General features: G+C 38.2%; 11 protein-coding genes and 1 pseudogene across 13 annotated transcripts; 6 read left to right on the top strand and 6 right to left on the bottom strand.

The window, feature by feature from the left end:
* Positions 1-5,239: 5,239 nt before the first annotated feature.
* On the bottom strand, positions 5,240-8,205 carry LOC127648231 (lysoplasmalogenase-like; annotated as a pseudogene).
* A 48-nt stretch (positions 8,206-8,253) lies between these two features.
* On the top strand, positions 8,254-16,920 carry aspdh (aspartate dehydrogenase domain containing). 2 transcript variants are annotated; one of them, XM_052132114.1, is made up of 8 exons: positions 8,254-9,269; positions 9,613-9,780; positions 9,869-10,013; positions 10,140-10,224; positions 10,385-10,534; positions 10,747-10,970; positions 13,532-13,671; positions 16,818-16,920. In XM_052132114.1, exons 2-8 carry the CDS (start codon positions 9,726-9,728, stop codon positions 16,853-16,855), a joined length of 837 nt encoding a protein of 278 aa, XP_051988074.1. In that variant the 5' UTR covers positions 8,254-9,269; positions 9,613-9,725; the 3' UTR covers positions 16,856-16,920. The 2 variants fall into 2 exon arrangements, with proteins under 2 accessions (XP_051988074.1, XP_051988073.1); XM_052132113.1 differs by having other exon boundaries at positions 9,724-9,780.
* Positions 16,921-16,986: 66 nt separating this feature from the next.
* LOC127647692 (glycogen [starch] synthase, muscle-like) lies at positions 16,987-33,931 on the bottom strand. Its single transcript, XM_052132112.1, has 16 exons — positions 33,783-33,931; positions 32,456-32,574; positions 29,617-29,798; positions 27,984-28,175; positions 27,299-27,484; positions 26,843-26,987; positions 26,361-26,478; positions 26,153-26,273; positions 25,568-25,674; positions 19,456-19,515; positions 19,154-19,346; positions 18,953-19,079; positions 18,774-18,869; positions 18,480-18,643; positions 18,159-18,239; positions 16,987-17,999 (listed from the first exon to the last, which is right to left on the bottom strand). The coding sequence occupies exons 2-16, from the start codon at positions 32,571-32,573 to the stop codon at positions 17,787-17,789; spliced, it is 2,103 nt and encodes a 700-aa protein (XP_051988072.1). The 5' UTR covers position 32,574; positions 33,783-33,931; the 3' UTR covers positions 16,987-17,786.
* Positions 33,932-35,750: 1,819 nt separating this feature from the next.
* LOC127647250 (DNA polymerase delta catalytic subunit-like) lies at positions 35,751-54,018 on the top strand. The gene is made up of 27 exons (XM_052131388.1): positions 35,751-35,994; positions 36,838-37,036; positions 38,440-38,553; positions 38,656-38,796; positions 38,887-39,012; positions 40,924-41,092; positions 41,206-41,320; positions 41,421-41,550; positions 41,640-41,806; positions 41,952-42,056; positions 44,832-44,972; positions 45,080-45,190; positions 45,294-45,485; positions 45,594-45,682; positions 46,926-47,042; positions 47,149-47,262; positions 47,732-47,879; positions 48,005-48,100; positions 48,214-48,351; positions 48,936-49,111; positions 49,304-49,456; positions 50,601-50,703; positions 50,820-50,952; positions 51,096-51,209; positions 51,294-51,346; positions 51,436-51,533; positions 52,563-54,018. Exons 2-27 carry the CDS (start codon positions 36,850-36,852, stop codon positions 52,648-52,650), a joined length of 3,318 nt encoding a protein of 1,105 aa, XP_051987348.1. The 5' UTR covers positions 35,751-35,994; positions 36,838-36,849; the 3' UTR covers positions 52,651-54,018.
* A 207-nt stretch (positions 54,019-54,225) lies between these two features.
* Positions 54,226-64,171, bottom strand: LOC127647253 (GTPase HRas-like). The gene is made up of 5 exons (XM_052131392.1): positions 63,478-64,171; positions 62,953-63,068; positions 60,646-60,824; positions 55,905-56,064; positions 54,226-55,702 (listed from the first exon to the last, which is right to left on the bottom strand). The coding sequence occupies exons 2-5, from the start codon at positions 63,061-63,063 to the stop codon at positions 55,589-55,591; spliced, it is 564 nt and encodes a 187-aa protein (XP_051987352.1). The 5' UTR covers positions 63,064-63,068; positions 63,478-64,171; the 3' UTR covers positions 54,226-55,588.
* A 1,720-nt stretch (positions 64,172-65,891) lies between these two features.
* Positions 65,892-93,053, bottom strand: LOC127647252 (vesicular glutamate transporter 1-like). 2 transcript variants are annotated; one of them, XM_052131390.1, is made up of 13 exons: positions 92,910-93,053; positions 79,102-79,354; positions 74,021-74,139; positions 73,622-73,736; positions 73,389-73,476; positions 73,159-73,245; positions 72,875-73,017; positions 70,991-71,140; positions 70,649-70,781; positions 69,765-69,875; positions 67,663-67,790; positions 67,465-67,534; positions 65,892-67,252 (listed from the first exon to the last, which is right to left on the bottom strand). In XM_052131390.1, the coding sequence occupies exons 1-13, from the start codon at positions 92,969-92,971 to the stop codon at positions 66,963-66,965; spliced, it is 1,749 nt and encodes a 582-aa protein (XP_051987350.1). In that variant the 5' UTR covers positions 92,972-93,053; the 3' UTR covers positions 65,892-66,962. The 2 variants fall into 2 exon arrangements, with proteins under 2 accessions (XP_051987350.1, XP_051987351.1); XM_052131391.1 differs by lacking the exons at positions 65,892-67,252; positions 67,465-67,534; positions 67,663-67,790 and adding an exon at positions 67,797-69,342.
* Positions 93,054-96,435: 3,382 nt separating this feature from the next.
* LOC127647251 (sodium-dependent neutral amino acid transporter B(0)AT2-like) lies at positions 96,436-124,859 on the bottom strand. Its single transcript, XM_052131389.1, has 12 exons — positions 124,524-124,859; positions 109,239-109,470; positions 104,503-104,660; positions 101,988-102,114; positions 101,692-101,867; positions 101,109-101,219; positions 100,720-100,961; positions 99,332-99,512; positions 98,097-98,298; positions 97,734-97,893; positions 97,448-97,610; positions 96,436-97,286 (listed from the first exon to the last, which is right to left on the bottom strand). The coding sequence occupies exons 2-12, from the start codon at positions 109,468-109,470 to the stop codon at positions 96,966-96,968; spliced, it is 2,073 nt and encodes a 690-aa protein (XP_051987349.1). The 5' UTR covers positions 124,524-124,859; the 3' UTR covers positions 96,436-96,965.
* A 3,095-nt stretch (positions 124,860-127,954) lies between these two features.
* Positions 127,955-138,852, top strand: LOC127647995 (epidermal growth factor receptor kinase substrate 8-like protein 1). The gene is made up of 15 exons (XM_052132549.1): positions 127,955-128,309; positions 130,249-130,342; positions 130,499-130,557; positions 130,667-130,808; positions 131,091-131,179; positions 131,320-131,394; positions 131,665-131,813; positions 132,919-133,054; positions 133,151-133,182; positions 133,267-133,375; positions 135,328-135,465; positions 135,665-135,797; positions 136,289-136,454; positions 136,771-136,903; positions 138,267-138,852. The coding sequence occupies exons 2-15, from the start codon at positions 130,249-130,251 to the stop codon at positions 138,351-138,353; spliced, it is 1,542 nt and encodes a 513-aa protein (XP_051988509.1). The 5' UTR covers positions 127,955-128,309; the 3' UTR covers positions 138,354-138,852.
* A 1,722-nt stretch (positions 138,853-140,574) lies between these two features.
* LOC127648143 (myosin phosphatase Rho-interacting protein-like) lies at positions 140,575-162,159 on the top strand. The gene is given in 24 exon segments (XM_052132736.1): positions 140,575-140,697; positions 140,794-140,871; positions 140,978-141,043; positions 143,514-143,671; positions 144,292-144,373; positions 150,683-151,115; positions 151,747-151,840; positions 152,846-152,969; positions 153,129-153,233; positions 153,381-153,437; positions 153,544-153,612; positions 153,731-153,820; positions 153,919-154,028; positions 154,376-154,883; positions 155,056-157,280; positions 157,283-157,487; positions 157,575-157,722; positions 158,102-158,207; positions 160,247-160,406; positions 160,488-160,595; positions 160,856-160,942; positions 161,543-161,648; positions 161,741-161,814; positions 161,913-162,159. Coding segments are annotated over 24 exon segments (5,388 nt in total). The 3' UTR covers positions 161,985-162,159.
* A 7,148-nt stretch (positions 162,160-169,307) lies between these two features.
* LOC127648447 (ATP-sensitive inward rectifier potassium channel 12-like) lies at positions 169,308-181,965 on the bottom strand. Its single transcript, XM_052133125.1, has 2 exons — positions 181,614-181,965; positions 169,308-173,289 (listed from the first exon to the last, which is right to left on the bottom strand). Exon 2 carries the CDS (start codon positions 173,225-173,227, stop codon positions 171,959-171,961), a length of 1,269 nt encoding a protein of 422 aa, XP_051989085.1. The 5' UTR covers positions 173,228-173,289; positions 181,614-181,965; the 3' UTR covers positions 169,308-171,958.
* Positions 181,966-190,097: 8,132 nt separating this feature from the next.
* LOC127647524 (116 kDa U5 small nuclear ribonucleoprotein component) lies at positions 190,098-211,769 on the top strand. Its single transcript, XM_052131799.1, has 28 exons — positions 190,098-190,205; positions 192,072-192,184; positions 192,366-192,531; positions 192,615-192,693; positions 192,790-192,865; positions 194,078-194,143; positions 197,729-197,764; positions 197,859-197,949; positions 198,116-198,198; positions 198,470-198,636; positions 198,991-199,115; positions 199,209-199,272; positions 199,413-199,503; positions 200,314-200,449; positions 200,578-200,705; positions 200,962-201,155; positions 201,255-201,366; positions 201,451-201,591; positions 202,153-202,254; positions 202,352-202,434; positions 202,622-202,708; positions 202,942-203,068; positions 203,680-203,767; positions 204,808-204,926; positions 205,096-205,190; positions 205,401-205,554; positions 210,450-210,557; positions 210,639-211,769. The coding sequence occupies exons 2-28, from the start codon at positions 192,083-192,085 to the stop codon at positions 210,732-210,734; spliced, it is 2,916 nt and encodes a 971-aa protein (XP_051987759.1). The 5' UTR covers positions 190,098-190,205; positions 192,072-192,082; the 3' UTR covers positions 210,735-211,769.
* A 55,054-nt stretch (positions 211,770-266,823) lies between these two features.
* LOC127647921 (gap junction gamma-1 protein-like) lies at positions 266,824-274,082 on the top strand. The gene is made up of 2 exons (XM_052132447.1): positions 266,824-266,913; positions 272,236-274,082. Exon 2 carries the CDS (start codon positions 272,290-272,292, stop codon positions 273,718-273,720), a length of 1,431 nt encoding a protein of 476 aa, XP_051988407.1. The 5' UTR covers positions 266,824-266,913; positions 272,236-272,289; the 3' UTR covers positions 273,721-274,082.
* The last annotated feature ends 10,646 nt before the right edge of the window (positions 274,083-284,728 follow it).

Consider the following 284,728-nt stretch of genomic DNA (forward strand, 5'->3'; position numbering starts at 1 on the left):
CTTGGATTTTTGGCTTGATGTACAAGCAACGTGATTCAGTATAGAAGAACTAGGCAACACTTTTAATACACTTTTGGTGTACTACATTTACCTTTTTGTTACAAAAAAAAAAAGTGTAAAACAGATGAACAATTACTAATTTGATCAATAAATTAATTACAGAAATTCATGCTTTGAGTGCGAGGGGCAGTTTTCAGGTTCAAATCTTTTATTATTATTTAAACCAAGCAAAATCCAACTGCATGTCAGCCAAAGTAAATCAGGAACAGGGTGCATTTGTTGCATTTTATTTCATCAATTCAATGGAATGGCAACAGGGCTCGGATAGGTGGTAAGTGAAGAATTGTGCACGGCTTCTGAATATAAACAAGGCCCTGCCAGTCCATTCCGCAGTGACAAAAGCGAGTTCGTGCATTCAATGTTTGTTTTATCCAGGTGTCCACAGTCAGAAGACTTTCTTAAATTAAATTATTAGAATCTCTGCAAAAACAATCGGCAAACTTTAACTCTGGTGAACTCTTATTCTGTGGGCGGTTTGAGGAAGAACAGATGATGGTGCATATTAACCAATCAATGGAAACAGGTGCGTCAAGCCCGCCCACATGTGCAAAACAAATATTCAAGTTATAAACTCAAGTTATAAAAAATAAATAATGTGCCTTCTGGTTTTTGGCTATTTCTTTTTCAATTGAAAAACAAGCGGATACAACATAAATGGTTGTGATGAGCGAGGCAGAGAAACATAGAGAGAGAGCGAGAGGATAGAGAGAAAAAAAATGGCTCGCTGATCCCCTGACATGCCGTCGCCTGGTCCTCGGCCACTCCTCCTCCCCTGGTGGTCAGCAGCAAGTCCTCTGACCCCTGGTGGACAGAGCGGCTCATCTCCTTTCTCGCCGTATGACAGCGGTTCCTCCGTCCCAGGCAGACGGCCACGGCTGCTCTCCTGGCGAATGGCAGCGGGGGACTCCATAACAGTGCATCCCTCCTCCTTCCCAGGTTTCGGCACCAATGTAACGGGTAAGGTGGGCATGGAGGAGATGGAAACCGACTGAACAATAAACGTAACTTTTAATAAATAAACTTGAATCATCTTAAACACAAACACATAGACGCACAGTGGCGACATGTGGCTCTTTCTCTCCAACTGGCACCTCCAGCTTGTATATATCCCACTCCCGGGCGATTAGCCCGATTCAGGGCCAGGCATGTGTCCTCACGGCCCGGCCCCACCCTCCTCGTCACAGAGAGATAATGGGAAATGTGATAAATGAGCGGTTTGTTGGTTATATCGTTTTGAAGACAAACACAAGAAAACAAATTATCTGAAGGTAGGCTACACAGACCCAGATAATACAAACCTAATTTAAACCCATTGTTTGATTTGGTTTGGGTTTCAAATTTTCAAGTGATCAGTCACTCCCACTCTGGAGTGAGATTTGAAGTTAAAATTCATCTTAAAACAGAATTCAAATTATTACGACTTTGCTTTGAAGAGAATATCTGGTATCCTGTAGGCCTACTGATCTGCCTGTCAAGTTTTTTTTGTTTTTTTTTAGTATCATTTGTAACAGTTATTATTCTTTAAACATAGAAGTTCACTTTAGCTATTTAATTTGTCATCTCACTAATCAAAGTGGTTTAATTGTCTTGTTTAAATGTTATGTATTTCAATGCTCTTCCATGTACCCATCAGTTCAGCTGAAGTAATGGCTCCTACACACTACACGACTTTCAAAGACGTCAGATCGTGGTACCGTTTATATTACAAAATTTTCTGTCTTGTCAGTGAAGTCGTTTTCAAAATACATGAGGAATTGGCGACAGGGGTGAACACATTACAAGACATTTCACTGTTGACGAATCCCCGACGACTCTGTACTGTTGTGAAACGTAATTTGGAGGCCAGACAGAGTACACACGAGAAGTGATAAGAGATATGAAAACAAATGCATGATGATCATATGTTATGTATTTCAGAATATGATGTATGTTTTTAATCGTATATTTTATTGTTTACAATATGAAAAAGTACCTCCTACTGAAAAATCTTCCTATTTGCTTTCCTGACTGTCCAAGAGAATTGGCAATTTCTGTCCAACTCTTCTCTTTCTCCACCCGGTTGTGGGACAGTTCAGAGGAAACATGAAATCTGGTGCTCCTGCCAATGTTCCACTAATTTTTACTCCATTGCTTTGGTCCAATGTGACTTTCTCAATACCGCAGCCTGTTGCAGGTAAATCAGGGCTCACACTGAAACTCCCTGTGCCCCGTTTCTTGATCTCTCATTGGCTGTAGGTCATTGCTGCAGTTGTATTCAGTCAAAACACATTTCACACTGCACGATTTTGCAGACAGGTCCAGATATTTAACATGCTAGATATCTCGCATGACATCGGCGAGGCGTCGTCGATTCTTTCGGATTGCGACTTTGGTAATTCATACATCGCTCACGGGAGCGAGCTCTGATTTGCCCACGATTTTGGGCTTTTGTCGGCGATCACCACAAAACTGCTGCCGAGCGAAAATCGTGTAGTGTAAACTCGGCATAAGGGTTATGAAAGAGTTATGGACCTGTTAATGGAATCAAAGTTCTGGCCCACTAAGGTAGCCTAATAACAAGTTTTAAATGTTTAGTTATTTTCTAATATAAATGCAAAATAAATAAATACAATTATTTAATAATGAAAAAGCGTAAACATTTTGTTAAAAAAAAAATGGTATCAACACGTTATAAGTTTAACCCCTTTCACAACAGCAAAAAGCCACCACTTCAGACATGCTTGATTTTTTAATTATAATACATAATTTATTTTACTTCTTTATTTAAATTGCTCTGGAGTGCTGACACTTATGTTTGGTAATTGAATCAGTCAGAAGCATCTTCTAACCATTTTAGCATCTGAGCCAATGCATCTCGAAAGGATTCACGTCCATATAAATCATTATTACACACTTTCAAGTATCTCGAGTTACTCATAAGAAATAATCCAGAAACTCAATAAAAAAGAGTTGGATTTGGAGCCTACAGAAAATAACTCTCGTTACCAATGCTGTTGTATTTTTTTAACGTATGCTCGGCTCGAATTTTCTCAGAAACTGACAAGGCGTCTAAAAAACGTCGCGAGACAAGACAACTGCTGACAAAACCGCCAAGATCGTCTATCCTCGCATGTCTCCCACGGCGACTTACCGTTTCAGCAAATTGTTTTGTTTAATTCTTTCTTTATTAAACAATCTGCAGTGCAGTAACTACAAGCCTCTCTTTGTCTTTCCCATGTTAAGAATTGCAGAAATCTCATATTTAATTTACCGTGTGTAGCTTCTTTCCTCTGCCAACTTTGCGCTGATAAGTTGCCTCCCAATATTTCACTGTCTGATAATTCAGTAACTTTCCCCAAATCTCAATATCAATGTCAATATCCCTTCAGACTTTCCTGAAGACCAACTTCACCAGAGAGTGTCCTCATCTGCTTTGGTGCTTCTGGAGAACTGAGCTCAGTATGGGAGTATATTAGTGACAAATGTCTTTGAAATATAAAAAGCACGCCTAATTGAAAAATAAACACATTGCATTAACAGTGCTTGCATTTTTTTGGGCTTGCGATTTCATATGGTAGTATATTGAAGCTGTGAATATTTCAATTGAAAACATTTAACACAAAAAGTGAATCATTAAAATGTATATAATAAGTATTTACCTTTCAAAATTCAGTTAGAATACGTTCAGTTAGTGTTTCATCCATTATATGTTGCATTGCAAATTCATCTCTAAAATTTCAGTGATTAAAATTAGGTTGGAAATGTAAACATGTACCTACATCACAGCATTGGAATCTTCATTTGCTGCCTCTTTTCTTCACCACTAGATGGTGCCATTGAGTGTTGATGAAGATCAAGAGCAACAGAGAGCAGCTTGGGTATGTGAGAGAATTTTCCAGGGAGGTGAATATGTAACTCAGTATTGAATGATTAAACTAATAAAAGATCGCAGTGACTTTAAATATCATTTTTTTTATCAGCCAGTATGTTTATGATGATAGTTATGTCTTGTTATCCACGTTATTAGGTAAACTGGTTAAAACAACTGATAAATAGGGGGGCTGGGTAGCTCAGCACTGTCTACCACCCCTAATCCAGGGTGTGCTGAGTGACTCCAGCCAGGTCTCCTAAGCAACCAAATTGGCCCAGTTGCTAGAGAGGGTAGAGTCACACGGGGTAACCTCCTTGAGGTTATGATTTCAGTGATTACCGTAACCTCCTTGTGGTTCTCGCTCTCAATGTGGTGCGTGGTGAGTTGTGCGTGGATTCTGCATGAGCCTCCACATGCTGTGAGTTTCTGCGGTGTCATGCATTACAAGCCACATGATAAGATGCACGGACTGATTGTCTCAGAAGCAGAGGCAACTGAGACTTGTCTTCTGTCACCCGGATTGAAGTGAGTAACTCTGCCACCATGAGGACCTACTAAGTATTGGGAATTGGGCATTCCAAATTGGGAGAAAGGGGGAGAAAATTAAATAAAAATAAATAGTGAGCTATTATGAAAATCCTTAATGCAGTTTCTGCATAATTATGTTTTTTCAGAATCCTACTTCATGCTTGCTTATAAATTAACTGTAAATTAATGTAGAATGGAAATATTAGTCCTTTTTATATGTTTGCTTTCAAAGCAATGTGTGTAATTTCTGTGTTTTCAGACTGGTTTCTGAAAATACCCTTCATCGACCATTGGTCAAACTAACACATAGGGCTCTATTTTCGTGAGCAGGTGAAATTGATCCTATTCAATTTCTGTGAGAGCGCTAATTCTAAGCACAAGTTTCATTCCAGCTTAAAGCGTAAGGGGGCGTTGGTGGGAGTGTTTGCATATATGGGTGTATGCTCACAAACTGTGGGTGTATTGTATGTAATTAAATTAAGTGGTGCAAAGTGGAATTTGCTTTTGTCCTGAGAAATATGTCATTGAGCTAATATATTTGAGAAGCATCTTAATTCTTAGTGCAAAGTCTAAAATCAGTTCTTGTATTTGCAGTTTGAAGATTCTACCAGCAGGTGGTAATAAAGTTCATGTCAATCCCTGACAATCTCTATTGTGGTGTTATGAAACCAAAAATGTATGAGATTTGTGTAAACATTTCTAGGTCATGTTTTATTTTTCAGTTATTTTTAATATTATGTTTATATTTACAATTGTATTTATGAACTCATTTGTATTAATATTTTTCCACTTGTTGTCGTAGAGTGGTTTTTAATCCACTGTAAAAAGGTGGAAGAAGTTGGAGAGGGTAAAAAAAATTTATGCTATACAAAATATGTCATAAAAGACTAAACAAATTTCCACAAGTTTTAAGCCCATTCTAATATTTGTATTACTGTACTGGTTGACTATTAAAAATGTAAAGAGCTTGTCAGGTAAAAAATCTATCTATGTTAGGGAAAAAACTTGTAAGAATTTAACCAGTTTTAGTTTTGCACATATCCTGTTGTGAGGAATTAGGCCTTCATCAGATGTTGTAGAGAGGTCAGCAGGAAGAATCGCTTTATTGATAGGTCAGTGTAATTTTTTTTATATTTAGGGATGTTCGTACACTCTTATGTGAGTCACGTCTATTCAGACCTGCATTTACTGTTAGACAGACCCAGGTTTATCCAGGATGGTCCTTTTTAACACATGGAGCCTCATGGCTATTAGCTCAATATCCGGTATCCACCACAATCTTATGACCTCTTCCGTTTGTGAAAATCGTCAGTGTCTTCATCCAGCATTGCCTTCACGTCACTCAGAGCAATCATCAGCTGTGCCAGGTAATATGTTATCATAATGATGTGCTTTTCGAATTTGAGATCAACGACATTGAACTTTGTTATTGCAATTGTAAGGTCCGAAGTCATGAAGACCAGGCTGCCCAGCAGGAGAAATGGTCGCCGAGTTCAAATAGCCAGTGTGGCCATGATAACAATGAGGAGGATGTAACACCCAATGGCTGGAACGAGAAGATCACCGTCTGCCGTCTGGATCAAGCCGGAGGAACGGCACCAGGTAAGCATAAATTCCACCGCCGATCAACCAGAGCAGGATGTATAGGATGAAGAATATGGAAGAGGAGGATGTGGTAGAATATCGAGAGGAGAGGAAAGACACAGAGTAAAGCATGTGGGCCAGAGCAAAGCAGCCCATTCCTAAAAAGGAGGGAGAGAGAGACAAATAAACAAATAATATATACAATAACAGGGTGGTTAATGAGATTAAACAAATAGTATTTTACTGGTCATGTGACCCTAATGTGGCAGCTCTCATGAGGGGGCCTATACATAAATAAGTTTGATAAAACAAGTTTGATTATATACTGATATGACTGAAGTCTTCATCTCATATACCAAGTATTCATTGACATACATTTTATGATAACTAAGCACAATTTCCATCTAAATTCCTAAGACCATAATCCGTTCAGAAGTTTTACATTTTTTTTGTAATTGGCAAATCTCATTAGCTTCTCATTACTTTAAAAGCAGCACACTTTCACTGTGTTACAGTAAACAATTTTTATAACATAATTTTATATGAGCACGAATTAAAAGCTGTAAATAATGTATCATATTTTTTCAACATGTTCTTGACACATTTTATGATATTTACTCTAATATTGTTGGTAAGATATGGGGGACATATGGGGAGTGAACTTTACCATGGATAAAAAGTTGTGGCCACACAAGGCAACAGTCTCCACCCACTGAGAACAGCAATCCTCCAGCCACGCCCATTAGACTCCGCCCTCCATTATAGCTGAACACCAGAAAAGCCAGAGAGAGGATAGGGCTGGCCTTTACACCAGCAGCCAGGACCGAGGGGGAGGAGTCTGGGATCCACAAATAGAAATATATTGTGCAGGATGCAAAAAATGGGAGGAGATGAAGAAATAAAACATAGGACTGTAAAAGAAAATACTGGAAAGAATAGAAGAATGGAAACAATTAATGCATCAGTGACGCAAAAAATACTGAGTATCAACTTCTGTTCAAACATGATGGAATCAGAGTCAGAAAAGCTGTTTATGTGGAAGACAAATAGACAAACTGTGTGTGTATTTGACAGTGAAATGGATGTGTTACAAGTGTACATACAATCCCACTAGAGTTGAACTTCCCAGACCACATTTGAACCTGATAACCCGATCGACAACCCGATAATGCAGATTTGCTCTGTACAACATCAGGAAAAGCAGACCCTTCCTATCTGAGCATACTACACAACTCCTTGTCTATGCTCTTGTTATATCTAGACTGGACTACTGCAGTGCCCTTCTGGCAGGACTTCCTACATGTACAGTCAAACCTCTGCAGTTGATCAAGAACGTGACAGCATGATTGGTCTTCAATGAGCCAAGAGAGCTCACGTCATGCCTCTCTTATTTGAACTGCACTGGTTGTCAATGATTGCTCGCATCAAGTTTAAATCATTGATACTCACATACAGAACCATGCCCCTATCTACACACTTTAAGTCTATGTGCCCTCCAGAAGCTCATGCTTGGCAAGTGAGCATTGCCTCGTGGTGCCATCTCACAGAGGCACAAAATCACTTTCCCGGAACTTCACTTCAGCTGTTCCTCATTGGTGGAACAACCTGCCAATCCCCACCCAAGCAGCTGATTCTCCAGCCCTTCAAGAAACATCTAAAGATGCATCAGTTTGGCAGCACTCGACCCAATCCTACTAATGTCTTCTTTCTTCTTTTCTAAAAAAATTTTTTTTAATTAAGCATTCTCAATTCATTCTTTCACAATTGTCTCTCTCCTTCCTCTCTACTTGCTTCTCTGGGAAATGTACCACTTTCTATTACAGCAGTTCTCTTATTACTTAGGATGAATCACTTCTGTTATGTTCCTCATTTGTAAGTCGCTTTGGATAAAATTAATAAATATAAACATAAATAAGAGCAAAGTGCACCTGTGTGTGTAGTATCTGTAATTACCGTGTTCCTGCGTTGTCTGCGATCATAGGCACTTGTCTCCAGGATATCCATCTCTCTCCTGCCCTGAACACAGTTCTTGTATTTGGGGACACTTCTTCAACGATTGGGAAATCTTTAAAGCCTCTGTGAACTGTGTATGCTAGTGTGCTTCATTGACTAGGTATGATCTGCACTTTAGACTAATATGAGTGATGCGTTATCTGTCAGATTGTTCTGTCATAAACAAAGTATACCCCTCACTCTCTCTCTCTCTCTCTCCCCCCCCTTTCTGTGCCTGTCTGTCTTTCTTTCTCCCTTTCTCTTGCTCTCTCTCTCTCTGGTATGGCCTATTACCCTGTAGTGACATCATCAGTAAGAGCAAAGGTTTGATGATTGAGACACAAGTTCAGGCAGATAAACCTTCTGCATTTTTATTAATGAATATTCTCACTTTCTTTTTAGTTGTGACTCCATTGCCTTTTTCAGCTTTTTCTACTCTTGACATACATTCTTTCTATTGGCTTTTCAGTCTTGTGTGTCTGCTTGGAAATGTTGTGCAATACAAGCATGTTACCATTAAGTTTATTAAGTTATAATTGTTATTGTATTCATTCTAAAATGTTTTATGATTATTATCTTTATGGTATTGGCTTTGGTGGCATAGTTTTACAGTGATCAAATACTAAAACTGTAGCAATGGATGAGGAATCATCACTATTTGTACCCACACAAGGGCGACACTGACCTTTATAAAGTGATTTAAAAACGAAATGAAAAGAATGCTAAATCATATTTTAAAGAAAATGTAAAAATATTTTGTGAGGGTCAGGATTAGGTATAGGTGTAGGTTTAGGGGATGTAATATATCATTACCTCAGCATTAAAACCAAAGTCAATGGAAAGAACCCAGCATGATCTTGTTTGTGTTTGTCTATATTTCTATAGCTATGTTTAAATGTGGACTGTGAATTAACTACATTTGCTCTGAGATTTGAATGTAACATTAATTAAATGTAACAATTAAATAGGTTTATAAGGTGTCATTTGAGACCTGTGGATTGATGTACCAAACAACTTAATGAAGGGTTCTTCAGTTTGGGTTCAAAAGTAGTTTGTTGCCATGATCACTACTGTCCTTCAGAATTACTAAAAGCCTGTGAATTCACATAAAGGTCTAATCATTAACACTCCTGCTCAACTTGAACTTTAACCCCTCTATCCCACAATCCCTAAAGATCAACACCACAAAGAGAAAAAGAGAGGAACTTTGAGAAGACAGAGAGTGAGAAATAGGGAAAACGTGAGGAATAGACAGGTAAGTGAAGGCTTGTTGTTGTGATCTATGTGCTGGAGATAAAGGGGAATATATACTGTAGATTGACACTGAACTTGAAGTGGAGAGGATGGAAGAGAGGAGGAGCCACACTGATCAAACTAAGAGAATGTATTAGAGAGAAATGTAGTACAGCAAATTCTGTTGTCGTGTATGAGTTTGATATTGAGGCCTGCATTTTAGCATTTCATGGTCTTTGACTTGCTTGCACTTGTGAAACACATAACATGTCATAAAGATCTAGCAAACCCAAGTCTTAAATAACTAGGCTTGTGCGTTTTTGTAACAGAACAATAGATTGTTTGTTTGGGTTGTTCTACAATAGGTTGTTGCATCGGTGTGGATTATCCACAGTGTACCTGAACTACTATAACAGAAAAAGAGAATAGACATTCTAGTAATGGCTCCTCTGATGAAATCCATTACATCACTGCAGATATGGCTGACAGTTCCTTAGCCTTGAAGATTGGAATAGTGGGATATGGACATTTGGGTGAGTCCAATAAAATGTTTTGATCATGTAATGTTTAAGCCCTCGTGTGAGCATGGAGCTGGTATTAAAAATTTTCTTCCTCCTTCAGGTCAGTTTCTTGTCGAGAGGATCCAAAGAGAGGGACCCGAGGTGGGGCTGCAGTTGGCATTTGTTTGGAATCGAAATTCGGATAAACTGAAAGATTCGGTGCCCGAAGAGCTCATTATAAACAACCTCTTAGACATCACACAGAGGTAAATTCTCCCATTTTGTTTTTAAGCATCTGGGTATATACACGTTGCATGTATTTTTTAATATACAGTATGAGGTACAATGAAAGAAGGCGACTAGTAGGGGCACTGAGTTTTGTGTGTGTTTAGGGACACTGATGTAATCGTGGAAGTGTGTCATCCACAGATAGTAAAAGAGTTTGGGGTCAGATTTCTTTCTCATGCTCACTTCCTGGTACGTTTCCCTCTATATTATCACCTTACATTGAATACATAGTGTATGTGCAATCCTCTTTGCTACCGCTTTTATGTATATTTCAGCATAATTCCCAGCTGCTTTGCATGTTTTTGTCAATTTGTACATAATGTAATGGTCATTTTTGCCCCTCCCTCAGATAGGCAGTCCTTCTGCCCTCTCTGACCCCCAGCTTGAGCAGGAACTCCGCACTGCTGCAAAGCAGCATGGCAAAACACTTTACGTGCCCAGTGGTGCATTATGGGGAGGCCAAGATATTCAGAGAATGAATGACAATGGAACATTGCGTGTGAGGCATTTCTGGAAATTTACGCACTGTGTGAATTCAAATCCATGATTGTCTATGAAATCTTTGATAGTAGACAGTCATTAAAAAACCTTTTACCTCTTGTTTTGATATGAAACACAATAAATGTCTGTGGCCCTGCCTTTAGAAAACAGTAAAACACTGCAGACGAACAATCTTTGGGTGAAAATGTACTTGTTGTGTCCCTCTCACAGGCTCTTTCCATTAGAATGTCTAAGCATCCCTCTTGTTTCCGGCTGACTGGAGGTCTGCTCTCTGATTGGACAGAAGGAGAGGGGAGGCGGGTCTTGTACCACGGCTCAGTGGCAGAACTCTGCCCCATGGCTCCAAACAACGTGAACACCATGGCAGCTGCGGCCATAGCTGCATCAACACTGGGGTTCTGTGGTGTCACCGGAGAAATCGTCTCAGACACAGCGTGAGTCACTAACAACTAAATACGTTTCTACAACTTCCACAACAGAAGTGTTTAGCACTTCTTTAGGATGTTTGGGAGGGAGGGCTTCCTGTCCCACAATTCAACATGTTTCAGCATGTGTTCTCATATTATTGGCATTTGGAACATGACTGAGAAATGGTCTTTAAAGTTGACTGATCCAAATATCGGTACACTCTTAAAGGGATAGTTCACGCAAAAATTTTAATTCCATCATGATTTACTCACCCTGCTGGCATCCTAAATGTCAATGGCATTCTTTATTTTGCAAAGCAAAAATTAAGATTTTTAGAAGATATTTCACAGGGAATCAAACTCATCAGGGGTTAAAAAGGTGACAAAGATGCAAACCCAACCCTCACATTTTAAATATCAGCTTTAAAATTTGGATTTACAGTTGATTTTAGCATGAGGATATAGGACAAACTCCCTAGAATTCATTTAATCTTACTGCTACAAAAGTAATATAAGGGGACATCGGTTCAGGGCACTTAAAAAGTGTATTGCATCCACTATACAATAAAGTTCATCAAACAAAACAAAAACACAATATGAGCAACGACTGACAAATCCAATGGAAATCACAGCTTATGTTATATTTTGGTAGAGAGAGAGAGAGAGAGAGAGAGAGAGAGAGACTGTCCTTATTTCTTCTTTTTGTCCTGTACCAGTGGTCTCAAGTGCCCGCTTTCTTAGTTTTGCTGCGTGATTGAGCCTAATATTAATATTGACATTAGGGGCTAACGCAGGGTTCGACATTAAGCATTGTCATGGTCAGTCACTTGGCCAGAGATAAAAACAAAAGAAAAGACATAAGCCATAGCCTCCATAGCCATCATTACCACCTAATAGGGATCAAGAACACCTTGCAGAAAGATGGTAAGTCATTGCTCACCCTCAAGCCTGTTTGAATTTCTCTCTTCTGAGGGACACAAAATTAGATTTTTGTCAGAATGTTAGTCAGGGTCACTATTCACTGTCACTGCATCTTTTTTCTCCATAAAATAAAAGTGAATTGAGACTGAAACTAACATTCTCCCTAACATCTCCTTTTGAGTTCCACGGAAGATCCGACAGGTTTGGAACAACATAAAGGTGATATAAGGTCCCATTCATTAACATTAGACAATGCATCATGAACTAACAATGAACAATATTTTACAGCATTTATCAATCTTAGTTAATGTTACTAAATCAAAAATAACAGTTGTTCATTGTTGGCTCATAGTGTATGAACTAATGTTAACATAGACAGATTTTATTTTAATGTGAAAATATATTCAAGATTAATAAATTATATAAAAGTGGTGTTTATTGTTAGTTCATGTTAACTGATGTAGTTAACTAATGTTAACCTTTTTGTAAAGTGTTACCCAACTTTCATTTTTGGGTAAATCATCTCTTTGAGAGAACAAGTCAATTCTCACCAGTTGCATTAAAAACGGCTGTTTAATATTGACAAAATGCATTGAAAATGTTAACAGATAAAATCCTGAGAGAACCTTGCTGCTAAATCAGTTATGTTGTATATTCAAAACAGATATGCTTATTAAAGCTAGATAATATGTTTTCATTGTGTGTCATTTATTAATGTTTTATTAATAATGTTAATATTATTATAATGTATATCGTACTAAAATTGACTGATTCACATGGCAGAGAAAATACATCGGATACATACATTAGTTGGAGCTCTAGAAAGATGAGAGATATAAGGTTGTTTTAAGCCTTTCTCTTCACTCTACAGATGTTATTATCAAACAGTGTTTTTGCTGTGATGAGACAAAATTAAATCTCTCCGTTGTGGAAGCCTGACAGAACCCCCATGCCCCGCACAGGTCAGACAACACTCCACTCGCAACCCCCGGATCAACACAAATTACCTATTTTGGATTCAAAATGACAATTTCTGCAGAAAGGTGTCAAGGTAGCATCCCTGATTTCAGCTAGTGAATGGGTGCCAAAAATGTTAAGCTCCAAATTCTACATAAAGGCAGCATAAAAGTAATCCATAAGACTCCAGTGGTTAAATCCATGTCTTCAGAAGCGATATGGTGTGGGTGGAAAAAGATCAACATTTAAGTAATTTTTTTTATCAGAACAAAATTCTCCTCCCTGTCCAGTAGGGGATGAAAAGCACAAATAATGTGAAAGTAAAAGTGACCTGGAGATTGACTGAGCAAGGAGGAATTTATAGTTAAAGATATTTAAATATTGATTTGTTTCTCACCCACACTTATCATATCGCTTCTGAAGACATTTAACCACCAGAGTCATCTGGAGTACTTTTAAGTTTTTAAGTGGATTTTAGAGCTTCAAAATTTTGGCATCCATTCACTTGCATTGTATAGACCTAAAGAGCTGAGAAAGTCTTCTAAAAATCTTCATTTGTGTTCAGCAGATGAAAGAAAGTCATACACATCTTGGATGGTATGAGGGTGAGAAAATGATGAGAGAATTTTCATTTTTGGGTGAACTATTCCTTTAAGAGATAGTAACAGCAATTTCTTTTGGTCAAATCTCCCTACCGCTTGTCTCTCCAGATTGGCAGACTATCATATTGTGGAGGTTGAGGTAACTGGTCCAGATGGGTTCTCAGTAAAAACAGTGCGACAGAACCCAGCCAAACTTGGAGCTGTTACAGGAAATGCAACATACAATTCCTTCTGGAGCAGCTTACTAGGTATGTGTGCAAGAAAGATGCAGTAGATGCATTACACTGATGGAGTAAAGAGCAAAAAACCACAGTATGCACCGAATAAGCCAAACCTGGTATTTTGCAGAGAACAGGGTTCGTACAGATGCTTCAAAGTAAAATTCAAGGACTTTTCTAGCACTTTTTTTTATTTGTTTTCAAGGACTATGCTCGAGATGTTACTTTTAAATAAAAATATTTTAACCATTCAGTTAATTTATTTTTATAAAACACCACTTATGTCCAACATATCTCAATGACCATCTTTAACTACATATTGTCACAGTAAAGATTTTGGTTCATTCATGATGAAATTGATGTGCAATTGTAGTGTGCTCCCTCAAAACGCTTTCCAACAAAGTGAATAACTGGGTCAGAAAACCGTAGTCCATATGACTCGTGCTGTGTTTCATGTTTTCTAAAGTCACACAACAGATTTATGTGAGGAACTGAATTAAATTGCAAATGGGTCATTCTCAAAAAAAAAAAGAAAGACTTTCCAACTTTCAAAATATAGAAATTCTCTGTTCAGTTTTTGCCTATAAAGGCTGATGGTAAACATTTTGACATACATTTTTATTAATAAAGGACAACTTGGCTGTTCGAACGAACAAAGCAAGTTAACACTAATGAGGGTTAAATGGGTTACAACACCACATTTTCAATATGTAACACCAAATATTTTTGTGTGAAAATATTACTGTTAATATGTGAATTAATAACTTTTAACATGCTGGAAAAAAGCATTATATGGGTATTAAGCAGCCTCTGAAATTTGACCTTACAAAAAGTTGTGGAAAAATAATTTGTATTTAAAAAAAATTTAAAACATCAAATAATAAAATACGTTTTAAACATTGATAACACCAATGCCATGAAATCAAGAGACAAACACTCATTTTAAATTATTAATAATCATTTTGTTTTGCTTTTTTTGCACACATGTTCGGCCTTGCACTAATGCCTTTATTAAAAAATAAGTACAAAATAAATACACCAATACCTTTACATGCCATAGAAGTGGTGCACCAGCTGAAGGGAACAAGGATTTGTTTACAGGAAATTAACAATTTCAAATATATTTTCTATACAATTTGCAAAACAGAGTTTAGCCATTTCACATCATTAAAGGTTAGGCTATAGGATGATACCTTTTATTTATTTTTGCTATTTGAAAGCTTCTTCATGACTATAAAAGTCAAGGGACATGTTTGTCAACAAATTTTGATATTGACCCAAATGTTGTCAGAAATCCCCTATTTCTGTGAGACACAAAGCTTTCTTTACACAAGGTGGCGCTAGACGGCTCACAAAACTGAATCCTCCATTGATCTGTATTCAACGTTGATCGTTTTACATCATCTAATTTTTTCACTCTGGAGAGTACTTTTAATTAAAACTGATAGTTGCAAGAATTCATACTTGTTAAATCTGCCACAGCAGTAACTATAAAATATATTTTTAAATATTCCAGTAACAATTGATTGTGATTGGCCCATATTGAACAGCGCTGCCAAATATAACAGCTGCCACGTGACAGCGTCTATGCGCTGCCTGCTTCAGCAGTGACAAGCGGTCTGTCGTCGTGTTTTTCAGAAAACACATTTATTAAATGATTTAAGCAACGTATTTTACGATTTTCTATAACACAATGTTTGTGCCTGGGTAGTAAGTGTTATTTCCTAATTGCTTATTTCTCAAAAGTATAGAAAATAGCAATTATTCCCCACAAACTTTGCTTTTCTGACCAGGACAGAGAAAACGGGCGAATTTGTCTTTTCGTTCTCATAAAGTACGAAAAACAACAACATATGAATACAAATTAACATGTATTTATACTAAATACAACAATTACTACAATAGATTTAGAAGTGAGTATATTTTCGAGATTTACGATTGTACTGTAATTCACAGTCCCCAAATCTAGTCTCCCATCATGTTCTCGTTATACTGTCCTTGGTAAAGGCGTTCAAAGTCCAGAATATCCTGATCCAACAAGTTCCACTGCTTGAGCCTAGACGTCAAAACTCTGCATTGGTCTTGGTGAGACCAAAATCTCTAATCAAGTCGTTGAGGTATTTTTGGTTGGGGAAGTATGGGGTTCTCTCCTCAGCTCCACCTCTGAATTTGTTATCTGGATCTACAATGTCTTCCTCGCTCTCTGACTGGCTGCGGTCTTCTAAAGACGGTGCTCTCTCTCCGGAGGAGTGGGTACGGGGAGCTCATGGGCATGGCAGTATAGCACCAGGTCAATGGATGAAGGAAGTTCCGGATACGTGATAGCAGGTGCATTCTAGCCAGTCTGACATTTAAAATTAACACATTTTATAACATAAAATTCCGACTAACAATTGTCCATCTTACCTTAGAGTGTTTTTTGCCGTGCTCATATTTGAAATGAGGTGCCCAGGGTTTGTCTTGATGACGAAATATTCCTTGTAGGCTATGCCTCACACATCGTAGCATTTGCTTCGACGGAGTACTTGATCGCTCTTGTCTTGATAAATTGGCCGCAGACTTAGCTAAATGCGTCTGCAAGATGCTTGCAGCCTCTTGATACCATCTCAGAAAAATGCAGGTATCCAATTAGGCAGCTGGAACTTAACTGAACTTGTGGGCTTAAGGCCCCTGAATTTATATTACTGGAAAGTTCTAGAACGTTTCTCAGCACTGAATCTTTCTGGAATGTTCTGGAAAATAGGTACATTTCTAAATATCACTGTCCTAGTCACAAAAGCAAAGTTTGTGGGGAATAATACTAGCCATTTTCTATACTTTTGAGGTATACGCAATTAGGAAATAACACTTACTACCCAGGAACCAAAAAAAAATAAAAAATAAAACTTTACACTATGTAATTCAAGAACTTATTAAGCACCTCTTGGTAAAAATAGCTATTTTCAAGGGTTTTCCAGGACTTAAATTTGAAAAAGTCAAATTCAAGTACTTCAAGCCCCTTGTACGAACCCTGAGAGAATATTATTTTATTTTGGAAAATCTGTTATCCTATCATCCCTTTTCATTCTATTGTTTTTGGAATTACTCTTTTTAATGTGAATGAAAACCTTTCAAAATTGTATATTAGAAACTTATTCAGGTTGTGTCTAAACAAATTGTCTGTCTTTTTTGTTCAGTATGCAAGGGTCATGGAGGGAGGGTGTTTTTGTGCTGATGACATTGGACCGCTGCAGAATGTGTGTAGCTACACACACGAAATAAGTTGCATTCAAATAAAACCTTTAAAATAAAAACAAGTGCAGTGTCATTTTTTTATAATGATATAGACTTTAATCTGAGTTCTACAGACATACAGTGAAACTCATACAGTGTGCAGGGGTATTTTCGTGCTACAGTACTAATGATGCTCCAGTGTATTAGTTTAGCTGGCTGGCTTTGGCTACATTATGACACTCATTTAACTTAAACCACTCTTTTATGCTAACTGTGAAAATGAATGGACAGTCACTATGCCGGTGTCAGTACGTAACACAGCAAAGGGAAATCTGACAGGGTGTCAAACTTTGCAAGTAATATAACTTTTGTGGATGCAAGGGAATAAGGTAATTTCGAGAAGGTAATAAATCTCACAAATGTACAATAAAGTTCTGTTAAAAAATATAATTTGTAATGATTTCACTTCTCTGGTCATTTCATTTATAAGGGAATTTATGAGGGAAAAACTGTTAGTTTCAAAAGTCTTTCATTTTTATGACTTTTCACAGTGACTTGTACTATTTGACTGCTTTGAATGTCAACTTCAGATTGGCCATCTGTGGCACACAGCTAGACATTCCATATACTGTAAATTGTCACATTAATAACTCATTTAATCCTTTACACTGATATTTTTGTATTTGGCCATGTGCGGTAGACCCCATGAAAAGCTTTCAACAGAAAGGCTTGAAATCACATATGGCTCACCACATACAGTAAATATCTCTTCAGAAGCAATGACTGCAAACCCTGTGTGCAGACATTACGTTTGCAGACATAAAACAGTATGTTTAAGGGAGTGTCATTACACATGTCTGTGTGCATCAACAGATACAAATGCCTCACAGTATAAGCTGCAGTGTGTGCATGTATGCATGCATGGGTTTGTTTTAGTTTTTCTCAGGAAGATCGACTGTCTGATTCTTGTTACGATTTTGCACGATGAACGGTTGGCGAATGTTGACCCGATCTTTCTCCGCCTCCAGTTCTTCATCGTACCGTTCATCCTCATCCTCCGCTTCACTGTGATGGGGTGAGGAGTGAAGCGAGTGGGCGGGGGACGGGGGCACTGAGGCGGGCCGTGGGTATCGGAAGCCTGTAGTCTGAATTGTGAAAATTAAAGATGTCAGAATATTTGCATTCAGTGTTTGTAGACGTGTACATTTATAGCAGCGTTATCAGAGCTCTCAAGATCACTACAATTCACACAATTAAAATAGCATTAATTAAAATAAAAATAATAAACAGATGTTTGGGCTTACCGAAGTTGGCTCTTGAGGTTCATAAAAGTAGGTGTCCGGAAATGCTTTGGCTAAGGCCATATGCCGGGCAGATACGTAATACTAAAGACAAACGGGAAAATGACTGGACTTCAACTCATGCATATTAACATGTTGTATTGATGTATAGAGGAAGTTAATTGGGCAGTCTGGGCAGGACCTTTCTGGATGGTCTCCTCACAGTGCAGTTGTGGTTACCAGACAAGTTGATGATACAATATATCTATGTTTATGTGAGTAACTTAGCAAAATAGTAATTAAGAGGTGATCTAAGCAATTCTTAGCGTATATGTGGCATCTTACCCTGCCCAGATATCTCCAGTCCAGCAGGTCACTAAGACGCTCTGTTCGGTTCCTCTGGATGATTCTCTGCCTGCGACTCTGCTGACAGAACTGAAACAGGAAAGACGTCAGCTGATTACAGGACTCATCCACCCCACGATACCGCCGATCCAGAATATAGATGCCTAAGAAAGGGGAAAAAAAAATTGCATTACACTGAAGTCAAACTGATTTAAACATTTAACCAAGAATGAGAGAATAGCCTTTTTTAATTTATCTAATAGTTGTCATCATCACTGTATTCATGGCTCTCACCATAAGCAGATGGGTCGGCAATGTGTTCCTCCATGAAGCAGCCAAACCCAGACAGATTAGTGGAAATCGATGGAATACCCATCACTGTACACTCAGCTGAGAGAAAGAGAGAGAGGCATAAATACTAACTTGTATACAGTACATACTGAATTGTGGACACAATATGAAAGTAGTTTTACCTGGTGTGTATCCCCAAGGCTCGTAGTAAGATGGAAATACTCCAAGGTGGCAGCCTCTCACAAACTCTTCATAGTCCATCGGCAGGAGAGGAGAAGTGGAGGAGAGAAATTCTGGATGAAAGATCACCTAACAAAAGGAATATATAGTTTTAGTTTGATATAAGCCATTTTAATATAGTGCATGTGTATTTGTATGTGTACCTTGACTCTATCCTGCGCGCTGTTGAAGAGGCCGATGCGGCGGATGCAGTTGAGGATGGGATCTGTACTGTCCTCCAGCATGTTATGAGTGCAGATGGGAGGCTGGCACTGCCGTTGGGTGGCGAAGATGGCACGCTTCATCATGGTGAAGTCCTCTTTATCTAACATCTTAGACACATCAGGCAGCTGCCCCCTGAAAAAGAGAGAGTAAGAGAAAAAACTACCACTTGTTCTTTTGGTCCATGGTCCCATGTCTAATATTTCCTACATAAGGTCAAAACACAAAAAAATAAATAACTCACACTAAAAGTGACTCATAGAGTTTCTTCCCAAAACGCTCCTTCACAGTCTGTGCAGTGTCCCTGAGAACAATACAACAAAGATGCAGTATTACCATGGATTGCACTCACTAAAGCTTGTGGTAGAAGATTATATTTCAGTAATACTATGTGTATCAACAACAAAATGTTTATCATGTTTATTATAACATACTTATATTCAACAGATTTAGTTTTGATCCAAATTCAAAATCATACTTGTAACTTCTCCAAGACCTTTCAAGCTACATCCACCAAACTCAGTACTAGGTATGTGCAAAACTACCAACATTCGCAATCGACTAGTTGGTTGGTTGTTTGAGTAGTTGACTGGTCAGTGTTAAGAATAATAATGTATAATTTGGCTTTGTAATGTTAACACACTACAGACACATTTCAGAGCAAAATATGGATGAAAAACATGGCACTTCAACATGTTAACTAACAGATATTCAACAAAAATAAAGGCTATATAACTAGTTGCACAATTAATATTCAGGTGTTTTGACACTTTGTAATGTGATCGTGAAAATTCATACTTTTCTCGAAACACTACACACACATTTCTCTTATGCAAGATTCATGCTTTCAGAACAGTTAACACAGACAACTAAAATTAGTCATTCTCAAATGCACATGCCAGGTTGTCAAATCCCTTCATATTGATATTTGCTGTGTTAGTAATGCACACAAAGAAAATAAAATTTACCAAATTTTTCACAAAACTATGGTAAATGATCAGCACTTATATAGTGCTTTTTTTTTTTTTAAACCTGAGAGGTTACCAAAGTACTTTATACTGTGTCCAAATCACCCATTCACACACACATTCACACTCATACACCAATGGTGGCAGAGCTGCCATTGGGAGCAACTTGGGGTTCAGTGTCTTGCCCAAGGACACTTTGGCATGTGGAGTCGTGTGGGCCGGGAATCAAACCTCCAAGCCTGCGATTGGCAGCCGACCTGCTCTACCACCTGAGCCACAGCCGCCCCAACTATCATGACTTAACCATCTATAAAATGGGTTGGATATGAAAGTTCAATAAGGAAGAAGAAACAGAACAATACAAAGAAGAGGTGCAAACTGATAAGCGGTAAATGAAATAGGAGGAAATGATGAGAAAGGGGGAATGTTTTGGAGAAAGACCCAATGAAGATGCTGTAATGATCAGAGAACAGAGAGAAAGAGGACAGCAAGATGGAAGAGTAAATAAGACACAGAAGATCAAATGACCTGAGAGCACATCTAATTGATCATGTTGTGAATCACAGTCTATTGTAGACACACAAAGTGTTTGGCCTAATGTAAGCAGATCTACAGCGACTTCAATCTCAACAAAAAAAGAGGGAGAAATTGCACTGGTCTTCATGCCACAATGTCCACAATTACCATCTGTGCTCACAGTGCTGTCTTACAGTTGCAGTCAGAAGTTTATTCACACCATAAGTTTTTTACTATTCCTGACATTTAATGGTAGAAAACATTCCCTGTTCATTTAGCATTACTACTTTATTTTAAGAATGTGAAATGTCAGAATAATAGTAGAGAGAATTATTTATTTCAGCTTTTGTTTCTTTCATACACTTTGTTATTATTTGGTAGCATTGCTTAAACAATTGATTGTTTAACTTGGGTCAAACGTTTTGTGTAGCCTTCCACAAGCTTCTCACAATGAGTTGCTGGAATTTGGAGATTCTCGCACATTATTTTTGTAAGGTCAGGTCTTTATGATTGCCGCTCCAATACCTTGACTTTGTTATCCTCAAGCCATTTTGCCACAACTTGAGGTGTGCTTGTGGTCATTGTCTATTTGGAAGACCCATTTGTGACAGAGCTTTAACTTCATAGCTGATGCCTTGAGATGTTGCTTCAATATATCCACATAATTTTCCTTCCTCATGATGCAATCTATTTTGTGCACCAGTCCCTCCTTCAGCAAAGCACCCCCACAACATGATGCTGCCACCCCCATGCTTCACAGTTGGGATGGTGTCCTTCGGCTTGCAAGCCTCACCCTTTTTCCTCAAAACATAATGGTCATTATAGCCAAACATTTACATTTTTGTTTCATCAGACCAGAGGACATTTCTCCAAAAAGTAAGATCTTTGTTCCCATGTGCACTCGCAAACTGTAGTCTGGCTTTTTTATGGCAGTTTTGGAGCAGTGGCTTCTTTCTTGCCGAGCAGCGTTTCAGGTTGTCGATATAGGACTTGTTTTACTGTGGATATAGATACTTGTCTACCCATTTCCTCCAGCGTATTCACAAGGTCCTTTTGCTGTTGTTCTGATTTCTTTTTATATTCCAATAATGTCAGGTAAAGAGGCATTGAGTTTGAAGGTAGGCCTTAAAATATATCCACACGTACACCTCCAATTGAATTCAATTAGCCTATCAGAAGCTAATTGGCTAATTGATTAAAGGCTTGAAATCATTTTCTGGAATTTTTTTCAAGCTGCTTAAAGAGTTAACTTAGTGAATGTAAACTTCGGAACCACTGGAATTGTGATAGTCGTGAAACAATTGTTGGAAAAATGAAATGCCATGCACAAAGTATATGTCCTAAATAACTTAATATTTATATTAATATTAAATCTGTGAAGTGGTTAAAGAATTTGTTTTAATGACTTCATCCTAAGTGTTATTTAAACTTCTGACTTCAACCTTACGTAGGTCTAAACGATATAGCAATACTGAATTAGTTTTTTTGCAGTAAACTTCCTCATCCTCGTTCCAGAGAAAAAGCAGTTAAAAAAATTTTACAGAAATTTAGAGACATTTTATGAAAACACAGATTTTTATGATAAATGTGTTATTTTAATTGTAGAGTTGCATATCCAGCACTGAAAATGATATGACTTCAATAGAGAACACATCTATGGTTTTGATGTTATTATTTAGTTTTACAACCCCAATTCCAAAAAAGTTGGGACAGTATGAAAAATGCTAATAAAAAAAAAAAAAAAAGGATTGATTTGTAAATTATATTCACCATGTGTTATATTGAAAGCACTACAACTACACATTATATGAGGTTTCCCCTAAAAATTGACAGTCATTTCAAACCAGATGATTGCAACATGCCAAAAAAAAAAAAAAAAAAAAAAAGCTGAGACAGGGGCAATTTAAGACTATTAAGGAGTTAAAATAAGGCAATTTGAAACAGGAGATGTAAAACAGGTTATGCAATCATGGGAGCATCAAAAAACAGCCTAGTCCTTCAAGAGCAAGGATCGTTCTAGATTTGTCAATTTGCCAACAGATAAATGTAAAAATGTGCCAGCAAATAAATGTTCTCCAAAGACAAATTGGAAGGATTTTGGGCATTTCACCCTCTACAGTGCATAATATAGTTAAAAGATTCAAGAAATCTGGTAAAATCTTGGTATTTAAGGGCAAGACGAAAACCACTTATGAATGCATGTGAACTCTGATCCCACAGACATCACAGTCTTGATAAACATCATTCATCTGTAATGGATATCATGAACATGGGCTTGGAATAACTTTAGTAAACCTGTGTTAGTCAACACCATTCGCCTTGCATCCACAGATGCAAGTTAAGACTTTACTATGCAAAGAAGCAGCCCAACATCAACACAGTTCACAAGCGCCGCCGACTACTCTGAGCTCGGTCTCATCATAGATGGAAAATAGAACAGTGGAACTGTTTTTATGGTCCGATGAGTCCACATTTCAAATAGTTTTTGAAAAACACAGACGTTGTGTCCTCCATACCAAAGAGGAAAAGGACCATTCAAGCTCTTATAAGCATCAGGTCCAAAAGTCAGCATCTGTATGGACCAGGGGTGTGTCAGTGCCCATGGCATGGGTAACTCGCAAATCTGTGAGGGCACCATTAATGCAGACAGATATGTACACCACCAATTTTATTGATATTGTTTATGTAACGTCTGAAATGCAATAATTATACTGTAATTGGTGCAGAACTTTTCACTTGCTAGCACACATGTATATTTCTCTTTATAACGGCAATTTATAAATAAATAATTTAGTCCTAGGCTTGACAAGGACATGCTAGTCTTGAAATGATGTTGACCACTGGTTGGCAACCATGACAATCTAAAAATGAGTTACTACAGCGGTCTATTTGGTCAGAATATCCTGCAGTTATAAAAACTTTACAACGTTTGTCCTAAACAGACTAGCAATCGCTATGACTAATGTTAGCGAACATAGCCTAACTTTTGTAAAGTAATTCATTTCAAAACATCAATGTTTCCAATAAGTCAAAACAACAGCAAAAGGTATGGCACTTACCTGATCAGATGACATGTTTTTGGATATCCGATTCGCGCTGATAAGAAGTCCTGTATTCATGTGAATACAGGTGCCTCGAACCACATTCATCCACGCAGAGCCGAAGTGCAACCAAAACAATGTTCTTCCGCAAGATGCATGCAGTTTTATTTTTTAGCCGCTAGAGGGCCAAAAGTTAAATTGTGTCTTCAGTGCCTAAATGCTTAAGTATTATTAGAAGAAATGGTGATGTTCCACATTGGTTGTCCCAACTATTTTGGAGCGTGTTGCATCATCTGATTTGAAATTATTGTACATAATAAAAAAAAAACTAATGAAATTCACAAGGAAAATCACCTTTTAGATACAGACGTCGCCTTTCAGTCAATTCAAGAATGTGGATTTGCATTATCTGAACCAGCCTGAAAAATTGCATTTTAATGTGATCTGATTTAGAGGACAATTTATGATACCATAGATTTTATTGCCAATTTTAAATATGTTCTATGATAGTAAGCTTGACCAACCGTTTTGGTGATTTCGTTCTTTCCTCATTCAGTAGGAGCGATAAGAGATTGGAGCTGTACTTTTATGCCAATTGAAAGATGGCTGTAGAGTGATTTGGGTCGAATTTAATGGAAAATATGTGAGATGAGCTCTGTTGTGTGGCAGAAATTTAAGCAGCCTCTGGAGTCGTAGCTGGGAGGTGGGTGTAGATAGGCGGTGTCAGTGTGTTACCTTCATTGAAAACAGTCATTTCGAATTTAGAACGTGCCATGTCGTACGTCAGACACGTCCGGTGTGCGACCCCCCATATAGTGTGCTTTGTCATTTCTAAGGGGACGATAAAAATTAAATAATATTCGGAAAAACCTCATAGACTTACATTGATGGAATGTTCAATGGGGCCACTCAAACCCCAACTGTCAATAAATTCTAATGTAAACACACCCACCCTAGGCCTTTAATCTGCTTAAAGGTGATGCAAGCGATTTCTTGAAGAAAGGTATGTGTGGGGATGGGGGCGGGGGCGTGGTCGTGTGTCTGTTTGCAGGAGAAAGTGAGTGGTGGGGCTCATCAAGCTGGTTGGTGTCATTTCTGTCAGCTGTTTCTTGTTACAGTGATAGCGGAGAGAGACCTCAAAAAGCAGCCAAGACACGCCAGAGAGAGTGACACGAGAGTGCAGTGTGACGTGTTCTGAGAGTTTGCGAAGAATTTGTCATTAAGAGTCTGTTTTGAGAGTTTATGTTAAGAGAGTGTTTTTCCTTTTGAGTGTACAACCCAAGAGACCGATAGTGTGCAGTGTGAAAAGGAGACAGAAAATGTAGTCTTACTCATGCTTAATCGTACAAACATATCTGGGATTCTTGAGTTATTTCGCTCAAAAAGTGTCCCGATCTCTGTGACAGCTCTGGACTCTAGACTGTGAACAGCAAACAAAAATGTGTCCGTGGGCCGTAGTTGCTGACGGTTTCTGCCTGTCAATAATTTTGCGCGTTCTCATAGTGTTGTAGTTGATGTGGATCCTTAAGACTTAATTCCATTTTAAGATTTATAATATTTGTAACATGAAGGCTTTATCCATTTAAGGATTACAATTCTAGTTATCATTTAATTCACGTAATCTATTTCTACATCATTACACATTGAACTAAGTGTTTTTCTACATCATCTGCCATCATATAGTAGAAACGAAATGACAACAGAAAAACGCAGCTGAGGTTCTAGGTGTGTTAGGGTGTTTTAGGTGTACAGAGATGGTTTTTAATTAGTAGGGTGAGCTACACAGTGTCATTCAGGTTAGCAGTCCTCACAATGCAGTTGTCATGGTTACCAGAGCTGTTTCCGTACGGCTTGGCCCTTCAAGGTCTCCACATTGAAGTTGTTGGTACGAGCAGGCATGATGAAGAATGCCATTACAGTCACCTCACTGTGATTCACCTGGGAATACAAGCATAGAGTTTCAAATTAAGATTTAAAACCTTAAACTAGAGATGTATCTTTCTAAAATGATTTCTCAGTGGTTGAATTGCAAGCAGGGTCCAAAATGAATATTTTGCTAAAACAGGCCAACTGCAGAAGTAAATATTTTTACCTAAACATGAAAGTGTATTTCGCATTATCCTTAAAACTGTTGTCCCCATTACAAATGTCATTATTTTAAGGTTTTACCTCTTATATTTCCTGTATATTTTTTGCAAATATTTAAGCCAAACCGTACAGGTCATTGTATCACTAGCAGCATCTCTGTCTCTAAACCATGCAGTATTTTACAATTCCAAAAAAACCTAGTTACCAGTCAATTGGCCAGTTTATTCACTCACAAAAGCCAATTTTTACTCACATTCGGTGCTCATTTTGGACCTTGATTGTGAATCACCAAATACCCACACGTACACTACCACATGCAAAGACTAACCCTCAGTAGGTAATTAAGTCTGGCCAATGCTTCAAGAAAGATATCAGCTCCTTTATTTGAGAATTCATAGCGTCCAGCAATGAAGAGAAACACAGTCTTGTCAAGGTTAAAATCTAAATGCCTGCAGTGAACACAAAACAACAATAAAATGCATGTATAAAAGAGTATTTCACATGTGAATTTAATTGTGTGTATTTTGAGCTCTGACCCATAAAAATGGCCTCTGACAAACTCCTGGATGCGTGATTTACTCTGAGCATGGAGGTTCTGGAACTCATGCATGGCTGAAAACTTCTTGATATTCAGGCCGTTTGGAGTCACAATATCTGAAAGAGAGAAACAATGGGAACACAGAAACATCAGTGTGCGAATGCCAGTGAAGGAACACAGAGCAAGTGATGTGCGTATGTTTAATTGATATCATGTGATGGATAAAAATGGGTCAGAAACCAGGTTTTGTGACAAATGTACAGTTCAAAATAAATGTAATTATTTGCATCCAGAAAGCCTCTGCAGTGCTCAAGCTTAGAACCTCAAACCCTTTATCTTAAGCCAGAACATTCCACTTGATGATGAACTTGCCGTGTGATGTCATTCGAGTTATGACTGGTGCTATTAGGATTTTATAAGCTTTTAAGAGCACTTAGGAAACAGTAAAAAATAAAACAGAAACCAGAAGACATAGATCACCTGGTTTCCGCTTTAGTAAGTGTTCGGCCTCGATCGCAGTGATCTGAGACACCGTGGTGAAGACATGTGCACAGCGGGCTGCTGCACGCTCCAGACAGTATCGGTGATAGATCTGCCTGTCACCTGCCTCTTTATCCACATTAAACTACACAAAGAGACAAGAGAAAAAGACATTACTGCTTTACTAGTGAAGAATAGAAACATGGATAGGCACACTTACTCCAAATTGCATCAGGGACACCAACTGCATTCATATTTTTTCTGAGCACTCTGTGATCAGTCTTGCTAAACTAAACCATGCATTTCTATGTGGTTTGTTTGTGCAGTTTCATGTTGGCTTTTATCCCCCTGGATTTTTCCTCTAATCCATTTATTTAAAGGATCCACTTGCTGTCAAACTAGTATACACTAATAATAGGGAGCGTGAAGAAACTGGCAGTTTGGGCCCTCACACACCTCTGCGAGTTGGTTGTAGAAATCGACATTCCCAGCACACAGGTATCGGCCCAGCAGAGTGGCATGTGTGGTGAAGATGGTTGCTACAGGTAACTGCCGCTGTCTGCATAACACAAGCCCCAAACCTGCCAACCACTCGTGAAAATGAGCCACGATGTGAGGGGTGTCTTCACTCTGAGCTGCATACTAAACACACACATAAAATAGTAACTGTAGAGTAAACTAAATTACAAACCCACAGCATTTCCACACTTACCAAACAGAATGGACCCATTTCACATTTCCAGGTTTGGAACGGCGAAGTAAACTATAGTGGCGTAAACTACTAGAGGTACATGGGAGACCACAGCAAATATTATTTTTGCATTCCCATTTGCTCCAATAGCAAAAGAAATTCCACTGATATGTTTCCATGACTTACGTAAAATGGTAAAGAATAAAAAGAGATAAAAAAAAAAAACAATTACAAACTTACTGACACTCTAAACCCCATCACAGCGGTGTTGATTAATTTTTTAATGTTATAGATTTACACTTGATTAAAAAAAAGATATTGCTAGATTTGTGCTGCTAAATAAGGCCGAAAAGTGACATCACAGGCTGTGAAACAGGTCCATTTTCATGACTGTTCCTTTAGCATTCCTGTATTAGTATAGGCAATATGGAAAGATAGTATAACACACACCTCTCCCAGTAGCCATGCAGTAAGGAAGCCAAAGAGTACAGCATCATTGGCCTCTCTGTCAAACCAGGGCACACCGATGCTGCAGTTCTCCCAGAGTTCACTCTTCCAGCGGTCCAGAGACCAGGCTGTGAAACCCACGTCAATCAGAATCACATAAGGAGAACCCTCAATCAGCCATCGGCCAAAATATACCTAGAGAAAGCAAGAGAGAACGAAGTTAGAAACTTTCTTTGCAATATATTTAAATGGATGGAGATTTTAATTGCTGATATTGTCCTTCTGTGATCCTCATAACAAATGTGTCTGAATATTGATTTGCCATTGCTAAAATCAAACACATAATAGTCCAAGTGTGGCAGGGCGGAGGGCGGGAGAGAGAGATCGTGTGGCAGGGTGTCGTGCGGGAGAGAGAGATCGTTTACGGACATGTCCGTTGTGTGAGTTTGTGTAACGTGATCAATGGAAAGGAGGAGGCGAGAACCGGCTTTTCAGTATAAATAATAGTTTTAATGATAAACTTAAAAGAAGACACAAACACACACATGACGGACATGTCCGCTAACGATCTCTCGCTCCCGCACGACACCCTGCAGTCGACCTTTATACCTCGGAGGCTTGATTAGCCTAATACGGGACCGGGTGCGTAGGATCACGACCCGGCCCCGCCCTCCGCCCTGCCACACCAAGTTTATTCTAGAAATCACTAATAATATCATCCAACCATCTTTTTTTCTCTCCCCGATTTGGCATGCCCAATTCCCAATGCGCTCTAGGTCCTCGTGGTGGCGTAGTGACTCAATCCAGGTAGCGGAGAATGAATCTCTGTTGCCTCTGCATCTGAGACAACCACTCAATCCACGCATCTTATCACGTGGCTGTTTGAGCAAATTAATGCGGAGACGTAGCGTGTTTGGAGGCTCAAGCCATTCTTCGCGGCATCCACGTACAACTCACCACACGCCCCACAGAGAGAGAGAGAGAGCCATATTATAGCGACCATGAGGAGGTTAACCCAACGAGACTCTACCCACCCTTGTAACCGGGGCAACTGGTTGCTTAGGAAGCCAGCCCGGGGTCACCCATCCAACCATCTTAAGCATTTTCGACCAAATGCATATTCAATGATCACAATTAACACCAACAGGGAGGCGGCACCTACACCGCTGCATGAGTTTGATGGCATCACAGTGTGTCAACAACTAAAGAAGCCACTTGGATTAGAGAGGGCAAATGTCTTTGGATAATAGGCTATAATCTTTTAGATACATGGTTGAATGATATTGTAGAGTTGAGGATTTCAACAAACACATTTTATTTGATTTCTGTTCATATCAGTTTTTGGCAAAGTAACTCAGCAAACATAGCAACACTAGCACATACAGCATCTCTCCACACCCCCGGGGAGAAGTTTACTCAAAGTACAGAAATAGACCACACTGATATAGCCTTTAACCTTTAAAACACACACTAGGGAGGCATCACAAACTTTCAGAATGAAAGTTCAGGGTTTCACTGAGACTTCTAGTAGATTTAAACAGTCTGTGTGGTGTGCACGTATATTAAGTGGCGATTTATTAAGATGGCAAATATGTACTAATATGTATGTACTAATATGTAAGTAACGCGAGTACACCTTGCACCCGCTGCTGTTCATTTTTTCAATGGTCCTCCCGAGCACTGCATTGCAGGGTTCAATCAGCTCCACCTGCGTCCTGACGTTTGACTCCGTATACGGGCCCACCAGAAAGTAGTTCTCGCCCCATTCCTCGCAGGTCAGACGCGCCTTGGTCTGGATCACAGTGTAAATCCCACCAACTGCCACAAAAACACACACACGCACACGGAGTGGCAGGTTAACCTTTAACAGATGAATCTAACCAATAGGTCTAATGAGGAGTAAGCCACCCTTTAACTACAGCACAGGTTATCCCAATGCCCCCTTCATCCCTTCTTGAACTTCAATTAATCTAGCCATCTAGATTAAGATGGCTAGACCTTGATCTCGTTAGTGCCATCTTTGATTTTTAATGGGAATGACAGCAAGTGTGTGAGGGATAGACTTACCATCTCTTCAAAGGCACAAACGGTATAAAGATCCTAGATCACGTCTGATTTTCCACAGCTCATGTTGCAGTCCATTGAAGATATAGCAAGTATATCCCTCACAGCCTCTTTGTCATCCCGATTAAAAATCAAAGATTATGCTATTGTGAATAAGGTCCATTTTAAAAATATTTACTGTGCAGCAAACACATGAGTCACATGACTCTTGTGGCCCTGGTATGTGGGGAGATACAGTTTCTGTGCATGCTTTGCATTGGAGTCATTTTTGGCACTTGAGAGGTTTTGTTGTGTGGCATTAACAACAACATCTGGTTCCTACTTTCCGACACAACCTAATGAATCGTCACTTTTAACACAGACAGTGGCGGAGCAAGGGGGTGGCCACCATGGACTGAAGCCTGGCCACCCCACTCGCAATTTGGTCATTTTTTGGCACAATTTAGAGGTGAAATCACAAACTTAACATGTGCGCACACCAAGGTCGCCAAATCTCTCCGTCCCATGTGTCATTGAGTCGACTCTGATACAGGAATCAATTCTTTCGTTTGACTCCGTAACTTTATGAACATGATGTTGTGATTGCCTCAAAATAATTAATGGGCGTACTTTAGAACCAATCACATCCTCTAGAAACACCTGCTGTTTGGTGAGACACCACCTCATTCATCATATGCGTTTGAGTGAGAGATATTGTGCGTGCGTGCAAAAGAGAGAGAGTGTGACAGATTTATGAATATCAAAAGACGCAATTTGAGAGAAGCTCCGACGTTTCGCCGATGTCAGCGAGATATCTAGATTGTTAAATATATGGACCTGTCTGCGATTCTAAACCATACAATGTGAAACTTGTTTTGACTGAATACAACTGCAGTGTTGACATACAGCCAACTAGAGAGCAAGAAAAGGGGCACAGGAAGTTTCAGTGGGAGGAGTCCTGATGTACCTGCAACAGAACATCAACTAGCATGGCTGCGAAATCAAGAAAGTCTCATTGAACGAAGAAATGGAGGAAACATTGCAGGAGCACCAGTGCATATTTATTTCATCTGAACTGGATCACAACCAGGTGGAGAAAGAGAAGAGTTGGAGAGATATTGCCAATTCTCTTGGACAGTCAGGAAAGCAAATAGATCGAATTTTCAGTAGGAGGTACTTTTTCATATTGTAACCACTGATTAAATCATACATCATATTCTGGAATACACAACATATGATCATCATGGATTTGTTTTAGTATCTCGTATCACTTCTCGCATGTACTCTGTTGTGAAACGTAATTTGGAGTCCAGACAGAGTCGTCGGGGATTGGTCGACAGTGAAATGTTTTGTAATGTGTTCACCCCTGTCACTGATTCCTCATGTAATTAGAAAACCCTATGACTTCAGTGACAAGACAGACAGTTTTTAATATGAACAGTATCACGATCCAACATCTTTGAAAGTCGTGTAGTGTGTATGAGGCATTAATCGAACACCCCTAATCTCTTGCCCTCATGAGAAAGCATGTTTCCCTCATTAAAGTTCAAGAAGCAACAAGTAAAAAATGTAATATTAATACAATCAAACTAAAAGAAAAGGCAGGGAAGGAATTTAAATAATTCTTTATACAATATTAAGAGACCATAATATAATGTATTAAATATAATAATGTATTAAATATAATGCAAATATAAAATAGAAATAAAATAAGGAATAATAATAATTACAATGAATCAATGCGTTATCAGTTTGTCTTCAGTTTGACACTAAGCTTAATTTTTTATGGGCCATCTATCTTAATATAGAGAATATTTTGTTAGCCTATTCTTGTTTTAAAACCTTATTTTAATAAGCCTTTTAAAAAAAAAAAAAAAAAAACTTTTGTCAGCAAAAACTAGGCAAAGTATCATTACTGGGAAGAGGAAAATTCAATTAATAGCGACAGTGTGCAGAAAGCTTACATTTAGGCAGTTATGAGATCTTGATAAAAGGTGAAATGATCGGGATTGGTATCGGCCGATCAGGTGACAAAAAGTTTGGTGATGGGTATCGGCTGTAAAAATCCTGATCGGAGCATCCCTACTAAAGACCTGTTGGAGCTATGCATACACTATGGAAACATGCAATTTTTACATTTTCTGAAGAAAATGTGAGTGGTGCTTGCCCTTGTAAAACACACTGCAACGCCGCTAGGATGTAAGGGTTGTTGCCAGTGTCTTTCAATGTGGTTGATGAGGTATTCTGAGTGGTCTGAGCACTTCGCTATGTACCATGGTACTTTTTTCTTACTGCACTCATGACATGCCTAAGAAATAGAGTAAAACAGCCTCATAAAAACTAAATGGATCTTTGAACGCATTAGTGAATATGTCTATTAGAAGACTCTAGCTATGAAACAGTCGATATCAAAGACTTGAACACATGCATACCTTTGTTGGCGACTTCCCATGCGACCTCGAACAGGACTGCATCCTCCCGATCAAACTCTTCGTCCCATTCTTCAAGACCAGATAGGGAGGTGACCGACAAACTGCGTGCCAGTGGCATGCTGGGCAAAGGATGATAATATGATTCAACATACACATTTTGCATATACTTAGACTCACAAACACTACTTGAGTTGCAATTTGTATGATGATTTCTGTGACATCACAACTTGGCAACAGCCAGTTACAGTGTAGCCTATACTATGAGTGTGTATAGAAGAATAGTTTAAGCCTCATCTGAACGGGACACCTGACATTGAAACTGATCTGTAAATGATACCCAGCATACAAATCTGCATGTGTGAATGTGTAAGCATGTGTGTAGCCTTATGTGATGTGCCAAGAGCGGTCTACATTAACAGTATATGACCTTCAGGCAGGCCAGGAAAAACAGTACCACAAATACATGCACACTTCCTCCTCTCCAGAGAACATAGATTTATTTCCACAGCAATTAGTCACATTTAACTGAATGAATGACACTTATCCGACATTGCTCTCTTGCACTTCCTCTCTCAATGTCTCTCTTGTCTGTATAATGCATGATTTACAAATTTGTATAAGTCTCTTTGATACAATGTGCAAATGCATTTTAATTTAGACCAAGTGTTAGGAAGTACACAAATGCATTCAACTCCTGTCTAGGCATGACATGCATTACCCCAGAAAGTAATTCAAAAACTATCATTAACACACCCATCACTTATGAAATACCTTGAGCAACATGCAGAGAAAGTGATTGAGGGAGGCAGTAGGAGAGTTAGTAGCCATAAACCTAACTAGGCTGGCTTCACTTGTAACGTAACGTAACGGTACATAAAGGTCCTCCCTTCAGCATAAATACACCTTCACATACTGGCTGCTTGGATTATAAAAAAAACTACTCATCGACTTTCGTGTTAGTGAAGTGTCATACAAGAGTGAGACTTTTTAATAAAATAGAGTCCGCGTGCGTGCAAGCGCGCATCCTGGAAGGGTACGTGCACTCTGACCACACAGGAACAGTCAAAGGCACACCGCTAATGTCACCATAAAAACAGTGCAAGAAAAGCGTTTCAGAGACAAATATATGTATGGCTGTAAGCAAACGAAATAAAAACAGGAAGTACAGACTCTCCAATGGGTTTGACCCGTTAAAACGAGGAGCACTGCACGTAATAGGAATTATGGGCTTTGCGGATGGACGGTACGTTTTTAAATCACAAAGACACTTAATTTCAGAGTGACAACACACACTCGCACGCAAAACAACAGGTACATTTGCACTCACCCTGCGGTAGCGTCTTTTCCTCGCTCAGAAGCGCAACCCTTACATCTGCTGGAATCAATCAGCAGGAGGATGATCTGACAGTGGGCGGGGCCTTTGGCGCAAACTCTCCATCTCTATTGGACGATTTGGTGGTTCGTCAGTGTGACAGCTCGAAAGCGGCCTGCTACGTCCTATAAAGAAGGCGTGTCTTATTTGACGGCGTCCACCGCCTCCTTGATCTCTCAGTAAATGATAGAGCAGAGCTCGTTAGAGATAGGCGTTTACAAGTATGAGAAATTTGATTGGTTGTTTCAGAAATTTGTAAAAAAAAAAAAACAATGTGGTTGGTTCAGCATCATGCTTGTCGGCCACTGGCAACTCGTGAAGAACCTGAACCTTTATGTAATAAATAAATAAATAATACATGCTTTTATTTTATATTTAGAAACCGTATAGGGGATATACTTACAGAGTATATCTTAAAGAGACAGCATAAGACAATATAATAGATAGATAGATAGATAGATAGATAGATAGATAGATAGATAGATAGATAGATAGATAGATAGATAGATAGATAGATAGATAGATAGATAGATAGATAGATAGATAGATAGATAGATCATTAATTACATCTAATCTAGTATCCCAACTTCAAAACAATAGTCATAGCCTCATAAATAAAAATGTTTATTAAAATCAGAAAAGAGTAATCTTCGGGTAGATCTTTCATTTTAATTTCGCAGGAACATAGTTAATCAGAATCATCAGGGTTTCAGTATGTGCAATATTTAAACTATTTTCTTTTAGCCTTTCTAATGCTTCAGATAATGCAAGGCAGAAAGGGCAGTCTGGTTATTTACAGCACACGAGGTCATAGAAGATGGCACAAATCATGAAACACTAGATGATACTGTATAAACATACAGAGCCAATCGTTCTCGTCTCTTGAGAAAATAACTATTGATTTGAGACAATTACTTTTTTAACGCTACACTTAAGCCCGATTTTCACTCGTCGACAGTTTTGTAAATATTCATCATTCTTGCAGCAAGCACAAATTATCTGTTTGTCATCAACATCTACTTGCCTATTTCTTTGCACTTGCGTTCATGATCTTGCTCCTCATTTCTGTCAGAACTGCTGCACCAGAATACACAGGCTCACCTGCTCCAGTCGTCTGATTCCAAACTGCTTGCTGTTCCTCGCTTCCAAGTCTCTACAATGGGTAGAAGATTGTTTAGTGCAGTGTCACCTCTACTATCTCCTCCTTTAACTTTCAGATAAACCCCCATCTTTTCTCTTAAGTATTATCATCTTACCTCTGAGTGGTGTGTTGTTGTTGTTGTTAGTTCTGCTGCTTGTTGTGTCTAATATTATTGGTTTACGTAATTATATTATAATGGCTTTGTACAACGAATTTGAGCGTTGGAAAGACTTGAGTACTTATATAGGAATTGCAAAATTAAGTTCTGTATTTGTATAAAAGAATGAAAATTTTTACATTTAAAAGATAAAAAAAAAAAACGTAATTAATTATTGTAGGCTACTCATAATATATCCCGTACTGTAATAATCTCACCTGTTGTATGTTCATCCATCCTCTGGGAAATTACTAGAGCCTTTAAAATGAGAAACTATAATTTTGGTGAATATTTTTTATAAACTAATTGATTACTGTTTTTATATAATTGATACTGTAATAATCTCACCTTTAGTAAATTCATCTATCCTCTAGGAAGTTACTACAGCCTTTAAAATGAGAAAATATCATTTTAGTGAATATTTTTTATAAACTAATTGATTACTGTACGTATATAATTGATGATACTGTAATAATCTCATCTGCAGTATGTCTGTCTGTCCTCTGGGAAGTTATATTCTGAATTGAATGAATGAGTGGGCATCTCCTATGTTTAGCATGAGTGGAGTTTTCAGACGGTGCCTTACAACAGCGAAACCGAATGTCCAACGAATGTTTGTCGGGGATTCGTCAATAGTGACATGTTTTGTAATGTGTTCACCCCTGTCGCCGATTCCTCGTGTAATTTGAAAACGCTACGACTTCCATGACAAGACATAGGCCTACAGTTGTGTAATATGAACGGTACCACAATCCGACGTTTTTGAAAGTAGTGTGTAGGGGGCGTTACGTCCAGTGGCATGACAACTACAGCGAAGGTGGGGAAGATTTGACGAGTATGGAAAAATAGAGCCTTAGCTGGAATAAAAGGTGAATGATTTAGCATTTATTAAGAGGCTACCGTGTGCCTTATTTACATATATATCTTAGTGCAGCTATTTTTTTCGGTATCGCTTGAAATTGCTAGCTGTCTTTGTTGACTGGATACTGCTATTATGTTTTGCTAAACTTCTTGTCTATCCAGTTCTCCTAGTGTTGCTTTTTATTCGCATTGTGAAAGTAAACATGAGGCATGGATACTATTCATGCGATCATGTTGTTGCTGTATAAATCTCTCCGCTTCAATAACTGTATTAACAGGAAGCAATTTGCGCTAAAGGAATGCCTATGTATTTATCTTTTGCTTGTTAAACGAAAGACGACATAATATTTTTTACAGTATTTTGTAATAAATATGTCGAATCAATAGCAGAATTACAGTCAGAACGTCAATAAATAATAATAAACACATCATACTTGGCTTTGACGTGTCTGTCAAATTCGTACACAAAGCCAATAAATAGTAAGCAAACTTTTTATTTTGATAGATTCGCGTTACTTCATTTCTATGCGTGTAAATTGCATTTGCTCCGCCCATTAGATGCTAATTAGTCAAGAGACGACACGCCCCTACTGTTTGTTATTGTTTTAAAGTAAGTGTTTTTCTTCGAATCGGCTGCTTCAGTTTTATTCCGTAATAATTCCACATAGAATGCTCTTCATTAGAGAAGCTGAGACGTGTAAGATGTTTTCAGTTTATTTCACTTTACACTTTCTTCTTAATAAATGTGATACAAGAGTTTTTCTCTGTATACATTCAGCTGGCACGATAAAAGTGATTTAGCGTTGCTATTTTTGTAGTATTTGCCCATAGACTAACCCCTTATTTTGCAGGACTGCTTCAGGATGGACTTCAAACGGCGCAATGGAGGCCCTGCGATGGGCGGAGCTTCACAGGCCAAGAAAGGAAAAATTAACGCTGAATGGGAGGATAGCTCTTCCCAATTTGAGGAGGAACTTTCCCTTTTTGATGAAATGGAAATGGAGGTGGAGTCAGGGGAGGGACAGGCAGGTCATGATGTCATTCCAGTGGGTATGTATCTGTGGCTATGTTTTACTCCTACTTTTTATTTACTATTTACTGCAGTATGTAGTATGTACTGTATACTGTGCAAAGTTCTGTATTGCATAGAATACACTGATGACTACTACATTTGTCAAAATGTGCAGTAAACAACAGAGCATGCTGTGCTGTGTATGTACTGCATTCCATGCAATGTGCTCGACCTGACCTTCCGTTTTTAGTATGACAGATGAACCAGAATTTTAAACGTGCACTTTTTAAATAAATTTTGTCCTCATTAATAAAGTTTTACTCCTAAGGAAATTAATAGTATTTTCGACACATATGTATAAACTCATGAACATTTACATGAGATGAAACTTTAGTAACTTTATAAAAGCTGTTTTATTCTACATGGGGCAGGGGTGCCCTCATGGGGGCAGCCATGATGGAATCAAATGACCAGCTGAGGACTACTCTCTTAATCTTAGTAACCACCTTGTTATTGGACACTTCCACTCGTGAATTAAATTAATCATGACCGATTGTGATTAGTGAATTTCTACAATGGCATCGGGAACTGAAATCTGTTGTTTGAATGATGCTGCATACATGCCCCTATGTGTCACTGACCACGTTTACATGCACTAAAGGAAATGGTTTATTACAGGGTTTTAGCAGAAAGCAGCATTCTGAAACATCATGTAAACAAGAATGCTGATTTCCTTATGCAGTTTAAGGTATTAAGAGAAAGCGGTTTAACACCTAGGTTTCTCTCTGAGAACACGGCTTAATGTGGTCATGTAAACACATAAGCGGCGCTGTGATGGATGTTTGAGTAGTGCACATGTGCGTGGAACAGACCGGGATGACAAATGTCATAGGATGGAGCCCAACTACATGTTATCACAGCGGAAATAGTTTAACATTTCTGGGAGTACAGTGGGAAAATCACATACACTATAAACTATACCCATTTATACACACAAATATAAAATATATGCGCCTGTACATTGGGGGAGTCCCAGAGTTTTATGTAAGAGGGAAACCCCACTAATGCATTGCAGTTCAGCTGCAGGTAGCGAAAATTACTGAGTGCACCTTTAATGTCACTTATTTTGACCCATTTCATGAGATTCCAAATGTTACAACAAAAAATTTTTGAAATTCGAAGTTTTATCACCTGTAAAATGAGGTCAAGTGACGACAATATAGCATACTGCAAATAAAAATGTTTATTGTGGAATAATACCCATTTCACTTATTCGTTTTAAAAGAAAGTATTTAAAAAAGTATACAGCTTGTATTGCACAGTATTCAGTTAGTAAACTAGTTTTCCATTCCAATTCCGAACAGCCTATGTGTGTAATCACGTGCCTTCTTTTGGCACCAGTGACCCTTAACCTCCTTATGTTCTGTTCACTTTTGTTCAGGTGACTTATTCTCTGCTGATCTTAATCCACGGTGGAAACGCCCTCATGCTCCTCCTCTTCAACCAAACTCAGACACACTCATCTTTCAGCAGATAGACCTGGATTACTACCTTGGTGAGATGCATGCTCTATCACAAATGCACACATACAAGTCCATAGTATTATCCAGATCTCTCCCTCACCATCCTGTGGTCCTGTGTGTTTGTCTGAATGCAGGTTCTGCAGTTGCAGGGATGCCAGGGCAAGTACAGGGTAAAGTGCCAATCGTGCGCATGTTTGGTGTGACAGACAGTGGAAATAGTGTGTGCTGCCACATTCATGGATTCTCCCCATACTTCTATGTTCCTGCCCCCAATGGTGAGCCACCAATCAGACGATTAGGTTGAATATTATCAAGTGTATTGTGGTATCTGCCAGGAGTTCTCTCTTACCCTGTCTCTTTCTCAGGTTTTACAAATGCACACTTGGCCGAGTTTCAGAGAGAGCTGAACTCTGCTGTGTTGAAAGACATGCGTTCCAATAAAGACAACATTGCAGTCACTGTGCTGGCAGTGGACATCACCCAGAAAGAGAGTGAGTAAAGAGTGTGCTTTTGTGTGTTATTAAAGGAATAGTTCACCCAATTATTCACTTACCCTGATGCCATCCCAGATGTGTCTGACTGCCTTTCTTCAGCAGAACACAAATAAAGATTTTTAGAGGAAGAAAGAGTTCTTTCAGGTCTTTATAATGCAAGTACATGGGTGCGAGCAATTTAGTGGTCCAAAAGTCACATTTAGGCAGCATAAAAGTAATCCACACAACTCTTAGAGATCATTAGCAGAGCAGATTAATCACATCCCGTTTTCTGTTGAGAAGCATATTTAGTGTGTATAAAGTGAAATTCATTAAGTTTGCTTAGGTAGTAGGGCAGTAAGACTACACTCTCTCACTTTTATTTTTACTTGAATCCATCTTTAACTCCCAAAGACAAACTCTATCTTCTGCATATCACCGATTTACTTCATAATAAGATACACACGTGACACATATAGAAAATTATGATTCAATATGTCGCAATCCATCACGTTATTAATCTAGCTACAGCAAACGTGCACGAGGGACGGGTGTCCCCGCGCCAGAGGTTGCCTCAGTCGGAGGCAGTTTCTATCTCTCCCACTTCACGTGACTCATAGACGTGGCGCTCACCGCACAGAGAAATGCCATTTTTGTAGTTTGTTTATGTTGCACTTCCTTATTATTTGAACTTTAATAAAGGATGCATTAACGATATAATGCCAGGTTTTTTGTTTTTAGACGCTCTGACATGCAAGTTTTGCTTTAGTGGCAAGCCAGATCCAGCTCTGCTTGATTTCACGATGACAGTGCTTCTGTATTTCCTTATTTTGCATTTTCTGTTATAATTCCATTGTATTTTGTGATCTACATCACCTGAAGCTGTTTGGAAAGTTTAGAGTGCATCTGGACATTGAGCTGTGTAATTCTTCCTCTCCTCAATCAGGTGTGAGCTGCTGTGCTCCTCTCTCGTGCCATCATTAGAGTTTCAAATGATCTCATGAGATCAAACAACGTTTTTATTGTCGACTTTGTTGATAACGTCGACTAATCATTTCAGCCCAACTTGGTAGCCAGAAATTTTGCTTGGGCTGTTGAAAATGTTTAATGGAGGAACACTGACATTGTTCTTTCCCTGCTGTCAAGGACACAATTTGAACAGACCTGCACTCACCAGTTGTGAAACACTGTCCTACAGCACGTTTAATAGTCTGTGTTCATAAATGGATAATTTGTAAGGTTTATATTGAATAATAAATCTGTAGCTGATAGGTATGGCATGATATATAGAATTTCAATATATCGTGAACCAAACAAATAATGAACCATATCGAGGAAAAACTCGATATTTAAACATTTTCAACATTGTTTTCTCTCTATGTGATCATAAATGAAATGAAACGTCAAACATCATAATTTCTCTATTGCTTGAGTTGACAAAAGATCCATGAAGTGCTTAAAGTGCTTAAATTTAGATTTTAGAAATATAAGTACCCCAATACCTGGAAAATCACCTTGTTTTGCTGAAAAGTGCTTGAGAAAAATACTGATCATTTCCTCCATATAACGTGTGTCCACTGAAGATGAGGCGACTCATTTTTCATTGAATAATGTATCTTTACATCATTTCTGTTCTGTACAGTCAGATAAATAAGTAAAAATACATTTTTATTTTCATCTCACACAGCATGGATTCGCTAAAGAAACCTCTCGTTGATGTTTGCTGAATCAGAACTATGTGAAATTTACATTAAAGTGACAGTATTATAATACAAATTCAGTAATATTTTGTAATTTAAATGTTATTATATCGAATCGAGATTATATCGAATTGTGAACCTCATATATTATATTGATCTGAATCGTGAGATAACCATATCATCCCATCCCTTGTAGTTGACTGACTGAATGTTCCTTATTCCCATAAAGGTATGTACCATTACCACGGAAACCATCCTCATGATTTTCTACGCATCACCATGGCAATACCACGTTTAATTGCCCCAGCAAAGCGTATCCTGGAGCAGGGCTTTAAATTTGCCAACTTCTCCACCCAGAGCTACCAGGCCTTCGAAGCCAACATTGACTTTGAGATCAGGTGTGTACTCGAAAGTAACGTTGCATCCCTTTTCTGAAGCTGATGTGTGGTAGACATCGTTTGCTTGACTTGATAAAGCATGTAAAGTTTGTTGTTTGTATGTATGCTGGCAGGTTCATGGTGGACAGTGATATGGTTGGTTGCTGCTGGATTGAGCTTCCTAAAGGGAAGTACAGACTGAGGGAAGAGAGGACTGAAGGACAAACTGATTCACAATATCCAGGAATGGTAAAAAAGAATGAAGTAACATTGAGGTAAAAAATGTAGAGGAAAAGCCATTCCATGATATGTTTCTCTTAATTTGTCACTGTCTCTCTCTCTATTTCAGGTCTCTCTATGTAAATATGAGGTGGATGTGGCCTGGAACAATCTGATCAGTCATCCAGCTGAAGGAGAATGGCAGAGGATCGCTCCACTCAGAGTCCTCAGCTTTGATATAGAGTGTGCAGGCAGGAAAGGTGTGTTTTGGTTTCTTTAGGCACTATTCTCAGTTTTGTAATTTTATTAGTTGCTGCTATGTAGATAACTGCATTTGTGTGCATTTCAGGTGTGTTTCCAGAGCCAGACATTGATCCTGTGATTCAGATCGCGTCTATGGTCCAGCGTCAGGGAGAGAAGGAGCCATTTATCCGGACAGTCTTCACCTTACAGAGTTGTGCCAGTATAGTGGGCTCTCAGATTCTCTGCTTTACTCAGGAAAAACAGCTACTGCAGGTACACGTATATAAGCACACTTGTCAATATGCTCATTTTCATACACCCTGCTACTTCAAGCCTCGTTGTTACAGTAAGCTTGTGCCCAACATAAGATTGGCCTATCTCTAGTGTGCAATTTTGTGACTGTCCTCGGTTTTCTTAGAGCTGGGCTGAATTTGTTAGGACGGTGGATCCTGATATCATCACCGGCTACAATATTCAAAACTTTGACCTTCCATACCTTCTGAACAGAGCTGCAACCTTAAAGGTAATTTGTTTTAGTGCAATTTAATCTACAGATTACTGTATGGACTTTGTAGTGTAAAGTGAGGCTCGATGCAGTACATTTGGTGGTGTATTAGTTCAAAGTAGAGGTCGCCCAATAGTGGATTTTGCTGATAGTGTAAAGTGAGGCTCGATGCAGTACATTTGGTGGTGTATTAGTTCAAAGTAGAGGTCGCCCAATAGTGGATTTTGCTGATACGATAACTAAAGTGGTTGAAAAAGCAGCTAACCGATTAATCAGCCAATTGTTTTTAAAATTGATTTATAGAATGTTAAAACAATTAGAAGTCTTTCCTTACTATAACGGGCACAGACATTGAGGCTACAAGAGTCCAAAATGAATAAAATCCCAGCAGTTTATTGTGCAATAAAAATCCCAATATTAACCAGAAAAATATTATTTGGTGTACAACACAGGTCTTTTAACTATAAGCAAGACCCCAATACACTTACTTATTTGAAATGATGGAGACTTGGCTCATTACAATCCTCTATATTTACAGTTAAAGTCATGAGTTTACATACACCTTTGCCAAATACGTTTTAACTCAGTTTTTCACAATTTCTGGCATTTAATCGTAGAAAACATTCCCTGTCATAGGTCAGTTAGGATCACTATTGTGATGTGAAATGTCAAAATAATAGTAGAGAGAATTATTTATTTCAGTTTTTATTTCTTTCATTACATTCCCAGTGGGTCAGAACTTTACAAACACTTTGTTGGTATTTGGTTGTATTGCCTATAAATTGGTTAACTTGGGTCAAACTTTTTGGGTAGCCTTCCACAAGCTTCTCAAAATAAGATGCTGGAATTTTGGCCCTTTCCTCTAGACAGAACTGGTGTAACTGAGTCAGGTTTGTAGGCCTCCTTGCTCGCACACGCTTTTTCAGTTCTGCCCACAAATTTTCTATCGGATTGATGCCAGGGCTTTGTGATGGCCACTCCAATACCTTGACTTTGTTGTCCTTAAGCCATTTTGCCACAACTTTGATGGTATGCTTGGGACCCATTTGCAACTGAGCTTTAACTTCCTGGCTGATGTCTTGAGATGTTGCTTCAATATATCCACATAATGTTCCTTCCTCATGATGCCAGTCCCTCCTGCAGCAAAGCACTGCCACAACATGATGCTGCCACCCCCATGCTTCACAGTTGGGATGGTGTCCTTCGGCTTGCAAGCCTCACCCTTTTTCCTCCAAACATAACAATGGTCATTATGGCCAAACAGTTACATTTTGTTTTCCAGTTAAAGTTCTTTGTCCCCAAGTGCACTTGCAAACTGTAGTCTGTCTTTTTTTTATGGCGGTTTTGGAGCAGTGGCTTCTTCCTTGCTGAGCAGCCTTTCAGGTTATGTCGATATAGGACTTGTTTTACTGTGGATATAGATACTTGTCTACCTGTTTCCTCCAGCATCTTCACAAGGTCCTTTGCTGTTTTTCTGGGATTGATTTGCACTTTTCACACCAAACTACATTTATCTCTAGGAGACAGAATACGTGTCCTTCCTGAGCATTATGATGGCTGTGTGGTCCCATGGTGTTTATTCTAGGGATGGGCATTCATCAATAATTTGGTATTAGAATATTTTAGCTCATAAAAAAATTATTTAAATGAAGGAAATTAATGAGAAAGAGATGTTGTAAAATTAGTTTTTAGTCATAAAGGTTGCATCACCATTTAAAAAAAAAAGCTTCTAATTACATCCAAAACAACCTTATATTATGTCCTGTGGGTTTTAAAAAAAAAACATTTAAACAAGCAATGCGTGAAAACAAAAAAGTACGGAATGGTATATTCACTGCATATATGGCCAGCAAAGCAAAACTTTGCGAAATTCTAATAGTATTTTACTAATAGTAAAATAAAATGTATTACTTTTCGAATACTTATTGCAAAACAAATACTCGAGTATTTGACTACTCGCGCACATCCCTAGTTTATACTTGCTTACTATTTTTTGTACAGATGAACATGGTAGTTTTGAAAATGTACCACGCACAGGCATTTGAAAATTGCTCTCAAGGTTGAACCAAACTTGAGAAAGTCCACAATTTTTTGCTGAGGTCTTGGCTGATTACTTTTGATTTTCACATGATGTAATGCAAAGAGGATCTGAGTTTGAAGGTAGGCCTTAAAATATATCCACAGGCAATTCAGTACACCTCTTATCAGAAGCTAATTGTCTAAAGGCTTTACATAATTTTTCTGGAAATTTCCAAGCTGCTTAAAGGTACAGTTAACTTAGTGTATGTAAACGTCTGACCCACTGGAATTGTGATATACTCAATTAAAAGTGAAACAATCTGTCTGTAAGCAATTGTTGGGAAAAATGACTCCTGTCATGCACAAAGTAGATCTCCTAAACAACTTGCCAAAAACTATAGTTTGCTAATATTAAATCTGTGGAGTGGTTAAAAAAAAAAAAGAGTTTTAATGACTTCAACCTAAGTGTTGGTAAACTTCTGACATCAAATGTAAGTATTTACCATATCAAACTTTTTATAGCCTACATTAATTCAATTAAAACTATTGTCAACTATCGGCTTAGAATTTTGCCCATAATCAATAGTTCCAAAAAGCAACTATCGGCAATGATTAATCGGTAATACCGATATATTGGTCTTCCTCTAGTTCAGAGAGGTTTTTTAATTCTAAAAATTAATTTTCATTAAATCATCTGATCCAGTGATTGCAGAGTAGGGATGATGTTGATTTGAGGAAACGTGGATCCTCCATAATTTTTGTCCCTCTCAACAGGTGAAGTTGTTCCCATATCTGGGCCGTGTGTGGGGCATTAAATCAGTTCTGAAAGATTCCAGCTTTCAGAGCAAGCAGATGGGCCGCCGAGAGAACAAAACTGTCAACATGGAGGGAAGAGTGCAGTTTGACCTACTGCAGGTGAAACACACAACTTCAGCTTTGTGCAATAGAACCACAGTTGTGCCGTCAGACAGCCACATTCATTTGCATGTTCTGTAACCCACAGTGTTTTCTTACTGTTTTAGGTGCTGCTCAGGGATTATAAACTCCGCTCTTACACACTGAATTCTGTCAGTTTCCATTTTCTTCAGGAGCAGAAAGAGGATGTGCAGCATTCCATCATTACGGATCTTCAGGTGCAGCCAATCAGAAATCTCTATCCCATTCTTATGGTCAATCAGAGTCCCATCCTAGTAATCAGAATAATTCATAAAGCTTTGTGTCTTTGTCCCTGATTAGAATGGGAATGAGCAAACCCGAAGACGTTTGGCTGTGTATTGTTTGAAGGATGCGTATTTGCCGCTGCGCTTGCTGCAGAAGTTAATGTGTGTCATTAATTACATGGAAATGGCCAGAGTTACTGGGGTGCCACTGACCTACCTGCTGTCTCGTGGACAGCAGATTAAAGTGGTTTCTCAGCTTCTGAGACAGGTCTGTGCTTGTCTCTTTGTGACACCCACACATTATCATAACATACTCAGCCAACTTTATACTTACATTTTGTTTATGGTTTAATTATTATTTTGCTTTTGGGTTTAGGCTATGAAGCAGGATCTGGTGATGCCTGTTGTGAGGACAGAGGGTGGAGAGGACTACTCAGGAGGCACAGTCATAGAGCCAGAGAAAGGGTTTGTACCTGCCACATTCATGCTGCAATCACTGACCATCCTGGTTTATAATAAACTAGGGCTGCACTGATCGGTATCAGTTCTGATACTGATGTTCTTAACCAAATCTGATTCTAGTCATGGTCATTACTATCAAGCTCTAAAAATGACATAAAATAACATTAAAAGCGCCATTAAAGTAGCCCATATGACTTAAGCATTTTATTCAAAGCCGCTTGAAGACATGCGATTAGCTTTGTGAATCACAAAAGGCTGCTCTAAATAGGATATATTATGCATGCGCACTTTGCAGTGTGTTTCAGTTAATGTGTGCTAGGGTTGTGCGGTTTACCGGTACTTGTATTATAACAAATTATAAAATGGTACGATATCAAATTGTTGCTAATTTCGGTACATATTACGGTATGCTGTCATTAACCAAATTATATGAGATGTGACAGTTTTGAGATCAAGTCAAAGTTCAAGTCATTTTCTGTGTAATTTCATAAAAAAAATCTGAGGCTTTTTATTTGTTGATTATAGTATTGATCTACAAAGTGGTTGGTCAAAATTACGATCAAATAGCATATTTCAAATCAGCAGTAAAATCTGACTACATTGGTATAATACATTGTGCCTCTTTACCTGGTATTATGCTTAAAAACAAACACACAATTTTGCTGGATTGTATAGCATTCTCGAGTGGATTGACAGGTGATGTCTGTATTTACCTGTAAGGTGGGACCTCCTTTTCTACATCTATTGACCGTCAGGCATTTCAATTTCTCCCATTCATTTTAATAAAGTGGTCCGTCTCTGCTAAATAGTCTCTGGTGCTACACACAAACAACATCTCAGATATAGATGCTCGATAGTTTGGTTCACTGATAACATGCATTGAGAAAGCCATCGGAGGAGCATTTCACCAGATTTTGAATAAGAAGTTTATTAAACTACTGTGAACTAGGCTACATACACACTCAACAAACTTCCTGGTGTGCTCTGCCAAAATAAACCAAGAGTTCAGGTATCGGATTGGGAAAGAAAATATAGTATCGTGCATCCCTGTAATAAACGTTTTTTCCCATCAAAGAATAATTAATGTGTTTAAACAGTCAGAAGCAATGAAAGGCGCAACCTCTGATTTTACACTAGAATCTACATTTAATTAAGAGCCTGGAGAATCATCACAAAATTCAATGAGGGCACAATTTCACTGACGTAATTGTTTTCTTCTTTTTTTGACATGTGTGTTTATTTAAAGGTATTACAGTATTCCTATAACAACTCTGGATTTCTCCTCCCTGTATCCCTCCATCATGATGACTCATAATTTGTGTTACACTACACTCCTGCAGAAAGGCCAAGTCGACAAACTGGGGTGAGGGGGTGTGTGTGAACTTCATACAATTTCAAGATTTCATTTCAGTTTTATTAGGTTACTTTTATTTATTTTTTTTAAAGATTAAACTCCTGTATTTGTGTAGTCTGGCTCCAGGAGATTTTATTAAGACCCCTACAGATGATCTGTTTGTGAAGAGCACTGTGAGGAAGGGTCTTCTCCCTGAGATCCTGGAAAATCTGCTGAGTGCCAGGAAAAGGTGATCATTTCCACAACCACAAAACTTACTGAAGACTTGATCATGTATATTAACAATAACTTCTTATCATTAGATCATGATCTTTGTTTAACCAAGTTAAAAATGTATACATATTAAGCTTGATTGAAAGAAAGCCAAAACTCTTACAGGGCTAGTTTACCTAAAATGTATAATAAAATAATTTACGCACCCTCACGTCATTCCAAAGCTGTATGATATTCTTCCGTGCATAACAAAAGGAGATATAAGGCAGAATGTTTGCCTCAGTCGCCATTCACCATCATCAACTCTTATGTTCACCAATGCAATGAAAGTGAATGATGACTGAGACTGTCGGTCCTTAACATCCCTTTGTGTTCCACAGAAGAGAGTAATTTAGACTTATCCCTTAGAAATATCCCTTTAAGGTTTTGTGTGTGCGTCGTGCGTGCGTGCGTGTTAAGGTACAGTAAATAAGTTGTGTATACAGGGCAAAGGCTGAGCTTAAGAAAGAGATGGACCCCTTTAAAAAGCAGGTGCTGGACGGTAGGCAGTTGGCTTTGAAGATCAGTGCTAACTCAGTGTATGGTTTTACTGGGGCTCAGGTGGGGAAACTGCCCTGCCTGGAGATCTCACAGGTCAGTTTTACCTCTCACATATGTGCAAATACTGTCAAGAACCCAGATGGTTTCATATAGAGATGGTAAGAGAGGCTAGCTGACCGTATTTTTTGTTGTTGCTTTTTTCTGTATCTGCTCTGAAGAGTGTCACAGGGTTTGGTAGACAGATGATTGAACAGACCAAGCAGCTTGTGGAATCGAAATACACGGTCGCTAATGGTTACCAAGCAGATGCAAAGGTAATTAACATGTTACACTGATATGTTTTGTCTTGTCTGTATGTTTAAATGCATATAATGCACTCAGTGATTTTAACATGTTAAGTTTAATATGTTTTTCAACATGTTTTCAGGTCATCTACGGAGACACTGACTCTGTGATGGTGAAACTGGGTGTGGCCACAGTGCAAGAGGCAATGAATCTGGGGAAGGAGGCAGCTGATTGGGTCTCCTCCCACTTCATTCCACCAATTAAATTGGAGTTTGAGAAGGTACAGAAAGCAACTCAAGTCTCAATAAAGACAGCTATCCAATAATAAAAGGTTCCTGGAAATATCAGGAACTTTAAAATGTCCATGCCCGGAGTCATGGAATTTTCTAGAGAAAATCTAAATTGTTTTAGTTGTTCAGAGCCCGAAAATATTTTAGCAGTACAAAATTGTTATTTGTGCAAAATTTATTACAAATTTAAAAACAAAATATATATTAAATCTGTAAAATCCAGTAATCATAAATGACTGGAGAATTTATGGAAATTCCTCTTTGAAGGAATATTTTGTCAGCATTTATGGCATAATGTTGATTACCACAAAAATGTTATTAAAAATTAAAATTGGGTTTAACTTTACACAGAAATGGTTAGCAAGTAATTTGTTTACAGGCATATTGTTTGTCTTATGGCTATACTTTTTAAAATGGGAGTATTTTAACATTCAGAATATCCCCCATTCAAAAGGAGGAACGAGTCTAAATAAAATGATCTGGTAATCAATATTCTGCCACAAATGCTATTGATTAAGCTTTACTTGTATTGAACTATTGAACTATAATAACCCCTTTGTCTCACTTTTTTCAGGTGTATTACCCTTATCTGTTGATCAATAAGAAACGATACGCAGGGCTGTATTTCTCCTCCAACGCAGAACAATATGATAAGATGGAATGTAAAGGTATCGAGACAGTCAGACGAGACATCTGCCCTTTAGTGGCCAACCTCATTAATACATGTCTCCAAAACATCCTCATTGACAGGTACAGATATTGCCACATGCCAAAAACCACTATGACTTCATATTTTCACCAGTGATGCACAAACTAACAGTGAAGACATAAATCCACAAGCCTTCATCAACAGAGCTTTTTTGTGTGTCTGTAGTGATGACGAAAACTTTCATATACTAATTCACACAGTAATTCCTCTGTAATGGTGCGTTTGTCTCTCAGAGACCCTGATGGAGCAGTTGCTCATGCCAAAGAGGTGATCTCTGACCTCCTGTGCAACCGCATTGACATCAGTCAGCTGGTCATAACCAAAGAGCTCACACGCACAGCACAGGAGTATGCTGGGAAACAGGCCCATGTCGAACTCGCTGAGAGGTGTGTGTTGTGTTTGCATTTTAATGTCTGTCTATATATAGGTTAGAGTTTTATAAGTGTTTCATTTTTCACTAGGAAAGGCCAAGTCGAAATTAATTTTTGTGGTAATCAACATTAATCCACAAATTATGTCGATTGAGCTTAATTTGTACTGAACTCGAAACATTCCTTTTAATCTTGGTAATCCCCCGTTATTGGACACTTTCACACAAACAATGAATTAAAGTTGATGTAATTCATGTGACACTAGCACAACCCAACGGAATTGCAAAAATAAACTTTGTTTTCTGAATATGCCCCCCCATCTACCATTGGTCAAACAAAGAGATAGTCCTGCCTCCAATTCACGGCATTGGTTACGTTGTTGGGGCAGGTCTATGCGGTCGTACTAAACAAACAGAGACGTTTTCCAATTGCCACAGAAAGACAGTGCTTACAGTATTTGAGAAAATTAACCTATGAATGGCTTACTAATACGGCATTTCTGCGAATCTTAAAGTCTTAATTAACCCTTCTGCATCATTGCAGCATGTCTTAAATTAATTTCTTGGGTCTTGGCATTAAATGTTGCATGAGGGGTTACATTCAGAGATGTAGTTCGATTGAGAGGCTGAAAGATAAGTTGGAGAAATGGGGAAATGTTTGTTCAAGCCAAAATGGACAAAAATAAGTTTATTTTTGTAAAATTTGTTAAAAAGTAATGGAGACCAATTGAAAGTTGCATTTATAGTGTTGCTATAAATATGACTCTTCATGTGCTCCCTAGACATTTACATTTAGATAGCATATTGATGTATTGTGTTCCCTTCAGTTTATTCCTTAAATTTTCTTTAGTTAAAAAATTATTTAAAAAGTCTTAAAGTTAGCTTCATAATACCTGCAGAAACACTGTAATAGTTGTCTCTGCATATTAAGCTGGGATAGGGGAAAGTATTATTAACACAGAAAAAGTTACATACATCAGCTTTATTATGACAATGTAACCAGTGCATTTTTAAAATGGTATCAGTACCTGAGAACCTCTGCATTTGTGTGATCTGTTGGCCAGTGAAATGTAAACCAAACACTTCTGAGTGCACCTTAAAATGTGTGTATTTGTTTTTGTAAAGTGAGTTGTACGTTAACTCTGATGTTTGTGTTCTAGGATGCGAAAGCGTGATGCTGGAAGCGCTCCAAACCTTGGAGATCGAGTTCCTTATGTCATAATCAAAGCAGCGAAAGGAGTGGCGGCATATATGAAATCAGAGGTTTGCTTTTAGTGTGTGTTTGTGTGTTTTCCTTTATGGGCTAGTTGATGTTTTGAAGTCTTGCTCTATAAATAAGTTAGTTGTTAATGTTTTATTGTTAATGATTTGTGTCTTAGGACCCCATATATGTGCTGGAGAACAACATTCCAATAGACACACAGTACTACCTGGAGCAGCAGTTGTCTAAACCTTTACTGCGCATCTTTGAGCCCATACTGGGTGAGAGCAAAGCCGAGAGTGTGTTACTGAGTGAGTACCAACTCCACTCGTGTGATCCAGACATTAACATGGGACACGTCAAGCACAGAAATATTTTCTCATGCTTTCAACAAGTCATGCTTGGAGAGGTGATGTTAATAAATGTGTTGTTACTGTGTGTCACTGTGTTTCAGAGGGAGATCACACACGCTGTAAGACTGTCTTGACGTCCAAGGTTGGTGGCCTCATGGCTTTCGCTCAGAAACGAAGCACTTGTATCGGCTGCAGAGCTGTGTTAAAAACTGATGGTACGGATGTACTGTATGTGTGTGAGTCTCATATGTAATTGCCACAATACTTGATGTGTGAATAACTGGTTTTCTTCTCTGCAGCGGCTGTATGCGACTTTTGCAAAAAGAAAGAGTCTGAGCTTTATCAAAAAGAGGTTTGTTTTATTCATACACATACTGGTGGAATTTTGCATCATAAGTAGGGGACTAGTCCATCTGAAGGTTTGTTTGTGTGTGTCTTTAGATTGCTCATCTGTCAGCTCTAGAGGAGAAATTCTCCCGACTATGGACTCAGTGTCAGCGCTGTCAAGGTTCGTTACATGAAGACGTTCTGTGTACCAGGTATGAACACACACACACACACATGGTTAAACAAATATTCTTTAAATTATTAGATGATTCTTCAATTAACTTTTCTGTTCCTTAGGATTACTTTAAAGAATAAATGCTTGTAAAAAAGAAACATTCTAGTTTAAAAGGAAGATAATGTTTTTAGTGTTGAAAAGTTACATTTGAAAACAATTATTTTTAACCTTTAAAAATCCCCTCTATAATATATGTATAAAAAGTGCTTTTTGTTTTCCCCCCTTACAATTAATTTGATGTTTGTGTACAATGTGTATATTGTGTAATATATTTGTATTAATATATATATATAATTTGTATATACATTTTTAAAACGATGTAATTTTAAACAAAGGATTACTGACCTAAGTACTGCTGTCACCATGATTTTTACATGATCTGAGAGTAGCTTTATTAGTGTCATTACCAATTCCGTTAGACTTGGAGTAAATCCGAAGCCATTTTAATTCTTTTTAGTTTATAAATTCAAAGTTAATTGACTGCTGTAACAAGGACTCAGGCTGAGTGGGATCCATGTGCGGTTTATTATAAAGACAATCTCAGTAGTACAGGCGTAGATAGAGAACCAGGCAAACAGTGTTATCAATGACAGGGCAGAATCGTAGTCAGACAGGCAAAAGTTCTGGGCAGGCAGCAGACAGCAATGGTAAAGATCCAGGCACAAACAAAACAAAGACAGGCGGCAATCAGACGTAATCGGAGGTACAAGGCAGGGTCAAAAACACAGATGATCAATGCAGGGAGATAATAACGCTCAGACATGTAGCCAAGGCAAACAAGACTTCGCAATGGGTGAACTGACAAACAGGGCTTAAATAGTGGAAGATAATTAGGAACAGCTGTGGTTGAATCAGACCAGGAATGTGGGCGCATGGGAAATGTAGTCTTAAGTCAGTATTCGGGAGAGATAGCTCTCCGGTGGCCGATTGAGGAGCCTTCACCGGCGTTCATGACAACTGCTAGCTAACTTGAACAACCCATATACTGTTCTTTTCTGTGTTTCAGTCGAGACTGTCCCATCTTTTACATGAGGAAGAAAGTACAGAAAGATTTAGGTGACCAGGATCAGCTTGTCTCTCGTTTCGCTTGGTGAGAGAAATGGTGGAATTCTTGCCCTCTTTTTTTACCTCCATCTTCAGCCTTCACTCATTCATCCTCTTAGTGAGGGGAGAGTCTATCACACTACCCATTTTGTAAAGAATATTAGTTTCTAATTTTCTAGTGGTTGCGTTTTTGTAAAATGGTGAGATGTTTTTTCTCTGTGTTGAAGTTACTCAAGGGCATTCTTTTGATTCATTATTTCAAGTGGACACATTTTCCAAAATCATTCCAAACAGATGTAGACAAACAAGACTATTAGTGAAGGTTACATTCATACAGTACTTTCATGCTCCCTTCAGAGTGTCCACGGCAAGAGATCTGTCCTTTGAAGGGAGTAGGGTATATGTATGATCACATTTGCCCTTTCTGAATCTATGTGCTGTACAGTATCTGCTGAGACAACCAGTTATTAAAGACCATTACTGGGATAGGGATCTTTGTAAATACATTTCAAGGGTTTACTCTACCCGGGGTTTAACTGGTAGTCTTTGCCTTACCAAAAACAATCCTCAACTATAAATCTAAAGAGCTTATATTAATGGATGGACATTGGGCCAAAGTACATAGGGCGGCTGTGGCTCTGGTGGTAGAGCGGGTCGGCTGCTAATCGCAGGGTTGGCGGTTCCATTCCCGGCCCACATGACTCCACATGCCGAAGTGTCCTTGGGCAAGACACTGAACCCCAAGTTGCTCCCAATGGCAGGATAGTGCCTTGCATGGCAGCTCTGCCACCATTGGTGTATGAGTGTGTGTGAGTGGGTGATTGAGACACAGTGTAATGCACTTTGGTAACCTCTGAGGATAGAAAAAAAGTGTTATATAAGTGTAATCATTTTACTGATACGGTGCACATCAATTATCTAAGCCTTGTAATGATGTAGCATTTCAAAACTACACACCAGCTGAGACAGACATGTTATACTCTGACAAGCTGATGCAACTATGGAATTACTACTATAATGAATGTGTCTTAGGAAGCAGATGTGTCAGTAAAGTTAGTTTTATAGAGCTTTGACTACTGTAATGTCTGATTTACTTTAATGCATTTGGTAGATGCTTTTATACAAAACAATTTAAGTCCATCAAGGGACATTTTAACAGTGTGCTCCTTGGCAATGGAACCTAAAACGCTGGCATTGCTAGTGCCATGTTCTTAAATATACTGGGTTCAATACAAGTCAAGCTCAATCAACAGCATTTGTAGCATAATGTTGATTAACACAAAATATTTTCAAGAGTCATTTTAGGATTAGTTGACATTACATCATCATAGTAACAATGTTTTAAAATTGTCTAGAATTTTACACAGAAAAGGTTAGTAAGTGATTTTTACAATACTTTTAAAACAGTATTTTAACGTTCAAAAATTGGCCACATTCACTTACATTGTAAGTGCCTCACTGTAACCTCGATTTTTGCTTTTTTTTTTTTAGAGGAGGTAAGAGTCTAAATACATTTATGTGGTAATCAATATTATGCCACAAATGCTGTCGATTGAGCTTAATTTCTATTGAATCTGGAGTATTACTTTAACTGCAAAGGTACAAAAAGTGCAGAAATGTTGGTCCTCTTTAGCCAAAAGTCTCTTTATTCACAAAACATAGAACTACAATTGTATCATCACTGTGGCAAAAGGAATGCATAAATGAGGAGTTTAGGTCACATGTTTAGCCTGACCCATACAACTACCGTCTCATCTGTAAATCCAAACATTCCAAAAATCAGGAAGAAAAAGGTCTCTTTCCCTTAAAGTCAAGAATGTCTTGTGGCAGGTGGAAACAGCTGGCCTTTTACATAATACATTGACTAATAATGCTTGTATGTGTAACTAAAATGCTTCAGTATAAACTCAAAAAATACAGGACTTTATCATGAAATACTGCTGATCAAAATTTTGAAGTTAGGCTATATTTTGTTTCTTATTTTGTTAAGGGCTGGACAATGAAGGACACTTTTGGCCTAGAACACAAGTAATGACAATAGAAACATGGGGAAAGGGGGCAAGTCTGTGAAATGTACATTCAGTGTGAATTTTGAAAGCCTTCCCCAAAATACAGAAGGTGAAAACAACACAAACGTGTCTATTTAGCGATTATTGAAAATCTTAGGGAGCATTCACTGGATAAATCCCACATTGCATGAGGCAAGTTACACTTCGTAAAGTCTACAAAACACAATATGTTAGTGGTTTGGAATGTGGTGACTGCTTGCTCGGATGTGCTTTCCCACAGGCCACTGGAGGTTTCAGACATTTTAGGGGACTTTTTAGCTTCCTCAATTCCTGACCTACTCTAACTGATCTATGTGGTCACTCTCCAAGCGGGTCATTTTGCTAATTTGCATGAGCTATGGCTCCACCACAATCCAAATTAACAAAGAATTTTTAAAATGTACAATGAAACTTGGAGATGAGACATAACGATGCATACTTAAAAGCAGCAAACCATTACCATCTTACAAGCACATCCCTTAACCATCATCGTAAATTACAAACTCGAGGTCAATATTGCTTGCTCCTCTGGTTATAAAATATGGCTATTACACTACCACAAAAATAAGGTCCTTTTAACACAACAAAAGCAGTAGCTTAAAATTGACAAGACCAATCCAGACTAATTTATCCAGTCAAATATTAAGCTAAATGTGGCAAAGCCCTGGATAATATGATGTCACTGTGGCAAAATAAGATTACAGACAATTCTACAATCATGATTCTAAATGAGGTTTAGAATCAACACATCAGCTACTCTGCAATATCACAAACACACAGCCAGTTGGGTTCCTATTCCTCAAAGGCTGGCAGTGTAAGAGAGGGAACAGTATAAAAAAGGAAACGTGTGTGTGATGCTACAGTACAGTAGTGTATGTGTGTGTGACATTGAGTGCATTGCTATCACAGGGGTGCAGTGCGGGCCTGTTTGTGTGTATTGCTATAAAAGAGTGCAGCGTCTTTGCGTGTGCTTTTTGCTCTTCTTATTGCTGCGGTTTGTCTCCTTGTATCTTCGGATCTCCCGTACAAGAGAGTAAAACGCCTCCTCCACCCCCTGCACAGAGAGAGAGTGTCTTTATATACACACACAATAAAGAGCTTATATATATATATATATATATTATACACACACACACACACATAATTCTAGTTTTACACACTGGTGCAAACTCTAGTGAGCTGCCTACCTAGACAGCACAAGATTACAGAATTTGTATTTTTGGGTAAACTACCCTTTAGAGTTTGTCTCCACCAACCTGTCGTGTCTTAGCAGATGTTTCGACAAATGGGACTCCATAACTTCTGGCGAGCTCCTGAGCTTGACGCATATCTACAGTACGAGAGGCCAAGTCACTTTTATTCCCCACCAGCACCATTGGTACGTTGTCACTGTCTTTGACACGGTTTATTTGCTCCCTACATAAACAAAACACACAACATGGAAATTAGGCTACACTCTGCTTGCAAAAATGAACAGTCTACTTTTCACACTATTTTGTGCTCAACAAAGTGAAAATGCATATAACAAATTTTGGGAAATTTGTGGTCTTCTGCCCGTTTCCATTCAAATGCCCTTTTATCGATAAAAATTGTGCGCATGATGACGCCATGCCTAAAAAAAACACTGTCACATAAGTTTTGGTTTATCACAAAAGAAATCTGCCCATAAGCCATTTCCATACAGAAATGTGTGTTTATCGCCAATTCGCCTCCCAGATGTCCCCGATTGTTTTCCCCCAAAGTTTTGGTAAAATGGGGAGAGTATTAAGAATATTCAATGAAATTAGCCAGCCTACTGTCATTTTAATTTCACAAATAAATGCAATCTGAAGATGAGGAATTGCAATCAAAAAGGAACAGTTGCCCTTCTGATAGTACAGGAATATCGGTCCTGATGTTGCACCTATCGCAGGTTGCCACTGGTTCTGACCCGAAAGCAAATCGTCATGTTCAAGCTGGCAACCTGCACCAAGAAATGGGGAAAACTTTCGGTCTTTGTATAAGGACCATCCATTGATATGTATATGCTGTGTGCACAGCTTTTAAAGAAAAATTGATGCGGTGTAATTTCAGGGTTTACGCACGATACATTCCTGATATTCAATAAGCTATTTTGAACAATCATCTAATCTAAAACATCGCCATCACAACTGTATTATGTCCCGCATATTTTCAGCAACTTTTAATGACCAACTGAACTTGATTGTCATCTAAAATTTATTTTAGCATAATAATGCAATGTACATTTTCCGAAGAAGCTCAGCAAATACGATCCGAGGTAAAGAGGGTTAGTTTTGAAATATTTAAAAGTTCTAAAATGTTCAAAAGCTGGTTTTCTGAAAGTGAACTCAGCATTGGACAAATAGTTCCGATAGTTTACAGTCTTGAAAAAAAGTGCAGAACATTCTGAGAATGTAATTCAGATGACTTTTTTCATCTACAGAACAGGGTACGGCTAATTTAAGTTTGTGTAAAGAAAAGGCATATCAATTAATGCTATTTTCGTTTGGTAATTTAATACAGAGAATTTTGCTGGCATTTTCAAAATCTAAACAATTTTATAGAATTGGGCTATACACATGCTTTTCTCCTAGTTTTTTGTATTTATTTTTATTTAAAACATCTTTGTGAACAGAAGTTATATGTTTTTTGTATTGTGGGCTAATTCCATGACTGCCATTTATTATGTTGAATAGTGTAGAAAAGCAACTTTAATATATAAACGGATGTCTACCATGATTAAATTAATCACAGTGGCCATTCATTTGTTCTCCGTGCACTTGTTGATGTGCATGATATGAGATATTGGTGTTGGCACTCCTGGAAGTGTCATGTTTGCATTATTGGATCTATATGCCATTAAGATCAATCCATAATCACATACAATAAATTAGCTTTCCAAGGATGTATATATACCTTGTCGTCGTGATTAACACAGGCTAATGATAGGGGTAAACTTGTCATGTGAAAGTACATTTCTGTGTTAATGGCAATTTTTTTGACTGTTTTTGAAATAATGTGTTTTCATCAGCTTAATTTTGATTCGCTAAAACTTTTTTCGCAAAAGATCCTTGAATGGAAACTTAGTTTGTGACTATTGCTCACATTTGTGAAATTATACTAAGCCTTTCCCTAATTTCCCATTGATTTCTTTGCTCAACCTTTCGGTAAAAAAAGTCAAATGTCACAAAATTTGATACACTGTACGCAGCAGTGTTATTATAGTTTTAGATTTTTAATTACATTTTTATATCAATTTGTCATTCCAGATTAGTTTTCACAGTTTGTCTGTTGGTTTAAGTTTTTTGTTTTCTCAGTTTCAGTTTAGTTAGTCTTTATTTTAGTTTTACTATTTTTAATGGCTGCCAAAGCAGAAGCATTTAATGGTATCACTTAAAAATGAAATGTCTAACATCAATAAATTCCTCAGGGAAGTCTTGTTGTTACCTCGATCTCTATCCATCATCTATTTGTATTTAAACTTGATCTCCATTGTATCCATATGAATTTCCTTAATGATTTTAAATCATTTCTCAAGTAATCTTTGGGAAGTAAATAATTAGCGGGATAGTTCACCCAAAAATTAAAGTTCCTTCATAATTTACTCTCCCTCATGCCATCCCAGATGTGTATGACTGACTTTCTTCTGTAGAACGCAAGGTAAGATTTTTAGAAGAACATCTCAGCTCTGTAGTTCCATACAATGCAAGTCATCATGGTACAAAACCTTGAAGCTCAAAAAAGCACATAAAGGTAGCATCCTTTTTTACTGTAAATCTTGACATCAGCAGTCTCATTGGCGATCATTCCTGTAGAGTGCAACTGCAAGATTTATAGTGAAAAAGGAGTTACATTTTGGTCTGTTCTCACCCAAAACCAATTCGATTTTTCAGAAGACAATATTTAAACAATTTAAGGATTATTTTGTTACCTTTGTGCTTTTTAGAGCTTCAAAGCTTTGGACCCAGTTGACTCGTATGGTATCTGGACCAACAGAGCTGAGATATTTCTATAATATATTTGCTTGTGTTCAGCAGAAGACAAACACATCTGGGATGGCATGAAGGCGAGTAAATAATAAGAGAATTATAATTTTTGGGCAAAATATCTTTACCTTTTTGAGGTTTTAAATTGATGGTGTTTACATTGGGATGTGTGACAGCTCATTTAATGATCACCGGTGGGCAAAGCAATGGTAAAGAAAACTTAAGAAACAGAAATTTGAGGTGTAATGTTTGTAAATGTTGCATAATGATTTATGATGTAAATGTGTTACAAAATATTAAAAAATTATTCTAAATACTTTGTAGATATTTTCTAGGGGAGAATTTTTCCTCTGTGATTTGGTCAAAAGAGGGTCTTCAAAGGTTCTACTTCTCAGTATTAAGAATTTCTTCATTTTTGCTTTTGACTAAGGTAGAAGACATCCTAAGCTTTCTTCAAAAAGGTATAATGTCAGGTTATGTGTGTTTGGATCATAATTAAAAGCGCCAAAAATGTCCTACTTTGCCTAAAACTGAAATGAACCAGAGATTTTGATTTTCGTTAACTATAATAACACTGGTAAGCAGTGACGTTATACTGCTGAGTCGACTTCTTTGACCGGTCATTTCTACATCAAGTGTGGTCTGGCCATTTTTCCATTTGATCATATTTGGAGTATGTTCAGGAAGTAAAAAAAAAAAAAAAGCAGCTGTTTTTGTGCTTAGTCCTTCGAACATTGGCACAACCCATCTATGTTGAGCAGTGTGTTACCATACACCGATCAGCCACAACATTAAAACCACCTGCCTAATATTGTGTAGGTCCCCCCCATGCCACCAAAACAGAACCAACCCACATCTCAGAAAAGCATTCTGAGATGATATTCTTCTCACTACAATTGTACAGAGCGGTTATCTGAGTTATCATAGACTTTGTCAGTTCGAACCAGTCTGGCAATTCTCTATTGACCTCTCTCATCAACAAGGCGTTTCCATCCACAGAACTGCCGCTCACTTGATTTGTTTTTGGCTGGATTCTGAGTAAATTCTAGTTCAGGCCACCATTCACTTGCACTGTATGGACCAACATAGCAGAGATATTCTTCTAAAAATCTTCATTTGTGTTCAGCAGAATTGAGAAAGTCACACACATCTGGGATGGCATGAGGGTGAAATAAATGATCACGTTTACATGTACTTAAAGAAACGGTTTACTGCAGGGTTTTTGTAGAAAGCAGCATTCTGAAATATCATGTAAACAAGAAGCCAATTTCCATAAAATATTTAAGGAATTAAGTGAAAGCGGTTTTACACCGAGGTTTCTCCCAGAGAATGTGGCTTATTGTGGTCATGTAAACGCATATGCAGTATTGTTACAGGTTTTTGAGCAGTGCGTAAACAGACCGGATAACAAACATCATAGGATGGAGCCAAACAACAATTCAACACTGCAGAAATAATTAAATATTTCTGGGAGTACAGTGGGAATATTACAAACTATGCCCATTTATAAACACCAATGTAAAATAGCGACTGTCCCTCACGCTCCGTTATATATGCTTGTACATTGGGGAAATCACAGAGTTTTATGTAAGAGGGAAACCCCACTATTGCACTGCAATTCCGCTGCAGGTGATGATAGAAAGTTAAGGAAATAAACAGCAACAACTCTGGAATATCTGGAAATAAATGAAGCAACAGAATAAAATAGCTAAGTCTTCCCCATATCCCATGTTTGTTATTTACGAGGGGAAAATATGTTGTTGTGGAGAAAGCTGTTTACTGATGAAGTCACATGTATATGGGAGTAAAGAGTACACCTCTTATACAGTGCATGTACACCGGAACGCTGCTTTTATAAGCCGCTTTCTGGTGTCCTTGTAAACATATTCAATGATGAGAAGTTTCAATTTTGGGTGAACTATATCTTTAAAAGTCTGCAAGACTATTTAGTCTCCATGATGATAACCAATATAGTTGATTTCAGTTTGTTCACAATTGGTTGCCTATGTACCTGTAGAGATGTACGTCCTTAAAGGACTTGATGTTGTTGATTGCAAATACACACAGGAAACCTTCTCCTGTCCTCATATACTGGTCTCTCATGGCACTATACTCCTCCTGACCTGCTGTGTCCAGAATGTCCAACAAACATGTCTCCCCGTCAATCACAACCTGCTTTCTGTATGAGTCCTGCATTGAATAAAGTAGTAAATGAACATTAGACCTTTCACACTTGAATGTTTTAGAGAGTTTATAGTCTATCTTTTTTCATTTAAAGGAATAGTCCATCCAAAAATCTAAATGTTGTGAGATGCGCATGACTTACTTGCTTCTGCAGAACACAAATTAAGATTATTAACCCTTGTGCATCAATTAAAAAAAGTTACACATAGGTTCATTATGGACAAAAATGGCCATGTCCAAAAACTGTCATAAAAATATTATAGATTTATATTTTTTTCCACTTTCACTGACATAATTTTTTTAACCAGCATCAGCTCTAATCATAATGACCAAACATTCATTCATTTTTAGAATTTTAACCCTTTAAACGCTGGTTTGTTTACATAATGCCACTGTTGTTTTTTAGGAAAAAATGAAAAATAGTAATTATTTTCAATTTAATAGATGCTAAGCAGAATTTTTTTCTTTGATTATTAGAGCCTCGGATATGTCAATGATTAACAACAACATTCATTTTGATGCTTTCATATTTTTTATGCAGTATCAGATTTAAAAAAAAAGCTACCACTTAGGTCCATAATGGACAAAAATGGCCATGTCAAAAGTGTCATAAAAATATTATAGAATAATATTTTTTTCTACTTTCACTGACTTATATTTTAACCAGCATCAGTTCTAATCATAATTACCAAACATTCATTTATTTTCAGAATTTTAACACTTTAAACGCCGGTTTGTTTACATAATGCCACTGTTGTTTTTTATAAAAATATAATAATTATAATTATTTTCAATTTAATAAATGCTAAACAGAATTTTTTTTATTTTTATTATTAGAGCCTCAGACACATACAAACCACACTCTGAAATCCATACCAACACACTCACACAATTATATATTCATAATGTATCTAATTGGCTCTATAATATGCATAAGCCAAAAACAGCAGAAAACAACAACAAAAGCGATGATATGCCAAACCTGAAAAAATGGCACGATCTGGTAAAAAATATTTAAAATGTAAATTTTGAAGCCTTGCCAACATAATGAAAGCATGTTAAACAAGATTGCATAATTTTATAGTTAAATGGCACTGGGATTAAAAATCACAGTTTTAATGGGTTTCAATGTGCCATTTTTGTCCAAAACGACGCTAAGAGGGAGTATTTTGTGTAACTAGTGCAAAAATATTTTTTTAAAGAAAACAGGGTGAAATATTAAAATTCCAATAAAAATTCACACCTGTGGAAAATTTTATGCAGTTAGCATTAACACAGACAAAGTTATCAAAAAAACAAAACTGAAAAAGCCAAAAATGTCCACAAGGATGCACAAGGGTTAAAAGATTATTTCAGTTTTGTGGGTCCATACAATGGATGTTGATGGTGGCCAGATATCTGAAGCTCCAAAAAGACGACAAGGCAGCATAAATGTAATCCATATGCCTCTAGTTAAATATCTTCAGAAGTGATACGATAGGTATGGGTGAGAAAATCAATATTCAATTATCAATATGTAAGTACTTTTTTTTTTTTACAATAAATTCCCCTCTACACCCAGTAGGGGGCGATATGCACGTAACATGTGAATCACAAAAAATAATTTGAATGTGAAAGTGGACATTTACTGTAAATAAGGACTTAAATATTGATCCGTTTCAGGGCTCCAGCCTAGACAACATTACTTGGGGGGCCATTGTCTCCTAAACTGAAACATATAGTTGCCAAATCACAGAATTGCTCAATTTAGATTGTTGTTCAGAAACATATTTTGGTCACATCTGGAGCCCTGTGTTTCTCACCCACACCTATCGTATCACTTCAGAAGACAGGATTTAACCACTTGAGTCGTATGGATTACTTTCATTCTGCTTTTATGTGCTTTTAGGAGCTTCACATTTTTGGATCCTGTTACCTGCATTGTCTGGTCCTACAGAGCAGAAATACTATTCTAAAAAATCTATGTGTTCTGCAGATGAAAAAGTTATACACACCTGGGATGGCATGAAGGAGCGTAAATTATTTCATTTTGGGGTGAACTATCCCTTTAACACGATGGACAACAACACAGAAATCAAGCCTAATTATTTACATTCTTGACAAACTGTTCATTCAAATGAAGATTAACTCATACCTCAATTGTAGGGTCATACTCGTCTACAAAGTGGTTTTGAATGAGCTGAATGGTTAGTGCACTTTTCCCAACGCCACCAGCCCCAACTACAACCAGCTTGTATTCCGTCATCCTGACTGTGTGAGAGAGAGGGGGGAGGAGGGTGTGAGACACAAAGTAGTAGTCTGACTGGATTTAACCAGGTTTTACTTAGAAAAGAGACCGTGTGAACCATTAATGAGACTCGTGAACCACACTGACTGACACGCTCATATAAATTACAGTAATGTTAATAACAGGAAAAGAAGCGTGAACATGTATATATTACATAAGGTTGGAAATTGAATAGTTCTCAACAGTCTGTCCATATTAAAAGTAATCACATTTAAAGACATGTAAGACTTAGATTGAAGACTAACTTTACTCAACTCTGTCTCAGTTTACTTAGCCGGTCAGAAGCAAACTTGAACGACTGCAGCTTTTATGTCTATCTCGACTACATTCAACAGGTAAATAGTTGTTTATCAGGTAATGTTTGTATTTTACCTCGTATGTGGACGTTAAATCGGTTCCGCTCGCCCAAACGAAGCGCTTTGAGGTGAATAGTATTGAAAGTCCAAGGATTAGCCGCAGAGCCACATTACGGTCGATCAGATCAAGTAAACTCTCCCCTGAGACACAGACAGGCTGGATTTAGTCGAGCTGAACAAACTTCATCTGTAACTAAATAAAACGCTTCGTATTTAAAGTATGTTTCTCTCCGTTATTCAAAATGTACTATAACCCAAATAAATCCGCCCAAACAGGCATTAGCTTCTTTCGGCTAAGACTCTTCCAGGGCGAGGAGCAGGCGGGATCACAAGAAAAGCTGACCAATGGGGTTTAGCCTGTGCTTGGAGTTCTTGACTTCTATTGGACGAGGGATAAACGGAAGTAATAATACACCAATGGTAGTGTAATGCCTTTTTCCAATTTCTCCGCAATGTTCGGCCTCCTGAAAAATGACCAATCAACTTCGTTTGAAATATTAAAAGGACGGAAATGCACGAGTCATAAAAATTTCAACCCTGCCGATTTACTTACTTTTTTGTTTGCAAACTATATTTAATTGTACCATACATTCTTATTTTCTCTCTATTTGGATGTTCAGGTGTTTTTCTTTCTTAATAGTAAGTTAAATGTTTCACGTTTGTTTTTATTTTGGTATTTTTTTGTAAATGTCTCTGGGTAGCTGACAGGAAATTTCAAGCAGTGTCACCAATGTCTAGATATATTACATTATTACTATTTGTTATTGTTACTAATTATAAGAAGATTTACGCATTTCAATCTCATGTGAAAATTCCATCAAATTTAATTGAGTAATCTTTAATAAACTAAAATATTAAAAAACTAATTATTGTTGGTTTTATTAATTTAATTTTGTTAAACATTATTTAATTTTATAAAATTTAATATGATAGATTTTGTGAAATTGGATAAGATTACATTAATATTAAAAATAGGCAAATCTATTTTTTGAGTGTTCTTTTTATATTTATTATATTCGAATATTTGTATGATTATCACATATGCAGTTTTTTCATTAGGCAGAGCAGTTAGTTTGCAGATATGATTGATCTGGAGACGACATGTAATATTAAATCTTTAAAAAATCACACCTCAGGACCATTTAAACTAGTTATTTAATTTAATTTAATATTTTTAAAGCAAGAAGGATAAAAATGGTTTCAATAATAGGCTAATAATAAAAAAAACTTGATTTACTTATTTGGGGTTAGCATAGTCAATTGATATCAGCTTTTATTTTAGCTTGAGTTGACTCATTTTCACCACTAGATGTCAATACAACAAAACTGCAAAGATTCACAAGCAAAGGACATCTCTCTCTCTCTCTCTCTCTCTCTCTCTCTCTCTCTCTCTCTCTCTCTCTCTCTCTCTCTCTCTTTCTCTCACTTTCTCTCTCTCTCTCTCTTTCTCTTTCTCACTTTCTCTTTCTTTCTCTCTCTCTCATTCTCTTTCTCACTCTCTCATTCTCTTTCTCACTCTCTCTTTCTCTCTCTCTCTTTCACTTTCTCACTCTCTCTTTCGCTTCTCTCTCTCTCTCTCTCTCTCTCTCTCTCTCTCTCTCTCTCTCTCTCTCTCTCTCTCTCTCTCTCTCTCTCTCTCTCTCTGAATGACAGATGGACAGAGGGATTATCTTGGTGATTTTAGGCAAAGATTAGTGGACAGCAGATGTATGGAATGCCGAATTATCTTTGAATGTTCCCAGCGTTACTCATATTTACTAATAAGAATTCATATTACAGAGCTCTCTAACTAAATTTTTACTCGTCATAAGTATCCATTGACTGCCATTCAATTTAAATTACAGATCTCTAAAATTGAATTATTACTAGTAAGAATTAAAATTAGAGAACTCTCCAACTTAATTTTTAGTAAAAAATCACTTTAAAGATATGTTTAATTGCAGAGCTCTGCAAAAAAAATTTTACTAGTAAGAATGCAATAGTGAAAATTTAATGAGTGAGCTCTGTATTTGCATTCTTACTAGTAGAAATGCAAATAGAGAGCTCTGTAATTGGAATTCTTGCTAGTGAAAAATCCATTATAGAGCTCTCTAATTGGAATTCTTACTAGTAGAAAATATATTGTAGAGCTCTTTAATTGAAATATTACTAATACAAATACAATAAGTAATGCTGGATGCTTTTAAAGCTAAATCGGCTTGCCATAGCAGATGCCCTCTGTGGGGGAAGAGGAGTGTGAGAGAGGAGTATAAAGAGAGAGATGAAAAAGGGTAAGCAGAAAAAAATATGAGCGTTTACAGGGGAAAGTAATCAGTGTGATCCAGGGAAAAATTTAAATTTGTCTTATATTGTAACAGATTTATAAGTCACATTGTGTCTGTTCCAAATGCACTGACTGAATAAGACACAAGAAACACTTTATACATTTAATTAGATTTATTGTACACAGGGTATTTCACATATACATTTTTTACTGTTTTAAAATTATTGTATTACTTCTATTTCTTTCTCCCATGGGAAATATCATATTTGTTGTTGTTTACAATTTGTTTACAATTTAGGAAAACAAAATAATAAAAAACAAATGAAATGTTTAGGAAAGAAGCGCAGAAACAAAATACATACACTTAATGCAGAATAACATCAAATTACGAGGCAGAAAGCCTCTAAAGATATGTAGATGATGAGAGAAAATCTACATATTTCACAGATTACAACATCAACTTTCCCCTCCGTTCTAGAATGGCAGAATCTTTAGAATTCCAGCACTTATACCATGTTAAGTCACCTTGCATTTGGTAAATTTCCTTGTTTATTTGGGATTAGCCTAACAGATATATGTAAACCTTCAATGTGCATAAAAACAGACTCAGTTACAGAAATATTGACAGTGCGTGTGTATATAATGCATGTAAGCTTGTGGAAATGCGTGTATGTTTGAGAGAACAAAAACTTGCTTGTTATCGCTTGTACACTGACCCAGTGATGAGGAAGTGGGTCATTTAAACACACGCACGCACACACACACACACACACACACACACACACACTAACATTGTATGTATACTGTGTATAAGTGCACAAAAGTATTACCAAATAAACATATACAATTCCAAAGGTTTGCTTACACCCATTTACCATTTAAAGCACTGGATAAAACGATAGGAAACACATACATACACTCATATTTCAACAACATTATCATGTCTAATATCAATGTGTCATTTTAAGTGCATTACAGTGATTTTGGCAGGAAGCCTAAAATACTGAACATATAATTCACAGAGCACCACCGTATTCTCAATCTGACTCACATATAACTCAACCCTTCACGCACACTTCAGTTTGTCTGTTTATAATCACATAGAACAATCAATCTGATCAGTTTGGAAACTCACTCACGTGTATTTATTGTGTATTTATTTACTCCAGATTTTATACCTGTAACGCTCAGATTTACTCTTTCTAATTATCTACACCTGTTAAAATCTATATTTCCCATTATGTGAGCTCTCTTTCTCCCTCTACATCGTATAGATAACTATTCCTTCCGACTGGCTGAACATATTCTTCTGTTTTATCCCAATCTGATACCCATCCTGCCCCACCGCCAGCTCCGCCTCCATTCAGACCACTAGTTTGCGGATTGTTGATAGCACCATACTGTCCACCAGTCCTGTACAACTCTTCTGTTTCATTGGCAAGTTCGTCTTCTCCAAGAATGCCACACTTTTCCTCACTGGTGTCCTCAGCATCTGCCCATGGCTGCTTCTCACCTGATGCAAAGATGCCTGGGAAATGCAAATATAATATTAGTATGAGTAACTGTAGAAGAGAAATGACAACAGTAATTTAGAATATTCATTATTTGTGACCTAAAGGGAGATTATATGCCACGGCTTGTGCATGTCTTGTTTACATTATTTTCAAACAGGCCATAGATGTGTAAAGTACATTAGCGATGTAATGAAAATGGCATATACTTTAGCTTTATATTGCATACCATAAAAGATTACACCCCCATAATGTACCAGTGCTGCAATGAGGAAAATATATTGCCATTCTTCACGTGTCTGTAAGGAAAAGGAAACAAACAACAGATAAATCAGTTAATAAGGGAAAAAATAACAATTTCAACAGCACAATTCAATTCTTTGGCAAATGAAGGTGTGAGTAAAAGTGTGATATTATTATCCTGTACCTTATGTTTGGTTATGGCTCCAACTATAAGAGGACAGACCATTCCTGACAAAGTTCCCACTCCATTGGAGATTCCCATCAGGATACTGGCATAACGTGGAGCTATGTCAAGATGATTCACATTAAACCCTGGGAGGGAAAGAAAGTGAGAGAAATTTGGATATGCAGACATACTGTATTTGTCATAAATGTACTTCAACCAGCATCTAAAACATATTGGGAGGGTTGTGCAGCATTCAGAATTGAGAATGTCTTTTAAAATCCATTTACATTTCTGAGTTTAGATTGAAAGAGGCAGAATTAAAATGGAATTTAATTCAAGGAAATTCATAAAACTCCTGTAAGTGTAGTTTTTGTGTAAATTACCCATAAATGTAATCATACTCACAGCATATGGTTATATTAATAATTAATGTTGGAATTGAAATGCATTCAATAGAAACGTGTGGATAATTTACAGCTACTTCATTTGATTTTCATTTTATAAACCATGGTGGAACAACACTTTTCTCCAGCTTACATTGACTCCAAAATCATCAAAAGGATGCCAACAATATGAAGCATACTAATCTAACAAGATTGAAACCTTAAACCTACCACCTAAGAAGATAACAGTTGTTTCCCATTTTGTTTGTTTCTTTTAATTCCAATTCAGTAAATTCATCTTCCTTTAATTCCAGTCCTGTGAGTTGTGACCAATTCAATTTAAATTTCTACTCATGAATGAAAGCCAATTCTTAAAATAGAAATGTATCTCAACCCTGCACATGGCTTACATCACTCACTCATGAGTGTAATCTGATTACAAAGTAATTGATGTAATCGAATTTTTTTTAGCAAAAAACAAACAAACAAAGAGTTAGTGAAATGCATTATAATTTAAATTCTTTTAATCAGATTACAGTTACTGACTTTTATTAGTTTTTAGGTACATTACTGTCACGGTGTAGCTCTCTCGCCTCATCACTACAAAATGTGACAGAAGAACTGACCCAATAGGGATCTAGCGGCTGTCAGAATTACTCTCCTTACGCAAGGTTGAGGATCACGGCTGTGAGTTTCTTGAACTGACTAACTTGGTGCACTATGATGACCACTCTCTGGTGGTTTTCTTCAGGGTTAGTCTTCATAGTGCACTAAGGGCATGGATGCCTCCTGCGGATCCTCACTGGACATTGTGTGACTACGTGGAGGTGGCTCTGAAACTTTGTGGATCCCCTTTCACTGTGGTAAGGAGGATGAGTACATTGAATCACCTCCCACAGTAAACGCCCCTCAGCCTTCCACGGCTGTCCCAGAGCCAGCTCTCGCTGAGCTAAAAGACATGGAGTTGATTCCCGCCCGTGTGCCCACACTGTCTACTCTTCCTCCACCGCTGTTTCCGTCCAGCATCATGGACTCGCTGGTTCTGTCCAGCACCCTAGCCCTTCCTCCACTGCTGGTTCAGTCCAGCACGATTGCACCTTCTCCTCTGTTGCCTCCACCCAGGACATTAGCTCCTCCTCCTCCTCCTTCCGATTAGCTGGTTCCCCCCAAGTCACTGGCTTGACCATCGCCCCCGGTGACTTCCCAGACAAGGGGATCTGTTGACCCTCCTACTCAGCCTTGGCCCTCCGAGCCCTGGACTCATCATCAACTCGGCTCTACGTCCCCTCGTCTCCACTTTACGTGGTAAAGTGATCTGGTTACAGTTTATAGAAGTAATTTGTTATTTGTAGTGGATTACTATTTTTGAGTAACTTGTCCAACACTGCTCATAACACACCACATGTTCCTAGAACTGTCATGTTGCATTCTGGTTTCTAACTGTTTTCAGTGCTGTATATTCCTTATTTCAAAATCTCGACTATCCTACCTACATGAATGGGAAAGACTGAAATATCCAAAACGGTTGGTCAAGATTATGAAAGAACATATTTCAAATCAGCAGTTAATTCTGACAACAGTGGTATCATGATAAATTGTGCTTCTTTAGCTCAGATCGTGGTTCAGCTAATGGGCATGGGTATTCTCGATTTGATTGACAGGCAATATCTGTATCTAAAAGGTGAGTGTCTCTTTTATCTGTAAGATGGCACTTTCTTTCATAACACTGTTACTGACCTGAAATTGCAAATCCACTGAAGCCAACAGCCAGTACTAGGAAAGATATGGCCACTGCTTTGGTATGTGAGAAACCAACAACCAAGAGTAGAGTGGCCTCCATTCCAAACCCTAAAACAAACAACACACACATTATAGTCTCTTTGATATAATAGTAGCTTTGTGATAGAAGTTAAAAGATAAAAGAGAGCATTTGGGGTCTACAGTGGGTCATGGTGTACCTGTTCCTGCTCTGTGGAGTGACATTCATTTCCTGGATGCTGTGATGCATCTGTCTCTTTGTAGGGTGTGTTTGTATGTTGTATGTGTGGATGCTTGTAAGAGAGTGAGTGTGTCATGCATTGATGCATCAGTGATAATTGCCTCAGCTGCCATTGCAGGACCAGACAGAGCACAAATAGGCAGATATTCTGACATGCATCACACACAAATACACAGTTTCTGACACTGCGTACCCTTTGTTGTTCAAAACCCACATTGCTTTTACTCAAACATTCTGTTTAGGGGCTGTTCCAAGTATTAAACTTGCAGAAATTACTGTAACTCAGTCAAAACTGCTTACTGTACATACTCCAATCAAACAGTGTTTTACAGATTATTTTTTTTAAGCAAACTTTCATACTTTTTAAGAACTTTAGGATTAAAGTTGAAAACCTCCCATTCTTCTACATTGATAGAATGTTCATAATTCAAAATGAGAATAAAAAAAACAGACATTGATATCATTATCAAATTATTTGCATACTGGATAATGACTGACCTTTAATCTCTGATGCTACCTGAAACTTTAACACTATTCTTTTGCTGCCTGAAAAACTAGTGGATATCTCACAGTCTGTCTGTTTGTCTTTCTGTCTGTCTCCATCCATCCATTTATATCTTACCTCCACAGTTCATGAGTTTGCGGACATTTGTTGTGGTCATTAACTTGTGGGATCTCAGGTAGTCAGCAAGTTGCCCTCCAATTGGCACAACGATGGTCATCACTAAATGTGGAAGGGCAGACACCATCCCCACCTGAAGCACAGAGAATAAGAGAGAAAAATGTAAGAACAAAATTAAGAGAGTGGCTAATGGATAAATACTTAATCGAGCTGCAAATTACTGCAATATATCTGTGCTTCTCCCTTTTCTGGGACATGAAAGGTATAAATGGATGGATTAGTTCGGAGCAGGGGGAGGGTGGTATTAATATCAGTGATGACTGTGTGTTTGTATGTGGTCACCTTGCTGATTTCAAAGCCAAACACCTCTTCGAAGTATGCAGGCTGGCTGATGAGGAGCAGGTAGAACGTCCAGCTTCTGCAGAAGTTAGCCACAATGATGGCATACACTGGCATGGAGGTAAAGAAATGCCGCCAGGGAGTCTTAAATTTCTGCAGAGCAGAGTAAAACCAGAGGTTGAATATATCTAGCACACCGCAGAACACAGCAGTTAAGAGTTAGAGAAAAGGGGCTGTGTGGAGGAGTGAATAAGAACAGAGAAATAAAATGTGTATGTCATTGACTGTGTACGTGTATAGGTTGGCCATCCCAGCGAAGGCCACATTTTTGAACATGTCCACTCTAATATAGTGTGTTTTTCTTTAAATATGCTAATATTAATATGTTTCTGTGAGGTGTTTGGTTTAGGGGTAGGGTCATAGGTGAATTAGCATCGCAGCCCATTAACCTTGAAAACAAATGTTTATACTATATATGCTCAAATATGTGGCCCCCAGAGTTTACAAGGCCTTATTAGTGACTATGAGGTCCCTCTGCCCTCTTATAGGACCCTTTTGCCTTCCTTTTTGTTTCAAATAAAATTTTTGGAGCAACTCTTTAACCTTATAATGCCGCATATATCATATTTGAAGCACGACTGTCTAAAGCTTCTACATCAACATCACAATGTGTATGAGATGTCTACTGTCTCCTGGTTCCTATCTTCTGGAAGTTGAAGACCTTGTCATTTAATTTCCAAAATAGATAACTTTATGCTTTGATGCACTCAATTTGTTTTAGGTGAAATCTTTGCTGATTTAAAAAAAGTCAAATTAACATTAACGTTTACATTGTAACTGATATTTTAGAGTGAGTATTTATTGAATTCAAGCAATATGTGCTTAAAATTTCATTATTTTATGGAAAAATAAGGTTAAACAGATTTATAAATAAATAATTTTCTGACTATATACATATGCTAGGCATTATATGGTTAAGAACTTTATACTTTGCATAAAAGTGCTATCAAACAAAAAAGATAGATAGATGGATAGATGGATAGATAGATATATTGATTTATTGATTGATCGATTGATTGATTGATTTTTGGACACTTTGAAAAGGCTTAAATGATGACTTCGCAGGGCTTTTAGATGGAAGAAAAATAATGGTAGCCAAGCTGTAGGGTCGTTCCAAAGAGAATTTACCCAAAAATTACCAAATGACCACTGTTTCATTGAGCTCTCACAGTAGAGGGTAAAGTATTTGAAGGAAATAGGGTGTGGGGATGATCTCTTCTGAATGGAATGCACCCCATCATTCAGATGAGTTGAAAAGATATAGCAGCGCAAGCCAGAACTGCCTGAACTCTTTGCTGAATTTCAACAAACTCTTGCATAGATACTGTAGGAGCCTACTGTATTTGTTAAATTGAAAAGTGTTTGATGAAGTTAAAATATTTGATCATTTATTATGGCCCCTTTAAATATATGCATTTTATGCATAATTTGTACAACTGACATTGAGTTTACATTATGTATAACAAAAGTTAAAATGGTACTGTCTCTTTAAGAACAGTGGCTGTTTCGCAAACATGTTTCAGTTGAGTGGATTCTTTACCACATCCATGCTGTGTGTTTGAATTAATCTGACTGTCAATAACAAAACAGTTATTAAGAAATATTAAATCAATGAAAACAGATTGCGTAGAACTAAACTTTAAAGGATAATTGGACCGGGGGCCCTAAAAGAAAATTTGCCCCGGGGACCTTATTAGTCATAATCCGCCCCTGGTAGGGTAAGGATATAGAAAATATAATTACCCCCATACTGTATAAACACCACTGCATCTATGAGATGTCCTCACTAATATAGTAAAACAAGCATGTGTGTGTGTCTGTGTATACCTGCAGGGGGTTGACCAGGCCGGCGGATTCTCCGATGGCTTCTTCAATGTATTTCCTTTCCTCTGGTGAGATGGTTGGGTGAGCAGCTGGACTTTCATAGGACACTAAAATCCAGAAGATATACCAGAATATCCCAACACTACCTGTGCGACAAGGAGACCAGGAGAAGATGAGTGAGACCGAGATATTTATTAAGAAAGGGAGACATAGTTTAAGAGACATACAGCAGAAGAAATTGAAGGATAGTATAAAAATTATATAAGTCAATGGTGTTTGTAGCTTACCGTACACATAAAACACTGAGGACCAGCCATTGTATTGGACCAAGACTCCAGCCAGAGGCATTGCAACAACAGCACCGGCATATGAACCTGTAAAATACATACATTAATACAGTGAATACTTTCTTGTTATGCTGCCACTTATTAGTATTATTCAAATATTTCAATTAATATTCCAGCTGGACTGAAACAGTAAATCACAAAACCTATATTGTATTGATTGTTTATCTCACCACAGAACGCTGTTGTAGCTAATCTACTTCTTTCAAGGGGTGGCGCCCATTTGGCCCAAATCCCATGGCATGCAGGATATGACACGCCCTTTCAGCAGAGAAATAATAGGAAATAAATTGTCATGACATGGTGCTATGCATTTATAATACTGTTGAATACATACTGTAAATATTTCAGACTATAGCCTGTACCTTGATACAAGCAAATCCACATACGCACACAGATGGCATACCTCCACAAGCCCCTGGCATATCCTAACCATGATAACACACCCGTAGTGAACTCTTGCTGCTGCTGGGATCAGCATATTCAGGGTCGACGTGGCCACGATGGCAAAGCCAAACACCCTGAGACCAAACAGACAAGTAACACAGTCAACACACTCAACTGTGGTCTAATTGAAATTTCATACTAACTGGTCATCATAAGTATTAAGTTAGATTAGAGATTCAAGATTAAAAATGTCATTGTGTATGTGCACAAATGCAATACATGGTATAAATCATATTAATTTTGCTGTCAGAGAAGTCAACATCATTTACATCTGACTCCTCCCACTCACAGCCCTGAGTTCATTTATCTTTAAATCTCGTAAAAGTGCCTAAACATGCCAATTCACTTATGGCGCTACCTGTTGGCAGCAAATTTCTGACAGATGAATCCACCAGGGATTTGCGTGACGATGTAACCCCAAAAGAATGAGCCGTGGATCATCCCCACTGTCTCTGGGTCCCATGTAAACTGAGCAGCCTGACAGGAAAAAGACAGAGTCAAACTGCTCTCCTCCTTAAACACAATAGCATCCTATGCAAAAGGCTGAGTATCTTTAACCAAAGTGCATTGCTTGCATATTAGGAAATGTATACACATCATTCTTCAATGTCATCAAATAACTTGAATCATCCCTTTTTCTGTCTTATGTAACATTTGCAAAAAATATCATCCAATAAAAAATAAATAAATAAATGAAAACTGAAGCACTATTTCCCTGGCTGGTTTATTTTGGTTTATCCCTGTGTGTGGGGGCTTTGCTGGGCCAAGCCTCCGCACTTCCTGCTGAAATACTATAGGGAATTAAGCAAAGCCAACCCCCTCTCACAGGTCACACTGGGTCAAAACACATAACTTACTGACTAATGACCTTAAAACATTTTCACAGTCATGTATATATTTATTCCTTCTTTTTTTATTTATTTTCTCATTAATTGTTGACCTTATAGTTTTATTGTGAAAGCATAAATTATAAAAATCTTTTCTATTATTTTAAAAACTAGAAATTTAAAGGAATATTCACCTAAAATTCTCTCATTATTGACTTACCTTGATGCCAACCCAGATGTGTATGACTTTCTTTCTTCAGCAGAACACAAATTAAGATTTTTACAAAATTGTTGAAGCTCTGTAGGTCCTTATAATGTAAGTTAACTTGTCCCACCATCTTCTGGCTATTTGACGGTCCAAAATTCATACAGTATTTAGGCAGCATAAAAGTAATCTACACGAATCCAGTCGATCAATGAATGTCTTCTGAAGCAAATTGATAGGTTGGTGTAAGAAACAAATTAATAATTAAAACTTTATCAACTTTAAAAAAATCGCTTCCTGCCAGCAGTTGACTCATCAGTGACGTAAGCACAATGGCGCGTTCACGCGAGAACTCGTATGCACGCGCTTTGTGCACAACAGAGTAACGAACATCAAGCGAGAGTTAGTTCATTTCAAACAGAAACACAGCGCTGGCTGGAAGCAACTGTCACATCATGTCATTATGTTTCCCCCCCAAGGAACCTTAGTTTGAAAGTTATTTTGTTTCCCTCCATTGTCTCTGTCTTCAGTTCCTTGCCCTAATTGTATCACAGGTGTTCCTCATCATCTTGTTATCCCTTATGTATATATGCCCTCTTGTTCCTGGTTCCTTGGTTGGTCCTTGTTGGTATGTTTGTATGTAGTGCTTTGATAGCCAGCATTCTGCTGTTATGTTTGTGTTACCTTCTTCAAAATTTCCTTCATAGTTGTATTTTCTGCTGTTTGTTTATGATTAAAAGTTCTGCATTTGGATCCTCACTCTCTCGCCTCTTCCCTACACAACCCTTGCAGAAGAACTGACCAGCAAAATGGATCCAGCAGAACTTACTGAGCACCTTTCCCAAGGGTCCACTTCTTCAGCTGAGCTGCCTCAAATTCTGGAGTCTAGCCACCTAATTGAACTGGTATGAGAGATCCCTCAGAACTATGTTCTGGTTGGGACTCAATGGCCAGGTGAGGAAACCGGTCCCTTTGGACAATGATCATCTGTCTCTTCAAGATATTCTCTCAGAAATCATTAGGGCAGACCTTCTGCTCTCAGCTCCGGTGGTCTGGGAGACACCCTCGACAGAGGCTGTCCCCTTGCCGCTGTCTGGATTCACGGGCACAGAGGCCGTTCCCCTGCTACGGCTAGAGCCCATGCCTGCCGCAGTCGACGATACCATGCACACGCCTGCCGCGGTCGACGAGACCGTGCACATGCCTGCCGCAGACCACAAGCCAGCGCCCACATCTGCCTCGGTCCATGAGCCAGTCCTTGAAGCCTCTGCCATCCCAGAGCTAGCGTTTGAAGCTTTGTCCATCCCAGAGCTAGCGTATGAGTTCCAGGCCACCTTGACCCCTGAACCCCTAGAGCCTTCTGTGGCACCACCCCCTGAACTTTCTGCTACTCCTCCTGTGGCTCCGCCTCCTGAGACTCAATTCCCTGAGCCTACTGAGGCTCCACCTGCTTCCCCTCAAGCGACTCCTCCCGCTGTGGTTCCGTCTAGTGATTCCGTCTCCTACGGATCCGCCTCCTGAGACTCCATTCCCTGAGCCTACTGCAGCTCTGCCCGCTCTGCCTCCTGAGCCTCCATCCCTGGTAGCTCCACCCCCGTGTCTCCAACCCCTACAGCTCTGTCCAGAGTCTACACCTTTTGTGATTCCAGCGGTCCAGCCCCCTGAGATTCCAACATGCCACTCTGCCTTGTCAAACCCTGTTCCACAGCCCAGGCCTTCTCCCAGATCTCCGGACCATGCTTCCTTTCTGGAACTGTCACCCAAACCACCAGGCCCCACTCTCTTCCTGGAGCCACTTCCCTGGCTACTGGCTCCACTCTGGACTATTGTCATTTTCCTTTTTAGGGCTTCAGGAGCTGCCCTTTAAGGAGGGGGGGTTCTGTCATGTCATTTTATCCCACCCACCCAAGGACCCTTAGTTTGAAAGGGCCTATATTTCCCTGCATTGTCTCTGTCTTCATTTCCTTGCCCTAATTGTATTGCAGTTATTCCTCATCGTGTGTGTGTGTGTGTGTGTGTGTGTGTGTGTGCTCTTGTTCCTGGTTCCTTGGTTGGTATGTAGTATTTTGATAGCCAGCATACTGCTGTTTGTGTTACCTTCATAAGATTGTGTTTGGATCCTCATTCTCTCACCTCTTCGCTACACAACCGTGACAGTAACGATTTAAAGTTAATACATTTTTAATTATCGATTTGCTTCAGAAGACATTAAATGATTGATTGATTGGAGTCGTGTGGATTACTTTTATGCTTCTTAAATACTGCATGCATTTTGGACCATCAAATAGCCAGCAGCCTGATAGCACCCGTTTACTTGCATAAGGACATACAGAGCTTCAACATTTTTGTTTTGATAGACAGTCATACACATCTGGGATGACATCAGGGTAAGTGAATAATGAGAGAATTTTCATTTTTGGGGGAACTATCCCTTCAAGCTAATTCCCAGACCACACAATGTCAAACTGGAAAATGGGCTAAATAGGTAGATGTATCTTCTATTGTTTTCTAGTCTACATATCCATGCTACTCTGTTTAAAATATATATATATATATATATTAGGAACACCATACTAATACTGTGTTTGACCCCCTTTCGCCTTCAGAACTGCCTTAATTCTACGTGGCATTGATTCAACAAGGTGCTGAAAGCATTCTTTAGAAATGTTGGCCCATATTGATAGGATAGCATCTTGCAGTTGATGGAGATTTGTGGGATGCACATCCAGGGCACGAAGCTCCCGTTCCACCACATCCCAAAGATGCTCTATTGGGTTGAGATCTGGTGACTGTGGGGGCCAGTTTAGTACAGTGAACTCATTGTCATGTTCAAGAAACCAATTTGAAATGATTCGAGCTTTGTGACATGGTGCATTATCCTGCTGGAAGTAGCCATCAGAGGATGGGTACATGGTGGCCATAAAGGGATGGACATGGTCAGAAACAATGCTCAGGTAGGCCGTGGCATTTAAACAATGCCCAATTGGCACTAAGGGGCCTAAAGTGTGCCAAGAAAACATCCCCCACACCATTACACCACCACCACCACCAGCCTGCACAGTGGTAACAAGGCATGATGGATCCATGTTCTCATTCTGTTTACGCCAAATTCTGACTCTACCATCTGAATGTCTCAACAGAAATCGAGACTCATCAGACCAGGCAACATTTTTCCAGTCTTCAACTGTCCAATTTTGGTGAGCTCTTGCAAATTGTAGCCTCTTTTTCCTATTTGTAGTGGAGATGAGTGGTACCCGGTGGGGTCTTCTGCTGTTGTAGCCCATCCGCCTCAAGGTTGTGCGTGTTGTGGCTTCACAAATGCTTTGCTGCATACCTCGGTTGTACCGAGTGGTTATTTCAGGCAAAGTTGCTCCTCTGACCTCTAGCATCAACAAGGCATTTTCACCCACAGGACTGCCGCATACTGGATGTTTTTCCCTTTTCACACCATTCTTTGTAAACCCTAGAAATGGTTGTGCGTGAAAATCCCAGTAACTGAGCAGATTGTGAAATACTCAGACCGGCCCGTCTGGCACCAACAACCATGCCACGCTCAAAATTGCTTAAATCACCTTTCTTTCCCATTCTGACATTCAGTTTGGAGTTCAGGAGATTGTCTTGACCAGGACCACACCCCTAAATGCATTGAAGCAACTGCCATGTGATTTGGTGATTAGATAATTGCATTAATGAGAAATTGAACAGGTGTTCCTAATAATCCTTTAGGTGAGCGTATATATGTGTGTATATATATGTATATGTTGATTTATATTTAGTGCTTTTTGCATTAACTCATTTAATTAGACTTCATTGGGAAATTTTATCTCACTAATTATAAGTAGTCTGGACTGATTGAACTTTGTTGTGAAAACTTCTGATTACCTAGCTGGACTTGTTATTGAAGTTTTAGTGAGGAGGCACATATGTCAACACTTGAGACACCAACCTTTATAATGGTGACTCAACAAACATTATTAAAACTGAAGAAGTCCCTCCCCCAACTCTCACCATTGGTCGAGTCAATGATTTTGTCTCTCATGAGACTAGTCACACAAAACAAACACAGGCATTTACATAGCACCATAGAGACTCTTAAGAAAGCATTTTCTAAGAAAAATGAACCTATGAAAAGCTTACTTATAGTTTTCTCTGCAAATTAAGCAGGGATAGGAGACCAGATTTAACACCAAAAAAGTTACATACTTAAGCTTTAAGTACAGAATCACAACTTTACATGTTAAGTTGGCTAGAAAATGTAGTTGTCAACTCAAAAAATCATCTACAGAAGATTCAACTAAGTCAAAATATTTTTTACAGTGAATCACACAATCACAAGTAAAATATGCCTTACAAAAAGTACTCTATCAATAAGTAAATACTTTAAGTTCAATTCATACTTATACTGACCACTATTACTGGTTTCTTTCCATAATAAATGGTGTGGTCATTGACCATGCTAACAATGGCCACGCCCAGGTTACAGCGGATGCCGAAGGAGATGCAGAAGCCCAGTCCTGACAGGATGGCGATGATGTAACGACGTGGCAACCCGAAACATGTGCAGTCGACGATGGGAAGCTCCTTCTCCTCTACCACCTCAGGTTGACCCTCCGCCGACAACTCGATCGTCTCGCCATTCTGCTGTCGCTTCTCAAGGATTCTAGAGGAATATTCAAATAGTGTAAGGCCAATATAAGTTACTTGAAATGGAAACTTTCAAGTAATTGAAAAATGCTGGCCACGTTGTGTTAAATCATATGAATATATTACAGTTTGAAGATCATCAACTGTGACAACAGCAACAGCATGGCGTAATAGAAAATTGTTTGATCGTTCGCTGGCAAATCATTTTAAATAATTAGCTATTATGCTGCTTCTGATGCTTAGTGATGATACTTTAAGAAGGTCAGAAGCTCAAAAATGAAAATCTGACCCCAAGAAATGTACTTTGAGATTGTGAAAACGTAGACAAATAAATACAGTTTTCGTCTTTTTATATGTTTATAATCTTATATATCAAAATATATCATATATATTTTGATATAATATAACTGTCTTCAGCCAGTTGCTGTTAAAACCCTTAATTAAAATACCCTTGCAATTATAAGTCTCAAGACTCTTTAGGCATTTGGGGTTGATTGTGAAGTCACATAAATTAGGGAACCCTCATTGTTAAAAAAAACTACATCACATATACGCCTGAAAGCAGGTGGGACATGGAGGGAGGAAACAGAGGGAGAGAGGACATGGAACAAGAATGAGGTGTCTCACTGGATAGCATAACATAGAATTCCAGCAGAGACCTAAAGAGAGACCATCTGCGTATGCAACCTGCCTGCTACGCATACAGCCAATAAACACACACATACTGTACATACTAACACACAAGGGGATACTTATATCCACTTATGCACACAAGCTTTTTGTGAGCATATCATTTTAATGTGAAGCTAAAATCAGTTTTTGAGTAGTTGACAAAAACCTTTTTGTTTAACGTCATAATTTTATTTAAAAATGCAATGAATTATTAATGTAAAGTTTATATTTCAGATGTGACTGGTCACCACTGTTTACCATTTTAATTCATTTTAGAGTAAATTTAAGAAAATAATAACTCATATACCATACCTGGTATGGGGGGTCTAAAAAACTACATGTTAATAATAAAAGATTGTTAGGTGTTTAAAGGAGGTTTAGACAAAGTACAGCATGTCACACACAATATAACAAATATGACATGTGATATAAACTATCCAAATGCTGACCACTACATGTATTTACCATTCAGACACACAGTGAGACTATTTACTGTTAATAACTTTAACTTATTTTTAGAAAGTATAGTGGAAAATAAAGAACAACTATCACAATATATGTCTTAATCTCTGTCTCTCGCCCTCTCTCTCTCTCTCTCTCTCTCTCTCTCTCTCTCTCTTTCTTGCTCTCTCTCATTCCCTCACAATTCCTACAAAGCAGATCCCTTTATAATCCCTTCAGCCTCAAACAAAATAATTATGAAGAGACAAGTGAAGGAAAATGGACTGACGTGTTTGTGTGTGTGTGTGTGTGTGTGTGTGTGTGTGTGTGTGTGTGTGTGTGTGTGTGCGTGTATTTATCACTTTGTGGGGACTAAATGTCCCCATAAGGATAGTAAAACCCAAAATTTTTGACCTTGTGGGGACATTTTGTCGGTCCCCATGAGGAAAACTGCTTATAAATCATACTAAATGATGTTTTTTTTAAATGTAAAAATGCAGAAAGTTTTCTGTGAGGTTTAGGTTTAGGGGTAGGGTTGGGTTTAGGGGATAGAATATAAAGTTTGTACAGTATAAAAACCATTATGTCTATGGAAAGTCCCCATAAAACATGGAAACACAACATGTGTGTGTGTGTGTGTGTGTGTGTGTGTGTGTGTGTGTGTGTGTGAGCGTGTATTTATCACTTTGTGGGGACCAAATGTCCCCATAAGGATAGTAAAACCCGAAATTTTTGACCTTGTGGGGACATTTTGTCGGTCCCCATGAGGAAAACAGCTTATAAATCATACTAAATTATGTTTTTTGAAAATGTAAAAATGCAGAATGTTTTCTGTGAGGGTTAGGTTTAGGGGTAGGGTTAGGTTTAGGGGATAGAATATAAAGTTTGTACAGTATAAAAACCATTATGTCTATGGAAAGTCCCCATAAAACATGGAAACACAACATGTGTGTGTGTGTGTGTGTGTGTGTGTGTGTGTGTGTGTGTGTGTGTGTGTGTGTGTGTGTGTGTGTGTGTGTGTGTGTGTGTTTCTATGTAAGAGGAGAATTAATTTTGCAAACCAAAACTTCACACAAAAACAAAGTGTCTAAAGTCAATGTGTTTGAATTATAACTAAAACCTCTCGCACACATGACTCGTCCACTCCTCTCCCCTTCACTTCCCCCTTCGCTCTTTTATCCACCGATTATCTGTACTGCACCCTCAGATTAGGATTACAGAAATTATAGACTTTCAGAGATAAATATGAGCAGGAAAGAAGAGGGTGAGCGAGTAGGATGCAAAGAGAAAAAGGGGAGAAGCATGTTTTATGGTTTGTGGTGCGCGTTCACTCATGAAGAAATGTAATTAAGGTTAAAGCTTGTTAGGGACAGATTGCAGCCAACAGCGGCACATATGCTTCCTACTTATGAGAATGACTGTTGGCAGTAATTAATACTTGTAAAACAATATTTTTTTCTCAGATTCTTGCTTTCTCTTTCTGTGCGTGTTATACCACGTGTCCATTGGACATCAACAAAATATCCAGGATTACAGATCATGTACTGCTGCATCTCGTACTGCGATGAAACAACAGTAAGCTCATCTAGATCACATTCTGTGGTTCATGATGAACCAGCTGACCTGTGTATGTGTGTGTGCGTGTGTGTGTTTGTGCTTGCGTGTGTGTGTGTGTGTGTGTGTGTGTGTGTGTGTGTGTGTGTGTGTGTGTGTGTGTGTGTGTGTGTGTGTCTAGATCATCTAATACCAGGCAGGTGTACAGCAGTAGGAGGTGGAAAGAGAATCTTGCCAACTACAAAACCTCTATGAGGGAGTACACACTCAAATAAACACACAGAATATACTACACTAAAAATACATATTTTCACAGAAAAAGAATGTAAAAATGCTTCAGTAAAAAAAAGCAAAATTGGTTAATTGATAGTAAACTACCTTGCCATGTATGGTAAAAAATAAAAAAGTAATTTTGCAGTAAAACATTGTAAAATGTTATTGTTATTAAAAAATTATAAAAACAATATATGGTTCTCCTTATATGTAATGGTGAACATTTATTTTATGATTAACAGGACATTAGATGTACATTTTAAGTAAATCATTGTTAAACTTAAGGTGAAAAAATTATAATTGGGTGTTCCTAGGATGTTTTTAATTGAAATATTTGAGTTTCTTATCATTTTGATACCAGTTTATTGCATTATTTAGTGTCCCGTGTGTTACCCTGATGGTGTTTTGTGTTTGTGACACTGCATACTGTTTGTACATATTCATTGTCCATTGCTCCTTGAAGGGCCACTCCTTCAATCATGATGCTTTTTTGGTGGTGAAAGGAATGTTCCAGGTTCAATACAAGTTAAAGGGATATTTCACCCAAAAATGAAAATTCTCTCATCATTTACTCTCCTGCCATCCCAGATGTGTATGACTTTCTTTCTTCTGCTGAACACAAATTAAGATATTTAGAAGAATATTTCAGCTCTGTAGGTCCATGCAAGTGAATGCTGCCCAGACCTTTGTAGCTCCAAAAATCACAAGGAAAAATAAGACTCCAGTGGTTAAATCCATGTCTTCAGAAGCAATATAATAGGTGTGGGTGAGAAACAGATAAAAATGTACATATTCTTTTACTCTAAATTTCCACTTTCACATAAACATGCAGATGTGAAAGTGAAACTTAACAGGCACCACACGTGACTTTCAAATGTAAAGGTGGAGATTTAGATTTAAAAAAAAGGACTTAAATATTGTTCAGTTTCTCACCCACACCTATTATGTCGCGTCTGAAGAAATAGATTTAACCACTGGAGACGCATGGATTACATTTATGTTTCCTGTATGTGATTTTTGGAGCGACAATTCACTTCCATTGTAAGTGTCTCACTGGAACCCAGATTTGTAACTTTTTTTTAAGAAAAGGTGGTACGAGTCTAATTTATTTATTTATTTTGGTAATCAATATTATGATACAAATGTTGTCGATTGAGCTTAAGTTGTATTGAACCTGTAACAGTTTATTTAAAAGTGCCATTAAGATTTTTGTAGTCCCAGTACACTCAAATAATACAATTAAGATTTATGCATTTCAATTTCATAAAATTCCAGCAAACTGAATTGAGTAATCTCCTAAAAATCTTCATTTGTATTCTGCAAAAGAAAGAAAGTCAAACTGTACAGCCAGAGCTGTTTTTTTTAAATAGTAAATTGAACAGAATTTTTTCGCCATGTCTATACACATCAGAAATAGTAAGAGTAATATGTTAGTTTGCCATTCTGAACTCAGCCGATGTCACCAGAATAAAATCCTCAACATCTAAATCATGTTTATTTTATCATTTAATAAAGTATTTTACTATTCTTTATGTCTTGTGTCAAATGCAGTCAGCTTATTGTATTGCCTATAATACAGTTCTTATTGTGACTTTTTGGAAATGGTGGGTAGTAAATGTGTTCAGACGAATTGTGTTGTGGTGCTTGAGTGAGGGCAACCTGAGTTCAAATCCAGCTGGGGATCCCATCACATTCCTGATCCCATCCCCCACTCTTCTCCCTGTCACATGTCCTGTCCCATTTGAGGTCCATAAATAAAATTAAATTAAAAGTTTAATTGTAACTTCACTTTGTACAGATTTTCAAACATGTACAATAAATCTGATTCTGATTTGAGCTAAACCATTATGCACAGGTCCACCATTCTTATGATTCTGATGCAAACCATTGTAACATATTGGAGCATGTTTATAGACACCTGTCATGACATACATAATCTAAAAGTATCTCATCTAATTACCAAGTAAAGGAATTGAATTACAAAGTAAATACTTTGTTATATAGTTACTATTAAGTACAAAGTATTGTCATGCATGTATTACATTTTAAGTTCTTGTAATCAGATTGCAGCTACAGACATTCAATTAAGTTAATTAGTTGTATGTGCATTACTTGAAATATAAACATATATTTCTAAAATAACATTATTACTGTTATATAATATTACAATATTATAACATGAATTATGTTTTTATGTAAGTCTGATTGTCTTTGTGTGGTTTACCCTAATAAGCCATTGTAAGGGAGAAATGTGAGGTTCAAAGTACATTACTTGCATGCAACAATGATCAAGGAGGAAATTATTTTTAATATATTTTTCAATCAAGTAATCCATAAAGTCAGTAATCTGATTATAATTTTTGATAAGTAATTAGTAATTTGCAACAGATTACTTTTTGAGCAATTTACCCAACAATGGTTAAACGCAATGTCAAAATGTCTTTAATGATAGAGGCATGTTTTGCATAAAAGCAGTATGATTTTGTATGTTGAAAATGACTGACACATGAGATTATCTTCTCGTAATCATACATTATTTTCTGTCATAATGAATCTGATATAGTTAACAGTTGCTCAGATGATGGCGTGGTAGCACGCAGTGGCCACTCCGGATCCAAAATGGTGCCATTTTTGCTATTTTTGTCACTTAGCCCGACTTTTACGGCACATGGACATCGGAGTAACCGGTGTTCGTGTCTGCCATCGCCAGACACTGTTAAAATATAAGATTCATGCAACAACCAAGCTGCATGATGATCTGTAGGAGTTGCTACGCAAACTCGGCTTGCTGCGGAGACCAGGCCCCCAGTCCTCGGCGTTGCCTGATGCCGGTGCCCATGGGAGGGGATGTCGTAAGCGGTGTGCGAGGAAGTGAAAGCACGGCAAGAGGATCCATGCTAGGCTAAAAACAAACCCTAGTCTAAAAACCTAGCTCTCCTGTCTATCCTGCTCTAAAATGTTTGCTCCCTGGACAATAAACTGGACTACATCCGACTTCAGCAGACTACACAGCGTGAGCTTAGAGACTGCTGCGTCTAGGTTTTCACTGAGACGTGGCTCAGCGACATAGTTCCAGAAGCCACCATTCGGCTAGATGGGGTCACCTCGTTTCGTGCCGACAAAAAATGTAGCTCTGTGCGGTAAGACTCGGGGTGGTGGCTTGTGTGTTTACATCAACACGGAATGGTGCAATAACTCTATGCTAGTCTGGTGGAGCTTGTGACTGTTAGATGCAGACCTTTTTATTTACCACGGGAATTCACCTCTGTTATTATAACCAGAGTTTACAATCCCCCCCGCGCTAATGATAAGGAAGCGCTCTGTGAACTGTTTGGGGCTATGAGCGAACTGCAGAACGCTCACCCTGACGGACTGTTTATTGTCGCCGGAGATTTCAACCATGCGAATCTCAAGACAGTGCTCCCCAAATTCCATCAGTATGTGGACTTTGCAACGAGAGGGGCGAACACACTTGATTGTGGATGCTTGTTTACACAAACATCCCAGGCGCGTACCAGGCAGAGCCCCGCCCCCACCTCGGATACTCCCATATGGAGACCACATCTCTGTTATACTAATTACAGCATACAGACCGCTCGTCAGATGCACAAAACCACTCCAGAAGCAGGTGAAAACCTGGCCAGCAGGAGCCATATCTGCTCTTCAGGACTGTTTTGAGTGTACTGACTGGCATATGTTCAGGGAGGCTGCAACATATGGCGATTCTACCAACTTGGAGGAATACACAGCATTAGTGACTAGCTACACCAGCAAGTGCATTGATGAGGTCACCTTCTCCAAGACCATCACCACACACTCCAACCAGAAGACGTGGATGACTGCGGAGGTGCGTGCGCTGCCAAGGACCCGAGACTCCGCCTTCAGAGCAGGCGACAAGGCCGCCCTAAGAACAGCGAGGGCCAAACTGTCCCGGGCCATCAAAGAGGCAAAGCGCGCACACGCCCAGAGAATCCACAGACACTTCCAGGACAGCAGCGACACGTGGCGCATGTGGCAGGGCATCCAGGCCATCACCAACTACAGGACAACATCAGTTGCCTGTGACAAAGATGCCTCCCTTCCTGATGTGCTGAATGACTTCTACGCAAGGTTTGAAGCACAGAACAACGTGGTGGCGAGGAAGACCACCCCTCCTCCCAACGACCAGGTGCTCTGTCTTACCACGGCTGATGTGAGGAAAACTCTACGTAGAGTCAACCCACGGAAGGCTGCTGGACCAGACAACATTCCTGCAGAGTGCTCAGAGGATGTGCAGACCAGCTGGCAGATGTTCTTACAGACATCTTAAACATCTCTCTGAGCAGCGCCATCGTTCCAACGTGCTTCAAGGCCACCACCATCGTCCCCATACCAAATAATTCTTCAGTGTCCTGCCTCAACAACTACTGTCCCGTCGCACTCACACCCATCATCATGAAGTGCTTCGAGAGGCTCATTATGAGGCACATTAAGACCCAGCTGCCCCCCTCACTAGACCCACTGTAGTTCGCGTATCGTCCAAACCGTTCAAACAGACGACGCCATCGCCACACACTCCATCTGGCCCTCCCCCACCTAGATTAAAAAGGACTCATACGTTCGAATGCTGATCATAGACTTCAGCTCAGCATTCAACACAATAATTCCTCAGCACCTGATTGGAAAGCTGATCCTGCTGGGCCTGGACACCTCCCTCTGCAACTGGATCCTGGACTTCCTGACTGGGAGACCTCAGTCAGTCTGGATCGAGAACAGTATCTCCACCACCACCACACTGAGCACTGGGGCCCCCCAGGGCTGTGTGCTCAGTCCACTGCTGTTCACTCTGCTGACTCATGACTGTGCATCAATGCACAGCTCAAACAACATCATTAAGTTCGCCGATGACACGACCGTGGTGGGTCTCATCAGGAAGAACGACGAGTCAGCATACAGAGAGGAGGTGCAGCGGCTAACGGACTAGTGTAGAGCCAACAACCTGTCTCTGAATATGGACAAAACAAAAGAGATGGTTGTTGACTTTAGGAGAGCAGAGAGTGAACGCTCTCTGCTGAAAATCAACGGCTCCTCTGTGGAGATCGTCAAGAGCACCAAATTCCTTGGTGTTCACCTGGCGGAGAACCTCACCTAGTCCCTCAACACCAGCTCTATTAACAAAAAAAGCCCAGCAGTGTCTCTACTTTCTTCGAAGGCTGAGGAAAGCACATCTCCCACCCCCCATCCTCACTACATTCTATAGAGGGACTATTGAGAGCATCCTGAGCAGCTGCATCACTGCCTGGTTTGGGACTTGCACTGTTTTGGACCGCAAAGCCCTGCAGAGGATAGTGAGGACAGCTGAGAAGATCATCGGGGTCTCTCTTCCCTCCATCAAAGACATTTACAAAAAACACTGCATCCGCAAAGCAGCCAGCATTGTGGATGACCCCACACACCCCTCACACAAACTCTTCACCCTCCTGCTGTCTGGCAAAAGGTACCGAAGCATTCAGGCCCTCACGGCCAGACTGTGTAACAGCTTCTTTCCCCAAGCCATCAGACTCCTCAATACTCAGAGACTGGACTGACACACACGTGTCCTGAGTTGCACTGTCTCTCACTGTGCCCATTGTTCTGTTAATTTTTTGTAATTTATTGTACTGTCCCGTACTTTTTGCACACGTTTGCACGTGCACTTTATATAGGTATGTTATTTAGTCTGTGTAGTCTCATGTGGTTCTGTGTTTGTCCTATGTTGTTGTTGTTTTATGTAGCACCATGGTCCTAGAAGAACGTTGTCTCATTTCACTGTGTATTGTACTAACTGTATATGGTTGAACGACAGTAAAAACCACTTGACTTGACTTGACTTGATGTATTCGTGTGCAAAGGTGAGATGTACATTAGCTTTCTGCTTTCTTTCATCTCTAACCATCACTATATCTATGTTCTTTTCATCATTTTATCTTTGTAATTCACTTGTCTCCTGTCCTTTAATGTACAGAATGGTGTTTGGCTGCCAAACGTCTGCAGCTTGGTGCCTTTCTGACCTTGATTGATGCGTTTCATGGAAAATTTGTATGATATTGTTGAAAGGTAACAGATTAAACTGATCCACAAATCCCTTTCTCTCTGACCCCCCTCACCTCCACCTCGCAGCACATTTCTTTCTGTTCTACAATAAGTGTTGTCCCATGCTTTTTATGCCAAACTCCTCTCACCCTCCCCTGCCTCTATTGAACAGATTGGGTCTCAGTGGGACTGTGTTACCTGGGGAGATACTTCCCCCCTCCTGACACACTTACAAACCTAACCTTCACATGCTTTTAGATAAGCAGTCTAATTAATAGAAATAGAAGCAACAAATAAGGAAAAAATCTGTGAGCGCAAAATCTGTTGAAGTCGTCACGGGTATCAGATAAATTATCTGACCATTTCTGAGTTACATTTTTAAGGACCTCATCTGATGATTTTTAAGTTTTATCTAAAAAGTTTCACTTGTTTAAGAACTGTCTGGGTCACCAGGCTTTGTAAATGTTCACAATTCTGAATGAACTTAGAATATGTAATGTTACAAAGATACTATATGTACACTCAATAAAAGAACTTTCACTCTTGTCAATTTTACTCAATCATCCCATGTTTATATTACTCATAAAATCATGAAAACAAGGTAACTTAAATTACCCAAGTTGATTCAACTAAAATGTGTCTTGTCAGCTTAACTTAATCCATAAATATTTTTTGTTTGATTGACTGAAACTGGGCAGAGGATTTCTAGTTCCCAGCATGCTTTGCATGGGACTCGGCTGCGGTACCCACATTTTCAAAAAAGAGCAGGTTCCTCAGCCCCCGGGCTCTATTTCCGGTCTCCCCGGCCGTCGTTATCACGACCGCCAGCCACCGGTTTTCTTTGGCAGGTACGGCGCCCTGGAACCGGACCTCCTGCTTCCACGCGCCCAGCCGACGGTCTCCATGGGTCACGAGGATGAAAATGTTCCTCCCCAGTCCCAGGCTGTTCCGGGAGCAGTCACAAGGAGCCAGGTAAGTACTTTGATGTCTCTAGACTCAGCACCCCGGGCTCCACCCCGTCGCGAGGCCTCGCCCACTGGTACGTCCGACGCTGTAGTCCCCTTGGTCCTCTCGCACGGAGATTGGGGCCTTGGCTTGCGTTCCCCAACCCGTTGCGTTAGTTGATCATGACCGTCCGACTTGGCTATGCGATTCAGTTCGCCAGGCGCCTGCCCACGTTCAACAGCATCCGCTCCACCGCGGTGAGAGGCGAGAACACCGCTGCCTTGTGTGCGGAGATCACCTCCCTTCTACGGAAGGGCGCGATTGAGCCTGTCCCTCCAGCTGAGGTGAAGAAGGGTTTTTACAGCCCCTACTTCATCGTACCCCAAAAAGGTGGTGGGGCAGAGCATCTCTTTTCTTGGTATGGAGTTGGACTCGGTGTCAATGAGCACGCGCAGTCAGTGCTGAGCTGCGTTCAGACAGAACACATTGGTCCCACTGAAATCCTTTCAGAGGCTCCTGCTGCATATGGCATCCTCAGCGACGGTCACGCCGCTTGGGTTGATGCATATGAGACCACTTCAGCACTGGCTACAGACCCGTGTCGAGAGAACTGCGTCCTTGTCACACAGGCTTGTTGCTGTTTTCTCAGCCCCTGGTCAGACCTAGCATTCCTACGGGCACGAGTTCCCCTAGGCCAGGTCCCCAGGCATGTCGTGGTTACGACAGATGCCTCCCAATGGGGCTGAGGTGCCGTATGCAATGGGCACTCAGTTGCGGGCCCTTGGACTGTCCCGCGACTGCGTTGGCACATGAACTGCATCGAGTTTCTGGCGGTACTACTTGCCCTGAGGAGGCTATTGATCAGAGGCAAGCACGTGTTGCTCTGGACGGACAACACTGCAACGGTGGCGTATATCAACTGCCAAGGCGTCCTACGCTCTCTCCGTATGTCACAACTCGCCCGCTGTCTCCTCCTTTGGAGTCAGCACCGGCTCAAGTTGCTGCAAGCCACTCATATCCCGGGCCACCTCAACAGCACAGCGGACTCGCTGTCGCGGCAGGTTACGCCCAGGGGAGAGTGGAGGCTCCACCCTCAGGCAGTCCAGCTGATCTGGAGTCGATTCGCCAAAGCACAGGTAGCGAGTTGAGCAAGTTCAAATAAACTTCATCATTCCACCTGAGCATAAGGTACTCCTGCGCTTCATTGCACTGCAAGCGCGTCCCAGGACACACACAAGTTCTGATTCCACGCACTAGTTGATCTCTGATAGTGGGACGTCTTTGACCAAATTTGGGTCTTTATGCATCAGATGACGAAACGTTCCATCTGCTCATACATGACAACAATAATTTTATTACAAAATGTGATGATGTTGATAATAACAAAAAGAATAGTAAAATGTTTAATAAATCGTTTAGAATAATCAAACACATAAATCTGCATGAAAAAGCAAAAATTCCAGATTATTTTTCTTCAATGGAATAAAAAAAGGAAAACTAAATAACTGGTTTCAGCAACTAAAGAAAGTCCTTTTCAGAGAAAAGAAAGGAGGACTGCAGGTGTGAGGTGTATGACTGCTGTAGTTGGCTTGTGAGGCTGAAACAGTAGTAGGAGGAGGAGATGCATTAAATGATTAATCAGCCGCTCACTTTAAAATATTATCAGGGACACCTATAGTCTCCAAGCAGAAATCAAAATCTGCCTAAACCCAAACTTTATCTCAGATATCATTCCACTCTCTTGGGCTTTCCACACTACCCTTAATCCTTATTTAGCATCTTTATTAACCAAGGTTTAAGGCCAATTTTAACCCTGTGTTAAGCAATGTTTTTCACTAATTCTGAAAAGGTTTGAAAGGTTAGAACTGCTTTTAAGGACATGCTGGGTTATAAAGCCCTGCTCCAGAGCAGGATTAGCACTGCAAGGTATCGGAGAGATACAGTGTGAATTACTAACCTAGGGTAAATAGTGTGAAACATTGAACAACTTAGCATTAATCCTAAATTAACAATTTCAAATCTGCACAACAAATCTCTCACCATATTTCTCTCATTGATAATGTCAAGATGTTTAGTAAAAAGTGATAGTTGCGTGCTGTCCATCATTTAATCTTGACCTCACGCACAGAGGATGTAAGTGATTGGTGTAAGGGCTGTGCACTAGAGATGAGGAAGTGATGTGGAGGGGAGCGTAAAGGATTTATGGGGTCCACAGCTGTGAGTGGGTTTGTATGTGCGTGTGTTTCTGATGGGCTATTTCAGAGCTGGATTTACGTGTTTAGTTGCTGCTACCTACAGTATAATCCCATGGAAGTGTTAGATCAATGTGTGCACTGGATTTTAACACCTAAACAAATTTCACCTTAATTTGTGAATGACACTGTGGTGCATCACAGAACAATTTGCAGATTTAATGTGCATCAGCTAATGTTTTATCTCATGCACTAGCATAGAACAGCTAATATTTAATAAATGTAACAGCATTTGTCTTTAGCTTGCTGAATATACAAAAGTTTTGGTGCAATTTCCACTCAAGTGTTTCTGTAAATACTGTAGTTTTAGCAAACAGTTTTTTTTTTTTTGTTTGTTTGTTTGTTTTTTCACCAACAGGAGCTGCATTTATTTGATAAGGGATGTACTTTGACCTTTGAGACAACCTGTGTCAGAATTTGCTCCTAAGACAGCTATCGAATTAACAAGATTTAGCAAGGTATTTCAAATGTTCTTTCCAATGTGTTTATTTGGTCTCCCATTTCTAAATCTGTCGGGACAATTCTTGCTTGTCTGGTCTTAATTGTTTTTAAAATTTTGCAGAATGTTATATACATACAATTGTATTATTTATTAGAATATTTAAATAATTATCATTTTACAGTATAGTTGCTGAAACCAGTTATTTCGTTTTCCTTTTTTTATTACATAGAAGAAAAATAATCTTCTTATTGTTATTATCAACATCATCACATTTTATAATAAAAATTATTGTTGTCATGTATGAGCAGATGGAACGTTTCGTCATCTGACGCATAAAGACCCAAATTTGGTCAAAGACGTCCCACTATCAGAGATCAACTAGTGCGTGGAATCAGAATTGTGTGCGTCCCGGGAGAGAGAGAGAGAGAGAGAGCGCAACTCACGCGTCGGATGTCTGTGACACCGGGTTAGCAGCAAACTAATCTGATCCATCTGGACAATCTTCTCAATCGGGCAGAGTGGGCGCGTTACGTTTGAACAGATTACATAAGAACACCTTTGACTGAGATTCAGTCACGACAAGAGTTTGCACGGGACATCTTAAAGCAAACTACACTGTACACACACACACACACACACACACACACACACACACACACACACACACACACTCATGCACAAACGGAAACACTATTGTGACTACTGGCAATAAGTGAACTTGATATAATGCGCTTCCACCATCAGACTAATCTTTCACCAATTTGTCCAATCACAAACTTTTAAACCTTTAAATTCCAGAACCCAGATGTTCTCTCAACACCACGAGTTTACACAAACAATAACTTTTCAATACCCTATCGCATGCCATATTTACGAGGAAACGGAGAGGTTGCAAATAATTGAAGGAATACTTCTTAAAGTATCGAAAGTGGGATGCTCACCTGTGTATTTTCCCCAAGGTTTTCCCTGCCTGAGCCTTAAAGCGGTCCGGACGGATCTCCATCCTCACGACTTCCAAGTCCGACCGGTGTGCTCCTGTCCCATGCAATCTCTCTCTCTCTCTCTCTCTCTCTCTCTCTCTCTCTCTCTCTCTCTCTCTCTCTCTCTCTCTCTCTCTCTCTCTCTATCCGTCGGTCATCCTCCATCCCCCCACTCTTTGTCTCTCTGTCCGTGGTCCTGAATCCAGATTGGCTTTTCATAGATTGGAACTAATACAAATAATATAACAAATACAGATCAAAAGCAGCAGCTATCTCGGTAAATCATTTACACAATTTATTCAAATTTAGTGAATGATTTTGAGGACTGTAATGCATAACTGACGGCCTTCTGCTCGTTTTGTTGTCTCAATATATAAAAACGTATAAAACACACACACACACACACACACATATATATATATACACACATACATAATGGAATTCATGTAACGAGATTGATTTAAAATAGGACCTACAAAATATAAGTAACTGTATTCCACTACAGTTACAATTTAAATCATTGTTTTATTATGATGATTTTGATTACTTAAGAGATTACTTTGCATTTTATTGTCATTTGTTTAATTGAATATTTAGTCCTTTCAGATGGAAAACATTTATTCATATAAATGATGCGATCCAAAGTGCATTTGAACAGCGGTGAAACACTTTATGATGTTACATTCATACGAGCAGACACAGAAGTGTGAAGTATGTTTGGAGTGGAAGTAATAGAAATAAACCTTGTGTGAACTTTCAGCTTTATGCTAAGCTAAAATGCAATTTCTAGCCATTTTACATGCACGTTACCAAGGCACGATCATATTTTTCCCCCCTAGAAAATTCACCTTTGATCATAATATCTTTTTTTCTAAGGCCTTTTTTTTCCATCTGAAAGGACTATATATTACATGAACTAAATTACAATAAAATGCAAAGTAATCTCTTCAGTAATCAAAATACTTTTTGAATGTAACTGTATTGTAATTACCAATTATTTAAATTGTAACTGTGGAATAGTTAATTTTATTTTTTATTTCAAATACGTAATCCTGTTACTCCCCAACCCTGCATGGTTTTATATATATATATATATATATTCCTGAAATGGCAAGGATGTAGCCTAATCATAAGAATCTAATTTTGTGTTCTGCTACCACTCGGTATTGTATTTATTGTACTAAAAAAGCTAGACGCAGCGGTACAAACGCATATGTATTTGAGTGCATGTGCCTTTATAACACAGACAATAATTTAAACTTGGCACGGCGTTAAAAAAAAAAACAAAAAAAAAAACGCTATAATTTTTTTTTTTTTTTAAATGTTGTAGGCCTACATGTCCTATGTTTGCACAATTTGAAACAATTGAAAAACAGCGCGGACTGACGCGCTTTTCCGGAGGGAACAGCCCCTAACGGAATTCGCCCTTATTTAATATATCATATGAGAGATTTTATAATAGTTTTTACATAGTTTATTTTGATAATGATAATGTAACTGGCCGGTAATATTTAGCTACATATCACACAATGTGTCCCCTTAAGCACGTTTAGGGAGCAGGGTGGCTCCGTAGCATCTGTTGAGCACTGACCAAGATCCCCTTTGTAGAAGTTAATGGGTAGTCTAACGCCACCTTGCGTTTATTATAGAAACTACATATCAGGAGTGCCATTTACTTGGTTCATGGCTCAAGCCAAATAGTGTGAAATAATGTGACCCCACATCTATTACCAAAGAACCTTTTATTTGGCACAGACCAGATATGTGGCGATTCTTCAACTTAGAAAAACCTTGCAATGGGAATAACAAAATATTTGTTGTAACACACATACACAAACACACTGAAGTCCCCACACCCATACTCAATAATATTACAATAAAGCAGAGGTACTGTATGTGAAGTATTCAAGGAGAACACTCACAAACATGTACACAAATCCAAGCACAAACTACCACATAATAGTAAATTATATATATATAAAAAAAAAATAAACTCTACTGACTAAAAACTTTTTCTTGTGGATCAGTCAAAATATAGACCAAAGTCTTTCTTTCTAGACAGCCTGAAACAGACCAAAAGCTCACTTACCCTCACCCATATGATATCAACCTCACCCACATCAAGGGGCACGAAATGAAGCTCCCTTGTTTATTTGTTTTCAAATGAATGCAAAATCAATGATTCAACCTGATGACACACATACCAGCCATTTGAAATAGTTCAAATTGCTTTATCTATTGATATCACAGTACAAACCAGCACTATGCATGTAAAGCTTTTTCTCTGTGTGCAGTCACCGCAAATAAACAGTTTGGCATCGCTGTCACAGACAGTCATATTTTAAATCGGAGTATTAAGTGCCATTTCACACACATCACTTAACTCGTTAGTCCCCATCAGAAATGTCCTAATACCTCTATGGTAATGAATAGTCCAAGTTTACCTGTAGGGTGGTAAAAACCTGAAAATGAAAAGATTTAACAGTATGTACTTTGTGTTTACCTTTGGTGAATCATTCTCTTGAGCATGATGCTCAACCTTGAATTTTGTAGCCTGCTTGACAATTTAGCTTTGACCTAATTTTTGTGCAATATGCAGTATTTGATAGCCAGCCCATTTACACTATGACCTTTGGTTACACAAAAGGAAATGTGTTATTTAATCATCACTGAAAACTATTCATATACTGTACTTCATTCATGTTAGATATAAATTGGATAGTTGACATTCCATGTAACTATGCTCATGCTTATTATAACACTAATAATACTATACAACAATACAATTTAAACACTTGGTATTGTAAACAATTCAATGCAAAAAGTAATTCTACATTATGCCATTTTTTTGCTAATTGTTTCTTATTCTAAGAAACACCCTGATCTTTAAACCTCAAAATAACATTTCCTTACAGGAAAGTATACATAAAATCCTATTACTATTGTAACAATCAGTATAATTATGGTGTTATTAAAGGAATAATTCACCCTAAAATTCTATCATCATTTATTCACCCTCATGCCATCCCAGATGTGTATGGTTTATTTCTGCAGAACACAAAGATTTTTAGATGAATATTTCAACTCTGCATGTTCATTCAATGCAAGTTAATGGTGACCAGAACTTTGAAGCTTCTAAAAGCACATAAAGGAAACCTAAAAAGTGGTTAAATCCATGTCTTTTTAAGCAATATGATAGGTGTGGGTGGGAAATAGGTCAATACTTAAGACATTTTGTTCTGCAAATCTCTGCTTTCACTTCCATATTTGCATTCTTCATGCATAATGCCACCTACTGGTCAAAGTTGAAGATTCATAGTAAAAATAAAATATATATATATATATATATATATATATATATATATATATAAATAAATTTTTTCTACCCATGCCGATCATATTCTGAAGACATGGTTTAAACCACTGGAGTCTTATTACATTTATGCTTCCTTTATGTGCTTTTTGGAGCTTCAAATTTCTGGCCACCATTCACTTGTATTGAATGGACCTACAGATCTGAAATATTCTTCTAAAAAAAATCTTAATTTCCATTCTGCAGAAGAAAGTCACGTACATCTGGAATGGCTTATGGGTGAGTAAATTAGTGATTTTTCATTTTTGGGGTGAACTATTATTTTAAACCTCCAATAGTCTTCTACCAGCTATATTTACTTTTGTTATTAACTTCAACATATTGCTCCTCCTTTGGTGAAGCTGTTATCTGATATAAAATTCTAAGTGTGTATATTTATGAAGATAAAAAGGCACTTCTGGTACATGACACATAACTAAGGCTCTCCATTGAGGGTTTCAAGAACCGGTTTGTACACTTATAAAAAGTGTCCCTCTCATAGAGGGCTGTAGTTAACAGATATATTTTTCATGAATGTTCATTAGCATAATGAGAATAAATGGAATCTGTCTCCCTTCACTTCATAGTACTGTATTTTTCTTCACATTGCCCCCAAAACACCAGTTTATCTCCTTACTCCCCAGCCTTTTGCCCTCTCCCATGTTTTAAACCCTTGTATCTTCCTCTTCATCTTCCTGTTGTGGGAGCAGCCTGTAGTGCTCAGCTCCCAGTGGAAGAAAGGTGGAACGGGGACCCCTGTCTTCATCTAGTAGGGAGTGCTGGTTATTTGCTTCTGACTCAGTGGAGTTACATTTGGAATATCGTTCTCTTTGGCGCTCTGCTTCGCCCGCCTCCACTGATAAGCTCCGTCCATCTTTTAGATAGGATAGCAGGTATCCAATGGGCACAGGGAGAGATGCTGCCATGATTAACATGGAGAGCATTGCTAGAGCCCAGTCAGGGTACTCAAGACTAGTTTCAGAACCCTGACAGAGAGACACCAAGAAATAATATTCAGAAATGCCATTTCTTATGCTATTGAGTTGCACAAAAGTTCTGCACAAGTCCAATGAAAATCTCCAATGTTATCTTAAGTAATTTAAAGTTATATCAAAACAGTTCCAGCTTGTATTAGTGGGTTAATTACCGTGTTGTGATTCCATGCTGTGTAAGTGGGTCGTTTGAGGACCATACGGACAAGACTGGCAGCTAGGAGTCCTACCATACCGAACAGGCACACATACTTCCACATGAAGCAATAAACCACCGGGGGGCGCCAGTGTAACATCACTTCCACATCATCCAAGAACCTGACACACAATGAGGATCAAATACAACCTACAATTCATTCTATAAAACATCACTATTATAGATAAAACTCTAATAACATGTTTTTATGCCAATTCTGCATAATGTTTCAAATTTCTTCTCACCGATCAGCACCGTAAATCCATGCCACACTGATGGTCTCAAAGATGACCACGATGATCAGTGGCAATGTGGCAGAATAATCATCAAACATTGTCACAAAATAGTTGCCACTTCTTTGAGTAAAGAGCAGACCAATGAAGAAGCCCAGGATACAGCTACACACTGCAAATTACATTGAGTCAATCAAAATAAAACACATTAGAACAATAGCACAGCTATACACTGTGAAACAAAGACATAACACCAGAACTGCAAGAAAATTATGCAATGATAGGCTAAATGTACAGCCTGGTTATGTAACAGTTATATTTAAGGCACAATGTCCTCTAATTTTAGTGTACGAGAGCGTGACTGCACGTGTGTACCAGTCAACATGGTCTTGTGGTGGCCCAACATTCTGAAGTTGTCCATGAGTGGAGTAAGAATTCCCTGCATGGTGCCAAACATGGTGGAGAGGCCCAAATTAAGCAGCATGAGAAAGAACAAGGCGGACCAAAATGGACTTGCAGGAAACAAAGCCATTGCTTCTGTGAACGCTATAAATGCCAAACCGGTCCCTTCCACTCCCTGAGAGGAAAGGAGAGAGAGGTATGGAAAGAGTAAAGAAAATCATTACGTGCACTCATTATTTTATATTATAAAATGAAATATTAACCATTTCAATATGGCAGTATGTCTAACTGACTAGAAATAGAATATTCAGAAAGTATTCTCAGCGCTTCACTTTTTCTACATTTTGTTATGTTACAGTCTTATTCCAAAATTGATTAAATTCATAATTTTCCTAAAAATTCTACAAACAATACCCTATAATGACAATGTGAAAGAAGCCTTTTGGCAAACTCCAGGCAGGCTGTCATGTGCCTTTTACTGAGGAGTGGCTTCCGTCTGGCCACTCTACCATACAGGCCTGATTGGCGGAGTGCTGCAGAGATGGTTGTTCTTCTGGAAGGTTCTTCTCTCTCCACAGAGAAACACTGGAGCTCTGTCAGAGTGACCATCGGGTTCTTGGTCACCTCCCTGACTAAGGCCCTTCTCCCCCAATCACTTAGTTTGGCCGGGTGGCCAGCACTAGGAAGAGTCCTGGTGGTTCCAAACTTCTTTCATTTACAGATGATGGAGGTCACTGTGCTCATTGGGAAAATTTTTCTGTACCCTTCCCCGGATCTGTGTCTTGATACAATCCTGTCTCGGAGGTCTACAGACAATTCCTTGGACTTCATGGCTCGGTTTGTGCTCTGACATGCACTGTTAACTTTGGGACCTTATATAGACAGGTGTGTGCCTTTCCAAATCATGTCCAATCAACTGAATTTACCACAGGTGGACTCCAATCAAGTTGTAGAAACATCTCAAGGGTGATCAGTGGAAACAGGATGCACCTGAGCACAATTTTGAGTGTCATGGCAAAGGCTATTTTTAATAAATTTGCAAAGATTTCAAACAAACTTCTTTCATGTTGTCATTATGGGGTAGTGTTTGTAGAATTTTGAGGAAAATTATGAATTTAATCCATTTTGGAATAAGGCTGTAACACAACTAAATTTGGAAAAAGTGAAGCGCTGTGAATACTTTCCGGATGCACTGTGAATAACCCTACCTTGCTCATTTCTCTTTCCACGTCACAGTCTGTAATGTTTGACCCCAGCAGAGTTCCATAGTGGCTGTACCATTCTCTGTATTCCTGCAGACCCACTGATTTGGGGTCAGACATGTTGAACCATGGCCACCAATGCTGTGATGAACCTGTTGTTGCCATTCCTGCCATCTTGGCCACATTACTGCAAAGCAACATTAACATTCCTGTAATACCAATACTAAGAAATAGCCAAATACAATATACATTTAATAGAGATTAATGTACACTAACAGGGAAACCTTTTCATCATAACTGATTCAAAATTAACTGTTTCAGTCATGACAACTCTCTGAAAGTTTAAGCAGGTTAATGGGTATGACATATTGATAGGTCTTTGCAGATGAGATCTGTTAAAGATGCTGTTATGTAGAGCAAGTACGAAGACTTCTAGCTACTGCTAGAACAAACAAAGACAAAAATCAGTCAAGCATGTGGGCATGCGGCTGCTGCTGCTCAATTAGAGAAACACAAGACATGCTGCATTAAGCATGTATGACATGCTGCTGCACAATTAGACATACACATAATCCCCATGTGGTAGATCTAGATGAGTGGTGCTGGGGAGGTGGAGGGTTTCAGAGAAAACTCTCACATCACTCTGCAGTGAAATCGGCTTTCTTGCAAACTGAGCAAATTTAAATGTTAGGCAAAGAGAATACTCAAGTTGATTGACAACCCGATTACACATCAAAGGGCTTGCACCATGTGAGCTGATTGGCTTGATGTTTCACATGTGACCGAGCTGATTGGCTAACAGATAACAAGTATGAAGAACCTCTCAGGTTGTGCCATTTAGAGTTTCATGTTTGAACATCGTCATTTAACATTATGGTAATGTAGTTCCCCCTATAAAAGTAGTGTGGTGGTACCATGGAACAGTGATAGTATCAGATGGTAATACCATGGCACTTTTATATATACAACAATGGTACTAAATGATTACCATATTCATCTACTATGGTATTTATATGGTCCTCCAAGATACTTCAAACATACCATGGTACAGTATATGTACAAAACAGGTAAAACCATACCACACATCTCTAAAAATACCATGTTAGAATGTCCAAAAAAACAAGGTAGTAGCAAGGTATCTTCTGGTGCTTGCTTTTGTAGTCAGTTTGAGGGAATTAAAAAAAATGAGGATGAACAGTGAGATGATGAACTGTTAAAAATCTTCCATGGCAACATCAATTGTTCAACCAAGATAGAAAGTGCAAAATTGCAGGATTACAACATCACTGTTCACATGACTTCCTACAGACCAGACTTAAACCATTCCATAGATGTAATGAGGGTTAGAAATGAAATAAAACTGTACTTTGTGCGAAAAATGCAAATTAACTCACGTTACAACACAGTTCAGGGCAACATTCTTGGCTCTAAAACCAAGGACCACAAAGACAACAAGGGAGGCCAACGCCGAGGTCATGAAGTTGATGCCAGAGACCATGATGGCATCACGGTGGCAGTTGTTATGCACAGGGTTGTAGGATGAGTAAGCGATCACAGAGCCATAACCCAGACCCAGTGCGAAGAACACCTGTGTGGCAGCCTGGCGCCACACCTGCACTTCTCTCCAAATCTCCAACTAACAGAGAGAGAGATACATTTTTTAAATAGTTTAACTGCAATGTTGAGGGATGTTTTAAAGGATAAAAGGATGCACAATTCTCTTTCTATGACTAAAATATATATTTCTGCACTTAAGGGGAAGAGTGTGAGCTTTTGTTGTCACCTTAGGATAAAACATATATTTGATGCCATCTATGGCACCATCCAACATGAGTCCTCTGATGAGAAAACAGATCAGCACAGCATAAGGAAACACAGAGGAGAAATACATCACCTGGAAAAAAGAACAGATAGGTCAAAATAATTTATTACTATATTCATGTATTTCATGAATTCAATTTATTCTTTTCATTTTTGTCAGTTCGGCTTTAGATTACTATTCAAAACCATTGCACATTTATGCCAAAAATGAAAGAGATTTGGGTTTCGTGAAGGCAAGTTGACCTGTACACATAAAAAGCGTGTTTCGCAGTAGTTTGAAGATTACATTTTCCCCAGAAGTTAGCTATATCTGACAAAACCTCCCTGTGAGGACATCCGGGAAAAACTATTTACAAATAAAGCAAAAAAGCATATTTTTTGTGTGTTTTTTTTTTTTAAATGCTAAAAGTTACTTTTTACAGTTATGGTTTGGGTTAGTCTATAACTCTAATTAGATTTATATAAAACAATAGAAGTCTATAGTATGTCCCTATGTAGATAGCTATGTAAACGTGTGAGAGAGAATGTGCATGTGTGTGGTTTACCCTGGCAGAAGACTTGATGCCTTTGATCATTGCAAGACACACTATGGCCCAGGCAGCCAGGAGGCAACCAGTCATGATGGGGTTCAATTCTCCTGACTCATCTATGGAGTCTGAAATGTCCAGAGCCTTCCTGAACCAGAAATATGAGGTAGGAGAGCTTGCCGCACATTCTTTTACTAAGACAGGCAGAAGAGATTAGTTATAACTCTGCTGTATAATATAAACCTTAGATATCACTGACAAGCAATGTGCAGGGATTGTGGGTAAATGTGTGTACTGAAGTGTGAATTTTACACCTGTCTGGTTTGTGATCACAAATACAGGGCACTTTTCCCATGGCAATGGATATTGAAATGAATTCCCCATATAGAACAGAGACCAGGCAATGATCACATTATAGTACAAGGCCACGAAGAAGCAAACCTGTAGGGAAAAAAGTGTGCGTGTGTGAGATAGACGTTTGCATAGATTAAGCTTTGGTCAGATGCTTGCTTTATGTTGGTAATAACGTATGATTTACAACCAAAGAGATAGTCGTACCATAGCCAGGGTCAATAACTACTAGATTTCCATTATTCAAGGGCATGTACAAATGTACACACAGCACACATATTGTGAAAGATTGGCTGCCAGCGTTAGAACAAATGTTGCCACTCTGATTTAATTAATGATGCACATTACAATATCACAAAATACAAATGCACACAGGACATTCTCTATTTCCTTTACATGCACATCTATACACTTATACGGATGAAGCAAGTACAAACACAGAGCTAAACATATGTCATCATGTGTGTCTGAATAAAACCATGTACGTGTGAATAAAAACATTTCAAACACCTCTCACATCAGTAAACTAAAGCAGGTCCTGTGCTATAGTCTCAGGACAAACCCAACACCATGTAGAATACTTTTCTGTTAAAATTCTAATTTTGTTCTGTTTCATTCCTCCTGACTGCCAGAGGCAGTGCTAAGCACTAGTGGATAATCGCAGTGCCAGCCAGATATGTTGAGAAACTATAACAACAAAGTCACGTCGTGCCCAGCCTCTTTCGCTTTGTCGCTATATGATAGGTTGTCGTCTTCTCCACGCTGTCCAGCACAGTTTATCTGAGTAGCGATGATTCGCCCTCTCAAGCTGTGACAGTGCACTATTTTCCATTATCTGAGTGTAATTATTTTATATTGACTGTTAGTGTTGGCAATACCCTGTGCTTCACGGTACTATTCAATGGCTTGTGTCTGACTGCACTTAGGTAACAGTTTCCCCGAAAGCCTACAATCATTTTGTATTTACCTTCTGTTATATAGTTACTATCGTGCAGAGCTTTATAGCTCTATCGGTGCTATCAGACAGGCAGTAAATTCATTCAAGTGTTGTTCTGGGTGTTTTTTTGGCATGCTTCAACTATCTTTGGTTCATAGCATAACTTATGGTTTATTTGTAGGATGGCATCTAGCTTTGTGAATGCATCATGCTGGTACATTCATTGGCTTTGCAAAGGGTTCACACCTTGCATTTTGTTAACGTGAACTTGGGTGTGTCTCAATCAGCTCCCTTCAGTAGTCAGGGCACTGATCAGGGAGTCGGCAATATCAATCTCGGCTGTCTCAATCACAAAATCTTTTTGTATTTGTTTTGGTTTTTGGAAGAATACCTTTTTAAGAAGACTTTTTTGAAGAATATCTCAGCTCTGTAGGTCCTCACAATGCAAGTGAATGGGTACTAACATTTCGAAGCTCCAAAAGCAAATATAGGCAGCATAAAAGTAATCCATAAAACTCCAGTTGTTAAATAAGTCTTAAGAAGTGATATGATAGGTGTGGGTGAGAAACGGAACAACATTTAAGTCTTTTTTTAAGACTTTTACTTTCACATTCTTTTCTTTTTGATGATGCACATTCTTTTTGCATATCGCCACCTCAATTTATAGTAAAAAAAAGGGCTTAAATATTGATCGGTTTCTCACCTGCAACTACCATATCACTTCTGAAGATATAGATATAACTACTGGAGTCTTATGGATAACTTTTATGCAGCCTTTATGTGCATTTTGGAGCATCAAAATGTTGTTACCCATTCACTTGCATTGTATGGACCTACAGCTGAGATATTCTTCTAAATATCTCTGTTTGTGTTCAGAAGAACAAAGACAGTTACACATCTGGGATGGCTTGAGGTTGAGTAAAAGATTAGACATTTTCATATTAGGGTTAACTATCCCTTTAATTCTCACCGAAATTAATTAACTGAATGAATAGTGAGGTGAAGCATGTCTCAATTCTTTGGTATCCTCTTTTCATGTTTGTATGAACCTTTGGAACTGACATAAGTTATCTGGAATTGGCTTATTATGAATAAAAAGACCACATACTGCATTTAAAAGCATGCAATTATAAGACAACTTATAAATAAATTGTCTTTTAGTCTTACTGTATGTTATAGATACATACAACCCTTACTCTAAAAGCACTATTATAGCTAAATCCTATTTGCTTTCTACTCTTTCACTAGACTGGGATGAAGATCAAATTGTCTCATCGAAAGTATGACTTATTCCTAGTATAGTGTATGTATGTAGCCTACTATTAAAGGTAATTACACACTTAAAAAATATTTTTTTGGTCCAACTGTACTTGGTGAATCCAGCCTCTTTCTTGTCTTTTATATGCTTTCTTTGTATCTAACTCTTTTCTATACCTACAATGCCTGCATGTCTACAACATAATTACATATGAATTCATACATCATGCTCACATAGTATAAGAGCATGAGTTTCAATGAAGGTATGTAGGTGTGTGTTTTACCATGCAGCTAGAGTAGCCGATGCCTACAAGGCGGGGTGAGATGTGCTTCCAGACCCCGATGCTGCCCTGACGGATGCTCTGCCCAGCGGCCAACTCCATAAAGAACAGAGGAACCCCAATAATGAGCAACAGCATCACATACAATACCATAAATGCACCTACAGAGAGAGATAAAGAGTGTAATTAAGGTTAATAATAAACATGATTATATACACACACACAAAAACAAACATAAAATATAGCTGCGAGCAGCGATGGCAGGCCCAAGCCGGTGGCACCGCCACCCCCTGTGCCTTTAGGCTTGCTGTGCACGATGGGCAATAACGTAACCTCGCTTTGACTGTCGAGAAGATGTGTGCTGTAGAGCTTGCACTGCAAAAGTGCGCATTGAGGGCACATATCGAACACAAAGTATGCGTGAGCACCCTTCCGATACCTAAAATGAAAAATGAGACACCCTACGGTCTCATGGAGTTAATGGACACATGAAATAAGTACACAAGACTGAAAATTCATATGAAGTGTGCCATTTGGGACAGGGCCTATTACCGTGAACCACAATAGTCACATCTATGAGATAATTCAAATGAAGAATAATTTTTTATGTCATAGGATGTCATAGGTCAATATCTTTTGCAGCACTTAAATGTGTTAATCCAGAAGGCCAGTATTTATCTGGAGGTCTTTGTACAGGTTTATCAATGTAATTATAATTTACGCTTATGTGTTCCTATGATATGCAATGGAAGTACATTTTTATGTTTAACATGGGTGTATTCACAATACATAGCATACGATATAATATCTTAAGATTATTTATCATTATGTTAAGTACATCACACAAATTTGACTGTATTCACCTGTAATGTCTCCAATAAGTACAGTATATATTGGCCTGTATGGCCATGATATATTGCCTTAGCTAGACTTTAGCTAACCTATTACATTAGCTAGTAGCTCATGAGTCATGAATGTTAGCAAGACACAAGTTAACTATATTTGCTTTTGGCTAATTAGCTGTATAGTCGAGGCACTGTACACGCACGTAGAGGGAGGGCGGGAGGGAGGGCGGGCATCGACAAAATCTCATCTACCGACCTGATGTTTTGATTTTTTATTTAATAAATATATTTGTTTGACAGGAAGCTGTGCGCAAACAGGAATATATATATTAATTTATTTATTAAAAAAATAAACACCCCAGAAAAAAGGGCACTTTCTCTCGAGGAAGAAAAAGGGCAGGTGCTCAAGCCCACTTTGATGTCTATGTGTGCACGTGCCTGAGGGTGAGTAAATGATGAGAGAAATATATTTTTGGGGTAAACTCATTTTATTTGAAAGACTATCTAGGCACATAATAACACTGCATTGCTGTGACTGTTTATAACTATTTCAAAATGTACGAGCTCACACTTTAAATGGTCAGTGCTTTGATTTTTAAATCATTAAAATAGCAACAGATCAGAGAAAAAAATGGAGATTGAGTGATTATTTTTACATTTTACATGCTATTCAAAAACGTGGCATTTTACAACGTAAGAGAGAAATAAAAAAAACTTTAAATAATACCATTTGTACTTTTCAATGACTTGGGATGTCTATGTTCAGGGCGATTTGGAGCTTCAAAGTTCCAACAGAGAAATTCCCTCCCCCTCCCCTCCCCACACACACACACACACACACACACACAGACAGAATGGCAGGGCCACTATGTCTGTCAGAGAGAAAAAACACAGAACGGGAGGGGGCACTCTGTCTGTCAGAGAGAGAAAAATTCCAAGAAATCCACATTCAAACCACAATATCTGACTTTCTGTTGGTCGGAGCTAATGACTGTAAATTAGAAAGTTGTTCGGCTTCACGAGAACAATATACACGCCGAGTTTTGTAACTGTAGATAGAACTAACTAAGTTATAACACACTTTATGTGTCCTTTTTTAGTCCTAAATCAATTTCCTCGCCACGGCCAAACCGTTCGAGATATCAATAATCCGTCCGGAATGTAGCATCCTCAGTGTCTTGACTTCATGCCAACCGAGTTTGGTGGTGATTGGATTCATTCTCTAGGAGGAATATATATAATTCCAGAGCATGTGTTTCCAAACAACCCATAATAGCCGACTTCCTGTTGGGCTGGCGTAAAACTTAGAGCACGAAAGTTGTTCGGCCCGATGAGATCTACAAGTGTACCGAGTTTCATATTATTACATGCAAGCATGTTTGATATATGGACAAGTGTTCGAATCCCATTCCAGGGGGTGCTGTCGAGCCCCCCTGCCACGCCCGGGTACCATCTTCGGCCCGGCCCTGATGGCCGCGGGTTCTGACCCGTGTGCAAAGTTTCAAGAGTTTTAGAGCACGTTAAAAGCCCCAAAACCTTGAAAAACAAAAATAAAAGCATTCTCACTCAACAGCCAAATCATCCCCCTCCCCCCAGACACAGAGAGACGTAGGGTCAGTGGGAGAGGCAGAGAAAATTCTCCAAAACATCCACATTCAAACCAAAATATCTGACTTTCTGTTGGTCTGAGCTAATGACTGTAAATTAGAAAGTTGTCCGGCTCGATGAGAACAATATAATTACTGAGTTTTGTGACTGTGGGTCAAAGTGTAAAACCAACCCCCTCACTTTTGTCAAAAGGTGGCGCTACTAAGCCCCTGCACCACGCCCGTTTCTGAAACTTTGCACATGTCTACTGGCTAATAAATGTGATGTGTCTGTCGAGTTTCATGCAATTTCAAGAATGCTAAGAGTCTCAAAAGCATCAAAAAAGAATATTCGAGTTTGAAGCATTGCCGCGGCAACAGTATCCAAGATATCAATAATCCTTTCACATGTCTACATCTGCCGTGTGTTTACATTACACACCAAAAGTTTTAAGTAAATCGGGTAAAAATAAGAGGATGATTTCAAAGCATTTTGAAAGTGACACACTTCCTTCTGCCAGTTGGTGGCGCTATAACTCTGACTCACAATAGTCACATCCATGCGATCGGCCTGTTACAGCGAACACACTGCTGAAGTTTCATCAAGATCTATTAATGTATGCAGAAGTTATAACACACTTCCTGTTTCTCTTTTCGCGCCATCATTTTGTTTCCTCGCCACGGCCAAACCGTTCGCGATATCAAAAATCCGCCGGCAATTTTTCATCCTCAATGTCTTGACTTCATGCTGACCGAGTTTCATGGCGATTGGTGGAATTCTCTAGGAGGAGTATTTCAAATTCCATTGCATGCGTTTTCCAAACAACCCTAAATAGACGATTTCCTGTTGGGCTGGGGTAAAAAGTAAAAGTATGAAGGATATATGAAACTATGAGATCTATATGTGTACCAAGTTTCATATTATTACATGCAAGCGTGTTTGATTTATGAACCAAGTTTTCGGATCCCGTTCCAGGGGGCGCCGTCGAGCCCCCCTGCCACTCCCCGGTACCAGCTTCAGCCCGGCCCTAATGGCCGCGGGTTCTGACCCTTGTGCAAAGTTTCAAGAGTTTTAGAGCACGTTAAGAGCCCCAAAAGTGCCCGAATAGTCGTAAGAAAAATAATATTCTAACGAAAACAATAGGGCCTTGCCTTTTCAAGGCTTGGACCCTAAAAATAAAATAAATAAAATATAATAAATCACACACATAACATCTACACCCCTCTCTCCACTGTCCCTCCCTGAGAGCCCTCCAAAAATGCCAGATATTTGCCTCCCTTTCCCACAAACAAGTCCAAATTACCCAATCTTCTAGATACCACTTCTTCAAAAGCCTCCCCATCTCCACACACCACTATGTAAATGATGGCGCTCAGTTTGACTTCCAACCCCTAAAATAACTTGTCTGCCAATCACTTGTCAGAACCCAATTTTTTACAAATTTCTATTCTCAGTTTGTCTGGAAACATCAGTGCAAAAGCGATGTTCCATTGATGTAAGAGTTTCTTATATTCCTTGAATCGATCGCATTTCTCTCTTGTCGAAATTCGCAAAGTCCAGGAACAAGAAAATATTGTGATTCTACTAAGAAAGATTTCCTTTGTTCCTCGCCTCGTGCAACACAAGATCTTTATCGGATGATCTCAGAAATTTGTCCAGAATTGATTGGGGTCTGTCCCCCTCAGCAGATCTGCGACCCGGGTTCTGTAAGCTTGCTCGATTTCCATCTTATGGCATGTTATGTCGAGCAGACTCGGGAAGAGCTTGTCTAGGAAGAATATCTCTGCCTTCTTTAGTCGGCTCCTATTTGCCAAATCTTCCAGTTTTTCCAAAATGTTTTCCACATTTATTTTGGTAGCGTGCAGATTGGCGGATAATTCCCTCTCCGATGACTCCAGATAATCGATCCGTTTCTCAACATCTGCCATTTTTGTTTCCGTCGCCATAATCAATCGACTTATTACAGCGAGATCTTTCAAGTCAGCAACAACCTTCGTCAGCATCACAGACATGTTAGACAGTTGACGCTGGATTTCTCCCCCTGCACACTTCAACTTGAGTCCCTGGTCCACAAGCCCGTCAGAGGTTTCAGCTTGAACACATAAGTGTCTCTCCAGAGCCTTTTTTGACTTCACCTCAAAGAACAAATATGTAGTGGGTGTATCGAATCTCACTGGATTATAACATGAAAATAATTAAAAACTAGAAGTGCGCAGAGCTCGCAGTTTACATCACATGACATAATTAAGATTTTAAAAAGTATATTACAAACACATATATCATGGAGGCTCAAACAATCAAACATACCTCCTCCATTTTGGTGGCAGAGGTAGGGGAACCTCCAAACATTGCCCAGGCCAACGCTGAAGCCCACTTGAGCAAGAACATACTGCAGCTTGCTGTCCCACGCAGGCCGGTCGACCACCTCCCCATCAGCACCCCCAGGTCCTCCATCATCTTCTGATACCAGAGCCACCTCTGAATGGCCCTCAGCCAGTACACACCCATTCTCCTCACTGGGCAATGGCGATTTCTCCATCTAGAGAGGACACAATATTTGTCACTGAATGGAGATTAACTTCCAGCACAGATCCCCATGTATTTCATTCATCTCTGTAACATTCCTTTCTGGTTCTTAGCTATGTGCCATAATAATGATGATAAAACTACTACTACTACTACTACTACTACTAATAATAATAATAATAATGGGGTCATTGACAAATAAGGCTTTCTGAGGAGATAAAATGACAAATCTTTTTAATTAATGTAATTTAAAACTTGTGTCAAGTAGGCAGAAATATAATCTTTGTGTCAAATTTGGTTTCACATATTTTTGAAAAAAGAAAAGAAAAAAATATATATAATAATATAAAAATAATTTAAGCTTTTGAGTCAACAAAAAGCACAAGACAACAAAATAGCAACCTACATGTTGGTTACCTCAAATGAGTACGATAAGATGGAAAAGGGTTTTTGAAATATCAATTATATTTTAAAATAAAATTGTTCCACTGTTTATTATAATCTAACAATAGATTATTTTGCAAACGCATGGCAACATTTCTTTTTTCATGAATTCCATCAGTTTTTTGTGAACGGTTTTTACTTTAAGCTCCAGAAAAAAAATATCAAAATGACTTTGAACTCCGTAACTTAAAACATAGTCATCATAGCGGAGGTATATTCAAGTAACTGTTTTGTGTGATACATTTTTATGTATTTTATTAATAACTTATAATACGGACAAAAAAAGTGAGGATCGTGTCATTGCCCCTAATAAAAACAATAAATCTTATTTATTTACAAATCAACAGATTTAAAAAGCACAAAATTATACACACAAAAATAGGCTGTGCCATATGCAATTATTTGGAGGTGCCGTATGGCTGGAACATCTCTGTTACTATCGAGTGTAAACAGTAGGTCTTAAAGAGTGTCAAACAAGGGAAAAGCATCTGCGTTTAACAATACAGCATTCTGAGGTAACTATGGAGGTGCAGCACATTGTGTAAAAATTTTCCACTGCAACTTACAGTGAAGAAACCTTCTTGGACAAGTGCACCAGTTTCGCAGAAAACCACAGGGAACGGCTTACCCTTTATTTATGTTAATGTATCTTACTTAACTTCATTTTCTTCTCTCGTTTTCCTCAGACACTTCCCTGGAGAGGACATAGCTTTATATAAGATGATTACGAAGGTCAAACAGTAAAGTCCATTACAACATCTCCTTCTTTCCATCCAGCTATCACATTTCTGCTTCTCACTTTAAGGTTAGATTATATTGAATAATGTGCACACTGAGTGTAGAAAGAGAGTGACAGAGTTGTTAGAGATAGAAATGTTCCTATACAATGTAGTGTATAGGAAATTGATTATGTGTCTTATATTTTGCTAATGAACTTTTTGTTTCAATTCAACATCAAGATTTTAGGTTAGAATATATTGTATGTAGTAGTGGATCCAACATGTATTATTTGGACACTTAACACACCCTTAAATCTTCATGAATATTTTTACATAAAATAACAAAATATCAAACCAAGTGGCGTTTTATTTTAAAGAAATATAGTATGTTTTGAACATGTGCATAGTTAATGTGATGAATTACATCTGTGGTTTGCCAAGACACTTCTGTGAACTTGAGGGGGACTTCATACTACTGAAAATAAATGCCTCCACAGGGCACTTCAAATGGAGAACAATGAAGGTTGCCAAGCTACAGGGTTATTCCACACAAAAACTCAAATAAAAATAACTTTAAGACTCCAAAGACTTTAAGTTCCAAACCGCCATTATCTTTGGTCTCCACACTTTTCAGCTCTCCAAAGCACTTTCATGGTAAAGTCTTATAGACGGGAATAGAGCATAGGGATGGTCACTTCTGAAAGGAAATCACCCCGAGTTGTTCTTAACCTAAACAAACCTTATTACCCTTTACTGTGCAAAAAGAGTCAATAGATTTAATAATAGACTCAACATGACTTCCCATGATATTAAGCCATTTTTAGGCTTAAGGAGAGGAAACACTTCCATCACAACAACAACAATATTAATAATATTAATAATAATAATAATATGCAATTCACAAATTGACAAATCTAACATTTTGTTTGACTATATTTTGTCAACTGCTGGGCATGACTTTTACAAAACTATAGAAAAGTGGCAACTTTTGTGTGACAATGTGCACCAAACCATTCCATTCCAATTAGACCACTAAATTTCATGTAATTTTAACACATTCATAAATTGAGTCTTATGCTTTGTGCTTAGCCTACATATTACACTTTTCTTTAGGGCTTAGGCGTACACTTTTTATTGCACATGATTTCTTTTCTTGTTGAATGAGTTAAGACTCGCAATAGCTGGAATAATGCTGGAATGCACAACGAGAACTAGCAGAAGTCTGCAGTGAAAACGCAAATTTAGCAAAATTATTTGACAGAATGCAAACATTTTGTCTCATCAATACTTCTTTCCTCTCTCTCTACTAATTTAGAATGTAGTATGCATATGAAATGCAAGGTTGGCAAAACAGGGCAATGTGATGGAAAAATAAATAGTAACAAGTAAAATGTCACTATTTTGTAAGAGTGCTGATTAAGACCGTGATCAACAACATCATGATATGGTGTGGTGGTGGCGTAGTGGACTACAGCACATAACTGGTAATCAGAAGGTCGCTGATTCGATCCCCACAGCCACCACCAATATGTCCTTGAGCAAGACACTTAATCCAGGTTGCTCCGGGAGGATTGTCCCTGTAATAAGTGCACTGTAAGTCGCTTTGGATAAAAGCATCTGCCAAATGCATAAATGTAAATGTAAATGATATACAGTATAGAATGACACAGTTTAAGAATTCCAGGTTTATGCTCAGTGAGTATTGACGCTGACTACCACCCCTGGAGTCACGAGTTCAAATCCAGGGTGTGCTGAATGACTCCAGCTAGGTCTCCTAAGCAACCAAATTGAGCAGCTCACAGAGTCCCGGCTCCGATTGAAATACAGATATAATACAATTTTGTTGTGGAAGGCACCGGGGCCAGATGGTTTTGTTGCTGAATTTTTTAGATCTAATGCTAAAGAAAGGGCTCCATTTTGTTATAAGTTTATACGGAATCATTAAAGAATGGAAAGCTTCCGCCAACCATGACGCAAGACTGGATCATTCTGATTCTTAAAAAGGACAAAGTGAGTGTAAAAGTTAACGTCCGATTTCCCTGATCCAGCTAGACATAAAAATATTGTCAAAAATTCTGGCAAACCGATTAAGTAAAGTTATGACATCTCTTATACATCAGGTGGGGTTTATTCAGGGCCGCAGCTCTTCTGATAATATTAGGCCTTTCATCAATATTATGCGGTCTTAACTTTCAGAAAGTTCCCAGCAAACACAAAATGTATTTAAAATTTAGTTGTGTTTAATAGGTTATAACCTAATGTATCTACATGCTGAACATGTTTAATCAATTGAACATAATATTTATATATTAAACCGCACATGTTTGGCTTCATTCGCAACCTCTTCCTTGACAGTCATATTCAAAGGTGAACAATGACATGCAAAAGGCCAGTTCACACTGCACCGACAGACACAGACCAACGCGACAATCACCAACATTCTTAAGTCAGCCGTTGGATCTAGAATGTTGGAAACATAACGGTTATGTTCACACTGCACCAGCAGACACCAACAGACTTAGTTACAGAGAGTCAGAGTGGCTAAAAAATTGGAATATCCTTTTACCACAATCCAAATTTTACTTTTACTTATGTCTTTACGTGTCGTTCTTCACCTGAAACTAAAGACGTTGTGAGTAATGTTAGAGATGGGGCTTACTTAAATTTATGCGGAGAACTGCAAACAGACGATGTCCAGAGCTTTCAAAATTTTTGCTCGGTTTGCCCTCAATCAGTTTTGAAGAACTACTTCAGATGGGGACACCAATAATTCATAGTTCAGAGGCAAACTACAAATTTTAGAGATGCCATTTCACCCGGTGTACGCCTAATGATTACACTTAGTTTCCTTGCAACTGGTAATAATCTCATATTTTATCCCTTGAAATGTAAATTTAACCAACTAACAGTATTTGTTATGGTAATTAAACAAGATATATTAAGCTATTTAAGTGGAAATTATAAATATTGCCATTTCTAACAGCTATGTTGTACCTATTGAATTGTTTTAGGGGGATTTTTTCGTATCCTGCACTACTTGTTTCGAATTGGATGCTCAACTTTAACCTGTTGATACCCATCCCCTTTTTGAGCACAGACCATGAAAATGACATACCTGAACTTAAATGGTCCCTTTGGAGTATGGACACAGTTGTAGTTTCAGAATTAATATATGTTGTTATTTATTAAAGTTAGAGAAGCTGAAGTTTATAGTAAATGAAAATATTTTTTGCTGAACATGTTTTTATAATCTAAAAAAACAATAATAAAAGTACTAAGACAACCCATAAATACAATGATCTCAAAGACACAAGTCTAAAGAAGTTATGTTTCAAATTTGAAGATGATCCAACAAAACATGAGGTTCCTGCAGCTTTTTTCTCTGTAAAATCACTGTTAGCATACAGAGTAAAATTAAGGCTTCACCTTTCAAGACGACACAAAATCTGACTGCACTGCTTGCTATTATGAATAAAATTATGCCCCATTTTTAAAAAAAGACTTTGGAGACAGGCTCATTTTGTTTATGAGACTCTAATATATAAGATAATATACAGTTTTACATGAATGCTGCTCGGATTGTATAGTTTGTTGAAGAACGATGATGAAGTGTAAATCTTTCAGGCGAGATCTCATGTAAACAATAGAGAATATATAAATATTTCTCAGATTTATCACTTTTATGGCCAAAAAGTGCTATTGGATGTTTTTCAATGAACGCTTGTCATGGACAATTGACCCAAGTGTGCAAACTGGATTCATCTGACGATCATGTTTTCATAAAGATATGAAGTCCTGTTTTGATATTGCATGTCTTCATTTGTACTCCTGGCACAAATAACCAAATGGCTATTTCTGGAGCATTGCTATTGTGAAACAGAGATCGGATATCAATGTTGAACCCTTAGACCTTTGAAAGGATGTATAATTTGTTAAAATTAATTACATTTATAGACGGTAAATTATATATTAAATGTAAGCAGAGTGACATCACTACCGCGTGCGGGGGAATTGTGTATCAACAGGTTAACTGAGCTTATTCCCAAAACATGTAGAGCCATCTACCATGTTCTCAGAGAAAGACATCTAAAAGGTAGGTTATGTGATAAGATCATTGTTAGGTCATACAACGTGAACAAGTGTTCAACTCAAATGTAAGTTATAAACATTTAACATTTGCGATCTCGCTTCTTACGTCATACAACAGAATACTAAAAATGTCATATGGTTAATTGGATGATCCCGACAAAACACAAGGGTAGATGATCTTCACCAGGGGCCTGACAGCATGACAGTTTTGTTTCTCAACTTTCTAAATACAACTGCCAACTTTAGAATGTTGGAAATGTTGGTGTCTGTGGGCGTTTGTTGGGGCAGTGTGAACTGGTCTTTAGATGTCCAGAATAAAATATGTAGTCCTGCAAGAAAAGCATGCTAAACAAATTATCAGAAATATGTTATTGACTATGGATGACAAAAATGTTATAGCTTCTAGTCCACTCAGATGTTGAGATATTCAATGAAATAATGGGAGTGGTGCATGAACTAAAAATTAGACTAAATATCTATGGATGAGCAAATCTGTGAGGGCTAAAATGCATTGCAGCGCCATCAACATTTCAGAACTGCATATTGTGGTGCAAGGTGATAGAGGAAAAAAAAAAACAGAACCAGAATTACATGCTTAAAACATTAGGACAAAAACAAACCAAAAATATATATTTTTTATTCTACTCATCATAACATTTAAAAAATATGCAATATTATAAATATTATTATGAATAATTTGAAAAAAAAATTATTTAGGGGGTTTCTGAAAAATTTGACCAATTTTTGTCAATTAGTCCACAGTATGTGTGAATGGTGAGCTTTTAAATTTGAGTTAAATAGGCTGTTAATCTCTAATTTTGCAGTTTTGCATAAAATCTCATTTAAAGAATTCAACCCTAAATTAGGAACAAACGCTGGATGGTTTGCATAGTCATAGGAAACTATTAATTAGGGCAGTCGAATTAAAGTGTTAATTAATGCAAATAATCATGCCACCTGACCATAATAAGGAATGTTAAAATTCATGTTTTTACTGGCAGTATGTGCAAATCCAGCTGAACAGGCAACTTGCAGCTTTATAGACAACAAACCATACTCACTGACAACAGACAGCACAAGATGAGGACGTTTAAAGCTGGTGTCACAATTGCTGTGATTTACAGGTGTGAGCTTCATTAACATGTATATGAGAGATGGAGTGCACATTAGCATTTGCCAGCAAGAGCTCATTAATCACTTGACATAGGGGTGTCAAACATATGGGCCAGATCCGGCCCACCAAGGAGCAGTGTTGTATAAAGTATCCATTTTTCATACTTGAGTAAAAGTAAAGATACCTTCATGGAAATTTACTCAAGTAAAAGTAGCTCAGGCGAAAATGACTTTTAAAGTAAGTATTAAATTAACAGATTTTTCATTTACTCTAGTATCAAAATTACAACATTGGACTCAAGATGGCGCCGAGTATGGCTGCTACGTTGCGAGCTCCGACACAACACTGCAGTTTATTGTTTGTTTTGTTTACAGTTTTTAGGTTTTTTTTGTCTTGGATGTTGTCTGCCTTATTGTATACAACAGACAAATGCTTTTGGACATTGGTTCTACAATTACACACCATAAACCGGACTTCAAATTCCTCAATGCCGACCCGCTGTTTACAAACACGCCAGTTTGCCTACCGCAACAACCGCTCCACTGATGATGCCATTGCATCTACAATACACACTGCTCTCTCCCACCTGGAAAAAATGAACACATATGTGAGAATGCTGTTTGGAGACTACAGCTCAGCATTCAATACCATAGTGCCCTACAAGCTTGATGAGAAACTCCGGGCTCTGGGCTTAAACAGCTCGCTGTGCAGCTGGATCCTGGACTTCCTGTCAGGCAGACGTCAGGTGGTTAGAATGGGCAGCAACATCTCCTCATCACTGACCCTCAACAATAGAGCCCCGCAGGGCTGTGTTCTCAGCCCACTCCTGTATTCCCAGTACACACATGACTGTGTGGCAACACATAGTTCCAATGCCATCATTAAGTTTGCTGACGATACGACGGTGGTAGGTCTGATCACTGACAATGATGAAAGAGCCTACAGAGAGGAGGTGCACACTCTGACAAGCTGGTGTCAGGAGCACAACCTCTCCCTCAATGTCAGTAAAACCAAGGAGCTTGTGATGGACTTCAGGAAGAAAGACAGAGAACACAGCCCCATCACCATTAATGGAGCACCGGTGGAGAGAGTCAGCAGTTTCAAGTTCCTCTGTGTCCACATCACTGAGGAACTCAAATGGTCCGTCCACACTGAGGCCGTTGTGAAGAAGGCTCACCAGCGCCTCTTCTTCCTGAGACAGCTGAGGAAGTTTGGAATGAACCACCACATCCTCACACTGTTCTACACCAGTACTGTAGAGAGCATCCTGACTGGCTGCATCACCGCCTGGTACGGCAATAGCACCGGCCACAACCGCAAAGCCCTGTAAAGGGTAGTGCGAACTGCCAGAACATCATCGGAGGTGAGCTTCCCTCCCTCCAGGACATATACACCAGGCGGTGTGTGAAAAAAGCTCGGACGATCATCAGAGACTCCAGCCACCGGAGTCAGGGGCTGCTCTCACTGCTACCATCAGGCAGGCGGTATCGCAGCATCAGGACCCGCACCAGCCGACTACATGATAGCTTTTTCACCCCAAGCAATCAGACTTTTGAACTTCCTGATCTCTCACGATCAACAATCAGCACTGCACTTTATTAATCTTATATCTCACACTGGACTGTCAAATATATTCTCCTCAATACAACTACTATATATATTTTTTTTTATATACTCTTTATTTTGTTTTTTTTGTGTATTTGTATTCTATATTGTGTGTATTGTTTACTGTACATTGTATATAATTATTGTGTTGTGTAAGTATGTGTACATTTGATATGTAAATTGTGTTGTGTAAATATGTTGTTTATTGTAATTGGTTCCATGGCCACACATTCCCACAGTGAAGTTTATCTCACAGAAATAATGACAACGGACAGGTCAACAGATAAATATTAGATGTAATAATGGTTGCAATGTTTCCATCCCACTGAACTGAACTTTTTTTCTGGTAAATATTATTGCTTGATTCCCTTCAACTAATTGTGTGTATATGTGATGTAACCTCTGGTTAATAAAATTAAGCTATTGTCATGGAGCATGCGCATGCAGGGTGCTCCTTGTTTCTGCTGTTTTAGTCATCTGAAAATAGTTTGCAACTTCAAGAACAGTGTCATCAATGAGAACACTGCAAATGATCTCAGAGCATCTCAGGAGGTGCTCTAAGTTTAGTTCAATTGATTTCCACGGAGCAGTTCGCATTTACAAGCATTGTGAATGCAGCATTGCTTAATTCCAAACATTTGTGGTTGAATACATTAATTACCAAACAAAGCAAATGACATGCAGTGAAATGAATTAAATGGCATGTGTGTCATAATTCACTCCAGCCTCAGAAGTGGTGATTTCATATATACCTTTATGAATAATCAAAGGAGCTGGTAAATTTTTTTTAAAGTGGCTAGTGAAATTGGGGCATTCACAGACACTCAAGCTGCCTGGTGGGCAAAAAAGTTTATTTTGTGTCTTTTTACCAAGGTGTTAGTAATGAAAACCGTATTTTTTTTATTTTCCTGCTCAAATTTTCCTTTACTCCACTGTTTAACTACTAGAGTCACTAAAGAAAGGATCTTTTACCCAAGTTTTGAGATTGCAGTCTGGATTGAATGACATAAAAAAAGCGTGCACTGGGAAATATCTCCAAAACAGCGCTCCTTTCTATTGTGTTGTGTTCACTGGCTGTACTCAACAAAAAACATGATAAATAAATTACTCTTATGAGTACTGTTAAAAAAGTGATTCATCAGCTCACGAGATCTCATTTTGAATCAGTTTGACAAATCCTTTAGTGAATGAACTTACTGAATTACTCAGAGGAAGTTGCTCTCAGTCATGTCAAAATGTTCTCAAAACATGCTTTAACTTTTAAAAGCCTTACACTTATAACTTCTTCAACACTATAAGAAACTGGGCTAAAATGTTTGGTGAAGAGAATTGCCACTCCTCCACTAAGTGACGCGTTATGACTTAAAACTGATATTCCTTCCCATTCTCAACCAATTTATGGAATTTTTTTTTTCATCACTGTGAGTTTCTTGAACAAAAACAATATCTGCTCTTTTTTGTTTAATTACTTCAAACAATGTTGCTCTCTTCTTCAAATCTCTTGCTCCGTTCACATTTATTGAAGCAAAACGTATCTCACTCATGAGTATATAAATAGAAAAATAATAATAAAAACCATACAACAAACTGAAAAAAACTAAAAGTCTCTTCATATTATAATTTTTCACCTCCATCATTGTTTAACTCTGTTGAGTTTTCTCAGTAATTTCTTTAAACGATACACTTCTTTGTGTGTAAAGTTCCCTTCAGCCATCCAACACCTTGTTTTTTCAATAAAGACTTGTCTTCTACTTCATAATTTCGATTTAAATTTTCACTTTGGGAAAAAATTGTACTAGAATCCGATAATTCACTGTCGCTTTCTGTATCATCATTCACTCTAGTTTCATCAATGTCTGCCTTTTTCAGAGGTTTCAGATCACTAAAAACATAACTTTTTTTTCTTTTTAAAAGGTACCTTAAACACTGCATGCTCCACTTCTGTTTCATCGCTAAACATTCCATGTGTCTCCACAATCTGTACATCCTGTTCTTTATTTCTACTTGACTGTACATTTTCTGCTACCTCACTCAAATTATCAGCTTGTCTCATCTCTAACTGATTTGTCAACAGTCATCTTTCTGTACTACAACTTGTTCAGTCAAGTTTTTTTACTTTCAGAAAATCCCGCCTCAAACTGATCAGTCAGGCTGTTACATATTACACATTTACTTGTTTTCTTATCTCCTTGTCTGGACAGGTTCTTATCTCCTTGTCTGGACATTAGATGTCCTATCTTTCTACAACCGAAACACTTAATTGTCTCAGTTGTCGCGCAAACAACATGAATCATCTACTTGAAAATTAAACGCTACATCCAACTCCGCATCATCTTCCACTATCATATAAACAAAACGTCTGAAAGAGACATTCACATCCCATGGGAATTTTTTTTAATCGGAGAGATCAATTTCCCATATCGAGAGATTTTTGGAAAGAATGTCATCATTAATAAATGGTGGAACATTAGACAGAGTTACTTTTTGGTAAATAGAGTGGCAGTACTGGGGTAAAAACACCATCAATGACAATACCATTCTCTACCAATACATTTGCTTTTTCCACTGTATTCAGAAAAATCACTTTTGCATTGTTCATCCTTGACGCTGACAACACACAATCATATCTAACCACTTCACCCACAGCTAAACAACAGTCTTCCACACTTGCTGCGTTTGCCACTTTCACTCTGTGGCGTCCAGTAAGGCTACTTGGTACTGACAACACCATGCTTCTTTAAAGAAGCGGCCAGCACACAGCCCACAAAAAACAACCCTCCAAACTATCACTTATCTTTTCACACAACAATATTTAGAAAAGAGAGAAAGATTTTAGAAATCCAAGTTACTCACACAAACTTCAAACACACTCACACTCACCACGCTCCACTCGCTCAACAGACACTCATGCATGCGCACAAGAGAGAGAGAGAGAGAGAGAGAGAGAGAGACCCACCCACACCTGCTGTGTTTGTGTATATATGTGTTAGTTATGTTCGGTTATTTTATGTAATTGTGTTTTATGTCATGTTCTGCCGGTTCCCGCCTCCTCCTTGTCCATCTTTTATCCATTACAGTTGTCTTTCCTGCTGGCTGAGAAATGTTAAGGTTCCCCAGTGGGTGACCAGCCCTCTCAACTGACAAGCACTACATTGTGCTTATGTAACATCTTGTAAGGCAATTGACAACATTATCACAAGATCACAATTTTGGTGAGAAATTAGAAAACACCAACTGAAACATCAAATGTGACTTTAAAAAACTCAAATTAATAAACTGACACTGACAAATAAATCTTGCTAATTTGAATAACATTAGCTAGACAAAACTAATACTGTAAGAGTAACTTGTACACTTATGGCACTTTTCCACTGCATGTTACGTTTGACTTGCCTCAAATCTACTCGCATTACTTTTCTGAGCGTGCATTTCCATTGCAGTTTAGTGCCACCTCAACGTGTGTGGGATTAGTGTTGTCAAAAATAGCGGTACCACCGGTACCAAGTCGGTACTCAGACAAAAAATTATTTATGATACCAGAATTTCTGAAGGTACCGGGGTACCGAGTACCGGGTCAGTACCCATGCAGAGTCGGGAACTTTCGAACGCTCACAAGCGAAAGATGACGGCAAGAAAAGCTGCTGTTGCTGCGGATTCTCAACTGAATCTTGTCGAAAAGAAAAGTGGAAAAAGCCAGGTTTGTATTTGAGGCTGATGAAAAGGGAAACATCATAGATCAGCAAAAACCTATTTGTAAACGCTGCTTACGCAGAATTTTCTGACGAAAGGAGGAAACACTTCAAACATAATAAAGCACATTAAAGACAGACACCTGGATTTATTCAAGCAAATAAAGCAGGTGAATTTAAAAGCATATTATCATTTGCATTAGGGCTGAAACGTTTAGTCAACATTATCGACATCGTCGGAAAAACTAAATTGACAAGAAAAATGTTCGTTCATTGACGCGTGAGAGCAGAAGTTCACGCCTGACGGAGGAAGAATTACACAGATCAGTCCAGATGCACTCTAAACTTTCAGTTTATATTATGTAGATCCCAAAGTATTAGGGAATGATTTTAAAAAAAAGTACATTCAGAAGCATGTAGGCTACCGTTGTGGAATAAGCGGAGGCGGAGCTCTTTAAAGGAAACATCCCGGTGTTACATCTTAAATGCAATAAAATTTTATGCGTTATTACTTTATTAAAGTTCAAATAATACAGAAGCATATCATGTTAATAACTTTAAACTCAGAAACTGGCATTTCTCTGTGTGGTCGGTGCCACGTCTATGAGTTGCGCGAATGTCCCGATCTAAGGGGGAGAGATTGAAACTGCACACGGCTGAGAGAGACTCTGCCTCGGGGAGCTTAATGCAGCTAGATTAGAACGCGATGGCTCGTGACTTATTTCATCATAATATCTATATATATATATATATGTCACTATGCATTTCTTATCGTGAAGAAAAATGGCAATATGCAGCTTTATTAATAAGAGAGCACTTTGCAAATTAGTTTGGAAATGTTTTTTTATTCATTCTATTGTATGCTTGTTTATTTAGAATTTGTTTTTTAGAACTTGGTAAAAACTTAAATTAAAAGTTGCAGCAAATATTATATAAGTGTTCAAAAATCTTATATAAGTGTTTTGTTATACGGTAATTCAAAAATAATATATTTAAATTAAAGTGTTGCTCAATGGCATATTTTTGTTCTTAGTTCTGCTGCTAATGTTTTGTTAACTTTGTTATTAAAAGAGTGTTGTTTAGTAACCTGTTTTTGTGTTTTGCTTTGGTACCGAAAATGGTATCGAGTACAGTGAAATTTCACTGCTATTGGTACCGACTACTGAAATTTTGGTACCGTGACAACACTAGGTGGGATTATAGGCTGATCGTCATAGTTGCGCCGCCTCTACTGCAATGACATCATTTTAAACACGACACAAACAATAACACAACTGCTAGCTGTTAGCTACTAGCTCATTGTGCTGTATAAAGCAGTTGTTGCATGGTGATTTTAACAGTTAAAATTGTAACAGTGTAACAGTTAAATTGGCCTAGTTGTTTTACAAGCAAGCACTCCATCCCATTGCTCGCCAGTTTAAATAGAGTCCATTTGGTCGAACCACTTCCACTTTTCCTTGATGGCTCTGTAGTCACTTTTAAGTGTTTTGAACTTTTCCCTACACTGTTGGTAGGTCCGATGGTAGCCGTGTGCGGCCAACAGCTGATTCACTTCCTGAGAGGCTTTATCGTTTCACTCATCACTAACGAGTGGACGTCTGCATCTCGTTTATTGACCACAGTGTGGGTTTTGCACACAGACATTTCTTTTTTCACAATTCAAAAGTGTCGTGAACAAATGATACTGTTATCGCTGATACTAACTTTAAAACTAGCGAGTTGATGTCACGTGTTGGAAATCCAGTGATGCTGGTAGTGACGATTCTCACTGACCAATCAGTGATCTGCAGGATTTTGACGTTGCATTTAGTATCGGCTCGGCTCACTTGGAACCTCGACCGAGGGGGTACTGAAAAAAGGTACCAGGTACTATCCACAGTGGAAAACCCCCCAAAAATGAGCAGAGTCGAGTTGAGTCAAGTTGTACCGTGCAGTGAAAAAGCCCCATTATAGTCATCATTCAGTGATTTAGTGTATACTCGCATAAGGCTATGCGTCGACCCACAGTAAATGCAGACTTGGGGCAGCCAGGTCTAGTTGTACTGTGTGAGAGAGGCCCCAGCACAGGGTTCTATAAGTGAGACTGGAAAAATACATAACCTCTTCTACCAAAAGGGGTACCAGGTAGCGCTCAAATGTTGCGCAAAGCATGAAGGCTAAAAATAGCCACGAGTATGTGTAAACAGAGCAGCGCCATTCACTAATGTGCTGGAGCTGCACGTGCATTTTAAATATTTACTTTTATACAGCCTTTTGTGATTCACAGAGCTATTGCACATCTTCAAGTGGCTTTGAATAAAATGCATAAGTCATATGAACTATTTTAATTGTGTTTTAATAGTTCTTTTATGTCATTTTTTAACTTGACAGTAGTTAACATGACTAACACACAGTATCGGATTTGGATCGGGCTCATCGGACCAATACCTGATCCATCTAAAAACATCAGTATCTGAGCCAATACGATCCAGTTGAGTAAATAATAGAATTTAAATTTTTTGGTGAACTATCCCTTTTTAAGGGGCCCTAGGTAAAATTTATGTTGGAGCCCCTTCCTTCCCCTCACACTTTGAATTGTTGAAATTAATTTTCTTATCATTTTTATCATTTACTGTGGTATGGCATGCAACAAAGTATTAGCTCATTCCAATAATAACTTGATCGCTTAACCTGCTTCAAACGTTATACTCTTTCATTTCTTACAAAGATTCAATGCCATAAAGTTTGCATGGTTTGTCAAATCTATTAAAACATAAAATGCTTTGACTAGTTCTTCCTCAAATGTGGTCAATGTAGCAGCCTGGTGACTTCTAAATGAACCTTTGTTACCTGATAATAAACTGATACATCCTGTGCACCGCTGTCTCCCAGCCATCAAGAATGGATTTTCTATAGCTTTCCCATTTGTCCTGCAATATGCATCATGCTTGCTGACATTCTTTGTGGGAATTCAGTGTGTTGTGACGATGACAAGCGATATGTTCAAAGAATCGTGTGCCAAGGTCGAACCATTCGGTGGTCTAGTCACATCAAGTTATGGCACACTCATAACACATGGACGAATGGTCAAAACATGTCATCGGTTTACGAATAAACCGTTTATATCACCTTAAAGCGCATTTTAACTAATGCAAAACTCTAGAAATTCCGCAGCCTCCTAGCCCGTTACATTTTAAGCGAATTTAGAAAGTTTATTCGCATATCAAGCGATTCCATTCAATATTTCTTATGTGCAACATCAAAATGCGCATAAATATAGTAGGATGGAAACCCACCCAGTGTTAGTGTATACTAATAATGTTTTCTCGTGTTATGCAAACTCCTGAAAGAGATTCGGTGAGAAGAAATCGTCATGCGTTCTTGCAACAAAGTTTCTCGACTTGTGTGTTCGTGTTGCCACTCTTACCGTCCTGTTGGTGTAGATTTGGTTAAAACAGCTGACCTTCGACGACTAGCAGCCTGTCTGCGGTCTGTTCGAGTATAATCCTGTGGTAAAGACTCACTGCAATACTTCTATCGCACTCGTCGGCTGCTTAGGAGAAAGTCAAGTTGGTGGGCTCCGAACGTACAACTTTGGCGAAAGGCAAATGTCATGTCAGATTCTGGCGTCGGGTGCTCTGTCATTGGACAACAACTCATAAGCTTTTTAACTATGCGGTAACGGGACCCTCCCCCAGTCCTGACAGACATTTACAGAACACGTGGAGCTCTTGTGAAGTTGTTTGGGGGCCTTCACCGTCGCCGCCCCCCAACAAATCGACTTATAAAGTAAACGTTTGCTAAACTAATCAGTTGCCTTTTTAAATACATACAATGTGTATTTGTGCGTGTTTGTCACACCTAATGTGTCTGAACCGAACGAGTCTCGAGACACATGGGTTTTGGTCTTTTCGTTGCGCTGCGTCTAGCCTTTTTTTCTTTTCTTATTTTTACCACCCTCACGCGTTCGGAATGAACGCCCCCTAAGCATTGCTCTGCATGGCTTCTAAGCTCCACCTTGTGCCACGCCTCTTGTTTATATTTTGGAAAAGTGCACTGTTCATCACGTGCGTTGAAAGTTTGCAGGTTTATAGAAAAGGCAGTTGGTAAATAAAGGTACTTCATGTGCCACAATAGCAAAGGCTCCGTGATGATGGCAGCTATCATTTGTGTGAGTAGCCTACGGTTTAAATGACATGCGTTACATAACACTACTTGTTTTTGCAAATAGTCCATTGCGCTTTGTGGACGCATGAGGGTGCTCACCCAATCATGAGCTTGGCCGACCTTGGCAACCACAGTCCCACCTATAAAGCTGAAGCCGTGCCTGCGCCATGATTGGGAAATCGTGACTGTGGCTGTCAGTCACTAACATTCTGCCTAACATCTCGCCTAACAGCTCCTTTTGTGTTTTAAAGAAAGGCATGTATGTTTGGAACACATGTGAGTGAGTAAATTACAACTAAACTGTTGGGCGAACTATGCTTTTAAATTAAAGCTCATTTTAGCCTGATTATAGATAGATAGATCCTTTATTGTCATTGTCACCAGTACAACGAAATTTAAAGTGCTCACCAGTCAGTACATCATTCATAAATTCATAAAATAAAAAATAAATAAAAAATATTGTATATAAAAACTTCCCAAGTATGCCCACATACCCACATAAAAGTACATTTTATCATTGCAAATCCCTTTTTACAGTCAATTGTAAACAGTATTAATTCATAATTAATTTGCAGTATTGAGTATGGTAATTGCTGTAGGATAAAAGCTGTGTTTGAATCTGTTTATCCTTGTTTTGACTGATCTGAATCGTCTACCTGACGGCAACAACTCAAACAGAGATTGTCCAGGGTGTGAAGAGTCCTTTATAATGTTCTGTGCTTTTTTGATGCAACTGGAGCTGTGTAGTTCTTGCAGTGTGGGGAGAGGGCAGCCGGTGATTTTTTGGGCCGTGTTGATGACCCTCTGCTGCGCTTTCCTCTGAGCCACTGTGCAGCTGGTGTACCATACACAGATGCAGTATGTAAGAATGCTTTTGATGGAGGCTCGATAGAAGGACACTAGCAGTTTCTGTGTGATGTTATTCTTCCTGTGTATTCTCAGGAAGTAAAGTCTCTGCTGGGCCTTTTTCAGTAGCTCAGAGATGTTGGTGCTCCAGGTTAGGCCCTCCCCAATGTGGACTCCCAGGAAGCGGAAGTCTGCCACCCTCTCCACACAGTCCCCGTTGATGATAAGTGGTGGAGTGTCTGTTTTCTTTCTCCTGTAGTCTTTTATGAGCTCCTTGGTCTTTGTGGTGTTAAGGAGCAGGTTGTTGCCCCTGCACCATGCTGTCAGCCACTCCACCTCGTCCCTATAGGCAGATTCATCCCCCGCCAGAGATGAGCCCCACCACCGTGGTGTCATCAGCAAACTTCACAATGGTGTTGCTATGGTGGACGGGGGCACAGTCATGTGTGTAGAGGGAGTAGAGCAGGGGGCTCAGTACACAGCCCTGGGGTGAGCCAGTGCTGAGGCTCAGGGCTGTGGATGTATGACGGCCCACTCTGACCCTCTGTCTGCGGCCCGAGAGGAAGCTATGTATCCACATGCAGGTGGAATGTGGAAGCCCCAGGTCGCTCAGTTTTACCACCAGTTTGTGTGGGAGGATGGTGTTGAATGCAGAACTGTAATCCACGAAGAGCATCCGCACATAGTTCCCCTGCTGCTCCAGGTGTGACAGTGCAGCATGCAGTGCTGTCACGGCCCTCGGGATCGGTCCGTGACAACGGTGGGTCAGCCGTGGCATCATGTGACTGACTAGTTTTCAAAGCACTTGTCAGTGCACTGGCATGTGAGGCTGGAAATGTGGGGTCTTTTCAGCAGGGGGACTATGGTGGAGGACTTTAGGCAGGGTGGTACCGTGGACTGTTAAAGACAGGTTGAAAATCCTTGTAAAGACTCCAGCCAGCTCGTCAGCACACGTCCCGGGACGCCATCAGGTCCCGCAGCCTTCCTCGGGTTGACGGCCCGCAGTGTGCGCCTCACTTCATACTCCTCTACTGTGAGGTTTTAGCTGCTGTGGACCACGGGGTTTGGTGATGCTGTCCCTGGTGGTGTCACCTCGAAGCGGGAAAAGAAGAGGTTCAACTCCTCTGTCAGAGCGGTGTCACCATCACCAGCTCCGAGGTCGGCCCTGTAGTTGGTGAGGTGCTGAACTCCCTGCCACACCTGCCTGCTGTCATTACTGTCCAGGCGTTCCTCAATCCTGCTCCTGTAGTCTGCTTTGGCCTCACGGATGCCTCTCTTCAGGTTAGCTCGAGCTGTGCTGTAGAGAGCTTTGTCTTGGGTTTATGTGAGTAACATAATCAATTAAAAGTTTTGCATGATGAAAAAGCACACCATAATCAGCTGAATTTAATTTAATAACAATGAGAAATGACTGACTTTAAAAATGCAGAATACAATGCATTTGGTAATACAAGCATTGCAGTAAATAAACAATCCACCGCATTAAGGCCTACGTTTAAACAAAACAAAGAGAGACAAGACAATTTATTCCTTTGCAGATAATATCCCTCTTATAGTATTGAGTGATGACAGCATGCATGACAGAAATCAGCCAAGACATTTACAAGTACAGGGCAAATAGCTTAAACACTGAGGTAACAGCATTAATGCATACCTTTTAGTGACAGAGAAAGAGTAGGAAAGAGAAAAATGAAGAGGTAGAAGTATGACAGATCTAGTCAAACAAGCCTAACCTGAATATACTGAAACATCAAGTGACATAGTTCTTCCGCTGAAGAGAGTAGCTCTGTTAGTGTTGGTGACAACATAGATATTTTTATAAATAAATGTCTCAGTGCACTTATTTCATTTGTTTTATTTCATATTATCTTATTTCACAATCTAGGCCAGGCCTGTCAAAGACTCTTATCTGCTAGAAGCTATGTTGCGTTTATTGTGTATTTCTCAAAGGCATGTCAAAGGCATGTAGTCACCAGGGAGTAAATTTACACAATTCCACACAGGTTTCGATGCCCTGCATTTCCTGAAACTCAGAAGAGATGGAGAGAAAGAGAAAGAGAGAGAGAGAGAGGAGGAGGAAGAGAGGAAGTCCAGGTTTGTTTTAAGTTAAACAGATCAGCTTGTTTTTCTTGTTCTCGCATTTCTCTTTTAGGTGTAAACAGAAGATATGACAGAAGGAGGTGCATACATCTGATACACGGTAAGACTCTAAATCTTTAATGTTATGAAAACTGCATTTTTATACACTGATACATTGTATTCATATTAGGAATTAGGCAACAGGTGAATTAGATTATTTTATATTCAGTTGTAATGCACATCAGTAAAGCATCACTGCTTTCCCTGTATCGAAAATTATTCACCATCTAGGGTTTAGCTAAGTTAACCAATACCAACATTTAATGCACTGTTATCTTTAAAGCAAGGCTTATATTTTGTGTCTGACTGTACTTTAAAAATATAATATACTATCACGTGAATGTGTGAATGAAAACAAAACATAGAAGAAATCTCTGCTTATAATAGCAGCTTTGTTAGTAAACCTGCGCATAGATGCTGCCACTCCTCCATTCGTTGCACTGATTTAACAGAGGCAATAGCTGTACTGCAGAAGGCCCTAGTTTTTTAAATATTCATTGGATTGAAAAGAGTGATTTTGTTTCTTCTGATGTTGTGAGTGTTTATCTGTTTCCAATGGGGTTCAATTTCAGACTTTTAGCAGAGGTGATTTTTACTTGAAATGTTCATGTCAAATTTGCTTAGTTGCAAATGTTCTCATGAAAAACTCCTTACTTGAAAACTTTAATTGACATATTTAACCGGGGATCAACTAGCTTATGAACATCTTTATTTGGGCTAATTGGATCGTCATTAATGTGACTGAATGAAACTGATGAAGTTGATGTTGAGCAATGTAATTGTTATGGAATGTCAACCCTCTTTCTCCAAAATTTTTAAACGACTAATGAGTGAAACTCTCAAGAAATCCTGCCAAGACCAGATTTATAAATGCCATTCATTCACTTTGTTTGGTTCAATGCATGGTTAAAGAAGAAGAAAAACTCTTTCTCTCACAATCTTAACAGGTGTGTCTCGATTATAGGAGGTTGTGGCAGCCTGAGTCCTAAGGCTTATTTTATTAAACCATGAAATTAAATTCTCTCACTCTTCTTGGTATTTTCTTCTCAGTCTGTGTTTGGCATTTATCATTATAATGTATGCCTGAGATATGTAAAGGATAATGTAGTGCCAACCATGCATAACTACAACATGAATGTGAAGTGTCACAATTAGAATCAAGTTGTCCAGAGAGGCATTGAAAATATATATTATACAGTATATTCTGCCAAATAATCATCCACCTAATAATCCACTTTGATAATTGGGTGGTGTTAACCTCATATGGGCCTATGAACTACATGTTGCAGGTACAATCCCACATAAAGTGGTGACCCAGGAACTGGAGAGATACTCAGATCATAATCCTTCTCCAACATTGTTATGGCCAAGAGCAAGGCTCTTAACCCTAGATTGGGGACTGTTAACTTAATTTGGATCAGAAATTATTTATTAAATGACAAGTTAATTGAAATACTCGTACATTATTTATTCTCCTAAATACAAACAAAAAGAATCATACACATGTATCCGCTCTGTCTATGGTTTGTCTTCTTGTAATTGTGACTCACCAGTGTACAGTTGAACTGAATTGACCCCAGCTGTGGCTTTTCGACAGAATGAAAGCCTTAATGGTGTTCTAAAGAGCCTTTAGTATGCAAGGTTCAAATGTGAGCAATTCTGAGGCCTCCAAAATTAATTTACTGTTCAGATATTTAATGCTGATTAATAAATACAACATAAGGACTGGGTAAAGCTGTCTGACTGCAGACTGGGGTGAGACAGTGCAGTAAAGGCAGAGTCTTTGTTGAAGTCCATTATCATGTTTTATTTTCTGAATGATGACAGCCAGTGCTCCTGCTTTGAGTTGCGGTGATTAATGCTGTTTGGTTTGATTGGGCCAAATCTGGTTTGTTTAGAATATTTACAGTGGCAATGTTTCAGTGGTGCTTGTAAAAAGATTTTAAAACAATAACCATATCTATATCCCCCTTTTCCTTTTCATTCTTTCACTCTCTTAGATGGCGGCTCCTGCAGTTATCCCCAGAAAACACTCAAAGTTGCTCAAAGTTGTGGTGCCTCCAAATGAAAAAACTGCCAACCCTATTCCCATAGGTATATATACATGCATGTAAATGTTTACGCATGTGTGTCAATGTATGTCTGTTTGAGTACATATAAAGGCCTACCATATGACAATACGTAATCATGACAAAATGCAGTATGAACATATATAAAATATGCCTCTCTTCTTCATTGTACTTTGTGCAGTAAATGGAGAATATAAAGTGAAAACAGATACACACCTGATCCACAGAGAGAGAGAAGTTGTAAGTGTGACTATTACATGATATATTGACTGTTGGCTGAAGTATGGAATATGTTTAGACTGTATTAATTGACCAGAATTGTAGTATTTTACGTGTCTGTCTATGACAGGAATTGGTGAATCACTGTTTTGCTGATGTGGAGAATTTTATGGCACGTCTGCAGCAGACGGCAGAGGCTCGGAGCGCTCTAGTACAACGGAGCAAGAAAAAGAGTCGCAAAAAGAGCAACAAGAAAAAGAAAGAGCCAGATGGTGAGATAGATGTCCTTAATAACATGCCATTGGTCATAGGTCCATACGTCACAAGCCTGGCCAAGAGCTTAAGGAATATCTTTTAAAAAAAACTCAAACTGTTATTCTGGTCCTGTAATTTGATTAGACATGTGGTGATCCTCCAAGATGAGTCGTGATATTTAGTATAACAGCTCTATTTGTGTTGCTGCGTTGATTTTTTTTTGTTTGTTGATGGAACAACTATGAACAAAACAACGCTTTAAAAACTTATTACAAAAAAATACAAATCTGTGTTTGCAGATGACCTTCTCACACAAAAGGCAGCCCCGCCATCAGAACAAGATTTTGTGGATATTTTTCAGAAGATTAAATATTCTTTTTGTCTATTGGTAAGGTGAATACTTTTGACATAAATCTTGCCTTTTTATATAATGACTTTTCTTTCTGTAGCTGTCTGTCTCTTTCACTGTTTCTTCTATTTCTTTATCTCCCCGTTTGCATGCTGGAACAACATATGTGTTTGTTGTAGGACCGGCTGAAGACAGAAATCTCAGAGCCCACCTCAGAAGAGCTCTTGCACCATGTCTTCATCCCTTTGAACTTGGTAAGAATATTACACACAGTACACACAAAAACAAGAAACACAAAAACACACGCACACACATACAGCATTCATACAGAGAAATGCAAACACGAACACACACACACAGAGATGCACATGCATTCACATGCAACTAAAAATGTATCAGTCACCTAAATTTGTGATTGATAACATAGGTTGAACATTGACCTTTAATTTAGAGGACAACACAGAAAGTTTCCACAATTTTGTAAGCACCTTATGGTTTATTTTGTTTGATGTTGTGTTCACCAGATGGTGAAGACCACAGGTGGTCCTGAGTTGGCAGCAACGGTCTCCAGTCCTGCTCTGACCAGTGGAGCGATATCACTGCTACAGCAGAACCTTAAAGAGGACGAGAAATCTCTCTGGGCCTCACTTGGGCCTAACTGGAACCTGCCATAGTCAGTAATATATCTAAATCATCAATTCTATTAGTGGACATAATTATAATTCTAGAAAACATGCCCAATAAATTGGCAATTCCGTTTAATGCCGCTGGTTTTACAGAAATGCAGAACATTTCTTGCACACTTTATCTTAAAAGCAATCCTCAGATCCATGACCTTTATTGCAACATTAAAGGGATAGTATGATGGGGGGAAAAGTAAAATTCTGTTGTCATTTACTTCCTCCATGTTGTTCCAAACATGTATGACTTTCTTTCTTCAGTGGAACACAAAAGACGTTAGGTAGAATATTAGCTTCAGTCATCATTCACTTTAATTGTTTAGAAAATACATGCAAAGTGATTGGTGACTGAGACTAACATTTTGCCTAACATTTTCTTCTGTGTTTCACTGGAGAAAGAAAGTCAAATGGGCTTGCAACGACATGAGTGTGACTAAATTATTAAATAAATTTCATATTTGGGTGATCTATCCCTTTAAAGTGCACAAAAAAGTATTTTTTTCCCCATGAAAAAAGTTTTACGAAATTAATTGTAATTTTGAAACATGTATAAAATCAAGACCACTCACGTGAGATGAGGACTCTAGTCATATCAGTATTTTTATAAAAGCTGTAATTAATCTACATGGGGCAGGGGCACCCTCATGGGGCTGCCATTTTAGGGTTAGGGTTAGGGTTACTACTTGCTTAATCTCAGTAACCGTCTTGTTATTGGACATTTTCACTCTTGGATTAAATTAATCATGGCTGATTGTAAATAGTGAATATCTCCAATGGCATCTGTAACCGAAAACTATTGATTTTGAATGATGCTGCATCCACACCACTAGGTGTCACTGTAAGTCCACAATGACACAAGCAAAAAGTTACTGAGTGTACTTTTAAATAAAGAGCATTATAACAGTTAGTTACTGGGTGCATGTTTAACATTCTCCATTCACCCTTCATAAATCCTGAAAACAAAACTAAACCATTACAATAACCAATGAATTAAGAGTAGATTAAAGTCGAAATTAGTCTGAGGCAATCTAGAACTATAGTAAATGGGCACTTTAAAAGTAGAGGTTTTACCCCTGTGTGTTTTTGTATGTGTGTCAGCTCTCAACTCAGTGACAAAGTGCCTCAATACATACCTGTCTTTCTGGATGGTTGGAAGCCTGAGGCATTAGATGCCTATGGACAACAAATCATGGATCCTATAGAGTCACAGCACAAAAATGAAGCTCTTAAAAAGGTACGAGACATCACCTCAAACACACAGAGATAGATGCAAACACAAAATAAATCACTTTCACCTCCTTTCTTTCTCTTTCCACATGTAATGGATCAGGCACAAGGAACAATCCAGCAGGAATATGAAGGGTTTGTATTGACCCCTCATCCTATTCATGTCTATAATGCCTTTGTGGTGGCACTTTGTCTCATTGTATATGTGATATGATGTAGGTTGCAAGACTCTATGTCTCCTCGAGAAGAAAGGATGTACCGCTGCAGTTATGACTTTGTGGCACGGAACAATAGTGAGCTCTCAGTACTACAAGGAGAAAACTTGGAGGTACCTCGCACACACACACACATTTGGAAATTGAATTGTACCCCAGATTGGTCTGTAAAAGTGGTTTCAAAATGGTAGGTTGCAGTCTGTTCAGATAGGGCTGTGAACAGCAGGGAAAAATAATATTAAAAAAATAAGAAAATGTGTGCACTCTGAAAATGTCTTTAGCAGCAGGCAACTTTTCAGCCAAAAGCCTTCCTCAGTGTGCCAACTCACATCTTATTTGGTCTTCTTATAAATAACCTGTGAGTACAAACAAGGTCCAATCAATAAGATAACTTGTGCACAATTAATAATATAACACCAATAGGAGCAATATGACACATCATATAATGCCATTCATTAAGAAAGGGATAATCAACGGATAGGTATATATTAAACCATTTTAAATGCACAACATGGAGGCAAAGAACCGGAAGGTGGTTACCTCCGCAAAGTGCATTTAAAATAATTTAACACACACCTAGCTGTGGATTATCCCGTTCATACCATGGTCAATTGCCAGAATAAATTTTTTTGACTGGAAGAATAAAATATACCGGTTAATTTAATCTAAGTGTCGTTAGATCTATAGCTCCTCCTATTCTAAGTCAGGCACAGATCAAAAGTAGTGTGACCACATGCTTGGTCAAAACTGTGAATTTAATTGTACAGTCCAGAAATAATAACATCCACAGAATGTAGATGGGTTGGCACTCCAGATAAAATGTATTATATAATTTTTATTGATTGTCATTGACATTAATGTGGAAAAACTGATGTTACAAATGTGGCATTGACAGTGTGAGTAGCACTTACTCTATGATAAGGGGAAACCATTCAAAACACTCTGGAACCTGCAGATTTTGACTTCTGAGACATTGGTGTGATATCCATCAAGGGTGCACGATTGACTTAATCTAGTGGCTATAGGTGGCACTTCAGCACAGCAGCATATCATACAAAACACATTACAGTATAAATCGTCTCGCATTGCCTTGCCAGACAGTGAAAGATGCATTTAATAGGTTCTGATTTCTTTCTCTCACCCTCTGTGCAAAATAACTGAATTTCATTATATGCTGGTGAAAGTGGTTAGGAAATGTTTTAATTTGCTGTATTTCACTCTGCTTGCTCTGTAATGTTATGTTGATATGGTTACAAACTGCGCATGGTGATTAAAACTGACCTGAACTACCTGTGCATTCAACGGTTTGAACTGCATGCATTCCAGCCAATCAGAATTGAGTATTAGAACAGACCATGTTATAATCAGTATTGTCATTTAAATGAACACATTTAATTTAAATATGGGTTCACTTGCAATGGGTGTTAACGTGCTGAAACTGTAGGCAGTTGACTTGCTGCCTTGCTGACTACTCATTTGTTTGGCTTAACTGACAGTGTTTTTGAATGAATGGAACTCTTAAGGAATCTGATCCCAGAACAGTTTGAAAAGTTTAGTTTCATCCTCCAAATGCAGCATTTTCTAGTTTTCAGACCCAGCCATAGTTTGTGATGAGAAAAATCTGTTTTGTTTGGTGAATTATTGACTACAGAGAACAAGAAACAAAATTCAAGAGATATTTAAAAGCCAATTACTTATATTATATGAGTACAACTGCATGAACTATGAGTACTAAGTACTGAACTAAATATAATGCGTTTGCCTATTCAGCATGTTGTGATAATACTTGTGGATAAATTTGGACCGAAGCAGTTCGTAGTAATATTTATCCATTTCAGTCTTTGATTTTAAGGACACATGTTTTACTATAAACAATATTAGTACTTTGTTGTGTCACCACTTGATGTTCAATGTAAAATCTGGTATCTGGTGCAAAACCAGTTGGGGACGACTAGTCTATATGATGCACAAAAAAGTGTTGATTGATTTTCTGTTGCACATACACCCAGATTCTAAACTACCTGCAAATTCCTCCTAATTTTTACTCACTCTGTCTCTAATTAAGGTGTTAGAGTCATCTAAGCGATGGTGGAAATGTCGGAATGAATACGACCAAATTGGTTTCGTTCCACATAATATCCTTGAGCCGAGCAATCACACAGAGGTTGACTCTTCTAACATAGTAATGCGCCATCAGTCTATGGTAAAATCCTTCTCTCTCACACACACACACATATAAACACATAACGCACACACATGCTCACTCACAAATTTGTTAAAATCAAGTCATTTTATTTGTATAATGCTTTTCACAACACACATCGTTTCAAAGCAGCTTTACAGAAACTAGTGTATTAACATAAAATGAAACTGTAATATCTATTCCTTTAATATTTTTGTAGAAAGCTCCTATCTCTCCTCCGAGAGGTGGGCGGTTCTCCTACGCTGCACCACATTCCTCGAGCGAAAGTGAAAACCGCCTTGATCCCCGCCCCCACAGTATGCCACCAATTAGTGAAGATGGAGACAGAAGAGGTATTTATTATTTCCTTAATTATTAATGTGTCATTTCTCATCACTTCTTACCAGAGGCCTTTTATTCAAAGTATGATTCAAGAACAGTGCTTCTGGAGCACTTATGCACTTTGATCAAGGATATAGAGTGGGATGGTGACTCATTATCTCCAAAGTATTGTATGCAAACAAATACACATCACTGAATATTTTCATCAATGAAAAAATAATACATTCTACAGTCAAACACGTAGACTAGGCAAGTTCCAGGTCTCTCGCAGAACTCCATGGTCTATTTCTTCTCAGATAATAAAATAATTTTAACTAAATGGTTCATATCGGTCATTTTCACAAAATAAAAACATTATTTATTTTTCAATAATAATGGTTGACTGTACTTTATACCTTACATGATATCCCCTGAGAATTGTATGACATGTATGTCAATTCATATATTATAAATACACAATTCTAATTTTAATTCTAACACTAATATTGATTTGTGTTAACAGTAATAATGATGAACGATGAACTTGTGCAGCGATTGGCCAAGGGCAGAACAGCATCAACACGCCCAGTGGTAATTAATAAAACAAATGAGACAACCACACCGCTGGACTACCACTCTCCTCCAGTTGAGGTTCAGGAGTGGCTCAAGGCCAAAGGCTTCAATGATTTGTGAGTTACCAAATAAATTAAATTCTGTCATAACTCACCCTCGTGTTGTTTCCTTTGACTTCATTTCTTCTGTAGAACAAAAAGAATACAAGTAGAATGTTAGCCTCAGTCATCATTCACTTTCCATGTATGGGAAAAAAGATGCATAGTGACTCACAGGCCAACATTCTGCCTAATATCTCCTTTTGCGTTTCATGGAAAAAAAAAAAAAAATCACGTTGTGTTTGTAATAAAATTAGGGTGACAGAATGTTCATATTTGGATGAACTACTGCTTTAATGTTTTTTTCTTCTTCTTGATTTTATCTCTGTGTCAGCACTGTGCGAAGTCTGGGTGTCCTAACAGGAGCTCAGCTCTTTTCTCTGAATAAAGAGGAGCTGCGTTCTGTTTCTACCGAGGAGGGCAGTAGAGTCTACAGCCAGATCATGGTGCAGAAAGCCCTGCTGGAGGTAAATCCCTCACTCACAGAAGCATTCTCACAGAATTCTTCTTATACTTCATCATCATCCTGAAATTCTGATTTCCCCCTTAAGCAGTTTCAGCTGTCACGGCCCCAATCAAAAAAAAGAACAGTCTGTTCATCTGCTGGGGTTGTTTAGCCTACAGCATAAATATGAGCCCATTTTCATTCAGTGATGTTTGAACTTTGGATTCATATTTATTCATAATTATAGCAGAACTGACATGTTTTCTAAAGCAGTTTGTAATGTCTGTTGTGGTTGAGTTGAATTGCCCTCAATAATGACTCTCCCAGTTGTTGTGACTGATGAATAATGACTTATCCTGTATAATTTTATAGAGATTGCTGAGGTGGTTTTCCATTTGTATGTCAGGTACCAATCCTTGGAATGAACAGATTTAAGCAATTTATACTTATTGGTTAACAATTGTCTCCAACTGAGTAACTCCAGTCAGGTTTCCTAAGCAACCAATTGGCCCGGTTGCCAGGGTAGGTAGAGTCACGTTTGGTTAACCTCCTCGTTGTCGTTATAATGTGGTTCTCCCTCTCGGTGGGGCACGTGGTGAGTTGTGCGTGGATGCTGCGGAGAATAGCGTGAAGTCTCCACACCCGCTACATCTCCGCGGTAATGCGTTCAACAAGTGAAGAGATAAAATGCACTGATTGATGGTTTCAGATGTGGAGGCAACAGAGATTCGTCCTCCGCGAATTCAAACCAAAGACTCCAGGGGTAGTCGTCAGCATCAATACTCGCTGAGCTACTCAGGCCCCCAATCAACAGCATTTGTGGCATATGTTGATTACCACAAAAAAAAATCCTAATTAATGTCAAAAATCTGGGTTACAGTAAGCACTTACAAAGGAAATTAATGGGGCCAATCTGTAAACATTGAAATCCTCACAAGATGTAAACAATATGTGCATTAACCTGATTTATTGTTACAAAATCACTTACTAACGTTTTCTGTGTAAAATTATATCAAATTTTACAACTTCATTGCCATGACAATTTAAGCCACTTTACTGCTCAAATAATACACAAGTCTTAACAGAATTAATGTGGTTTTTAAAATTAGAAGCTTCACATTTGTGCCTTTAAACACTTAAAATATTGGCCCAATGCACTTCCATTGTAAGTCCCTCACTGTAACCTCCAGTTTTGCTTTTATTAAGGATAAGGAGAGACAAATGACCTTGGACGTAATGGTATTTTCACATATTTGCCCAGTTAGGAATTCTTGTCTTGAAACAACTTTGACAAACCGTTTTTTTCAAACTGCTAAAAAGTTAGTCCAGTTAACATGCCACATGTTGATTCTCTTCACATCTGCGTTCTCATCCCTCTGTTTCAGGATGTGAGGAAGGCCACTGAGTTGGAGGCCATCATGAACAGACAGAAGATTAAAGCTGATTTGAAAGCAGATGGTGGACACTTTTAATTGAACTCATGTTCTCTCTCACCCATTCAGACAGGCATTTATGTTACTGCTTTTACAGACAGGTGTTGCATGAATCATAATCTTGTAACCATAATGATCTCTGTTGTTTTTATGTAACTGATAGAATATAAATTTCATCATTACTGCTTAACCTGACATATAGAAAACAAACCCTGTATATTCCTTTATGTATTGTAGATTCATTATTAATAAAAATAAATAACAATGGTTTTCATATTGAAATTGTATCAATATCAATTTTAAAAAGACAATTTTTACTGCAGAGATCTTTAATCAACTTTTATAGAATGATTGTATTTGAAGTATTTGATTGCAACTGATAATGACTTCTAAAAAGATACATAGGCCTATATTTGGTTTAGTCATTGTCCATGGCTGCAGTATGTATACTACACATAGCATTATATGTGCATAAAATACCCAATGTGCAGTATAAAACCAAGAAGCTCTAGTAAACAATCAGAGCACACTGTACCTCACTATATCCCACAATAAAATGTACTTCCATGTTCAGTATGGTGAGTGAACTGGAAGCAATATAAACTATGATATTTAACATCTATGTTTTAATTTATATTTTTATTACACTTAAGGTTTGCTTAGCTTTTCACAAAGTTAAATTCAAATGCAAAAAGTAAATTAATTAAAAAAATAAGCAAACAAATAAAATAAACATTTATTTCCAAGATGATAACTGGACACCACTCTGAAAACATACAACAGTGAGGGCATGTGACATCAATGTAACATACTATTATGTTTTGGTTGGCGCTACATTCACATACTACAGTAGGGTACAATGGGGCTGAAGGCCCCACTGGGTAAGAGGCACTTTTTATTTGATTTTCTCCCAAAACACTAAACAGCCACAAAAACTACCACAATGCTTTCCTTAAAGGAATAGTTCACCCAAACATTTTGCAATGTCTAAAGGTTGAATTTGAGGTAATTTGATCTAATATTTAATCATTTTTTTTATGTTGCAAAATTATTATTGTGTTTATTTTTAGCCAAAATACATTTGTCATTTTTAGTTTTGTTAAAGGTGATCAAATCAAAAGTTTTATTTCAATAACTGTCTACTAAGTGAAAGGATAGTATTTGGGGCAAAAAGCCAACATATTTTATGATGCCATTTTTTTTCAAAGTAGGCTCACATTGACAGATCCAATCACAACAGAGATTAATTTGTTTATAGAATACTTGAGATGTTATGAAATGTAATTGAAATAATCAGAAAATGGTTAAAAGTTTTCTGAAGAGGTTATTTTGAATAAGCATTATCTTAATTTGCATAAGCATCTTGCGGTCTCAAAAACATTTGCTTAAGTTAGCAAATTTTGCCTATAGCCGAACTATTGTCCCTATATTCACACGATATCACTATGGCGATATGACTTTATTCAAATAGTGATGGTGCTGTTTGTTCCTGACTATACTTTTCGATAAGTAGAATGCCACTTTGGTGAATTAAAGTACCAATTTCCTTCCGAAATAGCAAAATATGTACATTATTCCAAACTTTTGGCAGCCTGTGTGTGTATATATATATATATATATATATATATATATATATATATATATATATATATATATATATATATATATATATATATATATATAGAATATAGAATATATATATATATATTCTATCTTGATACAATTTGTGATCAGAAAAAAGGCACATCTTTCTTAAGGTGTGCCTTTAGTCCCGTTGTTCTGCGTAGTTTGCAGTCAGTAGTACGCTAGTATTCCATTGTGAACACAGCCTGTGATCTGAAGACTCGCTAGCGCACTCTGAAACAGCTGGTGGTCTGATTTAGAGCAAGTCATCAACAATTACGCTTAATTAGGCCATGAATTGACGCTGCTTCTGTAAGTGTTGTGTATATGCTAGAGTTTTGGGGCATAAGAGCTGAAATTGCAACCAAATGAATAATTTTTTCAGCCGTATATCTGTCAGATATCCGTCTACTCAAACTCCGTAAAGTTTGTGATTATTTATCCCAGCATTGACTGAAGGGCCTTGCTTTCAAAACACCACAGGACAGGAGGATTCATTGCTGATGAACATAACGGACCACAGTTCTACCTTGTATTTGTTATTGTTTTTACAAAAATGTTAGCATTATTTAGTCATTAAAAATTTGATTTCCAACAATGTTGTGACGTTGTGGGACACCTGCAAATCCTAGACGCCATGTTTTCCACAAGAGAGAATCGGTGTCACCGCTTCCAGGCCAACATCTTCAATAAAAGTAAATGTCAAAACTGCTTCAGAACCGTGGATTCACACAAACTCGGCGAGGCAGATCTGTATCAGGTACGAATAGATTTACACTCTTTAAATGTGACACATTTCTCACTGTGTTCCTTTGATATAAGAATTCAATAGAGATCTATGTATTCTCTGTCACAGATTAAGCCTGTTCAGGTGGGGTGGCTTCTCCTGGCCCCTGAGGGCACAGACTTCAGCAGTGCTGCCCATAGGAAACGGGTGAGGACCCTGGCACCGCTAAAGATTATTTTAATCAGATACAGACCCTTATGTCACAGTGGTCCTATACTCCAGCCTTTATCTTTCTTTTCCATCTCGTTCACAGAGATGGCAGAGGAGGTATTTTGTGCTTTACGAGCATGGACTTCTACGCTTCTCTTTGGATGAGATGGTGAGGTTTGACCTGTGTGTTTGGTATGCTAAACTTTTTGATGCCCAGATATGAACTTCTGAAATAAAGGATAAAGGCACCTGTATATTTTCATGATAAAGACGCATTTATACTGTATGGAAAAAAAATTGTAAATGTGATGATCATATAACAAAATTATAATTGTACTATAAAGTCCAAAATAAATAATTTTAAATGTTATCTAGAAATTGTATTTTTTATTTATTATGTATTGACAAGCAGAAAATATCCCTGTTCCCTAAAGATATCGGTGAAATGGGTGCAATTAAATATAACGCCTGTCTATATGAAAAATAAATACAAATTTGCACAAGGTGTAAATAGTCTGGTGGAAACACGGAATGTATAGACAAACTGCGATTTTAAGCATGCTGCAAAAGCGCGTTGTGTAAAGACGTTGTTGATGTGCTTTTTTCATGCGGACGGTCCTAGTTTCGATTCCCCACTTTGTCCCAAATGTCCCATCCTGTTTTCTGTCTGCACTCTTAATATTTCTTTTAATAGGCCTTCTACTTATGAGAATAAATACAAATGAATATGAAGTTTTGTTGCCTCACTGCGATTTGGTAATGGTGACGGTCCGGGAGTTGAAAGATTTGATCCGGGTAAAATGGAGTGGTGGTGGTGGTGTAGTGGCTAAAGCACAGGGCTGGCAGAACCTATGACCTTCAGAACCTATGACCTAAGAACCTATGACCTTCTGCACAGGCAGAAGGTCATAGGTTCTAACCCCACAGCCACCACCATTGTGTCCTTGAGCAAGGCACTTAACTCCAGGTTGTTCCGGGGGGATTGTCCCTGTAATAATTGCACTGTAAGTCGCTTTGGATAAAAGTCTGCCAAATGCATAAATGTAAATGTAAAATTAACCATGGTTTTACTATAGTAATATTGTAGTAACCATATTTGGTGGCAGAAGCCATAGTTTTAATGCAATAAACCATGGTGTTACTACAGTTCTATGGCGTTAATATAATAATGATGTTTAATTTGGTTGTTAATATGATTTTACTACAAAATACTATGGTTACTGTAGTAAAACTATGGTTAAGGGAAGGCTAGGATTAGGTTTAGGTGTTGGGTGTCTGTGAAACTCTAAATAAACACAATTGACAATAAATGCACTGCTATTTAATTTAGAGTGCAAATAGTATCCACCACTCTTTGCACCAGTGTGTAAATAGCATCTAATACTATTTGCACTTAGTGCAAAGAAGATGCTTTTGGTTGCTATGCACACTTCGCCACTGCCAAAAAAATAATAAGCCGTGGGCCACAATCAGTTTGATGGTTGTCAATACACGGTAAGTTTTAGAGCGCTGACATTTATTTGCTACTTGAATTTCGCTTATAGCAAATTTAAAGTTGACAGCATATAATTCTTACTACCCACTATTAGACTGGTATTAGATGTATAAAACTGAAAGAAAACAAAATCCCTGTATCAACTCAATTATATTGTATTTGTAGTCTTTAAAAAGCAGAATGAAGCGAGGGGGCCTGGGTAGCTCATTGAGTAAAAACGCTGACTGCTACCCCTGGCCTGGAGTAGCAAGTTCGAATCCAGGGTGTGCTGAGTGACTCCAGCCAGGTCTCCTAAGCAACCATATTGGCCCGGTTGCTAGGGAGGGTAGAGTCACATAGGGTAACCTCCTCGTGGCTGTTATAATGTGGTTCTCTCTCTTGGTGGGGCACGTGGTGAGTTGTGTGTGGATGCAGCGGAGAATAGTGTGAAGCCTCCACACATGCTATGTCTCCGCGGTAACACGCTCAAGCACTCGTGATAAAATGCGCAGATTGACGATATCAGACGCGGAGGCAACTGAGATTCATCCTCCGCCACCCAGATTGAGGCGAGTCACTACGCTACCAAGAGGATTTGGAGTGCAGAGGGTATTGGGCATTCCAAATTGGGGAGAGAAAAAAAAACAAAGCAGACTGAAGCTACAATTATATCAAATTTGGTAATTGTTTAATTGCTACCCCCATTTTTTCCACTTTTCTCTCCCTGGGAACACCTAGCAACCCCTTGCATGTCCTATTTTAGAGTTTCATGCCAGCTTTATGCAATGACATTCATCTTTTGGATGAGACTTTAAACCAAGGTCTTTACTCTCTGTGGTCATTAAAAATCCCAGGACACATGAAAAAGAGTAGGGGTGTAACCCCAGTGTCCTGGACCAATTCCCCCAAATTTGCCCTCATCAGTCATGGCCTCCTAATAATCTCCATCCATTGGCTCTTTCCTCTCTACCAACAGATGGTGTGTAGTGAGCGCACTATGGTTGCAGTCGCATCATCCAGGTTGATGCTGCACACTGGTGGTGGTTGAAAAGAACTCCCTGTTCACTATGTCAAACACTTTGAGTGTAGTGTCAGAAAAGCTATATAAGTGTAAAGTTCATTCATTAATTTATTCATACATTGATTCATATGTGTTTTCTTCTAGACCGGTACGTTGCCCCAGGGAAGTGTGTATATGACCCAGTGTTGTGAGGTTCTTGATGCTTCAGCTCAATCTGGCTTTCAGAACTGTCTGAGGCTTTGCTTCATTGACAAAGATTACTATATCAGAACAGAAAACACAGACAGCTACAGCATCAGTAGGTAATGCACTCTCTAACCTGCAGTGTGAACTTGGCTGCACCGTATGGCAGCTTTGTCAATAGCAGACTTCATCATGCGTAACACGGACAAATAAAATTGAATATACAAGCATAAACATTATGGCAATTGAAGTTGTCAAATTTGACTATTGTCAAAATTGGAAATGGTGAAGTCCAGCTGTAAAAAAGTATTGGTTGCGGTGTCTAAAGCTGATCTTCGTTCCCTAGATAAACCAATATCTTCTCTTTCTCTCTATCTCATCCCTCTGTTTCTACTTAAGTGTTATAAGTCAGTAAATCTCAGCAAGGCTGATCTAATCCTTTAAGATTGTAATAGAAGGTGTCAACTGAGTCTTGGATTAGTGTGCGTGTGTGTGACTTGGTCTGTGTTTGGAACACCAGCTTTAGAACTGTTGATTTTGGGATTGTTCAGGCTGTTGTCTCGTACTTTCAGAGTTTTTATTGTTTTCTTTACAACTGGAATACATTTTAACAAACGTGATGTCCAAAAAGCAGAAGTAAGAAAATGTTTGCATTGGTTTGTGAATGAGAGTGTGTGTTTCCCAGCTTTGGGTCCTGTATTTTATGTTAGTATTTAATTAAGAGTGTGTTTCATTTTAGGTGGCAAGCAAATCTGTCTGTTTACCCCAAAGCTGCTAAATCAAATCAGAGGAAGAACAGTAAGGATCTTTCACATCCAAAGGCAAGTCTTGTCAACGCTTACGTTCTGTAATAGATAATGTCAGCATTTTAGCTAAATATCTTGTTGTTCATCCTCCTGTTAATTGCTTTGATAAAACAGGTCTAAAAGGAAAATAAATGTATTTGTATTCTTGCGTATTTTAAGTGTACCCCAGCACTATAGGATTTGGTCAGAGCTGACTTTCTGCTTGAGCACTAACAGAGATATTTATTTTACTGTAGTTTTAAGATGGGACAGATTTGACAAATTTCCAGTTGGACAAGTTTTTGTCTTTAATTCCTTGTCACTGATAACACCTAAATATAGAACATTGAGTAGGACTTGGTGGTATTGTTCAACAGTTTTATAAATGTACTTGATGACTCAAAATCAGAATTAATCAGAATAAGCTTTATTGACAAGTATGCTTACACATACAAGGAATTTGTCTTTGTGACAGAAGCTTCCAGAGCACAACCAATACAACAAGATAGTGATAATAAAAAATAGAATAAAAATAAAGCGAATAGAAAATATAAGTGTATATATAGAAACACACTATAAGACTGTGTGTGTGTGTGTGTGTATATATGTATTACACACACACTGTCAGCCACAACACTAACACCACCTGCCTAATATTGTGTGCAGTTGAAGTCAGAAGTTTACATACACTTAGGTTGAAGTAATTAATAATAATTTAACCACTCCACAGATTTAATATTAGCAAACTATAGTTTTGGCAGGTCATTTAGGTAATCTACTTTGTGCATGACACAAGTAATTTTTTCCAACTATTGTTTACAGACTGATTGTTTCACTTTTAACCTGTTAACCTGCACCCCCATTCAGGGGCTCACAGCTGAAAATGACATACCTGAATTAAAATAAATATAGCTCCTGAGAACAGTGTACCACAGGCACAATTAAGGTGTCTTTGGAAAGAAGACACTTGGCACTCTACTAACAATCAATCAGAGTTGATAATGCTCAAACAAATAAAAAGTTATAAAAGTTGAAGTGCCTCATAAATAATGTGAACTTCAAAAAATGTTTTATTATTTCATGTATAAATATATAAAAATAGACCTGGAGGAATCCAATTAGGTAAATAATTGAAAGCCACAAGTCTCATCAGTTTATATTTCAAATTTGAGGAAGATATAATGAAAAATGGGGTTCCTGCAAGCTTTTTTCTAAGACTATGTCAGTTCCCTTTCTCCCTCCCCCTGCCCGAGGCACATCCCCAGAAATGACATCCCCAAACTAAAATAATTGTAAAATAACTAAAACAATTTGCTCTACATGCACAATTTAGACATATTTAAAAAGAAGACACTTTGGAGTTTATTACCCAAATGTAAAAGTTGAAAAAACTTACACAGACAAAAATGTATAGAATTTAAAGTGTCTTGAAGATAATTTGTACTGCAAGTAACATTTCATTATTTTATGAAAAAATAAATGAAAACAAACCTGGAGGAATCCAGTTAGGTAATTGATTGAAAGCCACAAGTCTCATCAGTTTATATTTCACATTTGAGGAAGATATTATGAAAAATGAGATTTCTGCAATATTTTTTCCAAGACTATGTCCAGGTACCAAGAAGCCTCCTTGGATACCTCAAAAAGCAACCTAATGACCAAATGTTATGAAGGGTACTGCAAGCTATTTTAGTCATCATATACACTGTTCCATGCTTTTTCAATTATAAAATAATCCACACAACCATAAGACTTTATAAGTGATTTATTTGCACAACAGAACAATAAAAATATAAGTAAAATATTATGAAATATTTAAAAAAAATAAATGTATAAAAAATAACTGAATTTCTTTGCAACAGAAAAGGCAAAGAAAAAAATTCAAAAATGCTGTTGTCTCTGGCAAAATGCTAAGTCCTGTTTAGTCAGTGCTGGTCATGCCAAACGTCCTCGTCAGTTGAACAGTTCCACTTTTCTTTAGGGGTGCTTGGGGACACAGCGGGTATGGACTTGGTTTTTCTGCTGCTCTTTTTGCCTCTCCCTTTTACTGGTCGATTCAGGTCTAAAACAGCAAGTGCAGATCTTGAAGAATTTGAGAGCTTGCATCGCTTTTCTACTGGTTGGCTGGTGCTTGGATGCCACTCTTCATCTGAAGATTCAACTTGATGGCTGTTGCATGGGAAAGAATGGAAAGATAATTAGCACCGCATGTCAAGTAAATAATTCTGTATAGTTTTTATGTGGCTGGCCATTCAATCAACAATCAAACTGATGGGCAGTCGTTTAGACAGCATGGTGATGGCCAGTGATACAGACAGCATTCATATGGATGGTCAGACATAGAACCAACAATCACACTGATGGCCAGCCATCAGACAGGCCATTTGTTTTATAAGGTAAATGCATTGTGGTCTGAAAAGATGATGCTACTTTATTTCTATTTATTTCTATTTGTATATATTGGACAATTGTAAAGTTGTTTAGTTATTTCTGTAATATTTTCCTATTACAAACACACTATATATATATATATATATATATATAAGTGTGTGTGTGTGATAGGAAAAAATACAGAAAAAATGTCAAGTCTATTTGTATTTATACTGTATAGGACAATTGTACAGGTGTTTAGTTGTTTCTGTTTTTTTTTTCCTAGCACACATACATTATATAGATATATAGTGTGTGTGTGCTAGGACAAAATGACAGAAACAACTAAACAACTGTACAATTATCCAATAAATGCAAATATAAATAGATAAATAAATAAATACATATAAAGTAGCATTATCTTTTCAGACCACAATGCATTTACCTTATAAATCAAATGGGAAAACAAACACACACACACTCTCTATCTCTCTCTCTCTCACACACACACGTATAATGTGTGCATGTTACATAGCAACTCACCGATGTAAAATTGGACCATCTTTTCCGTCCTCAAGCATATCACCCTCGGCGCTGTCTTCAAACTCCTCAATTTCGTCATCGCTGCTTCGAGTGATCTCAAATAAAACATCTTCAGCAGAAAAAAAACTTCTTTTGACGATCCATTTGATGAGATAATCCGTCCAGTAAGTAAGACGTGAAAACAGATGTTTTCCGTCTTTTTACTATGGCTTGTTTGTTGTCAAATGACGGGGGTGTGGTCACAGCCTACGTCGCAGGTTAACTCCTCAATAGAGAGTGGCTGATTCAAATAAATAAAAAACATCTTGTTCAGCGAGGAATTTAATCTTCCCGGTATCGTTGGAATCGTGCACTGCTTGGCTACATTTTCTATCAGTCATATAATTTCAATTCTTTCATTGGCTTTCGTTGTAAAGACAAAATAATAGGATCAGCATATCATGACGCCAAAAAACTGACCGCAGTGTTTGGATATTTTGACCTATATATTGCCTATCTTTGTATTTGTGTGTGTGTGTGCGGTCTTAATTTGTTCATTACACTCTAAGCAACACACACATATAACGTTCGGCTACCGGGAGTCTGTTTTTATGCATAATTTTATTGCATAACCGACAAGTATGATACTTCACCCTGAAGAAACTCGATGTAAACAAAGCAACAACCATCAATGTTACAACGTTATTGTTTCTTTACACTAAAAATGCTCTATGGGATGTTATTCAGTGGACTCTCACCTTTCCATCCAATCTGGAACTTTTAGCAGTGGATGCGTGTGTGGCTCGTTATTACGACACTACTGGAATGTACTCCGTTTTTTATTACGTGTGTTTTGATCTGTACTGCTTACATAAATGCAAGAAATACATTCGTTATAAGCTTTTCATCGAAAAACAGAGCTCTATCATCAATGCTTACACCTTTAAAATGATATATAGTTTGCCAAGATTAATGATGTTCTTTCACGTTAAATCTATTCATAAACATGAAACTAGTGGGGGAAAAAAACTCTTCAGTGCGCTGGCGCACTGGCAAAGGTTAACAGGTTAATTGACTATATCACAAGTCCAGTGGGTCAGAAGTTTACATTCACTGACTTTAAGCAGCTTGTAAAATTCCAGAAAATGATGTCAATTCTAATTAAGCTTCTGATAGACTAATTGGAGTCAATTGGTGGTGTACCTCTGGATGTATTTTAAGTCCTACATTCAAATTCAGTGCCTCTTTGCTTGACATCACAAGAAATAAGACCTCAAAAAAAAAATTGTGGACCTCAAAGTCTGGTTCATCCGTGAGGGCAATTTCCAAATGCCTGAAGGTACCACGTTCATCTGTACAAACAATAGTACGCAAGTACAAATACCATGGTACCACGCAGCCATAATACAGCTCAGCAAGGAGATGCATTCTGTCTCCTAGAGATGACCATACAGTAGTTTGGTGCGAAAAGTGCAAATCAATCCCAGAATAACAACAAAGGACCATGTGAAGATGCTGGAGGAAACAGTTAGACATGTATCTATATCCACAGTAAAACGAGTCCTATATCAACATAACCTGAAAGGCTGCTCTGCAAGGAAGTAGCCACTGCTCCAAAACTGCCATATAAAAGCTAGACTACTGTTTGCAAGTGCACATGGGGACAAAGATCTTTGGGATAAATCTGACGGTTCGGTTAAAATGGATTAAATCATGATTAGAATTTGATTTGACCTTAAATTCCTTTTCTTCTATATGTTATGGTGGCGATATGAAAATATGCCAACTTCAGAGACGCCAACCCAAAATTATGATGATTATAGTTCACTACTTCTCTACCTCTACACTCGGTCTGGTTACTGCTAGCTTGTTTTACCAGCTAAATTGGTATGCAAAAATAGTATGTTTATATTTATGAGACTGTCATTTTTTATTGCAATGTAAGTCTGCATTCTTTGGAAGTCTGCTTTGGAACACGTGTTTCCTGAACGTTAACTATTTGCATGTTAACACTGAAGTGTTTTAGTCCAAATCGTTCTCACTCCCCAAGGCTTCAAAAACAAAAACGTCCGGCAAGTGTGTTCTTTTCAGCAATTAAAACTTTAACACCAACGGACTGACAGGAAGGGCATCAGAATTTTTGCATCATTCAGTTGTGTTTGGGTACAATTTTGGCATTGTGACCTCTGGGAATGATTATAATTTAATTTAAAATCAGCAACATATATTCATAGTGCTTAATATTTAATCTGTCTGTAGACATCCAGCACTGCTGAAGTGACCGGTTTCATTTCAGGTGTATTCCTCAAGTGTAATGACACTGGTTTGACATCAGAGACTCCAGCTATTTTACCTTGCTCTCATGTGTCACGGAGGGGGAATATTTTTACTGATTAAAAACTTCAGTTTCACTCTGCTACTCGCACAATGCCATCGTATGGTTTGGAATACTATTATAGTGCATCTTTATAAATAAATGATCGTCACTACTTTATCTGCTTGTTACGTCTTTTCTATTGTTGAAAACTGGTTGAGTTTAGGCATAAATGTGTGGTTGGGTGCTTAAAAATATCTATAAATAGTGTAATGTATATCAAATTATGTATATCAATGAGTCTCTTCGGTTTTATATTGTTGATTATTTTTAAGTTTAGAAATGTGGTTGGGTTAGGGGATCTAAAATATTATATATGATTGTATAAAGTAATATCACACTAATATATTCACAAGAATTATAAAACATTGAGGTTTAGCACAAAGTAATATTCAAAGATCGATAACTAACGACAAAGTTTTCTTGTTTAAAGCAATGTGGTTTCTCACCGTGCAACAACAAAATTGGATGCTTAGGGAATGAGAACGGGTTGCATTGTCGAATGTAATTATAAACTACTGCTCCTTTAAATACCCTCCTCCATCCCCATTCTTTACTTTAATTACATTTCTAAGTGCTGTGCTGTCTTTCTGTCCATTTGATTTACTAACTTCTCCCTTTTTATTCTGTCTTCCTGCATATGAATTCTGCTGACAGCAGCCCAAATCAATCTAGTCACTAGTCTATCTAGTCACTATCACACTAGATTCTAGTGTGATAGTGTGTCTGTATGTAGAGCCATTCTACTGCGCTGCAACAATTTACTGTATGTGGATGAAATGTTGTTTCTGTATTATGTGTGCAAGTGCGTTGAAGTGTTAGTCAGATGGAACATTAATAGAATTATCTTTAGTGATCCGTTCAGGATTATTTAGCATCCCATGAGGATAAAGAGTTTAAAAGAGTGTGTGTTAACAGGCAGGTTGTTTATAGAAGGGGAACATACCCAGCATGTTTGTGAGTCTCAGAGAGGCTTTTCCTTTACCAACTGTGCCAATCAGATTTTGCTGGTAGAGCACATGTGAGCAACCTGCGAAACTCTAATTTACTCGCCAATATTCTCTCGCTCTCTCTTTTAGCAGACAGCTCAGCAAACAGAAGACAACCAAACCTCCAGCAGCAGTTCTGGTAGTGCTAAGAGAAGTAACAGTTTTGCCAGCAGTGGAAGTAGTTTCAACAGCAGCATTGTCAGAAGAGCCAACTCCAATTCTATTAATAACAGTGCTGGTCAAGTGTCCAGTGGCAATGGCGACCCATTACCTAATGCTGGCACCACTAAAGGCAGTACTATTAGCAGAAATGGAAGCTTCAGTGCTACCAGGGGCAAAACAAGCAGTGTGGTGAGCAGCACAGTGGAGGGGGTCTTGTCACTTTCAGAAAAAGAGCTGGAGGAGCAACTCGGTGGTGAAGACGGGGTCCCTTCTAGCAGTGGTTATGCAACGTCTCTCAATAGTGCACTTTGTTCTAATTTCTCTTCATCACTTGATCAGCTCCCAGACTGCTCCAATACAGGTGGTATGAGTTCAGAGTGGCTTTTGTGTGTGTGCTTGTCTGGATACTGCACTAGATGAATACATTAATGGTTTTAATAGTTATTACTATTACCACACCCTTATTTATTAGGTTGCTTTAAAGGTATGTTGTAGCTAAAACTATTGTAATATAGTAATTTCTCTACTTTTTTTGGATGCTTTTAAACGTGGCCTTAAAACCCACCTTTTTAGGAGAGCTTATGATTGAACTTTATCTTCATGCTCTCCATGTGTTTATATGTTTAGCACTTACCTGTTTTTTATCATGTAGCACTTTGGGATTTGCTTAAATATAAAGTGCATTACAAATTAAATGTATTATTATTAGTCTAGAAACATTTCTTTGTGATAAGATTTATATTTTTCTTGTAAACCCATGTCAGCCCACTGGCTAAGAATAGGTAATGCTGGAAAAAAAAAATTTAAACCAGACTTGGGTTGTCTGTTTTGGTGGGTTTAGAGGGATTTTGGGCACTTGTCAGCTAGCCAGGTTGGGAGACAGCTGGATGACCAGCCAAATCAGCTAAACACCTGCTTCGCAAGTTTTTTCAGCAGGGAGAATAAATCTGGAAATTCTAATGCATTTGTTTTCCTCTCACTTGCTTTCTCAGGCACTAAGAATCGATTGGGCATTGAAAGTGGCTATTCCTCACTGGAAAAGACAAGTAATTTTCTTGGGGATGCACAAACATACACTGACTACAGGTGTGCCTCTGTCTGTTCATCTGCCTCACAGCACTGTATGTTTCCTACTTTAAAATCTTTAACCCCTTCTCTCTGCCAACCAATAACAAGTCGATGGGGTATATGGGGATGAACCTGGGGATGTGGTTAATTGTTCTTGGGAGAGAAAAAGCTTTGAGTCCAATGGGGGGAGGGAAGATGAAACATGTCAGATACACAATTCCACAACACATACACACCAAGAACACACACACTCAGCATGATCAAGCATGCAGCTTGGGAAGAAAAGTGCTCAAGCTGCTTGGAAATCAGCATACTGTAGGTAAGGAGCTATTTCACACCCTGAATCTGTCATTACATCCCTTTTGTGTGTAAAATGTTTGTGGCTCCCTCTAGTGTTAATCTTTTTATCATACTTCAGAAAGCATGATGCCGTTTTTATCTCAGTCATCTGTTTGTTTTTCTGGAGAACTCCCTCCTTTTCGTCATTCAAATTCAACCAGGCCTACTTTTAATATAATTTGCCACTTTGGTCCATACATGGCATATTTCACATGCCATGCATCTCAATGTTGTGTTGTCTTGAATTTTTACAGAGCTTACAGGGCAGCACTGTTTTAATATACTTCAAACATTCTATTTTTCCTCTTTATGAATTTCAGTTAATTCAGCCAAACCACTTAACCCTGAGCCTTACTGACTCCATTCAAACTTTGTAGGGGCTTCTAGTCAGGTGTTGCCTACTACGTATTTTTGTTTAAGATTTAATGTTGAAAATTGGTTTTCAGCATTCAAAATCTTGAAATTAATTGTCATTGTAATATTTGCATACTGAATTCCAATTCTTTGTAAATATTTAATTATGGTCTTTTCCTTACTAAGACATGTTTAGACTGCAAAAGTGAGGCACACTGATATTTCCTTCAGGAAATGCTAATATTGTCCATGTTCTAGATTTTGCAAAGATGAATATGAAATTGATATCTGCCATGTAAGAATTTCTTTTTGTGTACATGCTTTTTCTAGGAGATCTTCGGTCGCTGATCAACGGGAGAGTATATTTCTCGCTCTGGATGCTGAGCTACCTCCTTCAACCCTCACTTTCTCTACTGCAGAAAATAACCACAAGATAACTGGCAGTACATCTCAGGTGAAAACACATGCTGGATTAATTTAAGCTATTGTTAATGTGCACTCCTATTTTAAAAAGCATTTATCTTTAATGCATTGCAATAGTAATAATATGTAAAATGTTTAAAGTCTGAATTATTTTCCCATCCTGTTACTCCGGTTTGTTTGCTCCGAGTAGGATTCTTCCCCTAATGATGACAATCCTGATCTCTCTCGACGCTCTACATCATATAGCCTCCGCTCCAAATCACTGGAACGTAGGCCTCGTGATCCCAACCCTACGGTAAGTACAATTACTTGGTTCTGTACCGCAAAACAAACTGTCTTAAATATGTCTTTTTATTTTAATATATATATTGATGCTTGTATGCACTGTGTATTAATAAATATTTGTTAACATAAATATGAAATATATATTGCTCTTCCTCAGCCTGACCTTCTAAATTTCAAAAAGGGATGGATGTCTAGATTGGGAGAAGATGGAAAGGTGATTTTGAGATGTTTGTGCATACATACACCTGGATTGGTCTCAATGGGAGTGTATTTGTTTGTTTTTAGTGTGTGAAATAGTCTGTTCTTATTTCTGTCTCCAGTGGCAAAAACGTTGGTTTGTTCTTACTGACCAGACTATGCGATTCTACCGTGACTCTGTAGCAGAAGAGGTAACATTTTGGTTGATATGAGATGTGCAGTCAAGTTCTGTCCACACTGATCCTGAAAACTCATTGGCCATTTCCAGTTAAGAGGAATGAACAGGTATTCCTCTGTTTTCTGTTGTAGGCAGCTGATTTGGATGGTGAAATCAACCTGTCTAATTGTTATGATGTTACAGATTACCCTGTACAGAGAAACTATGGCTTTCAGGTTCATGTGAGTGTAGATTCGCTTAGCTTTAAAAGGTTGAGTTTGTTTTGGTATGTTTGTTTCATTGCTTGCTTTTGAGTTTTTTCCATCCCTCTTTCATTCAGACAAAGGATGGGGTCTTCACCCTCTGTGCAATGACTTATGGAATACGACGAAACTGGGTCCAGGCAGTTATGAAAAATGTTCGTCCCACCGTTGCCCCAGATGTTACATGGTATGACATCAAAGTTACCTGCCATTACCAAAAATATTTGAATCAAGTCACAAAAATATCTGTAAACAGAAATGTCAAACCCTTATAAATGTATTACTCAGTTTTGCTCACAAAACAGCAATCACATGTTGGGTAGGTTGACTCTTTCACTCTGTCTTCTTTATTTTCCCCCATGCTAAACAAGGAAACATTCCACTATTAAATCCAGGTTTGAAAGTGCTTTTGTTGTCATAACGACAAGTGTTTGAGAATTTATATTAAAGGCGGACAATTTAAAAACACACAGACAAAGAAAGATGTAATTTTAGTAACCAAATCATGGCTTACTGGTTCTTTTCCTCCTCCAGTTCGATTCCTCAAGAGGTGCCATTGATTGGTGCACAAGCTTGTGCAAGTTTTTCCAAATATAACACGCTACCCCAAGAAGAAGAGAAAAGGAGCTGTGTCCGAGAGCGCCATAGAGAGGTCCGTTACAAAACCTTTGATTGGGCAGAATTAAGTTGTAAACAGCACAAAGTGAGGGAGCCCAATTACCCATCAAGAATAGAATGTGACCATAACTGTGAGTGTTCAGTTCCTCCTGCACCTGCATCAGCCCCTGAAGAGCCAATCATACATTCTGCCTCTGAGGTATCAGAGAAGGAATACTTTCAGAAGATAAGACACTCTCAGGAGCAAAGCCTGGAGATCACGTCTGCTGATATACCATCTCACTTATCACTTACGGGAGTGTCCAGTCTTATCTCCCCTGAATCAATTAGCCCAGACAGCTTAGAAGTAGATGCAGGTGCAGCACATGTACACTGTGACAGCTCTGATGAACTGCTGAAAGCTAAACCCAAAGAAAAAAAGCAGGTATAGTGTAAATCCACAAATTGATGAAGGATAGTTTTACATGCTTTTACGTTCTGCAGCTGTAATCCGCTGCATGATCACCAGAAAAGTTGTAAATTAAATTATATGATACATTTACTGCGTGTTGGAGCCTTTATTATGATTCTAACCAAAGTCTCTCAATTCATTATAGATTGATCGTGGCACCTCTCCCTTGCCAGTCACTTTCACTACATGCTCTGCACAGACAGAATGGCAATGGGAGGTGGATCTCCAGAGCCTTCGTAGAGAGCTGAAGGCTGAGCGTGAGAGGAGTCAGACTCAAGAGAGGGACTTAAAACTCTGTGAGTCCAGACTCCAAGCTCAGCTTAATGATAGCCAGGACTGCTTTTATAAGGCAGAGTTAAGGATTCAGGAGTCAGAAACTATTCTGAAAGAGCGTGAAGAGGTGCTGGAGAGTCTGCATGGACAGTTAGAGGAGGTAACTGCCCACATGAAGGCAACAGAGGAGGCGCAAACCTTAAAGGAAGTCCGGCTGCAGAGGCACCTGCGTCTCCTGCAAGAGAGCCAGGAAAGGGAGAGGAAGAAATTCAGTGACAGCCTTGAGCAGTCAGAACAGCGTTTGAAGGAACTAGAGGAGCGTCTAATGCAGAAAGAGGCTGAACTGCACAAAAGGCCAACTGGGGAAATTACAAATGACCTTATACAGAAGTGCCAGGAGCTGCAAAACCAGCTGGAGGAATCTGACCGTGAGGTGGGTCGCTTGCAGGCACGCCTCCAAAGAGAGGAGACACTCTATTACAACATGGAGCATGATTATGAACGAGCTTGTGAGGAGATACATAGTTTGCGAGGTACTCTGCATGACTGTGAGAGGGTCTGTGAGGAGCGCTTCCAAACCCAGCTATGGCAGCAACAGCAAGATCTAGAAAGGAAGGAGTGTGAACTGCAGGAAGTGCTCGTTAAGATGGCTGTCCTGGGCAGTAGTCTTGAGATGACAGAACACAGGCTCAAGGAAGCTCAAAACCATCCTCTAGAAGCTGATACATTGACAGAGCCACAACGTCTGTTCCAGGTCTCAAACACCAGACAGAAAATCAAAGGTCAGAGTGGTTTGGAAACGCAGCCCCTTAACCAAGGAGAAGAGTCAGATCGAGTTATCTCTGTGATCCAGGTGTTAGAGCGCAAGTTATGCAGTACTGAAGAGCGACTCCGGGAGCTAACAGTGCAGCAGCAGCAGCAAAAACTTAACACTGGACCATATGCACTCAATTATTTTGCAAACAATTCCCTCCAGAATCTGGATGGGCAACTCCCTTTGGATGGTCTGCAGAATTGTACTGGGGCTTTGATTAACCTGCAGGGGACCTCCTTAGACAGAACCCGGACAGAGAACTCTGATAAAGTCTGCATTTCTGAAAATGGTCATACTGGAGACCAGGGGTCAGTTGGTAAGAGTCCAGGGAGGTGTCAAGCACTGGACATTGCTAGCAGAGTGTTGTCATTGGAGGCACTGATCATCCAAAGGATGGCCTCTGCACTTGAACAACCCAGCACAGAGCTGCTTCATAGACTGTCAGAGCTTTATGTCCAGGTGCTTAGGATGGCTAAAGGAGGCAGTCAGAACAGAGCTATGGAATCTACCTATGCTCAAATATTCTTGTACCCTCTGGAGCAAGTTCAGGCAGACATTACACTGAGCGAAAGTGAAATTCAAAGTCTGTGTGTAAGAGTAGAATTGGCATACCTCAAACACACTCTTCACACATATTCGTCTCTGGAGCAACAGGCTTCAGAGCCCTTTTATGCATGTCCTTGGCTAGTTTCGGAGAGCTCTTCATCTGGGACAAAAATGGAAAATGGTTCCAAGCAAGGATCTAAGCTTGCTGACATCAGCCCACCTGAACTTGCACCCTACTATGAACAGACGGATGAACTTGTATCCGGTATCCTCCTTGAGGACTCTGAGATGCAGCTTGTTTACAGAAAGAACCTAGTGGCAGAGCTCCGTGCCCAGGCCCAATCACTTCAGGACCTCTCTATACAGCTTCAGTCTGATAGAAAGTCTGACCTGCATGCTGAACTTCCTGAATCTATCATGAAGGTGGCGATGTACCAGGCTTCTTTGACTTACATGGTGTGTCGACTGCGATGTGCTCTACAGCAGGAGATGTGTGCTCTACACAAGCAAAGAGAGCAGGCAGAGTGTGAGTGCCAGGCCATGCGTCGCAAAATGGAGGTACTGTTCCAGGAACGGATGGAGAGTTACGAGGAGTGTGTTATTATGAAAAAGGAGGAACAGGGGTATGTCTCTGCAGATATCAATGCCCGATTGAGGGTTAGAGAAGCCGAAAGAATGCAGGTGGAGTTTGAGAGAAGCTCCTTGAGCTCCAGAAAATCCATGAGGAGGAGGTGAAACATCTCCATGAATACTACATCCAAAACTTGCCAAAATCAAAAACCGCAACCCCCTCAGAACTAGAGGAGATACAAGATACTGTTCAAGTTTCCGTTACTGCTCTCCAAGACCGAATCAGAGAGCTCGAGACTGAGGTCACCTTCATGAGGGACGAGTTCAGCAATCAGGATGACAAGACCTTCCAGCTAGACCTGGAACACATCAAGGTGTGCACAGAGAAGAACTTTTTCATAAAAGCATAACATTAACTAAATTATAGCATGAAATTAAGGTGCTTTATATGCTTCTGTTAGGCTATGTATGAGCATGGTTTCACCATTATGGAGGAGAGCCATCAGCGAGTGATTGAGGAGATGCAGAGGCAGCATCAGAGAGAGGTGGAAAGACTGACAGAAGAGAGAGAGAGGGTGCTGCAGGAAGAGACAAATGCCACCATTGCAGGTGCAATTCATAATATTTGCTCCCATCTCCTTGGGATACACAGAACTGCGCACAAGCTGCATAAACTTTTTAGATCTACAGCAAAGACTACAATGCAATATAGACAGCACTATGGAATACATAACTACAGTGAACAAATGTAGCACTTATGCACAATACAAAGCAGAAATATTCCAAAGAACGTCATACAAAGCTGTGTGGGAAATACTCATGCGTGTTTGTACTAAATTTGTTTTAATCCTCTCTTGAATGTAACTTTGGATAAAATCTTTTAAATGAAGACATTTAATTTATTCTCTGTGTGCTCAAAAATTCACAGTAGCATTTAGCTTCTCTGCAGTCTTTCTTGACATTTCTCTCTTTATTATTTGGTGTTCAGCCATTGATGTCATGAGGAAAGCCCATAAGGAGGAAATGGACAAGACTCAGAAAGCCCTGCAAAATGGAACCAATGTGGACATCTGCCAGCTACGTGAACAATACAAGTGTGTGTTTGTGTATGAACTTAGGTAAAGTCTGTGGACAAATCTAAAAGGTTATTTCATAGGTTTAGGATTAGTCTGTAGTAACTTGTATTAGCTTTACATAAATATGTCAATGGTATGTAAGGCCCTATGAAATCTGGTTTATATTTTTCCGAAAATGTAGGTGGAAAACCGAATGAAGCACTTTTATTTTGTATGTTTTTGACGACAGCTTCATGACTCTGCATAACCAGTTCACTAGGTGGCCTGTGCTTATTAATGTGCTTATTAAACCGCAAAAGGCTGTGATATAATTTATATGAATCAAGTCTGCATATGCTGCACATTTTACAGTGAAAGTGTGCCCTACACTCTGTCATCTGCTCACGATGACATCTTTTCAGTGTATGAGCAGCCAGCTTCACACATTCATATTGAAGCACGCAGCATGTGCAAACTGTCAATTTATTAAAATCATCACAATAAGATATTTCACAATTGTAATTTTATTCATTGTGCACCCATACATGCATTTTATCCCAAATATGTACGATTCTGTGACATTCCGCATTTTATAGGTAATTCCATTTTTACGAATGGATTCCACGATTCCAACCATGTTTTCCACATCACAGAAATCAGAGGGCATTAGGTGTGTCCCCATTTAACCAAATAAATGAGAACTAAATCATGCAATGCCAAATACCAAAATATCTTCAAATCTGAATAGCTGCAGGGAGGGATTATCTCCAGAGAAGTAAAAGCTACTCCAGCTGAGTCTGTTCGTTTTTGCATGTCCAGATCGCCTCGCACCTGGTCGATCACGTAGCCTTTGTGAGGATACTCTTCTGACCATGAGCGAATTCAAATACCACAAGCGTTTGACGCAGGCCCACAACTTCTTGTGATACTCTTTTAGTGGAGTCAATGGACGGCGCGTGTGCCGAGGATGTGCACAGACAATGGCCACATCCGCAAACCAAGAAAATCTAGCCTCCTCGAAGACTGGGTTATGACGAAATTGACGATCAGCAACACTGACGTGCCAAGTTATACTATGGCCTTAAGGTTTCTCTTCCACTACTTAATATCTTAAGGATTTTTTTATTCTTAAGGAGTTTTTTTCCTTGCCACAAGGAGTTTTTTCTCTAGAGCCCATCATTGGGAGCTTTTAGGCATGGTTTTCTGTAAAGGCCTTTTCACTAGAGTGGTGACACGATTATGAGAGGCGAATCTGTGATAAATCAAGTCAAGTGGTTTTTATTGTCGTTTCAACCATATACAGTTAGTACAGTACACAGCAAAACGAGACAACGTTCCTCCAGGACCATGGTGCTACATAAAAACAACAAAGGACCAACACAGGACCACATGAGACAACACAACGAAATAAAATACCTATATAAAAAAACCTACATATACCTATATAAAGTGCACGTGCAAACATGTGCAAAAAGTACAGGACAGTACAACAAATTTCTGACAATGAACAGGACAATAGACAGTGCAGCGCCGACCAGTACTCAGTAGTGCAAAAAGATGACAGTTGAAAAATGTAAACATAACATACTATGAGATAATGTTCTATGCACATAGCAGTTATTGAGGTAGCAATGGTCCTTGCACAATGAAAGCAATGAGAATGAGGGCCTTTAGGACATTCACATGGGTAAGGCAGTGATGCAGCTATATCATTTACATTTCAAGAGAACCCATAGGAGAAAAAACTGTTTCTTTTTTTAAGGTATTTGATGCAAATGAAACGCATCCTCATTGCTGGTGTCAGTGGTCAAAACAGCTTTCTGTGCTTTAGCGGCAGCTGTTCTGCTAGTTTTGGGAACTGCAGCAGCTCCTGAGATGTGATTTACAGCTCAAATTGTATTGGTTGGGGCGCTTCACTAGAGGTGAATGTTCGTGTTTGATGTGAAAGGCCTTTGAAAGAATATGTATTGCAAAAAGTACTATACAAAAAAGTTCACAACTTGATATACCCTCGTTTATTTCCATTAAGTAAGTGTGTGTGTGTGTGTGTGTGTGTGTGTGTGTGTGTGTTTCTGCAGAGAGGAGCTTGAATCATTGCACAAGGAGCTGGAAGTGTTGTCAGAGCAGTATTCTCAGAAATGCCTGGAGAATACTCAGTTAACCCAAACCATGAAGGCAGAACAGGAAGCACTTGGCACTACAAAGAGAGAGAACCAGGAGCTTCGCATTCACAACCAGGTGCATGCTCATGCACACACAGAAGGGATGAACAATACATATATACAGTACATGCACAGTAATTACACGTGTGTTTCTTAGGAGTTAAACGAGTGTTTGGCTGCTGAGTTATCCCTGATGCATTCACGCATAAATGGAGATATAAGGCATTCTCCGTTTTCTCAGGAGAAAGACATGTTTCAGCTGGAGGTAAAACTTGACATCCTCTCATATGGCAAAGTGCCCCTAATTTAACACATTTGGTGAGTTTTCTAAAATTTGCATCAGGTGGTGATTGACTGAAGACAGATTAAGGTTATTTTCTCTCTTAATTGACCACTTAATCTTGATTAATAAAGCCATTGTGGGTTTGCATCATTACTCAGATGCATTTATATTACAAAATATTTTCCATTAGAAGTGCTCACTACATGGTTAATGTTTTAGGTTTGCTTCGCTCTTTGCTCTAGGTAAATCTGAGAGTAAAAGAATCTGAGATTAAGTGTCTGAAACAGGAGATCAATTCACTTAAATTGGAGCTGCAGGCAGCAAATACGGTAACAATGAATTGAAGCAGAACTTATTTTGATACTTAGAATACCAAGTGTGCATGTGTGATTATTGCTGCCTTCAAGTGGGCCTGGGAAGCTCGTACCTCCTAGTTGGGCAATCGTTGCAACTACATGTCATGTGTTTAACTGGGAAACAAAATATGGAAGAAGCCTAAATTAAAGAAATACACAATGAATAACGGCAAAAGCTCCTCTTCTGTTGTACCAGTAAATAAACATAAATGAATACACTTCCATCACTTATTCACAACATGATGCATTAATGCATAAATTCTAATTATTTGCTTAATACAAATGCTAATCTAACAAGTTTATTATAAAATTATTAAAATAAAGTACAGAAGTTATATTTTAGCAAAATAATTTGTCCATCTTTCCTGTCAAAACGCCCCTTCCAACATCCTATCTCGACAACTCATGTGTCATCTAGAATTCTGAGTTTCCCACTTGTAATTATGACTTCACTTGCTTGTTCATGTGCTGGAAACTCGTAATTACGATTTTTCCAACTCCACTTGAAGGGCACATACGACCTTACAAATGTGTGTTTTATATCTTGTGTGTTTTTATTTTCATTTTATTTAGAATTTTAAAGAGCTACACTCCAAGCTGAACACTTTAGGAGTCAAAAGTCAAATCGATTTGACAAAATTGTTGATGGAGCCAGTCAGAAAGCAGGACTTAAGATTCGGTGAGTAAAACAAAAAGAACAGAAAAGGTTTTTGACAAGCAGATAAATGCATGCAAATGCATAAATTCACAGTTCACACATGTATGTTGCAGATTTGTTGAAATCAAGGAGTAGCTCAGACTTCCTTAAGGATCATCCTACACTCTCAGAACCTGTGAGATCCAAGGTTGGATCATCTGAGCAGCAACATAGTACATAGACAACATAGTCAAAGTACTGATGGTACTTTAAGCATTCTAACTCTCTCTCTTATTTTCTTCTCAGAGTCTTAAGGATGGACTCACTGTTCAGGAGAGGATGAAGCTCTTTGAATTAACTGAGACGCATAATATTTGAGTGTGTAAGGATGTGTGTATAAGAGAGACATGTGATTTTAATGTGGGTTTAATTTTTTAATTATATATATTTATAACACAAGTAATTCCATTTATACCTTTAGTCACAGGTGAGTGTGTGTATGTTTGTAAGTCAGTCATTTTAATTGTCCTGTTACGTTATCTACATTAGATGCGTCCACAATAGAAATGATTTGATGAGGATGTCTCTCTGAAATCTTTAGCAGTTTGTTTATAATTGTGTATATTTATGCCTCAGTTTGAAATTGAGCATCAATTTAATTTGCTTCATCTTTTATTATGAATAAAGTCAAGCTTTTATCTGTCTTTAACGTCATGTTTATGTGACTGATTTATATATATATATATATATATATATATTTGATATTATTTACATATGTATTTATTATATGCAGGGTTGGGAGGGTTACTTTTGAAATGTATTCCACTACAGAATAAATGCTGTAAAATGTAATTTGTAACACATTTCGTAAGATTACTCAAGGTCAGTAATGTAATCTAAATACTGGTGGATTTTTTTATTTTTTTTTTCACTTGTTTTGACAATTAAAAACTCAGTAAGACAATATACACGTTAAAAATACTTTCTCTGAAAAACCTAAATATGTTATGCGTGTTGTTTCTAAAACAAGATAAATCAAATTGATCTTGTTTTTAAGGATTTTTAGATATTTTTACAGTAAACCAATACAAAAATAAGTATCAAGAATATGATTTTTGCCCTGATATCAAAAGGTCTTACTAGAAAAAAGACATTATGATCCAACATGAATTTTCTTTATAAAAAATGTGATCGTGTCTGTAACTGGTAAATGGCTAGAAATAGCATTTTAGATTAGCATTAAGCGGACAATTTATTATTTCACAAGGCTTATTTCAATTTCTTCTGCTTCAAACTTCTCTGTCTGCTCGTATGAATGTAACATCATAAGAAAGTGTTTCACCGCTGTTCAAATGCACTTTGGATCGCATCATTTATATGTATAAATGTTTTCCATCTGAAAGAACTAAATATGAAATGAAACAAATGACAATAAAATGCAAAGTGATCTCTTCAGTAATCAAAATACTTTTTGAATGTATTTGTATTCAAATTACCAATGATTTAAATTGTAACTGTAGTGGTTACTTATATTTTGTATGTTAAATACGTAATCCCGTTACATGTATTCTGTTACTCCCCAACCCTGATTACATGTACACTACCAGACAAAAGTGTGGACATTTAGGACTGATTGAATTTGATTTATCTTGATCTAAAAATATATAATTTTTTTTAAATGAATCTAAAGGCTGATGTATAAATGCTTGAAATTAGTTTGTACATCTTGTGTCTGCAGCTTGCTTGATTTCTTAAACATAAGAGGGCTGAAATATAGAAGTGTTTTGATTCGTTTAACTTTAATTTTTCACCTTTTGTATGTTTTCTTTTGTACCTGTTCTTCCTATTTTTTTCTTCTTTTGTACCTATTTAGAATTAAGTGAACTATTTCCATACAAAACTCTGCGTTAGCTAGCACAACTACATAAATCAATTTGACTTTGTTTTTTTTTTTGTTTGTTTTGTTTTTTTTCATAATCATGCTTACACTTAAAAGGTGAGTTCTGCATTTTTATTTTTTTTCTTCATTGAAAAATGTTTACTTCTAAAGAAATTAATTGGGATTTTAAAACGTGGAAAATCATGAACCCATAGACTCCAGTCATATCAGTAACCTTATAAAAGCTCTTCATGGAGCAGGTCTCTTAATGGGGGCTGCCATGTTAGGATCACATTGCCAGCCATATACTTCTCGCTTAATCTCAGTAAACGTCCTGCAATTGAGTTTTCACTCAGGGATTAAGTTAATCATGGATGACTGTGAATAATAAAATAATAGTGAATTTATACACTGTCACTGGTAACTAAAATAACGTAGACGTCCCGTGCTGCCACTCTGTTTTTGACCACTAGAGGTCGTGCTCTGACTATAAACCGCTCCCGCCATTCTCTCTTCAAGAACTACTAAACTTAAGGTTGTTGGCGCGTAATATCGTCTTTCGATTAAAATCAGTGGGTACTTATTTGCTGCATCTGATATTTTATAGGGATTTTTGAAATAATGAGTGAGTGAATATGTTTCATTATGGGCGATTAAAGAGTCACAGTGCGGTAACATCCATTTAACCGATATAATATGAACACGTGGACGGATATCTTTGTTTCCTTAGTACAATATGGGCTCGACTTGAGTTCACATCAATTTTAGGGGTCCTAAAATTCTTGCGTGTGTGTGTAAATCTCAGTGTAGGTTGTATTTTCATGCTTGGCGGTTATTGACTGAGGGAGAGAGAAAACACGGCAGGTGTGCGCGCTTGTTAATTAAATTGTCGAAGGCTTTTTTGTCAGTAATTAATTTATGAATAATGCATGTAGCTTTAAAACGATGAGCTCTTCATTATGGTACATTTTCACAACACTGATTAATTAAAATATGACCCTCTTTCTCTCTCTCTCTCTCTCTCTTTCTCTCCCCCCAAAGTCCTTAATTCAGAGCATTTGTGTTACCTTGGAAACGCATTTGCATGTCCCTCATTGTCTACCTCTGCAACTTTATACACCTCAGCGCCGCCACCTGAACCATGTTTTCAGTCTTACATAGGACAGGATGGTCGGAGCAGTCCTCATGTCATTACAGGTAATTTGACATTTTAGTACAATGTAAACTTGGTTAAAATATAATTGTCAAGTAATTAGCAACTGACTAACCTGAAAATCAAATTCTCACTTACAAAATTGTCCGTGGATGCATGGCTTACCTCAGGCTGATACTGTGTATTTTGTTAGTGTGACCCATGAATGTAATGTCTTTCACCTCAATTTTGCAAGTCCGGATCTAAATCCAGAGAAAGGCAGAAAGCAAGCAAAGAGAGGCCTAAAACTGACATGTTCTCATCGCAAAGAGGCCAGTGAGTGAATAAATAAACTCTTGTCCTCCTTTTGTATTTATTTATTTTATTTGGTCATACTATTGGAAAATATACTTGTATACTTATTGCTAAACTAAGTATGCCAATATTAATTTACATTTGTAGACAACAAATATATAATAATATCTCTAAAAGTGTATTATAAAATATCACAGAGCATACCAATCAACGCAGTATCAGATTATCTGGGGTTTTGTCTAGACATTGTGGTGACCAGCCATCGGTCCCCATGAGGAAAACGGCATAATCTAAGAATCTTAGGTTAGGTTTTAGGTTTGTGCAATGAAAAGCAAGGAGGATAGCGAAGAATTGTGGGGGACCAGTCAGTTTCTAAATGACAGTAAATGACACATGATACACAAGTATACACACACAGTATTTGAATCACGTAATTTAATAATAAATTCATGCATCTGATGGTGAGATTTGATACGGATTTAATGGTTATAAAATGCACCCGTTTATCCTGGAATCTATTGATGTATATTTCCTCATCTCCTTTTCACACTCTCTGAAATCCAATTACACATCACAAGTCCAGTTTACTAGCATTTCCGGTTTAATTTTAGAATGCATATAGTATTGATTATTGTTATAAAGGTACGCTTCTGAAATGCATCCTATTGTTGAGAAGAAATCTTTTACTGAAAAGGATGATGTAATTATAATTGCATGCATTGAGTTTCATACTAAAATGTTAATTTTAGTTTTATTAGTGTCATTTTTCAAAAATGAAAGAAAAAACCTTCAACTGTGGTAGCTATATAAACAAATGGCAACACTTTACAATGAGGTTGTATTCCTTAACATTAGTTGACTACATTAGTAATCCTGAACTAACAATGCACAATACTTTTACAGCACTTGTTAATCTTGGTTAATTTCAATATACTAATAGTTTTTTTTTATAAAAATGTGTATGTTAAAATACACAGATCAGCCACAACATTAAAACCACCTGCCTAATATTGTGTAGGTCCCCCTCGTACTGCCACAACCATGCCAACGGAGCGGTTATCTGAGTTACTTTGTTAGTTTGAACTAGTCTGGCCATTCTCTATTGACCTCTCTCATCAACAAGGCATTTCCATCCACAGAACTGCAGCTCACTGGATGTTTTTTGTTTTTGGAACCATTCTCTGTAAATTCTAGAGACTGTTGTGTGTGAAAATCCCAGGAGATCAGCAGTTACAGAAATACTCAAACCTGCCCGTCTGGCACCAACAACCATGCCATTCGATTATCTAAACAGCCAATCATGTGGCAGCATAAAATCATGCAGATATGGGTCAGGAGCTTCAGTTAAGATTAAGATTCAACTTTATTGTCATTGTGCAGTGTACACGTACAGAGCCAATGAAATGCAGTTGTTTTTGCATATCCCAACTAGCTGGGGTCAGAGTGCAGGGTCAGCCATGAAACAGCGCCCCTGGAGCAGATAGGGTCAAGGGCCCAACAGTGGTATTTTGGCGATGCTGGGGCTTGAACCCCCAACCTTTCGGTCAGTAACTCAGAGCCACCACTTTTCCCTGATGTTCACATCAACCATCAGAATGGGGGAAAATTTGATTTAAATGATTTAGACTGTGGCATGATTGTTGGTGTCAGATGGGCTGGTATAAGTATTTCTGTAACTGTTGATCTCCTGGGATTTTCACACACAACAGTCTCTAGAATTTACTCTGAATGGTGCCAAAAACAACAAACATCCAGTGAGTGGCAGTTCTGTGGATTGAAATGCCTTGTTGATGAGAGAGGTCAACAGAATACGGTCAGACTGGTTAAAAATTACAAAGTATACAGTAACTCAGATAATCACTCCGTACATTTGTGGTGAGAAGAATCTGAAAATGTTATTCTGAGATGCGGGTTGGTTCTGTTTGGCGGCACGAGGGGGACCTACACAATATTAGGCAGGTGGTTTTAATGTTGTGGCTGATCAGAGTTAGTAGCAATGAATAATTGTATTTCACTAAATTATAATTTAAAAAGTTTAATAAATGCTGTAAAATTGTTGTTCATTGATTAGTTCATGATATTCATTTGCAAATGCTGCTGTTTGGAACTTTATTGTAAAGTGTTAAAAACATTTTTTATTTTAACAGGAACATGTCACTTAAAATATGTTTAATGTTGAACCATCAGTACTTGGAACAACAATTTAGAATGAGCCCCAATATTGTCGTGTTTATGGATTATGTAAGATGTTCTCAATTTGACCTGTGCAAATACTGAATCCACAATTCTGAGTTTTCTTCCTGTGTTTATTGTTATATCTGACAATATCTACCAGCCTTCTTAGAAGGCAAATGTACCTGATCTCTTTGACCTTTTGTATGTAACAAATATTCTTAAAGGCTTGCCCCATACTGTAGGTCACACATGCATTTGGTTCCTATAGTTAAAAGAGAGCGGGCAATTAGAGACATTCCCTTGGGTGGAGCACAAAGCAAATGGACTCTCACTCCTTCCCACTGGCAATAGGAGACATAGGCTACATGATCACTTAATTAATTTGCCTGTTTTATAGTTACAATCCATAAATGCTATGATATAATGCTTAGAATAAGAAATTAAAGCTTCCACTTGATTGTCAATATAGTCAACTGTGCGGTGCCATATATTATGTATTTTATGAGTCTTAGAACATCTACGAATCTGAATGGTGGATTTACATTATAAAACCAATTTTATGGTTAAAGAAACATAGTTATAAATATTTATTTTTTATGTGTGTTTATATGTACTGTTGGTGGTGATATTGTGGAGGGCATGGTGGTGCAACAGTAGAAGAAAAATAAACAAATCTATAGATAGACCAACTATACTTCCAGTTATTATAGATAGACTGTTACCGTGGTTACATTTGTCACCATGGTTATATCTGTTATGATTATTTTCCAGTGACAGACAACGGGATTCCCATTGGGTTATATACAGTCCAACATGCAATGCAAGATATGAATGGCTAATGCTCAAATTTCTTTCTTTGTTTTGATTTTCCAGTTATTTATTTATTTATATATTTTTTAAATAATTTAAATTTAAATATTAGAGCAGAGCAGAATATTATAGAGTAGATTTGAACATTTAAATACTCACACTCCCTTTCCAATGGAACAACTGATCATTTTTCCAATGGAACAACTTTACATTTTGTATTTCAAGTGTTGGTTGGTCAGTGTTTCTTTCTTTAGTTGTATCCTCATGACTTATCAGCATGGGTTTTGAATCCCTGCTGGAAAATCCAGATCTGATGGTAGCTGGTTTCACATGGTTCCTAGCTGGTCCAAGCTGATTAGTAGAGTCTCCGAGATGATCATTTATGTTCTTGAGCTCGTCCAAGCTGGTTTAGGTAGTTGATCAGCTGGACTACCTGCTGGTGGACCTGGTTTCAACCTGCTTGACCACCTTGGCAAAGCTGGTTAGAGATGTTAGACCATGGACCATATTCCAAAAAAAAGGTTGACCACTTTTAGCTGGTATGGCATGGTTTTTCCTGCAGGGCTAAGCTCATTTTCAAGGGTTCCAATAAAGTGCTACAGTGTGCCACTTTCTTTCCTTCTTTACTCAAGCATTGAACTTAAATCACCAAGTGGAGAACAGGGCTCAACATTAATGCTTGTCTGGGACAAGTGGAATTTTGAACTGGCAAGTTAAAGAGAATTTTACTTGCCCGTAAACAAGTAGCCTAATTTAAAATCTCAATAACGAATGTTAGCTCAGTAGTGTGGGATTGCGGGGATTAGAGCACAATTTGAATAATTCCCACATGTTGCACTTTCAAAATGCAGTGATTTCCCTCAATCACATCTCCCTCTCGCCTTCACTCGTCATTCAGGGTTCAGCAGCTTGTAAGCGCGCAGAGGGGAAGCGCATATTTACAGAACTTTGTATGTATATAAACGGTTATAAACCTGTTATTTGGACATGCAAATGGCGTTGTGCCACATCTCTATAAGCAAGCAATGCGATAAAACTATTGCTCCAATTTATAATCAACAAAGCTGTCTTCATCACAAGCACACAACGTTGGAGAGATCAAATTTTGTCTCATCACATCGTGGCTCTCCCTCATAAAACAGCAAGAAATTGCAAAAAAACTGTAATAATAGCATCTGTAGAGTGAAGAGAAAGGCTTAAAACAACCTTATATCTCTCATCTTTCTAGAGCTCCAACTAATGTATGTATCCGATGTATTTTCTCTGCCATGTGAATCAGTCAATTTTAGTACGATATACATTATAATAATATTAACATTATTAATAAAACATTAATAAATGACACACAATGAAAACATATTATCTAGCTTTAATAAGCATATCTGTTTTGAATATACAACATAACTGATTTAGCAGCAAGGTTCTCTCAGGATTTCATCTGTTAACATTTTCAATGCATTTTGTCAATATTAAACAGCCGCTTTTAATGCAACTGGTGAGAATTGACTTGTTCTCTCAAAGAGATGATTTACCCAAAAATGAAAGTTGGGTAACACTTTACAAAAAGGTTAACATTAGTTAACTACATCAGTTAACATGAACTAACAATAAACACCACTTTTATATAATTTATTAATCTTGAATATATTTTCACATTAAAATAAAATCTGTCTATGTTAACATTAGTTCATACACTATGAGCCAACAATGAACAACTGTTATTTTTGATTTAGTAACATTAACTAAGATTGATAAATGCTGTAAAATATTGTTCATTGTTAGTTCATGATGCATTGTCTAATGTTAATGAATGGGACCTTATATCACCTTTATGTTGTTCCAAACCTGTCGGATTTTCCGTGGAACTCAAAAGGAGATGTTAGGGAGAATGTTAGTTTCAGTCTCAATTCACTTTTATTTTATGGAGAAAAAAGATGCAGTGACAGTGAATAGTGACCCTGACTAACATTCTGACAAAAATCTAATTTTGTGTCCCTCAGAAGAGAGAAATTCAAACAGGCTTGAGGGTGAGCAATGACTTACCATCTTTCTGCAAGGTGTTCTTGATCCCTATTAGGTGTTAATGATGGCTATGGAGGCTTTTGTCTTTGTCTCCGGTCAAGTAACTTTTTACTCTGACAAGCACATGACAATGTTTAATGTCGAGCCCTGAAGAAGGTGACTCACTTTCACCCTCAGAGACCCAACTGAAGAGGTTGCAAGGAGGACATGACATGAAAACGGTCATATTGCTTATAGCATGAATAATCAGACCTTTAACCTTATATGATCAGACAGCAATAAAAAAAAAAGCTATAAACTATGCTGCTGTGTGTTGTATGATGTATCATGACGTGGTAGTGTAGTATTTTTGGAGAGTGGGTAATTGTAAGAGGATTGTCTCTTTTTTTTCCTCTCTTCCGTGAGAGAGACTTTGGCTAGCATCCACCTGGATGAAACGTTTAGTTTATTTAAATTATCTCATATAATGCCTTCTTTATTTAATCAGGCACTCTTATTTTTCCCCCACAGAGCAAAGTGATGGATGAGGTGAGTGGGTGAACACTCTCCTCTTTGTTCCTTTTTTGTTTCCGGCTCTCTTTCTCACCTCTCCCTTTCGCTTTATACACTAATGTTGAAAATGAGGGAGATATTTAAAGGATTGTAAAGATAATTAATTATCATTGTATAGAATTCTGGTGTGGGTAGGTAGTATTGGGCTGAACGCTTGTTGAACTTCTTTTGTATAAGTTCTTAGGTTAGTTTTGTGAGAGTGGAAATCTGAATAATACATGGCTCTCTGGAATACTTTTGATTAGTCAATTCGGAGGCCTGATCAAAATAAACCACGATTGGGGGTTGACAAGCTGACTGTATATTATTCCTTATTTGTTGTATTGCACTACATGCTTAATGGGATAGTTCACCCAAAAATTAAAACTCACCATCTTGTTGTTCCAAACCTGTATGACTTTCCTTTCTCAATCGCCATTCACTTTCATTGTATGGAAAAAGATGCAATGAAAGTGAATGGTGACTGAAGCTATCATTCTACCTAACATCTCCTTTTGTATTCCACGGAAGTCACACAATTTTAGGATGATAAGAGGGTGAGTTGAGTATGACTTTTTGGGTGAACTAACCCTTTAAAATGTAGGTAATGTGAAACATGGCTTTACAACTGAATCTCTCCAATCATACACTTCCACTATGGTCCTGAGCATGAAGGTGAATGTATAAAGTGTTGTGCAAAAAGCTACCATCATCCTCAAAGTTTAAGCTTATCCTATAACCATGCCTTCTTTTTGACTTAATCACTCACATACTCTCTTTATATATTTGTCTACTCATTTTCTAATACTGAATAAATACTTTTTGTGTCTTCACTATTTGCTAGCCTGGGAGCCATCTTGCTCATTGTCAGCAGTAATTAGTGTTAATTGTCTTTCGTACACCTTTTATGTAATAATTTATTACATGCTGAAAAATAAAAGTATCAAACATTTGCTTTGCTCAGATGTGATGAAAATAAAAACAGCTATGCTGTATTTGTGATAATCTCTAAAGTAAACCAGACAATTTGTATATGGAAAACATGGATGAAAGTCACTTTATTGCTGAAGATTACACCAAACAACTTGTTATATATTATGGTATCATTTTATACTCAATATTCAAGCAAACACAGTACTGGTTAACAACCCAGCTTGTGCAAATTGTGTTTACAAGAAAGAGATTTTGTCAGTATGGCACCCAGGCTAGCTTAGTATTGCATAATGATACTACTTAAAGCTATCACTTCAAACTACGGTATGTAACAGAAATTTTAGATTTCAAGTTTTCCTACAAGAAGGCCTCACATTTCTGACAAACTACAAAAAGCACATACTTTTCTTGACCTGCCCTCATCTACGACATAGCTCTAAAACAGTGGGCCAGGGTTTTGTATTTGGCACTTGCATTACTCAGTATCTATCAATTACATCCAACACTACAAAAATAGTCTACAATAAAGCAAAGTTCCCAAGGTCACGATCAAATTCAAATTTCTGATTCTTTGTGATATGACCTCTGATCAAAGTTCAAATTGGTGGATAGGGTCTCTAGCTCAGTCGCTCTCTCAACCTGCTCCTCATCTTGCTCCTCTTCATCCCTGCTGATGAAGGCCAACTCATTCTCATAACAGAAGTCAGCGCCAGACTCTAGGGACTTGCTCTCCTCCATGTCTTTGGCACTGCAGCGCGGTGTTGTGGGCACCTCGTAGGTCTTATGGAAGTGCGAGTAGTCCACCTTATACTGGTTCCGTTCCTCAAACACCACTGGTTCAAAACGATGGCCCCATAAGATCTCACTGGCCAGGTAGGAGCTGCGCACCTGAGCCGTCATCGCAGTCGCCTCAACCATCCCTTCTAGGATGACCACAATCTCAAAATCAGCTGTTTCCAGGTCCTGCTTGCTGATACCATACAGTGGACTCTCCTCATTTATCTCATGGAGGATAGTTAGGGGAGCAACTAGGAAGATGCGGTCGAGACCTTGGTCGTAGCCCACATTGATATCAATCTGATCGAGTGGGATGTACTCACCTTCTTCTGATATTCGGGGCTTAATAAGTTGTGCCCGCACATGAGCCTCAACAATGTGACTTTTCCTCAAGTTCCCAACTCTCCACATTAGGCTTAACTTCCCATCGCGCATCGCAATGACAGCATTGTGCGAGAACAGTATGGTCTCTGCCCGTTTTTTGGGTCGCGCCATTTTGGCCATGATGGCACCAATCATAAAAGAGTCAATGATGCAGCCCACGATGGACTGGAAGACAACCATGAACACAGCTAATGGACACTCCTCAGTCACACAGCGGAACCCGTAGCCAATCGTGGTCTGTGTCTCAACTGAGAACAAAAATGCTGCTACAAAGCTGTTGACCTGCATGACGCATGGTGTGAAGTCATCTCCAGAGGGTTGGTCTAAGTCACCGTGAACAAGAGCAATGAGCCAGAAGGCAAAACCAAACCCAAGCCAGGAAAGAACAAATGCAAGGGAGAAAAGGACAAACATCCAGCGCCAGCGAAAGTCCACACATGTGGTAAAAATGTCTGCGAGGTAACGCTGGGATTGTTCGTCCATATGTGCAAAATTGACATTGCACTGGCCCGTCTTGTTTACGAAGCGGTTCCGTACTTTCCTGCGTGTCTGGATCTTACCATTGCCAAAGCCATTGCCGAGGGCGGGCATTTTGCCTTGGCGGTACACGTCCTCCTCCGATGATGAAACGATGCTGTAACGGTGGGGCCTGCCCACACTCATACCACTCTGGCCAACCAGAATCAATGAGTAAGTGGGAGAGAGGACCGCAGAAGCAAGGATGCCTGAAGATAAAGAAAAAGGTTAGCTCAGCCCTGTAGTTTCACACATAGTTAATGATATAAATACTGCTTGAAGGGATAGTTTGCTCAAACAATTCTGAGAATTCTGTCATCATTTACCCTCATGTCATTATAAAACAGACATACTTCCATGGAACAAAATAGAAATGAGAGGTGAAATAGAAAGTAATAAAGTGATACAGGTTTAGAACAATATGAGGGTGTAATTAAATGAGAGGGTCATTAACTTAAGCTATGAAGATTTGTTTAACACACAGGTTCAGTTTTAATAGCTCAAAATATGCTTACATTTTCCAAATCTGGTTAATATTCCATGACTTTTCCAAATCTATTTAGAACTGTTTATGAATTTTTTTTAAAACTAACACGTCAAATGTCCTTCATTAAAGGATTAGTTCATCTAAAAAATGTTATTCTCTTATCATTTATGCCATCCCAGATGTTTCTAATGTAGAACACAAACAAAGATTTTTAAAAGAATATCTCAGCTCTGTAGGTCATTTCAATGCAAGTGTATGGTGGCCAGAACTTATAAGCTCCAAAAAGAATATAAAGGCAACATTAAATAATCCTTAAGACTCCAGTGGTTTAATCAATTTTTTTCTGAAGTGATCCAGTCAGTTTTGGGTGAGAACAGACCGAAATGTAACTCCTTTTTCACTGTACATTTTGTCATTGCAGTCTCTAGGCATGATCATAATTTCAAGCTTGATTACACTTTCTAGTGCTTGGCATATGTACAGAGGTGCTATAGGAAGTGTAATCGAGCTTGAAATCATGATCTTCAAGGAGACTGCTGTCAAGATTTATAATGAAAAAGGAATAACATTTTGGTCTGTTCTTACCCAAAAACCAATTGGATTGCTTCAGATGAGATTAAATAACCCACTGGAGAATGGATTACTTTAATGGCACATTTATCTGCCTTTTTGAGCTATAAAAGTCTGGCCACCATTCACTTGAATTATGAGGACCTACAGAGCTGAGATATTCCTCTAGTATTCTAGTTTGTGTTCTGCAGAAGAAAGTCATACACATCTGGGATGGCTCAAGAGGGTGAGTAAATGATGAGAACATTTTCATTTAGGTTAACTAACCCTTTAACAATGTTACATTATTATGTGTACAGCTTCAATAATATCTGTCTGCTGGGTATTGATTAAGTCTAAATAACATATTTAAAGAATTTGAAGTGAAAATAAGAGGTTTAAATTTAATTTCTTATTTCGACTTGTCCTTTTCTTTAAAAAAGGCAAAAAACAAGGTTACAGTGAGGCACTTTGTGTAGGCCAATTTTTGGAGGGTCTAAAGACAGAAATGTGAGGCTTATAATTTTTAAAAGCACTTACATTCATTCTTATGTTAAAATGTATGTATTTTTTGAGCTGCAACAGGAAAGGTAATAAGGAGCTGAGACACAAGATTGTAGTAGGTGGGAACTTTACTGCGAGCAGAATGAGGGAGTGTGTCACACGTGCACACATACAACAGAGTGCGAGCAAGGAGAGATATAACCCATTGTCGCTAAGGTATTGAAATAATTTTTATGGCCGTGTTAGGGTTTATAGCATTATTTTGTCATGGCAACAAAGTTGAAAAATGTATTTAACTTAACACAGAAAAGGTTAGCAATTTTATCACACTAAAATCATGTTAACATATGTATTGTTTACATCTATACTTTTGAAACAGTGAGTTTTATTTATACACTGGTGGCCAAAAGTTTGGAATAATGTACAGATTTTGCTGTTTCTGAAGGAAATTGGTACTTTAATTCACCAAAGTTGCATTCAGCTGATCACAAAGTATAGTCAGGACATTACTGATGTAAAAAAACAGCACAATCACTATTTGAAAAAGTAATATTGATAAAATCTAGACAGGCCCCATTTCCAGCAGCAATTACTCCAACACCTTATCATTGAGTAATCATGATAAATTACATGATAAAAGATCATTTGATACTAGAAAATCACTTTCCATTATATCAAACACAGTTGAAAGCTATTTGGTTCGTTAAATGAAGCTTATCATTGTCATTGTGTTTTGTTTTTGAATTGTTCAAAATCAGTAAATCATTGTTTTGAGGAATGACAGCATGAAATTGCCAAAAAAACTAAAAACTGAAAATTTCATACAAAGGTGTAAATTACATTCTTCAAAGACAAAGGACAACTGACTAACAAGCACAGAAAGACGTGGAAGGCCAGATGAACAACTATACAAGAGGATAAGTACATCAGAGTCTCTAGTTTGAGAAATAGATGCCTCACATGTCCTCAGCTGACAGCTTCATTGAATTCTACCCGCTTAACACCAGTTTCATGTACAACAATAAAGAGAAGACTCAGGGGTGCAGGCCTTTTGGAAAGAATTGCAAAAAAAGGCACCTTTGAAACAGAAAAACAAAAAGAAAAGGTTAGAGTGGGCAAAGAAACACAGACATTGGACAACAAATAATTGGAAAAGAGTGCTATGGATTTTAACCCCATTGAGCTTTTGTGGGATCAGCTAGACTGTAAGTTGCGTGAAAAGTGCCCGACAAGACAGACACATCTATGGGAAGTGCTACAGGAAGTGTGGGGTGAAATGTCACCTGAGTATCTGGACAAACTGACAGCTTGAATGCCAAGGATCTGCAAAGCTGTCATTGCTCATGTGGAGGATTTTTTGATGAGAAATCTTTGAAGTAGTTTTATTTTTTTATTTTAATAGTAATTTTTCAAGTTATTAATGTCCTGACTATAAATTGTGATCAGTTGAATGCCACTTTGGCTGAATAAAAGTACCAATTTCATTCCATAAGAGCAAAATCTGTACAATATTCCAAACTTTTGGCTGCCAGTGTATATATACAAAAGGAGGAACAAGTGGTAATCAGCATTATGCCACAAATGCTGTCTATTGAGCTAAACTTGTATTGAACCCAGAATGTTCCATTAAATACAAGTGAAAGGTCTATTTCAGTGCTAAAAGTACTCTATATGCTACATGACATATAGCTATATCTCTATATGACAATAAAGTTGTATTTACCCAAAAATAAAAATTCTGTCAACATTTCTGTCAAATTCTCAACCTCCTGATGTTCCAACCCCATAAGTCTTACTTTCCTCCATGGAACACAATGGAGATAAGTACAGTGCATCTGAAATTATTCACAGCGCTTCACTTTTTTCACATTTTGTTATGTTACAGCCTTATTCCAAAATGGATTAAATTCATAATTTTCCTCAAAATTCTACAAACAATACCCCATAATGACAACATGAAATAAGTTTGTTTGAAATCTTTGCAAATGTATTAAAAAAAAAATAAATAAAAAAAATCACATGTACTAAAGTATTCACAGCCTTTGCCATGACACTCAAAATTGAGCTCAGGTGCATCCTGTTTCCACTGATCATCCTTGAGATGTTTCTACAACTTGATTGGAGTCCACCTGTAGTAAATTCAGTTGATTGGACATGATTTGGAAAGGCACACACCTGTCTATATAAGGTCCCACAGTTAACAGTGCATGTCAGAGCACAAACCAAGCCATGAAGTCCAAGGAATTGTCTGTAGACCTCTGAGACAGGATTGTATCAAGGCACAGATTTGGAGAAGGGTACAGAAAAATGTCTGCAGGATTGAAGGTCCCAATGAGCGCAGTGGCCTCCATCATCCATAAATGGAGGAAGTTTGGAAGCATCAGGACTCTTCCTAGAGCTGGCCGCCTGGCCAAACTGCGCGATCGGGGTAGAAGAGCCTTAGTCAGGGAGGTGACCAAGAACCCGATGGTCACTCTGACAGAGCTCCAGTGTTTCTCTGTGGAGAGAGGAGAGCCTTCCAGAAGAATAACCATCTCTGCAGCACTCCACCAATCAGTCCTGTATGGTAGAGTGGCCAGGCGGAAGCCACTCCTCAGTAAAAGGCACATGACAGCCTGTCTGGAGTTTGCCAAAAGGCACCTAAAGGACTCCCAGACCATGAGAAATAAAATTCAAAGATTGAACTCTTTGGCCTGAATGGCAAGCATCATGTCTGGAGAAAACCAGGCACCGCTCATCACCTGGCCAATACTAACCCTACAGTGAAGCATGGTGGTGGCAGCATCATGCTGTGGGGATGTTTTTCAGCGGCAGGAACTGGGAGACTAGTCAGGATCGAGGGAAAGATGAATGTAGCAATGTACAGAGACATCCTTGATGAAAATCTGCTCCAGAGCACTCTGGACCTCAGACTGGGGCGAAGGGTCGTTGTCCTGTTGGAAGATGAACCTAAGCACACAGCCAAGATGTGGCTACTGGACAACTCTGTGAATGTCCTTGAGTGGCCCAGACTTGAACCTGATTTAACATCTCTGGAGAGATCTGAAAATGGCTGTGCACCGACGCTCCCCATCCAACCTGATAGAGCTTGAGAGGTCCTGCAAAGAAGAATGGGAGAAACTACCCAAAAATAGGTGTGCCAAGTTTGTAGCATCATACTCAAAAAGACTTGAGGCTGTAATTGGGGCCAAAGGTTCTTCCACAAAGTATTGAGCAATGGCTGTGAATACTTGCGTACATGTGTTTTTTTTTAATTGTTTTTTTTTATAAATTTGCAAAAGATTTCAAACAAACTTCTTTCACGTTGTCATTATGGGGTATTGTTTGTAGAATTGAGTAAAATAATGAATTTAATCAATTTTGGAATAAGGCTGTAACATTACAAAATGTGGAAAAAGTGAAGTGCTGTGAATACTTTCCGAATGCACTTTATGTAAATCTTCAGTCACTGTTCACTTTCAATGCATTTTTTTTTTTCATATAATGAATGTGAATGGGGACTTGCCTAAAGGGATCGTCCACCCCAAATTGAAAAATTCAGTCATTGTTTACTCACCCCTTTGTTGTTATAACCACATTTGACTATTTTTCTTAACACAAAGGGAGACATTGTGTGACATCACTGAGCACAAATTGTTTTCACAATGGCAGTCTATGGTGACTACCGCTTCAAAAGGACACAAAAGTATAATTCAGAAGTCTAATAAATAGATTGATATGAGAGCAGACCATGAGCTTTGTTGAGAAACAAACCGAAATATTATGTACTGTATTATAGAGTGAAATTTTGAACGACCGTTCGTCTCCTCATTTTTTTTATTTTTCTAAATTTCTCCCTTTTCACCCAAAGAAAAAAAAATGTCATATAAGGTTATAACAACACAGGGGTGAGTAAACAATGACTGAATTTTTTTATTTGGGTGAACAAATGAAATAAAATCATACGGGTTTGGAACAACATGAAGGCAATTAAACGTTTATAGAATTTAACATTAAACTATCCCTTTAAAAATGTCATGCCAATAAAGCTTTATTGACTCTTGGCTCTTGGAAGGAAAAGGGATAGTACTGGTATCCCAAAAAAATCGTATGAAACCTATTTGCTGCTAACAAGTGTGTTACTCTGCTCTCTTTGTGAGAGAGTGTGTAAAAGTGCTACTCTGAGAGTAGATGTGCACATCTGTCTGTGTGTGCTTGTTCACAGCAGATGTAGCTAATTAAAGTAATTTCACACTTTTCCTGCGAAACTCTGCACCTTTGCTCAGTAAGGTGCTGAAGTACGCAGAGCTCATAGATTTAGAGAAAACACATCGCAGTCATTATGGTTATCGGTATCATCACCATTATCATCATTAGAGTTTACTCAGTGCTGTTTTCTGACAGAGAGCTCTGAACTGGGAACTGCCAGCAGGGTCCAGATATAGGCGTCTAGCCACTGCCTGAGTCAAGTGATCTATCTTTCTAATAATAGATGCTTGGCTAGAGACTATTGCACACACACACACACACTCTTGCTAGAATCTGCGCTCCAAGACATACTGTACTGACAGAGAGCCATCAAAACACAGACTCAACATGCACACGCGCACTGTGGGCTGGTAGTGTCAGGTGCTGCTATATTGGTGAGTGTGAATAGCTAAGAAGCCTCAGATTAGATGAGTGATAATGAGAAAAACCATTTCCTTCATGCAAACGCGATCTCAATACTACGTAGTTCTTGACATCCTCAAAAATAAAATAAAAAATCACATGAAAATCTGGAGGAATGTAGAGGTTTCCATGGAAACCTGTCTGGTAGAAATTTTGCGTGTGTGTGTTTGTTTGAGGGGGTGACTGTTGGTTTTGTGCAGTGGTAATTTAGTCATCATCCAGGTGGCCAATCACTCAAGCAAAAGTGAAGAAAGAGATCAACAGTAGTGAGAATGGGAAGTAGATTTCCAGTTACAGAGAAACTGGGGTCGGCATCTTTACTACTACTTGATGTGATGCCAACTTATTCCAAACTAAATGTGAACTCATCATCTGACTCCTGAGTGGCTTGATACTGGTACTAAGATTATTAAAGATAAACTAAATGGTGGTTCTGTGACAGCTAAACATTACAAGTAATAAACATACTCATCATCATTAACATTCCTACTATTTTTCTTGCTCAGTATTTCTGTCTTTATTTCCGAAATTTAATTTTTTTGGAGTGAGAGCCACAACATGGTCATAGATTCTATAGATGTATTTCATTATTCTAAACTATTAAAGGGATAGTTCGCTCAAAAACACAATAATTCTGTAATTATTTACAAGGAGATATTTGGATGTTGAGGCTGAGGCAGTCATTCTACCTAACATTTCCTTTTGTGTTCCATGGAAGAAAGTCGTATGGGTTGGGACATCCAGAGATTATTTCTGCTCTGAACTTTAAATTAACTTAATTTTCACCAAGAAAAGTCGATAAGATCTGACCTTATTTGATCAACGTTTGTAGCAATGTAATTAATCTCTTTAAAGGGTCAGTTCAAGCAAAAATGAAAAATCTCTCATGATTTCCTCACCTTCCACCTCATCCCAGATGTCATCCCAATTTGTTTCTTATACAAACCTATCGATTTGCTTCAGAAAACATTCATTGATCGACTGGAGTCGTGTGGATTACTTGAATGCTGCCTAAATGTGACTTTTGCATTGCATGCACAAACTGAGCTGAAATGGGCTTATAAAAATCTTAATTTCGGTTCTGCTGAAGAAGGAAAGTCATACACATCTTAAATGTAAGTAAATCATGAGAGAATTTTCATTTTTGGGTGAACTAACCCTTGACCAGCTGCCTTGGGTATAGACAGATTTTTTCCCATAAATGTTATGATAAGGTTCTGAGGGAGGCACAGAATTATAGGGGAAAACACATTTACATATAAGATTACATATAGAATTACTATATTCAGATGAAATATAGAAACATGGAATTCTTGCACTGGGAACGAACACTATGAAACCGTGTCTGATATGCAGAGGATCATTTCGGTTATGGACGTCTGACGTAAAAACAGTATCCTTTGGTGTCCGCGGTGTGGTGGCCGACGGAAACCTCAGCTGAACAGAATATTGTGTTTGCTTTTCCTATGTGTGTTTTCTTAAACAGTGGAAATTAAAAGGAACAGCTGTCATTTTAACTGACTAACAAGAGTAACATATTCTAACAGCTCTTCCAGCCTCAAAATGGAAAATATGATGAGAAATTCAAGCGGTCACAGATTGTGACAGGCAGTTGACAGACTTCAGGAATTGCTCCACATTACTCCTCCCTCCGAACTTTTCCATGGCCCCTGCAGAGCTGCATCAGTCTCTTTTAATAAACTTTATGAACTTAGACTCATATCACCCTCACCATATGCGCAACACTGAAATTGATCCACAGAGGTGCGCCTTTTGAATTTTTAAGCCAGAAAAAAGCAAAAGAATTGTCATTATTTTTATATGTTTTGTTATGTAAAATCCAAAATTCTATTTCCTTTTTCATAACAGGTTCCTGTGTGTTGAATGTGCAGCGTTTACTCAACCAGAGTTGGGATTTGGATTGTATCTGGCCGAATCTGAATTTAAACTTGCCTTGTTATTCAATATGCTTTGAAATTGAGATGAGATGCTATAAATATTTTTTTAAATGATAAACGTTGTTTTAAATTCAGAGAAGAGTCGGCACAAAGCACAACGTGTTCAGAGGACATCCATCACTGTGGGAAAATTGTATGTGGTTTGACAGCCCCCACATTGATTTGGAAAGTAGAAGACATGCAATGCCACTGTTCATCACCTGCTTCATATGACTATTCATATACAGCACATAAAAGGTGCTGTCTAGTACGGTTCTGAACACAGGCTTCAAAAGGGCAACACGCCTACAGGTTGCAGAAAATACCTGTGTACTCTGTGAGTGAGACCAAAGTGATGAAAGCAGAAAGAATAGTTCACAGATAACAGCAAAAAAATCTTGCTTACCTTTTCTCTCCCCTGCCTTTACGTTTGCACGTAAATGTGAGAAAGACTAAGGGGTTCTTTCTCTAGATCTGAAGTTGCACTAAAGCATGATTCCTTTGAGTTAGGGTTCCTCTCGAAGAAGAATCACCCCTTTAACGAAAAAAAGGGATTCTGACCGTCCAACGAGGTCCTCATCTTTAATGATGGAAACTCACACACATACACGCATGTAATCGAAGGAGGTTCTTATCTAAAGGCTGTTAACAATCTCAGAATGTTCCATTAATGGCCCCTAGTGCTGATCAGGAGTTGCTGTAATATTCAGCAATGTCACGGTCATCCCTCATGACCAGAGAGTCCCTAATCTTTCAGCGCGACACCTCACCAATGAATCTCTCTTTGAATGTTTAAAATACTGCTCTCTCTTACTCTCCCTCCTTTTTCCTCTCTCACCCTTGTCTGCTATCTGATCTTTGCTGCAATTTTTTACACCCTCCCTGTCTCTCTCTCTCTTTCTCTCTCTGTCTCTCTCTCTCTCTCTCTCTCTCTCTGTCTCTCTCTCTGAAGTTGGCATTTGCGGGGACCAGACACTGATCGTACCTCAATCGAGGAGCTTTTGAAAGCTGCCAGGTATGCATGCTAGAAACCAAAATAAGTACAGAATACATTATAGACAGAGACAAATGTGTTCTCTTTAGTATGCACATTTATTTATATATATACATACATATATATATATATATATATATATATATATATATATATATATATATAATAGATACAATTTGCAGCCTTCAGACAATTGCTGGAAGATTGTGTTGTTTTCTCTTTCAGGTAGTTGAAACACGAATTTGTGCAAAGTGTTTCACATGGTGTTTGCATGAGTTGTGTGTGTGTGTGTGTGTGTGTGTGTGTGTGTGTGTGTGTGTGTGTGTGTGTGTGAGAGAGAGAGAGAGAGAGAGAACATGTTCTCAGCTGAATAATCGTTTTGAAGAGGCTGACTCTTTGGCTTTGGGTTAGGTTGCACACACAGTAAAGATGGTGACAGAACGAGGACATTTGCTTCTACAAATACACACACAAACAAATGCATGGGCACTCTACCTAATTAATCCAACTACTACCTACGTGGCATTTTAAGGGACCATGTTTATACAGCCTACTAATGCCTTAGGTCAGATAGATAGATAGATAGATAGATAGATAGATAGATAGATAGATAGATAGATAGATAGATAGATAGATAGATAGATAGTTTATGAACTCTTGAAACTCTCATTGTAAACATATATTGACTGTAACTTTCACACTCTGTGATGTAAGCTTGGGTTGCAGTGATGGCATGTCCTGATACTGTTCCATGTAGTGCATTGCATGCTATGTTTGGAACAGTTCTAAAAGGTCTTGTTATTGAAGGATAGTCTGTAAAGTTTACTCTAAACAACAGACACATTCCAAGTGAACCCTGTGATTTATTAATAAAGAAATGACAAGGGCCAAAAGCAGCATTCACATTTTTATTATTATACACTCAATTAAATAGTTTAACTTAATTTTAGGATTTAGGTTTTCATAACAAAATTCTATCGAATTGAGCTTACATTTTTTACTAAATAAAAAACATTTGTCAAAGATAACTAAAAAAAACTTAAATTTGATGGAATTTTGGTATAAAATTGAAATGTGTAAAAGACAACAGGCTTTGGCAACATGTTATTTGTAGAAATACATCATTTTAAAACTTTTAGGTCTAGGCAGCTTTTTTTTATTATTATCTTTGATTTACTCAACCAGTCAGATCTTATCTTTAAGATACTATGACATCATATTATGTGTTTCATGCTGCTTATTTGATTCTTTCTGTGCAATTTCTTTAGTCATGGTATTTGCCTTTTATTTATTTAATTAAAATAATGTTTGGGTTTCAATACAAGTTAAGTTCAGTCCACAGAATTTGTGGAATGATGTTGATTATTAAAACAATTTAAAAAATAAAAATGTTGTTGTTTATTTAAAATGGAAATCGGCACAGTTAGTCAAACCAGTCCATAATCACTCATATACACACTGTTTAATAATTGTAGCCACATAATGGAAACATTATACTTGTTAACATTATTTTAGTGAGATACAATTGCTTATAACCCTATCTGTGTAAAGTTAAAATTCTTTGTCATGATGACATGACACCAATGAACCATGTAATCTGGTAAACACTGAACACCAGTACATCCCGGATAGTTGAATTCGAATCATTAACTAATAACTAATAGATTTTTGAGGTATTGAAATCTAAGACATTCTAGAGACTACATCATTTATTACAAGGAAGATCTCAATTATACAGACTTAATAAACTGAGGTGAGGTCATGGTTATGATACTGTCAGGGGGTGACATAAAAACAAAGTTAGTAAGACTTTGTCATTCCAGAGTGTCAAATATTTATTAGGAAATATGTCGGTGTGTTGGCCCTGAGGCTGAGGACCAGCCTGAGGACATGTCTGTTGTGGAAATTCAAGGGTCCATATGGGCTGGAGTTTAATTATTACTGTAGAGACCTCACACATGCAAACACACACACACACTCAATCATGTCAATGTGTCCTTTTTCATCAATAAAGTAATGGTCGGCGAGTCGAAGTGAATGTTTCTCCTCTGTGAGGATACATTTCTTTCTAAAATACCATTCTTGACCCTCCTCAGATATAGATGTAGCTTAATTTCCAGTAATTGTTGTACTCAAACTCTGTGAGATTAAACATTGTCAGTGCTTTCGTCATTGTGCATGTGTGTGTGTTTGTCCCATTTCCCAACTTCATGCCATATGGAGCATGAAAATAAGATGAATGGAAAATAGGATGATTGGACAAGTGAATCCATGAGTGTGAACATAGCTGTAAAACAATACATAGAAAATAATCAATTTTAATTAATGGTTTGCTGTTTGCCTTTTATGAGTGTGTACGTGTGAGCGTTCATAGTTTTATGTATTGCAAAAGAGATACAAGCAAACAAATGTAGATTTTTCCATCTTGTTCCCATATGAGTCCACACAGACACAAACCCACTCATGTTTGAAATTTAGGCCACAGTCTCTCTTGTCCTCTTACACAAATGTTTTATATGTTGTGTTCATCAATCACCACTCTTTATGTGTGATAGTGTGTGAAAAGTCCTCATGCATTTCTTTTGAAAGATAATGGAGTACAGTAGTTACAGTATGCATCACACGGGAAATTATTCAAAATTTAAAGAGCGCATAGACCCATTTATACATTCTGATATTGATAAGTATCACACAAGCATGCTGAGGGTGATATAGTTAGAGCAAAACAGTGTGTGACCTCAATGTGCTTTGCTGTTTCTGCACCTTTCTGTAAACTAGTTTCCCACCGTGTTTCACATTCATCTTTCTCTCCATCTCTTGTGCAAAGCTTCATTCATCCTGCTTAATCAGAATTCAATAATACACTTGCAGAAATAACAACCGAAGACTTGCAAATGCGAAACACTAAGTGAAGCAAAGTCTCTTCTGTTTCTTTCTGTCTCGCTAGGTCATTGTTTTGACCTTCAGGTTTTAATTGTCATGCTCTCTATATGCTGTCTCTGAGATGTTGTTTGTGTTTGCAGCATTGCTTTGTTCTTTATACTTAAATTAAACATAAAACACATTCATGACTCATTATGCTTTCATAATCTGACGTTTTTCAGGTGAAGCAAATATATAGTAAAAGTGGATGTTACATAACAGAAAATAACCTTGCATTAGGAAGGGACGGCTTGGAAAATAAGAGGGATTGGTGATGGCAGCTGACATTTTCATTTTGATGGAAGATATCGAAGACAATAATGCTAATTTTCATGTTTTATTTCTTTGGAATTACATGCATCGATAATCCTTCAAAGTAAGACCAGGAACATGTATGTTCCATAAATATTCTTTTTTTTTTCTCCAAACATGTATGACTGTCTTTCTTATGTGGAACACAAAAAATGTTTGACAGAATGACATCTTCAGTCACCATTCACTTCCACTGTATTAAATTATGCATTAAAAGTTAATGGTGACTGAAACTAACATTTTGCCTAACATCTCTTCTAAAAAAAAAAAGAAAGTTAAATGGGTTTTGAACAACTACATGGTGAGTAAATTATGACAGAATTGTCATTTTTTTGGGTTATCTATTCCTTTAAGCTTCTCAACTGCTTGATTAATGTCCAACAAATAAACAAGTACAATATTATTACAAGTACAAAACTGTAAATACAAATTGTAAATAAATGCTTTAAAGGAATAGTTCACCCAAAAGAAAAATTCCCTCATCGTTTACTCACCCTCATGCCATCCCAGATGTGCATGACATATTTTCTTCAGCTGAACACAAAGATTTTCAGAAGAATATTTCAGCTCTGGTGGTCCATACAATGAAAGTGAATGGTGACCAAATCTTTGAAGCTCCAAAAATCACATAAAGGAAACATAAAATTAATCCATATGACTCCAGTGGTTTAATTCATGTCTTCAGAAGCAAATCAATAGGTGTGGGTGAGAAACAGATCAAAAAGTTATTTTTTACTCTACTTTGACTTTTACAACTGAATGTCACATGTGGAGCCTGTTTAGTTTACTTTCACTTCTGAAAGTGAAAGATAAAGTGGATATTTTGAGTAAAAAGGACTAAATATTGATCTGTTTCTCACCCACACCTATCATAACGGGGGACGGCTGTGGCTCGGGTGGTAGAGCAGGTTGGCCACCAATCGCAGGGTTGGTGGTTCGATTCCTGGCCCACACGACTCCACATGCCGAAGTGTCCTTGGGCAAGACACTGAACCCCAAGTTGCTCCCAATGGCAGGCTAGCACCTTGCATGGCAACTCTGCCGCCATTGGTGTATACAAATGGGTGAATGAGACACAGTGTAAAGCGCTTTAGTAACCTCTAAGTTTAAAAAAGGTGCTATATAAGTGCAGACCATTTACCATAACGCTTCTGAAGAAATTGATTTAACCACTGGAGTCATATGGATTACTTTTATGTTTCCTTCATGTGATTTTTGGAGCTACAAAGGTCTGATCACCATTCACTTGCATTGAATGGACCTACAGAGCTGATATATTCATCTAAAAAATGTTGTTTGTGTTCTGCAGAAGAAAGAAAGTAATATACATCTGGAATGGCACGAGGGTGAGTAAATAATGAGATAATTTTCATTTTTGGGTGAGCTATCCCTTTAAAACTCCTTTGCCTCAAAATAAAAACAATTACACATCTACAACCCATGGTAATCTGTAATACACTGTATTTCTCAAACTGTGTTTAATTGCTTAGGTTGCTGATGCTTACAACACAGGCCATCTTTTACAAGTTTTTAAAGTTATTATGATAAATATATTGACCTGCTTGGATGACTCATTTAAGGAATGCATCGGTTTCACAAAGGAATTCAATAGCGAGCATTAATTGAGCCTCTTGTTGTGTTTTCATTATGTAAATGAGGTCGACAAGCTCTTCTGCTATTTTTTCCTCTCCTGCAACAAACAATCAAGGATCTCATCAAGTACATCACAAGAGTACCGACTGCTGATTAACAGGTGTGTGTGTGTGTGTGTGTGTCCAGTGATGTATCAGGGTTAAGATGCATATAGCACAGAGGATAGATGTCAATATCAGAACAGGAAATGATCATGTTATAGAGGAAAGATGAACTGATCACATAGGTTTTGGTAATGAGAGCTGAGATAAAAACATAAATATTAACATATAATAATAGAGGGGAGGATGAGACAGTACAGACAGAAGCAACAGATAATGAACATGCAGCCATTTATTTTTCGCTTCTGCACAGGTGTGCTGATCAAAATGAGTAATGAGAGACTTAATAGAGCAGTACCTGAGAGAATACACACACACACACACTTCTTTATCCGCTTACACGTCATGCATAAATGCAAAATACATACATGCAAAAATTTGAATTTAGAGAACATACTGTAACAATATATATATATATATATATATATATATATATACTGCACAATACAATAAATGTGCAATTGATACTTTTGTGCATATTGGGTAAACATTTTTAATGTGTGCAATATATGTCTGTCTATCTATCATCCATCCATCACTCTTTAATGTATTTTCTCTCTATCTGTAGATTTTTTTCTATTGAGAAAAAAGCAACATATTTTCTTTTCTGTTCTCTTCAGATTCTTCCAGTGTGTTTGTGCATATAATAGTTTTTTGTTTGTTTGTTTTGGCTGCTGTAATATTTCTACATTGGAATACATTTCCTCTCAATGCCAAAGTATTTATGTTCATGTTACATCACCAACCAGTGTGTGCATTTAACACCGTCATGTTTTCATTTGGGATGTTTGGCATTGAGCCCCTGGGAAAGTCATCTCTCACACCCGAGAGGTCTTCAGGTCTCCTCACCCTCCTTCATACGGTATGTGAATTTTAGAGGGACACATAAGCCTTGCACACAATAAGCAGTGGTGCTCTCTTTCTTAATAATGTTCCAGCACTTTCTCATTCCGAAACACTTGCACAAACACACAGGATGGTGGACAACGGCATCTGTTATTCCACCTATTAGTATGTACTGAATGATTTGTTTCATACAGGGGTCTATTTGTGATAATATGAGGGTTCACATGCAAACACGTACACACAATATTGCATTACATGGATGATGTCATCACATAACAATAGTTTCATCAGGATACACTCAACTGTTTTTGTGTAGATAATGCTGGAGTGTTGATGGGCCAATGCAATTGCTTTAAGTGCATATTTTTGTCTTGCTTTCAATCAGATGGATTTAGCAAGAAGCTAAATGTAATAAGATATAAAGGCTTGTTTTAAGAAAATATATATTGAATTAAGTTTATTGTTCTAACCCTATTGGCAAATTTTAATTTGATTTCTTTTTCTGGTTTAAAGCATAAATATTGCTAACTTGTGAATTGTAAAACCAGAAATGTTTGTCAATGGGGTTAGAAAATTTTTCAAGACTTAATTCAAGATATCTCCTCAGAAAACAAGTGCATGTTGTACAGGTTTGCTTAGAGTAAATGTATCTTGTTTTAAGGATGTTTAGGCATTTTTAGACATGTCTTCTAGAAAAAAAGTCAAAAATACTGATTAAGAAATTGACGTTTGCAGTGCAGTAGGAACCACTCACTCTCTGCATATGGGATTTTACACATAGGGTCAAGCAATGTTTGCTCTTTTCACCAGCCATTTTAATTGCTGTGATTAGCATGACTACAGGTATATATATCTATAAATCTGGTAGACGCATAACATGTGTTGCTAATTCATAAAGACACTCACATACACAAGCATATGAAATTGACAGTACCAGCCAAATTGTCTAGAGACAAGTATTCAAGTAAACCTTTTGTTTGTATTCTCCATAATTGTCCATCGCAAAGCATCTGTGAGTGCATGAAGATGTCCTCTGCTATTTCTTATAGATAAACACATACATTTTTCTTTCAATGTATTAGTGACTTTAGAGGCTGTTGGTCTTTGGTTTGGACTGATAAATGCAAGTTTAAAGTAAATGTTTGTGAGTTTGTGTGTGAACATGCAAATTGTGCATGCACAGTTCTTCATCATCTCCTTGCCAATTTTGTTGATTACATTTCAGGGGTCCTGACATGGGGAAACAAATTTTCCTTGATGTTTTGACATATAAGAGGTCATTGTACTTTAAAAACCTACTGTAAGTTTCAGAACTCAAAACCTCCTCCTCAGTGCGAAAAGAGCATTTGTTGAAACCATACTGCCAAAACGACTCGTTCTGTACTTCCTCCACATTGTGATATCACACTGTGGTAGATATTGGCATCTGACTGTCTCCTCAACAACACATCAATGACTACTTTACCTTATCACTTCCACAGCCCTGCCCAGAGAGCAAGTTAGTCAAGAGCAACAAGCCAATCAGTGGCCGTGTACTGTCAAGTCTTAAAGAGCAGCACCAAAACCGAGCATTTCTGGGTCAGAATGAGGGTGGAAAATGATCTTGTGTTAAAAACTTTACTAATATAATAAGTGAGCCTGATTCACACTTGGACATTTGAAACTATGAGGATGGAAGAGAAATTCTGTTCTCGGGCTAGTGTGATGGCGCCACCTTCTGTCAAATTTGTCTCACTTTTTTGGAGACTCCTGGGTATTGATAATATTGGTTGGGTGAAGTCAATTGGACCACTTTTGGCAGTCTTATTAATGAAAAAAGTGGACTAGTGCATTACTACCCATTGCTCAAATGTGATGGTAGGCCTATAATAATTGATCATGAATAAAAATAAATTGTAAACTTGGATGTAAGTTAATTAAATCGATTTTAAAATATTTCTCACTGTACTTGCATTATGTAAAGCAATATGGTATTCACTAATCAAGTGCCTAAGCGTGTATTTTCAACCAGGCAATGCATAAGGCGACACTTTATGACGTCAACAAGGTGCGACAATCTATTGGCGTGTGAGGACCTCGCGGTGCATGGTTTGGAGACAGGTCGAAGAATTACTTTGAAACCACAATAAAAACACTCTGGATTAAATACAAGACTGCAGTTTGCAAACAGGTATTGTCTTGTTATGTACGCTGCATATACAAACAATAAGTTAAACAGAATTAAAGTAATGGTTAATTGAGTCGTTCATTCGTACATTGGTGTACGTATGTTGCACGTTCTGATGCTGTAACCGGTTCATTTGTTTCAAAACATAATCGATTGATGTATTCAGTATCAGTAAATTGCAAAGTTTCTGCATAGTTGCTTTAATTTATCTTACACACATACATTCTGAAATATATACATATTTACGTATATGTAATAGACGCACTGTTTACTCTTACGGTCCCCGACTGCAGCTCATAAATCCCGTGGCAACCAAAACAGGTTTGCCTCTCGGAATACTTTCTGCTGTTGTATGAATTTATTTTTTACGAAATTACGAAAATATTGAAGGTCTACTCAGTAATTTTTTCCCCATTAAAAAAAGTTTTACTCAAGAAATGAATTGTAAATTTGAAACAAATGTATAAAATCATGACCACTCATGAAATGACGACTCCATATCAGTAACATTATAAAAGCTGTTTTATTCTACATGGGGCAGGGGCGCCCTCATTGGGGCTGCCATTTTAGAATCACATGACCATCTGAATACTACTCGCTTAATCTCAGTAACCGTCTTTTTATTGGACAACTTTCACTCTTGGATAAAATTAATTATGTTTGATTTTGAATAGTGAATTTCTACAATGGAATCTGTAAATGAAAACTACTGATTTTGAATGATGCTGCATCCACACCACTAAGTCCACGATGACACAAGCAAAACTTTACTGAGGGCACATTTAATTTTAATTATTTTATTCGTTTTTTCATTATTTGTCACATTTTAGCTATTTTGCAAATTATTTATTTATTTCGTCAATAAATATATTAGATTGCATTAAAAATTTTTACATGTTGTTTAATTGCCTAATATGGACTATTTACATGATTTGTTGAACGTGCAAAAAAGGTAAATTTTTTTTTTTTTAAACCGTTTAATCTATAAAGACCATCTGTAAATTGTGCACATTAATGAGAGGGGACTCACATGGCTTTACCTCATCCGTGCTATACGTGATTAGAATTAAATGCTAATTTTTTGTTAAACAGCTGAAAGTAAAGAACAGAAAGGGTATTAAAAGAACATTATTCAGGATCTCACTGCTGAATAGTCCACCACTATACTGCACAAATAATGGTGAGAGAAATCTAAAAATCTACCAGTCAGTTGCCAAATATATACATTTTAGTCGCTTTGTGCAGAATTTGGTTGCAAATATGAGCGATTTCCTCTCATTGTAGTGGAGGGTTGCATTTACAGTAAAAGATTGATCTTGGGATTTAACAATTGATATCGAGATCATTTAAATGACCATTGCAGTGCATCAGAAAATCTATATTTTTGCCCATCCATATTCTGCATAACATCTCTTCTGTTCCACGTAAGAAAGTCATACGAGATTGGAACAACATGAGAGTGAGGGAATAATGACAGAGTTTAAATTGTTAGGTGAACTATTCCTTTTATATGCATTATTTGAATGTTAGAGGGCAACAAAGTGTATTATTTAGGTTATTATTGGACTGGTCAACATTTATTTTTCCCCAATTTTTTGTCACCGTTTTGCCTTCTCTGGTCCTGCAGTTTGACAATAATTTTTTAAAGTACAAAGATGCCTGTTCCGTGACAAGGTTCTATATGTGATCATAAAATCGCAGGCACAATAACTATAAAGGAATTTGCGTCTCTTACCGCAGGGAATGTCGACTTCGAAAAGTATTTTACGTCAGCTGTCCATATATATATATATATATATATATATATATATATATATTTTGAGGTGTTGTACTAAGAAAACATCACTGCAAGATGTTTTGTCTCATCAGAGCTCGTCACCATGGAGACAGATCTTTATGATGAGTTTGGTAACTACATCGGACCAGAACTGGACTCTGATGAAGATGAGGAATTAGATGCAGAGGATCGAGAGGCTGATGAGGTTTCTGCAAACACACAACCTTTTGATCTTCATCCATTTTGTTTATGGTTGTAAATGACAAAAATAACCCCGGTACCCTTAAAAAAAACATTGTGCAAATTGTTTGCATGATTAGTAGACATATTAACACAATTGTGTGGAAAGAAGGATATGAGTGCAGTTTTCTGTTTTTCTGCTCTAGGCAGATGAGGAAGATGATGAGGAAGACCAGGCTGATGGTGATGAGGACGTTGGTGGTATGGAGGTGGTTCTACATGAGGATAAAAAATATTATCCTACAGCCGAAGAGGTTTATGGTCCTGAAGTGGAGACCATCGTCCAAGAGGAAGACACACAGCCACTTACAGGTATCACATATCTTCTCGTGCTTGTGAAATACTAGTTTGCACACCCAGTGTGATCATAAATTGTCTTATATTTCCACTCTCAGAGCCCATCATAAAACCTGTAAAGACAAAGCAGTTTACTTTGATGGAGCAGGAGCTTCCAGCCACAGTCTATGACATGGAGTGAGTCAACTTTTATGGTTTTCTATGGTTTCTCTCTCAATTTCCCCCTATTTGTTTGATTTGGTTAGAATTTTACACACTTGTCTCCCTCCGCAGGTTTCTAGCTGATTTGATGGACAGCCCAGAGCTGATCAGAAATGTCACTTTATGTGGACACTTGCACCATGGCAAGGTAAGAGACAGACACACCTCAAACTTACTAGATCTTTAAATTGTGTCTAATAAATGAAAGGGAATCATGTTTTTTTCCCCAGTTTTATGTGTTAAAGGTGCACTTAGTTTTCCTTCAGTAAATCCTTTTACGTTTAAGGAATAGTTAAGATTTGTTTAAGATAATGTACTCTTGCGCGTGAGATGAATTCATTTCAGTAGCCTAATAAAAGCTGTGGTAACACTTCACAATGATGTCCGATGTGTTAACATTAGTTAACAACATTAATTAACATTAACAATGAAAACATTTTTTACTGCACTTATTAATCTTGATGTTAACTTCAACATATACTAATACAGTTTTACAATCAACAGGTGTATTAGTTAACATTAGTTATTGCACTATGAACTAAAAATGAACAATTGTATTTTATTAACATTATCAAAGATTAATAAATGCTTTAAAAAATATATTGTTTGTTCATGATACATAATGCTTTAATGTTACTGAATGGAACCTTATTATAAAGTGTTATCAAAGCTGTTTATTCTACGTGAAGCGGGTTTTCTCATAGTGGCTGGCATGTTGCGATCGCCTTACCATTTAATACTGCTCTGTGATTTAGACATGTTCGCTTGCATTATATGATAATGGCTGAGTAATTTCTGCAATGACTAGGTTTCAGTTTGAGATGTTTACAAGTAATCTTGTGAGTACTTGTTCAGCTTTAAATATTCTAGTAAAAGCACTACTTGAAAATTGTAATTTGATTTTCCTTTGTGGCCGCCAATGAAAACCAATTCTTTCACCTAAATATTGCTGTAACAACTCGATGCATCGGATGATACTGTAGATGTGTGATATTACTATGGAATAGTTGAAGAAAATTTGGTGATTGTTTAAAATGACATTATCAGTTCAGAAGATTTGTATGTTTTTATGTGTGAGTGCAAATGTTTTTGTCTTATTATTTAATCTACGAGCTGTTATTTATGCATAGTGCTTCATAAGAAATACATGTTCAGAGGTTGATGGTTGAACCTAAATTATTAATTTCTAGTAATTGATTACTGATTCTTTCATGTTGGAGTACTCGATTTACAAAATTACTTGAAATGCGCATCCCTAGATTCAAAATAAGTCATAGATGACCATATAAAACATAAAAATTACTAAGTGACAGATTTAACTGATTTTGAAATGCTCATATTTGTTTGTTTCTGCCCACAGACCTGCTTTGTGGACTGCCTTATTGAACAGACTCATCCTGAAATACGCAAGCGATATGATGCTGATGTAAGTATATTTCTACTACATTCTACTCTTTAATGTCATATACATTCACATGGTTCCCTGGCAATGCAGTTTTCCAGTCATGGAAAATTAGAAAATACCTAAATGTTATGGAAAAATAATGATTTGTCCTGGAAAATATGAATATAACCATTTGACTGTGTTGCTAACAAGGTTTCTGTTACAAGCACAACACATGGTAAAGATCTTACTCTGAATTGGATTCAAATAAACAAATATGTATTGTTTTTGCACTGCTGGAATCTGCACATTTTGAAACCACATCAACGGTTAAGGGTGCTTACACCCTCATGATTGATTACAGCAACAGACAAACGTGGCAGATCTCCTGATTGGTTACAGCTACGACCAATCGCGTGCCTTGCTTCAGCGGCGCATGCAAAGTAAGAAGCAGCATTTCTGAAACTTCTCATTCATAAACAAACTGAATGATCTGGTTCTTGTACCAACCAACCGACTGAATGAGAGGGGCGTGTTGTTTCTTTGCTTCAGCATCGGCATGTGAGTCTACCTTGTTCATCATTGAGAGAAAAGGGCAGAAGTGACAAATTAATGTGTAAAAGTGACTGATGTTTCTACACGTTGAGGGGATGTCACATAATTGTGTCAGTGCTGTCGAATACATTGAAGTCTATTAAGTGACACGTCAGCACAACCTCAGCTCCAACTTCACACCCAAGTGTTTTTCACACGTTTTGCCTCACAAATGATGTCTTTGAGAGTACAAAGCTACATTAAATAGTTGAAATTTATGAAGAGTTGTTGAACGTCTCATAATTTCCCTCTTCGTCCCTCTGACGTACCATCCCCTTTGAAATCAGTGCATTTGCAGCGTTCTCTGATGAAGCATGAACTCTAGTCAGTGCGTAGGCACCCTGATGTGGAGGTCAAAGCGCCGCTTGACGCTGATATTTAGCAGACCTTTGACGCCTTGACTCAACTCATGTGAAATGCACTTTACAATGACGAAGGGACATCATTGAAACTCAAAATGATTATGCTATTTTTGTTGTCTTTTCTGATAAGTCATGTTCAGCAGTTTAAATACTGTATGAAAATGATACAGTACATCTGATTTGTTCTTAAAATGCTTAAACATTCTACTTAAGTCAGTAGATTTTACATGCAAATTTTAATAATGTAGAAGGTAAGGATGTTATTGATACTCATTATTATTCTTAGACTAATATTGTTTTTCTTTTTGTATAAAGTCATGCTCGGCCATTCACAAACTGAATGGAAATTCTAGATCTGCTTTGTTCTTATTATGCTTAAACAATATAAACGCTCTTGGCAGATTTCATTTGTGAACATTTCAAATTATTTAATGACACACTCATAGCACATTAGACTTTCATTTGTTGCCACCTAGTGGCATCTCCAGGAGTCACTAAACACAATTTTTGTGCCTGGGTAGTAAGTGTTATTTTCTAATTGCTTATTTCTCAAAAGTATAGAAAATGGCAATTATTCCCCACAAACTTTGCTTTTTTGACCAGGACAGTGATATTTAGAAATGTACCCATTTCCAATGAGAAAACTGGCGAATTTGTGTCTTTTCGTTCACATAAAGCCCATAAAACAACAACATATGAATCCAAATTAACATGTATTTATACTAAAGTAATACAAAAATGAATACAAAAGATTTAGAAGTGAGTATTTTTTTAAGTCCAGTATATCCTGATGGAAGTGCTCGCCTTGCTCCTTTGAGTACGCTCCCATGTTCTCCTTGAATTTATCAAGATGAGCATCAAGGATATGGACTTTCTACAGCCTATTGTGCCATAGTCCTTCACCAGAGTCTTTGATTGCCCAGGAAGCCCTAATCCACTGCGACAGCTGTTCCAAGCCGCTTTCTCCTTACTAGTGAGCTTCTTGGGGAATTAACTGCACTCCAGGATCTTCTTTATCTGTGGTCCGACAAAGACACCGGCTTTGACCTTTGCCTCAGACACCTTAGGGAAGAAGTCTAGAAGATACATGAAGGCTGCAGACTCCTTATCTAGAGCTCTGACAAATTGTTTCATAAGGCTCAATTTGATGTGCAGTGGAGGCATCAGCACCTTTCCGGGGTCCACCTGTGGCTCCCACTTGACGTTGTGCCTCCTCACAGAGAACTCGGTCCACTGTGGCCAGTTCCGCCTGTGGTAGTGTGCCTTGGTGTCCCTGCTGTCCCAACAGCAAATATGTCAGGAAAACTGGGTAAACCAGCCTTGGAGACCAATCACAAATGCCACCATTTAGAAGTCTCCTTTGACCTCCCAGCCGTACTCATCATACTTCAAGGCGTCCAGCAAGGTCTTGATATGTATCCACTTAGGCAACTGGAACTGAACTGGTTTGCTTAAGGCCCCCTTATTTGTACTACTATTTATATTACTGGAAAGATCTAGAAAGTTCTAGAAGTTACTCCATGTTAACTCTGCACTGAATCTATCTGGAATGTTCTGGAAAATGGGTACATTTAAAAATATAACTTGTAGGGAATGATAGACATGTTCTATAATTGAGGCATTGGCAATTAGGAAATAACACTTACTACCCAAGAAACAAATAAATATATATATATATATATTATTAAATCTGAAAATAGTCTCCTGCAACTAATTCTTGTGCAGAATAATAATTGTGCAGATCATTTTCTATACTTGAATCATTAAAATAGCTTAAATTGGTGCTTTTAGCTTATTCTTTAAAAAAGATAATCCCAGAAAACATGTCTGTGGATTAGTGATTGTCTCAACTCTTTGGACCCTTTTGAGTTATAAACTTTAGACAATGATGACAGTCGGACCACTGATTTAAAAAAAATGAATAATTATAATTCACACTGGGTTCGTAGTGTGATGATTCGTCCTTAACATCTCGGAATGTGAATTCATTTTCAGTAATTCAACGATCCGAGTCCGCTTGTTCTGCCATTACAACATGTAGTATGCAGAAAACTTGGAATATATTCATAAAAATGGCATAAGCAATAAACCGCAGAATGTCATTGAATATGACATTCTGTATTTGGACGAAAATGAATGTTTGAATGTACTTTTTAAATTATATGTCCTAGTGTGATAATTAAATTAGAAAGTGTCCGATTTTATTTAATAAATAATCTGCAAGTGATGCACGCTTCAAAATGAATGTGTAGAGCCAGCTGCTCATACACTTAAAAACACCTCATCATAATCATCATGTGTACGCTTGTATGTGTGAGATGACAGAGAACAGGGAGCACTCTGAAGTGCACAGCACATACAGACTATGTATTTATCTAATTAAATTACTGCTTTACGCTGATTAATAATCACACTATGCCATGGAGCATACTACTTATCTGGAGGTGAGAATCTTCTGTCAAAAACACACAGAGACGGCAAAATAAAAGCTTGATTTAAATCAACACGTGTTTTTGCTTAAAAATTGCACTTGTTGGGTGCGTAAAATGTCCTGGAAAATTGTGGCTTCAAAAGAGTGGGAACCCTGATTCAGTTGTGACTAAAAATGCCTTTGTTTCACTTTGATTGGCAGTACTGCCATGCATGTTAAAATACTTCTCTTTTCTTGCAGTTACGGTACACAGATATCCTTTTCACAGAGCAAGAGGTAAAAGTCCTGAAATAACATTACAAGAAAACATGTCTTCTGTGTATTTATCTTGTATGTGCAGTTTGTTGGTCATAAGTGTTCTTTCTCTTAGAGAGGAGTTGGCATCAAGAGTACTCCTGTTACTATGGTGCTGCCTGATTCACGGGACAAATCTTACCTATTCAACATCATGGACACACCAGGTACTGTCTTTTCTCTCTCCCCCTCCCTGTGCTCACATATGACTAATTTTAACATATTAAAAATAGCTGACATAAATGTCTTTAAAATATCAATCATGAATATACAAGTATACATAAACATCTAAACACTGCAACGCTTGAGTGACATCAGTGCTTTTTCCCTTAGGTCATGTGAATTTCTCTGATGAGGTGACCTCTGCAGTCAGACTGTCCGATGGCATTGTGCTTTTTATCGATGCAGCTGAGGGGGTGAGTTCACACAAACACTTCTGGTCAAAAGTTTTTAAACACAACTGAAATGTTTCTTTTGATTTCAAGGCATATGCTTAAATGTTTGAAATTAGTTTGGTAGACAAAAATATAATGGTGCCACCATATTTGTTAAATTTCTTAATTGATTTTCCAATTGAGTATCCCCTATATGTTCCAAATGGATGGCTAGATTGTGTTCATATTAATCTAGCTCTAATGCAAGTATGAACTTTTGGTGGAGTTTGTTTTTAATATTGTTTTTGTGTAGGTGATGCTGAACACTGAGCGACTGATCAAACACGCGGTGCAGGAGAGGTTGGCCATCACCATCTGTATTAATAAAGTGGATCGTCTGATTGTGGAGCTCAAGCTGCCCCCTACTGATGCCTACTACAAACTGCGCCACATTGTGGATGAGGTCAACGGCTTGCTAAGGTAACCGATGATTTAAAAAAACAAAACGTTTTAAAACCACTGAGGGTGTTCTTTACAAAAAATATTTGTAAAGAACGTCCTAAATGGACGACAACTTATATGTGCATTTCAATCGTTTGTATTTTAGCTTACAGCTTGTGACATTGAGCTTCATTACATTGAGTTGGCATGCGATAGGCTATATAAGGATTGTGGATGTTATGTTTTAAATGTGAAGTGTTATTTAAATAGGAATGTGCTTTTTGCTATCTTGCATGTTGTCAAGCCTAATTTCCTGGGTTTAATTAGCAGTTTTTGTCTGGGCTTCCAGAGCCTGATTATATCTTCCTCTCTGTCTGTTTTCCTCTCTTGCAGCACATACTCCACAGATGAGTCTCTGATTGTGTCTCCTCTTCTGGGGAACGTGTGTTTCGCCTCCTCACAGTACAGCATCTGCTTCACACTAGGCTCCTTTGCTAAAATCTATTCAGACACCTATGGTATGATACACAGAAATGCACAGACATATATGTGTACATACATCCTCAAGGCACTTTTTTTGGAAATTACATTTTCTGTCTTTTTAATTACAGGTGACATCAACTACACAGAGTTTGCTAAGAGACTGTGGGGAGACATTTACTTCAACCCTAAAACGTGAGCAACTCAGCCAACATATATTTATTATTATTTTTGATTGATCGATCTAAAAATCTATGAGGTATTTGACTTTCTCTACTTTGGCATGTTTTCTTTATGGTGCAGTACTTTGATTGGTTGGTTTTTGTGTCCATCAGGAGGAAATTCACAAAGAAAGCCCCCAACAGCAACTCTCAGCGCAGCTTTGTTGAGTTTGTACTGGAGCCGCTGTATAAGATTCTCTCACAGGTGAGACACACACTCATATGTCAGATTTATACTTGAGATCCCGAAATTAAAGTGTTAACCAATGCGATACATATAAATGCATAACTCGTTAATTTTTCTTAAAGGGACAGTTCACCCAAAAATGGGATAACCCAATTATCTCATAATTTACTCACCCTCACGCCATCCCAGATGTGTATGAATTTCTTTCTCCTACAAAACACAAATTAAGATTTTTAGAGGAATATCTCAGCTCTGTAGCATACAGTGCATGTCAATGGTGACCAGAAATTTGAATCTCCAAAAAGTACATAAAGGCAGCATAAAGGTAATTAATAAGACTCCAGTGTTTAAATCTATATCTTTTGAAGTGATATAAGTGTGGGTGAGAAACAGATCAATATTAATGTCCTTTTTTTACTCTAAATCTCCACGTTTGACCAGCCCCTACCAGTAGGTGGTGATATGCACAAAGATTGCAAATCACCAAAAAAAACAAAAGAAAAAGAATGTGGAAGTGATAGTGGAGATTTATAGTTAAAAAGGACTTCAATATTGATCTGTTTCTCCCTCACAGACTTCAGATATGATTAATGTAAGAATGCATTTTAAATGCATTTTGACAGGAAAAGTTAATATAGAGTCAAATTTCAGCACTTACAATATCTGCGATCAATTGTGATTAACTATGAAAAATCATTAGATTATTCATGATTAAATATTGTAAATGACTGACAACACTTATTTATACATATTTTACATCTTGTGCACGTAGGCAGTCAAACACATGCACACATGTCCAGATTGTGTTTAACTTTTGTGTATCTTTAGGTGGTGGGTGATGTGGACACGTCTCTACCACGTGTCTTAGATGAGCTCGGTATTCATCTGACCAAAGAGGAGTTAAAGCTCAATATCAGGCCTCTGCTGCGCCTTGTCTGTAACCGCTTCTTTGGGGAGTTTACAGGTGTGTGTGTGTGCCAGAAACTGTGTTTTTGTTTTTTTTAGTGTCATGCGTTTGTGAAACCATGTGATGCATTGCTATAAACCAAACCTGGTGTATGTGCAATGCAGTAATGTGTGCTGATTCAACAGGCTTTGTGGACATGTGTGTGCAACACATACCGTCTCCTCAGGGTGGCGCCAAAGCCAAGATAGAACACAGCTACACAGGTGGACTAGACTCAGACCTCGGAGAGACAATGGCTGAGTGTGACCCTGATGTAAGTGTGTGTATTTTATAGAGCATGATATCAGTGTAATGGCAAATTGAAACATTACATTTCAAAAATCCTATTGTTAATTAGTGTCTTTTACTTGTTTTAAATTTTGCATCCTTAAATCAAGTTCAATTTACATCAGAAGCTAAATTATTTGAGATATAAAACATTTTTATTAAAGAATGTATCTTGAATACGAAGGCATGTTGCATTGTTAGATTGCTGATGATTAATACAAAAATATTTCACTCTCTTTCAGGGTCCATTGATGTGTCACACCACCAAGATGTACAGCACAGATGACGGGGTTCAGTTCCATGCATTCGGACGAGTCCTGAGTGGAACCCTGCAGGCGGGCCAGCCGGTAAAGGTACTGGGAGAGAATTACACCCTGGAGGATGAGGAGGACTCACAGATCTGCACTGTCGGGCGCCTGTGGATCTCTGTTGCCAGGTAACCTTCACATGTCTTGATTGGTCAAACAGATTTTTTTGCTTCCGTTATCCTGTAGATTTTTCTACAGTTTCTAAAGTATTTATTTGTCAATGTTAGATATCAGATCGAGGTGAATCGTGTTCCTGCTGGTAACTGGGTGCTGATCGAGGGATGCGACCAGCCTATCGTTAAAACGGCCACAATCACTGAGCCCCGTGGAAATGAAGAGGTGAGATTGAGAGAAACATCTGTTCATTACAGATCGTTGTTCATAAGAGAAATTGACAATAATATGTGGTTTGTTCGTGAGTAGGCTCAGATCTTCAGGCCGTTAAAGTTTAACACGGCATCAGTGATCAAGATCGCTGTGGAGCCGGTTAATCCCTCTGAACTGCCCAAGATGTTGGATGGACTCCGAAAAGTCAACAAAAGTTATCCTTCACTCACAACAAAGGTAATGCAACCTAGCACAACACCACTCTATCCACATTAATCCAAATTGCTGCTACTGCCATGTCTTAATCATTTGGACCAAATCAGTGCATCTGTACTATTTAAACTTCTGTGCAGTCTTGAGTCATTTTGACCTGCTTTCAACTTTTAACACAGATTTCTGCAATCTGCAGATTTTTTAAATAGTCATTTACTTCCTTTTCATGTTTTTCTAAACCCATATGACTTGCATTCTTTCTTAATTGTGACTGAGGATGTGATTTTTGCCTAACATATGGAAGAAAGTCATAGGGCTGTGAACCACATGAGTGTTAGTAAATGTTGACAGAATTGTCAACTTTAATTGATTATATTTTAATGTCAACTAGACATTCTCCACAGATTTTATTTGAATATGGCAATACAAAAATGCTTTCTCTCATACCAGGTCTGTCACACAGGCTTGTTTGCAAACAGCAAATGTTGACTAAGCAGTGATTTTTATGTGGGGTCAGTTTACACTGTATCTTCATGTGTTATTGCAGTGAAGGGTTAAACTGTGTTTAATTTTGTGTGTGATTAGGTAGAAGAATCGGGAGAACATGTGATTCTTGGCACCGGTGAGCTGTACCTGGACTGTGTGATGCATGACCTGCGGAAAATGTACTCTGAGATCGATATCAAGGTGCTTTCTTGCTCTCTATCACTTTGGTCTCATCTTGACTCTCTGAATATACTTCTCATTTTTTTGTTTTCATTATAAATTCTGACCTTCTTTATAGGTTGCAGATCCGGTGGTTACCTTCTGTGAGACTGTGGTGGAGACCTCCTCCCTGAAGTGTTTTGCTGAAACACCCAATAAAAAGTGAGGAAAATCATCCAGCATCTCAACACAACAAATAAGAACTCTAGCTGTGTGATGATTATATTTATTAAAATGTAACTAGTAAAAGATTTGACAGCAAATGGTTGCCATCAGCATTTGTTGAGTTTGTCTGGATTGTAATTTTGTGTGTGTGTGTGTGTGTGTGTGTGTGTGTTGTGATTGGCAGGAATAAGATAACTATGATTGCTGAGCCATTGGAGAAGGGTCTGGCTGAAGACATTGAGAACGAAGTGGTGCAAATCACATGGAACAGGTAGAAAGGCCGGTCTGAGTTTGATAAATACACATGTTCCTTAGCCTCTTTTCCAGCACTATGTGTGTGTGTTTGCTTGGCTCTGATGTGAAGCCATTGGAGGTTGATAAGACCAACATCTATGGTGCAGCTCAAACAAAGAACTTCACTAGCTATTTCATCTACAATCTATCAAGCAGCATAATTGTTTCTCTCTCCTCTCTTTCTCGCTTTTGCTCTTTCTCTCGCTATAGGAAAAAGTTGGGAGAGTTTTTCCAGACAAAGTATGACTGGGATTTGCTGGCAGCTCGTTCCATTTGGGCTTTTGGACCAGATACGACTGGGCCCAACATCTTAGTAGATGACACTTTGCCCTCTGAGGTAATAAACGTGTCAGCTTGTTACTGGTGACACTAATTATCGCTAATTATATTGCACAAGATATTTTTAATCATTTTTATATCACAAACACATTTGATCAAATTGCAAATGCATTAAAGGAATATTCTGGCATAGATGTCCACTGTAATGCCATAACTGTCAATGCATTTTATTTTATTTTACAAACTGTAGGAAGTCGAAATGTTGATGTTGGTAATAGACAGCATGCTGCAGAAGCTATCGATAGAACGCTTTGTGAATGTAGACATACAGCTGTTAGATAGTATTTTTTGCTGTGTGTGGATATAATGCATGTTCATGTTAGTATGACTGTAGCAGTGTATAGTAATTTGGCATGTGTTATGCCAGGCAATAAGTGTAAAACATCTTGCCTTGCATGTGGAACGGTCAGGGCAGCGTTTCCCAAAAGCATCATAAGGCTAAGTAGATTGTAGAAACCATTTACGCCAATTGCATGTACGATCCACTTAAGTTTGCAATGCTTTTGGAAAATGCACCCCTGTTTTTGAAAGGTCATGCACTGGTCAGTTGAAGTTGTTAACTGTTGATTGACAGGTTTTTCTGATCTTTTTGTGCTTGTGTATTTGTAGGTAGATAAAGCTCTTCTCGGCTCAGTGAAGGACAGCATTGTACAGGGCTTCCAGTGGGGCACACGAGAGGGTCCTTTATGTGATGAGCGTAAGGAGTACACTTTTGTTTCTGCATCAGCAGTCTGAACATCGCAGAAAGATTTTGGCTTGTACTGTGGTAGTGAAGGTGGAACTGTCTATACAATCAGTGCTTCTGACTGTGAGGTCAAGGAAAGAGATTATTTTAGGAATGTTTGAAGTGACAATTCTTACAGTCATTGCGATCAACAATGTTTCATTCATGCCATTTTCACCTGACTTTTACGTTTAAACGGCCTATTTTAGCTACTGTAACCTTTTTAAGCTGAAGTGTGTCATTTCTGCACTACTAGCACCACCAAACAGAGTTGCAAAATAAACATTGTTTTCAAAAAGCTTTCCAAATATGCTCCTCCATCTGTTGTTGATTGAACCAACAGATGGTCCCGCCCCCAACTCTCACCATTGGTTAAATTAGTGTTGCTATGTCATGCTTGTTGGGGTGCTCAAAACAAACAGATTTTTATATTGCCACAGAGAATTTTTTTAATTTCCAGATTTTGAGAGAATTAACCTACTAATTGTTTACTTATTGTTGTCTTGCATATTACGCTGGAGTATGAGAAATTATTTTAGCATAGACAAAATGTACACACTTCAGCTTTAATTCTTCCATATGTAAAAGGCCTGTGCTATGATTGGCTTACCTTCGCATTCAAGCATAGTTCACAATGTTCTTCATGGCAGGCCAATTTACGATGATGTCACAACCATGACAATTTTTTATTGGCCCTGTTTTGAAGCTTAGTTTTCACAGATGTGCACGAGAGAGCTTTACACGGTGAACATTCAAATGATTTTACATAGTATATCTAACTGCTTAATTTCAAAATAGAATATAATTTTCCCATTACACAGTATATCCCAACAAGTATAGACAACAAAATGTTTTTGCCGCTCTGCTAAATTGATTTGATGATTCTAAATGATTCCTTTAAATGATGGAATCTCTCACATTGTATGCATATTTGATAAACTGCCTCTCCCAATTTAAATCTGCTCTCTCCTTACTTTATAACTAAAGATCTGCCTCATTGTCATTTCAATCAGCAATCCGGAATGTGAAGTTTAAGATCCTGGACGCTGTGATTGCACAGGAACCGTTGCACAGAGGAGGAGGACAGGTCATCCCTACAGCTCGCAGAGTCGTCTACTCTGCCTTCCTCATGGTAGTCTGACCTTCCATAGATCCCTTTATCTCTTCCTCAGTTTCCCCCTCTGCCTAATCAATTTTTACATTAGTCTTATTGAACTGTTTCATTTAATTACTTGATTCATTAACTAAGTAGTCACTCACTCCCTTTTCCTTCTCTGCCTCTGATTGGTTGTCTTCTGTAGGCCACGCCCAGGCTGATGGAGCCCTATTACTTTGTAGAGGTTCAGGCTCCTGCTGACTGTGTTTCTGCTGTCTACACTGTGCTTGCACGCAGAAGGTAGCACACACACACACACACACGCACACACACACACACACACACACACACAATTAAACAGAATGAGGACATTGCTGACTCCTTGTTTGTGTACACATACACATTCATGAGATTGTTGCTCATGGCAGTGGAAGTCAGCAACTCCTATAATAAGGACAATCTCCTTTAAGAACATGCCTCTAACAGATTTCTTGTCTCTGTGTTCTGTAGAGGTCATGTAACACAGGATGCCCCCATCCCAGGCTCTCCTCTCTACACCATCAAGGCTTTCATTCCTGCTATTGACTCGTTTGGCTTTGAGACTGATCTTCGCACACACACACAGGGCCAGGTCTTCGCCCTTAGTGTGTTCCACCACTGGCAGGTAAAAGCACGCCCTCGTACTAGAGCTGCACGATTCTGGATAAATTGAGAATTTTGGTGTTCACCATGTTATTTAAAAATAAACACATTTTAAAAATCCTGTTTAAAAGTGCTTAAAGATTTAGGTTTCTCACATTTAGGCCTTGCACAGATTTAACATTTTGAAGAACACAGCCGTGTTTGCATTAATATCTGAAGACATAGATTTAATCCTGTCTGTTTATACACTTGTAATTCATTAACAGCTGTGTTTACATTAATGTTGCCTAATGAGGGGTATTTTGATTAAAAACAGCACATAATTTTGTGCAGGAGTGCTGCATTTATCACGAGACACAAGCACACGGGCAGACACGCATGTTAGCATTGGAAAGCATCCGGCTGTAATCAAACAGCGTATGGATGGCGAATTTAGTCTGATCTCTGTAATGCCGGTATTTTTTTTTAGCAGCAGTGGCTATTTAAATATTGAACTGAGCATTCCGTCACACTCCTGGCTAATCATGACCGCACCCTGCAGTTTTTAAAGCACTGTGCTGGACAAACATCTTTGGCTGCTGCGTCTTAGTTTATTCAGTGTCTCATGCCGGAGCGCTGTATTTTGTTGATGCCATATAAAGTTTAAAATATCAACATTTAAAAACGCATTTTGAAGTAGAGGTCGACCGATTAATCGGCCGATTTTTTGCATTTTTTAACATAATCGGCATCGGCCAATATCCAAGTATATCAAGCCGATTATTAGGCAGGCGCATCTGTGGGCAGCCTAGAGTTGTTGTGGAACACGTGTTCGACGCACACTGCCCCTAGAGTCATTCTCCAGCAGAGTGAGCAGACCTCAAGGAAGGAGCTAAGTTCCTTGGAGAAAACAGTAAGGATTAAATTTGTATAACTTCTTTATATTTAATTAAAAACTTTTGATATGTTACTGCCAACTTCAAGAAAAAACGTGATGTGACATGACGTTCGGCTACTTTGGATATTGATAGCGTAGTTGAAGTTGCATTATCACAGCAGAAGGGTTGCTATCATGTCACAATAAGTAAGCAATTTTGCAATTACAGACAGTGAATCTGAGACTTTTATTTGTTCTGTTTGTGTGTCTTATATTTGAGAGGGTTGTCACTCAATGCAGAGAAATAAGTAATATAAAAGATACCAACGCACTATAGGCTATTGAAGGACTGGCTTTGGTAAGCTCGGACTTTATCGGTTCTGCTGTCGGTACTGGAGAAATTAAGAAAATAAATGTATTATTGCTATAAAGAGAAAGTTATTTTATCTCACCAGCCATTTCTATGTATAATAATATGAAACCATTTGTCTGTGATGCAATTTAGCTATTCGCAGTCAGAGAGAGAGAGAGAGATATCTCTCACGCGGTGCTACAGCGAGCACAACACGAGCCCTGCTTAATGAGTGACAGAACAAAACATTCAAACGTAGCCTGTTTACACTTTAGATCTGTGATATTAGTCTGATTTTATTTTAAATTTCGCCTTCCAAAGATTATAAAAATAATATTTATACATAAGCAGCATTCTGTCTAGGACAACTTCCTTCCCTTCACAGCGGTGCACTGACATTTCTCCCTAAAACTCAAACTTAACGTCAGAATCAGCACGATCGATGATTGTTGTAAAATGCAGTCTAGCTACTGTTGCTAAATTGCGGGACGTGTTTAATAAGAAAAAGAGCGCAAGAGATACCGTCCCCAAGGCGACGCGCGCTCCAAAACACACCGCAAAGAGACAAGCAAAGTATAGGCTACTTTGGGTTTCATGTGCGCGTCTAAACGATCAAATATACACAAAAATATGTCAAAACGACCGGTTTGGAGATTCACTTTCTTAAATGGACGTAGTTATGGAAATAGTTGGGAGAAAATATGCTGCATCAGGAGTCTATTAGACTCTGTCTTAAAGGGGAAGCTGTCTAATAATAAACATGCTGACGATTGAGCCATTACTGCGAATCAAACAACAAAAGGCAAAGAGAAAATCACTTACAGCTCTTGAATGAATAACTTCTGCATTAATGAGCATTAATCTATCTATGATAAACTATGCAGTGTTATTTTACAATTGATTACTTTATTAGATTTCTTTTTAGACCACACCTGAACAGTAATGTTAGTAGACCTTACTGAAATTAAATCACTGTGCCTATATAACGTTTATCTTTGTGTAATATATATATATATATATAACAAAAAGAACTGTTAAGAATACCGTTAAAGTACCGGATCGATAAGCAGTATCGGTAAGATAGTAAAACCATTAAAACCTTAACGATACCCATCCCTAGTTATGCCTGTGCTTCTCTTGGATGCTCTGAATATTGGATTACGTGTCTGGATTGCCCCTTAATTAAAGCTGCATTTGGATCTCAACCTTCAGTATCTCGGAGCAGTTCAGTAACACCTGCTTTGTTTATTTAATATATTTGTTATACATTATTTATAAAATATGTTTTTACATTATACATTTTTAATTTTAAGTGTACAAGTGCAGATTGGTCAAGTGTTCAATAAATGTATTTGTTGAGAAATGTTGTCTATCTTAAGTAATTATTTGTGTTACATTTTATCTTTCAAATAAAAGGTTCAAATAAGAGGTTAAAAACAAGCACATATCGGCCAAATATCTGCCAAAATAAATTGGCAGCAATAATCGGCCATCGGCCGACCCGGATTTCAAACGATCGGCATCGGCCTGAAAAAAAACAATATCGGTCAACCTCTTTTGAAGTGAATTTCTAATTTAAATTTGACAGCCTTTCAAAGGTATGTACATTGCAGAATCGTTCTCATTTAGAAATGAGATTGCTTGGGTGTCTGAATCGAGATTGCAATCTTTTAACGATTAATCGTGCAGCTCTACCACAAACCTTTTTCTCTATCCCTCTCTCTTGTGAGTGTGATATGTTTGTTTGAGGATGAGGTGGACTGTGTATGCATGGATGAATCTAATTAAACCTGTCATTAACATATCCATGTCCTATTTCACCCCAAAATCAAGATGTATTTTTATATATATATATATATATATATCAATCACACACACACACACACGGATCAGCCACAACATCTAGGAGTAAATTCTAGAGAATGTTGTGCCTGAAAATCCCAGGAGATCCCCAGTTACAGAAATACTCAAACCATTCCATCTGGCACCAACAAGCATGCCTTTACACACACACACTTAGGTTGGAGTCATTAAAAAAAAGTGCAAATCAATCCCAGATCAACAGCAAAAGAGGAAACAGGTAGACAAGTATCTATATCCACAGTATATCGAGTCCTATATCAACATAACCTGAAAGGCTGCTCAGCAAGGAAGAAGCCACTGCTCCAAAACTGCTATAAAAAAGCCAGACTACAGTTTGCATGTGCACATGGGGACAGATCAATTTGGAGAGATGTCCTGTGGTCTGATGAAACAAAAATGTATCTGTTTGGCCATAATGACCATTGTTATGTTTGGAGGAACAAGGGTGAGGCTTGCCATTAAAAAAAAAAAAAAACACCATCCCAACTGTGAAGCAAGAGGTGGCAGCATCATGTTGTGGGGGAGCTTTGGTGCACTTCACAAAATAGTTGGCATCATGAGGAAGGAAAATGATGTGGATATATTGAAGCAACATCTCAAGACATCAGCCAGGAAGTTAAAGCCTGGTCACACATGGGTCTTCCAAATAGAAAATGACACCGAGCATATCTCCAAAGTTGTGGCAAAATAGCTTAAGGACAACAAAGTCAAGGTATTGGAGTGGCCATCACAAAGCCCTGACCTCAGTTTCACCAGTTCTGTCTGGAGGAATGGGCCAAAATTCCAGCAACTTATTGTGAGAATCTTGTGAAGGCTACTCAAAACATTTGACCCAAGTAAAACAATTTAAAGGCAATGCTACCAAATACTAATAAAGTGTATGTAAACTTCTGTAAGCCAACTGAGAATGTGATGAAAGAAATAAAAGCTAAAATAAATCGTTCCCTCTACTATTAATCTGACATTTAACATTCTTAAAATAAAGTAGTGATCCTAACTGACCTAAGTTTTCTACGATGAAATGTCAGGACTTGTGAAAAACTGAATTTAAGTGTGTGTGTCTGTGTGTGAGAGATCTGAAATGTGTCCAGGACAAGATATTAACATTTCCATAAAGTGGGCAATATTTGGCCTCCTAGTTTTGATTTTCAGGGGCATTTTATACCATTTAAATGGCAAATTTCTTCTAACCAATTAAAAAAAATAGACAATGTCATCCTTTTATGTCAAATATGTAAATTTAATGAATCAAATACAAAGTAGCAATATGAATAACTAGATGGAGAATTTATTACATTTATTAATTTATTTAAATTTACTTAACATCAACATGTACTTCATACAGTAATTTGTGTAAGTATGCATAAATAAAGGAATTCGTTATGTGGCCAGTTTTTGCCATTTATATTTTGGTGTTATTTTTTGCCCTGAGCCCCTATTAATTTCTGTCCCTAGACTTGACCTATATTTTGTGATGTCCAAAATTACAAAATACAAAAAAAGAAATATGTCCTCGAGGATTAAAAATTTAAATTGGCTATGTGGGTCCCACATATAAATTGGCTTAATATACAAAATTTTGTTATGAAAAACATAAAATTGGAAGATTTAGGGACTAGAAAAATATAATTAGCTCAGTATGAAAAAAGTAAGTCCCCACCATGATAGAAAAACAAATGTGTGTATGAGTTGATGTGTTCTGATGTGTTTGATGTTGAGTAGCAGAAGATTGAGTCAGCAGCATCTCATCTTGGACTTGCTTGTCTGTAACACTGTTGTATGTTTGTGTCACATGAAATTAGAAGTGTTTGTCACTGTCCTGAGTGATTACTGTCTCTGTCTCTAGATTGTTCCGGGTGATCCTCTGGATAAGAGCATTGTGATTCGTCCTCTAGAGCCTCAGCCAGCCCCTCATCTGGCCAGAGAGTTCATGATTAAAACCCGCAGGCGCAAGGCAAGACATGTTTGCATCTATGAAGTCTCAATCAATTTCTTTTGTTTGAATATGTTTACATCAACATTTCTCTCCCTCTAGGGATTGAGTGAGGATGTCAGTATCAGCAAGTTCTTCGATGACCCTATGTTGTTGGAGCTGGCCAAACAGGATGTGGTCCTCAACTATCCGATGTGATGAGTCAAATGAACTTAACTCTTTCCTTTGCCCCCAAAATTCACCTGATTTCTCCTACTTTGAAAAGGAGGTTTCAATTCCAGTTCTGTGTGTTGGAATAAAAAAACAGGTTTGTTTTATGTAAACCACAAGAAACTCATAACATCAGTTCTGATCCCTGTTGCGATTACCCCTCAGAAATTAACCTTGAGTCTCTCTTACAGTCTTGGTCTGTTTACTTTTTATATTTTACAAACATTTTGTAGTATAAAATGATGCAAAGGACAGGCAAGTCTTTCTGAAATCTCTGTAAAATCTTACATTTGTGTAAGTGTGATTAAAATAATTTGGCCTGTCCATCTGTGTCTGAGTTCATTATAAATGTATTCTTTATGATGCTTTAGTTCATTGTCTGTGAGAAGGGAATATCCATTGTAGTTTATAAAGGCTGAAGTGCTGATGACACTTCTATGTGAAAGACTGTGTTTTCAATATTTAGTGTAATATACTCAAACTTAAGTGAATTTTGAACACCAGGATTTATTATAACTAGTCTTTTTTTAACTCTTGTTTTGATCTGTCCCCCCTAAAAGACTTGACTTTCTTGATTTAATCCAACAATTAAAATAATACAATGCAACTGTCATAATTTTGAAGTTACAGTACATTACATTTGTTGTAGTGAAAACCTTTTTTTTTAATTATAATTTTCAATTATCAAAAGTGTAATTTGTTCTGGGTACCACTTGTTTAAATTTTTTGTTTCAGACCCTATTTTTGACCCTATTTGTGGAAAACGATGATGATAATAATAATAAAAAAAACTTCATGAATGTACCGAAAGCTTGTAAAAGCAAAATATATTTGATCAACATGGCCAAAAATAGGACGGGGATAAAAATTCTGAAGAAAATTAATTTACATTTTGAACTTGAATGCCATATTTTCTGAAATGTATCTAATCAACAAAGTAGCTAACATGAAGATTCTGTGTGTCACAAGGAATGATTTTAATTTATAGATGCAGTGTTTGTATGCATGTGTCTCTGGGTAAAATGGTGATGAATAATCCGTTTGGACTACCACTCGTTGTGATGATTGCTTGCATGAATTATGTGTTTGTGTGTGTGATGTAAATATATGAGATGGTTCTGGCAGCATGAGTAACAGATTTTTTTGAAGAAAACGTAACATAAACCAATTGCATAATATAATCTGTCAACACCTAATGCCTTACAGTGGCCATAAAAGTTGGAATATAGCGTCTTCATGTTTTATTATTCTCACAAAAAAATATAGAGGGCACAAAAATGTGTTTGGACACATAAGTCAAATTTAAAAATGTATGAATTCCATTAAGGTAACACAATATTTAACCAAGTGGCATATGCAATCAAATAATGCTAGACATTTTCTCAGAACTAAGTTAACTTTCTTTTCTTTGCCATATTTGCATATACTTTGAACAAACTGGACCCAAGGTCCATTTTTAATAGACGTATAAAGAAATTCCCTTCAGGTTCACACAGGCATCTTAGTAGACCCAACAGGGTAAGAAATTTAGGGGGTCTCGGTGTAAAAAATGCCCCTGAAATCCAAAATCTGGAGGCAAAAAATGCGCTTGTATTGTAATATCTAATATACATCTTAAAATTCTATGTTAGTTTTAGTAATACATGTTATGCCATAACTTGAATTAATGTTGATTTAATTTTAAGGGTAAGAGGTAATCGTTCTTTAGAATTTGTGTTAATGAAACGATGTCTTTGAAATAAACTGGTGAGACACAGCATATGTTATGAATGTTTAAAAAGACATATGCCCATATAAAGTTAGAAAATGCCCCTTATATTGTTGTATTGTTTTTTATTTTCTTTTTCTCCCAATTTGGAATGCCCAATTCCCACTACTTAATATGTCCTCGTGGTGGCGTGGTTTCTCACCTCAATCCGGGTGGCAAAAGACAAGTCTCAGTTGCCTCCACTTCTCCACATCTTATCACGTGGCTCGTTATGCATGACACCGCAGAGACTCCCAGCATGTGGAGGCTCATGCTACCCTCCGTGACCTACGCACAACTTACCACATGCCGTATTGAGAGCGAGAACCCCTAAACGTGACCAACATGAGGTTACCCCATTTGACTCTACTCTCCCTAGCAACTGGGCCAATTTGGTTGCTTAGGACAGGGGTTTTCAAACTTGGGTCTGGGGACCCCTAGGGGGCCGCCAGGAGGTGATAAGGGGTCCGCAGAAAAAAAAAAGAAGAAGAAGAAGAAAAAAAGACCCAATTTAACAATATTATTCTTTCATTCTACATTTTAAAGAGTATAAATGTATTTCAATTCACTTAAAAACACATTTCTTCAGGTTTGTACATCTATTATTACTCTAACGGTGGGTATAAAAAAAGATATGCGCTCAACTTAATACAAAGTAATATTTTCCAGATTTTTTTAAAATTATATTTTAATAATTTCTTTAAATTTTTCTTAATTCCCTTTATTACAAAATAACAGCCAGTTATTTAATTTTGCAAACCACTCATTGTCTTTATAATATAACGCTTACTTTTTTCTCACACAGTATAAATGGGAATTTATATCGAAAATATAAAGCTATTCATTTTTGAAAAGGGGTCCCTCGCAAGGGGATCATCGTGTTTGGGGGTCCTTGGTAGCAAAAAGTTTGAAAACCCCTGACTTAGGAGGCCTGGCTGGAGTCACTCAGCTCGCCCTGGATTTGAACTCGTGACTCCAGACATGGTATTCAGCGTCAATACTCACTGGCTACCCAGGCCCCCTCAAATATTGCCCCTTAATGGAAAAAATAATTTCTGACTCTGATGCCACAGATGTAGGTCATGACAGTAACTATGTCATGTTCCATAGTACAGCCGTGGCCAAAAGTACTGGCAGTGACATACATTTTGTGTTTTGTAAAGTTTGCTGCTTCAGTATTTGTAGATTCTTTTTTTCACATGTTTCTATGGTATACTGGAAAACAATGATAAGCATTTCATAAGTTTTAAAAGCTTTTATTGGCGCATACACTCAATTTATGCAGAGTCAATATTTACAGTGTTGACACTTGTTCTTCATAACCTCTGCAATTTGCTCTGGCATGCTGGATATCAGCTTCTGGGCAAAATCCTGACTGATGGCGATCCATTCTTGACTTAATAGTGCTCAAAGTTGATCACAATTTGTGGGCTTCTGTTTGTCCACTCGCCTTTTGAGGGTTGACTACAGGTTCTCTATGGGATTAAGATCCGGGGAGTTGCCTGGCCATGGATCCAAAATTTAAATGTAATGATCTCCGAGCCACTTCATTATCACTCTTGCTTTGTGACATGGAGCTCCATCATGCTGGAAAATGCACGGATCATAACCAAATTGCTCCTGGATCGTTGGGAGAAGCTGATCTTGCAGGACGTTTTGATACCATTCTTTATTCATGGCAGGGTTTTTGGGCAGAATTGTGAGAGAGCCCACTCCCTTGGATGAAATGCAACCCCACACATGGATGGTCTCAGGATGCTTCACTGTTGGCACGACACAGGACTCATGGTAGCGTTCACCTTTTCTTCTCCAGACTATCGATTTTCCAGATGTCCCAAACAGTCGGAAGGGGGCGTCATCAGAGAAAATAACTTTGCACCAGTCTTCTGCTCTCCAATCCTTGTACTTCCTGCAGAATTTCAGTCTGTGCTTGATGTTTTTATTGGAGAGAAGTGGCTTCTTTGTTGCCCTTGTTGACACCAGGCCATTGTCCAAAAGTCTTTGCCTCACTGTGCATACAGATGCACTCACACCAACCTGCTGCCAATATTGAGCAAGCTCTGCACTGGTGGTGACACAATTCTGTAGCTGACACCTCAGGAGGAGACAGTCCTGGCACTTGCTGGATACTCTAGGACGTCCTGAAGCGTTCTTCACTGCAGTTGAACCTCTCTCCTTTAAGTTCTCGATGATCCGGTAAATGGCTCTTTCAGGTGCAATATTCTTTGCAGCAATTTCCTTGCATGTGAGGCCATTTTGATGGCAAATGAAGCTTTTTGAAATTATTTAAAATGCATCTGATCACTCTGCACAATAATCTAGAATCAATGTGAATCAACACCACAACAAATGAAGCAGAAATATTTTCGAAACAAAACTGATGTCACTGCAATACTTTTGGCCACGGCTGTAGTCTTGAACCTTTTTTTGTGAAATGTTTAGCTTGAAAATTGTTTGTTCTATATTTCTTTAAAAAGTGCCACTCGATTTGATATTTTGTTATATAATTAAAAAACATACATTTTTATGTGAGGCTTAGATGTCAAAATGCAGAGTGCCCCCCGGGCCATTGTATTTGATTGCTCATATCTTAAAAATGCATAAAGAGGTTTGCATGATTTTTGTCATTCTTCTACGACCCCCAAGCATCTAAATTTGCTACCATTGAGAATTTTGCTAAATTGTATACCTATTTTTTTATTTGCATTAAGTTGTTGCTCACGGTGACGTCATTTTGTTGTTTACAAAAAGTCGTAGAAATACGCCAAAATTTGGGCAAACCCCTATATGCATTTGTAAGATATGAGCAATCGAACATAGTGGAAATGTTTTCGTTTTTTTGTGCCACCCTGTACATTTTGGTTCCACTGTGGGTGTTCTGGTGTGAGATTTTTAAGTTTTCTTGGGTTCACTGAGGTTTTCTTCTTGTCATGAAGTTTTCTCATTAGCGAACTGAGCGAAGGGCAAGACACTGATTACAGGGAGCTGTAGGCTGAGGCGATCCTAATGCACAACATCAACACTGAGATGATAAAGAGACAGACAAGAAGGAACAGACAACAAGAAATTCGTAGACATTGACAAAGTAGTCCAATAATTACATCCGTATGCTAGAGGAAAAATTACACTAACAAACAGAGAAACTAAGATGGATAAGCAGAAAGTAACGAATGCTTAGGCCAATCAGTGATAATTTGAAGTGATCTACAGAACAGATATGAGAATGGTAGATAAAGAGGTTTTACCTTTTCTAACCTGCCTCTCAAGAAACCAAGATAGTTGAGAAAAAGGATGAAGGATAGAATACCAGGGTGACTTTCTAACAGGATGAATGGCGAAATAATATTGTGAACAAAAGTCTTCTTCTGAGGTCCTGGCTTACTGGTGTTTCTTTCTATACTTAGCAGTGATTTCCAGATTGTGCTCAAAAGGTTGTGTGCCTTATGCCAGATGCCTTAGGCTCAACACAATCTCACTGCACAAACACTCACCTTAGCCTCAGAGTCACAAAACTGTCAAAATACAAATCACATATTGAGTAAAGAAATGGTAATATACACTTCATAATTACCACAACAAAGTATCTATAGATAAAAAATACACCACTGTGATTGCGGTTGCTTAACGTTCACACAAGACAGTTTCCGCAGGTTCTCACATTTGATCCAATCAAAGTAAAACTATACCCATTTAGACAGGTACATTGTTGGCAGAATAAGTTGAACCATATTTTATCAGCCAGTCACATTTAACTCTGGCAATTTGCCTTATGTCTCCAGATGTCATCTTCCATCAAATGTAAAAAGCTTCAGCTGCGATGCCTTAATTTGCTATTGAGTGTTACCCAATTCTACCTCAACCAATCAAACATGACCTTGCTTTAGCTGATGGTGGCCAGCTGGTATTGTTTCAGTCCAGTGCTTAGGTTCTGGTTCACATATTCAATCACAATATCCAGCATGCATTTGTGAGTAGCATTGCTTATAATGTTGCAGCTGATAGCGTCCCTCAGGCATGTCAATTAATAATTTTGTTTACAGAATCAAATTTTCATAGTATCTTTTGAGCCATGTCTTCCTGACCAGTTAATTTGTTACTCACAACTGATTATTTACCCTGTTATTCTTTCACTTAACCTGTTCATAACCCTCTGTCAGAACCGCTAAGTACCTGATCATGAAACCTCATGAAGGCAGCATTTTTCACAGCAGTATGAGAGACCAATATAGCACAAATCACATGCTGGTCAGTACAGTACCATATTCAACAAACGGACACACAAACACGACACTGCCACCCCATGGCACATTTGTTGAGAATAATGAGCCAGAGTTCAAAAAGAAATCCAGAGAGAGAAGACAGAGATTAAGCTAGCATTGCAGAATTGCATCCTAGATAGAGAGGAAGAGTGGAAAGAGTAATCCTGATCTGCTCCTGAATGCTAGGGTAGACAGCTCTGAAGGGGAGAATGAGGGCCAGGCTTAAATTTGCTAAAACTGCCATTAATCCAAAGCTTTTCAAAAACTCCTGCTTGAAAGGGGCCTGGGAGCTCAGCAAGCAAAGACACTGACTAACACAACTGGAGTTGCGAGTTTGAATCCAGGGTATGATGAGTGACTCCAGTCAGGCTTCCTAAGCAACCTATTGGCTCGGTTGCTAGGGTGGGTAGAGTCATGATGGGTTAACCTCCTAGTAGTTGCTATAATGTGGTTCTCGCTCTCGGTGGGGTGAGTTGTGCGTGGATGCCACGGAAGATAGAGCGAGCCTCCGCACGCACTCCAGAAACATTTTGAAACAAAAATAAATGGTTATTAACTGGTTATCAGCATTTAAAAATAATGTTTTTACTTCGAAACAATTGAAAGGGATTTTGTTCCCGTTTTTGCTCATTGAAGCGTTTTCAATCCCTGGTGCTGGGTGTATGACTTGAGTGCCACAATGAATAAGTAGGATATTGTTGAGTGGAAAACTAAACAATTTCAGTATAAAGTGTCATAAAAGGCAACTTATGAAGAAAGTATACTAATATGATTACTTTTTGATGACATCCAGAAATCTTATTACATTTTAGATGAAGTAAATAGTCATTTGTAATGGATTACTTCTTGGGTCACTTACCCATCACTGGATATGATTGTGCACCCTTTATGAACCCTTTAAAGCTTTGCACTGGTCTCTCGCTTCAAATGTGATATCAAATGGAATTTCTATCATAATTACAATATCCTAAAACTACATTTTAGAAGTCTAGAGAGGTTTTAGTCCTCCAGTTTCACCCATCAGTTGCTCAGCCTCATCATAACACTGGAAAATTTCTTCTAATCAGTGTTGGCTGTCTGATCATTTGCTTAATCACACTGAATGACTGATTAATGGATTGAGTTGATGTGACAATGTCACCATCTTGATCCAATGTTTCAGTGTTGCCTCTACCTAATACTCCTATCATATCCCATAAGTCGGAGTGAGAGATTCATATTAAGCAGGGCGCTAGGGTTTTTCTGGCAGACACAGTAAATGAGAAATAGATGATGTGATGAAGAGAAGTACTGGATCGCTCTGTGTCACTTCAGGCTGTTTTTGAGCACCATATGTTGACAAACCCGGCTGTACATCAAAATCACCCAGAGTGCAGAAACTTTGGAAGCCTGATTTCACCCTACATCCCAAACTACATCCCAATTAAAACTGTTGGAACAGTTTGATCGGATCCATGCCATCCTAGCAACAATAATTATTTCATGCCGCTGGACTATGACCAACACAACCCTGCCATCATTTGACAAGTGAGAGAGAGAGAGAGAGAGAGAGAGAGAGAGAGAGAGAGAGAGAGAGTTAAAAAGACAGAAACAAAAAGATCTGTCAGAGATGCCTCTGGTTAAGAGAAAACCCCATTTCTGATATCACTGTCTGTATAAGCTGTCAACCAATGCACCTGAACCAGTCTGCCTGTCAAACTTCCTGTCAGAGTGCCTGAATGTCAGAGTTGGAAGCAGACGGAGACGTGACAATGGCTCCTTCGGATTTTAGACAAATGGAACACGGTTTCAGGGTAAGAACTATCAGATCAAATACTGTTGAGGGTGTGGGGCAGGTAGGCTATTACAAATCTTGGTTGATTAAGTTCAAGGGATAAGAGATGGGACAAAGACTTCATGTTTAATAATAGCGGCTCTCTCACGTAACCCTTTAAATAACTTGAAAATGCTTGAAAATAACTGATTTCGAGACTGAAATAATAATATCTGTGCGAATATTGTCAGTATTTAACGGGCGGTAGAACACAGTGGCTTCTTAATTATGTTTAAACGTAATCAAATAAGAGCGGGCGCGCGCATCGTCCTTGCGCGCAATTTCACCCTTCGCCTTTTGTGAACGTCAGAAATTCCTCTCGTCAGAATGCAACCATCCGTCAGTCTTCCCCTTAAGTATTAATACGCTTTAGCATTTTTCAGACAAGGTCGTGCACCTTTGCCTGTCCTCTTCACAAGCAATCAAAAATCAGTCGTGAAGGGTGAACCGTGGTAGCAGTCAACCTCGCAGTGAGATCGAGGACGGAGCGTATGGACACAACAAGTATAGTCACTCATTGTTCACAGACGAAATGGATAGTTCGCACGTGTCCTGTTCAGTGGGTGATACTCGGTGCGTGAGTGAAATCGACATTACAAGCGCGCGAGAATATTTCGCCAGGTAAATATTAGCACGAGAGGATCTCAGTTGAATTAAGCTGTCAGCAAGGATCAACAGCACCGATTTCTCCTAAATGACTGAATATATCCCTTCAACGGTGCCTGTTTGAACAAAACGTCGCAAATGAATGTTAACAACACTCGAGACACGTCGTCGAATAACGTTGGATACCTGACAGTATGTTAAAATCGGACAAGATCAGTGACGCTCTGAGGTCTCGTGAAGTCTTCAACGCTTACAAGACAGAGGCAACGGCGGACGATTTGGACAGCTATTGAAAAAAAGGGGGGAACCTTCCATCATCTGACCTGGGAATCCTTCTTCTTAAAATAATCATCACAGACTCGCAGAGCGGTAAGAGTTATATTTAAATGAAATTGCCATATACCTATACATATGTGTAGAGAAGCAGCACGTACACGTGAATGACAGGACTAGTGATGATGAGTATCAGTCAGTTACGTTTTTAATCAGTTTATTTATATTTGAAAGAAGGAAATGAAACACTTTAGTGTACATTGCAGTACAATTGTGGTTACTGTAGAGCGCAATAATGGCAGTTATTCATGTAGCGTTCAGTTTATCATTTGTGCTGACAGAAAAAAAACATCATTACAGACTTCATGTTTTCTGCCTGCGATGCTTTTGCTTGGCCTCAACAGGGCCATGCTGAAATGGAGGATTTTGCCTGGTTTAGGTGTGTGCACTTTTGAAGTTATCACTTTGGTGTTGTTGTGCATGGTGAAGTACCAGAGAGAAGATTGTCGTTAACACTAGAAGGGACCTGATGCTTGACAAATTGGATGTTTTTATTGCTTTTTATTTTGCATGACAGCAAAATCTTCTTTTGTATCCCTTTTCTCCTTTTTCCTGTTTTCCTCCTCCTCCTCAGAATCCTCTTCTTCTTCTTCTATCAATAATAATTCAGGATATAATAATAAAGCAGTTATGATTGAAAGGTGAAGATAGCTTTACCCTGATAGCACACGCACTGTGTACATCAACCAGACGTCTATTTGATGTGTTTACATCTGTTTTTACATCGCTTCATTATCTTATCTGCAAAAAGTAAATGTCAATAAGAAATTCACATTACGTTTGTGCTTTATAATGTATGCAATTTAGATTTTTTTAAGATAGAAAATGTTATACATTGTATATACACTGTGATGCTTTCCAGCTGAAACGTTCCCAAACAGACATCTTGGAGATGTATGTGTGCTATCTGGGTGAAGTCTCCCCATTGATGTAGAGGACACCTGTAAGCTCTCTTTCTCTCACTACTATCCTACATTGTCAGAATATATCCTGAGATTAGGTAATGTTCATAATAACATATTTGTTATGGAGAGGACTGTGGTTACCACAGGTTTATTCTACATCCATTTAGGAAGTGTGTTTGTCACCATACGAATGGCAGTTTTACATTTTTTCCATGGCTGTCTTTCCTCCTCTCTGTGACCATTCAATGTTTGGTCCTGATCTGTCTGTTTAATGTCTGCTAAGAGGAGACCATATTTTCTACTTAAACATAGACTCTGTACAGTACGGCTGTTCTGCTCACTGCTCCACAGCAACAAGCCTTGCAGGTATTTTTCACAGCTATGCACCAAAACACCTGATTAATGTAATTAGCTCATATGAGAGCATGAAAAGTATTTAATTAGCAGGGGTGGGAGCATAATGTAACAAAACAACCCTAGAGTGTCAGATTGTAGTTTCTATTGTTTGTTTTGTATTGTCTAGATAGCATTAATTTAAAATGGCTGGGTTATTATTTGGTTATTATTATATTTTGTTCATCATAAAGGTAACTAACAAAATTAGAGTTACAATTAATCATTGTTTTCAATTCATGTAATGTCTGTCTTACATGCAGAATGCAATGTCTCCATCATTGCGTGTTAAACCATCAGAAACCAGACCCAGAATAGACCAGGTATTTTACCTGATGGCTTTAAGCTGGAGAGTGATTCTAAAATAGTTACGTGGCTATAAGGCCATAGATGCTTCATTTTCATACACTGTAAAAAAAACACAAAAAAAACAAATCATGTTAAATGGCACCTGAAGTTGCCCGAAATTCACTGTAAAAAATATGGTTCAAATGTTAATTTGTTTATGGCACACTTCAAAGAAAACTTAAATTTATCATATGGTAAAAAACTAGCAGCCGTGGTTGCCATACATTTACATAAATAAAATGGTTACCACTATAATTGCATTAAATGATATAAACGTGATACACTGGAACGTTATTAATGTGCTTTTCACATTAAAATGCATTGTTACTCACCGTAGTGTCAACAGAAGGGCACATGATGACATTAAATTCTTGCAATGACCAATACACATTTAGAGACTGTTAACAGTGTCAGTCAAACAAACACAAAACACCATCAGGGTAACACATGTGACTAATCATACTTTTACATATAAAAAACATAATGTTTACAATATTTTATTGTCAAATTACATGTATGTGCCGGTTAAATATTTGAAAGAAAAAAAAAGCATACAAATATTTGCTTCACTGTTGATAGCAGACATTTTTTATTTAAGGAGCAAGTCTTAAAAGGTCTTATATTTTTAAATATTACTTATTATAAAATACATCTACTCCAGTGTTAATTGTGAATCATTTGAATTGTTCACACATTTCTGCATTGGATTTATGCGTAGGTATATGTGAAAATGTTAATTTTGTTTATACAGAAATTATCTCTCAGGTAATGTTGTTAATTATAAAGGGGACCTTCTAACTAGGAACATTATGAAAATATTAATTTTACACATTTTATTTTAACATTAGATCATTAGTTTACATTTGGTCACATTTTAGCTTTTTGAAAATTACAAATCCATTTATTCCATCATGTCTTGAAATATATATTATATTGCAGATATATTTTTTGTTACATAATTGTTGCATAATAAAGTATTTATATTAAAAGGGTACTGTTTCTTTAAGAATAGTGGCAGTTCAGCAAGAGTGAGTTAAATGGCTTGTTCATCACATTTGTTCTGTGTGTGATTAGTATTAAATGTAGAGGTCGACTGATAGTGGATTTTACCAATACCGAAATCTAAGTTGGGCAATACCTGCCAATAACCAATTAATCAATCGATAGTTTTTAAAATTGATACTGAATAAAAAAAAATAACACTCAAAGTAAAATAGTGCTGAAATTTATTACAAAAATAAACAGTACTGACTGAACCATGAAAATGTATTGTATTTCATTTATTTAAATTAAATAAATATTAATACATATGAACTAATATTCAAATTTTAAAGTCAGCTTTATAGAATTGACGTTTCCTTAGTCCACAAGAGTGCACGATAAATACATAAACCATTCAGCACTGTTATATTATTGCATAGAGTATTCCTATCCATGCTGTTAAACAAGAGCATTATATTTTCAACTAATGTGCATAAAATGAATACGTTTTAGTCTGTCCATATTCTCAAATGTTAAGTCAAAATTCAAATGAGGGGGGAAACGCTTCAATGGACAGTTCACATGGTGTTACACTTGCACTGATTCCTATTATTCCAGACTAAAGCTTCATAATAACAGCGAAATACAACATTGTTTTTATTCAGTACAGTTGTATGTAGAGTAGCAATATTCTCAGATGGCAGTGGTATTCGGCTGAACTCTGTGGTGAAGCGGCTCAGACTATGAGCCCAGGCCAGGGGCTGTTCAAACAGACAAATACAGCAGACTGGAACCGAACGCAAGGATCTCGAGACACATTTCCAAGTAGAACATCTTTCCTGACAAAACATTTAAACAACTCATTGTTTAATCTGAGAAACAGTTATAAGAGAGCAAGATGCAATGACCAAAGACCTCCACCAACTGTAAGGGGGTGTTCACACCGAACGCTTTTGCAACCATCCATTTTTTTTCTCATGTAAATGCATGCTAGATGAACGTCTTTGTTTCCCTTTGTTTTTGTTTATTCAGCGTCTCGTGGAGGAGGTTGTTTTTTAGATGATGTGTCTAATTAAAAAGAACTTTAAAAGCATATTGTCTGCTTTCTGATAAACTGTATTTGTTGCCCTGTGTATCCTTTTTTAGTGCAAGAATGTGATCGATCTGAAGTCATTGTATTACAGTGAGGATAAAAATGTTTTTCATTGAAATCAGATGCGTTTCTGATTTGTTTATATGTTTCTCTTGGCTGCATGAAGATATTAATTTGCTTTCTCATGTCACAAGCTTTAAATATGCAACTTAGCTAACGAATGCATAAACGTGATCAACTAGATATAAACTAATGTAAATAGATGGTAATATATGGTAACAATTGTGACATTAAAACGTCACAATTTTTTTTCACATTGTTCTAACCGCTTGAGGTTAGCTTTAATTTTAGCATCCTCTCAGCCTTGTTGGCAAACATACTGCTGTTCTCTACTAATGCAGCATCTAGTCAACAAATTAATGACTTTATAATGACTTGACAACGTGTACTATATGCATACATTTTAATTTTTGATATTTTAAACCCACATCTGAAGTCTTCCACTCCATGCAAGGTGAAGTCTTATGTGTCAAAACAAACACCACAAGGCATCAGTGAAGTGATAGTTTTTATTTCACCTCTAGAGGACTCTCTCATACTGTACAATGACAGCGGACCCTTCCCAGCTGCTCCAGCATCAGATGCAATAGGGGAAAAGTATCTCTTTTTTTTTCAATAACCGATAATTCCAGAAATCTTTTATCGTGCCAATTAATTGGCAAAACCGATATATCGGTCGACCTCTAATTAAATGTTTTTTTTTTTATTGTTTTTGATCAACAACGGAATGTTAAAAACAAAAAAGGTAGATTATTCAACGAAAAATGAATTGCGCGAATCTCGTCTTTGGACACACAGAATGAGTCAAACCACAGTTTTACTCTCAACTTGCAGTGACAGGAACTTCTTTGCTATTATATTACTCAATCACTGGTGAGTGAATTCTGAACTTTGCCATGCCAGTGGGAAATCACAGACATTTTTAGCTGCATAAAGTGAATTTTGGTTGCACATATGAGTGATTTACGCTCATTGTAGAGGGTTGCCACATAGATTTATCTTGGGATATAAGAATCTGTGTCGAGATCGTTCAAATGAAGATCACGATGCATCAGAAAATCGATATTTTTACCTAGCACTTCACACAAATCGTACTCTTCTTTTTATAAGAACAAGTCTGCAAGTAGGATCTGTGTGTGTGATACAACAATGTTCACCTGTGACACACTCACAGGTCTTTGGAGCAGAAATAATAAAAGAGTAAAGCAAGGGAAGGAAATTGCGCTTTGTCTGGGAAAAGATAGATGAGGAGCACATTCTGTCTGGCATGCAATTACATACCACACATCCACACACACATGCTCATATACTCTAAAGCCTTGGAATCTGATCAGAGGAACCTGGCCTGTGTATAATTATCTAGCCTGAGCAGTATACACACACACACACACACACATATATATATATAGAGGCAAAACAGTCTGCTCTGTTCCGGTTGGTCAAGACCAGTTTTGACCACCCAGATTGAGGAGATGTCAGATAATGTGGAGGCGATGAAGCCTCTTAGTTGGTCTGTCAGTCTTTTATAGAACTATATGTAGATCAGAATGAATGTGAAGAAGAGGAAGAAATAGGCAAACATTGGAAAGGCATGAAAAATATATAGTTTTGACAAATAAGTTTGGATGCAGCCTTATTTTATATAATGTCTTTATCTTTCAGATTTATTTTCCTCTCACACTCATATATACTGTATGTTATAAAAGGAGCCTTGTGTGTTTTTGTGTGCACGTTCTTGTATATTTTGTGGAAAGGAGTGCTGTCCTTATCCTCATTGTGACTCAAAATGATTCCATCATTCTGTGAGACACACACACACTGTAGATGCAGAACTTTTGTGTGTGTGTGTGTGTGTGTGTGTGTGTGTGTGGTTATAGATCCCCAGTGACATTCCCAGTGGGAAGGAGTCTCATGTGATTCTTTTCTCCCATTCAGCTCAGTACCAAAGTGAACCTTTGCCTCACAAACACAAACACAAACACAAACATACACTTGAGTGTGCATACTCAGATTCTGTGGCTGAGTGAGTAAATCTGTAGTCAGTATTAATGTTATGTGACAGTGAGGGATGACTGCAAAGACAGGACAGCAGAGGCCAGATACACACACACAAACATAAGACACCATGATATACTGCTTTCTCTCCCATGTCCTGCCCAACATCATCTTTCTCAAGACTTCTCTCTCTCTCTCTCTCTCTCTCTCTCTCTCTCTCTCTCTCTCTCTCTCTCTCTCTCTTTCACACACACACACACATACATACATAAATCTCCACAGTGACATACAACCTGTGTCAAATACAAGTGCATAGGCTCTGTGGCTCCAGCCAAGTCTGGGTCCTGTCAAAGAGTACAAAGAGAGAAAGCTGGAGAAAAACAGGGTAAGAAATGATATATTTAAATAATCTATCAGGTCAAAGCCTCTGGTCTCCAGTTCTTCCTCTTAGACAGCTTTCCTGGGTTGAAAGAAGTGAGCTGAGAGCAGGGACATAAACAGACTAATCTCACTCTGTTTTCAATGACAGTAGAATAAAAGTTCTTCAGCGAATATCGGTCTGTGCTTACCGAAATTTAAAAACTCTGTCCGCAGTGGCTGAAAGTGGAAGCGTTTTTGAACGTATGGGCACACGTGAGTTACAGTTTCTGTGCCAAATGTCCACAGATTTTCACCAAATGCAAGCTGTAAAGAGAGTTGTATTTTTAGTTGTAAATTATGTAATATAGTCAACAGGAGTGCATATGATTTATAAAAAGACTGGGTACCACAAAATAATTGGAGTGACTATTTGCACTAGGTGCCAATATCACCTGCCACTGCGTGGATATTTGCACTCAAATATTACGGTGGAAAAACTGCACCCCCCCAAGTGTAGCTTCAGTAGCATGGGGTGTAAAGATGCTTTAAATGTGTTTTTCTCGTATGGACGACCCCAGTTCTCTTTCCCCTTTTGCCCCAGTTTTTCCCATCCTAAGCCCACCCAAATCTAAGTATTACATGTTTTTTTATATACATTTTAACAACCTTCCAATAAAACGATTGTTACAGTTTTTTGTGATTGCTTAGGCACTATCCTTGAAACTATAGGCTATTTTTGCAAAGTTCTACACACTAACCACAAAACCTTACACCTTACCAGTAAAACATTATATATCTCATGCAAAATAATTTTTTTGTTTGTTTTTGCATCAATACAGTACACACAAACCATCATTTGAATAAGCACACATATCGCCAACTATGCACTGATAGTATAAATGAAAAACGCTGTTTTGTCATACATGTAGTAAACACACATACACACAGGCATCCATAACATGGATGTGTATTCCAAACATAACACACTAGCATTACAAATAAAGGGAAAAAGTTATTTATTTGTTTTCTCAATGTTCTAACACTCCTCAAACAACAAAAGCACAGAAGAAAACAAAAGCATTTGTGCTAGAAAAAAAGAAGAAGAAAAAACATAGAAATTAGGCTATATCTCGCCTTCTTTGTGGGTCTGGCCATAACACTGTGGCCTATTTATAGTGCTCAAGCTCTGATTTGTAAGTGAACTCATTATCTAAAAGTGTTTTCACATGTGTCAATGTGGAGGCAAATGGCGAAATAGTGTAGCAATGTAGAGACCAATGTTTACACTTTTGCTAGAAGTGTGTTATTAAATTGCAAACTGAGTGTAAAGCAGTGACTTGTGTTTACAGTTTTGCAAAAAGTGTGTTATAAAATTATAGTTTGTTCATTTGACTCCAGAAAAAAAGACTCCAGGTCTTCAAAAACAGTGAAGTTTTGGAGGAACTTCCAGAATAGTCATCAAACAGTGGTAGCACATTGTTGCAAATAACTCAAGAACAAACCATTTGATTGGCTCCAAATAAAAAGTAAAATGATACCAATAAATATGTGCATTTCCTCTAAATAATGTCATCTGAAATCATTCTTCTGTGTCTGCATAGTCGGAGTGTGTGTAAGTCTGGGCGAGGCTTAGCCAGTAAACTGTCTCCCCCACCTCATATGGCCTACAAACTTTAATTACTAACAGGAAGGGAAAGCTGACTTTAGATCAGTGGCGTCGCCAAATTCATCATAAAACGTAAATCACTTGAGTCACTGTGGAGGTTGTCTATATTTCTGAAAGAATTAAAAAAGAATTTAATACAAATATAAAATAAAGTAGTGATATTCTTACATTAAAACATATTTATTAGATTATAGTTGCATTATAGTGATATAGATTATAGTATATCTGCATTTGTAACATTCCATTCCTTGCATTCGTTCACATTTAAATAAATAGATTAAATAAATAGAAACACCTTGTTGATGAGAGAGTTCAACAGAGAATGGCCAGACTGGTTCTAATGGCACTTTTCCAGTGCACGTTACAGTTCGACTCACTTCACCTCTACTCGCTTTACTTTTCCAAGCTTGCATTTCCACTGCAGTATAGTGTCACCTCAACGTGGGTGGGATTATAGGCTGATCAAAATCATATCAAATCAAATCACTTCATTGTCACACTACCATGTACACAAGTGCAACGGTAGGTGAAATTCTTGTGTGCTGTTCCTAGCAACATAGCAGTCATGACAGTGACTGTTTTGTCACAGTTGTAGTTGCGCCGCCTCTACTGCCGTGACATCATCTTAAACACGACACAAACTGACCAAAACAATAACACGACCGCTAGCTGTTAGCTAGTAGCTCATTATGCTGTATAAAGCAGTTGTTTTATGGTGATTTTACACAAGTGTAACAGTTAAAATGATCTGGTTGTTTTAGAAGCAAGCCTTCCAGTAGCTAGTCAAGTAAATAAAGTGAAGCTTTCAAGCAGAGAATAGAGTTAACATAACAAAACATGCCATCCTCCATCGTGGATCAAAACCAGTCCAGGGCACTCTCCATCCCATTGCTCGCCGGTTTAAATAGCGTCCATTTGGGCAAATCACTTACACTTTTCCTTGATGGCTCTGTAGTCACTTTTAAGTGTTTTTAACTTTTCCCTACACTGTTTTTTAGGTCTGATGGTAGCTGTGTGCGGCCAACAGCTTATTCACTTCCTGAGAGACTTTTTTGTTTCGCTCATTGCTAACGAGTGGATGTCTGCACCTCGTTTATTGAACACGGCGTGGTTTTGTGCATTTCTTTTTTCACAAATCAAAAGTCATGTGAACAAATGATACTGTTATCGCTGTTGCTAACTTTAAAACTAGCGGGTTGATGTCGCGTGTTGGAAATCCAGTGACGCTGCTAGTGACGATTCTCCCTGACCAATCAGTGATCTGCAGGATTTTGACATCACATTTTAGTATCGGCTCGGCTCGCTTGGAACCTCGACCGAGGTGGTACTAAAAAAAGTATCAGGTACCAGGTACTATCCACAGTGGAAAACCCCAAAAAAGCGATTAGAGTTGAGTTTTACCGTGCAGTGGAAAAGCCCCATAACTGACAAAGTCTATGGTAACGCAGATAACCACGCAGTACAATCATATCAGAATGCTATTCGGAGATGCGGGTTGGTGCTGTTTTGGCACGAGGGGGACCTACACAATATTAGGCAGGTGGTTTTAATGTTGTGGCTGATCGGTGTATAATGTATTTACACTGGTGGCCAAAAGTTTGGAATAGTGTACAGATTTTGCTCTTATGGAAAGAAATTGCTACTTTTATTCACCAAAGTGGTATACTACTGATCACAGTGTATAGTCAGGACATTAATAACATGAAAAAAGACTATTACAATTTGAAAGAAAATTTCAGAACTTCTTAAACTACTTCAAATAGTTCTCATCTAAAAATCCTCCATGTGCAGCAATGACAGCTTTGTAGATACTTGGCATTCTAGCTGTCAGTTTGTATACTCAGGTGACATTTCACCCCATGCCACCCCAAGACATGTGGCAGTCTTGTCGGACATTTCTCACACACTTTACAGTCTAGCTTTTTCTAGTACCAAATTTTCAATTTAGCATGATTAATCAAGGATAAGGTGTTGGAGTGATGGCTGCTTGAAATGGGGCCTGTCTAGATTTGATAAAAAATATTTTTTCAAATAGTGACGGTGCTGTTTTTTTACATCAGTAATGTCCTGACTATACATTGTGATCAGTTGAATGCCACTTTGGTGAATTAAAATACCAATTTCCTTCCGAAACAGCAAAATCTGTACATTATACCTAACTTTTGCTCACCAGTTAAAGGTGGATCTATAATTAATTTACAACAGGAGTAAATTATCAACAAAGTAATAAAAAAGGAGTTAGAAAAACAAGCTGTTATTACACTTTTGATTTATTTATTTTTTCCTGTGATCTCTTTCTCCTTTTCTTTCACCTCTTTCACCTCAGTGATCCTGCCATGAGCACAGTGACAGACCTCTTGGTTACATCATCAACACAAAACATGAGCGCAGGTCAAAAAGTATTACATAGAATTTGTGTGTGAGATGTCCTTGTTTTCTGTCTTTTCCCCAAGTCATGCTCAGAGGGAGTATCGTTCACCCATGGCTGGGTTTCCATGGCCACAAGGACTGAGCCAATCAGAGTGCAGGGCCACCATGTGCTCTAGACGAGGAAAAAGCCCGCTGGCGTCACATATGCTAGCGTGCTAACACAAACCTAGCATCTTTGCATCCGCTCCACGGCTCTGCCTTCTTTGCCTTCTTCATTTTTTATTCTCTGTCCTTAAATCATAAATCTCTCCTCAGTTTTGAACAGCTTGATGTATTTATAATGTTTTCCCATTTATTGTCAATTTTCTTTCTCCATGGTGTCTTCCTGAGGTAAGACATGAATAATGAGAGAAAAGGAAGGATGTACAGAACTAGGGAGAAGAGTGCCCCTCAGAGGTGTGAGGCATTCATTGTGGAATGTTTCTTCTTACAAACTTGGCTGATTTATAATGTCTGAGTGTTTATACTGAGAGAGTGTGTAAGTGAGGTACAAAGGAAAGAGAGAAAAATATTGTATATACTTTGCCGGAGTTTATATTGGAAATGCTGCGGGCAATCTCTGTAAATATTTTTTTTCAGACCAACAGCTGAATTTCCTATTGTTTAATGATCTTTTAACTGTAATGGAAATTAATTGTTTCCCTGTTGGAATGGTTATTTCCATGGAAATGGATTTTCATTGTTAGAGGATAATCTCAGTTTTCATTTGAACATGGTTTCCATTTATTGTGGACTCATCTGCTGATGTATGGGATTGTGAGTCTTCAGTGGAGGAAAGCATAGACACTCACTCACTCACTCACTCACTCACTCACTCACTCACTCACTCACTCACTCACTCACTCACTCAATCAATCACTCACTTACTAACACACACACACACACACACACACATGCTCCTTCCTTGATCAAAGGCTTAAAGCTTAGATTTTGTAGAAATATCCTCTATGGCAAGTCATCGTTTCCATGGAGACTAAAATATTTCCCCCATACTCACTCTAAGCTGTTCCTTCTCAAAAATTGTCTTTTTCTTTCACCTCTTCTTACTTTAAAGAAGAAAATCAGACAGGTCAACAGGGATCAAATCTGAAATTGTTTTTGCATTTGGCAAAGCAGAGAAACGTGTTCTTTGTGCAAAAAATGATGTAATATCCGGCATATACCAAGCAGATGCTACACTAATATGCTGCAATTCTGGATTATATTCAGCTGTCAAGGTGCTTAAAGGCACATCAGTTCTTTTTTTTTCTTCTTTTTTTTCTCCCAATTTGGAATGCCCAAATCCCACTACTTAGTATGTCCTCATGGTGGCACAGTTACTCAACTCAATCTGGGTGGCGGAGGACAAGTCCAAGTTGCCTTGGTTTCTGAGACAGTCAATCTGCGCATTTTATCATGTGGCTCGATGTGCATGACACCGTGGAGACTCACAGCTGGTGGAGGCTCATGCTACCCTCCGCAATCCACACACAATTTACCATGCACGCCATTGAGAGTGATAACCCCTAATCACAACCACAAGGAGGTTATCCCATGTGACTCTACCATCCCTAGCAACATGGCCAATTTGGTTGCTTAGGAGACCTGTCTGGAGTCACTCAGCACGCCCTGGATTCGAACTCGTGACTCCAGAGGTGGTAGTCAGTGTCAATACTCACTGAGCTACCCAGACCCCAAGGCACATCAGTTCTTACATAATTTTCTGAATTCACAAGTGTTGGAGTCTAAAGGTCGAAACATACTTCACGCCAGTACGTAAACGCAGACACGAGCGCTTGGTCAACACGTGGTCCCGTTGTACATACATTACATGCACTCTTGCATTGCTCTGGTGGTTACAAATCTCAGACCACAAGAGAGCAACAGATTTTTTTGGCATGACCATGAAACCGGTGCTACATCAGAAACCAGGAAAATGCTGCCTTCAAAGGCTGTATAAGATGCTTTTCAAACTGTTCGGTGACCAGTTCCTTAAGAGTTCCATTCATTCAAAACAGCTATCAGTTAAGCCATTAACTGATTAGGCAGTAACTCAGCTGCCTACGTTTTCGGATGCAGTCCGGATGTAGTAGATGAGTTGATAGTTGAGGAGTGGGGAGAGACATAAACAAGTTCGTTTGAATGGACTGTGGACAAAAAGTCGTACATATCATTTGAAATGATTCAACTCAGATTGCTGCCCGTGTTTCACCATGACAGTTGTTGATTCAAAGAAGAAAATCCACTCTAGCACCCCTTACGTCAACGCTGAGAATGCCGCATGTACTTGGGTTGTGTTATGAACTGAGCACTGACACATTTTACAATGCAACGACGAGTGAAATCGAGCTTGCGTAGAGTATGTTTGGGCCTTTAGGATTTGGGATTTGATGCTCTTGTATTTACCTCAACAAAGTGTAGAGATGGGGTCGGCAACCTATGGCACGAGTGTCAGAGGGTAATCACTGTCATGCCAGCAATGGTGAGAGAGAAGTAGACTATTTTATATCAGTCATGACAACTCTCTAAATAGGTATAAACAGCATTTTATTAATGGGAATGGGGTGTAGGTAGGTTTGGTTTTGGCAGAATAGGTCTGCTACGCTGCAGATACTGTTGCGGCTGCTGTGCAAGCACAAGACTCGCTCAGCTGAAGTGCTCAGAATTACGAGTTAGGATGCATACTGCTGCTGCGAGTTAAGATAGGGAAAACCCCCTAACAATGCAGGCTGGCTGAAAATCAGCCCGTATGGACCCCCCAAATGAGGCAGATCTAGCCGCCAAGACTTGTGTACTGTAGCTGCTCCAGGGTGCCATGATTTCCGAGTGTGTACTAGCTATATGTGTCTGGGCCTGCTTTTCCGAATGGCTTAACACTACTGAACTAGCTATATGTGCCTGGGCCTGCTTTGCTGAATGGCTTAATACTACTGAACTAGCTATGTGTGCCTGGGCCTGCTTTGCTGAATGGCTTAATACTACTGAACTAGCTATTTGTGCCTGGGCCTGCTTTGCTGAATGGCTTAATACTACTGAACTAGCTATGTGTGCCTGGGCCTGCTTTGTCAAATGGCTTAACGCTACTTGAAAAAAACACTATGTGTGTGGAATTAAAGCTAATGACCTGATTACTTAATAGGTTCCTGGCCCCCCAGTCCAGGCACACCTATTAGGTAAGGTGGTGGAAGTTTGCGCTGCTAGTACATAGTACATAGAAATTTAGATCCGATCCTGAAGGAGTGAGGAGTGTAGGCTTCAGGATTGAGACCGCAGAGGTGGCAAAGTGACACCGTATTTGCAAGAACCGGGATATAGACCAGAGAAGGCAGAAAGGAGAGTTAATCCGGGATATAATGATAGGGGAAACTTTTTACATTTACATTTGGCAGACGCTTTTATCCAAAGTGACTTACAGTGCACTTATTACAGGGACATTTCCCCCGGAGCAACCTGGAGTTAAGTGCCTTGCTCAAGGACACAATGGGGGTGGCAGTGGGGATCAAACCAGCAACCTTCTGATTAAAAGTTATGTGCTTTAGCCCACTACACCACCATCACTTTCGTTTTCGTTTTCACTCCAAGGTAAATTGGAGATTATCTAAGATGATACCTGGCATGGTTAGATCGTGAGCAGGATTAAAGAAAATTGGTTAACGTGAATTCCCCGCACCTAGAAAGTTGTGAGAAAGACTGTTCCCAGGAGTATGTCAGTATAGGCATAGAAAACCCAGAGTCTAAGACATTGCAGTAAATTGTGTCACAGAGGTAAGGTAAGAGGTAAATGTTTATCTTTGGTTCCTGGAAAAGTCTTTGATATGCTGTTCAGGAGCAGACGAATGGAAGGATGATGAGACCGGCTAGGTGTGCTGGGATCCTGGCACAAAGGTGAAACTGAATACCTGCTAGAGTTGATTTGATGGAAGAGTTTGTGGAAATTAGCACAGTGAACTATAAAGGTGCTTATGACTTAAAAATGTATTGGATAAGGAGGAAAAGAGAAAGCAGCACAGAAAAAGAAAAGTATGACCAGGCGGAGTAATAATCTTTTAGGGTGGATTTAGCCATCCCCGTCCTCATGTAAGTACTCACTGCTTCTAAATAAGAAGAGAGAGAATTTAGTCTAGGACTATTTAGCAGAAAGGGGGGCATGTCAGGCTGGAAGGATGGGCAACTGAGCAGAGTATTCGGAAATCCTGAAATTTGAAACGGGAGAGAGCATCAGCTTTATTGTTGGGGAGACCTGGACTGTATGTAGCTTTGAGAATAACGTTTTTTGTGACACAAATCCCTAGTCACCTAGTTAAATGATTGATAAAAGGAACTGCTGACCGGCCTTTATTGATGATATTTAATATCACATAGAACAGTAATCTTTTTGCGGCACTATTTATTGCCCCAAAGCATATATACTATAACTATGGGGTAGATTTTGAAAAGCGCTGTAGATTTAATATCAAAAGTTAGGCTGAAAATCTAACAGGGACATTGTCTGTGAACCACTGATTACCGAAAATTCTGCCAAACCTGACGGAGGTGTCTGCATCGGTGTAGAACTGTAGTGAGGTTCAGGTTTCAAAGTTTTATTGGTAGGTCCACAAACAAAAATCAGACAGGCAGCCTTCATCTAGTGTGATAGTATCGTTGAGATTAGGGATGGTTTTTGACAGATCTAGTAGTCTAGAAATACTAGATACTACCAGCGCGAACCTGGGGAATGATGCGCATGGCAAAATTGGTGTCCTAGCAGGGACAGTAAATATTGTTTAGAAATAGATATATCCGATTCAAAAGATGACAGGATTTGTTCAATGCGGTTGAGCTTCTCGACGGGGAGAGAAGCTTGCATAGCTTCACTATTTAAGGTGATGCCCAAAAATTCAAGGGAGGTGGTGGGGACGTTGAGGTTAGAGAAAAGTTCCTTGAGTTTAGAAATACTGCGGTCTGCAAAATCCAGCACAGCACTTCGGAGAGAAATTTGGGGGCTGTTTCAGCAGCTGAAAGTTAAGCGCACATAAAAATAAATATTAGATCTCCATATAAGACCTGCAGGTGCCATTGGGAATGGTGGAGGGGCATAATTTTCAAGGTATCAATAATGTCGGCTTTGTCTAGCCAAGCGCCTTCACCCGCGGTTTTAATTAAATTAATAGTGTGGCCAACAGAGGCGTAGGACATAGAGAAAATGTCTTCATGAATAAAGCTGTTAATGTTGGAGTTTCAGCTATTATGTGGGAGGACAGGTCAATAATTAACCTTTTCTTGCCCGAGTAATTTCTTGTGGCTATACATATGGGGTTAATGCAGAAAGAGGGAAAATGAGAGAAACGAAAATGGCCGATCAAATACCCTTTGCTAATTATTGTTCTATTAGTGTATTGACTACGTCAGGTTCTTTTAATGCTGACATGAGGTTTTTGCACAAATAGGTGGAGGAGGGTAAGAAACTGAGTCCAGCTAAAAATCCTTGACTGAGACCAGAAATAAGGAATAGGATGATGGGATAAATCCTTAGAGAGTTCTTGGACATTGATGGGTGTTGAAGGATGTATATTCATCTTTTTGAAGATTTGGGAGGAGCTTTGAACCTACAGGGAAAAACAACTCTTGGATGACCGTCACCACATACGGCACAACAATGCCAGAATTTACATTTTCGGTATGGGCATGCTGATTCATTGAAATTAATAGAGGTTGGTACTGTAGAGTAACGCGAAGAATTCACCTGGCTAGAGGGACGAGAAAGTTATTAGCCAGCAGGTTGTTAGTTATTAGGGGCAGGTTGGTTTGGCTGAGCGTAGCTCTGTGTCGATTGGTATGCAGTCCTGGGACAGAGGTTAATGGAGTGGGAAAATGAACCACAGACTGATCAGGAGATGGCCTTATGGCCAGTAAAATGTCTACTGATCAGTTCAAGATCTACGACAGGCCAATCCAGTTTGATGTTGAAGCGCTGAATGTACATAGTTGCCTTAGCTGAAAAGGACTTAGGGTACTTGTAAAAAAGGGAGCTGCCATAGTTGAAAGCCAGGTCAGAAATAATAGCTAAATAGGTGTCTAGCTCAGATCTCCTCTCCGGGAAAACCTTGCACATCATATCTCTATAAACACTGAAAGCCACGTAAAATTCTGCGAGGTCACATTCTTTGAAAACAACAGAAATATACCCGCAGTCTACGATGCGTTTGTCTAAGACCCCTGATGCACATAGCAGAATTTTGACAAGGTTTTTGTCATTACCTGCGATAATCTGGGTCCTCAAGTTGAGAGGAATAGCTGCTGCCGGTGGAATGAAGTTCCAGTAGATGGCGCGGGAAGGGCTGTAGTGAGGCTATGACAAAGCGATACATCATTTGGGGAAACCCCAGGGATGTACGAGGGAGGAGCATGAAGAGACAATGAGGTGAGTGTGTTAGGTTTTTTCAGCGTGGAAACTCTGTTGTCCAGACTATTGAGCCGGGCACAGGATTGGGAGGGTTGCGTTTGAAATGTACACTACACTACAGGTTTCTCCGTGACTAGAGAAATAATAGGAAAAAAACCGAGAGAAAGAGCAGAGAAAGAAAAAGACGATTCAGAGTGTAAATATTTTAAAAGAGAGTAATAGAGTGTGAGAAGTTATTTTCTAGTGAAATCCGTGGGGAAGAAACATCTTTTCTTATGTTTATTTCGAGGAACTCCGGTAAGTGTTTTGTTACTCCGTTGTTGCTCTGTAATCGGTCATGTGTGTTCAATTAATGTTTTGCGGTAAGAAATATGATTGATAACTAACTGATGATGAGTAAATATGGAAATATGCATGTTGTGATGAAGAGATAAAGGATAGTTTTATTATTAAACCAATCGGAGTTTAAATCCAATGTGATGTTAAAATCAGCTGTATCACACACAAATTAATGTGCATTGTTTTGTGTAAACAGAGTCATTTGATGATAATTTGATATTGTTAATTAACCCTGAGGATATATTGTAAAAGAATCAGAGTATGTGATTTGATGAATATGTATGTATGACATTCAGTAGTTTGAGTCATACAATAATAATATGTCCGACATTGCTCTGTTTAGTGTATTCTCCTAGGATTTTCTTTGTAAAACAAGTTAATGAGTAATATGCAGTTGAAGAAAGTAAAGCGAAAGATCTGAAATTTCATGTGATTTATATCTGTTGTCAATTCAGATGAAGTGAATGTGAATGAGTGACAAGTTCTCTGCATTATGCAGGTTGTTTTTTTTTTTCCCCTTCTTGTTGTTCCCTGTTGATGTGTACTCCTTGAGTTGATCGTGGACGAGTGAACGGCGAGCCAACAGTGTCTAGTTGATGTCACAACATGTCTTCCTCTGGAGCAAGCTAAGTATCCTTGATCTGTCCTCAAACAGATAAGAGAATAGCACACACCATATACTTCGGATACTTGGAGTGAAATTGAGTTTAAAACTACCCGGGTAGTAATTATTTCTTCTGTCACGTGACTACCTCAGCTTCCATTTTTTTTACTTCAATATTTCTTTTCTGGAAGGATCAGACTTTATAAAAAAAAAGACAAGTGGCAACACAAGGAAAAGACTTTCTGAACTGTGTTTCGGGAACCATTTATTTCATTTATCAAACAGGCCTGATTGTATTTTTGTTTTTTTGTTTTATGTATTTGTATGTTTACAAATATTGAACTGGTACCAATACAGTAACTTTTGTTATATCACAAGTTGTAGTGAAATTGCGGTCTCAAATCCTCCTTACGAACCTAAACGTTAAATATATTGTAATGTTACTGTGCCCATTCAACCTGATCAGTTAAATTAGAGTCCTACACTAGAGTGATGCAACGTGTTACACAGGTACAAAAAACTTCATATAAAATAGCCTGCTCCTCTCTCGCTGTTGCATGCGTGCTAGTGTTTAGCTAGTATCGGCACAGCCATTGACCAGGAAAATAAAAAATGGCCCTCTTATGTCAAAAATGTTGCCGACCACTGGTTTAGAGGATAGCTTGAAACCTATGGAATTAGAGCTTGTCGATGCTTTTTTTTTTTCAATGTATTTTTGCAGTACATCGGTAGAAAGTGACTAAATATTTTTTGTGCTACACTCAAAACTGAACTAGAATCTGAATTAGGTTTCATCACTTTGTTTTCAGGGATTTCCTGCATCATTAATAGTACTGTTTATTTTAGAACACTGACTTCAGTTTAAGGTCAAGATGACAGCCACAAGTTCCACTATTTAGGGTTTATATCTGTGTGGAAGATGTTTTAGGGCCAAGATGCATATTTATATAAATGTTGATCTACAAGCACAAATATTTTCAAAATTGTGTTTGGAATATCAGGCCTTTGGCCACATTGTACACAAGATTCACAAAGAATTTTGGGGTGCAGAATGTGATGACATACAAAGTGCAGTTTTGCTGAATTTTCCACCAAATGGAGTGGGACAGAAAGCCATTATTTTGGCCCCTTACTAAATCTTTTCTCCATCATGACTTGGCAAAGGTCACAGCAACCCAGCCCGGTTTAAAAGTGTTGTCCACCCTGCATGCACATCTAATGTACAGTTAATACAGGGGCTTAAATAACAATGATCATTCTGTTCGAAATGTCACGTTTGTGTATGAAGGAAGAACTGCACACACATTAGTTGCATTTGTCACTGTTTCTCCCTCAGGCAGATTACTACTGCATGCATGTTGTTGTTTTTTGCCACACCTTATATTAAATAAAATAACTTAGTACAGTATGTTACTTGTTGCTTTAGCCACTACAACAGCAGCAACATTTTTTTTCTCCATTCTGACTCGTAAGCCTCTTTTGTCAAAAAGATTGAGGGAGAGACTAAGAAATGTCTTCTTGGGTCAGTAGACAACGTACAACTCAGTTTATAATTTTTATCATTTATACTCGCAAATCAACAGCTTAGTTGTTTTTTATGGATCAATTAAACAATGTTTGTTTGCGTCACTGTATGCATAATAAAGAGGCATTAAATTGTATGCAATATAAAATGAATGATCACAATTTGGCCAGAGACCGCTTAGTTATAGGGGTTCAATTCTGGGGAATCTGAGTACAGATACATGGACAGTATTGCATGCATTTTAAATTATCTTTAATTAGGAGATTATTTGGATTATGAACATGACATCTGATGCTTGCATGCTTACTTTGTGGATGAATCATTATAAGAGGATTACTAATACTTTCAAACATTTGCATGGTTTAGAATTTACCCATTAATTTGTGCATTATTTAAGTATTTGTGTTAATTATTGTGTAACCAGTGTGTGACTCCACAAATGACACTGATCAATACCTATAATCTCTGTAAGTGTCTGAGTGTGTGTGTGTCTGTGTTAGTTTATGTTTACTTGGTATTGAACTCTCCTTGTCTCTTTGCATCTCTCTTGCACTTTTCCTCATGCTTATAAGCAGCACATCCTCCACCAGATGTCTGTGCAAGACCCCATTAGTAATACCTATGTGTATGCTTGTGATTTTGTGTGTGTGTGTGTGTGTTAGTGCAAGCAATTATATGTGTACAGGCCACTTTTTACTTCCCCTTTTTACTTGGACAAGCCTCCATTATATTAGAGGCTCATTAACACACGCTCATGCGCAATACCTCCTAGTTGATAAGAGTATAGTGTCTGTCGGTGGTGGCTGAATAATTATTAAAGCGGCAGGATGGAGGTCAGATCGGAGCAACAGCAGGAGGAGGAGAGGAACAAGGACGTCGAGGGTGAGATACTGTAAGAATGAGGAAGGGGAAGAATTTGAACAGGGTCCAAAATAACCATTTACAAAACAACAAATGCAAGGGAAAATTAGCTTTGGTGAGTTAGTAAAATTGGACCCTCACAGATGTCAGTTGGCATGTGACTTAAATAAAACGACAAAACTGTACGTATATTATAGACAACCTGTAGTGTCTCAGGGATGGCTTTTCAGATTTTTCCTTATTGGAAAATGTATTATAAATTTGATCGAGGATGTTTTTCTTTCTTCTCCAGAACAAAATGCGTGAATACACATGTGGAATGTTCCTCGCATTAAACCACCAAGGTAAAAATTTGAAGAACAAAATCACAAAATATTAGCATTTTTTTTGACAGGTGCGGTTTCACAGAGAGACAGAGATGGCTCATTCTTAAGCTATAATGTATGATGCTGCGAGTGGCACAATGACCTATGTTGTTTGTCACAGAAATGCAAGAAATAAAATTAAATAAAAAATATAGCTAAATAATTTAATTATCATAGGGATTAAAATGGCCAAAAGTATGTATTTTTAATACAAAATGATGCCACAAAGTTTCATGGCTGGTAGGAAATGTTTCGTTTTCTCGATTCACCAGCATTTGGCAGATGTAGCAAAAAGTGCATTTTGCACCCTGGACATGAGGTAGCAACAAGATAGGGTTTCAGTGTGTAACAGCGTTAAAATGAACAAGGAGGAGGCAGGAACAGGCTGAATGGTCAAAGTAATATTTAATTGAAACAAAAAGACACAAAAACTAATGCAGCTGTGTCCGGCTCTCTCTTTCTCCCGAACTGCCACTTCCGGCTGCATTTATCCCTCTGCTCAGCTGATTAGCCCTATTCGCCCTCCTCCTCATCACACACTGAGTTTAAGTTGTGACCGGGTGTAATTTCGGCCTACCTTGAACAGAAACTTGTGATTCTCTGGATGTCTCAGCTCTTTCAATTCTTTTTAATTGATTATTTCAGATTCTTTACTGAACTGCATATTGTCTTGATATATAATCACACTAGTCATGCACTATTACATTAATATATGCTTGCTATGTAATGAAAGCAGCAGGGACTGGGCCTTAAACTGGGTGAAAAGATAAAAGCACAGAGGTTTTTCAGAGAAAAATAGTGTTTGTGATTTGATTACACAGTTCATTTGAGAATCAAGCAATCCAGCAAGCATACTCCGTATAACCACTAAAATCCTGTTTAATGGAGAAGAGGGTGCCGAAGCAAAGAAGTGGATGGTTGGATAAATGGATGGATGGATGGATGGAGTGACACATACAGAACAGGCGCATAGGTGAACAGATGAATAAGGGTAGAGGGAGAGCTAAGAGAAAGAAGGGATTGCACACATATACACTAGGGATGGGCACGAGTACCCGTGTACTTGGAAGTGACAGCAATGATTGAGCATGATGCGATGATCGAAAAATGAAAATGCGTGATGTAACTTCACTGAATTAGAAATTCAGTGACAACTACCCGAGAGCTATACACTACATATCAAAGAGGGGCCTTATTTTTTATTTAGATTACGTTGTCATTTTCAGCGGTGCCTCGATTGTCAACAGAAACGTCTCATAGCAACCAAACTGATAAATGATGCTGCAATGCTAACGTTTGTTTTACAGGTTTACGATCATCAAAAGAAAGTTTAATCCACTGTGTTTAGAACATCTGTCTCTGCACACATTTGCTAAACAGGTTTTATTGTCATATAATATAGAAACTTTGACTCATTAATGTATATTATTTAATAAAAGTGAAGGTTTATCATTGACTGTAAATCTCCCTTAGTGCCAACATATTTGCGTGACACCTGCATCTCAGCGAAATCAGAGCTGAAGATTTCTGCACGAGTTGTAAGTCCAACATAAAGTGGCGTTCCATTGCAGTTTTCCCAGTATGAAGTTTAAAATTCCAAGTTAAATGGGAGGAAGCAAGAATCATCACATCAACAAACTCCAACAGAACACAGCGTGATTTTCTGTCCGGGGAAGAGACGGCACTCTACACTGGAGAAGCGTGCATGCAAACAAGGCAAAATCTTTATTTCAAACATCTTGATGGAGTACAGCTGAATGTAACAGAACACAGGGTCTTCAAAACTATTTTCAACTTAACACTGCGTTTTAAAAACGTGATGATTATGGCATCACAGAAACCACGGTTTGCAGATACACAGTTCAGAAACAGTGGTGCGCATTTACTAAGCTTAGCACGGTAACCTGAATGAAAAACAAAAAAAGCGAGTGTAACCCTGGTTACAAACAGTATTAAGATGTGATTGAAAAATGTAAATGAGCAGAAGGTAATAATTTTTTATGAGCAGTAAGACAGCAAATGAAAATATGTTGTACTTTGGAGAACTGACCAATGATATTTGAGAATGGTGGTTAGCGCATTTTTCATTTCCTTAAGTAGTACGCGATTGAGTTTTTCCTTCTTTTTTTTCTTCACTCGGTGGAACAGAAGAGAGTAGATGTGTGTCATTGCACTCTGAAGATATTAGAAATGTTATTAGTCAAATAGCAATATTTGATTTAATATTGAAGTGATTTAGACAAGATTTAACATGTGAAATGGAAGATTTCGTGTAAAAAAAAAGAAAAAAGGATTTTATTTAGCTGAGACTGACGCGACTGCTGAGAAGAAGCCTCGTTAACGCATAGCGTGTTACTAAACGCATTAACCAGTTGTTTTATGAAGAGCGAAAGAGTTTGTAATGAGAGTGTAACTTTGAGGAGATGTTTGAGCAAAAGATCAATGGAAATCTGAGTTCTTTTGGAGTTAAAATATTCAAGTTCATCAGTGGTCTTGGTCAGGTTTTTTTTTTGTGTGTGTGTGTTTGTTTCTTTCTGTTTATTGTTTTTTTGGTTTCATCATCTCCTGCCTGATGAATACTGTGTGCTGATGAGCCAAGGTTGCATTGAAGTGACGTTCACCGAAGTGAAGTTCTTGGACTTCCAGAATTGTCCAAATTCCCGTGTCGTGGAGGGAGTTGGGACTGGCGAGCCACTAGGATCTAAAATCAAGCTTTAATTGAGTGACATTGATGTTGCCGAGTTGGACGGTAGGAAATTGAACCAACAACACATACACCTGTATTTCTCTGGTTCTTTTGGAGGATTCCAGAAGAAAGACTGAGTGGTTTCAGCCATATTCACAAAGTTGTGAATTAAGAATTAAAAGACTGATTCACAGAACCCATTTTGAAACTGGGATCTAAGTTTATGTAAAAAAAGGAAATCATATGTGAAATTATTCAGATTTAATTTGTGTTTCTTTTATTTGTATTGTTGTTCTTGTCATTTTATTTTATTTTTATTTCCACAAATTGAAATGGGGAAATGTATTGGATAAATTGAAAGAAATACCAAACAAGTGAATTTACCTACTAAGATAATTTTTTTTTTTTTTTCCGTAAAATTGTTATTCAAAAGTTAAACTCAAGAGTATCATTGGAGTGGGTTCACAGGTATCTATCTATATATTAAACTGAAACTAATAAGAGAATAATACCTAGAAGAAATCAAATTCAAAGGGTAATACAATTGGCATAAGAAAAATTATTCTATATGTTTATTTAAATTTTTCTACACAAACTTGTGTTTTTTTTTTTGTTCATTTATTTCCTACTTCCATGTTATGCATTCCAGTAATGTGGTATAAATAAGGTTAAAATATATATATTCAGCTGAACTTAATACAATGTCTGGGTGAGTCATTATTGTTGTGTGCTCCTTATTTTCAGTAGGCGAATCTAATCTTCTGATAGATCTGGTCCATATTCAGACCGTTTGTGTTTGCAGTAAATTGTGTAAACGGTTACACGAGTCTTCACATAATGACAAAATATTATGCATTATTTTGATTATGTCCTCTTTTGTAGCAGACTACATAAAAACAGCCTATGTTAATGAATACGTAACAACGTAACACAATGCAGCAGCCAAAGACATATGAGATATAAGTACATACTGTATTTGTACATGTATACTCGAGTACTTGAGTAGACAAAATTACTAATATACACACTTACATGCAGTCTGTGATCCATTGCTCCATCATTTAGAGCATCTGTTTTAACATCAAAAGTGTGCACTTGTGTGTTTGCACATGTATGTTCAATGATTGTATTTGTATGTAATGTGCATGTATGCATGTAGGATTGTGTTAATGGTGTTGTGTGTGTGTGTTTCTGTAATCGGAGCAGTCTGTCTCTCTTCCCTCAAGTCATTTACAATTTCTGCATGGTTTGATGAATATGTTCCAGTGTTTGTGTGTGTTTATAGATTTATATGACAGAACAAGGGAATGGTTCAGTTTGAACCCTCCTTCTTAAATGTATACACTATCGTTGACTGTGCTCTGTTCTCTCTTTGTTTAAAAGCAACATCTCTGTAGGCCATTTATTTTATTTTTCATCAAAGTACATTCCCATTCATAGAAATGCTGGGGATTATTATTATTGCATTAATTTATTAAAATGCTGCTCTGGATCACTCGTGCTGACATTCTCTTCTTGCCTCCGGATTCCCTCCGTCACCTCTCTGCTGTCTTATAAATGGACTTAGCAGTTCTAGGAGAGAGCTTCCAAAGCTGTCTGGATGCATAGTGTGTATCTTTGTGTGTCTGTGCATGTGTGTTTGCAGTGTGTGTGTGTGTTTTTTAATAATGTGAATTATGCCATTTAAATCTTCTGCCTGAAAGAGCTCAGTTGTAACACACTGCCATAGCTGGCCTTTCCAAAGACACACAAACACATAACATAACACAAACTTACAGCATACTTCCACTTTCAAGTAGTGATTGTTAAACTAAACTCAGCAAAAAAGGAAACATCCCTTTTTCAGGACACTGTATTTTAAAGATAATTTTGTAAAAATCCAAATAACTTTACCAATATTTATTGTAAAGGGTTTAAACAATGTTAGATAATGAACCATAAACAATTAATGAACATGCACCCGTGGAACGGTTGTTAAGACACTAAAAGCTTACAGACGGTAGGCAATTAAGGTCACAGTTATAAAAACTTTGGACGCTAAAGAGACCTTTCTTCAGGGTCCCTGCTCATCTGTGTGAATGTGCCTTAGGCATGCTGCATGGAGGCATGAGGACTGTAGATGTAGCCAGGGCAATAAATTGCAATGTCCATACGGTGAGATGCTTAAGACAGCTCTACAGGGAAACAGGAAGGATAGCTGTTCGTCCTCAGAGTGGCAGACCACATGTAATAACACCTGCACAGGATCGGTACATCCGAATATCACACCTGTGGGACAGGTACAGGATGGCAATAACAACTGCCAGAGTTACACCAGGAAAGCTCAATCCCTCCATCAATGCTTAGACTGTTCGCAATAGGCTTAGAGAAGCTGGACTGAGGGCTTGTAGGTCTGTTGTAAGACAGGTCCTTTCCAGACATCACCGGAAACAACATCGCCTATGGGCACAAACCCACCTTCGCTGGACTAGACAGGAATGGCAAAAAGTACTCTTCACTGACGAGTTGCGGTTTTGTCTCACCAAGGGTTATGGTCGGACTCGCGTTTATCGTCAAATGAATGAGCGTTACACCGAGGCCTGTGCTCTGGAGTGGGATATATTTGGAGGTGGAGGGTCCGTCACGTTCTGGGGCGGTGTGTCACAGCATCATCGGACTGAGCTTGTTGTCATTGCAGGCAATCTCAATGCTGTGCATTACAGGGAAGACATTCTATTCCCTCATGTGTTACCCTTCCTGCAGGCTCATCCTTACATTTCCCTCCAGCATGACAATGCCACCAGCCATACTGCTCGTTCTGTGCATGATAATCTGCAAGACAGGAATGTCAGTGTTCTATCATGGCCAGCAAAGATCTCGGACCTCAATTCCATTGAGCACATCTGGGACCTGTTGGATCGGAGGGTGAGGGTTAGGGCCATTCTCCCCAGAAATGTTTGGGAACTTGCAAGTGCCTTGGTGGAAGAGTGGGGTAACATATCACAGCAAGAACTGACAAATCTGGTGCAGTCCATGAGGAGGAGATGCACTGCATTACTTAATGCAGCTGGTGGCCACACCAGATACTGGCTGCAACTTTTTATTTTGACCCCCCATTTGTTCATTGAATTTCTATTAGTCACATGTCTGTGATGTCAAAATGTGTTCAGTTTGAATCTTTTTATGGTCATACAACTATTTATACATGTTAAGTTTGCTGAAAATAAGAGCAGTTTAAAGTGAGAGGATTTTTCTTTTTTTGCTATGTTTATTTTTAACTCCACAATTGCATTTGTTGCTTGTCATTACCAGGGGCGTAGCAGCAAATGTTGTGCCCCCGGCACAGAACTATTTAAGGACCCCCTTATAAATGTGTGTTTGTGGTGGGAGTAATATATTAATGTTTTTATATGCATATATAACAGTGCTATATAATTTAAAATGAATTTACAACTTTTTATTTTCAAAATCATCTATTCTTTGTATCAAGCTAGAAATTGGTAAAAAAAATGTTTGACTATTTGCACTAGGTAAAAATTGTCACAGCTCCGGTGAGTTTGCTTGTTTATTCGGTTTGTTTTGTTATTCTCTTTCCCTCATGTCTCTCAGGCGAAGCTCGCATGCATGATCAGTGTTTCCATGGGAACTGTGAATGTTCCCGGGGAAATGCTGATCATACTACTGATTTGCGTGCTAGCAACACCTGTTCTACTCTATTTCACTCCCTACTTAATCCCTGTGTGTTCTCAACTGTCTTTGCTAGATTATTGTGTGATGTCAAGCAACTAACCGTGCTCTCTACCAAGTGTAGTTGGTGCTGTCTCGTGTATCTGTTTGGTTGCCTGCCTCTACAGACTCACAGCATGTGGAAGCTCATGCTACTGTCAGGGATTCATTCACAACTTAACACATGCCCCATTGGCCACTAATCGCAACCACGAGGAGTTTACCCCATGTGACTCTAACCTCCCTAGCAACTAGGCCAATTTGGTTGCTTAGGAGACCTGGCTGGAGTCACACTCTGGATTTGAACTCGCGAATCCAGGGGTAGTAGTCAGCGTCAATACTTGCTGAGTTACCCAGGCCCCGTGACCAAATGCATTGTTAATAAATATTGGTTAATTCTAGCTTCGGATCCCCTCCTTAAAGACATTTTTATATATCCTCCCATGTTGGTGAGATAAGATGTGGTGCATGATGACAAAAAAAATATATGCTCTTCAATATTGAAATGCAAAGAATGTACATGTATTTCTACAATAAATGTATCAGATTAAATCTTGCAAAAATTGCTCTACAAATAATGTGACTTACATCTAACATTTCCAACATCAAAGGTATGTTGGAAAAACATCAAGGGCACTAAAAAGTGGAATTAGTGAGCACAAATCGGCCATCCGTAGACAAGATATCATGTCACCCATTGCCAGACATTTCATTGAATACAACCACAACTTTGAACAATTGAAATTTATTGGGACTGAGGAAGTTACTACAGAGAGGGGCATTTTGAATGTTTCATTTACAGACCTTGTCTCCTGTTGGTTTAAATGAAGATTTTGATACCTTGATAACACCTACAGGCCATCTATAAGAAGATCAAATGAGAACTGCGTTGAAACACTGAGGAAGGCTATTGGCTGAAAAAATTTTTTTAATTCCCCTGATGTAAAATAATAAATAACTCTTTATGAAGACATTTTCAGAGTGTAGACTTTCCTTTATTTTTGTCATTTAATTTACTTGCCAAAGCAAAAGGCAATTCTTTTCTTGCATTTGCCGCATGTCAAGTGTTCATTTTGGACCCTGTTTAGATGGATATCTAACAACTATTTACCTGTCTAAAACTCCTAAAATGTCTGCCAGGGGTGCCATAAACTGTTTTAAAGGGGGTATGCAAGACAAAATGATGGGACCCCTCCTTTCAGATTAATGTTTTTTAATTATTTTGACTTTGAGATTTTTATAAGAAAATAAAATGTTAATTTTTTAAAGAATTTGGATTCATTGCTATTATACAACAATAGGCTACTTGATATTGTGTTAATGCAAATCACACACAAAAGTCTCACACAAAAATATAATTCATTGTCTTTTTATTCAAGAGGAAACACTCCCACCATTACAAAAATGTAATACTTAACAATTTTACTTCCTATTTTCACGAAGACATTGCATTCCAGAAGGCAGTAAAAATATAGAAATATCAAACATATCAAAGTGGCTGAACACCGCAACAAGCTTCTAAACACACAAAAGGAATAATAATTTTAACCAGTCTAATCTAGACAAACCTCATTCTTTGAACGGCTGGGAAGGCCCAAAAAGAACATGGTATATTTAGCAGGGGTTAAGGAGATTGCTTCTTGTCCTAAAACTTTCAGCCACAAAAAAGGCAACTCAACATTAAATTCGGACATGTCTTGATTTCATGCTTGCCCATTTGTCTAAAATTTCCTCAAAGGGTATGGATCGTGCAACTTTATGCTCTATTGAAATTACTACCAGATGCGCTAAACGGTCTTGGTCCATTGTAGATTGCAAATTATCTTTTATGAGTTTCAGTTTACTGAAAGACCCCTCTGCAGCCAAATTTCAACCAGATTTCTCTCAAATATAAAGTTCAGTTTTTCAATTGCGGTTTTGCACTCACACAGAAGATTGCTTGCACTACAGACTTCTTGAATGTCGACACATCCCACGATGTGGCAGCGTAGCACCTTGTGGATACTTCTAAATCCTCTTTGACATTTCATTAATTTGCAGAATGAAACAAAAGTTCTCTGAAATCTGCCTCAGACTGTCAAATCTGGTGTTAAATTCACTGCTTGTGGTGTCACCGATTACAAAAAATACTGTTTGTTTGAAATGGAGCTGGGTGTCCTGGTCAGACGAGCAATTGACATTGCTTTATCAATTCATCCTCTATACTGGGAGAAGAACATTTTCAGACTGTCAATCAACAAAACTGCTGTATCCAGCTAAACCTTGGCAGACTGCATGGCGATAATGGCGCGTGGGATTTCTGTCAGTTTGGCGTTCCAAATAACAAGAGAAGCCATAAATTCCATACTTTGTATTTCATTAGCCAGTGCATGTGCCTCTGAAGAAATGTTGCCATCTTTAGATTCATGCTCAATATTTTCAAAATTATCAAGCACGCCACCGAGCTGATACCTCAGAGCTTTAACCGAGTCCAGTTTTGTAATGTCAACAAACTGTTTCAGAATGTCCCAGCATTTCACTGATGATGCAAACATAGTGTACAGTCTTTGAACAGTTCTGAAAAATTCAAACACTCTATTTGAAGAGGCAGCATCTCACAATAGCAAATTATGGCTGTGGCTCGCACATGGCATAAACAATGCATCTGGAATCTTTTCCAGAATCAAAGCTTGTACCCCTTTGTGAATCCCTCTCATATTTGATCCATTATCATAACTTTGACACCGAAAATTCAATTGGTCAATCCCTAGGTTTTCCAGTGTGGCAATTAAAGTCTCCGTAAGCCCTTGACCTGTTGTGTCATTAACTGTGCTGAATCCCACAAATTATATCTTAGCCACTTTGTTCTCATCAATGTCAACATGTCGAATTATGATTGAGGCTTGCTCTTGCTTGGATACGTCGGGTGTGCAATCAGATTTAACAGCATAATATTTAGCATCTTTGATTTGTTACTAATTTCATATAACACAATCTGCAATGGATTTTAAGAATGAATTTTGTGTATACCAACTTAAATATTAAGTACACTTTTTTCTGTCTATATTTTGCACGTGTTGAGCCATGTCATAATGTGCTAAAAATGTTATTATTCCAAGGAAGTTTTCAATTCTTGGATTTCGAATCAGGGCATTTTTACCTCGTAGAGGGATGTTCCTCTCTGCAAGGAACAAAATGCAGTCCAGCACCCCTGGTCAGCACTTGCTTCCATCTCAACCTTTCTTCTTCAATTGCAGTTTTTAGTTGATTGTCAGTGCATTTTCCCAGTCTTATCCTAGTTTCAAGATCATTCCATGCAAGGGAAGCGTCAATATGGTTGTGCCCTGTTTCATGTTGCTGTAATATACTTGAAAGTCAACATCAGTTACCATATCCTTTCATGAAGCGGCTGTTGTGTGCTTTTTCTCCACCAAAAACTTTGCACGCAAAGCAGTATACTTTGTTTACTTTATGGGAAAACATCAACCAGTCCTGTTCCACTCGTTCCCCATTTGTTATTCGTCTATAGCAGTAAGCTTTTGAAAACATGTCTATGACTGTCTTTTGATCTTGGAAATGGACCATCAGGGCATTTCAGAGGACATTCTCAGTCAGCATCATACTGAATGAATCAGTGACTACCTGGGCAAGGCCAGTTTGAGGAGTCTGGGTCATGATCGAGCAACACCTCGATATTTACGTTCTCTGCTTCTTTGCTGTTCCTTGGTATCATCAATGATACTGGTGGTGGGTATGCTTGATCTACTGATTGGCTCTCCTGCATCATTCTCACAGATAGTTGGTGTACCTTTCATATTAGCGCCTTCATTGTCAAAGACTGTGGCCTCCCTCTCGCTGTCTCCTTGAGATCGCCATCGCTAGTGCTGTTCTGTGAATGCTGTTCTGTCATACTGTTTTGTCGCTGCAGATTGTTGCTTGTATATTGCTAATCTGCTGTCCTGTCTCACTGTAAGCATCCTCACTGATGCCGTCACCATTAGTATCGCTTCTCTTTCCCTGTATGTCACTGGAATCATCACAACCAATATTTAGTTTATTCTGATTTGAAAGACCCAATTTGTAAGGGAATTTTTCATCCTTTTCACTTCTTCATCGCTTTTGGGCACCTGACAAGTGTTTCTTTACAGCCATCATTTTCCTATTCGCGTCGATAATGGCATGCACGCTGTATTTTGAAGTGACAGAGAGCTTTCAATAATTTATAGATTTAAATTTTATTTTTATACAGTATTCATGTTTAAATTTTTTTTGTGTATATAAAATAAAAAAATAAATACAAAAAATAAACAATTAAAAAAATAAATCCAAAGTGATGATTTGTGGCCCCCTAGCGTACTGGTGGGCTCATATGCCTGGCATTCCCTGCACCACCCATAACGGCGCCTCTGTCTGCTATCTGTCCGATGTCTGCTACCTCTCTCTTTTTCTCTGCTCCTTTCGCTTTTGAACATCCAATTTCATCTTCATTTCTGTAGATACAATAATGGAACACTGCATAACATGAAATCAGTTTGCAACGTGCACAGCATGCTCGCTAAACCTGAGAGTGAACCAATTGTGTTTTCGTTGGGGGGTTAGGAGGAGTATCGCTAACATGGAAGATGACAATGTAGATAAAAGGGGAACTCCCCATTTTAACAGATGGCTAACAGTATTGTGACATTTTATTCCTACCAATTAGTGGAGGACCGATCAGGAAATTTGAGGCCAATACCGATTTTTAACACTAAGATCGTCCGATAAAGATCTTTTTTTTAAGTGCCCTTGGCCACACTTTTGCAAGTTATATTCTGCAGTTATGTTTATGCCCCACACAGTAAAATTACATTCATTGTTAATTGCTAACATTTATTTGTATGGAAAACAGTTATGAATAGTTCTGTTATCAATATCAAAGGTCATTGTGACATACTATCAATCAGTAAAAACCATGAGGGCATCACACACAGCAGAGATGCATTCAAAAATTTTAAAGTTGTCTATTACAAGCTCCAAAACTGCTCCTGTAAGGAATCATTAGTATTTATGGTTTGATTTATGAATTATTAAGAAAATGCTTGAAGATGCGGTGCCGTTATTTAAGGTTAAACAGTTATATCTGTTATTAGTGGTATTGTGACCAACATTAATCTGATTTAAATTGGGATCCTCACAGAATAGTGCAGAGATGAGTGACTGCTGAGATATTGAGAGCACATGTAGAGTGTGCTTGTTTGATTGACACAGAGAGCTCTCATGTTGAAGGAAAAGCTAATAGTGCTCATAATCACTCAAACAGTCCCAATCACTCCACATAATGTCTGATTGTCGCAACTCACGTTACATCACATGTAGTCAGATTTGTGTTTGCATGTTAATTTGTTGTTTAAATCATTTTTTATGCCTGTTTGCAGCTCTTTATCTTATCTGTGCTCACCCTGTAGTGAGTCAAAATAACTACTGTATTGACACTAGAAAATGGGCTGCTTACTATTCATACACATGTTATTCGTACACATTTTAAAACAAACTGGCATATTTATCTAAATTACAGCATGTCTGAAAGTTTACATTCGTGAATGCTTAGAATTGCCACCAACTCTATGTATGCGTGCTGCAAAAAGGATTGGACTCACACTGATCAATACCAATCATAGTTGTGGTCAGTATCCAAACCTTCCAACCAGTTTTTCATGCCCAGAAATTAATATTGCATTTGTACAATGACTTACATTAATCAAACTGACAACTGGAACAGGTTGTAGATCAAAGGTTATAGGCTACGGCAAGTAAATCAAAACAAAACAAAAACGTGTACGGTAGCAGAATGGGTCTGAAATCATTAAGTCTTACTAACATAAAACATTTTAACCTCCTGAGACCCGAGCATGAATGCTGTATGCTTTTTCTTTTTCCCTTTTTGATTTGTAACTAGAAGCCCCTAATAAACATGCAATATATATATATTATATTTATATAAACTATTTATAGAAAAAACATTTTTCCTAAAAATGTATGTCCTCATATGTGGACAGTAGAACTAAGTTGTAACATTTTAAATAATACCAAGCTACAGAAATTCAGATTTTTTTTAATTATGTTTCCAGGAGTTTTGGTTATTCATATTTTTTATAGAGGTTACAACTGAATTTCTTTAAAGCTGCTTTGGAATAATGTGTACTGGGAAAAGCACAAATATAAAAACTATCCAGATAAAACATATTTGACTTGATTTTACTTTTATGTTACAATGGGTTTTTCCTACTTCGGCAACAAATCTCAATGTTCTCTGTTTACACTGTCAAAAAAACAATTGATAGCCAGTGCTGAAGCATTTTTCCAATAAGAAATTTGCATAATTAAATCTGATTCAATGTAATGGTCAGCATCGTCCAATTATTGACAACCATGTTAAAATAAAATTTAGCATTATAAATTCTGAATCTAAATACTGATTAACATTGTCCCATGTCTGCCAACCATGTTGAGATGTCCAAATACCATTTGCAGCCTGAAACTGAACTTTTGGTTGAAATTTAGTGTGAATGCACTTGGCTGCATAGGAAAGCTATAGGATGCTCTGTTTAGTGAATGACTTAACTCTCAGTGTGTCTGCACTGGTCTCAGAAAAGTTTGAAATGTACCTTATTTTCATTCTAACTCCACATAAAGCCTCTGAAAGCAAAAATCTTCAGCTTACGGACGAACCCATTGATTCTCATTTTGCTAATGCACAGTGAATATAGGATTTCTAAGAGAAATTAGCCCAATAGTCAACGTCCATGGTCATTGTGTTTAATAGTGCGCCAGTTCATGATAAATTGCTCAAATGGTAAAAATTTTTACATATCCGATGAAACAAGAGACCTTAATCTTTTGACTCAAACTGATTTCAATGGTAAAAGTACATTAGGTTTCTTACCAAATGTAGTTCTGTTAAAATTTCTCCCAAAGTAAAACTCCACTGATATTGCCATCGTGTTGTTTCACATTGACAGCCCTGAGTGTCCTGAACTTAGATCAGTCGATTTAAATTATATTAGATTATGCATAGTGTATGGCGAAGACACAGTTCACCGAGAAGGATGCGGGGTCGCACAAGGTTAAATTGCTTTCAAAAAGTAACATAGTAAATGGCTCTAGATAAATTTCACGTCAAACATTATTTACTCAACTAACTGATTCAATGAGTGATTGAGTTGTTTGACTGATTCTAACCATGATTCAAACCAAAGACTTGTGAGTTTCATTCAGACTGATATGTATCTGTTCATGATTTGTTAATTAAAAGGTGCATGAAAAAGAACCAACTTGCATTTCATTTACAAATCAAAAATCCCTAGTAATGCCATATGTTAGTTTATCATGCAGTAAACGAGGACAATAGAACTTTGGGTTGTCTTTTTAATGTATTATTTTACGGCACAAAGTCATAATCTGATGTCAAATATATATATATATATATATATATATATATATATATGTATATCTCTATACAGCTTATGCATATAGGCTATATATATATATATATATATATATATATATATATATATATATATATATATATATATATACATGGGGCTGTACATTTGGAAGCAAATATTTAGTACACATGTATGCATGGAGAAACACACTGCTGGATATTGTGGCTCTCCTGAGGTTGTACATTATTTTGATCTTGTGTCTCTTTTTAGTTAAAGTCACACCATTCACATTGTTTTAAGAATGAAACATTGTGCACTTCCAGCTTTACCCAGAGCTTCAGAAGAACCAGCAGTCTGTCTGTTTAATTAACTAATTTAAGTGTCTCTGAAGGGATTCAGCGTATTAGACATCCAACAGTGTAACACCAAACATGTAAACAGTATGCATGTGTGACTTTGCACAACTCCCTTAGGGGATCACTAATCACTTTACCCAAACATTACGCAAACTAAGAAGATGTTCCCACACAAAACGTTAAGATCTGGAATTACTCTTAATGAGAACATCCAGTACAACCCCTCTCACTAATTTTCAGCTGCTCTCACTTAAACACGCATGCACACACACGCACACACACATATATATATAAGGGAGACTTGGGCTACTTGTCACACATTTTACTCTTGTGAATTCTATATATATCTTTATTTATATGTTTTATTTAAAAGTAAATTTCTGCATAGCCACATACTTTGAAGACCTGGCGACAAAAAATCTATTGAACATTTTCACTGTTCATGCCCAGGAAAAAAGAGCTACATGATTGAACACATTTACCCTTTCACATATTGTCACACTATATGGTGCAAATTGTCAAAATGGAACTCGCCACAAAACTTGTGGCATAGGTTTTATGTGAATAAACTGGGTGGTGATGCGGGATTGACACAACCAAAAGAGTTTTGAACTAGATGTTTGAACATACAAAACATCTGCTACAGAAAACACACATTTGTGCAATTGGACTTTTAATTCCAAATCTTATAGTTACGAACTAAGATTTCTCTTTTTATATCTACCTGTATATATATATATATATATATATATATATATATATATATATATACACACACAGTGCATCCAGAAAGTGTTCACAGCGCTTCACTTTATCCACATTTTGTTATGTTACATTCCAAAATAGATTAATTTCATTATTTTCCACAAAATTCTACAAACAATACCCCATAATGACAACCTGAAAGAAGTTTGTTTGAAATCTTTTCAAATTTATAAAAAAAACACATGTACGTAAGTATTCACAGCCTTTGCTCAATACTTTGTTGAAGAACCTTTGGCACCAATTACATCCTCAAGTCTTTTTGTGTATGATGCTACAAGCTTGGCACACCTATTGTTGGGCAGTTTCTCCCATTCTTCTTTGCAGGACCTCTCAAGCTTCATCAGGTTGGAGAGGGAGCGTCTGTGCACAGCCATTTTCAGATCTCTGCAGAGATGTTAAAACGGATTCAAGCCTGGCTCTGTCTGGGCCACTCAAGGACACTCACATATTTGTCCCATAGCCACTCCTTTGTTATCTTGGCTGTGTGCTTAAGGTTGTTGTCCTGTTGGAAGATTAACCTTCGCCCCAGTCATTCTCTCGATCCTGACTAGTCTCCCAGTTCCTGCTGCTGAAAAACATCCCCACAGTATGATGCTGCCACCACCCTGCTTCAATGTAGGGATGGTATTGGATGAGGTATTGGATATATATATATATAATGTGGCAGGCTGACCCATCTTTCTTTTCTTGTTATCATCGCCCCGTCTCTGAGGGCTGTCCATCAGCAAGGCTCACAATGGGAACCCCCCGGAACCTCCCCCCTCACCTAACTTTAACTTAATCTTAGAAAAAATAACCTTGGTTTTACTACAGTAACCATAGTTAAGAAAATACACAGTATACAGTGAAGCAGTGTACACACATGTAGCGTCGAGCCGGTGGAGTTAGAGGAAGGGAACAAGTGCAATGGACAGACCCCGCCTCCAGATCAAATCCTTTTCTGCAGTCCTCGACATTCACCGTGATCAAACCACTGTGATAAAATCAACCTTTATATGAATGTTTATTTATTATATTATTTATTAGTATTAGTAGATTTAAAGGAAATATTAAGAGTGGAAAAAGTAAATCAGATCGGGGAAACAATCATGTGGGACAAAAGGCAGAATCAAACTAGGGTCGCTAGGACAACAGTACACATTCACACTGTTTTAATACCCCTTGCCACTGCAGTGACACTTACTGTCTAGTTTGTCGTATATTTCTGTGGTTCCACCAGACTATTGGGGTCCAAATTGCTGCACTGTGTGGCAGATCCTATTTACACCAGGGACTTACACATCTGGATTTAAATGTTTTTCTACATAAACATGAAACAGACGAATGGATTTGACTGTTATCATGCTTTTCGTGTGGCTTTTAAAAGACGCAATGTCAAGTTAGAACAGCTGTGCTGTTTCGAAGGCATCCTGGACCATTTTTGCACCCATCGGTGCTTTTTTTTAATTGTTAGTCTTTTGAAAACATGCACTAGATGGATGCCTTTGATCATTTTAATGTGTTTCTTTTAAAGTGGTACATGAAACTTTTAGAAACGCATCTCATTCTGCTGCTGCCATTGACTGGGAGAAACAAATGCGGTTCAGTGTGCAAACAAACACACAAGATTTGAGATGTCACTCCTGAGAAGACCAGCGTCTTTGCTGTTGACCTGTTGAAGCAGGTTGAACCACCCAACATCAACATTGATTGTATTTTTTTGTGTGTATTCAGAACATTTCAGCATGGATTGTATGTGTTTTTGGCTGATAACAGCATGGATTGCTTGTGAACCAGTCAATACATGATTCAAGCTTTGCAAAGAACTGTTTTTGAATGAGCATTATTAAAGATTGGGCAGTTAAAAACTCTATTGGACCCAACGCAAAATTACTAAGTAAACCGTTTCCTTCACAAATATTTCAAACGTCATGACTTTTAAGGTTAAGGTGCTGCTGTGCTTGATTGAACATTTTAATGAATTTGGAAGCAATGTGTGGGGTGTACGTTATGTGTAAACCCTGAAATGTAGTTTTATTATGTTGTGGAGCTTGTTGTTCAATTTCTTATGATTGAATTTAAAATATGGCAGTATTGGAGAGGCTGCACGATATTAGCCAATTATAAAAGTGGGCGTTTACATTAAAAACCTCTTTCCTGGCACCCCCAGAGGAATGGGGTAAATGACATTCCCAATAAAAAGGTTTACTGCTCATGAGTCCCTATAACATATAATCAAGGTATCTTTAGAAAGCTAACACTTGAGATTTTACTATGAAATCTTCAAAATTACTCAATCTGTTACTGACACAGAGATAAAGAATTGCAAACACAAAAGAAAAAAAATCATATTTCAAACTTATTTTGAAATAAATACACAATGCCGTGGTATGGGCACCTAAAAACATAACAGGCTAAAGGCTTAAGTCTTACCAAGCTAAGTTTCAAATTTGAAGGTGATTCTAGCAAAAATTTGCTTTCTGTAATCCTTTATCTAAGTGCTTGTCTAGGTGCCTTTATGAAAAGGTCAGCGTTGTCAAGGATCATTTGAATCTAATGTATCTTTTGTCATAGAGAGTGCACGTGTTTGGATCTTCCAATGAGAAGTGCTCTCACTTATGAAATGACTCGATAATTTATGCAAACTATCAACACCCACATATTATATTATATATGATATTTTATGGCCATATTCGTAATTTCATTGGTTACATGTCCTCATAAATTACAACCCTCAAGAGTGCTTTTGGTGGATTTTTTTAACCGAAAAAATTTGCCTATGCACGAACAGATGCCATCAGAAACGGTTGTTCTCATGCGCTATTTTCTAAAACTATAAAGCCAGTTTTATTCAGAAAACATCGGGGGTGTGATAGTTCTGTTCCAGACACTCTACTAAACACATTTATATGGTTTGTTTTATCGATGGGCATGTTAGACGACGCATAGTTTGTCGAATAAAAAGGATGACGTCATCGTGTTTATCGGATTTTACAATGTAAACAATGGAAGTTCTATGGATGTTTATACAAGTTTGCGTGTTTTTGGGTAAAGATTTACTATGGATATCGTGTAATGGACTATTGCAATCAAAACAGATGGATGGCATCATTGTTGGATCAAATTCTACATTGCTATAACACAAACAAGGTAAGGACTTCCTGCTTTGTTGTTGTTTTGTCTATTGTGCACTCTTTACACAAAATAAGAAATCATCGGCAGATAGTCATTTAGATTGTTCAATGCTTTCATTGGAAGGAATCTGCAGCCATAGATCTTTTAAGTAATGTATTGCTTGACCAGGTTAAATTCATACTGTACACATTTGCTGACTGTAAATAATTGAACACATAAATAAACAAGTTAAAGTCTTAAAGGTACAGAGAGCTTAAAACTGAGCATTTCAGACAGAGGGCCAGAGACAGGGTGGAAAATTTTTATATATTACTAAATTCTGACTATGGTGCAAAAACAAAAACTTTACTAACATTATAAGTGGAACTCAGGGAAGATAATAGAATTTTATATAAAAAAGAGCATGTCATGACCCCTTTAATTATTTAAATATATACATGTTAAAAATTTTTAACAGGATTTATTCATTTTATCTGAGTTAATTAGACAAATTTTTACAGGTATTAAGCTTTGATACAAGTGATATACATATTGATACAAGTATGCACGTATGCATGCTGTCAGTGGACATGTTGTAATTACAATTTGGGCAAAATCTTGTGACGTCTTCCAGTGGACTTTTTAAAATAGGATGAAATGGGCAGATTCAATTCATATAAAAACTTTATTGGCAAAAGGTATTTAACTGTTTCCCCGCCAAACACGGAATTTTCCGGGTTTTATGAAAAAACGCTTCCCTGCCAAACACGGAATTTTCCGGGTATCCATGTTTTAGGTGGTATACGGTAAGGAAGACCCGCGCGCATGTTTTGAAAGAGTACGCAACTCTTTGATCAAAGAAACAGACTGCGATCATCTCAAACGTGAAGTGGAACACCATACTAATACTAAAGCACTTGTTTGATAAAAATGCCTTTTTCTCAGCTTTTTGTCCGAAATGTTGTTTTTGACAAAACCTACCTCTCTTCAAGTGGCAATAAAAAAAGAACAAATGAAGATAAAATAAAATCGTTTTTTTTTTTTTTTTGCCTAAAAGCAGAGGCTCAGATCTTTATTTTGATATATAGCATCTTCATATATTCATGGAAGAAAATATTCTGCGGGCCATTAAAATTTAGCGAAAATCGTCAAAAACCCTGGTGGTGGCTGGCAACTTTTTTTTAAAACGCTGGCAGGGAAAGAGTTAAGTGTAGATTGCCAATGCATTATTAGACACTATACAGATATAAAACAAATTGAATGCTGAATTTTTATTTGCTGAAGTTTAGCTGACATAGCTGCCGATTGATGAACGTCTAGGTCCATCTCGTGCAAATGCATTTACAGGCGATTCAAGGAGATATAGCAGCATGCCCATATCTCTTGCATGCCTGGTTCACTGCTTGCGGGTGAAGTCTCCATTCTTCGTACAGTTAATCCGCTCTTTATTATGCCTGGGACACGAATTGCGTGTAATGAATAAGCATGCACTGCTCCACACAATCAGTTTCTGTGTGAGGAAGTGCTGTTGAGTAGAGCGTGAAAATTTATATATTCTAATATTAGCCACAGAAAGTGGGGAAAAACATTTGCGAAGTTTGTTCCTATTCAAATAGTTCCTGGATAGTGAATAGTTTGTTCCTGGATTTGTACTATTGTTTTTACCCTCATCCCCTGCCTCTTGCTTTTTTAGTATGCCTATCCCACTCTCTCCTTAACATTTGTGCTCAATATATCTCTACTTTCATTCTCTTGCTCCCTCTCTCTTTAACTCCTTTATAATTTAATCTCCCAAATGTATGTTTTTGTGGTTAAAAACTTGTTAGGTAATCAAAGGTGTCAGTATGAAAAGCAATCTTTCTCAAAAACGCATTCAGCTGACTCAAAATTTGCCATTTATGAGGTGTTTTCGTGATCTAATCAACGACTATGTTTCCCCTAAAGGTGTTTAGATTAATCTTCTAGCTTCAGACTCAAGGGCCCTGCTAGAGTCAACATGTGCCTAATATCTCACCTCATTTCATACTGTATAAGTTTTAATATCATTTCCTGTGGAAGATTTCCATTTTACTTCTATCTAACTCATCAATAAATGTCGAGATAACATCTCTGGCTTTGTAACTGTCACTTTTTGATGAATTTCTCAAAGCTTAAAGTTGACGGCTTGGTGGATGACAAAAAGATACATTACTATTTGTGTGTGCTTGTGTGTGTAAGAGAGAGAGAACAAGAAAAGGATAGTGTGCAGGGCTCGACATTAAGGCTTGTCATAGGACATTCACTTACTTGTCCCGAGAGAAAAAAGGAATTTATTTCAATTTTGGTGCAAATATAGTTTATTCAGAAGCAATATTCTTTTCATTATTATTATTCAGTCACTCGTTTCCCAGTAAACAGGATGCAGTAATATACCAATTTAAATAGTTGTTCTTGGCAAATACTCAACTCAACTTTATGAAGCACTTTCAAAACCACAGGAGTAGACCAAAGAGTTGTGATAGAAATTTTCAACATTACAAGGAAAAAGAGACAGATTAAAACAATTACCACAATAGTTACCATTAACAATGTTTAAAAAACATATTCAAAAGCCAATCTAAAAAAATAAGTCCCCTTAAGGCTATGTGTATTTGTTATTAATTTTAATTTCTGAAATATAAAAAACAAAAAAACAATCAACCTCCTTTGACACAGGCCAGACTTCAACTAATGTCACAATGTAGGGAGATTGATCATTACTATATACAATTTAAGGGATGTTTTCACCATCCTATGCAACCTGTGACATCCTATACATATCCTTCCTTAAGTGTCTATGCCTCGGTTGAGGCCCCTTAGTGGGTTGTGATGTCATGTCAGTAGTGTGCCGTGATTGGATGCTTTTCCCATAGTATCAGCGACACAATGTTGAGAGACCATAATCGAAAGGGAACCTCTCGATTGCGCATGTAACCTTGGTTCCCTTAGATGAAGGGAACAAGACATTGCATAAGCTGACCGCACTACTGACCCAGAGCTTCGAGGTGTGAGCATTGCACTCCTTATCCATCAAAACATTCTGAGGAAATGGTGGTTTCACACCCTCTTATATAGGCCAAACGCACGCTTAAAGGGACAAGGCTGAAACACCATTGCCAATTTTAGAATTGCATTTATTGTACAAAGGGCTTCAACTAGGTTGTTGAGAAAGGAATTTTCCATAGCATCAATGATGCTATGTCTCAATCCCTTCATCTCAGGGAACCGAGGTTACATGTGTAACTAAGACCTAATCCTTTCCTGTTTTCCTATGGTGTTTTAGTGTACTGCAATTACAGCTGTAACAATTCACCTGTTAGGACTTTATATTAGTGTTTAAGTACAAAGGTAAGTAAGTAATGAGTTATTTAAAGTTAAATCATATTGTTACAGTAATAGGCTGTTTTTCTACAGTTAATTGTACATTATGAGTGTTGTCAGTGCTACTACTTGAATATGGATGCCTAATAAGCATGACATAGCCAATTAAAGTACAAAATGTTATGTGCCAAGTCCAGAGGAGGATATTTCAAAAACCAAAGATGGGAAGGATTTTATTTACATTCTTCTTATTATTATTGTAATTATTATGGGTAGGATGTGTTTGAAAGCATTAAATGCGGTGTGACATCACTGATGTGTTATTGGTGTTTGTAAATATATACCAGGTGGTCTGACATCACTACGTCACATGACCAGGAAGTAACATAGATTTGAACATTTCAAAAATGTATAAAAAACAACAAAATAATATTTCTAAAATCCAAGTCATATAGGATGTGTGTCAGGAGTGTGTGAATGCATTACAGATGGTGTGACATCATCAGGTTTTAAAATTTAGAAATCATACAAAATTATAAAGTTACGATTTCAAAATAAAAGTCATGTATGGTGGAAATGTGTTGTGTATACATGTGCTATAGGAGGTCTGACATTTATCTATTTCTTTTAACTATAATTTATATGCCATTTCAGTTACATTATGTTATATTTATTATTAATGGCCTATATTATTTATATCACAAAAATCAGTACATAGGCATACTTATATTATTCAGACGGCAGTAAAAATGTCAGATGGAGCTAGAGAGATGAAGATGAGAGATTTAACATGTGTTCAAGGATGAATGTCATGAATGTCACGTGTAACACTATAGTCTGTTCTTAAACAGGAGCGATGGTTTATTTGCATTGCTTGTTTGCAGAAATTGGTCATTTTATATAGGTGTAATGACATTTGTATGCTGAATTTACTGGTTATACATAAGTTCAGCAAAAATGTGTCAGTGCACTCATACTAAACATGATACATGTCCAATGAGCCGCGGAATGCGTGTTTTTTTGTGTGCAGTCCCGTTCCAAATTTCATACCCTGTTTCTATTAAGTGACACAGCTATGCTATATCACAAATATATTTATTCTTTCGTTGTAGACAGTTTAAACAGGCTTCTTGTCCGGTCGGGCCACTTCAAAAACCCACTTGTCCCGGACAAGTGTAATGTCGAGCCCTTGTGTGTGTGTGTGTTTTGATTACTTGTACTGAGTCCTAAGTATGTGAGTGAGTAACACAGACACACACCTACACTCACTTGAAATATCAGGCCTGAACAAGGCCTTTTGAACAAATCTATGGAGTGAACAATACAGTCCTATGCCCTTACTGTATTTTCACATGTATTCAACTTATTTGAGTGGGTGAGCATTTACACTACAAACCCAATGTGGTCACATGCATTGTTTTAACATTTTTCAACCAGCTCCAAACGTGGTTGAAGTGGACAAATCTTAAAAAGTTTTGCACCATATTCACACCAGTCTTTAGTGGCCTTTAGTGTTGCCCCTTTTTAAACAGATTGCCCCAATAGGGGTATTTACACTTGGTCACTTAATGCGTTTTTGCTGATCGGATTGCTATCCGATCATGTAAAGACCATGTGGAAATGCCCTCCAAGACGGATATAATTCTGATCACTCAATGAACCTCTGGAGGGGATTTAAGAGCCAAATGTAAATGCATCTGGCTGTTTTAGCAACAAATGTAAGCTTTAATCTGCCCAAACAGTGCTACATCAGCATGGGGAAAACGTAACAGCTGTTACCGAGAATTTGCATAGGGCTTGCATAATAATAACAAATTAAGAAACGTATGCACATTGTAGGAGAGATTCATTTTTATTATTATTTGATGTAGATTGCAGGAAAAAATAAGATAATTTCAAGCTTCATGTAAACATGGTTTTCTTGATCTCATGGTTGTCAGATTTTTAGAATGAGCTAATTTTTATAGTTATCAGTAATCGCTCGGTAGTCACTCATTGGTTGCCACCTAAGGGAGTAAAGATTTAGCCAATAAACAGGGATGGATTACTGACTGGGCCAATGGGACCAGTATAAATTGAAGCTTTAAAATGGAAATGTAACTTTTATCCCTGTTTTACATCGGCAGGAGGTCTTATATAAAACTAAGATTCGAAATAATTCTAAGATAGAATCCCAAAATAGATCCAGCATTTAACCACAAAAACAAACACTTTTAATCCTAGCATGTTATACACACCTCCCAATTTGTTCTTTACAGTGTTGTCTGCCTTCTGAACACTAATTAAATATTTGCCCTCTTACCACTTATTAAGAAATGTTAGGTACACAGCCAGGTGCTGGGATGCCTGGGGAGGTAGAGGTATATTTCTCTCTCTTTCTCTATCTCTCTCTCTCTCTCTCTCTCTCTCAATTTCAGTTTATATTTGAAAGTACTTCATTATCATGAATGTGCTTAAATACAATATTGCCAAAGCATTAATACACAAAACAGATTATGAAAAGACAAAAAATTATAATAAAACTGTAACAAATAACAATAAAAAAATAATTAAAATAAGGTGCCAGGTAATGAATATAAAAAAAAAAACTATAACAATATACACTATATAATATAAAATAAAATAAGCATTTAACAAGTCATTATGAACATAAAAAATATACTGTGACCTAAGTACGTAAAGGCAGTGATTTCTCTCTTTGTTATGTATTTAGCAGGGTTTATGTGTAACTGTGTATTCATGACACTTACAAATGCCTCAAGCATCACTCCAGCACATTATGTTTACATTTACATTTATGCATTTGGCAGACGCTTTTATCCAAAGCGACTTACAGTGCAATTATTACAGGGACAATCCCCCCGGAGCAACCTGGAGTTAAGTGCCTTGCTCAAGGACACAATGGTGGTGGCCGTGGGGCTTGAACCTTTCCACTCCTGTACACCTCCCCCTCTACATACATAATCATATGCTAATTATTTTCCTCTGATAAGCATTCATTGTACATTCAAGCCAAATCAAAACCAGATTCAACTGCAGCAGTCCTCATCTACTCAAACAGACAGGCTAATAGTTAACATTGGCTGATTAAAACACAAGATTTAAATTTTTAAGTTTTGGTCAAATTGCAAGGCCATAAATTAAAAATGTACACCTCTGATTCAATCTGGTGCATATTTATTACGGTACATATTTCAGGACAAATGGACATAACATCCTGCTTACAAATACACTGTTGTGCCTTATATGGGTGGGTAAAAATTATTGATTTTTCAATGCATCACGATATTAATTTGAACAATCTCGATATCGATTCTTAAATCCCAAGATCAATCTTATACTTTATGCGCAAACCTCCACTACTGGACAATGAGAGGAAATCACTCTGCAACTAAAATGTATATGTTTGGCAACTGGCTGGAAAATGTTCATATTTCAATCACCAGTAGTTGTGTAGTATAGTGGTGGAGTACTCAGCAGCGAGATCCTTTCACAGTGTGTTGAGACTGTCACGGCCCTTGTCAACTTGTCAGGTTGGGTTTTTGTCCGACGGGACCGTGGCATTACCGTTCCCTGTGTCTTGTGTTTCATGTCCGGGGCATGGTGTCAGGATCCTGACTTCCTTTCTGGTTCGGTTTTGGTCAGTGTCAGGATCCTGACACATGCTCTATGTTCTGTTTGTTTTGATCCAAGCGTGTTGATGTTTTTTCCCTCATATGTTTCAGGTGCCTCTGGCACACGTAATCAGCGTTTCCATGGGAACCCTGATTGTTTCCATGGGAATGCTGATCATGCCAACTTTAAGCTGGCGAGGGGCACCTGTTCCTTGTCCGCTCATGTGTCATGTCCTTTGTTGGTTTGTTGAATGTTAAATGTAGTTCAGTGTTGACTGAATGTGCTTCATTATAGTAAGCTGTTTGATCTGAAGTAATTTACCTCACTCTCTCTCCTTTTTGGTCCTGTCTCATGTATCTGTTGGTAGCACAATTCTATTCCTGTGTTTCACAACGCACAGAGACTATTAATATTTGTTGTAAATAAATCATTTGAACTGTTCCTGTGCTCTTGGGTCTGTTTGTCTCAATATCGCTTGTTACAGAGAGTAAAAGACGAGAACCATGTGATTCATTTGTTATAGAATGTCTCTTTTAGTACCCTTTCAGCTTTCTACAGTCAGTTGACATGGTCTTCAGTGGTTGTAGCCCATCCACCTCAAGGTTTGACATGTTGTGCATTCACAAATAATACAAAAATACTCAAACCTGCCCGTCTGGCACACACAATCATGCCATGGTCGAAATCACTGAGTACATACATATTTTTCCCCATTCCTATGGTTGATGTGAACATTAACCAAACCTCCTGACCAATATATGCATGATTTTATGCATTGCACTGCTGCCACACAATTGGTTGATTAGATAATTGCATGAATAAGTAGGTGTACCTAATAAAGTGGTCACTGAGTGTGTGTATATATATATATATATATATATAAATGGCAGTTTAGCTCACTTCTGTGACCATTCTTAAACAAGTCAGATATCATGCTCGAAATCCTTACGTTTTGGACATCAAGTTCAGCCCACTCTTAATGATTATATGAACTCATGCTAGAAGTTAATCTGCGATATTAGCAATAAGAGATAAGTAGTGTCAAAGAAAGATATGCAGGGCCATTATTAGATTCTGTTATAAACTAATCATATTTCATGTTTAATTAACAGTGAAACTATTAACTTTACCATCAGAAATTACCAGACATTAATCTACAAAACTACAACTCCCTCTGTAACAAATATTTCATATTTACTGGGAAAATATTTTCATTGAACACAACAGCACCAGAATGTCTCTCTCTTTATCTTTATCTTTCTCTCTCTCTCTCTCTCTCTCTCTCTCTCTCTCTCTCTGCAAACTAATGTAGTCACATTAAAACGATTGTTTGCTTATCACACTTGGGGAATGTGTGTCGAATTTGAATAAGGTTTTTTTTTTCCACTCAATGTCTGTGGAAGTAGCTGTGAAATCCTGTGATTGTAATCTTACCTCACTCTTTACTGTGAGAGAAAACATAAAGAGAGAGGGGGGTAGATAAGAAATAAGGGGAAACAGTGTTTGGATAAGAATGCATGAGCTGGAGGTCACTGCAAGCTCTAATTTAAGCCCTGACCAAAGATGGGCAGATGAATAGAAGAGCAAACAGTAAGAAGTTCCTTTCCTTCCAGTAGTGGGTTTCGTCTTTACAGACGAAGGGGTGGGGGTAGGCGATAAGGTTAAGACAGAGATCTTGTTTACTCACTTATCTGTGTGCATGGCATGTCTTTACTATTGCGAATGTGTGTGTATGGAAATCTTCTGGTTTCTAGTTACAGGCTGAACATCACCCCTGATTTCAGCTTTCCTCTCTAGTTCTCCACGCATCATTGTCTGTTCCTCACAGTTAGGGATATTAACCCACGCAGCAGCCCACATCAAAACCATAACACTTCCCCCTCTAACCACAACCCTCTCTGACCCAGATTTTTGGGGGAAACAGGGTAAAAGGGCTATTGTGAGTGTTGAGACTCCCCTCTTTGCGCATTCTTTATGGATATGCACATGCTCATAAACACACTTATGTGTATGTATGTTTCTAGTGTTAATGTAAGTTCATTCATTTTTGATCTTCAAGGCTGTTCTTTAAAAGAGAAGAAAGGAAAAAGTATAAAGGGATGAAAGGAAGAAGAGGGGACGCAGACACATAAAGGAACAGAAGACAGAATGTAGAATATGTGTGAGTACAGTACTTTCCCATTGTGTTTGTGTGATTTTACAGGCAGACATTAGTGCTATTTGACTTGATTTCAGCTCAGAACTCTGTATTCCTGAAGTGTGTGGACTGGATGGGACATTTGTCTTATGTCTTGATATGACAAGTATTATATCTGTGGATTTGGAGAGAGTGTTGATGGATGAATGAAGGGTATAGATTGGCTTTGACATGGGCACAGGGGCATTTTGATGAACATGTACACTGTCTCTTCCTGCCAAGGGGCAGGACATAAAAACTAGGTGTGTGTGTGCGTGTGTGTGTGCATGCTAGAGATAAACGCTGTGTATGACAGAAAAGAGCTTGTTCTGTATTCTACACAAAAAAAAAAAAAAAAAAAAATCTATATGGGTGTTTCTTCAACTAGGGCTCTTTAAGTTTAGTGTTATACCATGGGTCTGTTGAATGCTTGATTCTGATTGGTTGACAGACGTTCTAAGCAGTGCAATTATTTTTCAAGTAAATGCACGGCTATGAAGTAGTTCCAGGTCTTGACTGCATAACGGTTACATATCACTTTGCCAAATTATTTCAGTGATTTCAATGAGCCCTACAGGCTACCACAACAAACAAAAAAAAACAATTAAAGCAAAGAAATTGTTTAAGTATATTGGATAAGAATGAAAAACAATGTTTTTAAAATCCTACATTTATTGAAATTTAGTTTGATAAGCATCCTTGTGCTCCCTCTCTTTCTCTCTCTCTCTTTCTTTCTTGTCTCACCCACGTACCAACACCCACGCACACACACACACACACACACACAAACACACTTACATACTCACATACACTGTGCATGCTGTCAAGAAATTGATTAAATTAATTTGGTTAAGAACATCAAACAATGTCTATAATATCCTACATTTATTTCAATTTGGTTGAAAATGCCCTCATGCTCCTCATCTCACCCACACTTACACACACTCATACACATACACACCCATGCGCACACACACACACACACACACACACACACACACACACACACACACACATTACCTTGTTACTCCAGTGCCGAAAAGCAGCACATCCTCTATTGCTAGTGATGTTTTCGAACTAGTAATGAAGGCTTGAGCTGCATCAAAGCTAGATATACTTGATCAATACCACAGTTTCTATATTATCTGAAATATCTGTGGGAAAAACCCTTGCGCTCCTCTCCACCTCTCATAAGCTCTCACACACGTGGACACACATACATTATATGCATTACACACACACTTACTTGCGAACGAAAAACAGAGCCGTCATGTCAGCGCCCACCTGCATCTCAGTAGGGTTGAAAACAGTTGTGAAGGTTTACATTGGAGAAGTTATAAACAAAAATGGTGACACTCGCTGCTGCTGAGAAGTGCTTAATCGTACATCTTTAAAAATAAAGGTAATCGCAGAAGTAATCTCTCTCAGTTTATGAGTTTCTTTCTTTCGATCACTCAAAAACAAACTCTCTCACACATACACACACACACACACACACAAAAATGCACTAACTTATTACTCCAGTAAGTGCTCCACTAAAGCAGCGCAAGCCTCACTATCCTAGTTGCTAGTTCTAAAGTGACGTTTTTGAACTAGCAACCAAAGCAAGATGCTGAATCAGTGGGGGAAGAAAGTAGGTCCACTCACAAGAGTATTTTAAAGATGAAAACCAAAAAATTTCTTGAGATAAAACCTTGAACGATGTCTTATGGTGTGGTGACCGTGGTAAAAGTGGAATAATTGACTCTCTCCCATTGAATTATTGAAAAATAATGCACACCTGAGGTGTAATGGTATTACCATTATTTTTCAATAATTCAGCGGTCTGTCATCAATTATTCCTTACTTATTTCCACCACATCTTAAATTCTGTATTGTGTTTAATAGAATTCCTTGTTGGAAGTGACAGTGATGAAAATTACATTTTAAAGTTTTTGTAATCAAATGGCCAACTCCTTTATCTTGCTAAGACTAATTTCATTGATAAAATGTTATGTGTGCTAAATGTACACATTTAAATTATATTTTCAACATCTGTGCATAATTTGACAATATTACAGCTTGATTGGAAATGATGCCCAATGCAAATATTCTCATAATTGATATTCTTTTTTTCTGAAAATCAGTCATGTAATTTTACAGATACATCAGCTATTAAAAGAAATTCAAATGAGTCTTTTCTTTGATACAGCAAAGAAAGAAAAGATGACTAAAACAGGCAAATTGCTAGTAATGCAGACACATTGGTAGTCTTGGACTGTGTGAAAAAAAAATATATTTTAAAACCAAAAATTATAAAAATGTGGGCCTTTATCGCATTTAAAGCCTTTATTTAGATAATTATTGCATTCAGGGTCTTTACTATTTTAAAGGACCAAAGAGGACAATAATATTTGTGACATATACACTTGCGACCCCCCACCCCAAAATGGTTTGGTCCCCCCCAATGTTTAAGACATGGTTATGGCCTTGCTTTTACACATGGCCTCAAGTAATTTATTGAAAACATCAGCAACAGTATATGATAATAGACATTAATGTTCAATAAATCTTTAGATTCCTGAATAGTTGTTATAAACATTTCTTAATTTGGCCTAACTGTAAGCTATGTACGGCTGCCAAGCATCACTGAACCTTGTCACATTAATATAGAATATGCAGTCACAGGTGTGCATTTTGGGCCATTTTACAACAGCTTCAAACATGGCTTGTCCTATCCTAATTTAGACTCAGACTCAAAAGTGACCATTTTATAACATATAGCATGCCATTTAATGGAGTACAAGAGCACAGAAGCCTATATGGGTTTTGGTTGGATGAGCTGAAATGTCCTTGTGTTTTTAATAGCTTTAAGCTCTATGTAGATGCTAATTGTTTTTTACAATAACTCTAATAACTTTCATTAAGTAATGTTGTGAATAATTTAATACATACCAAACAGATTACTTATTTAACTTAGCATTAAACCACAGGGGATGCCCTGCCCCAGAGAGCCCATTAACATTGTAACAGTATATCTGAAAAGTCTCTTGTGACAATAGTGTTGAGGCACATTATATTTTGTGCATGCATGTCTAATAAACAGGAACATTTCTGTACAATTCAATGGCTTTTTGTTGACTCCCTGTGGCAACATCCTGTGTGTGTGTGTGTGTGTGTGTGTGTGTGTGTGTGTGTGTGTGTGTGTGTGTGTGTGTGTGTGTGTGTGTGTGTATGTGTGCGTGTATTTATCACTTTGTGGGGACCAAATGTCCCCATAAGGATAGTAAAACCCGAAATGTTTGACCTTGTGGGGACATTTTGTCGGCCCCCATGAGGAAAACAGCTTATAAATCATACTAAATTATGTTTTTTGAAAATGTAAAAATGCAGAAAGTTTTCTGTGAGGGTTAGGTTTAGGGGTAGGGTTAGGTTTAGGGGATAGAATATAAAGTTTGTACAGTATAAAAACCATTATGTCTATGGAAAGTCCCCATAAAACATGGAAACACAACATGTGTGTGTGTGTGTGTGTGTGTGTGTGTGAATTTATGTCCATTTGTACAATCCCTTGATCCCTTTGGGGGTGAATGCTACTGTATTTCAACCTTGAAAAAGAGAGAGTATGATAGAGATAGAAGCTTGTGAAATGTGGGGAGTTGGATAGGGGCATGCATAACAGGATGGGCAGTCGTTCAAGGACAGATGCTTCAGAGTGACAAGTGGATCCGTCTTGTGATCTGCATATCTTTTGTAGTTTGAGGACGTGATTGCATATGTGTATTCGCTAGCATGTTTGTGTGTCTACATATGAGTCACAATGTAAGTCTATGTTCCTCACCCCTAGTGCCTCTGTCAGTGTAGTGAAACACAGATTAAAGGCGAAGGGTGCATGTTCACTGCTGGGGTCCTTTCTCGGCAGGTGGGGCAATAAAGCCCGGAAACCTCTGCACCTGCAGTTGGTAATAAGATTTTTGGGTGAGAATAACAGTGACATTTGAGGAGGTATAGAATCTCTTCTCTTTGGTCTTTCTGTTATCTTGCTCTCTCACACACACTATACTTACTTGGGCACATATTGTATTATCTGTGTATACCTTGTGTTGTACTGCTCAGACGTGTCCTTATAGCAATCAATGCATCTTATGCATTACTGGAAGCAGGAATCCAAACATTCATTGAAAAAAAAAAAACACCAAGTAGAGGCAAACCAGAGAGGTCACACAGGCACCTGCTCACCACAGCCTATCTAAATCTGTTTTTCCTTAGGGAAGATTTGTGTGGTTCAGGCTCACTGCTCAAGGTAATTGTGTCTGTGTATGTGAGTGTGAAAGAGAGTTCCATTCACTGAGTCTATTAACTCTCAGTTGACCTCTTATTGAGCAGTATCGCTAGCTGAACACATAAACATAAAATGACAAGTGTTCAAAGAAATTCAATTTACCAACATGCTTCAACATATTTAGATGTAGTTTGCTGTGAACTTTCTTGTGAACTTTTTTTTGGAATCAGATTGACAAGATCACCTCATTCCTTTGGATTCACTTAATTAATTTTAATTTGTTTTAAAGTATCTGTCAATTATGAGTTTTTTTGTCATTTTATTGTCATCAATGATGTCATAATTGAAGCAAAAAATATTTTTTCAGAATTCATATCAAAATAAATTAAAAAACTATTTGGGGTGGGTGTGATATGGCCATAATCTTATATCACAGATGAGTCATTTTAAATGACAGTAACTGTAATAAGTATACAGTATCACTTTATAGTTGTTGTTGTTGTTTTTGTTTTTATTTCTAACATGTTTTATTTTCCCCCCCAAAAAAACTCATTATTTGTGCACCCTCATGTTTTTCAAAACCTGTATGACTTTCTTTCGTCCATATAAAACAGAAAGAGATGTTATGCAGCATGTTAGTCTTCTATATGTAAGGAGTGGTGGTGGCGTAATAGACTAAAGCACATAACTTGTAATCAGAAGGTCGCTGGTTCGATCCCCACAGCCACCACCATTGTGTCCTTGAGCAAGACACTTAATCCAGGTTGCTCTGGGGGGATTGTCCCTGTAATAAGTGCACTGTAAGTCGCTTTGGATAAAAGGGTCTGCCAAATGCATAAATGTAAATAAATATATAGAATGAAATTGAATAGTGACTAAGGCTGTCATTCCCTTTGTGTTCCACAAAAGAAAGAAAGTCACATGGTTTTGGAACATGAAGCTGAGTAAATGTGATAGAATAGAACATTTTAGGTGAACCATCCCTTTTAAGTTATGGTCTTTCCATTATTCTGTTCTTACATGAGATTGTCTCTGTTTGTCCATAGAGTCTGTGAGCTGTGCAGTGTGGGACGCTGTCTGCCCCGTTGTCATCAGACGTCATGAGCTGGAGCTTCCTGACACGTCTGCTGGAAGAGATCCAGCACCACTCCACATCGGTGGGGAAACTCTGGCTCACCACACTAGTTGTCTTCCGTATTGTTCTGACTGCGGTGGGCGGCGAGTCCATATATTACGATGAGCAGAGCAAGTTTGTCTGCAACTCGGGTCAGCCGGGATGCGAGAATGTCTGCTATGATGCCTTTGCACCACTCTCGCATGTGCGATTCTGGGTTTTCCAGATTATTCTGTCTGCCCTGCCCTCTCTGCTGTATATGGGCTATGCAGCCAATAAGATCTCCCACAATGAGGAGCCGCGGGGTGGAGCAGGGCCCGTGGCTCCAGCAGCTGACGGGACAGGGGGCGGATACACCCAGCGAAGGCCAAGAAAGATGTATTTTGGGGCACGGCAGCACCGAGCAGGACACGAGGATGGGGAAGAGGAACGGGAGGATGACCCCATGATCTATGAAGTGCCAGAGATAGACAACTCACGTCGGGAGTTGGTGCCACCACGGCCCAAGCCCAAAGTGAGGCATGATGGACGCCGGCGCATCCGTGATGACGGGCTGATGCGAGTGTATGTTCTACAGCTGCTAACACGTTCCGTGCTGGAGGCGGGCTTTCTTGCGGGACAGTATCTGCTTTACGGCTTTCGCGTGGAACCAGTTTTTGTGTGCTCAGATAAGCCCTGCCCACACCATGTGGACTGTTACATCTCACGCCCTACAGAAAAGACCATCTTCCTCCGAATAATGTATGGCGTCAGCTGCCTTTGCCTGCTTCTAAACCTATGGGAAATGATCCACCTCGGAGTGGGAACCATCAGCGACGTTCTCCGCAAAAGAAATGCAGCAACAACAGAGGATGAGTACCAACTGGGCCTGCTTACAGCGGGGGGTGTGTCAGTCGGAGTGGGTGGGCCAGCACTAAGTGAGGGAGAGCTAGGAGGCGGGGTTGGGGGAGGTGTAAAAGAAGCAGACTATGTTGGTTATCCCTTCTCATGGAACACCCCTTCTGCACCACCGGGCTACAACATTGTGGTAAAGCCTGAGACCATGCCATACACAGACTTGAGCAATGCCAAGATGGCTTGCAAGCAGAACCGTGCCAACATTGCACAGGAGGAGCAGCAACAATACGGCTCCAATGAGGACAACTTTCCATCAGCAGGTGAGGTGCGGCCGCCGCCGATCAACAAAGATGTCATACAATTAGAAGCAGCGATTCAAGCCTACACCTTGCAGCACCATGCCAATAATAACCACGATGACCTGAACGACAACCATAACATTGATGAAAAGCCTCAGAGTAACATCACTACAGCACCACAAAAGGAGCGAAAGCACCGGCCCATGCATGGCAAATCAGGGAGCGCTGGAAGCAGCAGCAGTAGCAAGTCAGGAGAAGGCAAACCATCTGTCTGGATCTGACATACACACACACACACACACACCTGAGAACTATACTCAGTGAACTGTTACATTACATATTCGCGGGTTCAATACAAGTTAAGCTCAATTGCCAGTATTAGTAGCATAATGTCGATTACAACTAAAATTGTATGGTGACTTGTCCCTCCAAAAATATGGGTTACATTGAGGCACTTAAAATAGAAGTGAATGGTGCCAATTCGTGAACTTTAAAATACTCACTATAATCACTATATTCACTATAATTTTAGTGAAAATAAACCATTTACTAACCTTTCCTGTGTTAAGGTATATCCAATTTTAACCAACTTTGTTGCCATGACGATGTAACCATGTAAGATGACGATATAAACTTTACAACTCAAATAATACCCTTTTTTTATAATTAATATAAGTGCTTTTATAAATTTTAAAAGCTTCACATTTCTGCCTTTAAACCTTTCAAATATTGTCCCTATTCACTTAAGTTGCAATACAATACAAAACAATATAAGTTGCTCTCTGTAATCTCAGTTTTTGCACTTTTTTAAAGAAAAGAAGGGATTTCAAAATTATTTTTGTGGTAATTATTGTTGTGCCGTTTATTGCACTTAACATGTATTGAACCCAGAATATTCCCAGATTAACACCCTTATACATTTATACTTTCTTTTTCATAAGAATTTTCTTTTCAATGTCTTTCAAACCAACGTTTTTTTAAATATTGTGTGTATCTCACAGACTAAGACCACATACAAATGGAAAATATGCTGTAAATCTTTTTGAAATGCTTTAAGTGCCTTAAGGAAACTCAAAGAATGAGATGGATTTTTCCTTTTCTTGATCTTCCTAAAGTAATCTTTTGCTCTGAAGATTATGTCTAACTTTGAGAACATCCCTTCGACAATGCAGTAAAACCCATTCGTCTTGAAGTTTGGAACTGTTTAGGAAAAATTAGAGAACGTCTTCCTGTCGGATCCCTTTGGAAGAGCGATGACACTATTATTCAATTTCGAGCCAGCTGTCTTCCTGTTTCTAACATTAAACAGTAACTTTTACATCACAATGCTAAGTCGTAACAATGCAATGACATACCAGTGCGTTTTACTTTACAAGGAAGTGGTGGTACACTGTGGTCTTTAAGACTGCACAAAACTGAACAGTTCTTCTGTGAAAAAAGCTGATGTAAATCAACACTTACAAACACACACACACACACACACACACACAAATATATACAGTACACATTTGATCATCCCCCACCCGTACAGTATGGGTTTTACAGCACAAAAAGCCATCAGTCCAATGCCCCTCGTGTTTTTGTGGTCCTTGAAGTTATGATTAGTTTCTGAGTAATTATATTCAATGGTTGGATCAAGATCCCAGTCTATTATTATACTGTCCCCTGCTGGTTAAATAAATAATTGCTGAATAGATGGCCACACAGTCTTATGAACCACACTATAAATACATCTGAAATGTTCATTCAGGTGCATTATCGCTGTTGCTTCAATACTTGTGTATTGATGAGAAAAAATGTTGCCAAACAAACTGTATATAACTGATCCAAGTAGCAGGTTTAACTTGGAAACGTTGAGAGTTTAACGGTGCTGTAGCCCCATATGAGAGTTGACAATATCCAGATGCTCTCCAAGCCATGCAATGCAAATATTTACCTAATGATACACACCAATACGCAAATACATATACACACTGGCCCAAACTGTGTGAAGAGTCTTCCATTTTCTCTCTTACTGCCACATTCCAAATTGTGAGACTTTTGCCTTTTTGTGGGATGTTTCAGTTGTGAAGATGCCATGGAAGACCAAATACTGTTTGTCACAATAAAGACATTGTGCTACTATGCAGTCATGCTGACTGAGAAAAACATGCCATAGAACACCATTGTGTGTGCCTGTGTGTAGCTGAGGATGAGGCGGAGATGTGAATGCATGAATGCATGCAAGCAATTTTGATTTATAAATTAAAGAAAAAAATAAACTCTTAACATATCAGAAATTCAGCAATACTTTTCTATGCTGAAGATTGTGGCATTAGATTTAAGATTACTTTAAGCCAGACTTGACTTGTTTTTTGTACTTTTAAACATTGATTAGATTTCTTTTTTATTTGCTTTTTTAAATGCATTGAATTCTATTTAACAGTGCCCATATCATTTAATAAAAATGTTAAGTTTTTTAAATTAGGATTTTTTTTAATGATGTTGTTAAATAGTAACACAAAAAGAAAGAATTTGATGTACATAAATGTGCTTAGTGAATTGTGCTTCTCTTATGTTCTTTGATGCAATATATTGAAGATTTGTTCCTTTGACTTTTTTTGTTTCCTCTTCTGGTTAAATGTTTTCCCTTTAAAGAGGCCCCTATGATTTTGCATGGGAGGGAAAATAAGAATGTTTTGGAAAAAAGGAATCTCCCCTGCACTCATTCTAATGGAAACCTCGAAACTGCAACAAAAATTATTATGCAAAGTAACTGAACTTCAATTTTATGTGTGTGTGTGTGTGTGTGTGTGTGTGTGTGTGTGTGCTTGCAAGTTTTTAGCAGCTGTATATTCAAGAGCTCCAGATGGTGTGAGTATAGAGACCCCTCTGCCCCACATCTGAGCACCACTTTGTGTGCGTTTGTGTTTATGAGTGTGTGGAGTCTGGGTTAGGTAAGGACATATCAAGACTCTCAAAAAATCCCTCTTACACACTTTTGTCAGCAGTCTAATAAAAAAGTAGTAAGCTATCGGAGTGTCTTTGGACATGACGCATTGCTTTGACAGCATGTCTTCTCGGCAGGGTCTGATGGACGTTTATTTAATGATGTGTTTGTGTGAACGTGGAAGCATGTGTTTCTATTTATTGTACTTCCCTGGTTGTTATCATGCCACTTTAAACTCTGATCTAACTGATAAGACCTTTGTGTGTCCTGACTTCATTAAATGTTGTTGCTGTGTTTAAAAAAGAAGGAGAGGAAAAAAAATGATGTCCCAAGCTGGATTATTCAGCAATGTACAAATATTTTCAAATTTGGAAACCCTTCTCTTTGGATTTGTAAATGCATGTGCAGAGCTATTTTGTTAATAAAATGAAAATGAAATAAATTGGAAGTACAGTATATTTGTATGTGGCAAAGTAAAAAGTATGTGAATTTGGCATTGAAAGGCATGCATGTTGAATCACCCCTTTCTGTGTTGGCCAAAAATGTTATCCTTCGTGAAGGGGTCTGTCTGTTGTTCATCCTTAACTTTGACAGATCCACATGCCACGTTTGTCACTCAAACTCATGTCCGTTTATTTTATGGAATTCGTCTAAGGAGGTTTCTTCTTCTGAAAATGGACTGCATAAGGCATCTGGTTGTGTCATGAACCATTAATGCATCGTAAAAAAAATAAAAGAAGTAGGCCTAGTGTCAAATGAGGTTCCATCGGGAATGTCTTACCTTTAAAAGGGTGTGCTAACAGATGCCGAGAAATTGGGTCGCTAGGCCAAAATGAGTGGAATCCCCTGAGTGCGAGTGGAACAGCTTGCAGATTGTGTCAAAAAACAAAGGTGTACTCCCGGGCCTACTGTTCACAACCAAAAACAGACAACACCGCACGATGTTTGGAAAGGAAGATTAAATTAGAGAAAGGAGGATGAAGACTGGCCTAATGGTAACATTACATGCCAGGTGTTTATCAAAGCATCCCAGCAAACATTTTAAGCTGGAGCCCATGTAGGTATGATATGGTGTGTAGTATGGGCCCCAAATGGGTTTGCTCGTGGGTTTCATGTTGGCCCTTTACGGATAATAAAAATACATTTAATTTATAGGTGCCTTTCACAACACTCAAGGTCACCTTACAAACAGAACACAAAAAAGTCACCCTTGAAAGCATCAACAATAACAACATTAAGCAAAAAATACTATGATATACAATAAAACATTGGAAAATACAAAGAATGAACTCAATGCATGCACCGTCATAAAAAAAAAAGCCTGTTTAAAATGGTGAGAGTTTTAAGACGAGATTTAAAAGTATGAAGACTTTCACTGTTATGAATGTCCAGAGGAAGCGAATTCCATAAGTGATGGGCAGTATAACTAAAGGCTCTAGACCCCATAGTGTTCAGACGAATACATGGTATGACAAGAAGAGTTGACAAGGAAGATCTGAGGGTACGAGTAGGTGTATAGATATGAAAAAGATCAGAGAGGTATGTATGAGGGAGTAAGATTATTTAAGGCCTTGGATGTAAGAAGCAAGATTTTGAAATCAGTTCGGTACTTAACTGGAAGCCAATGCAAATGTTGAAGAACAGGTGAAATGTGTTCAATAGAGGGGGTTCTAGAAATGATTCATGCAGCTGAGTTCTGGACCAGCTGAAGTTTGGAAGAAAGACCAGAGAGGAGAGCATTGCTGTAATCAATACAGGATGTAACCAGTGCATGAATAAGAATGGCAGTGCTGTTCCATGTGAGAGAGGGACGAAGACGATTAATAGTACGTATATGACAGTATGCAGAGTGAGTTGTGTTATTAACACTGGCTTCAAAGGATAAGGTGCTATCAAGGACGACACCCAGACTCTTAACCTGTGGCGAAAGAGAAGCAGTGGACTGATCAGTTTTTGCCAAAATTGGTTTGGTGCCTACAAAGAGAATTTCAGTTTTACCACAATTTAAGAGAAAATTCACAATTTTACAAATTTTGAGAAAATTAGATGAGAACCAGTTTTTAATTTCAGATAAACAGCTGGAATGAGAGGGCAGAGGATGGGAAGAAGTGAGCTTGGAAGACAGGTAGAGCTGGGTGTTGTCGGCATAGCAGTGAAAATTGACACCATGATTCCTAAATATATGACCACGGGGCAGTAAATAAATAATAAATAGAAAGTGGCCAAAACTGAGCCTTGTGGAACACCAGTGATGATTTAGATCTAAAAACTGAGTGCGACCAGAAAGATACGATCGAAACCAAGATGGGGGTTCCCGTAATTCCAACTGAGACTAGCATGTCTAGGAGGATGTTATGTGAGATCGTATCAAAGGCCACATTTAGATCAAGATGATAAGCCCATATGGATCTCGTGGAGAATCTGAGTGGGGCTATTGTGCGGCCCAGCTGGGCAACCTGCATCAGACCCATATAGGTCCCACATTATACAGACCATATGGGTTACTCTAAGGCTCATTATGTTTGTGTTGTATACTGGATTTTACCCACATGGTTACATGTGAATACTAAGGATTTAAAAATGCATCCCACTTGAGCAGAATATTTGTTACTTTTACAATTAATTCTAAATTAACTGATTGTCTGCTGAGAAGCTGTCCAACTGCATCAGTATATCACAGAAGTTTATTACTACATACTTGAAATTACATTTTTAGCTTGCATGTCTTTCAAATATTATAACACATAACATATTAATTCTAGAAAAAATGTATATGAAAATTCAAGAAATAAAAAATATCAAGAGAGTTGGTGCATCTAATATTATTTATTAAACACACAAAAAACACTTTCAAGTTTAAATGACAAAAAAATTACATTTAGTTTGTACTAAATGCATAAAACACTTCCTTACACTACCATAGACAGTGTTTTCTGGTATGCCACTCTTCATCACTCCACCTGTAAAAACAAATTAATTATTTTATCACTCATGTGTTTAGTAGAGAAGCGGAGAGAAGTATCCTCACTGAACACACCTGGAAAATAAAGTTTAGCTGCTTTTTAACTGTAAACCTATGACACAAACAAATTACATGGCATGACAATATGGATACCTGAAATCACAATCAAAACCAAATTTAATTTCTTATTCAGAACATAATGGAGAACAGAACACAGAGTGATGGTGGCATACAACAGAACATAGAGTGATGGTGGCTTAGTGGGCTAAAGCACATAAATGTTAATCAGAAGGTCACTGGTTCGAACCCCACAGACACCACCAGTGTCCTTGATCAAGTCACTTAACTCCAGGTTGCTCTTGTCAAGTCGCTTTGAATAAACGCGTCTGCCAAATGCATAAATGTAAATAATGGCAAAATAATAGCTCACCTCATAAGGTGGTCACACTTGTCCTTGTTGAGATCTATATATATATATATATAAAAAGACAATCTTGTGGGTAGGAAACCACCAGTTATAGAAAATGTTACTCTGTAAATGTTCAAATTTAAAGCGCTTACTAAATTAAACTTACATAATTATCCTTCACTTGCTGTGATGCCTTTATGAGGCAGAGAAAAAGTTGTCTGTTGTCTGTTAACAGGCATAGTTTCATTAATTCTGTGATTATTATTTAGAGGTTATAAGTACTAAAGTTGGTCCATCAGTCTCATGCCCTGCAGGGAGAGAAAAACAGATGTTGAGAGCTCTAGGTTCGAGCGTCATGAATTCATTTCAGTATTATTATTTGTGCATTTGGCTGACACTTTTATCCAAAGCGACTTACAGTGCACTTATTACAGAGCAACCTGGAGTTTAGTGCCTTGCTCAAGGACACAATGGTGGTGGCTGCGGGGATCGAACCAGCAACCTTCTAATTACCAGTTGTGTGCTTTAGCCCACTACGCCACCACCATTGTGTTGCAAAATGTTCTATTTGTGTGTTTAGTTTTGCCACTAAATTAGCCTGATAATTTAGTCATAGCAAATAGCATTTTTGACTTAACGTTTTTTTTATTTAAGTTGTTACCACATATGATGCACATTTTTATGTTGCCTGAATATATCTAGGTTACTACTGTAACCTCCGTTCCCTGATGGAGGGAACAAGACATTGTGTCAAAGAAGCAACACTAGGGGTCTCTCTTGAGAGCCTCGCGCATCTCTGAACTTGAGAAAAGGCCATTGAGAAATTGGCAGACAGTATTTGCATGTCCCTCCCCTGGACATACGGGTATAAAGGGAGGGAAATATGCATCTGTCCATCACGATTTTGCACGAGAGGAGCCGAGAATGAGGTTCGGTAGCAGTGGCTCGGTTCAGCATCGTGGCTGGGAGGACACAACTTCTCATTCCCTCCATCAGGGAACGGAGGTTACAATAGTGTAAAGGATCCAATGGAAAGGAGGTGAGAACCGGCTTGACAATATAAATAATAGTTTTAATGATAAACTTAAAAGACAAACACACACATGACGGACATGTCCATAAACTATCTCTCTCTCGTCGCACCACCTTCTGTCATCTGCCTTTATCCCTCTCGGAGGCTTCATTTGCCTGATAAGGGACCGGGTGTGTCGAAGAAGCGACACTAGGGGTCCATAATCACGCCATGTGCTGAATCGTGTACGTGCACTGCTGATGCAGGTGCGGGCAGGTATTTGCATGCCAAAGCGACAGGCTGCGTCAGACTGCACGTACCATTCCCCAATGCCCCATAAAATTGTCATAAACCTTTTAGGTTCCCGGAACCCCGAAGGGGGGTACAAGGCAACGTGACCACGCCAGCTGCATCTTTTCTCTCTCTATGTTTCTCGCATAGAGTCAAAGCGGCTGGGGCCATCTTAACGCTATCACACGCATCGGGGAAGGAGTACTTTTCCAGCTCCTATTCTTTCAGGGGGAAAAGACCCCGCAGAGACTACCACCTGCCCAGGCTGGGGGGAGGTAAAGAGTGGCAAGATACGTCACATGGGTTTTCAGGCCACATGTGGGGATGGTGTGGTGGTAGATCCTACCTGCTGTGAGGGAGGAGTTGCTACAACAGGGCGACCAGGGGGCAGTGGGGACTGCCCAAGGGAGATGCAGGTCCGCCCGTAGGGGGAAATACACACAGGTGGATTAATCCACACAGGGGCCCGTCCTGTGGAGCACCTATTCCAGTACAGAGTAGTTTCAGTACCCATAGTGGACCAGAGGGCTAGGGAGGAGTCATCCAGGGAGCAGAGTTAGAGATCAGGAGGGCCGTCTTCAAGAAGAGGGCCTTGAGCTTGACTGATTCTAGTGGCTCGAAGGGGGGTCCCTGAAGGCCCGAGAGGACCACTGAGAGATCCGAGGAGGGGGATGTGAGGTTGCCCGGGATGTGAGTGGCGTGCAGCGATCTAAGTTGCTGCTGGCTCCAAAGGAGGAGAAGGTGGATGAGTTATGACATATGTCGAGAGCGCACGCCGCCTTGTCGATTTATGTACGCTATCATCGTGGTGTTGTCTGAGCAGATCAAGATGTGCTTGCCCCCCGAATTAGCAGGAGAAATCTTCGCAGGGCAAGGAATACAGGCAGTTGATGTGCCAAAGCAGCAGGGGCCCTTACCAGGAGCCAGCGGCTGCGTGCGGTTGCACACGGTGCCCCAACCCGGTTTGGAGGCGTCTGTGGTGACCAGAATGCATCGGGACACCTGCTGTAGGGGGACTCCTGTCCGCAGAAAACAGAGGTGCGTGCCGCAATGCCAATGCCCCTCTCGGGACTAGAGTCTGGAGCCAGTGCTGTAGCGGTCTCATATGCATCAACCCCAGTGGTGCGACCGCCGTGGAGGATATGCCCCAGAAGCCTCTGGAATTGTTTGCCTCTGGCTGAGTGCCGGGACTTTTGATGCGTGGCACCGGGTTGCTGTGAGAGCATAATTTGCGGGCCAGGTGACCCAGAGAAAGAGAAAATTGCTCTTTTATTGAGAATGTGGGTACCGTAGCCCGAAGGGGGTGCGGCAAAGAAAATTAACTTAACTGAGGATTTTCCTCCTGGCCCTCCACCAGATGACGGAGTGGTCTGTCTACCAGCTCCTGAGCAAACGTCTTGTTCCCTGGGTCATCCATCTCAGGAATGCTTGAGAGCCTTCCAGGTCCTCAATCCCGTAGAAAGAAGACGCGGCGTGGGGGGGTGGGGCGGCTGAAGTGGCTTTCCCACGAAAGCCGCGACCGCAACGTTGCCATGGTTATGTTCTCGCTATGAGAACATGAACCATTCATAAATGCTGCCTCAGTGTAATCGTAGCCCAGACATGCGAGGCAGTGCTTATGACCGTCAGAAGCGAAGAGATATCTGCCGCATCCAGGAACTACACAAAATTGGAAAGACATCTTTAAAAAGACGCGTTTATAAAAAGACGTTCAACGCCAATGTGTATACTCCTTTAGAGAAATTAAACTTTTTTTTAGAAGAGAAAATATACTCTTTCAAGAGCGCTGTCGAATCGCCAAGGGGCAAAGGCTGCACTAGTGTGCAGGGAAGAGAGAAATCTGCTGATATGCAGCGTAAATCCAACACTTCCAACGGTTGATTGCACAACCGCTCAGCTCTGAAGAAAAATCTGAATGAACAGACGCACTCCCTCCTCATTTTATAATTGTATGTCCGGGGTTGGGCATGCAAATTCTGTCCGCCAATTTCTCATTGGCCTTTTCTTAAGTTCAGAGGTAAACGAGGCCTTCAAGAAAGACCCCTAGTGTTGCTTCAATCGACACAACGTCGAGTGAGCGACAGTAGGGGAAGTAACACTCATGGTGTTCCAGGTAATTTTTGACCCACCATAGGAAGTTAATGGGAAATCCTCACAGAGCAATTACAACATTAATCCTATATCTCTGTATTTTCAGGTAACTGTTGACTCAAGGATTCAAAAAAGGGTTAAATGACAAAAACTGAATTGTGAAAACAAAATCACAAATTAGAATGGTCTGTTTAAGCCCTGTGTGACCCATCTAGGAGGTCATTTTGTAGAATTATAAGAAGTTTATTGGTTTTATGACTGTTTATAAATGATTAAAAATGCCAATATGCATGAAGCATCAAAATGAGTAAAATCAATCTGTGGACGTTTTCACAAATCCAGTTTTGTATGAAACTAGTGTTTCCTTGTGACTCAGTACACTTGACATTGCATGCTAATTCATATGGGGAGTTGTCCTTCCACACTACCTAGTTGAAACCTCTCTACAATAACGGCAATATTCTAATATTAGCTATGGTATTTGAGCCCCGCCCTTTTAGGCGAGAAGCTGTCTGCTATAAAAGCAGGTGCATAAACACCAATCCTCAGAATTTGCTTCCTTCACGACAGCGAATCATCTCACGTCTAGAAGCCCTCTACTGCTTCGCTGTCGACACCTGCAAGCCATCTACCCTCCTCTATTTATTTCAGATGAGGAACAATTCTTGCATTTGATGTTATGCCCTGTGTGAGGCGCTACACACATATGTTGAAGCGCACCCACCAGTTCAGACTGTCTGATTAGCTCTTTGCGTGCTATGCAGGACGCACTAAAGGAATGTCTGTCTCCAAGCATAAACTTTCTCACTGGATCGTTGATGCGATTGCCCTGGCTTGCAGGTTGCAGGGTAAGATCTGCCCAATTTGTGTTAAAGCACAATCAACTAGAGGCATGGTCTCCTCATGGGCATGGACGAATGGTGAGCCTTTACAAGACATATGTTTTGAAGCAGTATGGTCTTCTCAAAACACATTTGCAAGGTTTTAAAACCTAGACTACGTCTTTCTCTTCACAAGTCCTCTTTGTTTAGAGTGCTTACTATTTCGTTTGCTAAACATATACTTATGCCCTCCCCTTAAGAACGGGCTCCACATCATTTTACACAACCGCCTGCATCAGGCCGTAGTAAATTAACAGAAAGTCACAAGCACTTTCATTATAAATAAACTCCCTTTAGGGTTCGTGCCTAAAAGGCGGGGGCTCAAACCCCATAGCCAATATAAAAATATTGGCATTATTGTAGAGAGGTTTCAACTAGGTCGTGTGGAAGGATAACTCCTCCACTCAATGTCTCATTCCCTTTGTTTCAGGGAACTGAGTTTACATACATAACTGTGATGTTATTCTTTCATAATAATAATGCGTTTTAAGAATGTGACCTCTCAAATCCTATAACTCAGATTCCTCGTCTGTCACTCACTTCGACATTGTGTCGAAGAAGTGACACTAGGGGTCTCTCTTGAGAGCCTACCGCATCTCTGAACTTGAGAAAAGGCCAATGAGAAATTGGCAGACAGAATTTGCATGTCCCTCCCCTGGACATATTGGTATAAAAGGGAGGAAATCATGCGTCTGTCCATTCAGATTTATTCTT

Source organism: Xyrauchen texanus, chromosome 8 (assembly GCF_025860055.1).
Source record: "Xyrauchen texanus isolate HMW12.3.18 chromosome 8, RBS_HiC_50CHRs, whole genome shotgun sequence".
Taxonomy (NCBI): domain Eukaryota; kingdom Metazoa; phylum Chordata; class Actinopteri; order Cypriniformes; family Catostomidae; genus Xyrauchen; species Xyrauchen texanus.

Coding starts and splice junctions, on each gene's coding strand:
- LOC127647524 (XM_052131799.1), top strand. CDS start 192,083: ATGGAGACAGATCTTTATGATGAGTTTGGTAACTACATCGGACCAGAA. Junction 192,185..192,365: donor AGGATCGAGAGGCTGATGAG/GTTTCTGCAAAC, acceptor TTTCTGCTCTAG/GCAGATGAGGAAGATGATGA. Junction 200,450..200,577: donor CTTCTTTGGGGAGTTTACAG/GTGTGTGTGTGT, acceptor CTGATTCAACAG/GCTTTGTGGACATGTGTGTG.
- LOC127648447 (XM_052133125.1), bottom strand. CDS start 173,227: ATGAGTGTGGGCAGGCCCCACCGTTACAGCATCGTTTCATCATCGGAG.
- aspdh (XM_052132114.1), top strand. CDS start 9,726: ATGGCTGACAGTTCCTTAGCCTTGAAGATTGGAATAGTGGGATATGGA. Junction 10,535..10,746: donor ATGACAATGGAACATTGCGT/GTGAGGCATTTC, acceptor TCCCTCTCACAG/GCTCTTTCCATTAGAATGTC. Junction 13,672..16,817: donor CTTCTGGAGCAGCTTACTAG/GTATGTGTGCAA, acceptor TTTTTTGTTCAG/TATGCAAGGGTCATGGAGGG.
- LOC127647995 (XM_052132549.1), top strand. CDS start 130,249: ATGGCGGCTCCTGCAGTTATCCCCAGAAAACACTCAAAGTTGCTCAAA. Junction 131,180..131,319: donor AATATTCTTTTTGTCTATTG/GTAAGGTGAATA, acceptor TGTTTGTTGTAG/GACCGGCTGAAGACAGAAAT. Junction 131,814..132,918: donor CCTAACTGGAACCTGCCATA/GTCAGTAATATA, acceptor TATGTGTGTCAG/CTCTCAACTCAGTGACAAAG.
- LOC127647251 (XM_052131389.1), bottom strand. CDS start 109,470: ATGGAGAAATCGCCATTGCCCAGTGAGGAGAATGGGTGTGTACTGGCT. Junction 104,661..109,238: donor CTGCCACCAAAATGGAGGAG/GTATGTTTGATT, acceptor CTCTCTCTGTAG/GTGCATTTATGGTATTGTAT. Junction 101,220..101,691: donor GCATCAAGTCTTCTGCCAGG/GTAAACCACACA, acceptor TCTTTTTTCCAG/GTGATGTATTTCTCCTCTGT.
- LOC127647252 (XM_052131390.1), bottom strand. CDS start 92,971: ATGGAGATCCGTCCGGACCGCTTTAAGGCTCAGGCAGGGAAAACCTTG. Junction 73,737..74,020: donor CAGAAATTTGCTGCCAACAG/GTAGCGCCATAA, acceptor GTTTGGTCTCAG/GGTGTTTGGCTTTGCCATCG. Junction 73,477..73,621: donor TATGCCAGGGGCTTGTGGAG/GTATGCCATCTG, acceptor CTCTGCTGAAAG/GGCGTGTCATATCCTGCATG.
- LOC127647692 (XM_052132112.1), bottom strand. CDS start 32,573: ATGCCACTGGCACGCAGTTTGTCGGTCACCTCCCTATCTGGTCTTGAA. Junction 26,479..26,842: donor CTTACTAAAGCGGAAACCAG/GTGATCTATGTC, acceptor TCTCTCTTTCAG/ATATTGTGACTCCAAACGGC. Junction 25,675..26,152: donor GACTTAATTACCTACTGAGG/GTTAGTCTTTGC, acceptor TTGTATTCCCAG/GTGAATCACAGTGAGGTGAC.
- LOC127647253 (XM_052131392.1), bottom strand. CDS start 63,063: ATGACGGAATACAAGCTGGTTGTAGTTGGGGCTGGTGGCGTTGGGAAA. Junction 60,825..62,952: donor AGTATGACCCTACAATTGAG/GTATGAGTTAAT, acceptor TATTCAATGCAG/GACTCATACAGAAAGCAGGT. Junction 55,703..55,904: donor CATCTGCTAAGACACGACAG/GTTGGTGGAGAC, acceptor CTCTCTGTGCAG/GGGGTGGAGGAGGCGTTTTA.
- LOC127647250 (XM_052131388.1), top strand. CDS start 36,850: ATGGACTTCAAACGGCGCAATGGAGGCCCTGCGATGGGCGGAGCTTCA. Junction 49,112..49,303: donor CAAAACATCCTCATTGACAG/GTACAGATATTG, acceptor TTTGTCTCTCAG/AGACCCTGATGGAGCAGTTG. Junction 51,210..51,293: donor AGCTGTGTTAAAAACTGATG/GTACGGATGTAC, acceptor TCTTCTCTGCAG/CGGCTGTATGCGACTTTTGC.
- LOC127647921 (XM_052132447.1), top strand. CDS start 272,290: ATGAGCTGGAGCTTCCTGACACGTCTGCTGGAAGAGATCCAGCACCAC.